The 288,358-nt window shown below is 38.5% G+C and overlaps 1 protein-coding gene and 1 pseudogene across 3 annotated transcripts; one reads left to right on the top strand and one right to left on the bottom strand.

Moving 5' to 3' along the window:
• Nucleotides 1-17,370: 17,370 nt before the first annotated feature.
• Nucleotides 17,371-50,383, bottom strand: LOC119526516 (annotated as a pseudogene).
• Nucleotides 50,384-81,767: 31,384 nt separating this feature from the next.
• On the top strand, nucleotides 81,768-282,927 carry GADL1 (glutamate decarboxylase like 1). 3 transcript variants are annotated; one of them, XM_037828506.1, is made up of 16 exons: nucleotides 83,575-83,693; nucleotides 84,343-84,454; nucleotides 128,540-128,706; nucleotides 134,798-134,924; nucleotides 137,111-137,201; nucleotides 140,808-140,914; nucleotides 141,713-141,828; nucleotides 147,823-147,902; nucleotides 148,025-148,079; nucleotides 152,860-152,976; nucleotides 157,738-157,802; nucleotides 158,062-158,143; nucleotides 188,032-188,231; nucleotides 200,189-200,240; nucleotides 211,656-211,745; nucleotides 281,160-282,927. In XM_037828506.1, exons 3-16 carry the CDS (start codon nucleotides 128,554-128,556, stop codon nucleotides 281,331-281,333), a joined length of 1,509 nt encoding a protein of 502 aa, XP_037684434.1. In that variant the 5' UTR covers nucleotides 83,575-83,693; nucleotides 84,343-84,454; nucleotides 128,540-128,553; the 3' UTR covers nucleotides 281,334-282,927. The 3 variants fall into 3 exon arrangements, with proteins under 3 accessions (XP_037684426.1, XP_037684434.1, XP_037684443.1); XM_037828498.1 differs by lacking the exons at nucleotides 83,575-83,693; nucleotides 84,343-84,454 and adding an exon at nucleotides 81,768-81,986; XM_037828515.1 differs by lacking the exons at nucleotides 83,575-83,693; nucleotides 84,343-84,454; nucleotides 128,540-128,706; ... (4 more) ...; nucleotides 147,823-147,902; nucleotides 148,025-148,079 and adding an exon at nucleotides 152,491-152,660.
• Nucleotides 282,928-288,358: the final 5,431 nt, after the last annotated feature.

The following is a 288,358-nucleotide window of genomic DNA, read 5'->3' as shown; positions in this document are numbered from 1 at the left end:
TGCACCCACAAAAATGGATTAAAAGAACATGACCTCTTCTGGGTTACATAACAACTTTAAACCAGCACAGGTGTCAATTCTACCCAAAATGATTTGTAGATTCAATGCAATACCACTGAAAATCCTAACAGCTTACTTTTCAGAAATAGAAAAGCCAACAATAAAGTTTATTTGGAGTAGCCAGGTGCCCCAAATAGCTAAAAACATCTTGATAAAGAAAATTGAAGTTGGAGGTCTCACACCACCTGACTTCAAAGAAAATTACAAAGCTATGGTGGTCAAAACAACATGGTCCTGCTATAAAGATAGATATACTAACCAATGGAATTGAGCTAAGAGTTCAGAAATAGACCCTCCCATCTATGGACAATTGATTTTTGACAAGGTGGCCAATTCCACTTAACTAGGACAGACAGCCTCTTCAGCAAATGAAGCTGGGACAACTAGGTATCCATATCCAAAGAAATGAAAGAGGACCCCCTACATCACACTGTACACAAAAAATTAAACTCAAAGTGAATAAAAAACCTAAACGTAACAGTCACTACCATAAAACTCCTAGCAGAAAATATAGGGAAACATCTTCAAGACCTGGTGATGGGAGGTAGCTTCTGAGACCTTATACCAAAAGCACAAGCAACGAAAGAAGAAATAGATAAATGGGATCTCCTCAAAATTGAATACTTTTGCATGTCAAAGGACTTTGTCAAGAAAGTAAAAGGCAGCCTACTTCAATAGGAGACAATATTCAGAAACCACATATCTAATAAGGGTTTAATATCCAGAATATATAGAAAGAGATCCTACAACTCAACAACAGAAAGGCAAACAACCCAATTAAAAAATGGGCAAAAGACAAGGATATACACTTTTCCAAAGAGGAATACAAATAGCTCAAAAGTATATGAAAAGATACTCAACTTTGCTACCTATCAGGGGAATGCAAATCAAAACCACAATGAGATACCATCTTACACCTATTAGAATGGCCATTATAAAAAAACAAAAAACAAAAATCAGAAAACTACTAGTGCTGGAGAGGATGTGGAGAAATGGTAAGTTATTCACTGTTGATGGGAATGTTGAATGGTGCAGCTGCTCTGGAAGGTAGTTTGGCGGTTCCATAGGAAGCTAAGTATAGATTTGCCATATGATCCAGCAATTCCATTTCCAGGTATGTACCTGGAAGAACTAAAAGCAGAGATGTGAACAGACATTTGCACACCGATGTTTGTAGCGGCATTATTCATGATTGCCAAAAGATGGAAATAGCCCAGATGTCCACTCATCCAACAGATGAGTGGATAAACAAATTGTGGTGTATACATACAATGTAATATTATGCAGGTGTGAGACAGAACAAAGTCATGATGCATGCAACAACATAGATGAATCTTGAGGACATTATGTAGCAAGAAATAAGCCAGAAACAAAAAGACAGGTATTGTATGGTCTCACTAATATGAACTAACTACAATGAGCAAACTCTGAGGGTTAAATTAGAGAGCACAGGTTATCAGGAGATAGAAAGATGGCAGAGATTGGGCAATTGATGCTTAAGGAGTACAGAATGTTCAATACGGTTAATTGTAAAGGTTCAGAAATGGATAGTACAATACTGTGTGATGGTAGCACAATATTGTAAGTGTAATTACCAAAGGTGAGTATGAGTGTGGTTGAAAGAGGAAGGCTGGAATTGCGTATGTCACCAGAAGGTAAGCTAGAGGATAAAAACTCAGAATGTATAACTTAGCAAAATCTAGAGTGGAAAATGGTGGAAAATGATGGCTGTTAATTGTACAAATCTAAGAAAGTTCTTACATCAACGAGAACAAATGTATGTCACTATTACAAGGTGTTAAAAATGGTATGGTATATGGAAAAAATACAATTACTGCAAACTAAAGTCTGTAGTTAAAAGTAACACTGTAATATTCTTCATTAATTGTAACAAAGGCAATATACCAAAGCTAAATGTAAATAAGAGGGGGATAAAAGGGAGGGGTATGGGATATATTTTTCCTTCTTTCTTTTCAGAAGAAATGGGAATATGCTCATATAGATTGTGGTGGTGAATGCTTAACTATGTGATTATACCAGGAGCCATTGACTGTACACTTAGAATGGATTATATGATGTGTGAATAGACCTGTTTAAAAAAACAAACAGAAAACCACAAGTGCTGGAAGAGATATGGAGAAAGAGATACACTTATTCACTGCTGGTAAGGAAATAGAATTGTGCAGCTGCTCTGGAGGGCAGTGTGACAGTTCCTCAGGAAGCTAAGTATAGAATTGTCATATTATCTAGCAGTCATGTTACTAGGTATGTATTTGGAAGAAGTGAGGCAGGAACATGAATAGAAATTTGCACACAGAAGTATATGGTGGTATTATTCACAATTGCCAATGGATGGAGGTGGCCCAAGGGTCCAGTGACTGATGAGCAGAAGGAAAAACTGTGGTTTATACATACAATGGAATACTAAAATTGATTGTGGAGATCAATGCACAACTGTATGATAGAGAGGAATGAAGTCGTGAGGCATGCAATGAGGTGAATGGATCTTGAGGACATTATGTTGAGTGAAGAAAGCCAGAAAGGAAAAGACAGATATTGTAATGTTTCACTAAGATGAACTAACTATAACTAGCAAACTCTGAGAGTTAAAGTTGAAAGCATAGGTTATCAGGAGATAAAGAGGGCAGAGATAGGGCAATTGATGTTTAAGGAGTATAGAATATTCAATAAGGTTGGTTGTAAAGGTTCAAAAATGAATAGCACAATACTGTATGATGGTAGTACAACACTGTAAGTGTAATTAGCAAAGCTGGGTATGAGTATGGTTGAAAGAGGAAGGCTAGAGTCTTGTATGTCACCAAAAGGTAAGCTACAGGATAAAAATTGGGATTGTATAACTTAGCAAAACCGAGAGTGGACAATAATGGTGGTTAATTGTGTAAATATAAGAAAGTTCTTACATGAACTAGAACAAGTGTACACCACTATTACAAGGTGTTAATAATAGGGTGATATATGGGAAAAAATACAATAAGATAAAGTAAGCTGTATAGTTAACAGTAACATTGTAATATTCTTGCATTAATTGAAACAAAAGCACTATACCAAAGCTAAATGTCAATAATAGGGGATATAAAGAGTATGGGAATTTTTTCTTCAGAAGAAATGAGAATGTTCTCATATTATCTGTACTGGTGAATGCATAACTATGTGATTATACCAAGAGCCACAGATTGTACACTTAGGATGGATTTTATGGTGTGTGAATAAAGCTGTTAAAAAAAACAATAATAATAATGGTGGGAAGGAGGATGGGATGTTTTGGGTTTTCTTTTTTACTTATTTATTTTTTGGGAAGTAATGAAAATGTTCTAAAATTGATTGCGGTGATGAATATACAACTGTATGATAATACTGTGAGCCATTGATTGTATACTTTGGATGGATTATATGGTGTGTGAATATATCCCAACAAAATTGCATTTTTAAAAAAAAGCAAAAGGGACAACCAAGTGGGCAGCTATAGGAACACACATGATCTCACTCTGTTCTAGTTCATCCCTTGATTTTACATTGGAGAAAAGGGTCCAGAGAGGTTGTGACTCTCAGGTCTCATTTGTTTACTGAAAAAAATATTTAGTGACCAGTGCTCACTAAATGCTGGACACTGTGCTAGAGATCAGATATACAATAGATATGCTTATGACCAAGTCAAAGAATACTGGGGAGCAAACAGGTAGTTATACAACAGTGAGTTCATATAATGCCAGGATAAAAGAGGCCCAGTTGCTGCAGGGACACACAGAAAGGTCACCTAACCTAGCCTGGTGCAGGTGCAGTCAGGTGGAGCTTTCTGGAGGATGAGATGGCAAAGGAGACTGCGAATGCAGATGTCCTGCTTCCACTGAGATGCTGGTCGTACTTCCCAGTGCTTGTGGAGGGATTTCTATGCTTTATGTGAGTGGAGGGGAGCAAGGGACCCCAGTACAAAGCTTGGTTCAACCTCCATGTTTTCAGTGGCATTAATTGAAAAAAAATCTACTGAAAACTTCCCCAGGTTTCTTCTTCTACTTCAATTCATGCACATGATGATCAGAATGAGTTTCCTCAATCTCCAATCACAAGAATCTTTGACTCTCAGTTCCTTCCATGCAAATTCAAATCCTTCTGCTAACTTTTAAGACCAAGCTTATTACCCCTATTTTATCTCACTGCCCCAGTATGCCCCTTTTGCTCCATTCATTCACATCAAAGACATTAAAACATCATATACACGCTGCCTATTAATGCTCTCTCACACTCATTTGAGAAAGACTGAATCTACATTGAGGGATGGGAAGTATACAGCACAGTAGGAGAGACTTTCTACCCAAAATGTGATCCCAGAGCCAGTAGCAACAACATCACTCCGGAGTTTGTTAAAAAATGCAAAATCTCAGCCCCAAACCAGACCTACTGAATCAGAACCTGAAGTTCATCAAAATCCCCAGATGATGATTGTGCCTATTAAAATTTGAGATGTTGTTCTAAAGAGATAATATAAGCGCTGTTAAATTCCACATGACATAAAGGTGACCGACCCACAATAGATTTCTTTGTAAGCATAGTCTCACTTTTATCACTTTTATGTTCAATAAGCACAACAAACCCTTGTTTTTATAAAGTTTTTGACTGTTGCTGATTGACAATTACGGCATTTTGATGACTAATTTGCATACTATTACTACCTTGTTAAAATGTGCTCAGGATTCATAAAATAATTTTAAAAACAGCACCTGAATATTAATACATTTTCAACAAAAATATAAACAAATTTTAAAATGCTTATAAAATTGTAAATATGTAGAAAATATAAATGTTAAATACACACTGATGAAACTAATAAAGTCTTATTCAAAAACACATTACCTAAGAATGAGGAAATGATAACTTATTATGAGCAATTTTAAAACTATAATTTACTCTTTTTTAAAAATAAAAAAGCCCAATTTGAAAATAAAACAAAATAAAGGCAATGTGTATTAGGAACATAACTGGGAAGTGGTGAGCACATTTTTGTGAAGATTTTTCTAGCTGCTGAAACAGGTCTTTGAGTGTTCTCATTAGGAAATATGAGAGAGAGGACTCTTCTTCAAATAATTGAATCTCTTGTTTGAAGAACAGTTTTCAAACAACTCTCAGAAACTGGAATTATATATGTGTGTGCATGTGTGTGTGTTTGTGTATGTGTGTAATGAGCTGTATTTTTTGTCTCAAAAAAGACATTTCAGGTCCATTGTCATCTCTTTCTGCTTTGGTTTTATCTTGTACCGCTAGATACACAACAAGGATACCTGTTCCAATTTCAGAACTGTCATATTTATGTACCACTTGCATGGGAATCCTTTGAACTACCTGAGAATTACTCTTGTGACTAAAGCTTTGCTTTATCAATTGTTATTTTCTTCCTCTTCTTGAGGATTGTGGAGTTTTAGAAGAATGCTTTCTAAACAAGCACCTCTTTGTTTAACACAAAATTTTAATGCAGCATAGAACTCTCCAAGTATGCAACCAATATGCAAATAAATTTCAGATTTATTTAAATTCTGAATTAATGGTGTTACATCAGTAAAAATGCTTGCATTTTTAGTAGTATATATACCAGAACACCAGAATACCAAAACCAAAAGGGTGGTCAATGACTGCAATGATTAGCAATACTGACAAATCAGGGACAGGCCATTATTAACTGACTCATTGAAATAGAAGAGCAAGGGATCATTGTAAAAGATGACAACATGGAAACTATCTTTCTCCCATCTTGTACTTTGCAAAGATTTTCCATTCAATCACACTGGATTAGAATAAAATTTTTTGATACAAACCACTCTAATTTTGAATTCAATTCTAAGATGCCTAGAGCAGTGACATATGCCTATGCTTGCTAAAGGGAAATCTGCTAGGAAAAATAATTTATCTTCCATCCACATTTCACTGATTCATGTTTTAACAAACTTCAATGAGACCAGAACATGTAGAAACCAAACTTACGCTGAGTCTTTTTAACATAGGAAATGTTTACAAAAGCTTACATCTGTGTTCCTTTCATGTATCCTTGTGATTATTTTGGTATTTTTATTGAAGCTAATGGTTTTCCAGAAATAAAACCTAATTTATCACATTTTGCCTGTGGGAAACAGGAATTCTAATTATAATTCCATGACTTGCAGCCTTCTCCCAGGATCTAAATCAGCCACAAGTTGAAGGTCTTGTGAAAGTTACCTGCCTGATGAGGCTTTGTTACAAACCTTCACTTTCTCCTTATTTATAAGGATATAGTGAAAACCTTTTGTGAGTGTGACTAGCTTTTCCTGGACATCTTCCTTCTGTGTCCCACGGGAGGTTATTTAGAGGCAGAATTGCTAACAGCATGTGCTCTACCACCACATGCCTGGTTTTGAATCCCACATCTGCCACCTGGTATCTGTGTAGCGTTGGGTAAGTTTGGTCAGCTCTCTGTGCCTCAGTTTACTCATCTGTAAAAGGGGGAGAATAACAGTTGTATCTACCCCAGGATTGTCACATGGATTAATAAGAAGGATGTCCAGAGTATGTACAACAGGGCCTTGTACCTTTTGAGTGTTATATAAGTGATTATTATCATAGCCAATGAAAGTGACTGTGCCCTTCTGTTCCCTTCCCTTGGCCCCCAGAAAGAACAGAGAATTAAACAACATTTTTCATCTATATCTTCAGAAGCAACATGACAGAAGGGGCATCAACACTGGAGTCACACAGACCTAGGTTCAAATCCCATCTCTAATTGGCTGTATAAATTTGGGCATATTATTTTTGCTCTCTCAGCATCTGTTTTCTTGTTTGTGGAGAATATTAGTATCTACCTCAAAAGAACTTTAGGGACATTAAAATAAATTAATATGCTTAAAGCATCTAGCACTTGCCTGGTCAAAAATGATCAATAAATGTCTAGTACTTTTTCCCTTTCTTTCCTGTCACTGCCAATGTATTCCATGACTTCTTTTTTTTTTTTCTTCTGCAAATAAGCTATGCCACCCCTAATTTTCCTCCTTTCAAACTTACTCATCCAGCCCCTCAAAGCCCTGGTCTTTTCTGGGCAGACATGTGTATCAATTCTTCTGGACATTAGCAGTCTAAGAGTTATGTCTTCCAGTAGTAATCCCTTAATCTCTTCCAGGGAGCCTGAGGGAGAGAGAGAGAAAGAATATGCATGTGTATGTGAGTGTGTGTGTGTGAGAGAGAGAGAGTCTATATTTCATCTGTCTATGCATTCAACCAAAATTCCCTGAGGCCCCACCATAAAGCTGACACTGTGGTAGGTTCTAAGAATAAAGCTATGAGTTAGACAAGGTCCCTGACCTGCCAAAATTCATATATTCTAGTGTGGGAGCAGATACATAAGCAGGTACTTACAAAGCCATACAGTGTATGAAGGATGTGAAGGAAGCATTGTCAAAGGGCAGCTAATTCAGCTAATCCATCTGTGGGAGCATTGATCAAATCTTTAGAGAAAGTTGGGATTCCCAAATCTTGCAGGATTAACAAGAGGGAAACAAAGAGAAAGGTAGAGAAACAGTGTAGATAAATATTTTGGGCAGAGGGGCGGCATGAGCAAACAACTGAGGAGAGAAACAGTCTCATGGGAGTAGGGTAACCATGAGCATTTTGGAGACAAGAAGGAAAAACCTGATCTGGTAGAGGGAGGCAGGATCTATCTCTACCTGGATCAGGGTGAGCTTAGTGGTACAGGACCTAAGAATATATCTGGGAAGGCAGGATATAGGATTTTCAACATAAAATGATATGGCCAGATCTGAGATGTTGAATTTTCTGGAGGCTGCATTGAGAATAGGCTTGAGGGGGAACAAGACTGAAAACCAGAAGAGAAATCAGAAGGCTGGGAGAATATATAAGCCAGGAGATAAATGATGAGGGCCTTGGTTAGGGCAGTGGGGGAGAGTGGAGGGGAGAGGATAGGCCAGAAAAATAAGTGGCAAAATCTTCAGGACCACGCCAAAGAGGAGATGAAGGAAAAGGAGTGGGTAACAATAAGTGGATTGAAGGTTGAAAGAAAGGTAAGAGGCAAAGATAAAGCTCTTGTTTCTGGTTTGGGTACCTAGATCAGGGGTATGGCAACATGCTTTCTTAAGGGGATTTTAGACATAGTTGTTGAAAGGGTAGCTAAAGCCCATTACTGAATATCAATAGGGGCTTCTTACTCTATCTTACTGACATGGTAACCCTGGCATCTAGAATTTTGCCCTTAAATGAGCTCACAAACTACAAATGGATGTAACAAACTCAGATATGCAATAAAAACTCATTTTTATTTTTTAAATACAATTTAGTTTTTGTTTTGACCCACCCCTCCTTTCCCTCAATCTATCTGGGGTTCCCTATCCTCTTCCCGAGCATTTTAACCTCCAAGGACTGTTGTAAGCCTGAATGGGATGGTGGGACTCTATAGCTGGGTCTGGGTCATCAGTCTGCACTGGTGCATTCTGGGATGTCCTTTTCTCCTGATGTCACTGATCCCTCAGATCTGGAGGTCTCTGCAGCATGGCAGCCTCAAATGAGTAGTAAGAAATTCTGAGGGGAAGACTGGAGTTCTGAGGGGAAGCCAGAAATCCAGCCTGCTTCAACACTTCTCACAGCCCTCCCCTCCCTGGGGTCTTGAGCTCCCCCCCAGAGCTCTGCTCAAAATAGGATACAGGATTCCTTTTTCTTGGAACATCAAACTCACCCACTCACATTTTCTCCTCTTTTTTACTTCAAGGTGATTGAATCTCTCCCACTCTCACAGTACTTTTTCTTGCACTCTTTTTTTTTTTGATATTTGATGAACAAGGTTCTAAATTCATTTAGGAGTTTGGAAAGCAAAGCCTGAAAGTTGATTAACACCTGTCAAGCGATTTCCACCTTTCAGATCCCTCCCTTGAAGCAATGGACAGAATTCCCATCACCTTGAATGGGAGAAGGAGGGGAAAAAGGCATATATACTGCAGGAAGGGGGGGTGAGATGCGTTAATAAATTTTTCAGAAAAAGCACACCTCACCAATAATAATAAAACAAGCAATAAATTAAGAATTCTTGTTTCCTGTTTAGGAAAGTTCTTGGCTGAAGGAGCAGCTAAGGCATAGAGAACAATAAACATTTGGGTGAATAATTGTAAACATTGATATTGTAGCTTTTGTCGTTAATAAATTGCATGCCAGTCTGAGGGCAAGGGGGTAGGATTTTTTAAATTATGATTATTATTTTTTGGTTTGGTTTTGTTTACAGTTTGTCCCTGCTTTTAGTTTTATCGTTCCAGGCATGTAGCTTGCAATCTTTCTAAAGGTGTCTAACCTACAGGCTAATAGAATTTGGGAGAAAACAATATAAGAGAATAAAATTAGGGTGAATTAGAGACTTGGCTAAGGTTAAGTAAGAGATGTTAAGCAATGCTGCATTATCTCAAGGTACTGGAGGAACCAAAAGAAATGAAGACTGTTTCCACTATATTGGGATAAGTAAATGGAGAAATTTCTGGCAACTGATAAGATGTCATGCCATCAAATATATCTTTACTCTTTAAGTGTTTATTTTATATTTTCACTGACACATTTAAATTTGGGGCAATAAACGCCTCAGGTGATTGTTAAATTTGTTATGGTCTGTTGACCCAGGAGCTAGTAGATGAAATATTTTATTCCATCTTGTAAACACAATGGGCAATTATAATTCCAAGAGTAGGATTAGTGTTTTCTAACTGCAGAGATACGGCCTAGAGAATTTAAAGCCTCTTTTTATGGTCTCACAAGAAGATAGGCAAAAGTTTGGGATTCATTTCACACAGGGGTGTGTAATCACTTTGACTATCACCATGAAGTCACACTGGAAGCCATTAGATGGTAGAGGTATATGGAATGGAGCCAGGAAACCCAGGTTGAAGTGCCATCTTCACCTCTAATTAGTATAGCAAAATTGGTCAACTCCCTCTATACTATAGCATGAGAAGTCTGGCTTAGACCAGGAGTTACAAATGCAAATGCCTCCATGGGCAGGGTAGGTGACATAAATTTTAAAAGTATACATGACTTTTTATACATGTGACTGCATATCACAGCATCGCCACTTATTTTATTCACACAAAAACAAGTGTGTTGAAATTTCAGTCTCCTTTACAGATCATTAAGCTTTTCATCATGTATCTTTTCTTCTTACCATTCATGGTTCTCCTCCTGGTTTGCTTTCCTAATGGCGGCTTAAGTTGTATTCTTTTGCTATGGACATACTTGGTTGGCATATTAAACTCAGAAATCTTCTCTATGTCCTCAGGAAGTATGGCTGGCTGCTCACATTTTTCTTGAAGCATATGGCTCTCTCTTTTCCCCTTTTTCTTTCTACTTTTGAAAAAGCCATGGTTACGAGGACAGATTGTCCTTTCTTTTTTATTCTACTACAAGAAAGGCAACAGCATTACTGGGATAATACTTGGCAGTTGACACTTGGCTTCAGTGTGGGGAGTAATAATGAGTGGTGAAACTGGGGCGAATGGAGAGCATGTCCTTTGTGAAAAGGGGCTGAGGTATCTGTCCCCTTTGTAGCAGGCAGCTTGATTGTTGGCCTCTGAGAATATGAGTCCAGTACACCTATGCCTTCTGCAGTTTTTTCTAGATGGCTTGTAAGTCTTGATTATTTTACATGATATTCTCCTGAATTTTAATTGTTGGCAACTTCATTTAAATTTAAACAATTATCAAGAGTAGCAACACTTAATGGCCAATGGTCAATGGTTCAGGCCAACTATGAGAAATCTGTGGGTCAGATAACCACAAAGGCTTTAGCCTGTTGGATCACATGACCCTAAACGTCCCTCACACCTTTGAACATTTTTTGTAAGCCAGTGCTTACATTCCCTGGCATACTTTACACGTCCTAACTCATTTGATCTTCACAACACCTTATGAAGCAGGCACTATTGTTATCCTTATTTTAAAGACAAGAAAATTGAGGCACAGAGCAGTTAAGTGATTTGCCTAATGTCACAGAGCAAAAAATCAGGAGAGCTCTGGCACCATAGCCCAGAAATCTCTTAACTTTACTTATGTAAATTTAGATCTCTTATTTAAAAATAACAACTTTCCTTAACAAGTATTAGTTTATGAAAATTGTTGTTGATGACAATGAGCATATTTATTTGGATTTGTATGAAGGTAATAGACTTGGTAGTTTGAATTATATACTCCAATGTAGATATATTCTTAATCTTATTCAGCATTTCTGTGGGTGTGAACCCATTGTAAATAGGACCTTTTTAAATTTATTAAATAGAAAGGGGGAGAACCTAAGATGGTGGCTAGGTGAGACAGGGCAAAAAAACACCTCCATGAAAAATACTAGATAAAAACCAGAAAGTGACCCAGAACACCACTTCCGGCGATGCACCAGCCGGACAAGGTTTGCTAAATCCACAGGGGCCATGCACTTGGTGAAACCGGGAGTCTGCATTCAGAAACAAGTGAGTAAGCTGGCTGAAAGTCCCGCAGCTGCGCTGTAGTGTGGGGAAACTGAGGGTTGGCATTTGAAGATGGACTAGTTCTTTTAAAAAAAAAAAAAACCCAGGAGTGGCTGCAGATACAGCAGTGAGAACCACACAGTGAAGCACTGCAGGAGCAGGCTGTAGCCAACGCCTCAGTGTCTGGAATGGAGGATAGCCCTCCCCACACCTGCTGCTGATTGTCCCGGGGCCAGACGGACAGAGGGGAGAGCCAAAAGGAGAAAGAAACTGCATCCCTTGCAGCTGGCTTCCTGGTGTGCTGGTGACACTCCTGCCCGAGGCCATACCCACAGCCCAGAGTCATGCCAGGAAACCCAGTCTGACAGGGACAGCACCCCGCACATGCCACAATATCGGCTGTGGACAGTGGCCTTGGGTGCAACCACAGCTAGTTGTCCCAGAGCTGGAAAGGTGGAGCTGTGCAAAAAGGTGGGGGTTGAGACACCCCATTCAGCCATTTTTGCATCACGCTGGGAGTGCCACTGCATGGGTGTGACATAGCACAGCCTTCCCTCAGCAGACAAAGGTCCTGGAAGGTCACAGCTATCAAGCAAAGCAAATGCCAAGAGGTCAAAAACAACAGAAAATCTTAAAGCATTTGCTAAAACCAGACAATATGGAGAACCCAATCCCAAACACTCAAATCAAACCATCAGAGGAGACAAAGTACTTGGCACAATTAATCAAAGGACTACAGTCAAAGAATGAGAGCATGGCACAGGATATAAAGGACATGAAGAAGAACATGGCACAGGATATAAAGGACATAAAGAAGACCTTAGAAGAGCATAAAGAAGAAATTGTAAGAGTAAATAAAAAAATAGAATATCTTATAGAAATAAAAGAAACTGTTGGCCAAATTAAAAAGACTCTGGATACTCATAATACAAGATTAGAGGAAGTTGTACAACAACCCAGCATCCAAGAAGACCATAGAACAGAAAATGAAAGAACCAAAGAAAGAATGGAGAAAAAAAATTGAAAAAATTGAAATGGATCTCAGGCATATGATAGATAAAATAAAACGTCCAAATTTAAGACTCATTGGTGTCCCAGAAGGGGAAGAGAAGGGTAAAGGTCTAGAAAGAGTATTCAAAGAAATTGTTGGGGAAAACTTCCCAAACCTTCTGCACAATATAAATACACAAAGCATAAATGCCCAGCAAACTCCAAATAGAATAAATCCAAATAAACCCACTCCAAGACAGACTGTCAAATACTGAAGAGAAGGAGCAAGTTCTGAAAGCACCAAGAGAAAAGCAATTCACCACATACAATGGAAACAACATAAGACTAAGTAGTGACTACTCAGCAGCCACCATGGAGGCGAGAAGGCAGTGGCATGACATATTTAAAATTCTCAGAGAGAAAAATTTCCAACCAAGAATACTTTATCCAGCAAAAGTCTCCTTCAAAATTGAGGGAGAGCTTAAACTCTTCACAGACAAACAAATGCTGAGAGATTTTGCCAATAAAAGACCTGCTCTACTTCAGATACTAAAGGGAGCCCTACCGACAGAGAAACAAAGAAAGGAGAGAGAGATATAGAGAATTTTAACAGACGTATATAGAACCTTACATCCCAAATCACCAGGACACACATTTTTCTCTAGTGATCATGGATCTGTCTCCAGAATAGACCATATGCTGGGACATAAAACAAGCCTCAATAAATTAAAAAAAAACAAAAACAATTGAGTATATTCAAAGCACATTCTCTGACAACAATAGAATACAAATAGAAGTCAATAATTTTTGATTTGTAACTCCACTATTTACTTCCTACAGGATATAAAATACATAAACTCTAATGACAAATCAGTGGTTTTGGACTCAATGTAAAATATGTAATATTTGACAAGAGCTATATAAGGGTGGGGGAATGGAGGAGTATAGGAACATAGTTTATGGGTCCTATTGAAGTTAAGTTGATATCAAAGAAAACCAAGATTGTTATGAATTTAAGAAGTTAAACTTAAGCCCCACAGTAAACACAAAGAAATTATCAGAGAATATGACCATAGAGATGAAAAGTAGAGTATGGGTTATGAGAAGTGGGAGAAGGGGCAATGGGGAGTTAAGAAATGAGTGTAGGGTTGCTGTTTGAGGTGAAGGGAAATTTCTAGTAATGGATGGTCGGAAGGTGATAGCATTGCAACATTCTAAATGTGATTAATCCCACTAATGGAATGCTAGGGAGGGGGTGGAATGGGAAGATTTAGGCTGTATATATGTTTCCACTATTGAAAAAAAAAAAAAAAAAAAGACAGTCTAAATAGATGACAATTGAATGCCAAGGATGATCCTGGATGGGATCTGAGGATGGAAGACAGGAGGCTCAAAGGGACACAGTTGGGACATAAGGCAAAAAAAAGGAAATATACAATGTAAGCTTTGTATCAATGTTGAATTTCTTGAACTTCTTAGCTGTGCTTAACGGGATTGCCTAAAAGAATGTTCTTGTTCTTGGGAATTGTGTATGTGAATTACAGTGTTTGTTCAAGAATGTATGCAGCTTGCTCTCATATGTTCAGAAGACAGAGCAATAGATGATGGATGATAGGGAGGGAGGGAGAGGGGAGGGAAAGAAAGAAATGGCGGTGTGACAGAGTGTTAAAGTTGAGGGATTGGGGTATCGGGGGAAGGGGGTCAGGGTATGCTGTGTATGGGGTTTGTATTGTTTTTGCAACTGTTCCTGTAACTTTGAATTTATTTGAAATAACATTTTTAAAAAATAGGAAGGATAAAATATAAGATGTAGAAGGTGATATCAAGGGCATATCATGGTCTCTTTGGATTTAATTTCTTGGCAACTGCAGTTTATCTGTTTACTGTCCACATGTTTGTGCTCCTAGAATGCATCCAGAGAGGAACTGGCATCCATGCTTCTGTTGGCATGACTATTGGCAAAACATATCTTTCGATTTATATTCTACGGTTTCATTGACATATGGAGTGGACCATTCAGAATGGTTCTTTTCATCGGATGTAAAAGGAGCTCTCCTAATTGTTATCAAATAGGGTGGAGGCTGTGAAGTTGGCTCTTGTCTGCACTGTGGTATTGACAAAAGGAGGGGGAGAAATCTAGGATAGCTGCCAGATTTCTGTGGTTCTGGTTTGGGGGAAATAACAAAAGTGTCAGGTAATACAATCAGCTGGGGACCCATTGTCTGAACTACCACAGGCACACTGGAAACATAGCTATTCAGGGAAGAATCAAGGGACCAGAGTACATGTAATTGAACTTTTTGGTTCTTTTCTAGGACCTAAAATCCCTTTGCCTTCAAATGAGGAAGAGACCTATTTAATAACTACATCTAAGGACCAACTTATGTGCATGTGTGGTGTTGTGGGGAGAGAGCTATCTGTATAGTTGGGTAAGCCTCAAAAAAAGTCTCTCTGAAGGTAAGGCAATAAACATTTCAAAAAGAAATGTTCAGCAAAATGAAGTTTCAGTCTTTTAATAAGAAGGGAGACCTGGTAGGTTTGCCTAGGTTAGTGAGAAATAGCGACACATCCCAAAGTAATTTGGACAGACAATAAAGATATACGCAGGGCCCTCCTGAGGAGCTGGGAGAAATGCAGAGGTGTTGGGCTTTCTCACATGGATTGTTGCTGATGTTCTCACAAACATTGAGGACTGACGGCTTGATGTGCTGAGCCCTCTGTCATGGGACTCACCCTTACAAAGCTCGTCACTGCAAAGGAGAGATTACACCTGCTTATAATTGTGCCTAAGAGTCTCCCCCTGAGTACCTCTTTGTTGCTCAGATGTGGCCCTCTCTCTTTAGCTAAGCCAACTCAGTTGGTGAACTCACTGCCCTCCCCTCTACATGGGACCTGACTCCCAGAGGTGTAAATCTCCCTGGCAACGTGAGATATGACTCCCAGGGATGAATCTGGACCTGACATCGTGGAATTGAGAACATCTTCTTGTCCAAAATGGGGATGCGAAATGAAACAAAATGAAGTTTCAGTGGCTGAAAGATTCTAAATGGAGTCAAGAGATCACTCTGGTGGGTATTATGCATTATACAGATAACCCTTTTTTAGGTTTTGATGCATCAGAATAGCTACAAGTAAATGCCTGAAACTATCAAACTGCAACCCAGTAGCCTTGACTCTTGAAGATGATTGTATAGCAATGTAGCTTACAAGAGGTGACAGTGTGATTGTGAAAACCATGTGTATCACACTCCCTTTATCCAGTGTATGGATGGACAAGTGGAGAAATGGGGACAAAAATGAAATGAAAAATAGGGTGGGGAGGGTGTTTTGGGTGTTCCTCTTTACTTTCAATTTTTATTCTTATTTTCACCTTTTCTGGTACAAGGAAAATGCTCAAAAAATAGACTAGGGTGATGAATGCACAACTATATGATGGTAGTGTGAACAACTGATTGTACACTTTGGATGATTTTGTGGTATGTGAATATATTTCAATAAAATTGAATAAAAAAATAAAGTTTTAGTGGCTGAGAGGTGTCAAATGGAGTCGAGAGGTAACTCTGGTTGGCATTCTTACGCATTATATAGATAATCCTTTTTAGATTTCAATGTATTGGAAGTAAATACCTGAAACTATCAAACTCCAACCCAGTAGCCTTGAATCTTGAAGATGATTGTATAAAAATGTAGCTTACAAGGGGTGACAGTGTGGTTGTGAAAACCTTGTGGATCACGCTCCCTTTATCTAGTGTATGGATGGGTGAGTAGAGAAATGGGGACAAAACTAAATGAAAAATAGGGTGGGATGGGGGTGGTGGTTGCTGATTTGAGTGTTCTTTTCTACTTTTATTTTTTATTCTTATTTTTATTCTTTCTGGTGTTTAAAAATAGATTGGGGCAATGAATACACAACTATATGATGGTACTCTGAACAGCTGATTGTACACCATGGATGACTGTATAGTATATGGATATATCTCAATAAAACTGAATTTAAAATAAAAAAAAAAATGTTCAGTAATATCAAGCATAACCTAGAGGTCCAGTAAGAAAAGGCATCTCTGAGTTTTGGCAATATGGAACTCGTGATCCTAGAAAATCTTAGTGGAGTGGTATGAACAGAAGATAGATTTTATTGGGCAATGGGTGCAAATATGAAATGAAGTAATGAAATAAAGAGAGCAAATTATAGACTATTAATAAGTCCGACTGAGAAAATATCAGTGAGAAGTGGAGGTACAGGGTCAAGGCAGAGAAGTATTTTAGAATAGGAGAGACCAGCACATATGTATAGGTTGAAGCAACACAGTTAATGGAGAGGGAGAAAATGAAGATATCAGAAAGTGAGGGAATGATTGATAAAGGTCTAAGAGGAAACAGAATATGCACTTTGGGAGAAAACAGTAGTAGAAAGTGGTGGAAGGTAACAACTCATCCACTGAGTTTGGAAGAAACAAGGCAAGAAACCAGGGAGTTGTAGATAAATGTATAGATTCCTTAACTGAGGTAGTCAAGCCTCTGAAACTCCTAAGTGCTCCCCTTCTATCCCAGCCTCTTTCTGATCATGCCCTTTCTGCCCCAAACTCACCTAACAGCTGTGGGAACATGGAGCTGAGCTCCCCTAATTTGACTAACATAGTTCCAAACAAAGGAGTAGAGCTCAAAAAATTGAAAGCAATATGTTCAATAATTTGACTTATATTTTGTATTTGTACTTGCAGGGGACAATGAAATCAACTTTAAAAGACTGGAACCCAAGTTCTGGGAGTTTCCCAAAGTCACTCCATGAATTCAAAATGTGGTTGTGGCTGTTTATTTTTTGAATCCTGGCATACTAGTCTTAATCTTCTATGACATTTGTATTGAGAGTGTTGGCCTAGGCTACCAGATCATCCACTTCTTCCCATGAACTATCAACAGCTTCATCCTCTGGTGAAATTTCATTCTTCCAACTCTCCCATTATATTGATTTTGGGGACAAATTCTGTTTCAGTTGGAGACTCAAGAGAAGTTTGATGTGGAGTTGGGCAGAGATAAAGTCTGTCAGTTGAGTGACTGGCTTTGTGAGGCCTGTTATTTTCTCTGTTAATCAGAGACATAGAAGCAGTAAACTTTAAACTCCACTCTTCAGGATGTGTTAAGTCAATTTTCTTCCATTTATAAAAACTCACAAAATTTGGATCTTCAAGCAATGGAGCTCTATAATATTCCGTGGCTTTCGACATGGCTATTCCAGACCATGTCTTGTAGTAATCATCAAATGGGATTGCTTTAACTGTTCTGGGAAATGTATGTGTGTCTTTAAGTCACCCAGCACTATCATCTTTCCATGGTAATGGCTGTTTGAAAAGCCATAGAACTGCTGTGTTGTACAAAGATTCATCTTTAATTTGCAATTCTGGATTGCAAATTCACTGGATTTTCTAGCCCTGGATTAGAAAGCATAACCTGGAAGGTATGTAAGATGCTGCTCAATGTATAGCTGGTGCTCCACGTATCACAGTTGTCCAAAAAATCTGTACAAGGTTGACTGGTGTGTTGGTCTACATATGGATGAAAAGGAATTGTTATAAATTTCACAACTGGAGGGACAAAATTGTAGGCTCACATAAAATTTATCTTCAGTTGGAAAAATAATCCATGCCAAATTGAATTCTGTAGACCTTCTGTTTCAGCATCCCATTACATCATATCCTCACTCACAGGAAAGGCAGTAGTAATACCCTTATACTTATTCTTCAACTCCTGAAGTATCTTACCAGCAAGGGGTAAGCTCTCAGGTGTGTAATAAAGCAGCACTTGTCTCCAATCCCACATTAATTTAGGGGCAGATGTCTGAGGTTATGGGCCATCTTCCCTTTACTAGCTAAGTGACTTAAGTTACTTCCTTTCTACAATGCCAGAACAGTGTATGCTCTCAAAATAAGAGACTTCTAAGGTTGGGATGTAACAGTGAGTTTCCAATAGGACCGTTGGAAGATATTTTTAGTTAAGGTGTGGCCCAAATGAATGAGGGCCGGTCTTAATCCATAGCATTGGAGGTCTTATAAGAAGAAACTGGAAGCCAGAAGTTGGAGAAGCCACACAGGAAGAATCCAGAAATCAGCAGAAACTAGAAGAGCCCACAAAAGGAGAGGACTTTGCCATGAGACGGGGGGAGTAGGGGCAGAGATAGAAGCCAGGGAAGACTAAGTATTGTGTCAACCAGCACCAGAACTAGACTGTGAGAAAGCAAGCCTTGCCTATATCTTGATTTTGGACTTCTTTCTAGGCTCTAAACCATAAGTCAATAAATTCTTGTTGTTTATGCCAATCCATTGTGTGATATTTGTTAAAGCAGCCTGGCAAACTAAGACACTAGTTTAGTAGATTTTTATTTTGTATGTGGGGGAAAAGATGGGCCTATGTATTAGCCAAAAACTAGTGTGGGTCAGAACAATTCCCTGACTACATTAGTGAGAATAAGATGGTAGCTGAGGTCAGTCTCTTCCAATCAGATCTCACATGTAAATGAGTGGCTGCCCTTTGATTGGCTATTGATGATCCTCAGAGGAAGTGATCATTGTTTTGCTTTTCTGGGTGCCTTGGTACACAGAGAATGTTAACACAAATGAAATTCAGCCATATTTTTAAGCCTTCTGTGACAGCAAAGAGATTTCCAGAGCTTTCTGGCTAAAGAGGTTTTTGAAAGGATGTATGAGCAATGTATGGACTAACTTTTATTTCAGCAAATATGAAGATGTATTATCGCTTGAGGTTTGTTATTAACCTCAGTTTCACCTCCGTTAATATTTATTCCCCAGGTCAATAAATCTTGATATTCACTTCAATAGAGGCCAATATCTTCAGGTTATGAGTTATTAATCTTGGCCAAGCTGAAAAATTGTGTGAATATTTTTCTTTTACCAGAGAAAATGAGGGTTTTTTTTTTTTTGTCTCATTTTTTCTTCAGGTTCTCTTAGAAGGGAAAGTTAATCTTTATCTGTATCTCCAAACTGCCTTTTCAGATTTAGAGCTTGGAAGTGAGGTATGAGACTGAATACTAGTTTTGGAAAGATCCCTGTCCTATTGAAAGAATTGCAGAGATGCAGGAGTTAAATAAATCCTGTTTTAGATCCTCTTGCGAAATACCCTGCTTTTAGAAGGAACTAAGAGAGGGCTGTTGCCAAATTACTGCTTCTCATCTTTGCATTATTAACTTTGCTTGATTTGAGTCAAAACAAATGTAATGCATTTCTAGAACCTGGCAGCAAATGCTATATAGCAGCTGTATCTGGCCATCTCATGATTTAAAAAAAAAAAAAAAAAAAAAAAAAAAAATCAGCAGCAAGTTTGAAAAGACATAGGGGAGTGCATTTTGTTCCCAACAGCATGTCTGGGCAATAAAATGATTGAACTGTACAGTAGAAGCAATAAGCTTGTTGTTATCACAGGATTGTTTTTATAGTCAAACCTGTAAATCATGCTTATAATGACAAAGAAATCCATGACAAAAGGAAATGAAAGTATGGAAGAAGTTAAAGGTGGTCTTACCAGATGGCTGAAGTTTGCTGCTCAAGGGGATGGCAAAATGCAGGATTTGGAAATAGCTGCTTAGATGAGAAAGGATCTTTTGAAAGTTTGATAACGGGGAATTTTTCCCAGGTGCGGTTTTGTTTGATGGGGGAAAGGCCCAGGGAGAAGGTGGAATTGCTAAATGTGGTGAGAGACACTGATCAGGCAAACAAGGCTTCTAGAACCTTGCTTCTCAAAGTGTGGTCCCTGGACCAGCAGCATGGGTGTCATCCAGGAACTTATTAAAGATGCAAATTCTCGGCCCCACCCCAGACCTATTGTATTGGAAACTCTGGGGATGGAATCCAGCGATCGGCATTTGAATAAACTCTCCAGGTGAATATGATACACACTCAAATTTGAGACTCACTGCAATAGGGCAGAGACTTTCAGCCTTATCTGTACATTGTAATTCCTTAGAGAGTTTCAAAAATAACAATACCTAGGTTTTACCCCAAGAGGTTCTGACTTAATTGGTCTAGGGTATGATCTAGAAATCAGGATGTTTTAAAGCTTCCTAGGTAATTTTAATGGACAACTAGAGGTGAGAATTACTCCCCTTCTAAATTACATTTTCAGATCTAATGCTCTCTTTCCATATCAAGTGTTTCGTAATGCTTCCTTTACTTCCCGAAATGAAAATTGTATGAATATTACTACTTATGCACATATTTTAACTGCATTGTGAAGGAGAAATAAAAAGCATATAATAATATGCATTTTGATTATTTAAATTCATGGGTCTGACCACACCACATAGTGAAGCCAGTCAGATGCTTGCATAGAGTCATTATGAATGCAACAATTGCAAATACAGATTGATCTAGGTGTGTTGAATTGGCAATTCAGTAACCATGGGTGACATTACTATGGGTGACATTATCACGTTGACTTGTTGTAGGAAATGCCATGAGTGAGCCATTTGAGTCTGTATCTTTTGAGAAAGCCCTAGTCTTGTATCTAAACAGGGTCACAGTTATCTAAACAGATTTTGTCCAAGTATTTTTTATCTGACTTCTCATCCCATCCAGAGTGACTCTGTTGAGACAAACAGGAACACAACCAGAATTGCATTTGGTAGCATGGCAGCTGGGGGCGCGAAAGCAGGCAGGTAGCCAAGGAGGTAAGGTAAGGGACAGGTAGTGGGACAAGAGAATTGGGACTCTCACCTGGAAACTGTCAGCTGGAGCTCTAAGTGCTAAGAATAAATCCTTGCGAATTGATCTGGTCAAGACTTGAACAGAATTCAACTGGCAGGACAGCCCCAGGCAAAAATATAAATTAGGCAACATTTGTTTTACTCCCCTCCTCGCCCCCCAATGCCTTTTTGTCTCAGTGGAGTTTGTAGCCATCTGAACCTACTCTGTAAAAGATCTGATAAGCTATTTCCCCTTGGTGTGAATCTTAGTCATCAGTTTTGTTTTCTTTTTTCCTTCGGAGATATTTGCATGTAAGCATTTTTATAGAATAAAAATATTGGTCCTTTGTTGAAAAGAATTTCAAGAACTTACCCTGTAGGTAGAAAGATTGGGGGTAGGGAGGAGTCCAAAACCAGTTCTCAGGGGCAAGTTCTTTAGGGTGAAAAAAGGGTGGGAAAGGAGCAACCTAATAGGAATGTCCATAAGCTGTTGGAGGAAGGTCACCTGCAAATTCAATTTGCCCATCCCCCTGGAATTTTCTTTATACAGTTACAAAGAAAAAACTTGTAGTCTTGGCTCTAAAGATTGAGTGAATTTGAAAATCTTCTGTTGTGTGGACATAGTCTTAGAATGATGAGTTTGGTTTTTAAAATAAGATACTATAAAAATGTGGGAAGGTATCTGTAAATTTAATTTATTTAATTGAAAATTCTTTATAAGAAGATGTATAGGTTTGGCCCAATGATTTTGTATTACTTATCTTCAGCTTCCTTTTCTATGGAAGATGTTTAACAGAAGATTTTTCCAGATCATTATGGGATTCTTTCTCCCCTCATCTTCAATTGTCTTAATGAAATAGGTAAAAGAAGAAATGAAAAAGTAACAACAATGAGAACAAATTTAAGCAGTCTCTGTAGATGACTCAGTCCTCCTTGTTGTTGATTCTTTTATTTACTGATTCATTCGTTCCACCAACATTGACTATCCTTGCCATGCCAGGGTACAGAAGCAGAAGAAAGAAAGAAACCCTAGCTTCTGTCCTTGAGCGCTTTCTGTTTAGCAATACCCTTCTTGATCCACTGACCCTCAGGGCAGAACTTTATTTACTGCTTACATTAGTTGTGTCCTTGATTATGAATTAACCATGACTTTGTTTCTTAAGTGCAGTGTGTGTGAAAGCCTTTTGCATGCTGTTGGCCAGGATGTTGTTTGCATAATGTATTGACCATGCATGTTTAAACAACAACTAGGCAGATCACCAATACCAGGTACAGTTACTGAAATGAAACCCCTGAGAGTTTCTTCTCTTTTTAATATGAATTCTTGCCAGTTTTTGAGCCTGCCTTGAAAGCAAATGGCTGTTTTTCTTTTTATCTGTCTTTTATAGTTCTTACAATCACTGAACTAGTTAGAAGGGATTCTGCTAAACTTTCTTAGCCCAAAAGGCATCATTTTCCAATGAAATGGTGCAAAATTTGGGGGGGGGGGCCAACAATAAGAAACCGCAATTGGCTGAGGCAGAATTTTCTTTATCAAAAACAATTTAATAGAATTGTTATTAAATGCAGTAGTTCTATGATATTTTCAAGGTGATCTGGTTAGTAGGCCTAACTTGCAGTCACACAGAGCAAAAAAGTTCTTGGTAGGGAGTGTTTTCTCTGGACCTTAGTTTCGTCATCTTCCTCTTCTATAAAATGAGTTTGTTTGCAGTTCAAAAATAAAAACAAAAACAAGAAAATTGGAACTCTCCATTTATCTGGCTTCTCCTTATGGAAGAGCTAGTACTTCCTGGGAGACTGAAGGCTAGATTTACAATTTTTTCTGGAGTCTAGAGCAGGGGTTGGCAAACCACTGGCCTTGGATCAAATCCAAGTCAACATCTGTCTTTGTAAATGAAGTTTTACTGGAATACAGTTCTGCCCATTCATTTGTATATTGCCTATGCCTGCTTTCACACTAGGAAGGCAGCATCCAGTAGTTGCAACAGAGACTAAAACCCAAAAATATTTACTATCTGAGCTTACAGAAAATGTTTGCTACCTGTGGGTCTAGAGCAATAATCTCTAAAATTATATATATATATATATATATATATATATATATATATATATGTTCCCTAGGGGGACAACAGGGAAATATTTAACTAGAATTTCCATGACTTTTAAAAATTGCAACCATTCTAATATCTATTTTTGATATGTGTTATAATGTACCTAATATTTAAGTACAGTGGATATATATTTGGTGTATGTTAGCAAATATACATATATAAGAACATATTCACAAATTTTTTTACTAGTAGAGGGGCATGATCAAAAAGATTTGGAGACCAATGGTCAAGAGACACTGGTGTTCTGGATTAAATACATTAGCAATCCACAAAATGAGGGGCAAATATACATTGTAACTTCAAGAGAACCCTGGCTATATAAGGTATGCTCTGTTTCAGCAGCATCAAACAGGGGACTTTAGGAAGAAATCTGTACTTTTGAGAATTTCAGAGTACGCATCTTCCTTTTATATATTAGAACAGAGTTCCCCAAACTATCTTTGTCAAGAACCAGTTTTTAATTGTTTTTTGAATTTCTAAACCATTGCATACCTGTATTTTTGTAAAACACAATAAAAATAAATTACCAGAAAAATGAAATGAAAAATGAAATGAAAAATAAAAGACATACAGTTTCCATTTTTTTTTATTATTAGATTTAACAGGCATAAAATCACCATGTCAAATTGCTATAAAAGTTCCTAAATGTTTATTCTCAACTGTTTTTTTGTGGACCAGTAATGAAAATATTTGCCAACCAGGGCTGGCCTACAGCCACACTTAGCATGGCATTGGTGTGAAAGACTCAAAGGCTTCCAATAGAAGGAAGCTTTCTAGAATTGCTTCTATGCCATCATATTTGTGGTGATAGTTTTATTTAACTGTTTAGTTTTGGAAACTATATTTTAATGTGTAAATATTTGTAAATACAAGCAAAATTTCTAAAATCTAGAGGCTAAACTTAATGTACATTTCTTGGCCTACATACAAGGCAGTATGACTGCCCTATAAAGAACAGAAAAATGTGGGAGGTCTTTCCTGCCCTCATGAAGCTGACAGTCAAATCAGATACTGTTTTTCAAACTTTTTTGACAGAAACCCAATGTGAGAAATACATTATACATCATGAGCCATTACATGAATATGTATCTATGAAACTATGAAATACTTACCTTTATTATATGCAGTTAATTTGATACATTCTTTTTATATTTTTATTTTATTTTTATTCTGTTTATTCTCTTTCATATTTTTTATGTTGATGGTTGTAAAGCACTAATTGATTTCATAACCCATTAATGTGTTACTAGCCATAGTTTGTAAACTCTGAAATAGGAGGAAAGTAATAAATAAACAAAGAAACCTATAGTTCAAGGAAGAATGTGCTATCAACAAAATAAAAAATAAAATCCGATAAAATATCAAAGGACACAGACAACACATTTGGTTGGGGAATTAGGATAAATATGAGACATCAAGAAAGGTGTGATGGAAAAGAAGCATTTAAAATGGGCCTTGAATAAAAAGGAAGATTTGAAAGGAAGAGTCATTTGTTCTAGGAGTAGAATAGGATGTGATACAGTTTACAATGAAGGAAAAGGAAAAGCAAAGTATCAAGAAGGGCTAGGTGGCATATGTTCAGGGAAACAGTGAAAAAGCAGGTGAAAGACTTGAATAGACACTTCATGAGATAAGGTGTCTAAATGGTCAAGAAATTAATGAAAAGTTGCTCAATTTTATTAATTATCAAGAAAATGTAAATTAAGGCCACACTGTGAAACTACTACATACTAACCAAATTGGCTAAAATTAAAAAGACAGAAAACATCAAACATTGGTGAAGATATGAAGTAACCAGAACTCTCATACTGAGGGTAATTTGGGTACAACCACTTTGAAAAATATTTGATAGTATCTATTATAGCTGAACACATGTATACCCCATAATCCAGCAGTTCTACTCTTGGGTATGTATTCAATGCAAATGTACATCTAAGTTCACTCTAAGACATGTAAACGAATGTTCTTAGTGCCACTATTGATAATAACTGAAATCCAGAAATCATCTAACAACAATAGACACGAGACATAAAAGAATACTAGGATCTATCGGACTTCCAAGTGGAGACAATTAGATATGCTAATTTGGAGTTGAGTTTGGGCTAGAAGTCTGGGCTACAAATACAAATTTGGGTTTACATTTTAGAATTTTCTCTCTCATTCCTTATAGTCATGTCTCTCATTTTTATTCTACTTAGTAGAAATCAAGGAGAGGATCTCATTTTCTTAGACCCCATCTTCTTAAAACTGGCAGTCTGATTTGCTATAAAAGAACTGTCTGGATACTGGGCCAGGGAAATTAGACTTATTGGATGGCCACAGTTTATATGACAGGTGCATTACTGAAACTATCTGATAATTGAAAATTCACAAAACTCACAAAATTTAAGATTCATCCTGGCCAAGAACCAGGCTAAAATGGTGGCTCCCTATGGTAATAGTATAAACATAGCTTACAATTCATTTTGTCTCCATCCTTTGAAATACTGTGTTTCCTTACATTTTAATATGAAGGAAATGGCATTATTTCAAATGCACACAGTGAATGAGAATTTAGTAATATTTTCAAATTCAAATCTCCATAAAAATGATCTATTTCATAACTATAATGTTATAAGACATTAAGAAGAGTTTTAGCCCAACTTTTAGTGATGTAGTAAATAATGCTTGCTGTCCCCTTACACTCATTCTTCCCTTTTCTTTCATAGTATTAGAAGTCCTGAGTTTTAGTTTGACATTTGGATGCCCAAAATAAAAACAGTATTTCCCAATCTGCCTTGCAGCTAGGGGTGGCCATGTGACTAAATCTGAACCAATGGGAGGTGACGGGAATGATGTGTGCAATTTTCTGATTGGTTCCTTCTTTCTTCCTTCCTCCATCCTGTTTCTTGTATCATGGGCATGGCAGTTAGCCATTTTGACCCATGCAGAGAAAGGAAAAGTCACAGAGCCAGAGGATGAAGGATCCCAGGTCCCAAAATGATGCCCTACGTAGAGTTGCCATAACAGCCCTGTACTGCCTACCTCCAATCTTTGATATAAAAGAGAAATAAATTTCCATGTTTTTCTTTCAACTGCTAGTACTTGGGAACTCTAGAACATTCAAGCTATATTCTAATTAATGAAAGTAGAATAAATATTCACTTTTCCAAAGTGTACAAAGATGCAAAGCGCACTTGCTTGGGCACTTGGTTTAGCAAATAAGGCATGGACTTTAATATGGCATCAGATGGCCTGGGTTTGTATTCCAGCTTCTCTATCTACCAACTGTCCCATCTTGGCCAAGCTATTTAAATTCTTCAGTCCTCAATTTTTATCATTTAAACAATATAAAGCAAAAGAGAGAAAAAGTACCTAATACCTAGAGCTTTTGTGGAATTAAATGGGGTAATGGATATAACATTCTTTCAACTGGGTAGTCATACAATAAATGTTACATCTTTCTCCTCTTTCTTCATACATTCAACTGCCTATTCCAGTCTTCTATTTAAAGTGTAGTAGATATTTCAAGCTCAACATGTCCAAACTGAGCCTCCTTCTTCCCACAAATTTGCTCCACCTACAGTCTTCCCCATCTCACTTGCTGGCACTCCATCTTCCAGCTTGCTCAGATCAAAAACACTTGGAGTTATCCAGTATGCCCTTGTCTTTCCCATTCTCCACATTAATCCATCAGAAAATCCTGTAGGTTCTACTTTTGAAGTAGACCCAGAATCCATCAACTTCTCACAACATCCGTTGCTGTAACCATAATCTTAGACAGCCTATGCTTTGTAGCCCATTAAGAATTTCACAGAGATAGCCCTGGTAATATGGGCTATATAGATGTTTACCAATTAGGTATTAAGGAATTTGTCACATTATGAATGGTTTTAGTTAAATTGTCCCTATTATAGAGATATATGTGAGTATCTGAGATTTATGTGCCATAGTTTTGCCTTGCAATTTAATTTACAGCACTTTGCAAAGGCTCTGTTTTCCTGAAACACAGTGGACGTTAAGTGGGATGGATTTTTATTGCACTCTTGGCACACCCTGCACTTTGTAAATTAATTAGCCTGTTTTTCAGTTTTGTTTTTAAGAAGTAATTGTTTGCAGCTGTCTGCTGCAGCACTTATTTCCCTTCTGGAGGCTTCATTTTGATGCTATTAAAAACTCAACTGGCTGAGAAGAGGGCAGATTCTGTATTCTGCCATTTATCCAACCTAAAGAAATTCCTTAAAGAATCAGTATGAGACATTCTTTTGTGATCAGAATGGAACAATGGGACATTAGTTATTTCTCTTTTTTTAAATTCATTTTTTCTTTACTCCAGAAAGAGGAACAATTCTGGCTAGGTTTTGTCACTTCTGGAGCTGCAGATACTGATCAAGTGAATTCAAACAATCTCTTTAAATCACCAACATTTTACTTGTTTTCTTTGGCAAGAATCAAATCATAGTGCAACTCATTAGGAATACCTGCATAATTCATCTAATGCACCCAGCAGTTTGAACTACCACTTTCAAGTCTTGTTAATTTTTGGTTTCTTTTGGTCATCCATCAGTTGTTTTCTCATTTAGTTTCCCACCAGGAAAGAAAAATGTTTCTGAATCATGGATGAAGTTGATTTCTAGGATGGAACTTCTCAAAACATAAGGGCACACAATTATCCATAAGGGTGAAAAACAGGGGAAAAAAGAGCAATACTAAGTAGATTCTGAGATCTGCAGCAGCTTTTTAGCAGAAAAAAACATCACCACTATCTTCTCTAGACTTCTGAGAGATAACAGCTTTAACTGTCTTTCCTGAAAATGTTCTGCACCAGCGACAGACAATCCTTTGTTTCCTCTTAGAAATAAATGCCTCTTAAAATAAAAGAACAAAATTACACAAAAAATCTGGTGGTGTCAAAAGAGCAGACCCTGGAGTGAAACAGATCTGTGCGCATATCTGGGTCATGGGCAAGGTTATCTTAACCTCTCTGAACCTCAATTTTCTAATCTTTAATTTAGAAAAACGCTAACCTGATTTGATGCTACTCTCAATATTAAGTATGATGATCTATGTAAAGCAGATACAGTATAGTAGGTTGTCAACTAATGTTAATGACCTTCTCCATATATATCGGTATTTTTTAGGTAGAAGTATTACATTTCATAAATATTGCAAGAGTGAACTGTAAGAATCGTTTAAATTGGCAAATATATCATAGTGTAAGAGTATATGAATCATGAACGATTTAAAGAATTGTGGCAAAGCAAGTGTATACAGTATGTACTCTTTTTTGTCCAGCTTCTTTCATTCAGCATAATGTTTTTTTAAAATCGAAACACGTTGTTACATGTATCAGTGTTTCACCAGCTGAATGTTTCTTGGTGAAATATTTTGGATAATCACACTGACCTAGCTTCATAATGTACGTAGCTGATTAAATGTATTTCTTACTGATTTATCACATTTCTCTCAAGTACAAAATATTTTTCCTATTTAAAAAGACGAGGGAAGGGCTTAGGGAAAAATCTTGACTCTTGTTCCTTTCTCTACTCTCCTAGACTATATTTATTCATTCTGGAACCTGCTCATGAAGCTTTCATGACATTAAACTTTGATAATGTCCTCCTCAGTCTTCATCTTCTAAGACAAAGCATCTTATTTTATTACTAGTCCTGCTTTGGGGTGATGTGATGATCAGCTGGTTGGCAGAAGGCAGTCATCTTATGGTGAATCACCCTCACTTCTGGATTAATATGAACCTCTTCTTGTGTATCTTCCTGCTTTGTTAAAGCTTTTCTGTGTAGGGTAAGCAGAAATGCATGCGGAGTTCTGACTACCAGAATGTAGACGCTATGCTGAAACAATGGGTACCATTTCCTTTTTATTTTTTCCTTCCTTTTTCTCGAATCTTTTGAAGTGTTGTTGAGTATTTATCATTACAGAATCAATTTGTTTTGTTCACTTCTGCATAGAAATTTTTTCTGTTATTATAATAATAGGTGTCATATTCTAAAAGCCAAATGGTACTACCACAATATTTGTCATGGAACACAGCATTTGATCAACCACACCCCTCTCCACCCATCAGTCTCACCCCTCCCCTAAAGGCAACTAGTGTTAATTTCTTTTAACTCTTTTAGCTTTTCTCCTCATATTTTCCTCCATTTTCTAAATCATATTCTTAAACTGCTGTTTTAACTTCATCAACTTTATACTCCCCATTTACTTCCTAGACTTTCCTCCCCTATCCTCCTACTATGGTTGTATTACAATATCTGGTTAAATTTAACATTTTGTATAATTATATCTTTGTAAATATTGTTCAAAGACTAGACATGAATTACTCAATTTTATTTATCCTTTCTCATACTAATTTTACTAAGCATTTGTCAACACTGACTCTCACCTGCCACTTTTTAGCCCTCAGTCTCATGGTTTCCTTCTATGGCTTCTGTAAACTTGTCATTTATTACTCAGTAGACCTCAGTGTCAGCCCCAGATATAAATATTTCCCTGCTCTCTACTTCTTCCTCAGTGAATGTCAAATAACAGAGACACATGGATGCTGTGACTAGCACTCCTCAATCCAGAAAATAGCCCAATTCCTTTGCTTGAGCAAAGTTCCCATCATTCAGCTTTGACACCTTGTTTTGAATTCCATGTCTCTGTGCAATCTTTTTCTATCACTTTGGACCTCTTCTGCTTTACTAGCTTTCATGTATTTCCTGTGTCCCTGTCCCCCAGGATTGGCCAGGGATCCATTTCCTGTTTTTATCAACCATCACTAAGGTAGGTTTTATCCTTGGTCCATCCACCTTGGTAAGTCCCTCAGCCACTCTGAGTCTCCCGTTCAGGGGCCACATTAGATGCTGGAATGTAAGGGTCGCAGTTGCTTGAGATTTCCCTTGGATTGTCAAGCCATGTTATATCTCTCCTCATTTTACGTAATTTCATTTAAAAAAAAAAGGAAAAAGAAAAGAAAACCACAGAGCAATCTTGTATAGGATTTCTCTGTATTTATTTATTTAGACTCAGCTAGGCCCTGCTTAGAGATCTCTTGCATCTAATTTCTAGCCACATTTCCTCAAATTCTTGCTCTCCTAGCTTTTTTCTTCTTTTCTACTGGGCCATCCTATTTTAGGGGCACTATTTCCTAGTATAAGCTTCATGATATAAAAGCTGTGTTCTTAGTCCTCCAGGCAAGTACTCCTTGGAAACCATAAATTCGTTCTTATCTCTGCAAACCTGACTCTTGAATGCAGAAATACTTATTCCACCACTGGCTTTATACATAACCATTTAATCTGTCAACTGATCTCTTCATTCTTGGCCATGCCTTCCTTCTTCTCCAGGGGCAGCATTTACATAGAGCCATCCCTTCTTCTGCACACAGGGAGAAGGTAATGGGCAATGGAAGCTTGAGGAGCTGTATCACTTAACTGTGATACAAATCCCGGAAACGTGCAACAATAACCACGTATTTAGTTCACAAACCTGCAAAGTCTACAGGCTATCTGTGAGTCAGCTGATCTAGTTTGAGCTTTGTAGGGGGTGCGGCAGGTGTTTCTCATTCTTCTCTTGGGACCAGGTAGCTAAATCCAGCATGCTCTTCTAGAGGCCGTGGCAGAAGAACAAGACAGGGAGCCCAACCGTGAAGTATTTTTCAAGCTTCTGCTTGCATCATGTCTGCTAACCTCCCACGGGCCAAGCATATCACATGGGCAAGTGCAGAATGAAGGCACGTGGAAGTACAAACTACCTACTGAAGTGGGGAGGGAGGGAGCAGTGAATATTTTTAATATGTCTGTGTGGGGAAAAACAATTTTGTAAAATCTCAAAATAGCCAATTTAGTAAGTTGCCCTAGTTCAAACAGCAGGTAAGGGGCAGAATTTTAATTGAAGTCTGAATACTTGCAGAATCTGTGCCCGTTCCACCACACCACTGATGGCAATTCGTTTTGAGATTTTAGAAACAAAATGATGTGAAAGAAAGGACAGCTTAATGGACCTCGACAAAAGTTTAACTGCGTTGTCTGAAATCCCTAAACTCATTACTAGCGGCTTAAGTGCTAAGTTAAAATGTGACAAGAGAACAAAAAACTTTCTTTCCCACTCCTCCATCTTCCACCCCAATGGAAAACAATCTACAAAGATAACATTTACTAAACTTTTGTTTAATTATCCAGGATTTTGATGGAAGAGAGTGCTTCATAATTTATCAGCCAATTCGTCTTTAGCCAAATTAGATCTCTAATTCCTGCATATTATAGCAACCATAAAATACAGTTACATGTTACGTAGGAAACAAACCCATAAAATAAAATGAACCAATCAATATAGCTCATTCCCTATAGAATTCTGTTTGGTATTTTAATGAGCCAAACTCCCAAACTAAGAATCAATATCCATCATGATCCTTTTAGACAGGAATAGTGGTCACATCTTGTTACAATGAGTATCATCAACCTAAATTTCCCTCTAGCCTGTTTCTCTAAGGCCTTAGCAGAGGCCTGTGGCAACAGGGCTTGGTTGACCTCATTATGGTGACATTTGCTACTGTAACCATACCTCGGAGATATTGCAGGTTCAGTTCCAGACCATTACAATAAACTGACTATTGCAATAAAGTGAGTCAAATGAATTTTTTGGTTTCCCAGTGCATATAAAAGTTATGTTTACACTATAATGTAGTCTATTAAGTATGCAACAGCATTGTCTAAAAAAAAAACCAGTGTACATACTTTAATTAAAATAGACATAGAGTCATGAAGTGAGCACATGCTATTGGAAAAATGGCGCTGATAGACTTGCTTGACGCAGGGTTGCCCCAAACCTTCAATTTGTAAAAAATGCAACATCTACAAAGTACAATAAGGCAAAGTGCAATAAAATGAGGTTTTCTTGTACAAATAATTTAGTAGGTGCACATTTATCTGTCAAAACCTTTCACTTCCATGGAGGGGAAGGATGAAGCCAGTGGAAAGACAGGCTCAGCTCTCTGCCTCACAAAATCGGGACCTCTTTAGATGGTGGCATGAGAGTAATATGAGCCCTGAGGCTTAAATGTGATAGTGACACTGGAATAGTACACTTGGAGAGCCAACATATCCTACCACAAGGTATGAAATTACGGTAAAGAACCAAGAAACTCTCTGGTAATTTTTCTGTTTGGGAGACAGACAGAGGGATGGAGGAAACCAAGAGAGGGACAAGAGAAAGGAAGGAAGGAGGGAAGGAAGGAAGAAAGAAAGGAAAGAAGGGAAGGAGGGAGGGAGGAAGGGAGAAAGGAAGGAGGAAAAAGGGAAGGAAAGGAGGAAGGAAGGAAAGACAAAGGCAGGCAGGCAGGGAGACAGGTAAGAAGGAAGGAAGGGAGGGAGGGAAGGAGAGAGGATAAAAAGAAGAGAGGGCAAAGAATGACTGAGAACTTATGATTTGTATTTATCTCCTAGCTGGAAATGTGGCTGAAGAGTTAAGGGCCTGAACAAAGCACGCAATCTTTTTTGGGCCTTGAGCATAAAACTAGCTTTTATTCAGCACTTGCTAGAACTTTCTGCAGTAATGGAAATGTCTGTATCTGCACTCTCCAATATGGTGGTCACCAGTCATACATGACTGTTGCTACCAAGCACTTGAAATGTGGCTAGTGCAGCCAAGGAACTGAATTTTTAATTTTATTTCATTTTAATTAATTTAAATGTAAATAGCACATGTGACTGGTGTCTACCCTACTGGAGAGCACAGCTCTATGCTTTATGTGTTCCCTTTAGTCCTCATAATAACTATAATAATCTCCATTTTACAGATGGGGATGTGAGACACAGAGAGGTTTGAATGTGCCTATGGTCACACAGCTAGTAAGTCAGAGCCAGGAATAAAACTTAGACAATCATATCATTATGCCTTATACCTATCTTTAGTCCCAAACATAGCAGATGCTATAGGGAGAGATAAAATACTGTTTTATGATGATGAAAGTGAAGCCAGCAGATGAGTAAAAGATCTTTGGAATCTGAATGGAAAGAACGTGAAGTTTCCATGGAAAGACCACAGAAATCCCTGCTGCCCTCGGCTTCTCTGTGATCAGAATTGGCCACTTTTAATGGATTAGGCACAACCTTTTCTGAGTGTGTTTCTTGGACTATCAGTCTTGCAAAAAACAAAACAAACAAACAAACAAACAAAAACAGAAGGTAGTGGAGGAATGGAGAATAAGTCTTCAAAATGTTAGAGAAAAACATGTTACATTGCTGTTTTTGAGGCACATAATGAATGCAATCATCTTAAAAGCTCTGATTTAACACACACACACCTTTTTTTTTTTTTTTGCCTTGCTCTAGTGTTTCCCTCATATATTTTACTAGTAAAACTTTTTCTTTCAGGGGAGGGGTTATATTTTGATTGGCTGAACACACATTGGAAAAAGGTTGAATTATAGTAAATCTGAACTCTGCCCTGGACATGAGATGTGCAGGAGCATTCCTATTATCAATCATCATGACTGATCAGTGTGCTGAAAATCAGAACTCCGGGTCCATCAGATTTTGCTTTAAGTCTCCTTTCCTTGGGCTGATGAATTGGTCAGGGTTCAGTTGCAGTCAACAGACTCTACCCTGACTAGTTTAGGTGTAAAGGATTTATGTGGGGGCTATTTGCAGGCCTAGATTGTTGGAAGGGCTGGAAAAGCAAACTTCAGGCTGAGCTACCGGGAACAACTCCCAGATGCACACTATAAAACTGGCCTGCATGGGAGCTGCTAGCGCTACAGAATGAAGAACCATGCAGCTTCTGCTTCACTCAGGAAGGCTGCTGGTCAGGAAACTGCAGCCTTGGCTGCTCTACACGTGGAAGCTCAGGACTGGGGAGGCACCAGAACCTCCACCACAGCTGCCACAGAAGAAGCCATATACCTCTGCCACCACACTTCCAGATGGCCACCAATCTACCATGGTCACTTCTGCCTGCTCAGTCTAGAGTTGGTGCATCTGCTTGGTAAAGGCCAGATCACGAAAGGGATGCCTGGGAAATGTAGTTTTTCATTTGCTGGCCTCTATAAATAAAGACGCACAAGGAAGAGGTTGGAGTGGTATTAGACAAACCAATCTAGGACATTTGCAGCAGGTACAGATTCAAAGAAATGTAAAATATTGGACTTGTATTTAATATGTTTTTTCTGTGCTAAATTTGAAAGATGGAAAACAAGATAAACTTTAAGCAGTATGTTAATTATGCTTTTTTTCAACCTGCAGAAATCTTTTCAGTTGAAATGCCTGTAAATTTAAAGCAATGGGTCAAAATGTTACTCCGAAAAAAGTATAATAAATAAATAATTTTCCTCATGTTTCCGGACTTTTGGGATGACTTGTAATATAGTCACTGTTAGAACCATTGTGTTAAATTTCATGGCATTTTATCTGAAAAGGTGTCTAGAGGCGGAACAAGAATGTATTGAGCATATGACTTGAAATTGTAGCTAATACAAATGCTCTTTAAAGATGAGTTTATCCTCTGTTTCCTGACTTTGCAGACACACTAAAGGTTTTTTTTATCCCCCCAGCTCTCTCAAGACCTTTATGTAATTATATTATCTCTGAAATTTTCTTGTTCTCTTTTCTCCTCAACTTGTCAAAACTTGCTCCTGGGGCAATAATCTGATAACTGCTTTAATTTTCTCATTTAGGCCATCAGCAAGTCTCTGCTGGGATTTCACTCAGGGCTACGTCTACTGCAGAGTGGAATTGCCACCCCTGAGAGCCCCTGGCCTGGTGGGGACACAAGCACTGCAATAGTAGAGATGGGGTCTTGGACAGGGCCACAGGGAAAAGAGTTAATGCTCTCAACAGAGCCAGATACAAGTTAAACAAAAGGTCCTCACAAGAATTTCCAGGGGATGTCAGCATGGCCAGCCCTGTGTTAACGCTTCGTGTGCAACTGGGAGCCTGCCTGCCACTGCCAGCCTGAAGCAGCAGGCCCAGGGGAAGGCAGGGTACGAGGAGAGAGAGTGTGAGGGTCAGAGCACTGGACGTTTTCAGGGATAGACCTAGACTTGCTCAGCTCACTGAGAAACTCGAGACAACTGCCATGTGGAGGATAGGGCCATTAGTGCTCTCTTGGGAGAAACCCAGTCTGTCTTTCTCCCTAACACTGGGGAACCATATGAGTTGTCATCCATAACAGAATAGTTTTGAGAATCAAAGGAGGAGTTATTAATAATTACGCCATAGTAACTTTTATAACCTGGGTCTGTTCTGGGAAAATTGGATATATGGTTACTCTGCCCTCAGGTGAGTTAGATTTTTATGCCAGTGAGCTTCCATTATCAACTTGGAAAGGAAGCAGCATAAGCAAATAGAGGGATCCATTTTGTTTCCAAATATAATGTGCCCAAATCCCAGGGGAGCTACTAAAATGTAGGTTCCTAAGCCCCACCCCCAGAGATTTGGATTCCATGAATCTGGAATGAGTCCTAAACATAAGCATTCTCACCACCTTCCATGTGTTTCTAATGCAGATGATCTGAGGTTCACATTTTGAGAAAAACTGGGTTTTGGTGTTATGGCTGGGTGTCGATGTGAGCTTTTCCATTACTGGTTGAATAACTTTGGGATCAAACCTTAACCTTTTTAGTCCTTAACTTCCTGAACTGTAAAATGGATTTAATAATATCCACCTCAGTGAGTGCAAAGCCTGACACATTATAAGTACTAACTAAATGGTGAATACAATATTATAGTAAGTTAAAATATATGAAACTGCCATTTTTGTAGCTCAAAAACATCAAGTATCAGCAATTTCATGTGGTTTAACCTGATAATTAAGGAAATATGCTGAAGGTTTTCTGATGTTTGTTTTATGGGGTATTTATCCTTGAGTGTTCAAGCAAGGTGATGTACATGCTAGGTTCTTTGACAGAGGTAAAGGGAGTTATAAACTGCAGATAGGAATGACGCTTCTCTCTAAAGATTTCAGGCTGCTGAACTGATGTATGGTAGCGTTTCATAAACTTGAGCATACCCACAAATCACCTGGTACCCTTGTTAAAAATGTGGATTCAACTTCCTTGGAGTGGTGTTGGAGTGGGGCTGAAATTCGAACAAATTCTAACAAGCTCCCAGGTGATAACCACACTGATGTTGTGGGTTCATTTGCCCCACTTGGAGAAACAAAGAGCTACAAAGTTTAAGGGGAGATTAATTTATAAGGCTGTTCCCCAGAGGTCTTGACTATTTTTTTTTTTCACAATTGAGTAGTCTTTATTAGACAGTGCCCACATGCACTGATAAAACCTAGATAAAATTGTCAAAAAACTAGTTGAAGGCATTGGAGAAGAACCAGTACATGTGGGATTTGTAGGGGAAGCACAATGACGTGAATGCCAAGTCTACCTGGCTTTTCTGCTGAGGTATTTGACAATTTTCAGAGTGGGATTAAAAGCCTCAGAAGAAAGAGGCAGCCCTTCTGAGCTGAGAATTTAATAGGGTGACCTTTTTTTAAGCAAAACATAGGGACTTCTGATTCCAGGTAGATACGGTGATAGAGGCAAGACAAGTAAATAAATAATGAATCATTAAAACAGGTGAGATTTAAGGACCACAGGATTAGACACACAGAAAGAACTACATTCACCAAGATTCCATAAAGGGAAGGGACCTTGTGAGGGGAAGAGAGATCCACACACATTTCTACACATGGAAGAATTTGCTTAGTGTGGGCACTGAAAATCATAGGCAGAAAGACACCACTGGGGCATTAAAACAGGCAGATGAACAGGTGGACTGTGGGCATATGGAGGTTGGGTTGAAATCTAAAGAATCCCCAAACTCAGGGATGATTTTCCCCACACCACTATATTACCTGGGGGCTGCACAAGAAAGGCAGTATCGTATCTCCTGAAATTCCATGGTTCTTTGGAGAAAACATCTGACTACAGTAATATGCATTGAGTGAAAGACAACTGGTAAACTGAGGGCTTTTCAAAATAGTTTGCTGACATAGGATTTCTTTTCCTTGTGAGTTAATGCATGCTGAGGCAGTGGATCTGTGTGTGAATTCTTCTTAAGAATCATTACATTTAAAGGGATTCTTTGGAATGTGAGATCCCAATGGTAGATACGCCTTTCCTGCAGATATTCTGTATGGTTATCATTTCTTGTTTTTTAATGCCACTTTCCCTGCCTGTACTCTAGTTTTGGAGAAATCCTATTCCTTCTCTCCACAGTTCCTCTCCTTGCTCCAACTGGGAAAACATGTCTGATTTGTAGACCTGAAATCCCACTGAAACCAGATAATTGATAATGTCTGCCATCACATCTCTGAATAGGTTTCTCTGGGAGGTGTCCAAGAGAGCCCACTCTTCTTGGGGGAAATCTATAACTACATCTTTGAAGACCACTGACTCCAGTGGTTGCATTTTCCATAGCTCAGCTGACAACTGTCTTTCTCTGCATTTCCATTACAACCAGAAAAGCAGTAGTTGAGCAAATGTGGACATGGCCCAAATCTACAGAACCATAGGCATCTCCTCCATGGTACATTTGGGAATTAAGTTCAGACCTTGACTCTTTGGTGAATAAAATTAAGGTTCCATCTTCCTAAAATGTTTGGCATGAATGAATGAATATCTGTGGGACATCTTTGTGCCCTTAAGTCAATTACTTTTTTGAAAGTATTTTCAGTAAAATTACCATGCATTTATCTTAATGCAAATCCAAGAAGCTGGAAATATTCATATCCTGTTAGATGAAATAACTTTACTATTCAAAAGGATTTCATTTAATTTTTTCTTATTACTATGCTGAGAATCATGGAATATTATAGCTTCAGTACATTTATTCAATCATCAAACATTTCTTTACCATCAACCATGTGCTCTGCACTTTGCTAGATTCTGGGATAAGAAGAGAAAACCAGAAAAGGATCTACTAGAAAATCCCACAGCTAGTTCAGATGGAATTGGGAACAGATCACAGAATTCCCCATGTGCACTGCTTCTTCCCTTCCACCTTGTCATGCGAGGGTGGCAAAGTGATAGAGAAATAATTCTATAAGTCAGGGTTTGGAGAAAAAATTCTGCAGACCCAAATTTAATTTTTTTCCATTTCCTTTCACTGTGTATACTGGAGAAATACTCTATTATAGAAAGAAATGGCAGAAGATATGTAAATTTCCCTCTATGGCACCAGTTCCCCACCTGAAAAATGAGAGATTGGTTTAAATACATTTTAAAGCCACTTCCAGCTATAAAATTCTACAATTCAAATCAGGAATGGGAGTTTTCATCTCAACCCAAATCTACTCTTTTAATCTTCAGGCCACTATTTCAATCTGGGATCTATTTCAGCTTTCCCCACCCACTGCCATAACAGCAGCAGCCAGTCTTCAGAAAAGTGAACATCAAGGGTTAAAGAATAACAGATTCCACAGTCCAACTGCCTGACACGATGCTCCATAGGTGCTTCTAAGCTGCAGGCATGAATCATTCTCCCACCTACTGAAATGTATCTAAATATAGATTCAAATTTATAGAACTGCTCCTTGATTTATGTATTCTGTAATGAGGGGTCAGGCATAGTGGGGCACTCCATATAGTACTGGGAAAGGGCAGAGCCTAATTGCTGGTGTTAGATGACCCAGCCTGAGGGTTCAGTGTAGCACTCCTCTCTGAGTACATTAAGGGGCTGCTGGCTTAGCCAAAGTGTGTCATCAAAGAATACTACAGTTTCATTTGTTCCACCCATCTCTTTACCCCCACATGCTGCATCTGCTGGTCTCTCCCTTCTCTTCCAGGTTTCCTTGATTTCAGCTTCTTGCTTCTGTGGCTTTCTCTCTCTGTCTGAATTTTGTTGTCTTGTAAAGGACTCCAGTAAGAGGATTAAGAACCATCCTTGTTGAAGCAAGCCACACCTTAACTGAAGTCACCTCAACAAAAAGTCTTACTTAAAATAGGTTCACACCCCCAGGAATAGACTAGATTTAAGAACATGTTTTTCTGGGGAATACACAGCTTCAAACCACCACAATGGTCTTTACCAATACTGCAGGAAACACTCTGTGGCCCCATGCTGCTGGCTTGTCCATCAGATATGGATCATGGCTATGTAGTAAACTGATGTGCAAGGAGACGGAACTGGGACTCATTGCATGGGCTCCATTACAGTCTGAAGAGGGCATGCAGAGACTGTTGATTAGAAGTTATTAGAGGGCAGAAAACATCTACTCTGTCCAGACTGATATAGCCAGAGGAAAACAGAAAGCACTTCTGATATGTAAATGCCTAGAGATTGGTGACGATATCACCAAATGAGTCTGTCTGAGACAGTGTCCCTCCTATCCAAGTATTCCACGTGATGCTTAAACCCCCCTGTCTACCCCTTGCTTTCTGACCTCTTTCTACCCATCCCTTACCCCCCTCCCACATGCTCAATACTGCAGATTTCATATGAAACTCGCTGTAAGTACTTGATGATGTTTCACTGCTGAGGCCACCTCTGCTATTATTTATCCACTCCTACAAACCCTGAAACCCAGATCTACTTTATGTACATGTTCTAGTTTGCTAATGCTGCCAGAATGCAAAACACCAGAGATGGATTGGCTTTTATAAAAGGGGGTTTATTTGGTTACACAGTTACAGTCTTAAGGCCATAACGTGTCTGAGGTAACACATCAGCAATTGGGTACCTTCACTGGAGGATGGCCAATGGTGTCTGGAAATCCTCTGTTAGCTGGGAAGGCACGTGGCTGGCGTCTGCTCCAAAGTTCTGGTTTCAAAATGGCTTTCTCCCAGGATGTTTCTCTCTAGGCTGCAGTTCCTCAAAAATGTCACTCTTAGTTGCACTTGGGATATTTGTCCTCTCTCAACTTCTCCTGAGCAAAAGTCTGCTTTCAACGGCTGTCTATCATCTGCAGCTTCTGTGCTTTCTTCAAGTGTCCCTCTTGGCTGTAGCTCCTCTTCAAAACATCACTCACAGCTGCACTGAGTTCCTTCTGTTATGTCCACTCATTTATATGGCTCTACTGATCAACTTAGACCCACCCCGAATGGGCGAAGCAACACTCCATAGAAATTATCCCATCAGAGTCATCACCCACAGCTGGGTGGGGTGCAGTCCAAAGAAACACTCAAAGAATTACAATCTAATCAACACTGATATGTCTGCCCACACAAGATTACATCAAAGATAATGGCGTTTGGGGGGCACAACATATTCAAACTGGCACAGTACACTTACTCGCTCCTCTCTAGTTTCAAATTCTTATTTCTAAACTCACCAGACAGGAGAATGAAGAAGCTTTTCAGATGATTCCAGCCTCTGCCACCATTTGACTACAACTAGCTAAGAGATTCTGAGAATCACCAAGCTAAGCCAGTCAACTCCCAGAACGATGAGAGATAATGATAATGGTAATGATAATAGATGACTATTAATGTTTTAAGCAAGGTCTTTCAGGTAGTTTGTTATGCAGCAATAGGTAACTGGAACAACAGACACCATGAAACTCTTTTTTTTTTTTTAAAGTTAAAGTCAGTCTTTCATTGAACATTTACTAAGCACCTACTGTGATAGGATAAATTGCCAGTTCCGGTTAAGTGGACCTCAGAGGATTTGCTTATCCTTTCATTCCTTGACTAGGTTTTGGACAAGGTTAAGTTTTGCTGACGCTCTCTTAAAGCATGGCAACCAGAACTAAATGCTACCCTTTGGACTTTTCAGACCAGCCCAGACAGTGTAAGAATGTAATCAACCAATTAAATGAGCAAGTGTTGGGTTCCTATGCTACACCAGGTACGACGAATGTTCCAGTCGCATCCACCTCTAGTGCTCATCAGCCATGTAACTTCAGCCAAATCATTCAACAACTCTGGACCCCTGTTTCCCCATCTAGGAAATGACATTATTAACCCACACACTGAAAGGATGATGTGGTGATTAAATGAGAAAGTGTATGTAAAACACAAGCCACCCCATAGTAGATGCTTAGTAAACCATAGATATGGTTATTGTTTTCTTTCCCTCTCCTCTGAAAAAGTATGTGTTCTAATGTTCCCTAAGATTGAAATAGTAGACCAAAATAGCTTTGGAAGCCACTCCCATTAGAGATTCATATGAATTTTATAGTAAGAGATAGTCTTTAAGTCTATACTTCCCAAGCCAGGAGAGGATGATGACAAAATTCAGAGGGTAGACTCCCAGCCATCTATGTTCAACAAGTGGCTCTAAGTGCTTCTGGTCCACAGACAAATAGTTTCCCCACATGTGCTTTTTAGCCACATTTTTTCCCTATTTCCTCATTTTTACTTTCCTGATTGATTATTTGATAAAGAACACTATTAAATTTTAGCCTGCTGTTGAAGCATGTTGAGATATCTTTGGATAATAATTCTGTCATCAAAGGCATTCAAAGATAGTCCCTTGGATTTCATAGCCCCTGTCAATTTGGACAAACATTGTCTGTATCTTCATCTGTCATTGATTAAAAAACAGCAACATATTGAACAGGAGCCCTTCAGGCTCTAAAGAGCTGCTTCTAACCTGAAGTTGGTTCCTAATCTATCCCTCTTGGGAATAGAACTTCAAGCAGTCATAAATCCACCTCACCCTGCTATCATCTGAGCCACAATTTCCACCTTTTAATAAAGATCACCAGAGACTTTGATAAATGCTCTGCTAAATCCAGAGGACTTTTATCTACAGGATATCTCTGAAAGGGCTGTCAGGAAGTCATAATAAAAAGGAAAGAGCCATGAGCAACCTGCTTTTGTGTGGTCTGATGATCTTTGTTTTCTTTCTTTTCTATCTCTTCTTCTTTTAAATTTAAAGACTTAACTTCCACATTTCTGTAATTTATCCTGGAATCTTACCTATTGAAATTGGAGTCACCGGTTAATTTGGTAGACTTATTTTGGAGAGACTTGGAAGGGAGACTGCTCTCCATAAATATTTTCTTTCTTCCTCCCTCCCACTCTCTCTTCCTTCCTTCTTCCTTTCTCTTTTCCTTCTCTTTATTTCCTTTCCTTTTTCTTTCCTCCCTCCCTCCCTTCCTTCCTTCCTTTCTTCAGGGATAACTTGGCTGTGTTCTGCATAGTCTCTTATTCTCTAGCAGGTTAGCTCTAGCTTGTTGACCTGGCCAAAGAGGCCAGGGACCCAAGACAGGTGAGCAGAAGAGTGTAGGACTTCTTGAAGCCCAGGCTCAGTGCTGGCAGTGTCACTTCTGCCACAGCCTATTTGTCAAAGCAAGGCATAAGACCAGCCCAGACCCAAAGGGAGGTCAAATAAATGGTGTCTTTTGATGGGAGGAGCTGTGAAGCCACAGTGCACAGAGCATGCATACAGGGAGGGGTAAAGGGCTGTGGCCATTTTTGCAAACCATACACCATGAATGGTTGCTGTGCAGTCTGTCTGAAGACAAGGGGCAGGAAGTAGCTATCTTTGATGGTGGTGCCTCTTGCCTTCTGCCTCCATCTAAGCTAATGTGCTGTCAACCAATACCTGACCAGTCACTCTGGCAACGAACCACTTGAGAGTAGACCATTCTGAAATTTAACATGTGTAGAATCAAGGTGGAGAGTTTCCTGGGCTGAACACACAATGGTGCACATTTTCATCCTTGTCTTTCTAGGAGATTCCAGACACAGTTTAGAGGAGAGATGCAAGACACATCTCTTTGCATCGATCTTCGAATACTTTTAAGCAAAAAATATGATCAGTCCCTAGGCAGCCTACCTCCCTTTGTGTGTTATTTCCTTCTAACATAACATACTTGTCAAACGAGTGCGGTATTACAGAGAAATGGGCTGTGCAAATGCATGTAAAGTAGCATTTTACATCTTGAGACCCTGGGAATCAAAGCGAGTATCATACAAGCCATTTAATTTTGAAACCAACTCTTGTGAAGCTTGTTTCATTGCTGTTCAAAATTCAATTGCTTGCCTTTTGAAAGCGCCTTGTTCAGCCAATGCTTTCCCCCCACTTAGTGTGTGGGGGAGTTGTTTAGTGAAAGACATGCATTATTACCCGAGATAAAATCTCTCCAAGTTGAGATCAATTCTGCCCAAGATCCTCACTATTGTAATACTTTATGATAGTCTATTTGATGCTTCCAGTTGAGTGCAATGGTGGTTTTATTATTTGTTATTTCAATTTAGTCAGAAATTGTGCAAATTATGCCATTCACTGTTGTCTCCTTTCCTTTCGCCACCCTTCTACCCCTACCAAATAAGCAGGGAAGTTTCATCCCAGGGATGACCTTGGCTTTGTTTCTACAAAGAAACACCATCATGCTTTGACTCATTTATAGTTGGTTTTGTGGATTTTAAAATGCTTTTTATTGATCAAAGTTGATAGGTCTTTGTCTTTAGGATATTTTGCTTTGTTGTATGTCCTTCTAGGGGTGAAAAGGTACATAATTCCCTTAGACAGGCAGCATAGTATGAGAGCTGTAAGTTTGGCCTGGGTGTCTAACAGTCTGATTTAGTATCCCAGCCTTGCTCTTTATTAGCAGGGTGACCTTGGCAAGTCCCTTCACATCTCTAAGTGTCAGTTCCCTTATATGGTAATAGGGATAGTATCCAGTCATAGGGTAATTGGGATGATTAATGCAACAATGGACAGAAGATGCTTAGCATGGGGCCTTGCACATAACAGGACCTCAATAAATGTGAGCAGTTTGGTGTTGTCACAGTAGTGATGGTGGCAATAGTGGTGGTTTTATTCCTGCGGTCTCAATGAGGTCACTGGCTGGAACAGGCTCAGCCAGAAGCCACCTGAAATGGTGTTTTTGTAGGTTTCTTAAATATGCACTTTCATTCATCTGATACAATGCCATATAAATGGGCTGGAAGAGAGTCAGAAAATACATGTCCTTCCTGTCTACTTCCATCCCTTCCTCTGTCCCTCCTGTGGTGGTTTGAAGCTGTATTACCCCAGAAAAACAAGTTCTTAAACTTAATCCATTCCTGTGGGCGTGAACCCATTGTAAATAGGACCTTTTGATGAGGTTACTTCAGTTAAGGTGTGGCTCACCTCAGTCAGAATGGGTCTTAATCCTCTTACTGGGGACCTTTATAAGAGCATGAAATTCAGACAGAGAGAAAACCACAAGCAGTTGAAATCAACAAAACCTGGCAGAGAAGGGAGAGACTAACAGATACTCCACGTGCCTTGCAATGTGACAGAGGAACCAAGCATCTTTGGCAACCAGTCTTTGGGAAGAAAACAATGTCTTTGGTACTTGATTTGGACATTTTCCTGGCCTTAAAACTGTGAGTGAATAAGTTCCCAGTGTTTAACTTGACCCATTTCATGGCCTTTGCTTACAGCAGACTGGGAAACTAAAACACTTCCTTTCCTCCATCCTGTCATCCTTCCTTTCTTCTTTTCTTCCTTCTTTCCTCCCAACCTCCCTCTCCAAGTATTCATTAAGGGTCTAATGTGCATTATAGTACTAGGCTCTGGGATGCACAGACTAATATAACATGGTCTTTGTCCTCCAGATGCTCCCAATTCCTGTAGGAAGACTGGCAAAGAATCAGCAGCTAGCTTCCAGTTCTGCAGGGGTTGCCTAGAAAAGGTCTATCTCCTTGAGCTCGGGAGGGAGAGGGTGTCAAGAAGAGGAGATGCTCGACTTGAATGTAGCCAGGTTGCTGGAGGAAGGTTGGGCCATATAGAAAAGATGAGAAGACATTGTATAGGGCATTCTGGGAAGACAGCAAGCATAAACAATGACATCAGTATGTGACAACTTGGTCTGTTTGAGGAATAGGAGATGGCCAGCAGAGCAGCCTCTGTAAGGGTGTCCAGCATGCTCATACCCCCATGTGGGTCAGGGCTGTCCCCACATCGAGTCCTGGTGAAACAAAATTCCTCACTTAGAGGAAGCCTATTTCCATGCCTCTGCTTGGCCAGGGCCAGATTGGGGGATGGGGCAGGCTCAAGAGTGGTGGGTGGTGATGGGCCATGGAACATGGAACACCAGAAGCAGACCTAGAGTTTGGTATTAAGAGGCCAAGATGAGGAATGGGAAGGGCTGAAGGTCAGAGTAGGGACAGGCAGCCACAAACTGGATCAAAATCCACATGATTAGACTGAAACTGAGTCCTCAGGCAGAGGAACCTAAAAGAGGGCAGAAAAATTAGGCAAATTCAATACAGAGAGTTGTAAAGCACATAAGTAGGAGGTGGCCCACAGCTCCCTGCTCAGGCTTGCTTGAGAATTCAGGGCTCATTTTAAAGGTCCAAAATACAATGGATGATTGAGGCCAAATGGTTGAGAAAAGTTGTTTTAAAATGAGGACCCCTTGAGGACAGGGACTTTGTTGTTGTTTCTTTTACCTAGCCTGAGACTTGGTACCTGAAATATAGCAAGGGTACAACTAATGTCAGGGAATGAATGAAGGAACTAATTAATAAAGATCTGAAAAGCTTTATTCTGTGCCTACACGAGATACCAAGGAAGACAGGGAAGAGATTTGGGATCCAGACATATGGATTCTAATCTCAATCGGGCCTCATACCAGCAGTGTGACCCCAGGCAAATTATTTACTATCTTGAAGCCTTAGTTTCCTTATTTCTAAAGTAGGAATGATGCTGCTGACTTTGCAGAGCTGTTCTTAGAATTAAACGAGATATTTGTAAAGTGCCTAACACTAGGTATATACTGAAAGAGTGACAGCTCTAGATTTTATATGGTTACCTTTCAGCTGTTGACTTTCTTTTGCCTCAAATTGAAAATCCTTTAAAAGTGCAAGAAGAGCTTTAGAAAAAGAGATTAAAAGGGCATGACTCATTTAGATATCTTTTTAAAATTCTCCATCTTTCAAAGAAATCACACATTTAGAAACTGGCAATTGTTAAAAATTAAGTATTTTTACATTGCTTAGTCACTTTATTAGTTAGAGTCCTATCAAGAGATGGAACAGGGAAAATCTAATATGAAAAATTATTAACATGGAAGTGGAGTAAAGAGAATTGGCTAAGAGGAGGAATAAAAGAACTCTTAAGGATATACAAGGGCTGAGGAAGAGCACCCAGGGAAGGAAATAACTTGGAGGGGGAGAATTCTTCTCAAGGCTGGAATTCAAACCTTGTTGGCAAGGGTATGTTGAAGTCCACTGGATGGCAGAGTAATTTGCTGTGCTGTTCCTGGTCAAAGCTATTCCAAAGTCAGTGGGATGCGGCTGGCAGGCAGAGAACCCCCACTGGGATGCTGACAAAATTCACAGGGAGAATCCTGGTGTGGGGTGGGGATCGGGTGCCATTGACTTGTTGGAAAGCCAGACTCTGGAAAACTGGGCTTGCAAGAAAGCTTCAGGAAACTGCCTGAGGACATGGTAGAAGAAACTGTCTCTGGATGTCACTAGGAAGTGAGGTGCCCTTGGGAGTTTTGCTGAACTCAGCAGGAGGGGGTGATTCTTACTGCAGGCCATGGGGACATTGCCACAGAAAGTGACCCACTCTGCAGGAAAACAACTAGAACAATGAGAGAAGCACACCAGATCTAGGAAGAGAAAACCCCTTTCTTCTCCAGTGTCCCGCCATTGCCCTCAACTGACAAAGCTTGATATTGAGCTGGCTGTCAAGGAGAAATATTTATGAGGCTCATCTTCCCTATCACAAAGCAGGAAAAAAAGGATGAATTCGAAGCTGAACGTCAATGCACTGATAGAATAGTCACTTAGGAGAGAGAAGAGGTATTGGAGAATTTAGCACCATTTATTTTTTCTTCTCTGTAGAGGAAGGATAGAATTATATAAAGATAATATGTCTATATCACTCCATATCTCCAGAGATTTCTCAAAAATAAAATTTCTGCAACTTTAATGAATAATTCCTGTGAAATGATAAAAATTAAGAATGATAGCACAGAGTACAGTTCCAAACTGCTTGTGTGATACTGTATTAAAATTACTTGCATGATTAAATCTATGGTCTGTGGATAAATATTAGAGAAACTATATGTTTAAGCAAATAATTATAATTGGATTTCTTAGACTTTATGAACTGTATCAAAATATTACTTTCTAGAAAAGTAACATTCTAAACTTTAGAAAGGTTATAAAAAAAACTTCCAAAGCTGTCTTAATGCAGCAACAGATCTTGAAAGACTTACTTGGTTTAGTTCAGTTCCTTCAATCCAACAAATATTTATTATGTAATTAAAATTGATTCCCCAGAAGTGTGCAAGTGATTTATTAAAGAATTGCTCCCAGTGAAACCCAAAAAGGGAGTGGGGAAGCAGGACAGAGAAGGGGAAGAAGCCAAGCAAAGTCCCTCAGAAGGTGGCTCTAGTCTGATCCCACGGTAGAGTTCTGGATTGAAAGCCATTCCTCCGAGTTTTCCTACCTGAAATAAGGGAGCTGGAGCTCTCATACTTGCATGCCCATGGGGGATAGCATGCACTTACAGCACTTGTAGATTTCTGTTCCCCCTGGCAAAGTCGGCTCTGGTAAGTTGAGAGAGGTCCTCAGAAACAAAGCTACTGGAAGGGATAGCCCATCAAGTGTCCCAAGGTGAGAGTGGGAGTATGTGCACAGATCCAAAATAAATAAGTAAATGCTAAAAAGGGATTAGAGGCCCTCTGGGCAGAATGAGGACATTATCCTCTCCAGCATTTTATCTTTGTTCTCTATTCCTTCCTAACTAGTTGTAGCATAAAACTGTCTCCCTTGGAAAGCTAAGGGGCTTGATAAGGAATTTTTAAGGAATTTAAAAATTCAATTAAATACAGGAAAATGTGTACAAATGAGGCAAATAAAATAGGAGTGGTGAATGAGAAAATTGAAGGTGAAAACAGAGAAGTCAAGTAAGAAAAGAACTTAAAATTGCCTGTTGTGTCTAGGTGTAGGCAAACATTGCTAACTTTAGAGAGTATTTTCCATAGAGTGCTGGAAACCAGATGACAGTGATTGAGAAACTGCAACTGTTTTTGTAGACTCCTGTAGGAGAGATGGCTAGTTTACTACCCAATATCCATTCTCCCTTTTTACAAGAGAGCCCCAATATCATTAGAGGAAACAAAAAGTCAAGATTTAAGTTAAAAACAAAAACTTTCTTAGTCTCTCTAGAAGTTAGGTGTGATTTAAGTTTTGGTGAATAAGATGTAAGCAGAAATTATTGGATGACCCTTTTGGGAAAATTCCTTGACAAAGGGCTGGCTGAGCTGCCTCTTTTGCCTCTTTCTTGTTTGCATCTTCCTTCCTCAAATCTGGAGGTGATACTGGAGGTGGTTCGGCTATGAGCTGAACTCATTGTGGCTATGAGGTTCCTAAAATATGCAAAGGATGGCTGAGGGCAAAGACAGAAGGAGCCTGGGGGTCTGATGCCATTGTGGAGCTTCCACATCTGTCCAGGATTTCACAATGCCAAATGTATCATTCCATGAGAAAAAAGAAAACCCTTAATTTGTTTAAGCCATTTTGAGTTCTCTGAAGCAAAATTCAATTTCTTGATGATATGATTATTCTTCAAGAATCATAGCAGCGAAGGAAGGAGAATGGCGAAAGGGTGTTGAGATCAAAAGAGGATGTCTTGGTTTGGGTTAATTCAGAAGCAGACCGTGATACATGGATGCAAGTGAAATAGTTTAATAGTTTACTTGGGAAAGTATCTCAGGAAATATGGCTAGAGAAGTGCTAAGTGTGACAGGGAAGGGAAGGAAGCAAAAAAAAAAAAAAAAAAAAAGAAAAAGAAAAGGATGCAAGATACTATTAACTAGAGTTTAATCCCATTGGGAAAGTCTTGTTAACAATGTAGGATATGTGCCTCGGGTTTATCCCGCCTGGTGGTTGAGGGAGCTGGGATATTTTGCACCAATTTCCATTCATCAATGGTGGTAAGCTGCTCTACAGGCAGGCGGTAGCTCGTAAACTCTATGGAAATTTTCGTTTTGCTGCGTGGAAGCAGAATGGGCTCTGGTGGCCAGAGAAGGTCTCAAAAAAAAAAGATGCAGATGTCAGCAGTTGGAGGTTATGCTGATATGCCCTGAAAAGGAAGGGGGTAAGGATATATGGGTGGCATGTTCACAGTATTTGTTACACAATGGTATGTTCTGTTGTTCTGAACATGAGAAACTTGAGGATGTTTATAAGTTGAGGGGAAGGGTACAATGTAGAGGGAGTGACTGAGGATTTAGAAAAGAGAAGGATTGATTCTTATGGTATAGTCACTGAAAAGGAGTTACATCTTGAGCTTGGATGGGAGAATGGGACTGCGGTAGGATAGATGGCCTATGTTTGGAGGTGGGAAGGAGGGAGGAGATGATGGAGGTAGATAGAGAGGTCTTTAGGTTTAGGGTTGAGAGGTTGAGGTCTTCCTTATATCATTATTTCAATTTATTAATGCACTACGAGGTCATTATTTTTAATGAACGAGGGAATTGGGTATTTTCTAGGTAACTTGAGGATAGTTAAACAGTTTTGGAATAACTAGTGAGGGGAATGAGAAGGGAAGCTGAACAACAGTACTACTGCATTGCACAACTCCAGGGGCACTATTTACACAGTGATGTGCAATGTGGCTGCCCATCTGCTGACCAAGGATGAGCAACAGCTTGAGAAACAACACTGATGAACCAGCTGAAATAAAACACAAATTTTTAGTCACTAAGATTTATGTTTGGAAACTTCTGCTCCAGCAGGATTCAGGTTTAAAGGAAGATTGCTTGAACTGAGTCACAGTAGAAAACTTTACAGTTTAATAAAAAGACAAAGGAACAGAAGAGTTTAGCATCTTAGAAGAGTAATTCAGGTAATAGATCATGGGGTCAGGTAAAGTGGTAAGAAAGAAAGTGGTCAAGGATTTGGGAGCGTTACCAAAGTTAAACAACAAGGTGAGAGGAGCAAGAACTGAGGTAGATGGAAGAAGAGGAAGTTGTAGACAGAGAATGGAAAACTTGGGAATTTAGACGTGGTTCAATCCTGAGAATTACAGTCTAGGAAGTGACCGCGATACTGGGTTGCCAGAGTTGGATGCAAGTGAAGATAATGGTCAAAAAGAAAAATAAGGAGCCCTGGGACTTCCAGGTTTGGGTAATACGCAGTAGGGACATTAACTTACCATCTCCTTGTCCATGGACGTCATTACCAATCCATTAGGGCACTGGTGGCTACTAATTGGTGTCTGGTCATACCAGGGCTTGGCTATTTCATACTTGGTTGATAAAAGCTGACTTTGACTCTACACTGCTATTTGCACAGTGTTTTATAATGCAAAGTGCCTGGCCCAGGCATCTGGAGGCTGAGGTCCTTCTTGAGTCTATTCCTGGCTTGTGACCTTAAGCAGGTGACTTAATTCATCTGTGAACTTACAAATTGGGGATAATCACACTGACTTTGCCTACCTCACTGGGAAGTTGTAAAAAGTCTGCTCTTAGAAAAAGTCTAAGATGCTATACAAATATTTGTCACTGACATTATTAGACATGTGGAAAGTTACAAGAAGTGGTGATATAAAATGAAGAAAATAGGAGACCAATTGCAATGGTCAACAAATAGACTCAAAATACAAGGTTTTCTGTTTTTTAATCTCCACTTCATAGGTATTTTTTAGTTCAAACTAAAGCATCCGTTCCCAGTCACTAATAAACCATTAAAGGAAAAAGAAAAGCTCAGTAATTTAAAGAACTGCTTAAAAAAAGGTTGAAGGGTAGAAGGATTATAAAATATTGCCCAATCATGCAGAAGTGGATTACTCTGATTTTCCTTTTTTTTTCCTCCTACAAGGTGTCTCTCTGCTGCAGAACCCCAGAAATTTCTGTCCTGCTGCTCATGTGGTCACGGCCACGTGTGAATCAGACCTGTTGAAATTTATAGTTTGGTCCTATTTGCCCATTCCCATGTTGACCTTACCACTCTCTATTATAAAATTTTTCCAAGGAGAAAGTGAAATGTTATTATTCATGTCTCTCCTGCCGGAATTCATAAACAGACAGAACTTCTCTCATGTACACTCTGAAAGGATTCAAACGTCATGCTGATTTCGCCCCCTGCGGTCAAAACAGCAACTTGTTTGTTTTCTCTCAAATTTATTTGGAAAGGATGTTGTTACAGCAATGCTGTTTGAATTATTATAGTTAACCTTTTGCAGTGTGCATGTCCAGATGCATAATTGGATTCCCAAAATGAACTCCATTGACACCCGCTATGGAACGATGCTTCAGCTAGTTTATTCTGAAAATGAGTGCTGCTCTCATATCCTATCTCTCTCTGTCTCTCTCTCTCTCTCTCTCTCAAAAATTTACCAAGTAAGCAGGGTTTAGTTGAATGGCACATTTGTCAGTTATTTACAAAAAAATAATAATTAAAAAGGTAGCAATGTAGTTACAAAAGTGACCCCAGTACCTGCTTCTCTTTTCCCTTTTACTTTCACAGCACATTTACTTGGATAATGTGTTTAATCGGGTAGAAAGGCTCCCATACTTCTCACTGTACTAGCAGTCCCTTGTGACCTTGGAGATAAAATTTAGTGGCATCACACTATCGTACCCACTTCTGCTCCCAGAGTATCGTTATTCTTACAAATTGTACATCATTATAATTTTATGAGAGGGTTTCTCATATGTTGCAAATAGTACAAACCCAGCAGCTGTGGCCCAGCAGGTCACATTGAGGGAACTGCCAGCAAGTGGACAGGAGGGTCAAGAGAAAAGTAGCTCTTAGCCCTGAAAAACACAACAGAGGCTGCAGGACAGTGCCTGTCACTTTGTGAGGCTGAGTGTAGGGAGAGAAAAATATATTGATTTGAGAGCCAAACAAGCTTGGTTTGAGTCCCCACTCTGCCACTGATGAGCTTGAGCAAATAACCTGCCTCCTCTAAACTTCAGCTTCTTGAGCTTTAGAATGTTGAAAATATTCCTACTTCATGAGGAGGTGAAGTGTTACAGAATCTATTGGAATTAAAAATATGCATATCCATCAAGCCAGAAACTCTGCTTCTGGAATCTATCCCATGGAAATAAGAGCACAAGAGTGTAAGGACATGTATACAAGGATGTGCAATGCAGCATTATTTCTAGTGCCAAAAATACTATCAGGGGATTGGATAAGTGCATTTGGTATATCTCCACCATGGACTATTATGCAGCCCTTAAAGAATGAATTAGAGCTCTTCATGGAGATATTTTCATGAGGTATGGTTGAATAAGAAAAAATAAAATGCAGAAAGGGATGAGGAATATATGTCATTTTTCTGTAACATTTTAAAAACTCTTCTATATGTACGTATGTGTACAAATTTGTGTGTATGTGTGTTTGTAACCTCTATGAGATTATTTTTCTGCGGAAAAATAATATACAAATGTGCATGCCATTGATTACCTTGGGGAAGGGAAGAGCTGTGTGAGGATGAGGCAATGAAAAATGGGTAGGGGATTAAGAAAAAAGGAGGAGGAAAGAAAAGAGCCTGCTAAAAAGTGTTTGTGATCATATCTATACATTAATATGTAATTGTTTTTAGGTGTGGGTGGGTGTGGAAGATTGAATTATGTACCCCAATTTAGACATTAATGTGAAGTAATATGAATCTCATTGTAAATAGGATGCCTTGAAGATGTTATTTTTAGTTAAGGTGTGGCCCATCTGAATGAGGTTTGGTCTTAATTTGGATACTGAAGGCCTTATAAAGAGAAGGAAACAGGAAGTCAGTTAGAAAAGCCACAGGGAGGAGGTGGGAGCCAGACGCTAAAGGGGACACAGAAGAGAAAGGAGAGATGTTGCCTTGTGACACAGGACAAGGACACAAACCAAAGACTGCTGCCCGCAATCCTGGGGGAGGAAGCAGCGCCTTGCCTATGCCTCCGTTTTGGACTTGTAGCCTCAAAACTGTGAGCTAATAAATCCTGTTGGTTAAGCCAACACATTGCATGGTGTTTGTCACAGCAGCCCGGCAACTAAGATGTGGTGTATATATATATATATATATATATATATTAAATAGATGGGAAAATTTCTGCCTCACATATGAAATATCAAGTAGTCATTAAGTGTCAGCTATTATTATTTCTTCATCTGATACTAACCACATAGTGTTTTCATTATTTATTTATTTGTTGGCTTTTTGTTTTGTTGTGTTTTGTTTTTTTGAAATTCTTAATAATTTTGGCTCGTACAATCAAGAGTTGTTTAAACAAGAAATTTTCGGTTTTCAGGTTGGAGTTCTTATTTTTTTTTAATTTCTAGTTTTATTGCATCATGATCAGGAAATGCTGTTCATATTCTTTCTACTTTATGGAAGTTACTTTAGAAAATAAATACCGATTTTTCCACATATGCTTGAGAAGGCAAATTTTCAATGTTTAGGATACGCAGTTTGATAAGTATCTATAAGATCTACGTTATTTCGTTTTTTGGGGTCACCCTTACTTATTTTTTGTCCACTTGATGCTGTGTGTATTTCCTTAGATATTTTTGCGTGTCTTTCTCTAGGTGGTCTCTTTTTGCTTTAATTTTTTTTTCTTTCTTGGTATTTAAAAAGGTTTGCATTTTTACAACCTGTATAGTAATACCTTTCATAATGTTCTTATTTTCCCTTTTCCTTTATTAGGCTTCTACTATTTGATTTGTCATCTTTCAGTAATGTCCTTTGATTCCCACCTATTACCTGTGTGACAGTTGATGAACTTATTCTACTCTATTGTTTCCTTCTCGCCCTTCTCCCACTTTTCTTTCAGTTGTACTCTTTCTACTTTATGAAAACATATACAATTTATATACTATTCTTCCATCATTGTCACCACTTTTATTTTTGTCTCAGATCTACAATTAAATATTCAAAATTTTGACAAAATTTCCCCAAATATCTTTTAGTCATCCTCTGGTAGATCTCTCCAGAATTTACAATTACAATATTTACTGAGATACTCCATGTATAAATTTGTTTTTATACAGTTTGTATGGTTAAAAAAAAATCCTTGACACAGGATTTTTCATTGAGTTTCAAGAAAATGTTATTCCACTGTTTTCTTGCTTCACATGTTGCTGTTGAGAAGTCAGCTGCAAACCTTGATTTTCTATCCTTTGTAAATGAACTGGACATTTGCTGAGAGGCCCATGGTATTTTTTCTTGATCTTTAAAGTCAAATAGCTTATCTAGGTTCTGCCTTGGAGTTGATAGTTCTGGTTCAATTTTCTCAAGAAAATGGTGGGCCTTTAAAATATGTAGACTCTGGACTTCTTTTCTCTCTAGAGTATTTTCTTGGATTATATTTCAATGTCCCTTAATTTATTTTCAGTTGAATTTATTTTCCTTTCAGGAATTTGTAATTTAGTCTTCATTTTTTTCATATTGTTTTACTTTTTATTCAAATTATTTCCTGAGTTTGAGTATCTTCCATTTCTCAGTCTCCTATTTTTTGTCCATTCTCTTCCGTATTTCTGATTTGAGGTGTTCTCTCATAACTGTGAGTGTTTGTTGACATGTAGTTCATGTTAAAGTGTTGTGTTACAATTTTATTCTGCCCTTTTTTAGACTATTTCTTGTCAGCTAAACCCTTTTGATTCCCTTTGTTTTTGTTCTTACTGTAATAGCTTTTTATGACTGTTGCCTATGGTTTGTTTTTAAATTTCTTGGATTTAACTGGATCATCAATGAGAAATGTTTGGAGTAGCAGACAAGGAGTTTCGATAGCACAATAGGTTTCTTAGATCAAGAGTGCTCTCTCCTGTTGTGGCAGTGAATTGCATTTTCTTTAAAATGTGGCATCTTGGGGAAAGATAGAATGATTTTGATTCTGTTATATTCTTTTGTTCCGTAGCGCTCTTAATTTCTGCCACTTATTTCCTTCTTTCTTCTTCTTAGAAAAATCTTTAAGGGACATTTTCCCCTCCAAGTTGCCTACCTTTTCCCCAGAAATGGTGCTTTCTTAAAATTATCACCTTTAGTCGCATGAATTTTCAAGCCTTTTCCTTTAGATTCTTCTATAGCTAGTGCTCTATTGTACCATGTCTCAAGTGATCTGATAGTGAATTCATTTGTTAACTGCCAGCATTAAAACCCTGAAGCACTCTCCAGATTACGGAGCACTGACATCTCAATATTATTAAAATTTTCAATCCATGCATGTGGTCTATACATCTATTAATGTAAGTCTTCAGTAATTTACTCAATTAAGTTTTGTGAGTTTCAGTGGAGAGGTCTTATACATCTTTTATTAGTTTATTCCATTTCAGTAGTTCCTCATGTGTGTTTCAATATAAGCAGCTTTTAGTTAGTTTTTATTTATTTATGCAGTCTGACAATCCAAATAACTTAGAGTATTTATTCTATCTATATTTAATGTAATTACTTGTGTATTAGGGTTTAAGTCTACTGTCTTCAATTATTATTCTTATTTGACTCACCATTTTTCTATTTTCTTGCTTTTAAAACATTTAACCTTTTATAGTATCATTACTTATTGAGTAATAATTATTTTAAACTGATTGGGGGTTTTTGGCTGTTAACTGCAAGTTATACTATCTTGCAGTAAAAATATAAAATTAATCTCTACCATCATCGAATCTCAATCAATATAATAGCTTTTTTTGTTTTGATTTACATTTGTGTTTTGGAGTCTTTTCTGTTAGTTTTACTTTATTTTTCAGAAGGCAGGAGAATCAACACGGGTTTTGGGGGAATAGCTACAGAGGAAAATGTGACAAGTAAAGAGACTTTGGGGGAAAGATTGTTGCATGTGTCTTTATCTTTTTGTAGCCTCTTTGCAACTTTAGTCAAGACATCTGCTTCAGTTAGCTAAAGCTGCCAGAATGCAATATACCAGAAATGGAGTGGCTTACAAATTTGCAGTTCTTAGGCCATGAAAATGTCCCAACTCAAGGCATCAACAGGACAATGTCTGGACTCTGAAGCCAGGCTGCTGGCATCTGGGACTTTGTCCCATGGGAAGGCACATGGCCAGTGTCTGCTGGTCCTTCTCTTCCGGGTTTCATTGCTTTCAGCTTTTGGCTTCAGTGGCTTCCTCTCTCAGCTTCTATGGGTGTTCCCTTGTCTCTCAGCTTCCCTGGGCTCTCTGGACTTTTTCTGTCTTTCATCCTCTCACAAAGGGCTCCAATAAAGGATTGAGACCAACCTTGAATGGGGAGGGTCACATCTCCTCTGAAATAACCTAACCAAAAGGTCTGCACCCACAGGAATGGATTAAAAGAACATGGACTTTTCTGGGGTACGTAACAGCTTCAAACCAGCACATGTGGTAACTAAGATATTCGAAGAACTGAAGAAGCAAAAGGAAGAAGGTGAGGCAACTCAGAGAACAGTAATTGAAAGAAGCTGCTACTACACTTAGGGGAGGAAGGACAAAGGGAGGGTGTGGTGGTACCAGAAGTTACCAGAGTCTAGGAGCTGGGCCACCTGGTGGGAGCTGTAAGCATCTTGGCATCTGCCAGGAGCAGGGACCACTCAGCTACTGCTGATTTCTTGGTTTCTTCTTCCAAGCACCCTCCAATCTCTTCTCCTGCCAGGGCCTTCCATTGGCTAAACCTAAGTGAAAGCCAGGAGGAAGAGAACCTGGGAGATACTGTTTCAAGAGTCAGTTCCCTATGATTCAGAGCAAGCAAGGGACTGATGGAGAATGGATCTGAGAGTAAACAGGCAAACGACTGGTGTAGTACATATTGCTATTAAATCTCTTTTACACGTGCTGGATGATCTACAGGCACAAGGCGATGATGCCTGGGTGGTTTCAATTGTCCTGTTGATGGTCAAGCTTGTCTCATTAGGAGCAATTTTGGAGTGCAGTCTATGACTAGTTCTGGCCTAGCTTGGAAGGGTGCCTGATCTGGGTTAAGAATCAGATTATTCCTAACTACTTAAATCTTCTAAGTGGGAGATCTGTCTTGAGGAGATTGAGTCGATATGCATCCCCACCCTCAGCTCAGCTTCTTCTTGCTGCTGAGTTGTCCTTGCCTGATCACTCAGCCATCTTGAGTGGGGTTTTGGCAGCATTGCTTAACATTGTTTATATTCATTGGCATTCCCTTGACTGGCACTTAGGCATTGCTTGTTATTGTAAGTAGTGAAAGTGCAGGACACTACGTGCCACCCCCACTCAGGTTTGTCATCTTTTCTCCAATTGTCTTGACCTCTGCCCATATAGGCACAAAGAAGGTCATGAATTTTACTGCATAAGCAGAAGTTAAACCTAGGAAGAAGCTATTGGTGGACTCTTGAGACAGACATTTCCCTAGTTTCTACAGGTGATTCCATTGGAGCTTTCCCCTCTTGGCTTGGTGGCCTGTAGCACCCACCTCCCCCAAGGGAAGGTAAGAACTACAAAACACCCCAACAAGGCCACTGACTTGTGACTCCAATGATTCCTTCTTGCTTTTATTCATTCTCTGTGCTTCCCTCCCTCCTTCTCTCTCACCCTCCCTCATCTCTCTCTCTCTCTCTCTTACTCTCTTTCTCTCCCCCATTTCTCTCTCCGTTTTCTTCCATTCTCCTCCACACTCACACTCCTAGTATTTTGCTTATATTAAATCAAGGAGGATGTAAGATGCTGGTGTGATTATGTCGGGGTATGGGTTACAAAATCACCTCTTAATAAGCTTAGGAGTTTACGATACCTGTTACTTGGTTTTCTTTTCAAGAATGGCACTCTTCTTCATGCTTCCTGACCTCAACTTTGAGATCCAGTTGCTAATTTTGAGGCAACAGGAAAATAGTATCCCTTAATAACAGATTACATATATTTATAAATATAGGTATATTCTTCAGTCTTTTTTCCCCTTGATTATATTAATGTTTATTTGAGGTGGAGGGTACAAGATGATGCTGGCTCTAGCTTTCCCTCTTCCTCCAGGACCAGGACACCAGATTTGTATTTCCAAAGAACCATTCTATTTGAAGTGTAGAGAATAGATTAGAAGGGAATAAGAGAGAGGTAGTAAGACAGGTTAAAAATAATTTAGGAGAGGAAAGATGGTAGTTTCAACTCAAGGAGTGGCTGTGAGAATGGGGAGACTGGAGTTATTTAGGTAGGAGAATAGATAAGATTTGATGATTTATTGGATGTAGACACAGTAAGAGAAATGGAGGGGTCAAACAACTCTCATGTGTCTGGGTTTGGCAATTGGGTAAATAGTGGTGCTATTCTCCAGGGTAGTGAGAGAAGGAGGAAGAGAAAGAAGTAGAGAGAGGAAAGTGGAAGATGATGAGTTCAAATTTGTATGTAGGACATCCACTGAAAACTATAGGCCATGGATTATAGGATTTATTGGATACAGCAACTGGGCATAGAAATTTGGGAATATTCAATATGTCAGTGTTGTTGATAAGATATAATCACTAAGGAAATATGTATGCCTGAAAATAAAAAAAGCCTAGGACAGACTTTGTTTCCTGATGTCATCTGTTTATTTATCCACTTATTTGTTTCCCTCCTCACTAGAATGGAAGTCCATGAGCACAAGAACCTGGAGTGTCTTGTTCACCACCTTATCCTCAGGGCATTGCCTGGCACATATTAGGTGGTCAATAAATAGTTGTTACATAAAGGGACTGAGAAGTAGCTAAAGGGGCAGGAGGATACTCAGAAGAGTGATTTTTATAAGATAAAAGAAATGGATTTTAAGAAGTAGATAATGGTCGACACAGTCAAATATTGTTGAGAGATGAAGTAGAATAAGTACTTACAAGTAGTCACTGGATTTGGTGATAAGGAGGTCATTGGTAACCTAGGCAAAACAGTTATCACTAACTGTTAGGAGCCCAGAGTGATAAGTGGTGAGGAAGCGGAAACAGTGAGTGTACACAGCTCTCAACAAGTTAACTAGTGAGTGGGTAGAGAGAGAATGCTAGAAAAGGGTTTCTTTGAAAAACAATAAAAATGATAGAGACTTAAGTGTGTCTACATAATAATGGGAAGGAGTCCATAGGGTGTGAAAGGTTGAACATTTGGTTGGGATCGGGAATAGTCAATAGCAAAGATTCTTGAGAAGGTGGAAAAAAGATATAACCAGAACACAGATGGAAGATTTATTGTACAATCTTCTATTTAATGGGAGATAAGGGGGAAAGGCTGGGAAAAGACTCAGGCAAATTTGAAAGCTAGTGTTGGCAAGTTAGGGAGCCATGTCTGGTGATGAATTTTTTTTTTTTTTTCTGTGAAGAGAAGACATCACTCATTCCCTCAGTAAGTACTTATGGAGGGTCTACACTGTGCCCAAACTCTGCTAGGTCCTGTGAGGCAGTGGTGAGCAAAGACAGGTGGAGTTTACAGACTAGAAGGGAGATAGACAATAATTAAATGATAACATCCTAAACTGTAGAGATACACCAGCACCATGATTGGGCAAGAGATGTATTGATCTGCTTAGTTTTGTGATTTTTCTCCAGGCAGATTCAGCAATGTTGGAGAAGCACAGGGAGATGACAGAAGGAAGACCTGGGGCACCTGCTGATGGGTGAAGTCAAGCTGCTTAGCTCACAGAACCTGAGAGAGTTCCTCCTGGTACATGGGTTTGCCCAGCTGGAGCTGAGCCCGGGCCAGTCACTGTTCTGATAAAGGATTGCTGGGTGAGGCTAATCCACTGGGAGAGTTCACCTTTCACCTTTCCCATGCCCCTCTATTGCTACCACTATCTTTCCCATAGGGAACTGGCTCTGTACACTCGTTACTCTGGGGATGAACTCTTACCTGAAAGGGGGTATGATTGTAATAATCTGATTTGCATTTATAAAGTAGTTTAAGATAACAGCAAAAAATTAAAACCGAACTCCAAACTCTGTAGCCAAGAGATAACCTTTACTGACTTTCTAGAACTTTGAGATTTTGAAGGCAGATGTCTGCTGGCTCTCTGAATCAATTTATTTGAAAGAAAAATTAATCAGGAATTCTGAGAACTGGGTCTTAATACGTTTCCTGATTCTAGCTGTGTGACTTTGTCTCTATACCTCCCTATTCCTCCGTTTCTCCTTCATTAGATTGGATTAGATTAGATTAGATTAGATTAGATTTCAGCTGCGAAATTCCAAAGTTTTAATTTTAAGAATTTACAAAATGTACAACTTTTTTTTTTTTTTTAATTATGAGTAGCAGGCACCTTCTACACGTCACAATAATTTGGTAGGTTGACTAAGTGTTGATTTAATTACTAAGCTTCTTTCTCAGCCATAATTTTCAGAAAATTCCCCACCCTCCCATTAGGTTTCTCCACCCTTGACATATTTACTTTCTTACCTTAGCACTTTGTTTGTACTTGCTTCCCCCACTTTTCTGCCTCTTTATTTAATACTGTGACTGTTCTTACCCTTCTTTGATTAGGTAGTTTTACAGGGTGCAAGCTACAGCTGACTTTTCTGAAACAGAACTCTCTCAAGAATTGGATACTTCATTACTCGAAAATGTTAATTTGAGTGCTTAGTTCGTTTTTACCTAAAGCCTTTGGAAAACTTAAATATCATGAAATATTAGGGTTGGAAAAGGCATTCAGCCAGATGGATAAAGTCTTTGACAGTAGGCCACCTAGTTTTAGTTTCATTACCCCTAAGAAATAGTCCCACAGAGCTTGCAACTTTCCACAGGGAACACACACGTGAAGAGAATGAGGGCGGGGGTGGAGCTTGTTTGACAGTTTTCTCGATTGGATAGCAGACCAGGCTCGTATAGAATGCATCCTGCACAGAAGAATGGTAGTAATCAGCCATCTGTAGGGAAATCAAGTAGATGCCGTGCAAGTTCATTTTCTGGAGGGAGTGTGAGAAGTTGGTCTCTCTCTCTGACCCCATCTCTGTCTATCCCTCCTTTCCCACAATGCATGCATGCTCACACACACTCGTACACGCACACACTCCATTACAGCTGGAAGCCATTGGCTTGTACAGGGCCTGTTGGCCTGCAAGTTGGCTGCACACCTAAGAAAAGTGTAGTGGCACTTGGAGAGAGCTGAGACAACTATTCGGTGGAGAGCCTTTTAAATAAAAAAAACACTCTTTTGAGTGAATACCACCCATATGAATGTTTCCTTGCTAACTAAGGAGGAAGCAAGATTTTAATTTTTGACAACTTGAGGCCAATCTACCAAACTTTATTAGAAGGATGGACTAAGTCCCCTAAGCCAGAACTTGATCTCCCCCATATATCTATCACTCAACTTCAACATGATCTTTTTACCACCATGCATTTCATTTATCCACCTCCCATTTTTTTCCTATTTTAAAGCAAACCACACAGTCATATCATTTCACCTGTAATTTATGTATTGCTAGCAAATGAGCATGATTTTAAAAAAGGAATCTAACAAAATTGACAATAGTTAGTTCATTCTCAATTTTCCTCATTTATCTCAAATATTTCTTTGAAAATTTGGTTTGTTAAAATCAACATCCTAATAAGACCATCACATTGACTTGATTGAGATGTCAAAAATTTTAACACAAATGTAGGAATTTTATCTCATATTTTAGCCTACTCTTTAGGGCATATCGAAATTCTGTTGAAATTGGTTTCCATTTTCCAATGTGTTAGGTATTGCTTGCATTGTGTAAGCACTATGTAATCATGTGTCTTCATTCAAATGTCTGATTGAAAAAAAATGAAAAGAAAGGATCAAATATGGATATCAGAAAGACTCCATTCAGGCTGATCCTAATTCTTTAATTGTTCAATCGCATTGAATCCACCTAACTATACTATTACCTTGCCTTCATCTTAGCTACTAGGATATTGTGGGAGTCTTTGCAAATTTATCACCAAAAGCAAGTAATAATAAGGTCTCACGCTTCCAATTATACCTGTAATCCTAGCAGAAAAAATTATGAGCATGTTTTAGAAACCATGATGGATTCCAGTGAGCCCTACTTTCTTTTCTAGGGAATCTGTATAGATACGGATACATGGTACAATACAACAGATTCAAAAATCCAGAGATGGCTCTATATTGGAAATTGACATATTTTACTCTTTTACCCCTTTATCCTTAGGATAAATGCAAAGCTAACAAATAATGGTTTCCATTATGTGCCCCTGTTGCCTTTTATTTTGCCTCCCACAGCTCCCCTCACCCTTCCCTAAGATCCGGCCACATTAGACCATATAAGTGCTCTCTCTCTAATCTAAATCTCTTTGCATGTTGCTTTTGTTGTGTGTTCTGTGCTTCTCCTATTTCTTCCACCCTCTCACCTATCTCCTCCCACCTGGCCAAATACTACCCATCCTTCAAGATGTTATGACTCCCCTTAGCATCTTTTCACAGGTAAGATAGTGGTTTGTTTACTTTCCTGCCTCCCCAACTAAATGGGAAGCTCCTGGACAGGCATTCATTGTTGAATCTACAGCTTAGCACAGAATGAGCTCTCAATACATATTTGTTGATTAACGTAAATGAATGAGAACAAACAAGTGAAAGAACTCCCTCTAGAATCAAGGCAGGATCAATATCAAGTTTGAGAGTTTAAAATTTCTGAATTGAAACCACATTCCTTCATCCCATCACACATATATACACAAACTTTTGAATTTCGGCTTTATGAATGATTATCATTAGTCTTCTGGAAATTTCCTGTTCCACGTATTTTCCCCTGCATACATTTTCAAATAAAAATTCTACAATCACACATGCAGTTGTTGTCAATCCCCTGACTGGGTCTCTGAGCACTGAATTAATTTACTCCTCAGTAGTCATGGGTTCAATTTTTATTTAACCAAATTTATTCCAACCTTTCCAGCTTGAAGATCCTTTTTTGATGGAGAAGATGGAAACACATCAGGGATGGAGTAGTTCTGCCTTCCCCTTACCATCTGCTAGTGTAATACCATCTGCTCCAAGCCTTGGCCTACAACCCGTCCTTCCTTGTACAGAATGTAGATGAACAACAATAAAACAAAACAATACAAGAACGCTTCACCCAACACTTTTTATTGCCCTGGTGCATTTTTTAAAACCCAATTTATTTCACTTTCCAAACCCTATTCTTACAGATATGTCCCATTATTTTATTTATCTTTGATAATGATGTTCCATGATTTGTGCCTGCCTTTTAAAATTTGCACTTATCTGATGGCTCCCTGTTGGGAAACATTGGTTTGCTTACATGATTTGGTCCTTTATATATATTTCTTTAAGATTGTTTTCTTATGATCAAGATATCTTTTTATTTTAGAATCTCTTATCCCTCTTAAAAATATCTCTCTTTAGAATTTTGTACATCTTTGGACTTATGCCTTATGGTATTATTGTAATGGTTCCAGGGCTGGTTGTTCCCCACATGGGAACAATAGCAAGTGTGACTCAAGAACACACTGGAAAGGTTGCACATTGGCACTTGCCTTCTCCTTGCTACTATTGGATCTCTACAATCCCTGGGAGAACAAGCCCAGACTCGCCTGCTGAAGGCTGAGAGGCCATGGGGAGGGAAACTCTAAATCATTCCAGCCATCCAAGCTGAGAGAAGCAATCACAAACTCAGCCAGCAACAGTCAGCCCCAGAGTGAGTGAGCCCAGCAGATGAACTGCTCAGCTGAGCCCATCCCAAATTGCCAGTTCATAGAATTGTGAGCTAAATAATTGATTGATGTTTTAAGCCACTGAATTTTTGTCTAGTTCTTTAAAAAATGTAAAGGCTTTGTCTTCAAATATCAGATACATTTAACAATACCCACTATTGTCAAGCTTTTCTTTTGTAAACTACAAAGCAGCATAATCACTTTTTCCTAAAGTTCCACTCCCTAAAGGACCTTCGTTATTGGTCAGAACCACTGAAAAAAAGGAGTACATTGTAATGAATGTACAGAGTACATCTGTAACAAATTAAAGAAGAATTAAAATATCACCCCCTCCCCCCTTTTTGACTACAATATAACCTATAATTTAATAGAGGGAAATATTCAGTAGGAAATGAGCACTCTCCTCTTTGAGGTCCCTAAAGCACAAAGCCTTGGGTTATTCTACTTGTGGCTTGAGTCCCAACCCTGAAGTCTGGCAAATCCATCTACCTAGATAATCTGGCAAGTCTCCACTTGCAAATAGTCATAAAGAACATTTGATGCCAATGAAAGACAGTATATGAGAGTGCTTAAGCATGCTCTGGAATCAGTAGAATCTGGTTGGAATTTGGGCTCTATTGCTATCTACATATGTGACTTTGAGCAAGTTTCTTACCATTGCAAATTCTCAGTGACCATCCCCCCTCAAAAAAAAATGCTAGTACTACCTTAGGGGGTAGTGTGAGGATTACGTGAATTAATACATCAAAGTGTTTATAACACCAGGTAGAACATAGAAATACCTTGTAAGTGATGTTGCATTCTTTTCATTAGGTATTTGTTTACCTAGTATATTTATGACATTCAGTTATATGCCAGTGCTATGGAGATTCACAAGGCATCTATCCTGTTAAGGTTATGTGCACACCACTTTTTAAAAGAACCATGAAAGCCATACTTTGAAAATAGAATGGAACCATGCTTTTAAAAAAATACTACAGTGAATGAAACAAGTGGTACCATCAAAACACCAAAACTTTATTCACCTATGTCACAAGGAAGTCATATGGTCTAGTTTTCCAAGAAAACAAAGATACTAGATCCTTGAACTTCAAAAAGAAACCATCTTGGATTACAAGGAACTTTTGCCTCTGATAGAATTCTGCTTGAGCCAGCCGTTTGGTGGGTGGGTGTGTCTAATGAGCACAGGGTCAGCTCTGGACGCCACATTTCTCATGATCCCTTTATTTGTCACCACCCTCTTCCCCAAAGGGAGTGGATGCTGATTATTTAAACTCTCCTCAGGAATAATGTGTCTTATCATCTTGTTTAATTCTTCAACGTAGATTAAGATAGGTGTCAAATAAACTTAGAGCCAAAACTGCAAGTTAGGCATTGACTTTTATCTAGAGAAAATATCAGGCTCACTCAAGTATGTGTAATCTATTTCTTCTGTAAAAGAATCTGAGGTCAGCCTGTGGGTTTTGACAGTACCAGAGTTGCAGGATGGGGTCTGAAAGTGAGAGCAAAATTGGGTCCAAGGAGGAGTGTGGGTGATCAGTGCTGTCCACTGTCATGGAGCAGCAGTGGGAGATGGAGGAGCAGGTCAGGAGGAGAGGAAACACACAGGTGGTCAGGATGTCCAGATTATGAATAAGGCAGGTGTGCTCTGAATTTATTCTTACCCTTGAGAGATTTAACATCTCTGAACCTCAGTTTCCTTCCCTATAAAATGGGGATAATTATAGTTCCTTACTTGTAGCATTATTAGGATTAGAAATATATATGCAAAACACTAGGATGATGCCTGGCTGAGTATATACTCAAGAAATGCTGGTTATCTTCTCCCTAAATAGAGAAGGACTACTCTTGTCTGGGGTAAATTGGTAACTAGAACCTTCAAATGGACAGACTGGGGATAAGGTTTAGGAGATTAGCAAAGGCAGTTGGTGAAAGTTGAGGTCAGGTCATATTCTGGAGTACTCTGAGGAGAGAAAATCAAGGATCCATTGAGTAAAGACTCACGGTGACCTGGCTGTAGGAGTCAGATCCTGAACCCTGAAACAGTGGATTCTGATATTACATTGGGTATCGCACAGGGCCAATAGATGGTGAAGGGCCCACCTTGCAACCTTCTGGATACAGATGAATGAGGGCAAGTCAACACACACCATTCTTGATCTTAGGTTTAGGATTCTGCCATTTCAACCTCAGCCGGAGAAGGCATATATATGATACTTTATATCACCTCACAAACTCCACCCTCCCTCTGTTAGGTAGGAAGGAGTGTTACTGATTCTCAGTGGCTGAGGCAATAAAAGCATTTTATGATTTCATGCATAAAGGAATCTGAAAGAGGTAGTTCCAGATTTGATGTGGTAGCTCTGAAATGTCATAAAGAATCCCTGTTCTTTGAATATATTTTTTTTCTGCCATTCGGGACATGATGTTTTCTTGTTTTAGTTTTTGACTTTTTTTTTGGCACCTTATGATCATGAAGTAGCTGTTGCAGCTCCAGGCATTGTGTACTCACATCAGTATCCACAGAAGGGAATCAGAGGGACAAACGTTGGTTTTGTTTTTTGCTATAATGAAGCTCTGTCTTTATATGCAATAAGGAAGGTCCTTCAACAGATTTTCCCTAACGTTTATTGGTACCCCTAGAATCTAGGACCTAGACCAGTCATTGGGAAGACTAATATCACCAACAGTAGTTTAGACCAATCATGATTCATCCCTTGGGAATGAGACATATCTCTATTTGCAACTGGTATCTGTTAAGGGTCCAATAGGAAACAGATGACAATGAGGAAAATGAGGACAATTTTAGGAGGCTGAATTTACAATGGGACTAATTATAAAGATGTGGCCTGAGTTTAGGGGAATCACAAGGGATAATATAAAAATAAAGGCTGTCACTATCCCTAGGCCAAAGGGCTAAGATGAGGGAGAGCTTAAAAGACCCAAAAGGGAAAAAATTCCTGTAGAGTTAGCCACCTTGAGAGGAACCGTGGCCTGTCAAGGGACGGAGTCAGCTTAAGGTGACCTCACAAGAAGGAAGCCTGCAGAATAAATACCCTGACCTCACTCTCCTCCATCCCTCCAGTCTCCTGCCTGGACTTCTCACTAATAAAACACAACCAGAAGCCAGAGGCTTGGGAATTGTTTATGTAATCCAAGCTGGTCAACCTCTGGGGACAAAGTTGGGTGGAAAAGGATGGAGGAGAGTGGACATGAAGGAGAAAACAGAAGAAATCAGGCTTCAATTCAGGGCCTTTTTAATTACCACACATCCTCAATACTAAGATGCCATCAATTATAAAATATGCATCAATTTAATGGCAGCTTCTCAATGAAAGGAAGGAAGACATGAAAGAGGGTGGGAGGGAGACAAGAAGGGAGAGAGAGAGAAAAAGCACATTATATTAACTAGAACCATCAGTGATACATGGATATCCCCATTTCTGATATCAACCATTTCATAATAAATGTGAAAAAAGACTGTGTCTTAAGACTAAAGGAAATGTAATTATTATACCAATCTTAAAATGCTCTCCACCCAATCAGGGTGTGGTGGGAATAATATTAACCCAAGCAAGTAGCTAACCAGAATGTGAGAGTCCCTATATTTACTATTCTGATAAACATGGATTTCATTACATTTACAGCTCCTTTAATACAATTACAAAATACACAATCTTCTGGTTACACAAGCAAAACATAAAAACAAAGGCAAATAGTTCTTTTCTCATTAAAACTCTTAACTTTGCTATATAAACAATAATTGTAGAAGAAACGGTGTATTATTAAGCATACCATTGAATACCCTCTTGTCCTTACTATTAGAGCCTCAGCAGGTTCCTAAGTAGCTACGGTGCAAACACTGGGTATCTGTGGGTTGAGTCCTTCAGCCCCAGGAAGTTTCTGATAGACCATTCAGTTTGTTCTTTGCTCCACTGAGTTAGCAACTCTCAATAGCTTTTTGTGAATAGAATTCAATGAATAGAGTGGATAATATAATTTGACTGTAGGATGTAACAATTTACCAGTTTATTAAGAAGCTAGCCTTATACAGATGAGGCAATGGTACTCTGTAATTTACCTGCTCTGTGGCAGTTAGTCTCCAAAGATGGCCTCCAATGAATCATGCCCTGGCGTCATTTCCTTCCATAGAATCTGGGTTGGCCCTGTGATTCACTTTCAACTATAATGTGGCAATAGTGATGCTTACATGACTTCCAAGGCTAGGTCAAAAGAATTCTTGGAACTCTGGCCTGGTACTTTTGAAATGCTCATGCTGAGGGAAGCCAGCCTCTTTGTAACAAGTTCAACTCTCCTGAGACTTGTCTCAAGTTCTCCTGGCACATGCACTTCGGAATAAGATGAACCCCTTGATAAAACGTTGAATGTAGAGAGTTGTTTGGTTATATTATAGTCATCAATCAATGCATAATGAACTATTCCAAAACTTAATGGCTTAAAAACATTTTTTTTTATGGGTTTATTGATTGGCTGGCCTCTGCTGGGCAGTTGTTGAGCAGGGTCTCTGATGTGGTGATGGTCAAATAGAAGCTAAAACTAGTCTTCTGAAGGTTCAACTGGGCTAGATGTCCAAGATGGCTTTCTCATGCATATCTGTCATCTCAGCTGGGATGGCTGGAAGAACTGGGGACTGGCCAGGTGTCTCTGCCAGACCATGCTGCCTCTCCAGGAGGCCAGTTTGGTTTTCCTCACAGTATGGCTATTTCAAGGGAGTGAAACATTCAATGCAAATAACTTTTTCCTGAGGGGACTTGCAATGTTTCCTTTCTTGCTCAAATGGCAACTTATTTCATTGCATCTGCCTGCAGGCATTCTTGGCTTCTCAAACAGTATAAGAGCTTTAGAAATGATTAGAATTTAACATGTTTAACTAGCTGCTATATACTGGAGCAGTCCAAGAGTGGTTACGCTATGGAATAGATATGGGGGCACCATTGACTAGCCAAGTTATTTCCTGAATCTCAGTTCCCTCAGAGGCAAATTGGGGGTAAAGATGTAGAACTCTTAGAGTACTTGTGAGAGATAAAACCCTTAGCACAGTGACTGGCACACCATAAATTCTGAGGAGGCAGTCACTGTATTAATATCATCATTAAATTACTTGCTGCTTAAAGGGAACCTGGGGAATTATTGTTGGAAACAAAAGAATATACTTACACAGAGGCAGGAGTGGCACTGTGTAATTTATCTGCTCTGTGGCAGCTAGTTTCCAAAGATGGCCCCTCAGTGACTCATGCCTCCCGTGTTCACACCCTGACATCATCCCCTCCCATTGAATCTGGGCTGGCCTCTGATTCACTTTTTTTTAAATAAAAGACTTGGACCACATATAACAGTAAATGTGGGACTGCATAAGGCCCCAGAGAGAAAGAGGAGTTTCTTACTGGGCTTTAGGAGCTGTTCTAACAAAAGCACACAGGTGGCTTACTTGCATTTCAAAGTACGATTTTTTTAGAAAATTTTTTTCCTAGGTCTGTACATTGTAGAGCAAACTGGCAGCCCACAGCCCTGATTTGGCTTGAAGACTTGCTTTGTTTAGCCCACATTTTTTTTGTTTTATTTTATTTTTTTATTTTGAAATAAATTCAAAGTTATAGGAACAGTTGCAAAAACAATACAAACCCCATACACACAACTCCAGCATACCCTGACCCCCCTCCCCGATACCTCGATCCACCACCTTTAACATCCTGTCACACCACCATTTCTTTCTTTCTTTCCCTCCCTCCCTTCCTCCCTCTCTCCCTCCCTATATCCATCATCTGTTGCTCTGTCTTCTTAACATATGAGAGCAAGCTGCACACATCCTTGAAAAAACAATATAATTCACATATACATGTCTCATGAACAAGAACATTCTTTTATGCAATCCCATTAAACACAACTAAGAAGTTCAAGAAATTCAACCTTGATACAAAGCTTACATTCTATATTTCCTTTTTTTTTTTTTTTTTTTTTCTTATGTCCCATCTGTGTCCCTTTGAGCTTCCTCTCCTCCATCCTCAGATCCCATCCAGGATCATCCTTGGCATTTAATTGTCATCTATTTAGACTTTTTTTTTTTCCAATTGTGGAAACATATATACAGCCTAAATCTTCCCATTCCACCCCCTCCGTAGCATTCCATTAGTGGGATTAATCACACTTAGAATGTTGTAATGCAATCACCTTCCCACCTTCCATTACTAGAAATTTCCCTTCACCTCAAACAGCAGCCCTACACTCATTTCTTAACTCCCCATTGCCCCTTCTCCCACTTCTCATAACCCATACTCTACTTTTCATCTCTATGGTCATATTCTCTGATAATTTCTTTGTGTTTACTGTGGGGCTTAAATTTAACCTCTTAAATCCATAACAATCTTGTTTTTCTTTGATACCAACTTAACTTCAATAGGACACGTAAACTATGTACCTATACTCCTCCATTCCCCCACCTTTGTATAGTTCTTGTCAAAAATTACGTATTTTACATTGAGTCCAAAACCACTGATTTGTCGTTAGAGTTTGTGTATTTTATATCCTGTAGGAAGTAAATAGTGGAGTTACAAATCAAAAATTATTGACTTCTATTTGTATTCCATTGTGGTCAGAGAATGTGCTTTGAATATATTCAATGGTTTAAAAATGTGTGTCCTGGTGATTTGGGATGTAAGGTTCTATATACATCTGTTAAAATTCTCTATATCTCTCTCTCCTTTCTTTGTTTCTCTGTTGGTAGGGCTCCCTTTAGTATCTGAAGTAGGGCAGTTCTTTCACTGGCAAAATCTCTCGGCATTTGTTTGTGAAAAATTTAAGCTCTCCCTCAAATTTGAAGGAGAGTTTTGCTGGATAAAAGTATTCTTGGTTGGAAATTTTTCTCTCTGAGAATTTTAAATATGTCATGCTACTGCCTTCTCGCCTCCATGGTGGCCACAGAGTAGTCACTACTTAGTCTTAATGTTGTTTTTGTTGTATGTGGTGAATTGCTTTTCTCTTGCTGCTTTCAGAACTTGCTCCTTGTCTTCAGTATTTGACAGTCTGATCAGAATATGTCTTGGAGTGGGTTTATTTGGATTTATTCTATTTGGAGTTTGCTGGGCATTTATGCTTTGTGTATTTATATTGTGTAGGATGTTTGGGAAGTTTTCCCCAACAATTTCTTTGAATACTCTTTCTAGACCTTTACCCTTCTCTTCCCCTTCTGGGACACCACTGAGTCTTAAATTTTATTTTATCTATCGTATCCCTGAGATCCATTTTGATTTTTTCAATTTTTTTCTCCATTCTTTCTTTTGTTCTTTCATTTTCTGTTCTGTGGTCCTCTAGGACTCTGAGTTGTTGTTCAGCTTTCTCTAATCTTGTATTATGAGTATTCAGAGTCTTTTTAATTTGGCCCACAGTTTCTTTTATTTCCATAAGATCTTCTACTTTTTTATTTACTCTTGCAATTTCTTCTTTATGCTCTTCTAGGGTCTTCTTTATGTCCTTTATATCATGTGCCATGTTCTTCTTCATGTCCTTTATATCCTGTGCTGTGTCTCATTCTTTGATTGTAGTCCTTTGATTAATTGCACCAAGTACTGTGTCTCTTCTGAAATTTTGATTTGGGTGTTTGGGGTTGGGTTCTCCATATCATCTGGTTTTATCATATGCTTTAAGATTTTCTGTTGTTTTTGGCCTCTTGGCATTTGCTTTGCTTGATAGGGTTCTTTCAAGTTGTGAAAAATACAACTTGTGGGGTGTGTGTTTGGGTGGTTAGGGAGGCAGGGCACCTTTAATAATCAAACCTCCCAGGTATTCCCAGAGATTCAAGGCTGTTGCAAGAGTCTAAGTCTTCATTTCAGTTTTTCCCCAGATATTCTTTGCCGCTGACCCACAAGTCACCAGCATTGACGTAGCGTCCCTGGGTTTTCTGACCTGATTCACTTTTGACTACACTGTGGCAGAAGTGATGCTCCATAACTTCTCCATGACTTCCCAGGCTAGGCTAAAACCCCACAACCCCTTATAAAGAGCCATGCTTAACTCCCCACCTCTACCTAATCTATTGACAATTGTTTGCTCTTCAGTTTTTGCTTTCTGGCAGTGGTTCTCAACCCTGGCTACCTAACAGAATTACCTGAGTTGCTTTTCAAAATTCCAGTACCCAGGCTACAGCCCAGGCCAATTAAATCATAATTTCTGAGGCGTAACACAAGTGATTGTATTTTTTTTTATTTTTAATGCAATTTTATTTAGATATATTCACATACCAGATAATCATCCAACGTATAAAATCAATGGTTCACCGTATCATCATACAGTTGTGTATCCATCACCACAATCAATTTTTGAACATTTTGATTACGTCAAAAAATAATTTAAAAAGTAAAAAAAGAAAGTAAAAAAGAACACCCAAAGCATCGCATATCCCTTATCTCCCCATTATTTATTTATTTTTTGTCTTTATTTTCTTACTCATGTGTCCATATACTGGATAAAGGGAGTGTCAACTGCAAGGTTTTCACGATTACATGGTCACACAATAAAAGCTATATAGTTATATAATCTTCTTCAAGAATCAAGGCTACTGGATTACCATTCAACAGTTTCAGGTATTTCCTTCTAGCTTTTCTAATACACTAAAAAGGAAAAAGGGATATCTATAGTGCATAAGAATAACCTCCAGATTGACATCTCGAATCCATTTGAAATCTCTGCCACTGAAACTTTATTTTCTTTCATTTCTCTTCTACATTTTGGTCCAAGAAGGCTTTCCTCAATCCCACAGTGCTAGGGCCAGGCTCATTCCCAGGACTTATGTCCCACATTGCCAGAGAGATTTAAAATCCCTGGGAGTCATGTCTCACGTAGGGAAGAGGGCAACGAGTTTACCTTCCAAGCTGGCTTAGAGAGACAGGCCACTTTCTTGATCTTCAGGGCTGTCTAGGCAGTGACCACCCTAATTTGTTCATATAGAAAAGGGTATTGACATTACGAGGAAAGGGGTTGCACTTGGTTGTTCTTAAAGTGGCTGTTGCCTCTGGGTTTTAGGACTTGTCTGACATAGGAACACTTTGGTGAATTTAAATTTCTGAGAGAGAAACTTGGTGAGTAAAACTTTTGTAGACTCTTAGAGATCTAGGTATTTCTCTCCCTCATTTCTGAAGGACAGCTTTGCTGGATAAAGAATTTTTGGAGGAAAAGTTTTTCTCCATACATATCTTAAAATATCATACCACTGCCTTCTCTCCATGGTATCTGATGAGAAATCAGGACTTAGTCTTACGTGTCTTCCCTTGTAGGTGGTGAATCACTTCTCTCTTCCTGCTTTCAGAAGTCTCTCCTTCTCTTTGGCATTTGACAGTCTGATTAGTATGTGTCTTGGATTGGGTCTATCCAGATTTATTTTGTTTGGAGTACATTGGTCTTCTTGGATTTGCATATTTATGTCTTATATAAGGTTTTGGAAATTTTCAGCTATTATTTCTACAAATATTCTAACTGGCCCTTTTTCTTTCTCTTCTCCTTGTGGGGCACCTATGATATGTATGTGCTCTTTGCCTTGTTAATCATTTCCCTGAGACAGCTCACATTTTTCCTTTTTTTTTTTTTTTTCATTTTTTCTTTTGTGTGTTTGAATTCTTTTGCTTTGTATTCTAGTTCATTGATACTTTCTTCTGCCACTTCAAATTTCCATCTACAGTGTCTTTCCTTTCTGTTAATCTGCTATTTTTTTATGTATTCATTCAAATTCTTCTTTACGCTCTTCTAGTGTTTTCTTAATATCCTTTCTCTCTTTAAACATCTCATTGAAACTATTTAGGAAATTTGTTTGAACATCCTTGATTCATTATTACAAACTTTGTATCTTTCCAAACTTTTTAATTTCATCATTTGGTTTGGCCATATCTTCTTTTTTCATAGTGTGCCTTGTAATCTTTGCTGGTATCTGGGCTTCTGAATATCTTGATAGGATTATTTTGAAGGTTAGTTTCCCTCCCTTGTCTAAGATACTGTTGTTGATTGGGTTCATGGTAAAGGTCTTCTTTGGCACTTGGTTCATCAGTATATCCCAGCCAAACCAGGGCCAGATGTCTGTTAAAAAAGAACAATTTCTCAGTTGTAGTTTCTCTGTTTCTTCATTCAGCTCTTCCTTATATGTGGCAACGTTACTTCCCTGGTCTCCTGGGCCCCAGAAGCACTGCTACTCATGGAGTCAGTCAAGAGCCAAGAGTAGACTGTCATGAATTTTGAAGGTGCATGCCATGTTCTCCACAAAGAGCTTCCCCAAGTAGTCAAATCTGTCTTCCATGAAATAAATGTGTTGGTATCTCAATGGACAGCTGTAGCTGGAGCCGGGTCGCCAACTTCAATTCATGGGCCTGACTATCATTTTATGGTCTTGATAGTTTAGGGAGAAGCGATTCTGCGACTGAGTCGACTCCTTCAGCTCAGAAAGGGTGAGCCATTCTTCTCCAGGCTTCACTGGCCAGAGTGAGCAGACCTAGCAACTGTATTTTGTAATTCTTTTCAGAGGAATCTCTTGTGCAGTAAAGTTGGATAACCATTGCTACAGCCCTCAAGAAAAGTTTGTGTTCCACCAAAAATACCAGGCTTATTCAGTATTATGATCCATTCCTTTTGTCACTGCTTTTGCTTGGCAAAGGTCAGTTTATTTTTCAAGATTCATAGAATGCAACTCCCTACAGAAAACCACTTCAGATTGTCTTTCTTCATAGAGGACAGACTACACCTCCCACTGTATCTCATACATTTATTGTAGCAGCATCTAAAATATATTATTCCTCTGACTTGTTTACCTGTGCTCCCCTCCCCACTGTCTACCATCACCATGAATCATAATCTCTTGCTGGCAGAGAACATATTTTTGCTCAGTTTCTAGCATAGTACTGGCACATAGCAGGACCTTGATAAATGTTTGATGACAGATGAATGAATGGATGGATGGATGGAAGAATGAATGAATGAATTTCTAAGTCTGTCACTTGCTGTGGTATGTCCTAGGGTTGGTATTAGGGGCATACTTTTGCAGGTAAGGAAAGTTAACTGATTAATTCAAGGATCTTGGGATGGGGAGATTATCCTGGATTATCCCAGCGTGCTCTAAATGCAATCATAAGTATCCATATAAGAGAAAGGCACAGGGAGATTTGACTAGAGTCAGCAGAAGAAGCCAACCTGAGGACTTAAGCAAGATGCAATGCTACTGGCTTTGAAAATGGAGGGGACCATGAACCAAGGAATGCAGGGAATGCAGTTCTAGATGCTGGAAAAGGCAAAACAAAACAAAACAAAATGGGTTTCACAGAGAGCTTCTAAAGGGAGCATGTCCCTGCTGACACCTTTTAGCCCAATGAAACTGATTTCAAACTTCTAGCTGTAGGAGAATAAATGAATGTTGTTTTAAGCCACCATGTTTGTGGTAATTTATCACAACAGCCACAGGAGACTAACTGATAAAGCTAGTGTGGATGGTTTTGTGAGCATATGATCACAGGAAACCTCCTCAGAACCTCTGGTGGGGTGGGGTTTCTTTAATTGAGCCCATTATACTAGGATGGGGGAAAGAGGCATCTTTGAACAGCCAGGCAGCTGTGCCCAGATTTCCTGGGGAGGATCATTATCATAAATTCAAAGTTGCTCCAGTAATGGGTGAAAAGTAAATGTTATTTTAATAGTGAATGTCAGTGTTCCTTTTAATAAAAATATACACGTTACCACTTAATAAAGGCTTGCTATGTCCAAGACCCCATTCTATGCTCTTTATACGTATTATCTCACTTAAATTTTACAACCCAGTAGTTGCTGTTCAGGTTGTTTTTTTTTTTAACCTTTTAATGATAAAGATACTGAGATACAGAGAGGTCACATAGCTAGTAAGTAGTGGTGGAGTGTTTCGGGCAGGAAATATCTTTGTTTAGGAAAGATACTTCACAGACTCCTTGAAGAGTAGAAGGGTAGACTGGAATATGCAGCAGAACAGTTAGATGGTATTTTAGTTTCCTTGGTTGCTCAAACAAATACCATGCAATGAGCTGTCTTAAACAATGAGAATTTATTAGCTCACAGTTTTAAGGCTAGGAAAAATACAAATCAAGGCATCATCAGGGAGATGATTTTCTCCCAAAGACTGGCATTCTGGGGCTGGCTGCTGGTGATGCTTTGTCCTGGGCGCCTCTGTCACCTAGCAATGTACATGGCAGCCTCTCTCGGCCTCTCCCTTCTCTTCTGGATTCCATTGACTCTCAGCTTCTTGCTTCCCATGGCTTTCTGTAGTTGTCTAAATTTCATTCTGTTTTTAAAGGATTCCAGTAAGGATTAAGCAAGGATTAAGATCCATCTCGATTGAGGTGGGCACACCTTAACTGAAGTAACATCATTAAAAGGTCCTATTTACAATAAGTCCACACCCACAGGAATGGATTAAGTTTAAGAACATGTTTTTCTGGAGTTCATAGCTCCAAACCACCATAGATGGTTAAAGTACTCTGATCCAGAAGTTAATAGTAATTTGAGAGTGAGGAGGGTGTTTCAGGAATGAGGAAAGTTGTAACTTGTAGAAAACCGTGGCTGGGAGAAATCTCTGGTGCCTTGCTGTGTGGTTTTCAGTTGGATTCAGTGAATGAGGGGCATTGTGACAGGGCCAGACAGGAATTAAATAAATTGGGTCAGATGGGGGTTGTAGCACTTATCATGTGCCAGGCACTAAGTGGTTTACATACATCAGCTCCTTTGCTCATCACAATTCTATGGGACAGGCATAATTATTATCTCCATCTTTCAGATGAGAAAACTGAGGCACAGAAAGGCTAATGCAGAGAATACATTTCCTCTCCAAAGGGAGCAGCATTTAATTGGCTCCAGTTCACTGCAATCTTGCAAGGAATATGGGTCATGATCTGCATTTTTTAAGACCTGGAATCTGAATTTAATGTGAACTCTCCCAATTAAAAACAAAACTGGCAATTATTTAAACACTTTAAAAACACTACGCAGGCCAAAGAAAGTACCTCTGGGTTTAGACAGCCCATTTGCAACCTTGAGTCAATAGTTAGTTCTGGGACCTTTTAAGCAGCAAAGCTCAAATGTTTTTTTTTTTTAATTCAGTTTTATTGAGATATACTCACATACCGTACAATCACCCACAGTGTACAATCAACTGTTCACAGTACCATCATATAGTTGTGCATTCATCACCCCAATCAATTTTTGAATATTTTCCTTACCCCCAAAGGAATAAGAATAAGAATAAAAATAAAAGTAAAAATGAACACCTAAAGCATTCCATTCCCCCATCCCACCCTATTTTTTATTTAGTTTTTGTCCACATTTTTCTACTCATCTGTCCATACACTGGATAAAGGGAGTGTGAGCCACAAGGTTTTACAATCACACAGTCACACCCTGTAAGCAACATAGTTATGCAATTGTCTTCAAGAATCAAGGCTATTAGGATGCATTTCCACAGTTTCAGGTATTTCCTTCTAGCTATTCCAATACACTAAAAACTAAAAAGGGATATCTATATAGTGCATAAGAATAACCTCCAGAATGTCCTCTTGACTCCATTTGAAATCTCTCAGCCACTGCAACTTTACTTTGTGTCCTTTCACTTCCCTTTTTGGTCAAGAAGATTTTCTCAATCACATGATGCTGATGCCAGGTCCAGGCTCATCCCTGGGAGTCATGTCCCACATTGCCAAGGAGATTTACACCCCTGGGAGTCATGTCCCACATAAGGGGGAGGGGGGAGGAGATCAGTGAGTTTACCTGCCAAGTGGGCTGAGAGAGAGAGAGGGCCACATCTGAAAGCTGAAATGTTTTTAAAAAAGAAATACAGAGAACACTGATAATACTGTGAGTCTGCTATTGGTTGGGAGAAAGCCGAAATGAACCCTCTAGGACACTGCTTTTCCTAAGTAGAAAGCCCCAAGACATCTCCATGCAACCCAGGAACACCACCCAAATACAATTTGAAATACCAGGACTCTCAGTAAGTTAACTAAAATTTGCCCAAAAAAAAAATCAAGCAAGTGAGACTCATTTGCATTGCACACAGGAGGCCAGACACCTGGCTTCTCCTTTTCAATTACTCTTCTTTACATAGAGTTGCCAGGAGGAATCTAATTTCACCTCCAATCATTTTTTCCATTACTTTTATTTATGGAAATAAATAACCATCCCTTGGCTGAGTACTCAGGTTGAAATTGTAAAACCACTACCCAGTTGGAAGAAAATGTCTAGTTTTCTGAGTTCATTTACATTTCAAGTTTCGCTGTTCTCGTTTTCTGTAATGTCAAGTTTGAAAACAACAAGCATCATCTTGACTGTTCTGTAGATTTACCAAAAAAATTGCTTCATGTGTCTGAAAGTTAGTTCCTACATATACATATATATCTCTTTTCAAATTGCTATGACCACCACCACTGCCCCTCCTATACCCCCCCCCCAAAAAAAAAACAACAATACATCAGCAGCAATTAAGGCAAATAACTAATTTGGGTGAAAGTATTTTCAATGTCAAGGGTTTTGAAGAGCAAAGACTGTCTTTTAAAAACTTTAAAATTAGCTCTAAACAGCAGCCCTTTCTTTTCTCACTATTGGGTCCTGTGAGGGCTTCTAGAGACCCTGTAGCCATCTTGATTCTCCCAGGCAGAGGCAAAACCAGGTCTGTAGGCTTAATCCTACAGAATAAAGATTCTAAAAGTGTGATCCTTGAGCCCAGTGACATCTGATTTACCTGAGGAGGAAGGCGCTTGTTTAAAATGCAGAATTTTGGGCCCCACCTCAGATCAACTCCATCAGAATTTCTGGATGGAGATTCTGTGGATTTTGGAATTTTAACAAGCTCCCTCAGGTAATCTGCAGGCATACTATAAACTGAAAAAAGCATGAGAGAAGGTAAAAACAGTAATAGTTCACACTTCTTGAGAACTTACTGTGTGGTGGTCACAGTTTTAAGTGCTTTCCATATGCTAACTCATTTAATCCTCACCAATAACCTCTCCAAAGTAGATACTATCATCTCCATTTTTCAGAGGAGGAAACATAAGCACAGAGAGGTTTCATGAATTTCCTAAGATCACATGCCTGGTTAGTGGCTTGATGAGATCTGAACCCAGGTAGTTTGGCTTCAGAGGCCACGCTTTCACCTTTTGCCTCTCACACAGTGTTTCCCTGGGGCGGTTTTGAAATGTATATTCTGGGGTCCATCTCCCAGATATTCTGACCTGGGGGGTCCTGAAAAGGGCTCCTGAGTCGGCTGGTGTAATACTAATGGGGGAATTCTGATGACACGTTCCTTAAGAAACACTGCCCTAGGGATTTCATGAGACATTCCCTCAAGTCAAAGTCCCTCCTATCACACCCCTGAAATTAGGGCATGTGGTCTCAGTTGAACATGCCACTCCATTTTCAGACCCACACAATCAAACAATTTGTAGTCCTCCTTGGGCAGGTGTGAATGATGGACACTTGCTCATTGGTGTAGATGCTCAGGATGTTCTTTCTTCTCTTTTACTTCCTGTACAGCAAAAGGCATGTTTCTCAACTTCAAGTAAATGGCCAACTCTGCATGGAGCAACGCTTCCTATTTCTTTCTCTGTGTGTAAATTCCTAATTCCTTGGAGCATTTCTAGAAAAATCTGTTGGGATGAACTAAGCTCCCAGAAAATATAGTACATAGTACATAGGTGTACATGGCAGGTTTCCAACAAATGTTTGCAGGATGGATTTATGAATTAATGATTCCCAAGTTCTCTCTTAATAGCCTTTTGGGTGCCCTGTCTTGTTATGATAAGTAGAAGCTCCTCTGTGAAAGAACCAAGTTTCCTGCAACACCAACTGGCCTATTCCATACTCTTGACGGATCCGTTTTGCTGAAAGGCTTTAGCCAAGGTTCTTATTACAAAGACTGTGGAAAGTGTCTTTGCTAATAAATGCTACTACAGTCTGGCTTAGAGATAGGGCACAGGCTTTATAATTACAGAGAGCTACCTTCCAATCATAGTTCTGCAACTCCTCATCTCCGTATTCTCGGGCAAATTACTTACTCTAAACCTCAGTTTTTCTACATCTCAAATGGGGACAATAATAATTCCTGCTCTTATGAGGATTACAGGAGAGAACGCATGAAAAACATTTGACAGAAAGCCTAGGTCATATAGTACATGCTTAATAATGAGAGCATTAGTGAAATTTTCTGAGTATTTAAAATGATCACTTCTGATTGGAAGCATTTTTTGCTCTCCCAAGTGGAATTGGCCATCCACTTGGCTGTGCCTCCTCTATGCCATGTACCTGTATCTTTTACAGAAACATCTAAGGGTGGTTAGCTGGTTCCAAGCCCCTCTCCCTAAACTACATTGGCAGTATTCTGAGGGCAGGATTTCCCTTTAAATTCCCAGTGCCTAGCACAGGGAAAGTGCCTGGTAATTAAGAGTAAAATCAAGAAATAATATAACACAATGTCTTTGTTATAGGAATCACTGAAATAATTGAGATAAACCAGGAAGAAGTGAGTTCTTGTTTTCACTCTAAGAAATTTTGAATATCCTGCTCCTGGTTGGGGAGTCCTTTCTCCAGGTCTGTAAACTGACATTTGTGTAATAATCCACTGCCCCTGAAGCAGGCCCTGTTTGTCTCACACAGAGGGATGTAATTTAGTAGCTGCCATCACTGGTCGCTGTTCCAAGTTGGAATAGAGAAGTTTCTATGCTGAAAAGACCTGTAGTTGTTTTTCTAAATCACTTATATTTCTAAAAATTAAACAATAAGAATAGAAAAACTTACCAGAGTATATGCTTCTTTCAGCATGTTAAATAGAGTAACCAAAGATTAAGTCCTGAAGTTTTTATTTATGCCATTATCACTGAAATCTCAGTTCTTTATCTGGTTAAAATGGATACAAAAGAATAGAATAGATGGGGGCTCAGAAATTTAGAGGGTCTTCATAAACTTGTTGGTGGGTCTTGACCCTAACATTTTTAAAAACCCTGGTTTGGTTTATTAGAAATAATCAACTCTTATTTTGGACAAGAGGACTACACTGTCTTCACTGAAGTGGACTTTTAATCATGCTAGCCAGAGGAGATAATTCACCTGTTATGAAATAATACTAGGTTCTGTGTAAAAGTAAACCAGGGATTTTTTTTTTTTTTTAACTTGTGGAAAGATCTGTTTTACAAATGCAGTTCCCTAATGCACTTGTCACAAATATGCTTTGAAACGGCGTTAACTGATTGCTCCTATCATAGCAACAGTGGATGTTAAAAACTCCAAAAGGAATTTAGCCCTAAACATAAAGCTTGTTGGAGGAATGACAAAAAAGCAGCTCTCACTGATTAAATTTAAATTTACAACAGGAACACGGCTGAAACTAAACTTCACCATCTTGCTGGAAGGAGAAAAATCTTAGTCTAAAGATCTGGCAAATATTGGGTCTTTCTAATTGACCCCCTCCTTTTGATCATCATCTGGCAACAGCGTTCCCATCTCTGTCCCTTCTCAAAACCCGGAATTTTGCAGAGGCAAAAGGATGAAATCGGATAGGAGGGAAAGGGATTCTTGTAGAACTCTTAAATGTCAGAGCAGTACTGAATCGAGTAGCAGATTCTGTTCACCGCGGCAGCCCTAAAATAGGCTCCCCGAGCTGGTGGCCTGGCACAGGCATCATATTTGACTTGTGGCTTTCGGGCTAGATCAGACCCTACGAGGTGGTTACTCCAAAAAGCTGGGCGCCGAGAAGGTCACCAAGGCAGCACCCCTCGTCTACCTGGCCCAGCCTGTGTCCTCGGTGGGGGGTCTGCCCCTCCTATTCCTAACCAGGCTAATTGCCCCCAGTCGTACATACTGCTCCCTTCCCTCCCTGGCTGCAGGCGCGCCTGCCGCTTAGAACCGGGCGGAGGGACCTTGGCCCTGGGTCAAGCCGTGTCTACATCCGAGGCGTGGCAGGCAGCCAGCCGCGCTCCAAGTATTAATAGGAAGCCGCGGGCTGCAGGAGGCTGGCACTGGAACCTCGGGTGGCAAAGTGAAAGGAGCGTCGAGCGCGCACGTCCTCCTCCCCCACTTCGCGTTCGCCGGTGCTCCTGGCGACTGCCGGGTGCACCTGCGGGTCCCGGAGGGGGGCGCTGCCTCAGCAACCGCAGCCGTCGCCCAGACTGCGGGAGCCGCGCCCGGGGGCAGCCTGGCGTGGGGGAGCAGCGATGAGCCGCGATTCGGACCGCGAGTGCCCGGTGGACGGTAACGACTCGCCTCGGCGCGGCTGCGTTTTTAGTCCTTACCTGCCCTCCACCCGGGTTTTAATCTCCCGGTGTTATTTAATCTGGGGAATTAGGAAAAGGGTTATTTCCTCGGTAAGGCGGCTGGGGCGGTAGGAAGTCCCCATCTTCTTGGGCTTTTGCACCCTTTTCTGCACCTTTTAGGCTTATTTTTAGAATTAAACGAGCTAATTTATAAAGCTCTGAGAACCGCTCCTGGCACGTAATGGACATGGTGCGTGTTTGTTAAATAAAACGCATAATGAGATTTCACTGCGTGGTTCTGTGCTGTGGATATCCTTAAGTAGACTGAAGTACCTGCTCCGAAAGAAAGATGATTTTGCTTCTACTTTGGGGCAAGTAGAGCATCAGCCCGCCCCTCCCACCTCCACCCAGCTACCTTATAAACAGGCGTAGAAGAGGCCACCTTGATCTTGTAGAGAGAGTGATGCCCTCACGTTCCTCGGATTTGGGGGCGGGGGATCGGAACACTAGGTGTTGAAAGAAAACAATGTGCAGTAAAATTCCCCAAACCGACTTTATAACCCTGATGTCATTTACTTATATATCTGTAAAACACTGGTTTCCAGTTTTCGGGAGGGAAGGTCTCAGATTGCTTTGAACATGTGATGAAATACGCTGAGCCCTTACCCCATCAAAACCTAATCACATATACACATTTGGATCTTTGCTGACGATCTCCTACACTCACTGCGTGGACCCCTTTGTAAAGATCCCCTGCTTTGAAAGGTCGTTATTATTGCTATTCAGGCATTTCTACTAACTAGTTAGTTGTTGACCATTTAGGTGAAGTGCTCCTTCAGGAATAGCTTCTGTTTATATCAATAACCCTTTTGGATTGTGCTGGGCATGGCTTAATGAAGCCTCGTTAATTTGAAGCCCTCTGGAGGCTTCTGCTCAACGGGTACGTCAGGTATCTCTGCCTGAGTTCCTTATGGATCAGTCATTTTCAGGACTGGGAATTTTGCACAGTAGTTTGCAAGATAAGAACCTTTGTGCTGAAATAAACATTTCATTCATTCCTTTTACAGTACCAAGGAAATTTCCAGGCATAATTGTCCTGCAAGTGCTTTAAATATATATATACACACACACATATATGTATATTTTAAATTATGCCTGCAATGTATATATATCTTAAAATGGCATTGTTATTGTTTTCAGAGTTAGGTAAAACTCTGACACTTTAAATTGTGGGAGCTTTATGCTAAACTATTTGTGTTTTTAGGGTTAGCACCCACTGTAATTTAAGATATTTGGCTTTTTGAGAGTGATTGAGGTAAATATTGGATTGTTAATTTTAAAAAAATCCTTCTAATAATATGGCAGACTTCTTTATGTGAGACAAGGATGGGCAAGATAATCGCATCTGACCATATTAGCCCTGCTCTGCTTTTTTGTTTTGTGTTTTGTTTTGTTTTCAACCCGAATTTCGGTTTTAATGCCACGCAACCTTTAGAATGCTGATAGAAACTTAAAAAAGAAGGTTTCTGCTCTTCCTGAATTAAGCATGCATTCCTGTAACCAGGTGTGTCTGAAGCTTCTGGTGACTTCCATAGCTGCCATAAATGAATTGCGAAGTGCTAAGTTGAACCTTATATCTGAATTCCTGAGGATTCCAAAAGACTTAGCTTGCTGTCTGTCTGGTTATCCTTGAGCAGGTGAAAAGGTGATAACATGTTTAATAACACCTCATTGTGCCAAATGCTTGCTATAACATCTTCAAAGAGTAGAGGATATGTATCTTTCAGACTTAGTAAATTTCCAAGGACATTTGACACGATTGTGCAAGGCGACATTTGATTTGTATGTTAAATGATACGCCTGTCTTAAACCCTCTTGATGAATATCTGTTACAGACCTATACATTATGGAAGATTGTCATAGGGAATCCTGTTGCAGATAAACAATTATTATTCTATTCCACATGTTTTCATAGAGGTTTATGAGCTTATCATGGTACATCCAAGAAAAGTTTAGGCAATTTATTCTATCAGATTAAAATTTTAATTTGATTTAAAAGAAGGGTTTCTTTGGACTCAATATTTTCCTGACTGCTTGAAATAATAGTTCAACCTTCCACATAATTCTGCCTGCAAAGTCATTGTTTTAACTTTATTCAACTTTGGTTCTTGTAGAGAACACTTTTTAAATGGAAGTGAAATTCAGTTTTAATGGGGAGGCAGAAAATCTTTTCTGTTGAAAAGTTGAGTTTTATATACGGTTATAAGATTAATATGCTGTAGTAAAAGTTGACACCGCAACATCCAGGAACTAAATTTCTTTAATTTATTATTATTACTATTTTGCTCTTATAGGTCTCTCCTTTCTCCTCTCTGTAGTCTTTGCACTTTCATATAGTCCTTTTTATCATCATTTCAATGAATACTACTATGGGCAAGTCTTTCTGAGGATGATCCCTCATTCAGGGTAAGAAGTGCTAATGTTTATTGAGGACTTACTATTTGCTAAACTTTGCTACAAGTACTATCTTACTTAACCCTCTAACTCTCAAAATAAGTCAATGGGAGTGGTACTGTTATTATCTGCATTTTTTTTTTTTTTTTGAGAAAACTGGCTCCAAGAGGGTAAATATCATCTGTGAGTGTTCAACCCAGGTGCTGTAACTCCAAAGTCCATACTCCTAACCCCTGCCCCATGCTGCCTGTTGCTGGGTCATAATGCTGAAAGTGGACAGGAGACCTGGAGCAGCCTCCTTTGCCTGCCTCTGCAGGGGCATAGGAAGAATGCTGGAGAGGACCCTGGGATGTGGCTCTAGGCTCATTGAAACAACAGCAGCATTCTCCCTTCCTCCCTTTTGGGTGGGAAGGACAGGTGCAAAGTCCTCTGCAGGTAACCCGCTGGCCCTCTCGCCAGGGCAAGGGCATGTGCTCTGTCCATGGGGCAGAACCTTCTGGTTGTTAATAATGTAAAGCAGCTTGGCTCTGAGGGAAGAGGGCACTGTCCTATGGGACTCCTTGTCTAATAGTACTCCTTTCAAGCAGGTTTAGTCCATTTTAGAAAGACAATGCCCTTGGGAGCAGGCAGACCCACAGTGGGCTATAGTTTTTCTCCCATGGATAACTGCAGGAATGGAGGAAGGAGAAGAACCCATAGCAAATACTCAGCCAACAGCAGGGTCAGGCCGTACTGTTGGTTGAGTATTAACCATGAGGCTGCATGATTTAACCTCTGTGAGCCTCAGTTTCTTCATCTGTAAAGTAGGGATAAAAAATATTCACTGTTTAGGATTAGTATGAGGATTAGGAATAACATGTAGGGTGTCTGGTAGGTAGTATAGGCTCCCAATGATTAGTAGATTTATTATGTTCAGATAATTGGATGTGGAGGTTAATGAGGAAACTGGAAAGTGTTAGCACCATGCAACTTTTTAGAAAGATAGCCCAAGGTGACATACATTAAACTCCACAACATGTTGTAGAGTTTCTTATTGATGCAGAAAGTCTATCAGATGTATGATCAGCCACGCACTCTGGGTGTTTGGCTTCTGCTGTGTCTTTGTATTTTGGACTTCGATTTTTGGGAAAGATTGAGGAGAAGTTAATTTATATATTAGAAGAATGAGTTAAGAGTCCAGTGATATGTGGGAAAGTTATTTGCAGAAAGCAGTTCCGTCATCAGCATTGTGAAGTTACCACCACAACTGCCTTCACAATTTTTTTTTTTTTTAATTCAGTTTTATTGAAATATATTGACAAACCATACAGTCATCCATGGTATACAATCAACTGTTCACAGTATGATCATATAGTTATGCGTTCATCACCACAATCTATTTCTGAACATTTTCCTTACATCAGAAAGAATCAGAATAAGAATAAAAAATAAAAGTGAAAAGAGAATACCCAAACCATCCCCCCATCCCACCCTATTTGCCATTTAGTTTTTACTCCCATTTTTCTACTGATTTTTTTTCAATTTTTTAACTTTGTTTATCAAAAAATTAAAAACAAACAGGCAAACAACAACCAAAAAAACCCCACAACATTTCAAACAAAGCAATGGATTAAGGAAAACAAATAACCTAAAATAACTACTTTGCTTCCAATATGTTCCTACCATACCCCAAGAAAATTAATAAACCGTGTCCAAACAGAGGAGTAAGAAAAACAAATAATCTAAAATAACTACATTGCTTCCAACATGTTCCTACCATACCCCAAGAAAATTAACAACCCCTAAGAAAACAAAGGAATAAGAGAAAAAAAAAACCTAAAATAACTCTATTGCTTCCAACATGATCTTACTATATCCAAGAAAGTTTACAAACCATAATCATTCCTGAGCATTCCCATAACATTGAGATTACCCTCCATAGTTTATCTGTTCTTATTAGATTATCATTCCCCCTCCACTAATTGGTATCTCTAGGTCCCCTACATTCTACAGTATAAAACATTGTACATTTTTCACAGAATTCACATTAGTGGTAACATACAATATCTCTCTTTTTGTGTCTGGCTTATTTTGCTCAGCATTATGTCTTTTTTTTTTTTTTTTAATCTTCATTTTATTGAGATATATTCATATACCACGCAGTCATACAAAACAAATCGTACTTTCGATTGTTCACAGTACCATTACATAGTTGTACATTCATCACCCAAATCAATCCCTGACACCTTCATTAGCACACACACAAGAATAACAAGAATAATAATTAGAGTGAAAAAGAGCAATTGAAGTAAAAAAGAACACTGGGTACCTTTGTCTGTTTGTTTCCTTCCCCTATTTTTCTACTCATCCATCCATAAACTAGACAAAGTGGAGTGTGGTCCTTATGGCTTTCCCAATCCCCTTGTCACCCCTCATAAGCTACATTTTTATACAACTGTCTTCGAGATTTATGGGTTCTGGGTTGTAGTTTGATAGTTTCAGGTATCCACCACCAGCTACCCCAATTCTTTAGAACCTAAAAAAGGTTGTCTAAAGTGTGCGTAAGAGTGCCCACCAGAGTGACCTCTCAGCTCCCCTTGGATTCTCTCTGCCACTGAAGCCTATTTCATTTCCTTTCACATCCCCCTTTTGGTCAAGAAGATGTTCTCCGTCCCACGATGCCAGGTCTACATTCCTCCCCGGGAGTCATATTCCACGTTGCCAGGGAGATTCACTCCCCTGGGTGTCTGATCCCACGTAGGGGGGAGGGCAGTGATTTCACCTTTCAAGTTGGCTTAGCTAGAGAGACAGGGCCACATCTGAGCAACAAAGAGGCATTCGGGAGGAGGCTCTTAGGCACAACCATAGGGAGGCCTAGCCTCTCCTTTGCTGCAACCGTCTTCCCAAGGGTAAAACCTGTGGTAGAGGGCTCAACCCATCAAACCACCAGTCCCCTATGTCTGTGGTCATGTTAGCAACCATGGAGGTGGGGTAGGCGAATACCCCTGCATTCTCCACAGGCTCCTCAAGGGGGCACTGCATCTTTTTTTTTTTTTCCTTGTTTTTTTTTTTTTTTTTTTAACTTTCCCTTCTTTTTTAAATCAACTGTATGAAAAAAAAGTTAAAAAGAAAACAAACATACAATAAAAGAACATTTCAAAGAGACCATAACAAGGGAGTAAGAAAAAGACAACTAACCTAAGATAACTGCTTAACTTCCAACATGTTCCTACTTTACCCCAAGAAAGTTACCTAATATAGCAACATTTCTGTGATCTTGCTCCTACTATATCCATCAGAAATTAACAGACCATAGTCATTCCTGGGCATCCCCAGAACGTTAAATAGCTTATCTGTTCTTCTTGGATTATTGTTCCCCCTTCCTTAATTGCTCTCTATTGCTAGTTCCCCTACATTCTACATTATAAGCCATTTGTTTTATATTTTTCAAAGTTCACATTAGTGGTAGCATATAATATTTCTCTTTTTGTGCGTGGCTTATTTCGCTTAGCATTATGTCTTCAAGGTTCATCCATGTTCTCATATGTTTCACGAGATCGTTCCTTCTTACTGCCGCGTAGTATTCCATCGTGTGTATATACCACATTTTATTTATCATCTGTTGAAGGACATTTGGGTTGTTTCCATCTTTTGGCAATTGTGAATAATGCTGCTATGAACATTGGCGTGCAGATATCTGTTCGTGTCACTGCTTTCCGACCTTCCGGGTATATACCGAGAAGTGCAATCGCTGGATCGAATGGTAACTCTATATCTAGTTTTCTAAGGAACTGCCAGACTGACTTCCAGAGTGGCTGAACCATTATACAGTCCCACCAACAGTGAATAAGAGTTCCAATTTCTCCACATCCCCTCCAGCATTTGTAGATTCCTGTTTGCTTAATGGCAGCCATTCTAACCGGTGTTAGATGGTATCTCATTGTGGTCTTAATTTGCATCTCTCTAATAGCTAGTGAAGCTGAACATTTTTTCATGTGTTTCTTGGCCATTTGTATTTCCTCTTGAGAGAACTGTCTTTTCATATCTTTTGCCCATTTTATAATTGGGCTGTCTGTACTATTGTCATTGAGTTGTAGGATTTCTTTGTATATGCAAGATATCAGTCTTTTGTCAGATACATGGTTTCCAAAAATGTTTTCCCATTGAGTTGGCTGCCTCTTTACCTTTTTGAGAAATTCCTTTGAGGTGCAGAAACTTCTAAGCTTGAGGAGTTCCCATTTATCTATTTTCTCTTTTGTTGCTTGTGCTTTGGGTGTAAAGTCTAGGAAGTGGCCGCCTAATACAAGGTCTTGAAGATGTTTTCCTACATTATCTTCTAGGAGTTTTATGGTACTTTCTTTTATATTGAGATCTTTGGTCCATTTTGAGTTAATTTTTGTGTAGGGGGTGAGGTAGGGGTCCTCTTTCATTCTTTTGGATATGGATATCCAACTCTCCCAGCCCCATTTGTTGAAAAGACCATTATGACTCAGTTCAGTGACTTTGGGGGCCTTATCAAAGATCAGTTGGCCATAGATCTGAGGGTCTATCTCCAAATTCTCAATTCGATTCCATTGATCTATATGTCTATCTTTGTGCCAGTACCATGCTGTTTTGGCAACTGTGGCTTTATAATAAGCTTCAAAGTCGGGGAGTGTAAGTCCTCCCACTTCGTTTTTCTTTTTTAGAGTGTCTTTAGCAATTCGAGGCATCTTCCCTTTCCAAATAAATTTGATAACTAGCTTTTCCAAGTCTGCAAAGTAGGTTGTTGGAATTTTGATTGGGATTACATTGAATCTGTAGATGAGTTTGGGTAGAATTGACATCTTAATGACATTTAGTCTTCCTATCCATGAACATGGAATATTTTTCCATCTTTTAAGGTCCCCTTCTATTTCTTTTAGTAGAGTTATGTAGTTTTCTTTGTATAGGTCTTTTACATCTTTGGTTAAGTTGATTCCTAGGTACTTGATTTTTTTAGTTGCTATTGAAAATGGTATCTTTTTCTTGAGTGTCTCTTCAGTTTGTTCATTTCTAGCATATAGAAACATTACTGAATTATGTGCATTAACCTTGTATCCCGCTACTTTGCTAAATTTGTTTATTAGCTCTAGTAGCTGTATTGTCGATTTCTCAGGGTTTTCTAGATATAAGATCATATCATCTGCAAACAATGACAGTTTTACTTCTTCTTTTCCAATTTGGATGCCTTTTATTTCTTTGTCTTGCCGGATTGCCCTGGCTAGCACTTCCAGCACAATGTTGAATAACAGTGGTGATAGCGGGCATCCTTGTCTTGTTCCTGATCTTAGAGGGAAGGCTTTCAGTCTCTCTCCATTGAGTACTATGCTGGCTGTGGGTTTTTCATATATGCTCTTTATCATGTTGAGGAAGTTTCCTTCAATTCCTACCTTTTGAAGTGTTTTTATCAAAAAGGGATGTTGGATTTTGTCAAATGCGTTTTCAGCATCTATTGAGATGATCAATTGATTTTTCCCTTTTGACTTGTTAATGTGTTGTAATACATTGATTGATTTTCTTATGTTGAACCATCCTTGCATGCCTGGAATAAACCCCACTTGGTCATGGTGTATGATTTTTTTAATGTGTCTTTGGATTCGATTTGCAAGTATTTTGTTGAGGATTTTTGCATCTATATTCATTAGGGAGATTGGCCGGTAGTTTTCCTTTTTTGTAGCATCTTTGCCTGGTTTTGGTATTAGATTGATGTTAGCTTCATAAAATGAGTTAGGTAGTGTTCCATTTTCTTTAATGTTTTGAAAGAGTTTGAGTAAGATTGGTGTCAGTTCTTTCTGGAAAGTTTGGTAGAATTCCCCTGTGAAGCCATCTGGTCCTGGGCATTTATTTGTGGGAAGATTTTTGATGACTGATTGGATCTCTTTGCTTGTGATGGGTTGGTTGAGGTCTTCTATTTCTTCTCTGGTCAGTCTAGGTTGTTCATATGTTTCCAGGAAATTGTCCATTTCCTCTACATTATCCAGTTTGTTGCCATACAGTTGTTCATAGTATCCTCTTATCATTTTTTAAATTTCTTCAGGATCTGCAGTTATGTCACCTTTTTCATTCATTATTTTGTTGATATGGGTCTTCTCTCTTTTTGATTTTGTCAGTCTAGCTAGGGGCTTGTCAATCTTGTTGATCTTCTCAAAGAACCAACTTTTGGTGATATTTATCCTCTCTATTGTTTTTTTGTTCTCTATGTCATTTATTTCTGCTTTAATACTTGTTATTTCTTTTCTTGTACTTGGTTTAGGATTGGTTTGCTGTTCATTTTCTAGCTTCTTCAGTTGATCCATTAGTTCTTTGATTTTGGCTCTTTCTTCCTTTTTAATATATGCGTTTAGTGCTATAAATTTCCCCCTTAGCACTGCTTTTGCTGCATCCCATAGGTTTTGGTATGTTGTGTTCTCATTTTCATTCGTCTCTATATATTTAGCAATTTCTCTTGCTATTTCTTCTTTAACCCACTGATTGTTTAGGAGTGTGTTGTTTAACCTCCAGGTATTTGTGAATTTTCTAAGTCTCTGATGGTTATTGACTTCTAATTGTATTCCATTGTGGTCAGAGAATGTGCTTTGAATAATTTCAATCTTTTTAAATTTATTGAGGCTTGTTTTATGTCCCAGCATATGATCTATTCTGGAGAAAGTTCCATGAGCACTAGAAAAGTGTGTGTATCCTGGTGCTTTGGGATGTAATGTCCTGTATATGTCTGTTAAATCTAATTCATTTATCAGATTGTTTAGGTTTTCAATTTCCTTATTGGTCTTCTGTCTGGTTGATCTATCTATAGGAGAGAGTGATGTGTTGAAGTCTCCCACAATTATTGTGGAAACATCAATTGCTTCCTTTAGTTTTGCCAGTGTTTCTCTCATGTATTTTGTGGCACCTTGATTGGGTGCATAGACATTTACGATTGTTATTTCTTCTTGCTGAATTGCCCCTTTTATTAGTACGTAGTGGCCTTCTTTGTCTCTCAAAACATCCCTGCATTTGAAGTCTATTTTATCTGAGATTAATATTGCTACACCTGCTTTCTTTTGGCTGTAGCTTGCATGAAATATTTTTTTCCATCCTTTCACTTTCAGTTTCTTTGTGTCCCTGTGTCTAAGATGAGTCTCTTGTATGCAACATATTGATGGTTCATTTTTTTTGATCCATTCTGCGAATCTATATCTTTTGATTGGGGAGTTTAATCCATTTACATTCAACGTTATAACTGTGAAGGCATTTCTTGAATCAGCCATCTTATCCTTTGGTTTATGTTTGTCATATTTTTCCCCTCTGTCTATTAATATCCTTTATTGTACCCATGCCGAATCTCTTTAGTACTGAACCTTTCTCCAAGTCTCTCTGTCCTTTCTTTGTTTCTCTGTCTGTAGGGCTCCCTTGAGTATCTCCAGTAGGGCAGGTCTCTTGTTAGCAAATTCTCTCAGCATTTCTTTGTCTGTGAAAAATTTAAGCTCTCCCTCAAATTTGAAGGAGAGCTTTGCTGGATAAAGTATTCTTGGCTGGAAATTTTTCTCACTCAGAATTTTAAATATATCGTGCCACTGCCTTCTTGCCTCCATGGTGGCTGCTGAGTAGTCACTACTTAGTCTTATGCTGTTTCCTTTGTATGTGGTGAATTGCTTTTCTCTTGCTGCTTTCAGAACTTGCTCCTTCTCTTCTGTGTTTGATAGTGTGATCAGTATATGTCTCGGAGTGGGTTTATTTGGATTTATTCTATTTGGAGTTCACTGAGCATTTATGATTTGTGTATTTATGTTGTTTAGAAGATTTGGGAAGTTTTCCCCAACAATTTCTTTGAATACTCTTCCTAGACCTTTACCCTTTTCTTCCCCTTCTGGGACACCAATGAGTCTTATATTTGGACGTTTCATATTATCTATTATATCCCTGAGGTCCATTTCGATTTTTTCAATTTTTTTCCCCATTCTTTCTTTTATGTTTTCATTTTCCATTCTGTCATCTTCGAGGTCACTGATTGGTTGTTCAACTTCCTCTATTCTTGTACTATGAGTGTCCAGAATCTTTTTAATTTGGTCAACAGTTTCTTTAATTTCCATAAGATCATCCATTTTTTTATTTAGTCTTGCAATATCTTCTTTATGCTCTTCTAGGTTCTTCTTGATTTCCTTTATCTCCCGTACTATGGTCTCATTGTTCATCTTTAGTTCTTTGAGTAGCTGCTCTAGGTGCTGTGTCTCTTCTGGTCTTCTGATTTGGGTGCTTGGGCTTGGGTTATCCATATCGTCTGGTTTTTTCATATGCTTTATAATTTTCTGTTGTTTTTGGCCTCTTGGCATTTGCTGAACTTGATAGGGTTCTTTTAGGATTTGTAGACCAATTGAAGTCCTTATCTCTAATTTATCAGATCTACAGCTTCGTGGAGTACACTTTCTCTAACTAACCAGCAGGTGGCGTCCACGAGCCACCTGTTCTCCACAAGCCAGTTCTCCCCTGCTTAGCCTTTTTGGTGAGTAGGGGAGTGAGTCTTGTGGGGTCCAATTGGTGTACCAAGCTTGCGTGTGTAGTTGGTGTTGCCTGCCCTGTATATGGGGCGTGTTTCTGGGCAGTCGGGGGGGGGGGGGTGGCTCTAACAATCAAATCTCCCTGGTGATCCTAGAGTTTTAAAGCTGCTGCAATAGTCTAATCCTTCAGTTCAGTCCTGCCACAGTTTGTCTCTGCCACTGACCCACAAGTCCTTGGTATTGGCGTATGGCTCCTGAGACTTGCAAGTGGGCCCCTCTTCCAGGCCGTGCACCCCGGGTCCTCTGTTGAGGGATGACTGTGCTATGTCACAGGTGAGTGCCGTCCCCCCAGGGCAGTTCTGGGCTGCTGGGCTGTGTAGGGAGGCTCCCAGTCTGCTGAAATGATGGCTGAATGGGGCTTTGTTAATTCACACTGCTCTACCTTGCCAACTCTGGGACAATCAGCTGAGGTTGCAGGGAAGGCTAATGTCCATGCCCAGTTTTGTGGTGTGTGCCTGTTATTTGAAGTACTTCCGTCACACTGGGTTGTCTGGGGCAGTTCTGGGCTATGGGGCTGGCGATGGGCAGGAGTGTTTCCTGTCCACCAGGATGGTGGCTGTGAGCGGACACCCCCCTTTTCTTGGGAAGTTGTGGTGTTTAGTGAATTTTCTCAGCCACTGGATTATTGCGTTTTGTCTCAGAGCTTTCCTAGTTCTGCTCTTGACTTGACCTGCCCAAATAGCAAGTCTTTGAAGCTTTCTGTATTGGGCTTCTTAGAGTAATTGTTTTAGAAAAAGAAAAAAGGATTAAAAAAAAAAAACAAAAAAACCAAAAAAAAAACAGGCCCTCCTCAGAGATCTAATGGGTTATTGAAATGCTAAGAGACAAAGCAACCAGGGCCATTAAGGAAAGGTCCACAGGGCAGAGAGATCAGCTTTTCTTTGGGATTTGCATATGCGCCTCAGGGCCCTTCCCCTTTCTATGTTCACCAGAACTCCAAAAATCCTCCGCTTTTATTTTGGAGTTTTTCGTGTTTTTTTTTTCTATGCCTGTCTCCTCTCTGCTGGGCTGGCTGCTCTCAGATTCTCTGGTGTCTGGTCTCAGTCTATCTATGGTTGGAGTTTGAATCAGTAGAATGAGTTTCTGATAAGGGCTGCCACTGCAGTTCTCCCTTCTCCTTCCCGGAGCTGACAGCCCCTCCTCCCCCGGGACTGAGCCTGGCAGGGAGGGGCGTGGGTCCCCTGGCCGCAAAAACTTACAGATTTCGCTGATCTCAGCAGTTTCACGTTTTCATGAGTGTTGTATGAAGTATGCCCAAACGCAGATTGCTCTGTGGTGTCCAGTCCACACAGTTCCTGGCCTTCTACCTACTTTCCTGGAGGAGTAACTAAAACATACAGCTCACCAGTCTGCCATCTTGCCCCCAAAGCTGCGCTTCACAATTTTTATCCAGCTCACTGTTTCTTTTTCCCCTTAGTGTAATATAGTAAATCCTAGATTGCCCACATCCTAGCACTTGTCACAGGATTTTGTCATTGTATGTTTACATCTCTGTTTCTTGCATAAGGCCCACACTCTTATGGGCCACATCTATTTACTGTATCCCCAGCATCTAGCAAAGTGCCTTCCACATAGTATAGGGGCTCAAAATATGTTTGTTGAAAGAACGAATGAATGAATGAATGATTAAGAGAATGCAGGGGGCATTTATGTAACAATGAGTGATTCCTGAAATACTTTAGTCCTTTTCAATTTTGCCTTTAAATTTTTAATTCATATTCATTCATATTCATTTTTTCCTTCTCTTGAGTTGTTTGTCATAGTGAAAATTTGTCACTATTTCCATGTCAAAAATAGAGCATTATTTGAAATACCTATATATCTAATAGTTTGGCTGGCTTAAATAAATTATGGTAAGCTATAATACTATGTGAATGCATTCCATTTTGGGGGAATGGTTATATATTGCAAGATGATCTAGATGGATAGATAGCAAGGGATTAGAGCGGAGAGGAGGGAGGATTATGGATATTCTCTAAATTCTTTTATCTTTTCTGATACTTGCATTGCTTTTATAGAGATAGAACACATTACCAGAAATATATACAACAAAACAGTATCTTATACAGTGCTTAAACTGTACCACCTAAAGCCCTGTCACTGAACATAGGTTGTCTTCTCAACTAATTTTCCAAATTTGGACATTCTTCAAATAGTTTCCAACTTCTTAGTGTTACAAAGTAGCATAATCAATTTATAAGAGATGAATTATTGAAAAAGAAACTCGAAGTATGAAAAAAAAAAGACTCTCTCAAATCCGGTAACTTAGGTTATTAATTTTCCAATATGTTATTATGTTGAATACATGGTGTTGCTGCAAACTATAGCTCAGCTAATGTTTAGTCTCCCCTCTGCTCTTGGTTTTTTCCTCCTTTGCCATGTAAACATTTTTTGGCAGTTCATAAACACCTAATTTGTAAATATTTCCTAATTGTTTTGTGTATGTACTTGAGGTGCTTTCAAGGGGGCTACTGTTGGGTAACATTTCTTTTTCTGCAGTGTGAGCTCCAGAAACAAGAATCTGTAAGTAAGTCTGGATTTTTTTTCTTGTCGATCAGCATTCCTTGGAGATAGTAATGTGAATGAGTAACCATTAATGTTACATATGTACACACCCTGCGGAAACTGTACTGTTATTCTACACCGGCTCTAGAAGCACCAGGACATGGTTTTCTCTCTAGCATCTCACGGCTTCACATTTTCTGAATAAGAAGCAGAACAAGGAGGCTCTTTTCCCAGGATCCACCAGCATCACCATTCTCTTCTATGTGGGAGACTCCTTTTTTGTTGAAGGAAATTCCTACCTCATTTTGGGAATTTTCTCTCAAAGGCACTCTGTTAAACTTGCTCAGTGCCTTTGAGGCCCCACTGTGCTATCCAGCCCTGCTATTCTCCTCTGACAGTCTTAGTTAATCTCTCTCTCTCTCTCTTTTTTTTTTTATTAGAGAAGTAGTAGGGTTACAGGAAAATCATGCAAAAAATACTGAGTTCCCATATGCCTTCCCACCATTATTAACACCTTGCATTAGAGTGGTACATTTGTTACAATTGAAAGAATATTATTATAATTGTGCTATTAACTATAGTCCATGGTTTATATTAGAGTCACTGCCTGTGTCATACAGTCCTATCATTTTTTTCAGTGTTGTTTTAATTACATCCATAATATTGTACTGCCATCTCTTGATTTGAGGAGGTATCCCCATTTCATCCCTTCTTGGTGGAATGAGTATGGAAAGGGGGAAATTTCTGAAAGAAAATGTCTCAAAATAGAATTCTTCCCCATCCCATTAAATTTTCTCCTGACACTCATCAATTCTGGCACAGCCCCCTCCCTGCCCCACTTTCCTTTCACCATGAGTTTCTGATGATTCCTAAGAGGCTGAGGGGCTCCATGGTGGTTCATTCTGCGTTGTGTTCATTAAAGTCCTTTCTGGATTGTGGGGGATTGCACAACTATCATTGTGGGTAGTTGCTCCCAGATTGTGGTGGTGTGGGGGGTGTTCATACCCAAACAAACTCAATCCCCCCATTCCCAGTCCCCTCACACACCCCCACACCCACATGTGCACATGCACACATACACACTCACACAAATTCAGGCTCTTCTTGCCAGAGAAACCTCTTGATACCTCTGGATTGTAAATTCCTTGAGGGCAAAGCTGTCTCATCTTCTTCCTCCTCTTCTTTTCCCTCTTCCTTTCCTTTTCCTCCTTCTTTTCCTATATACTTCTTATTGTAAAATGAAACACAGATCCAGAAAACCACACAAATGTATAGCTGAGTGAATTTTCATAGAACAAACACGTGTAACCCCACCAGATGAAGACATATGCTTTTCTCTCCACCCCAGAAGCCTCTTCCATGTGCCTCGTTCCAGTCGTAGTGTCTTTCCCTCTCCATAACCATCACCCTGATTTTGATAGTAGTTACTTCTTTACATTTGTTAATAGTTTTATTATCCAAGTAAGTGCTCCCAGACATAACAGCTTAGTCTTATCCATTTTAAAAGGTATGATATATCTTTTATTTTTTCCATTTTTTTATTTTGAAATATAATATATCTACAGAAGAGTGAAACTACTTTCAAAGTATGTTTTAACAAGTAGTTAGAAAGCAAATTTCAAAGAATGTTATGGTTACAGTCCCACCGTTTATGTTATTTCCTTCTAGCTATTCTAATACCCTAGTGTTTAAATATGTATATATATATACTCACACACATATATTTATATAGAGATTCAGTATTCATAATCCTTTGTTAAATCCTATCATGTCTGTTGCTACCTCTTCCTCTCATTTAATCACCTCGATCTTCAGGAATGTCTAATGATGTCTAGGGATGTCAGTGACCACCCTAACTTGTTCACATTGAAAAGGTTGTCAACATTATGAGGAAGGGGATGCATCTGGTTGATGTTCTTGGAGAGGCTGTTGCCAGTGGGTTTGGGGACTTGTCTGGCATCGGAACATTCTGGGGGATTTAAGTTTCTGAAAAGTAAATTTAGTGAGTGAAACTTTTATAGAGTCTCAGATAGGGACCTAGGTATTTTGGGACTACTGTTGTTTAGGACTTGGCATACTGTGGCCATTTGGGATATCTGACTGGAGCTTGCGTAAGAGTAACCTCCAGGATGGCCTCTCAACTCTATTTGAAATCTCATAACCAATGAAACCTTATTTTGTTACCTTTCTTTCCCCTCTTTTGGCAAAGAAGGCATTTTCAATCTCTCAATGCCAGGGCCAGGCTAATTCCTGGGAGTCATGTCCCATATCGCCAGGGAGGAACATTCCCCTGGGAGTCATGTCTCATGTGGGGGGTGGGGGGATGGGGTAATGACTTTATTTGCAGAGTTGGGCTTAGAGAGAGAAAGGCCTCATTGGAGCAACAAAAGAGGTTTTCTGGAGGTGCCTCTTAGGCATAATTATAAGTAGACTTAGCCTCCCTTTTACAGCCATAAGTTTCACATGAGCAAGACTCAAGACCTAGGGCTTGACTTTTTAAGTAGGGGATTCCTAATTTCACATAGCATATATTCCGTCCAAGATAAACACTCAGTGTCTCACATTATCTTCACTTAGTTGACAACTCATTGTCACTCTCAATTTTAAACAATTATAACACAAAAACACCCCAAAGCTCTTATTGGCCCCTAATTATTAGTCCCTAGTATTAGTGTGGTACTGATAAGGTATTCCTATTAAATAGAGTCTATAACATGCAATGAGTAGTTTTTCCCGTATACCACTCTGTTGTTAACTGTGTACCAGCCTCATACCTTAGAAGTATATCATGCAAACACTTAAGTATATTTGTAATGCTAATCTGCTGGATACATGCCTTTAAACATTCACTTTCAATCATGTTTGCCTTCATTGTGGCACTGATACTTACAATCCCATTAATGAACAATCATCACCCCTGTCCATTCCCATACCTTTGAATTCACCCTCCTTAACATGTCTGTACATATTAGGTTATCATTTCCTCTTCGCTAGCTTCTATCTCTATGCCCCCTGTATTCTGCATTATAAGACACTTATTTTACATTGTCCAGGAAGTTTACATTAGTGGTAACATACAGTATCTCTCCCTTTGTATCTGACTTGTTTCGCTCAGCATTATGTCTTCAAGGTTCATCCATGTCGTCATATGTTTCAAGATCTTGTTCCTTCTTACTGCTACGTAGTATTCCTTCATTTGTATATACCACATTTTGTTTATCCACTCATCAGTTGAATGACACTTGGATTGTTTCCATCTCTTGGCACTTGTGAACAATGTCGCCGTGAACATTGGTGTACAAATGTCTGTTCGTGTCATTGCTTTCAGATCTTCTAGGTATATACTGAGAAGTGGAATTGCCAGATTGTAGGGTAACTCAATATCTCGTTTTCTGAAGAACTGCAGACTGTCTTCCACAGCGGCTGTCCCATTATACATTCCCACCAGCAATGCATAAGAGTTCCAATTTCTCCACATCCTCTTCAACATTTATAATTTCCTGTTTGTTTCATGTCAGCCATTCTTATTGGTGTGAGATGATATCTCACTTTGGTTTTGATTTGCATTTCCCTAATAGCTAGTGATGTGATATATCCTTTAACTCTCCCTTAATTTTTAGATTTTTTATCTCATCTTTTTCTTTTCCTAATAATCTATCTGTTGAAGAACTGGGCCATTTGGCCTGTAGAATTCCCCGCAATCTGCTTGCATGCTCACAGTTCAACATTCTCCTTAGAGATTGCCTTCTTTTGAACTCCGGTTTATACCTCCGTAGCCCTACCTCTTCTCCTGTCCTTACCTGCGCACCACAGGTACTCTATTAATGAACAGATCTAACAAGGTGAAGTAACACACTGCCTTGGATTCTAGCACCAACAATTATTAAACTCCGGACACTGGGGTTACTGAACTGTTACTGTGGGCATACTGCCTCCACCTTCCTCGTCTGTAACTAGTAACAGAACCTGCCGTACAGAGTTTCTGTGAGGGTTAAGTGAAATGATCCATGTACACGCTTAGCATGGTGCCTGGCCCATACATTGCAAGTGCTCCATATACTTTAACTGCAGTTATTATAAGTATTATTATTAGGTGAAGGGTGGCAGGCTACATTTGTGACTGAAGCTCTGATGTACCTATATCAATTTCTTTGTCCCTGTTTTTGTCCCCTGTCTACCTTAAGCTGCCGGCCAGGAACTTTAGGCTACGACCTGCATAGAAGCAATGTGGACTGCTACCCCAGGCCTCCACTCTAGCTGGGTGCCCCGGAGCCGTTAGAATCCTCTAGTCCTCTCTGGTCCACACAGCTACAGAGAGGACAGGGTGTAACATGGATTATTGGCATGAGGGTAACCCCCATTGTGAGAATTTTGCTTTCTATCTCAATAGGCTCTGACAGCTGAAGTCATCAGGGTCCCTCCCTCAATGAAGCTCCTTCCCTAGACCCCACCATCCCCCTCCCCCAGCTCTGCCCTGTTTTCATCAGACCTTGTTTTCTCTCCTTGTTTTGCTCCTTGTAACACAGTGACTCTATGTATTTGCTCTTGGGGGAGGGTCTTGCTTACTTCTGCAGAACCTCTGGACACTCTGGTTAGTAGTAAGAAATCGGGACTTACCCTTCAGAGTGCAGAAATTTCTCCATGTTGCTCCTTCCTGGGACATGTCTAGTCCTCGTGATTAAGTTACATTTCTTAACCTAATCCTTAAATTCTAGAAGCAAGCATGAAACCATTTTATCTATTAGGCTTTTTATTATTAAGCAATCAAGTATTTTACTGAACTTCTTATATTCAACTCCTCAATTCTTACATTAACTCTGTTAAGTGTGCTTTAGTTTCCCAGGGGTTGGCTTAAACAACAGGAATTTATTGGCTCATGGTTTTGAGGCTATGAAAAGTCCAAAATGAAGGTGTCAACAAGGCAGTGCTTTCTCCCTGAAGACTATGGTGTTCTGGGGCTGGTGGCAGGAGATCCTTGGCCCTTGGCTTTTTTGTTATATGGCAATACACATGGCGTTTTCTTCTTCTTTTTCTGTGGGGATCCCTTGACATCCGATTTCTGGCTACTCCCTGTAGCTTCTCTTCTTCTCTGACCAAATTTCATTCTGCTTATAAAGAACTTCAGTGGTCTGGGTTAAAGCCCAACCTAATTCAGCTAAGTCACACTTAACTGAAGCAACATCTCCCAGAGATCCTCTTTACAATAGGTCACTCCCACAGGTATGGGTGACCAGGGGTTGTGATCTGAACTTTGTAGGGGACTTGATCCAATTCCCATCAAGCATTATAGTAAGTTGGTTGAAAACTGATGTTCTCATTTACTAATTATTTCACATATTAGTCGTTTAGGTATATTATGGGACAGTTTTGCAAAACTTTATATTTAAAGCCTTTTTATCTATTTAAATTTTTTTCATATTTTCTTCTGATTTGCTTTTATCTTTTAACTAATTTTCAGGCAATTATTTCTTCTCCATGCCATTAATAATAGCAAAATGTTAGAGTGCATTAAATGTTTAGAAATAGACATTAGGTTGAAAAGTATAAATGCTAGGTTAATTAAATTATAATGGTTTGAAAACCAGTATGTGCAGTAAGAGCCCACTTTGGTGAAAAATAGTAATAGATTTATATATATGGAACTGGAATTGAAAGAATAAACATCTGGGGATTAAAAGCAGTTGCATACGATTTGGTGGGTGATGGTTTTTTGTTTTAGATTCTTCTGCCTGTTTGTATTTCTTGTAGTGAATCTCATTGCTTCTGTCAAAAATAAAAAAATATAAAGGAAATGATTTTAATTTGGTGGGAGATGGCATTGGGGATGGAGTTTTTCTCTTGCTTTAATGTTTTCCTCATTCATTTTAGGCCAGGCTTTCCTGCTGTATTCGTCTGGTATGTTTTTAATCTTAACATCAAGATGAATGTCATTTTCATTTAAAAAAAATTCTTTAAATTTTGTTCTAATTAATCTCCTATTGTTGAGTATAAGTTGTTTCAACTTTTTTGTTGTTGCTGTTTGTTTTTTGTTTTTTTTTTTTCCTCACAAACAAGACAGAGGGAACTGTAATTGATTAAAAAATATAAAAAAAAATTGGGGGAGCCGTACAAGTCTAGAAAAGGATTAAAAATGTTCTAATGCATAATAGAGAGTTGAAAATTTGCACAGAAGTGTATCAGGATTACCAATCCTTGAAAATCCAGTGTCTGAAAATATTTAATTTTTGACAAACTGTCATCTGGACCAATGTGTACTTTGTTAAATTACTGTTGGACCATCAGTGTACTGCTGCCCGGACGTGAGGGGGAGGCACAGAATTTAAGTGTCTCTCCCAGGTAGATGAGACACCATTTCTGAGTCTAATAGCAGTGAGGCCCCGTCTCTGAGCATCAGTCCATTCACCACACAATGAAAACTGAGAGAGACCACACCTCAGGGGGTTTCATGAGAGTTGGTGGAGACTATGTGTAAAGTACATTGAAGATAAGCATTTTCTACCTTCCTCCCTCAATTAAAAATTATCACATTGAATTATATGGATAACTATGCATGGAACTCTATGGAGTATGTTTTTAATAAGGCTTAATTTAATTAAATCCCCCTCAGCCAAATAATAAATGTATTATAAATTGAGCAAAGTAGACCTTTGGCTTCTGTCACCCCTAATAGTGTAATTGAAGAAGGGATGATGACTTTTAAAATTCTTCCTGCTTATAACTGAAACAGCACAGACAGAGAATACAATAGAAAAATATAGTGTGGGAGATAGATATTTTTGGCTATTGATCAAATTGTGATGTTGAGCTAGACATCTCCTCAAGGCTGGCAGGGGAAACTGTCTCTGTAGGATTTGGGAGCTGAAGCTGTACTTGGTGCTGTCGCCACCGCTGCCTTAAGGACCACCCGTTCAACAGGAGCTGCAAATTTGCATAGGAAAGAAATCATGAGACCTCCAATGTGAGTTTATCGCTAATGTTCATTTCATGAACATCACGACGTTCTCAGGCAGTGGGATAGTCACAGGCCATGCATTCCCCTGCCCCAGCTGGGCTTCATCCCAAGTCTCCAGAGCTGGTTTAAATTTTCTACTTAAATTGTCTGGGCTGTGATTTCTGTAGCTTTAGCCTTTCAATCATCTTGGAATCAGTCCTAGTAACTGTTGGTCCTCAGACCCAAGAGATTAACATGAAGTGCATCTTCTATTGTTCCCTTCTCTTTTCCTTATTGGTGGGGGAATGGTAGAATTGTTCAGACTGAGACGTGGAAGCATTTAGAGTTAAGTGAGCAAATGAGATAATTCAGTACTGAAGGATTCAAACCAGTGGGATAGATACCAGCTGTCTATTCACCAGCTGACTGTCTCACTGCTTATCCCTTTAAGAGTCAAGCATGTAAAATTTTTACTTTAAAAAAAAAACAAAAAAAACAAACCTCTTAAGGATGGAAAAATGGAAAAGATTATAAAATACTTTAGAAACTTACTTGCCTACATGGGAACAATTTTAATCTTCTTTTGTACATCTTGACAATGCCGTTGCAAGCACTGCATATATTATAACACTTCTCAAGAGTTGAGATATGTCCAGCTGTTTGTCTCTTCATTGAACAATCCTAGACTGCTGTTCTTTAGTTCTAGTATCTTCTTTTACACTGTTGCTGTCTCCTTCATCACAGTCTCCTGTGTCAACCTTCTTTTTAACCTTAAATCTTTGTTTTGTGTGTGTGTGATCTGTTTTTATTTATTTATTTTTATTTTTTTATTTAAATAGGTTTATTCACACACCATACAATCCATCCTAAGTGTTCAGTCAATGACTCTTAGTATAAGCACATAGTTATGCAGTCACCACCACTGTCAATATGAAAGTATTCTCATTTCTTCCAGGGAAAAAACATCCCATACCTCTTATATCCCATTATTGACATTTAACTGTGATATAGTGCCTTTGTTACAATTAATGAAGAAACTCTAATCTTAAATCTTAATAGCAACTTTAATCACCACTTGTAGTACTTCAATTTCTTGCTTCTAAGGAGATTGATTGTTATCTCATCTCTTGACTCCTTGGCCCACAAAAGATTGGAATTGTGCATGATGAAAAGTAGATTGCCTCTGAATAAGATGTGAAGAGGTCTCCTATAATAAGAGTTTATAAGTATTGGTTACATTGACATTGTTCTCCCTGTCTCTCTCTCACTCTCGCTCTCTTTTTTTTTTTTGCATTCTTCTGTATTCTTAGGTATGTTCTAGATATTTGACTTTGCTAGATAAGAAGCTTCCATATAAGTATATGTAAATGAATATATATTTTATGTAAACATATGCATATACAATTATAGTTCATGCTCATGATTTGAAGGAACTGATAACATTTTATTGCTCAGGAGATACACATGTAATCAGAGTTGGCAGGTAAGTCACAGTTTGAAGAAAAATTATAGCTTTCTACTCATTGAACTGCAGTAGGTGTGTAATTGATCTCTACCCTTATGGAGGGGATGAGGCTTACTCTTTTTCTCCTTACTTTCTCTATTTCCCCTGCTTCCATAACAAAGCCACTAGGAGAGTCCATACTACAGCTCACAGGAGGGTGGGAAACTGTCTTCACACTTTTTTTTGCACAATACATGGTATCTTAAAGAGCTTTATTGAAGTATGATTTACATACTATAAAACTGACCTGTTTTGAGGGTACAATTAAATTTTTAATTAATCTAAAGTGCTATGCAACCTTCACCACAATCCAGTTTTAGAACCTTTCCATGTACAGGATGCTTTTCTTCTGCTGCCTTTCTGAGTGCCTGCTCCTCTCTGCCGGCAGCTATCTGCAAGGAAGAGATTAGGATCTTTGTAGTTAGAATGCAAAGTGAAAGACACTTACTGCTTAGATTTGGACAGTGAAAATAAGATTTTCAAGGCAAAACAATGCTTTTACCAGTCAGGCTATTGCCTTGAGATAGAGCTTTCTAAATTCTTTTATTTTTCCCCCTTATCTTGATTTACTAGGCTTAGAGAGCCAGATCATGAAGTTTTATCCACAGTACAGAGAAGATACCCTTGTGCACCTTTAAAAGGTATCCATGGGGTGAGAATCAGGATAAAGGAAGAGCTAATGTAGAAGAAATCAAAGAAAAAATAGCAACTTTTGTCTGCAGTGATAATAGGGAAAGAAAAAAGATTGTCAAGGGAAGCAAGGGCTGAAAGGTGTGTTCTCTGATCTCCCAGCCCTTGGGATCCAAGCCCAGGGATGGTGGTGGGGATTAGAGGGAGAGCTTGGAACACTAGGTAGTTCTTACGGTAGTTTTATGTAACACTGAAGGCAATGTGAGGAGTTTTTACCGGTTTCTCTTAGATGAGACTACGTTGCATCCTCCTCAAAGCAAAGAGGTGACTCACTGAAGATGGATGGAGAGGATTTAGCTCCTCAGGGAGGTGGAAGTGACTTGGAAAGACCCTCTTGTCCTCAGAGGAAAGTAGCCTGAATGGAATACCCTTGACCATCCCAAGGGTCCCTCTCTGGTAAGGATGAAGGAAGAGGCCATGTGTTGAATCTGCTCCACTAGGGAGCTGAAGAGGGAAGTGCCGTAAGCCCAGAGAGGTCTATACCGTCCCTGAGAGCGGAGGTGAGGCCACCTCAGCCAGGAGTCTCCTCCCCCACCACTGTCTCTGACCAGGTTGAGTGAGAGAAGCCCACAGGTGTACTTCAGACGTGACTGCCAGGTGGGAAAGGAGTGGCAATGTGGACAAGGGATAGTGCCCGGGAACAAAGGTGCCAGTGGACACTCCTCCACCTTTCCAAGGTCCTCACCACTCTTGTTCCACCTTTAAGTTGGGTAAGACTTGCCTTTCTCCTGGTGCGCCTGGAAACTTTCAAGGAGAGAATTAGGAGAGTGGAAATTTGAAAGACCGACTATTACATGGTAAAACTAATCATTGCCTAAAGGGACGGCTTAATTTATTCTATCTGACTTGGTTTTTAACTTGATTGGACTAAATAACGTGAATTTTGTTGCCTCTTTACAGCAATTTGGAGCTCATGAGGCAGACACAATTAAGAGACCAAAATAGAGATACTGTATTTTCTTTATATATCTGAGTGTCATAAAGGTAATAGTGGTGCAATTAGCCTTGGAACAAGTGAAACTGGCTACTTCAGCCACTGCCATTGCCACCAGCACTGTCTTTGGGGAGTGCAGTTGACCAAGGTAAATATTTGCAGAGCTGAGTCTCTGGTCTGCTGATGGCATGTCCTGTCTCAGCAGGTAAGTTTTCTGTTTTTCAGAGAGAAAAGACCTGGGTGTCAAATGTCGGTCAGTCATACTGTAACTTTAAGCCAAACAGTTCATTCATCCATTAATTTATTCATTCATCCATTCATTTATTCATTCATCCATTCATTTATTCATTCATTCACACACAAACTATTTGCTTAAGCAAAATAGTTTAGGGAGGCTTGAGATAAAACAGTATTGCTGTACCTGAAGTGGGCTCCATGGTCCTAAAAAGACCACCCGCTCATTTTCTCCATCACTTCCTCCCAGGGCTCCCACCATGGAGGTCTTGAAACACTTTAGGAACCCATGGTTCTGCAGAGCATTGTATGAGGAACACTTTTAGAACTGAGGGAATGTGATTTACGCTAATTTCACGAACACGAATTTAATTGAAAAATGGGCTTTAGCCATAGAATAATTAACATTTAGAGCAGCAAGTCATGTTGTGAAGCATGATTTAATTGAGAGCATCATTTAGCCAGAGAGGGTAAAGCATTTACTTGAAGCCACACAAGTACTTAGGGCCAAGGTCAGAGTTAGAACCTGCCCCCCCATCCCAAACCCCAGAGTGTTCTCTCTGTGCATATTGTCAGGGCGGATAATTAATAGTAGGGAATCAACCTGTGAAATACTGATGAAATCAGAGTTAAACATTTATATTTGTTTCCACCAGCATCTGAGATTTCTTGGTGCACTGCTAAGACCCTCAGTACTCAGTACTCAGGAGCTTCTTGATGGGAACTGTTGCAGAGCCGCTATTTAAATTACTTGATGTCAGGACGCTATTGTTAAATATTAAAATCTGCTTTGGTGATTTGACTACAGTATTGGCAAATTTTAAACTTCTGTTCTGTAGTTTTCACCTGTTTAATATATTGCTCTGTCTTCCCTTTAAGCCTTTTTTTTTAGCTGATAAGATGATTCCCAGTTCAGCACTCTTGATGCTGTCTTTTTGATCTCCTAATGCTTCATATCAACTTATAAAATCAATAGAGACTTAGTTGGTATTTTATGACATATCTTATCTGTTCTTTCAGGTGCTATGTGGGCCAAAAGCATCAAGAGAACATATTTCCTTCATATGCATTTTCATCATGGTATATTCTTATGCCATCAGCTCAGTTTTACTTCAGTACCTCATTTGTATGAAGCAATGATAGAGGAGAAAGAAAATCTATGAAAAATTGAATTTCCTTATATTAGTTGGTGGCACAACAAAAGAGGATTTTAGAAAGTAATTGTGGAACATAAGTATGATGACAGTTTTGCACAGAAGTGTTCAATACAATATGTCAGCTTAGCAGTTAATTGTTCTTCTATTGTTTCTTGTGTGTTGGTCCAATCTCTCCATTGAGAAAGGCCGCATACTTAGTGGAAAGAGAAGAGATGGTGCAATCAATCATAGGTTTGAATATCAGCTCTGCTACTTACTATAGCAGCTATGTGACCTCCATAAAGTTAATTAACCTCTCTGAGTCTTATTTCCATAACTGTAGAACTAGTATGATATTTGCCTCATGGGTATTTTGAAGATGTGTGCAAAAACATGAAACTTAAGTGCCTAGTACAGTGTCTATGTGGTCCACAGACACTCAAACAGCAGTAGCTGCTTGTTTTGTTTTGGGTTCTCCAGAAGCAGACCCTGAGTCAAGGATGAGAGTGTAAGGAGTTAAAGTGGAAGGTGATCCCAGGGAGACAGCCAATAGAACGTGGTGGAACTGAGGTTGCGTGGCATCTACTCTGAGGCCTCCAGAGGTTTTCCGACTTTTGCCTTTATGCTCTTTGAACCTGGCATCACCCTGTGAGGGAGCCCAGGCTCACCTCCCAAGGTGGATCCAGTTGTGGGAGTGAATCCCGGCAAGACCAGCAGAATCCAGCCAACCCCCAGAATCATGAAAAATAATACATCACTGTTGAATTAAACTACTGGGTATTGGGGTCATTTGTTATATAACTATGGAGAGCTCTGATACATCCTTCCAACACATTACTTTTTGCTTAACTTAATCAGAGTTTTAGCTGTTGGTGTCCTTGCAGGGTTGCTGTGCAAGATAAATGTGCTACTATTTGTAAATGATTGGCCAAAAACCTGGCACCTAGTGTGTGATCACTAAATGCTGGCTATTATTATATGAAATAGGCCCTGGTTTATTTTGAGAGGTGACGTATGGGCAGCCCTTGGTGGATCTCATAGATCTCAAGAAGAGGGAATGGGAGCATCAGCCAATCTGTGTGCCTCTTGACCTTGGTTCTCTCATTTGCAAAATGAGGACATTTGCTAAATGATCTGTAAGTGCTTTTCAAGCTCTAAGATCCCATGATCCTCAAAAAAAAAAAAAAAAAATCAAAAGTCCTCTTTTGCACATAGCCTAGATGGTTCCAAATCTATACTTTGGTGGGTCTCAGCTGAGGAATAACTCCCTCTCATCCCCAGGTGTCTTTGTGACCTGTTATGTGGTGTTCTGAGTCCTTTGTTTCTCAGCTTCAGGGTAGCACTGAGATGTGTGGGTGTCCCCCAGAGCTCCAGGGACACCATCTAGAAGATAGTTGATGTGACTGTATAGGCTCCCAGGCAGGTTAAAGATTTTCAGACTATCTGCTCTGATTTTATATGGAGGTGAGGCTGATGCTGTACAGTATAAATGACAAGAATGAAGATGCTGTGGCAACCTCATCCCCCTCTCTACTTCACTGAGCAATTCAGTTCTGGCCCCACCTTTGCAGACCCCACACAGGTATACATTAGCCCTGCAGGTAAACAGATCCTTCTTCATCAGAAGACAGTTTAGGACCATCTGTTTTCACTTTGAAATACCCCTTGGAGAGGTCTTAATGCTATTCCAAGCAACTTCTCAGTATATTCTTTCTGACCACATCTAGTAAACTCCATAAAGGAGTTTGAGTAAGTACAGTTTTCTGCATCTGAGGCTGGACACGTGTGAATGTCACAGTCTGTATGTGGAGATGCAAAAGACCTGAGAGTAATTGTCCTTTACTCACCTAGAAAATGATTTGCCAAAGCTCTTAGGCTAGTAAGCAAAACCTTGGGCACAGATGAGCCTCATATCAGAGTTAATCAACAGATCATGTAAATGAGGCACCCATTTATAGCATTTATTTAAATTTTCATTTGAATTGCTGGTTAAATAGAATACATCTAAAATCCTGAAGTCAACACTTGAGGAAATTGGTTTTAAAACTATATATTAAATTGCAGCACACTGCAATTTAATACATAGTGCCAAGGTAATTGCTTATTGCTTTAGGAGTACAAAATATGTGTCCAAATAGTTTAGTGTGGTTGATGAGACACAGGAAGCAAAATCTGGGATTAAAGAACTTGAGCTCATGCCTTTTGGGAATGGTAGAATGTGGTAATTATCAACCCCAGGGTCTGGGACTCAGGGCTGCCTCCTGGCTTTGAATTCTGGGCACTTACTAGTTGTGTGATTTGGGTAAGCCTCTTCATCTCTCCTGGCTCTCAGTTTCTCTACCTATAAAATGGAATTAATAAAAATACTGTCATCATAAGATTGTTAAATGAAAGTAATCAATATAAAATACCTCACTCAGTGCCTTTTCCAATGTTAGGCATTCAATAAATGTTAATTGTTGCTATTATTTTGCAAGTGCAGTGTTCTAGTTTGCTAATGCTGCTGGACTGCAAAACACCAGAAATGGATTAGCTTTTATAAAAGGGGATTTATTTGGTTACAAGTTACAGTCTGAAGGCCATAAAGTGTCCAAGGTAACACATCAGCAATTGGGTACCTCACTGGAGGAATGGCCAATGATGTCTGGAAAACCTCTGTTAGCTGGGAAGGCACGTGGCTGGCGTCTGCTCCAAGTTCTAGTTTTCAAAATGGCTTTCTTCCCAATGGATGTTCCTCTCTAGGCTTGCAGTTCCTCAAAAATGTCACTCTTAGTTGCACTTGGGTGTTTGTCCTCTCTCAGCTTCTCCGGAGGCAAGAGTCTGCTTTCAATGGCCATCTTCAGACTGTCTTTCATCTGCAGCTCTTGTGCTTTCTTCCAAGTGTCCCTCCTGGCTGTTAGCTCCTCTTCAAAACATCACTCACAGCTGCACTGAGTTCCTCTGCCCATCAGCTTATTTATATGGATCCACTGATCAAGCCCAACCTGAATGGGTGGGGCCATGCCTCCATGGAATATCTTATCAGAGTTATCACCTACAGTTGGGTGGGGTGCATTTCCATGCAAATCTAATGATCCCCAAAACGTCTGCCCCCACAAGACTGCATCAAAGAATATGCATTTTCTGGGGGACATAATACATTCAAAACTGGCACATTCCACCCCCTGGACCCCAGAAAAGCATATTCTTTCCAAATACAAAATACATTCATCCCATCACAATATCACAGAAACTTAAATCATTTCAGTAACAATTGTTAAGTACAAGATCCCATCAAAATCCATTATAGGTGTGGTCAGTCCTAAGGCCATAATTTTCTTTAGCTGTGGATCTGTGAACTTAGAACAAGTTACATGCTTTCAATATACCCAAAGGAGGGACATTCATAGGATAACATTCCCATTGCCATAAGGAGAAACAGTAAGGAAAACAGGGTTAACAGGACCAAAACAGTTCCTAAAACCTACAGGACAAATTCCATTAGATTTCAAAGTCTGAGAGTCATTACAGAACAACGTTGCATTCTTGGGGCTTGAGAGAGCGGGAGTCTAACCCTACCTAAGGGCCTCTGCAGCCTCTCCAAATGCTGGGGTGAGTTCTCCAAAATGTCCACACATTGAGGAGACCACCTTTTTGGCCCCACCCTCCTCAAACATCAGAGCAGCTCCCAGATTCCCTTCCATCTCCGGAGCACATGCTCAACCCCTTCAGAACAGTGTGGTGGGCAGCCAGGCTCTCCCCAATTCCCTGCGAATGTGCTCCACCCTCTCTGGGGCTTGGGTGGCAGAACATTCCTGAGCATGAGGCGGAAGGCCCGCCCTCGACCCAGGGCCAAACTCACCCTTTCCATGCATGTGGGCTGCTCCACTCTCCCAGCCCAAGACCTCTTGACTCCAGACCTCAACCTCCTGTCTCTGTCTTTGAAGAAATTTTTCCCTTCAATTTGTTTCCTTGTCTGTCTCCTCCAGTCCAGACTGGCAATGGGCTTGCCTATAAAGATCTCACAAAAATTCTGTGGCTTTGCATGAAGCACACAGGGGTCAAAGCCATCAGACAATAGGACTTGCCACAAATCCTTTCTGCTTAACTCCCTTTTCCAATCTGGGCTTATAGTGAAATGGCGGGCTGGGTTCCATGTTTTAGTTCACCATCCTCACGTTGGCTGTAACTTCTGGGATTCCACCCCCTGGAAGCCCATAATTTTCCAAGCCATCAGCTTCTGGTTTCTTTGAACCCCAAGAGTTCAGTTGTAAGTTTATCTCTCTCCGCTCGCATTTTGCTATAAGCTGCAAGGAGAAGCCAGGGTACATCCTCCACACTAGTCTGGAGATCTCCTCAGCTAAGTATTCCAGGTTGTCACTTTCAAATTCTTCCTTCCATCTGACACCAGGACTCAATTTTGCCAAATTCTCTGCCACTATAAAACAAGGATCACCTTTCTTCACAGTTCACAACACATTTCATCATTCTTTTCAAGGCCTCGTCAGAAGTATCTAGAGTCCATATTTCCACCAACAGTCTCTCAAAGCAGTTAGGCCTTTTCTAACAAGCTCCTCACAATTTCTACCAGAATCTTTCCCCTTATCCATTTAAAAAGCCATTCCCACATGTTTGGTATTTGCAAAACTCAGCAGCAAAAGCACCCCACTCCTGGTACCAAAATCTATTCTAGTTTGCTAATGACTGCTGTACTGCAAAACACCAGAATGGATTAGCTTTTATAAAAGGGGATTATTTGGTTACAAAGTTACAGCCTGAAGGCCATAAAGTGTCCCAGGTAACACATCAGCAATTGGGTACTTTTACTGGAGGATGGCCAATGATGTCCGGAAAACCTCTGTTAGCTGGGGAAAGCATGTGGCTGGTGTCTGGCTCCCAAGTTCTGGTTTTCAAAATGGCTTTCTCCCAGGATGTTCCTCTCTAGGCTGCAGTTCCTCAAAAATGTTCACTCTTAGTTGCACTTGGGGTGTTTGTCCTTTCTCAGCTTCTCTGGAGCAAGAGTCTGCTTTCACGGCCATCTTCAAACTGTCTCTCTATCTGCAGCTCCTGTGCTTTCTCCCAAGTGTCCCTCTTGGCTGTAGCTCCTCTTCAAAACAGCACTCACAGCTGCACTGCACTGAGTTTCTTCGTTTGTCAGCCCATTTATATGGCTCCACTGATCAAGGCCCACCCTGAATGGGCGAGGCCAACATCTCCATGGAATATCTCATCAGAATTACCCACCCACAGTTGGGTAGGGTGCATCTCCATGGAAACACTCAAGAATTACAATCTAATCAACACCAATAGGTCCACCCACACAAGATTACATCAAGATAATAGCATTTGGGGGACATAATACATTCAAACCGGCAACAGGCAGTTTACATATTTTTTCTTTTATGCCACACCTTTAGGAAATAAGGGAGGAGGACAAGGGCTAGGTGATAGAATTCATTGAGCAAACTGCTATGTCTTGACATTATACAGGCCAATACTAGATGCTCAGTAATTTTGCTTCATCTTCAGAACAAGCCCATGAAGTAGTGACAATATCTCCAGTCTACATATTAGAATCCAATATGCCTATAGATCAAAGGTATTGTCTGAGGTCCCAGAGCAATCAGAGGTAGGATTTGAAACAAGCATCTAGACTTGCCCTGTTCAGTACCATATGTAGCCAGTCATCACATGTGGCTATTAATTACTCGAAATGTGGCGAATCTGAATTGAAATGTTCTGTGAGTGTAAATACATACCAGATCTTGAAGATGTAATATGGCAATGAGAATGTAAAATATGTTATTAATAGTTATTTTTATATTTATTGTATATTGAAATGGTAGTATTTAAGATATTTTGGGTTAGATAAAATGCATCACTAAAATTAATTTTAACTGTTTCTCTTTTTTTCCTTTTTAAAATGTAGCTGTTAGAAAAGTGAAATTACCAGAGAGCTTGCTTCTGTGGTTTGCAATTATATGTTTTTTTGGTTCGTGCTGTTCTAGACTTTCTTTTGCTGAGACTATTACTATACCCATTGTCCTCAAGTAACCAGTCAGTTGTACTAATGGAATGTTACACACACACACACACACAGAGAGAGAGAGAGAGAGAGAGAGAGAGAGAGAAAGAAGCCATATTTATTTTCTGACAGTAACTGGGTAACCTCCAAGTTTTGGGAAACAATGAAAGCATATGAGAAACCCTGAGGGTTCAAAGCTTACACTTAATAAAATGTGTCTAGTTGGTTTTAATTCTTAGTTAAAATTGCCTACAGAAGCCAAGTCACTTGGAGTATTAGTTATGGTTCTCTACTTTCATGTAACACAGAAAGACTTTTGCTCACAATAAGGGGGAGTTTATTAGCAGGCTCTAAGGGGAGTCACCCCCAGAACTGAAGAAAATGCTGAATAATTAGGCCTTAGAGAGACAGGAACCAAGCCACCTCTGGAGATCTGGACCACTTGGGACTCAGCGATACTTGAAAAAGGGGATAACCCCAACTGGCAGTCCTACCAAACAGTCCTACCAGAAAAGTCATGATGCTGGTTAGGCCCAGAATGCCCCAAGCAAACAAATAAACCTAAAACAGGCATTTTCCCTATTTAGCCTTAAACCTCAAAAAACACATGGGTCATTGATAATGCAATGAGTGATTCCTGCTGATGCACAAATATATGTAGACAAGAAGCAGAAGGAAGAGTATGAGAGGAAAGACAGCCAAGATGTTAGAGAGGGAGAATGCCAACAGGGATGCAACTACTAAGGTGGGAGCAGCCAATGAAAAGGGGAGGCAAGATCCAGTGAGCACAGCTATTGGGAAACAGATTGCACATTAGTGCTATAGCTACTGCTGAGTCAGATTATAGCATGACAGCTATAGCGAATTTCTCTAGCCTGGACTAAAGGATGGGGATGAAATGTACCGAATGGGTATAACAAGTCCTACTCCAGTTTTTACTTGGAGCCTAAATACATTCAAGTCCTTGCAGGCTGAAGTTGTACACAGCAGAGGAGTTCAGAAGGTTTAGAGGTAAGATGGTGGAGTGGGGTAGTTTTATTTTCAATGTAACAAGCTAAGACATACAATAGCAGCATATATAGCTTGTCAAGTAATGTTTACTCAAGCCATAGGACTGGATTTTTTGGCAAACTTTCTCCCCTGAAAAGATCAGAATGTTTGCCAATTCCTGGCCCAGTGCCCAGTGCCCGGTGAAAAGGAAACTTTCGAATTAAAGATAAATAAATAGATTTTATGATACACCATGCATTTGTTGGCTATTGTAGTTCCTGAATGAAACACAACATAAGGAGGCTAGACACCCCCAGAAAAAAAACATGCACTCTAGCACAGGGCATTGCCAGTTATTTTTCATGGCTGTTTCAGAGACTGCCTTCTGAGGAGCTTATCCTTTCACAAGCTGGATGAGGCTTATGAATCTGGCTTTTTTGTTGAATGGGTGCCTTGGTATTTAAGCAGAATCCAAATCATCTGCCTCATAAAATAAAACCATGGGTGTTGGGGACATTTCAACTCCCAGAAATGTTATATGTTCATATGATGCAAGAGACGATCTGATACATGGACACACAAAATGTTTTTTTTTCCTTTATCTTGTTTAGTCACCTTTTCATCCAGAGATCATTTTAGAATATAGACTTACTGGAGGATAGAAAAGCTCTCCTATTTGTAGACAGTTGTATGGCTCATTTTAAAAACATGGGATTGCTGGCTTTAAATTTGCGGTGACGCTATGGTAGAAAAGAGTGTAATATAAATACAAACCTGCTGTCCTGTCCACTACTTAGTTCATGTTCTCCCTCTCCATGATCTGGCTTATTGCTCATCATATTTCCCTAACTCCAGTTCTTGATTTCCCATTTGAGCTCTACAGCAGTCCTCTCGCCATCTTTCTAAAGCATGCTACTCATCCCATCAGAAATTCTTAATGCTTTCTGTTGCCTACCCAATAAAATTTGTGCTGGTCTGAAGCTGTGTTTACCCCAGAAAAGATCATTTTCTTAAAGCTAATCCATTCTTGTGAGTGTGGACCCATTATAAGGAGGATCTTTTGGTGAGTGGGATCTTAAGCTGAGATGTGAGCCATCTTATCTCATTTCAGGTGCATCTTTTTTCTTCCACATTTTTTTTTTTTTTTAAGAAATTTTATTTTGAGGTAAATTCAAACTTACAGGAACAGTTGCAAAAACAGTACAAACCCCATACATAGAACTCCAGAATACCCTGACCCCCCCTCCCCCGATCCACCACCTTTTACATCCTGTCACACCATTTCTTTCTTTCTTTCACTCCCTCCCTCCCTCTCTCTCTCTCCCTCCCTATCATCCATCATCTATTGCTCTGTCTTCTGAACATATGAGAGCAAGCTGCACACATCCTTGAAAAAACAATATAATTCACATATACATTTCCTATGAACAAGAACATTCTTTTATGCAATCCCATTAAACGCAGCTAAGAAGTTCAAGAAATTCAACATTGATACAAAGCTTACATTCTATATTTCCTTTTTTTTTCCCTTATATCCAATCTGTGTCCCTTTGAGTCTCCTCTCCTCCATCCTCAGATCCCATCCAGGATCATCCTTGTCATTTAATTGTAAGCTATTTAGAGTGTCTTTTTTTTTTTTTCAATTATGGAAACATATATACAGCCTAAATCTTCCCATTCCACCCCCCGCCCTAGCATTCCATTAGTGGGATTAATCACATTTAGAATGTTGCAATGCCATCACCTTCCCACCATCCCTTTCTAGAAGTTTCCCTTCACCCCAAACAGAAACCCTACACTCATTTCTTAACTCCCCATTGCCTCTTCCCCCACTTCTCGGAACCCCAACTCTACTTTTCATCTCTATGGTCATATTCTCTGATGCTTTCTTTGTGTTTACCATGGGGCTTAAATTTAACATCTTAAATCTATAACAATCTTGTTTTTCTTTGATACCAACTTAACTTCAATATGACACATAAACTATGTTCCTATACTCCCTCATTCCCCCACTTGTATGTAGTTCTTGTCAAAAATTACATATTTACATTGAGTCCAAAACCACTGATTTATCATTACAGTTTATGTATTTTAGATCCTGTAGGAAGTAAATAGTGGAGTTACAAATCAAAAATACAGTAGTATTGGTATTTATATTTACCATGTGATCTTTAGTGGTACCCTTTATTTCTTCATGTAGTTTCAGTCAATTGTTTAGTGTCCCTTCCTTTCAGCCTGCTCAACTCCCTTTAGCATTTCTTATAGGACTGATCTACTGGTGGTGAAGTCCCTCAGCTTTTTTCTGTGTCGGTAGGGCTCCCTTTAGTATCTGAAGTAGGGCAGGTCTTTTATTAGTAAAATCTCTCAGCATTTGTTTGTCTGTGAAAAATTTAAACTCTCCCTCAAATTTGAAGGAGAGTTTTGCTGGATAAAGTATTCTTGGTTGGAAATTTTTCTCTCTCAGAGTTTTAAATATGTCATGCCACTGCTTCTCGCCTCCATGGTGGCTGCTGAGTAGTCACTACTTAGTCTTATGTTGTTTCTGTTGTATGTGGTGAATTGCTTTTCTCTTGCTGCTTTCAGAACTTGCTCCTTCTCTTCAGTATTTGACACTCTGATCAGAATATGTCTTGGAGTGGGTTTATTTGGATTTATTCTATTTGGAGTTCACTGGGCATTTATGCTTTGTGTGTTATATTGTTAGAAGGTTGGGGAAGTTTTCCCCAACAATTTCTTTGAATACTCTTTCTAGACCTTTACCCTTCTCTTCCCCTTCTGGGACACCAATGAGTCTTAAATTTGGATGTTTTATTTTATCATATCCCTGAGATCCATTTTGATTTTTTCGATTTTTTTTCCCCATTCTTTCTTTTGTTCTTTCATTTTCTGTTCTGTGGTCCTCAAGGAGGCTGAGTTGTTGCTCAATTTCCTCTAATCTTGTATTATGAGTATCCAGAGTCTTTTTAATTTGGCCAACAGTTTCTTTTACTTCCATAAGAGCTTCTATTTTTTTATTTATTCTTACAGTTTCTTCTTTATGCTCTTCTAGAGTCTTCTTTATGTCCTTTATATCCTGTGCCATGCTCTTCTTCATGTCCTTTATATCCTGTGCCATGCTCTCATTGTCTGTCTTTAGTTCTTTGATTAATTGCACCAAGTACTGTGTTTCTTCTGATCTTTTGATTTGGGTGTTTTGGTTTGGGTTCTCCATATCGTCTGGTTTTATCATATGCTTTAAGATTTTCTGTTGTTTTTGGCCTCTTGGCATTTGCTTTACTTGATCCCTAATTTGACAGTACTGCAGCTTGGTGGCATACACTTTCTCTAACTAACCAGCAGATGGCATCCGTGAGTCACCTATTCCCTCAAGTCAGTTCTCCCGCACTTTGTCTTTGTGGTGTGTGGGGGTCTGATTCTTGTGTGGTCCAATTGGTGCACCAAGTTTGGGTGAGTTGCTGGTCTTGTCTGCCCTGAATGTGGGGTGTGTGTCTGGGTGGTTAGGCAGGCAGGGCAACTTTAATAATCAAACCTCCTGGGTGTTCCTGGAGTTTTAAGGCTGTTGCCAGAGCCTAAGCCTTCATTTCAGTCTTTCCACTGATTGTCGTCTGCCACTGACCCACAAGTCCTTGGTATTCCCATAGGGTCCCTGGGATTTCTGAGCTGTTCCCACTTCCCAGCTGTGCTCTTCCAGGACCTCTGCTGAGGGAGGGCCACATCACATCACTAGTGTGTGCCGGCCCACCAGGGAAGTCCTGGGTCACTGGGCCATGCAGGGGTGCTCCCAGCCCGCTTCAAAGATAGTTGAATGGGGCGTGTTAACTTCCCCCTTTTTGCACAGCTCCGCCCTCACAGCTCCGGGACAGTCAGCCGTGGGTGTATTACAGGCCACTGTCCACAGCCGATATTGTGGCTTGTGTGTAGTGCTGCAGGAAAGATTCCCCATCACACTGGGTTTCTTGGCGCGGCTCTGGGCTGTGGGTCTGGCCCCAGGCAGGAGCATCCCCCACCTGCTGGGGAGATGGCTGCAAGGAATGTGGTTTTTTTCCTCCTTTTGGCTCCTCTCTGCTCCTCTGGTCTCGAGACAATCAGCAGTGGGTGTGGGAAGGTGTATCCTCCATGTGAGACACCGAGGTGTTAGCCCAGCCCGCTACTGCTGTGCTTCACTGCATGGCTCTCCCTGTCATATCTGCAGCCACTCCTGGCCTTTTTTTTTTAAAGAACTAGTCCATCTCCAAATGCCAGCCCACTGTTTCTCCACACTGCAGTGCAGCTGTGGTACTTTCAGCTGACTCACTCACTCACTCGTTTCAGGATGCAGGCTCCTGGTTTCACCAAATGCACATTCCCTGTGGATTTAGCAGACCCTTGTCCAGCTGGTGCATTGCTGGCAGTGGTGTTCTGGGTCACTTTCTGGTTTTTATCTAGTATTTTTCATGGAGGTGTTTTTTTGCCCTGTGTCACCTAGCCGCCATCTTAGGTTCTCTGCATTCACAGGGCGGATCTTAATGCTCTTACTGGAATCCTTTATAAGAAGATAAAAGGCAGAGAGAAGACACAGAAAAGGGTATCACAGAAGCTAAGAGAGACAGAAGCTAAAGGAGAGAAACTCACAGAAGCTCAGAGAAGAAGCCACTGCAACTTGAAGCTGGAAGCAATGAAAATTGGGAGAGAAGGAAGAGACCCGCAGACATACCATGTGCCTTCCCATGTGACAAAAGAGTCCCAGATCACCAGCAGCCTTTCTTCAGGAAGAACATATCGTTCTATTGTGCCTTGTCATTTTCATGGCCTCAGAATTATAAACTTGTAAGTTAATAAATCCCCATTGTAAAAGCCAACCCATTTCTGGTATATTACATTTCATCAGCTTTAGCAAACTAATACAACATCCAAACTTCTCAGTCCCTGTTCAAGTCCCTGCAAGATCATTCCCTATGCCACCTTCTGAACATCCACTTCTCCCACTTAGACCCTGCCCCTTGGCCAAACAGAAGTTCTAAGGTTATATATATATATATATATATATATATATATATACACACACACACCACACACACACTTTTTCTGCTTTAGTTCATGTTTTTTTTTTTTTTCTGGTCATGAATGTCCTTGCCATGATCCTTGTTTTGACCCATTATAATCAATTCCTACTAGTCGTTAAAATTCTTGATTTCCCACTCTGCTCAACTTGCTCTTTTCTAGTTTTACGTATCAGTGTAAAGCCCACCATCTACCTGGTGTCAACTTCATGGCTATTTATCCTTGATCCCCTAAACCCAATTCTTAAACAAATCCTCCCAGCTTCACTCCCAAAATGTGTCTAGAATCCCACCACTTCATTCCATCTCCAAAGCTATCTTCCAGATCAAAGCCACCTTTATCTATTTCCTGGACTTTAGAGTAGCCTCCTAATTAATCTCTCTATTTTCATATCATTCCATTTCTACATGGCATCTAGAGTAATCTATAAATATAAATCAGATCATGGTACTCCTCTGTTAAAAACCCTTAAGTGGCTTCCTATTTCTTTTAGAATAAAACACAATCTTACTTGATCTGCTCCCAGTGTGTTTTTACAAATCTCACTTTATTCCTTCCTTCCCCTTGTTCTCATGCTCAAGCCACACTGATCTCTTTCTATATCTAAAAGAGGCCAATTAATGATAATTTGCATTTTCTTCCCATATTCCTGGACCATTCTCTTTCCACATCTTTTCATATCTGGCTCCTTCTCTTTCCTGGCTCATTTCACATGTCTCCTCTTCAGAAATACTGTCCCTGCTCCTATATAAAATAGCTTCTTGTCCTTATTCAATCAAGTAATTCAGATAATTTCCTTTAAAGCATTTATCAAGTCTGCATTTCTCAATTATTTATCTCTTTGTCTTTGTATTAGCTGTATATCCCCCCAACTAAATGTAAATTTGTCTGTCTTCTTGTTCACTACAACTTCCAACATCTGAAACTTGTCTGAACATAACAAGTACCCATAAATATTTGCTGAATGGATGAATGAAGGTCCATTGCAAATACCATCTCATCCAGGAGGTCTTCTTTTCACAGTCAGAAGCATGCCCTTTACTGGTATTTCAGAGCTTGTTCTCCCTGATCTCAAGTTTCATACTTTCTACTTTCTAGATGGGATTCTATGTATTTATAAGCATATCTAACTTTCCCTAATGGATTTGAGGTCATTGTCAGTGCATCTGATTCAACTGTGTGTTGCTACCCAAGTTTCTTACACATAGTAGGTATTCAATAAATATTTCATGAAGTTATAATTAGAAGGAATACTACTCATTGTGGATTTCAATTAAGGAGAATTAATCCCAAAGTGAGATTCAAAAACTATTTACATTTTCTTTTCTTTGAATTGGTGCCCATCACTAGCCAACTAAAGCTGTGAGCATCATTTCATCATTTGCTCCTCACTTCATATTTGTGGGTTGCAATGTGGAATTTGTTCAACCCCTAAGAAGGTTTTTTTTTTTCCTTGTTTTTTTTTTTAAATCAACTGTATAAAAATAAAAAATTAAAAAAAATTTAAAAAAACATACAGTGAAAGAACATTTCAAACAGACCATACAAGGGAGTAAGAAAAAGACAACTAACCTAAGATAACTACTTTACTTCCAACAGGTTCCTACTCTACCCCAAGAAAGTAACCTAATATAGCAACATTTCTGTGAACTTGTCCCTACTATACCCATCAGAAATTAACAGACCATAGTCATTCCTGGGCATTCCCAGAAATTAAATTTACCTACGATAGCTTATTGTTCTTATTGGATTATTGTTCCCCCTTCTTAATTGCTCTCTATCGCTAGTTCCCCTACATTCTACATTATAAACCATTTGTTTTACATTTTTCAAAGTTCATTAGTGGTAGCATATAATTTCTCTTTTGTGCCTGGCTTTTGCTCAGCATTATGTCTTCAAGTTCATCCATGTTGTCATGTTTCACAACATCGTTCCTTCTTACTGCTGTGTAGTATTCCATCGTGTGTATACCACATTTTATTTATCCACTCATCTGTTGAAGGACATTTGGGTTGTTTCCATCTCTTGGCAATTGTGAATAATGCTGCTATGAACATTGGGTGCAGTATCCCTAAGCAGGTTCTTTGACTCTACTGCATGCAAGGCTTGATTTAGAAGATAAATGCCTGCATTTGTTGTCATTACCCAAAGCTTCCAAGCTTCTGTGGCTATTGTCTTGTATTATTGTTATTTTTTCTACGTGTTTCTTCCTACAGTCATCTTCCGTGAGTTGTTCATACACACCCTCTCATTGGCCTTTGTTTCAAAGGCAGCAAAAATTGCTTAAAACAGGTGTGAAATTTTGAAAGGCATGCAATTTATGGGGCTGACAGTACATGTACGTCAACTAAATTAGAAATCCCTCTTTCACAGTTTAGGGAAGACAGCTGAGTTAGAAAAATCCAGAACAGGAGGATTTCTCTTGAACTTTATTTTCCAGTTAAATTTTCATTACCCTGGTTCCCTGAATATTCTCTTTCTAGACCTTAAGCAACTTGAGAACAACAGAGCCTCTGTATTGTTTACTTCTGTTTTCCCAATAACTGGCTGATATTAATTTGCTAACTGAAACTTATGCTACAATAACTCCTTTCCTAGGCCTTGTTTCTTAGCCTATCTTGGTCTGGTCTGCTAGGTTTGCCAGGCCCGACCCTCAGGCCCTTGTCCCAGTGTTTTTGGCTTGAGTCTTCTGAAGTCTTCCTTGGCCTCCCAACCAGATGCCTCTCTTCACTTTTGATCCAGGTTTCCTTCTTCTCTGTCCTTGGGAAGAAGCCTTTATTTGCCTGTTACTAATTAGCTCTTAACAATTAAAGAGACCTGGATGGGAAACTTGGCTCTTACTGGCAGACTTTATGGCCAAGACCTAAGGCTGTTAATCCTATCCTCTACCTGAGCCAAAAGTGTAATAGGGTGCCAAAAGAGAGTTCTCGTAGACTTGGAGCATATTAATAGTCTTCATTTTTGAGTTCTTTCTCTCTTACTGGCACTTTGCTAAGCAGCTTGCCTGCACTGTCCTCATGTTCAACCCTCCCAAGACTCTCTGGCTAGGCGTGGTTATTTTCCTGGTTTGCCAGATAAGAAATCAGGTTCACATGAAAGTTAAGTAACATGGGTAGGGTCACAGCAGCAAAGTTAGAATTTGGGCCAAGATCTACCTGGTTTCAAAGGTTGAGCTTTGAAATCCACTATGATGTTAATGAAAGTCTTACCAATGGAAACATGGTGACCAGAGTTCCCTATATTCAGAGCTGGGGGAACACATCTGGAGTTTTGAGTCAGGTCTCATTTTAAAAGATAGAAACAAACTGACCCAGATTAGGGAGCACAATCTGTCAGAAGCTGTTGAAGAAACTGCAGTTTTAACTGGCAAAATAAGAAATTTGAAGGAGAGTGGATAGAAGGCTTCAAATATTTGTATTAGAGACCATCCTCTGAAAGAAAATTTAGACTTAGTTTGTCTATTTATTTTCTGCAGAAGTCTGAAGAAAGAACGCAAATACATATTTGGAGTGACTCTAAGAAGAAACTTTGTGACCATTCCAGCTGCTCGTCAATGGAGTGGCTACTTTAAGAACTGATGAAGTTTTGAAATAGTTATTAAATTTTTTCAATATTTAAAACCTTTACAACAGAGTCTTGCATATAGTAAGCACTCTCTCTCTCTCTCTCTCTCTCTATATATATATATATATATATATATCTGCTTGTAATTTTTTGGGACCTAACTCCCCATGAGACTTTGAGATCCTTGAGTCAAAGATTTAATTGATGTCCTTAGCCCCTATGCTGGTGACTGGCACATAGTAGGTAATTAATACATGTTTGTTGAAATGAATACATAACTGTGAAAGGATGAGAGAGAGGCTAGACAATTTAATATGTTAAATTTGGAAAGGACCTTGGTGGTCACCTAGAACAGTGATTCCCCAACCCACCTGCATATTAATATTAGAGAGCTTTCTAAAATTTTGGATTCTGGATCCCACTCCAAAACAGAATCTTTGGGGGCAGGAACCCAGAAATTAGAATCTGTATCAATATTCCCAGGAATTTTCCAGCAGCCAGCCTAGCACTTTCCTCAGGTAGTCTCTCATTTTACAGATGAGGAAACCAAAGCACTGAGAGGTTGAATTGTCTGAGGATTAGAGATCTTGAGATTGACTGAGTGAGATTAAAACCCAGTTCTCCTCACCTTCTTGCCAAAGGGGGGAATGCAAAATGAAACAAAATAAAGCTTCAGTGGCTGAGAGATTTCGAATGAAGTCAAGAGGTCACTCTGGTGGACATTATTATGCACTATACAGATAACACTTTTTAGGTTTTGATGTATTGGAGTGGCTGGAAGTAAATACCTGAAACTGCCAAACTCCAACCCAGTGGCCTTGACTCTTGAGGTCGATTGTATGGCAGTGTAGATTGCGAGGGTGGCAGTGTGATTGTGGGAATCTTGTGGATCACACTTCCTTTGCCTGGTATGTGGATGGATGGGTGGAAAAATAGGGACAAAAACGAAATGAAAAATAGGGTGGGAGGGGGTGGGGGGATGATTTGGGTGTTCTTTTTTATTTTTATTTTTTATTCTTATCCTGATTCTTTCTGGTATAAGGAAAATGTTCAGGGATGGATTGGGGTGATGGATGAACAACGGTATGATGGTGCTGTGAACACTTGGTCATGCACCATGGGTGATTGTATAGTATGTGAATATATTTCGATAAAACTTAATTAAAACAAAACAAAACAAAAAAACACTCCCAGTTCTCCTGATGCCTAGGCCACTGGGTTGTGGAGAGGATTTCTGGATTGTATGAGAAGGTGAGATAAAATAACCTCTCAGATAAGTATTCAGCCAGTCAATTAGTTAATCAGTCAGTTCTGAGATAGTTATTGAACATCTAATAATGCTGGTTGCTATGCTCTGCTGTATGGATGTCCAGAAAAATGAGACATTGTCATTTCCCTGTAGGAATTTACAATCTGGTGCAAGAAATAAGGCTTCTGCAGTGCAGGTGGGAAGTGGCAAGGCTGGAGGTCTGCCTACTCGGCCACCATCTTGTGTCCTAAACATTGTGTCAGGAAGTCCTGCGCTCCTCAAGGGCAATCCCCCACCAGGTGGCTCCTCTTCCTACTCTTGCTTAATAAATCTAAATCCCTCTTCCACAGGAGACCACCTGCTAGGTACTTGATCTGGAATTCATTACACTGATCATTTGATTGCTCTGAGGACACCTCCTTTCCTAAATGTCATGGCACATGCAAATTTCATTCATGCCCTATGCAGTTATATAATCAATAAATATTATTGTTTGCCTATTCCTATATGAGATAACACTGACTGAGTGTCCACTATGTACCAGGCACTCTTTTAAGTTTTGTATTAATTCCTTTAATCCTATATAAAGGAAGAGCCCCCTCTCCATATTTGAAACAATATTTGAAGCTGAATTTATTGTTTGTTAAGCAAGGGAGGCTGAAAATATCTCTGAATAAAACAGAAGTTGAACTTTATATATAGAGTTTTGGAAGGCATAGAGTTGGGATATTAGTGGAAATACTCAAGTCAGAGGGTTTAGGGATTGACTGACTTTCAATTTGGAAATGTGGTTCCTGGAGTGGGCTGTGGTTGATTGGCTGCCTTTCAGAGTCGGTAGACTACAAATGGGAAAAGGATAGAATGTAGGAGTGGCCACAATGAAAAGAATGGAGAGGACAGGAAGGGGGGACCCAAGTTTTTCTGATCTAGAGACCACACCCTCAGGTTTGCCTGCCTGACCCTGTTTTAACAGTTCTTTCAGTCTTCACTATCTCTGCTCAGCCAATGATCGGGCACTATGTCAATTCCATCTTGGTCATAGGTGTCCTTGCTTGATTGGGTCCAGTCTCCTCCTGCGCTATCAAATCATAAAGACATACAGGTAACCTGCAATAGCATCTAAGAGGATCACTGGTTGGCTGGAGAAATCAGAGAGGGCTTCTTTCATTTACAATCAAAATATGTTTATTGAATGCCTACAAACTCCCAGGCACTTTCTCAGTACTGTGGAACAATGCTGAACCAACCAGCAGACCCAAACTCCTGCTCTCATAGAGGTTAATTATTAGAGAAACAGATATTTGAATAAATAAATTCATGCATATATTGTATGTCACATTTGATCACTGTTCTGAAGAAAAATAAGGCAGAGAAAGGAAATAGAGAGGGGTATTGCAGTTTTAAAAGGGAGTGAAGAACGGCCTTGCTGAGAAGCTGATGTTTGAGGAAAAGCTCAAAGGATAGTGATGAGACCATGAATATGGAGTTGGGTGAACTAAGAGGACAGTGATAAGAATGAGGTCTGAGATCCAAGAAATAATGGGAGGAGGGGTTTATAGGTCATTTTGCAGACTTTGACTTTTAGTTTGATGAAATGAGGAGTCATTGAATTATTTTGAGCAGAGGAGTCATCTTTTCAAAGAATTTAGGAGCTGCTGTGTTGTGAATAGTCCACAGAAGGTGAGGATCAGGGAAGGTGGAGGCTGGGAGGTTAGTTGGAGGCAACTGAAGTAATCCAGGCATTTTTTTTTTTTTTTGGTGGCTTACACTAAGGTTGTAAGAGGGGAGTTGATGAAAAGCAGTTGGATTCTGGATATATTCTTCATAGTAGACTCCCCCAATTTAACAATTTTATTATTAATCATTATAAGCAATAGCAATTAAAATGGTAGTCTTCAGTATGGGTCCTCAAACAACAACAACAATACAGGCTAACCTATTGTGGAATCTCTAGAAGGATTTTCACAACCTTGGTGAATTCAGGGAGCTAAGAGGCACAAATCACATCTGGTAATAGAAATAAAATGTACCTGTCAAGAAGAGAGGCATAATATCTACATCCAACTCTTCATAGTTTGTTTTTTTAAGAGTATTTTCTCCAGTTAATTGTATGAATTATGGGGATTTTTCTTGAATTCATTGCTGTGAAGACAATGATGATTTTAATTTTATTGCTATTCTGGTTTAAGTGGGTGTTTGACATTTTATTTTATTGCATGTATGTGCACACATGTGTGCATGTGTGGGAAAGAGAGAGAGGGTGGGAGAGAAGGAGAGAGAGAGACTCAGAGGAGGCTAAAGAGTTGCTGCTATTCCCTGGGCAATAAAAACCTGGAATCCTACTAATGAGGTTTTAAAAAAACACTGACTTTTCTGTGTGCTTAATAATTGCACTGCCTACTGAGACAACCAGGGTCCTCTGAATAATTGCCCTCTTTCCCAATTTATTTTTAGGTCCTAAAGAAAGTTTTTGGGAAAATGCCTTCAGGTGTAGAATATTGCCATCTGAGAGTTCAATTCCAAAACTCTTTGGAATGGCCCTAAAACATGTTAAAGTATCCTTTCAAGGGAAAGATAAGTGAAAGTGAAGGATAGAACTAAAATTTGTCATTGAGCTCTGGATGACCAAACTTCAGTGTGTTGAAAGACTGATCCTTCACTGCAGATTGTGTCTTTCCCAAATCAAGAATCTTCCTGTGATATCTTTATCTGCCCTTGTGGACATCATTCTTGGTTTCCAACATTAAAACTAAAGGGTTTATAAAGCCACAGAATTTTACCAGAACTTGTAACTTGGAGGAGAAAATGGAGTCTAAGATATAATTAATATTAATACTGTTAGAGCCCTCAGTTAGTACAGAAATATTCAAAATGTGTATAGAGAGGGTCCCCCCCCCCACTTAATACCCATCATTTTTAATTAAATTAATTTAAAAAATTGTTTCTGGAAAATTCCATGACCAAGTGAACATATATAGTGTAAGGAGGAGAGAGATACTGATTAGAAAAAGAGAAATGATCAGATGAAGCTTGGGACAGATTTTGGTTGAATACCTGGATTAAGTTGCCAGAATTATTTTTGTGGAAGGCTATTTTGGGTAGGCAGTAATCTTTATTCTCAGATACAGATTTCCATGTTGACTTTAACCTTTATTCATGACTAGCAATTGTATGGTCTGAATATAGTTCTGTTCCATCCCTTCTAGCTGTGCTTAAACTTCAAGTTTTAAAGTGTAAAGGCATATTAAGATAGATTTACACAAGCCATCATGCTGCTTAATGTTTTTTTTTAATCATCCTTTCAGTAGAAAATGGCTGGGGGTAGATTTAAGGAGAGGCTCTCAGGGACAGAGCAGTATCTACAATATAAAGAGTCATTTAAAACATAGGTTTGAAATTAAAATGAGGAGCAATGGCATGTTGATATCATTCTTATTCTTTAGGAATGATTTATTTAAAGGGAAATATGGTAATCCTTAACAATTATAAGAGCGTGTAGTGCACATGAAATCAACATGGGCTTGTGTTTTATAAAGATCTTTTTGTACATGATTTTGAAAAGTTTTCAAAGAGTGAGTGAGTAAAAAGGGTTGAATTTACATTTCCTGAGCTTCTCCACACTACTGGATGTGAACCAGATGATCAGAAATGGAAAATAGAAATAACTTTCTTCCTGTGCAGATTTTGTATCTAGTTTGAGGAAAAATGGACTAATGGCTGCATACACCTAAAGGAAGAGCATACATACATTTAGAAAAACATATATTGTGTGTGCCATTCCTTCAAGAAAGAAACAGCTAGCTCTCTCCCTTTGAAAATTTCAACATTTACTTTCTTGAGGGCTACCAGATGGTCTTCTCTCAGTCATTTCCATAATACAGATGCATCAAACCCAAGATGTATCTTTATAAAATAAATTTGGTACTCCAATCTGAAAATGCATCACTGCTTCTCTTGAGGTAAAGCAATTGGTATACAACCCGTTGCTGTTTTCTCCTATACCTCTGCGCAGACCTTCATCCTAGGACTCAAAAATGCTAGATGACTTTGCACAAGGAAATGAAACCAGAAAACATTGGGCTGCCTCAGTTATATGTTTGGTCTACTCCATTTGCCAGATTCTGAAAGTTAGGAAAAATAGTATATAATTTATATTTTGAAGGGGATACTATAGCATAGAGGCAATGTTAAACATAGGTTAAAATTTGAAGGGAGGCTTTCCCCATCCTTTTTCCCAAATCCTAAATCCCCTTCATTTTACCTCTCACTTTGCCGTTGTGGAGTGGAGAATGTTTCTAAAGAAAAGATCTATTGGCAGTCATTTGGATTTGTTGGAATGCTAATGAATGTTTTATCCTCTTATAGGGATGTTTCCTCTGTATGCTACCTCTCTAGTTATGGAAATAAAGGCATTATTCTTTCAACTACAAACACCATTCAACAGGGAAATGGTGTACAAGATGGTACCCTTTCTGATCATCCCTGAAAGTATACTGAATAAATGGTCACCCACTCCGTGTTAACCCGGCCCAATACAGAGGAACATATATAATAAGGTAGATTTACTTAGCCCATAAATTGTGAGCTTTCTGGAATTTGCCTTAATTCTATCATGCCTTTGGGCACCATAAGAAATGGCAAACTTCAATGCCCCCAAAGGTGCCTTTATGTATTAAAAGAAGATATGTTATTTGGAGCTGGGATGGTGATCCATTTTTTCCCTTCTGCTTTCTTGCATGACTTAATTATATTATCTCTTAAACATAATTCATGTGCTTCTAGGTGATCAACAAGAGATGGTTCCAAGTAAGAAGAGTGCTGTTCTAGTGGATGGGGTCATACTGAATGGTCCCACAACAAATGCAAAAGCGGGAGAAAAGTTTGTTGAAGAAGCCTGTAGGCTAATAATGGAAGAGGTGGTTTTGAAGGCTACCGATGTCAATGAGAAGGTAAAATTAAAAACCTGTAAGGAATCTCAGGAATGGGAAAGAAAAGTTTTTCCAAATTTGGTTGGCCAGATATAAGGGATATGGGAAGCACAAGCTTTCACGCCCTCTATACCTTTGTTTCAAGGGGATGTCCAGATGCTAAAGTTTGCACACACACACACACACACACACAGCATCTGCTTTCCTTGAAGGGTGCACTCTTTTCTCTGTCAGCTGTCATTTGTTTGGAGATTTGCTGAGGCCCCAGCTGTTAACCAGGTGAGGCCATGAGGCAGGGGGATGGTGCCTCAACCGTTCTTCCTTCAGCACTCCCTGCCCTCCAAACCCCAGGAATGTCACAAACTTTCTATGAAATAAGCTACATTGTAAATGACCTGCTGATCCCATTTATATACTGCCTAAAACACTCTGTTTTCTCCATTTTTGTACACATTCTGTGTGTTGCTAGTGAAAATCAAGCAGAAGGTAGAAAAGCATATGGAAAGGTTTTATTTATCTGAGGGTCTTTACCAGAAACTTGTCTGAACTTAGACTAGAACCCTTGGATTTTTACATTTGAGTTCTGACTGGCACCAATATTGATGCTAGGTTTCAATTCAGGTCCAAATTCAGGTTCAAATTGATTTTAAAACTACTATTACTAACATCCACTCTTAGGAATATTCAACACATGCCAGGCAATGCTCTAATGACTTATACATATGTACTTGTGTATTTAATCTTCACAAAAACCCTGAGACAGATGCTATTATCCATCACCATTTTAGACATGAAGAAGAAACTGAGGCACAGAGAAGTTAAATATCTTGCCCAAGATCATGCAGTAGTAAATGTCAGAGATGAGATTAAAACCCAGGCAGTCTGTCTTCGGTGTCTATACCATACACTCAAAATTGCTAAATTACCTTTTATCACAATGATCACTTTTCATATTGGAATTGGATTGCCAACAAATAGATGTATGGAAGAGATTTTTATTCCAATTAAATTAGCCAGAAATAAATGTCATTTAAAAAAAGATTTTGAATGTGAAGTGGTATTTACTTTGAATTTTTGATCAAATGCGTTTGGTAAAACTAATAGGGAAATAGATTGAAATGACCTGTGAACTTGAAATAGTTACGTTCAAGGCAAAATCATTGATGGTATTTCCCATTCAGCTGGATTTTATATTTATAATTGCGTATTTTCTGGTCTTGTCTGTATTTAGGAAATATTTTAGATCCTGCTTTACCTTTGAGTACACTGCTCCTCTGGTGACTGTTTTTTTTTAAATTGGCCTTTATTCAGTCATTAAATATTAACTGTTAGCTATGGGTAAAGCATTATATTAGGCTCTGGGGGATATAAAGAAAAATAAGGTTAAGACCCAGCTTTGAACAGAATTTATAGTCTAATTAGAAGAATAAGGTTTCACTGGAAAAAAGAACACAGTTGCCAGTGAGAGTGTGATAAATGGCATGTGAATGGGGCAGACTTGGGGATTTCAGAGTGAGCACTTTGAGTTTTGATATGGAATGTGAAGGCTAAGTATGATTCTGATGGGCAGAGAAGGGTCAGGGAGGGTATTGCTCAGTGGTAGGGATGGTGAAAAATGCAGAAGTTAAATAATAGGAAGTGTTGCAAAAGGAGAAGATGTAGTGAACATAGCTTGGGGACCTTTTGCCTGGAAAGAAGGGCTCACACAGTGAGGACCAATGGGAGATAAGATGAAAACGGGAGGTTTAACATCCTGAGTTATAAACGAAGGATCACAAGTTGATCTCATTATAGGAGACATTCAGGCTATCCATGTGGTGTTGGATTGAAAGCTATGTTTTGCTTGGGGGAGGGAGGTGAAGTTTTTATGCCATTGCTAATTTAGCCTATTTTGACAAAGATCCAACAGGGCACCATTAGAAGGCAACCTGCGAATATATCACATGCTTAGTAAAACCATTACTTCTGGTTGCTTTCTTCAACTTTACAACTTTGCTCAGCTTCCTTGTTTTCCCCCCTTAAATTAAAGTACAATTTACATTCAGTGAAATTTACCCTTTTTGGTGTACAGTCTTATGAGTTTTGACAAGTACATGTAGTTATGCAACCACCACCGCAATACAGATGTAGAATAGTTCCATCACCCCCTGTTTCAGTTTCCTGGCTGCTAAAACAAATACCATGCTGTAAATTGGCTTAAACAATGGGAATTTATTGGTTCATGTTTTTGAGGCTAGAAATCCAAACTGAAGTATCATCAAGGCAATGATTTCTCCCAGAAGACTATGGTTTTCTGGGCCTGGCGGTACAGATCCTTGGTCCTTGGCTTTTCTGTCTCATGGATGCACATGGTGACCTCTCCTGGCTTCTCTTCCAAGTTCCGTTGACTTCCAGCTCCTGGCTGCTTCCTCAGGCTTCTCTCTGTGTGGTCTTCCCTAGAAGCCTTCAGTAGTAGTATTAAGACCCATCCTGACTGAGTTGGGCCACACTTTAACTGAAGTAACCTCATCCAAAGGTCCTGCTTCCAATGGGTTCATACCCACAGGAGTGGATTAAGATTATGTTTTTCTGGAATACATAGTTCCAAGCCACCACCACACCCAACTCCCACCCCAAAATTTCCCTTTTCCCCTCTATAGTCAATCTGTCCTCTCATCCCTAGCCCCCGACAACCACTCATCTGTTTTTTGTCTATATTTTTTGCCATTTCTACAATGTCATATAGATAGAATCCTATTGTGAGTAACCTTTTGAGACTTGCTTTTTTCCTCCACAAAATGGATTTGAGATTCATCCTTCTTTTTGCATTTATCAATAGTCATTCCTTTTGATTGTCTCAGCCACTTTTGATTTACCTCTGCCTATCATGGTTATAATATCAGGGTTTAATTTCATACCCTTTGCACAACTCGATATTTCCTCCTGCTTCCCCAACGCCCACTTCCCAGGCTTTTCAACCCCTGTCTCTCTCCTCCCCTCTTTTTTTGAGTTTAGCAGCCAAACTTTTTAAAAAGTGTCTATGCTTCCTCCCTCCCTCTATTTCCTCACCTCCTACTTCCTCACTTCATGGCAATCTGGCCTCTCTAAGTCAAACTACTTTTGCCAAGAACACCTACTTGTTGATAAACCCCATGAGCACTTCTCAGTTTTTATCAAATTTGGCTTCTCAGTAGTACTTGACATGGGTGACCACTTCCTCCTCTTTTTTTTTTTTTTTTCATTTTGTTTTGTTTTGTTTTAGTAGCACTAAGCTCTCCTAGATTTTTCCCTACCTCTCTGGCCTGCCTGCAGGTAAGCTCCTCTCCCTGTGCCTATTCCTTTAGGGTTGGTGTTGTCCTGGTGAGATCCTGAGCCTTCTCCTCCACTCTACAGGCTCTTCCTGAACTGTGCCACCTACCATTATATTACCCTAGGGTATGCCTGTTATTCAGAAAGCTTCAGACCAACTGCTACTCCCCTTTTAGATGTTCTGAAGGTGCCTTAGACTAAATATGCTCAAAACACATCATCCCACTTTATCCACAACCATATTCTCCTGTTATTGTCATCACCACTGTCAACCGATGTGTCCAACGTAGAAACCTCCGGATCATCCTTCTCCCTCACCTTCAACAGGTAATTTATTTCCAAGCTCTATTGATTCTACATTTTAAATATCTCTAGAAACTGTGTACTTCACTCCTACAGCCACTACCTTTATCACCTCTCTTGCCTGGTGTATTACGGTAATCTCCTATTTCCATTTTACATGGAATCTCCACATAGCAACAAAAGCTATGGTCCAAAACACAAATGTGATCATATCACTCCCTCTGTCTGAAACTTTTCAGTCTCTTGCTTAGAACCAAGTGCAAACTCTGTAGCGTGCCACATGAAGCCTTCATAATCTGAGTCCTGCTCATCTCTTCATTCACTTTTTCATTCATTCACACATATTTATTGAGCACCTTATAAAGCAGGCTCTGTGTTAGTTACTTGGGATCACTGAACAAAAAGATTGAGAGCTCTTCTTTCATGGAGAATATGTTGGATTTAATAAATAAATGGATTACATAATATGTTGGAAGGTGGTAAGGACTATTGAAAAAGGAACAGCAGGACAAGTAAGGAGGTATTGATAGACATGGGGTAAGGGCAGATTGCTACTTTAAACAAGGGAGCCAGAATAGCTGTCTTTGAGGAAGTGACATTTGAGTAACATTTATTTTTAAAGTAAAAGAAGTGAAGAAGTTAGCTATGAGGATATTTGGGAGAGGAACATTTCAGGCAGAGGGCACAGCTGGTGCCAAGACCCTTGGATGGGTTATGCCTGATGTGTTCAAAAAACAGCAAGGCTAGTGTCAGGAGCAGAGTCAACAAGAAAAGGGGGGTGTAGTGCTAGATGAGACTAGCAGAGAGGGAACATGGCCCCTGCTTCCCCTGGAAGCGGATCGTACAGGGTGTGGTGGTTTGAAGCTGTATGTATGCCAGAAAAACATGTTTTTAAGTTAATCCGTTCCTGTGGGTGTGGACCTATTGTAAGTGGGACCTTTTGATGAGGTTACTTCAGTTAAGGTGTGACCCACCTCAATCAGGATGGGTCTTAATCCTATTACTAGAGCTCTTTATAAGCTGAATGAATCCAGACATAAGAGAAATAAAGCCACAGAATCAAGAGGCTGAAATCAACAAAACCCAGAAGAGAAGGGGGAGATGCCGCCATGTGACAGAGGAGCCATGAACCTTGAATTGGATATTTTCCCAGCCTCAAAGCCATGAGTGAATAAATTCCCATTGTTTAACCCCACCCATTTCATGGTATTTGCTTTGAGCAGACTAGGAAACTGAAACACTGGGGCATTTTAAATCATTATAAGGACTTTGGTCTTTACTTTAAAGGTAATAGGGAGTCACTGGAGGTGCCTGAGCAGAGGAATGACCATGGCTTACTTTTCAAAGGATCGATCTGGCTGCTAGATTGAGAATAGACTGTAAGGGGGCAAAAGTACAATCAGAGAGACTACTTAGGAAGATATTTTCAGTATCCCACCTTAATTTCTTGCCTCTTCCTTCCTCAAAATCTATGTTCTAGCCACACCAACTTTACTTCATTCTTCGGATGTGCCGTGGACTCCCTTATATTTCAGTCTTTATTATTTCTATTCCTTCTGCCTAGAATGCCCTTTGCATTACCTCCTCTCCCTAGCTTTTTTTAAAATTCATTTTTATTGAGGCATATTCACATACCATATAACCATCCATAGTGTACAATCAGCTGCTCGCAGTACCATTATATAGTTGTACATTCGTTTACCCCAATCTATTTTTTGAACATTTTCCTTGTACCAGAAAAATAAAAAAAAAAGAATAAAAGTAAAAAAGAACACCCAAATCATCCCCCCACACCCTATTTTTCATTTAGTTTTTTGTTGCCATTTTTCTACTCATCCATCCATACACTGTATAAAGGGAGTGTGACCCACAAGGTTTTCACAATCACACTATCACCCCTTGTAAGCTGCATTGCTATACAGTCATCTTCAAGAGTCAAGGCTACTGGGTTGCAGTTTGATAGTTTCAGGTATTTACTTCTAGCTATTTCACTGCACTAAAACCTAAAAAGGGTTATCTATATAGTGTATAAGAGTGCCCACCAGAGTGACCTCTCGACTCCTTTTGGAATCTCTCATCTACTGAAACTTTGTTTCGTTTCATTTCACATCCCCCTTTTGGTCAAGATATTCTCAATCCCACGGTGTCAGGTCCAGATTCATCCCCGGGGGTTATATCCCATGTTGCCAGGGAGATTTACACCCCTGGGAGTCAGATCCCACGTAGGTCCCCCTAACATTTGCTGGGTTTAGCCTACTCTTGTTTTATGTAACAATGTATTTGTCAGTTCCACCAGGCAATCTTCTTTAATGTTCCAAGTCTATGATATGCCCCTCATTTGTTCCAACAATATCTGCACAGCTGTCACAGCTCTTTTCACACTGAGCTGTGGATGTATGTTTAATTCTCTTTCTCTTCCCCTTGTCTGGAAGCTTCATAAGCGTAGGGTCCGTGCTTCTAATGTCCTCTCAATACCTGGCTGTAGTGAGTGCCCAATAAATTGTGCCATATGAATCTCCAGGTTTGTGAATGGCAGCCTCCCGAACAACTGAAGCAACTTCTTGATTTGGAGATGAGAGACACGGGAGAGCCACACCACAGGCTGTTGGAACTCTGCCAGGACGTCATACGCTACAGTGTCAAAACTAGTAAGAACCTTAATTCACTTCCTTGATCTGTACCACTGACAGGTTCTTACATTTTCTAACATTTCTTAAATAAGCTGAGTATGGCAATGTTTATGGGATGAGAAACTTTGATCAAAAAACAGTAGTTTCAATGTTTTTACAATGATCTATTTAATCTTTACTTATACACAGAGCTGTTGTCAAGGCCAAAGATAAGTTGATAGGAAAACTGTTGGCTTCTGTGGTCATAGGTAAACAAAGACTATCCTCTGTTTATAATCAAAAGCATACATAAAATAAATAGTTATTTCTTATGTTGGTCCAAATTGGAGGATGATATTTTGGCTATATGGATTTGTTAAGGGATTTTTAAATCTTGATGTCCCGGAATATGCTATATATATATATATATTCAAGAGGGTATCTTTAGGATAAACAGGAAGGAATTTATTTGAAAGATATTGATTAACTCTTGGCAATTGGTAATTACCAAGTTATTTTATCAAATCTGGCAAGATAAAAAAGTAAAAACCTTGGGAAGATACAATAAAAATGGATACACGGTTAAGTTTTTGCTGTGATTGTTTCACAATGATGCCATAACCATGTAAGCTTTTGTAAATATAGTAACATAATATCAGTCTTGAGGTGAAGTACTATTCCAACTTGACTGTTAATATCTGATGAACCAGTAAACAAGTTTGAAAAGTAGGAGAATATCTTTCCAAAATATGCATTTCCTGATGTGATGTAAAAGTAATCTAGTGTTTAAGACTATAGAGGCATTATGTTATGTAAATTCTGACACTGAACTAAATTTAGCAGAAAGAACATAATAAAATCCTAGATAAAAATAATTGGATTATATTCCCTTAGGAAAGTTTGGTGTATGTATCAAAAACCCAGTTATCATTTCAAAAGCAGAGATACATATCTTATTACTGTAGTGCATTTAATGCAGTTAATTCTTCAGTTTACTGGATATTTTCTATAATGTTACCATGGAAATCAATCATAAATTAACACCAAACTTAAAAAAATTGTATTAAAATTACTCATAGCAGTATCTGGTTTCCTTTGCCAAATCAGAGAAAGGTTTCCATGGTTAATTTTAAGAGTCATTTTCTTTGGAGATTTTTTTTTGTAATTAAACCCCTAGAATAAAGAGGAAAAATGAAATGAAACCAACTGCTATAAAATTGTGATGGGAGGTCACTAACTCAAATGGTTCCCAGGTACTCAAATTTAGAAAGACTCCTCCTGCCTCTTTGTTCTCCATCATGCTGGGCTTCCTATGATTGAGAATGTCACGCCGGTGAGCCTGGTGTTTGGTGTGAATATTCACACTGTGTAAAGCCAAGGAACCTTTATGAGACCTTTTATATGAGGAAACTAAATAGAAGGTTGGAACTAGTCTTAAAGGCAACTGCCTTTGAAATAAGTTGAATCAGAAACTTTATGTAAGCCGGGTAATGAATCATATCTTACTCCATCTACATAATGCCAGTCACTCTGGGTCAATCTGAAAAATGAAAAGTTCTCTCACTGATGATAGCCTACAATGTGTTTGAAATTAGGGAAGCTGATGTTGATATTGTTGAAGATAAAGGTAGCAGGCTTTGATACTTGGGCAAACAATGTTCAAATAATCCATTTTTCAAGGACATTGCTTGGTTATGAGTAGTACAAAAATGGAGCAGGTAAACCACAGCTCTTAAAAGTGTGCATGAGTTTTACTTAGAAAAATTTTATTATTCAGTAGAAAGGGCTATGAGATGGGTCTTCAACCATTTTTCTCCTTGTTTATGATTAGATTTTGACTGTTTCCTTTTTAATTGAGGTATAATTTACCTTCAGTAAAGTGTACCATCCTAAGTGCTCATCTTGATGAATTTTTGCATAACTGTACACATGTAACCAGCCCCCAGATCAAGTTATAGAACATTTCCAGCACTCCAGAGGCTGCCTCAAGCCCCTTCCCAATCAATGATTCTTTCCCAAGGGTACCCACAATTCTTACTTCTCTCTCCATGCATCAGCTTGCCTGATTTTGAATGTCACATAGAAGGAATCATAGAGTATTGTCCTCTTTTGTGTCTGGCTGCTTTCACTATCTGAAAGATTCATTCATGTTATTGCTATAATGGCACTTTTAAGTTTTCCTTTTTATTGCTGTGTAGATAAATACTCTGTTTTAAAATTTACAGATCACCCAAGATTTTTCAACCAGTTGTATGCTGGACTTGATTACTACTCCTTGGTGGCTCGATTTATGATAGAGGCATTAAACCCAAGTGTGTAAGTGTCATGATGCTGGAATTTTTCACTAAACCTGGAGTAGAGACGTTTATGAGTAAATGAAATTTTGTTTCATGAATTTATATTTAATGGATTCATTTGTGCAGTGCTATCACAAATAATGTTATAGCCTTATGGTACTTGGTAGTATTCAAAGAACTGTTGATTTGTACAGTGGTACTGTGAGATGGGTGAGGTAGACACTGTATCTCCAATTTAAAAGATGAGAAAATTGATTAAGCAATTTTTTATTCATTTCTTCATGAAGTGCATATCTCTGATAAGTGCTAGAGACACACTGTGAATAAAAATACACCGTGATTCTGTCCTCGTGAAGCATAAAGCCTGGTGAGAAAAAGAGAAATGCTAATCAAAATGAATTTTAAAAAATGTAAAATTCAAACCCTGATATTAAGTAGAGGTGCACCATGCTATAAATATAAATGGGACAATTTTTTCTACTTGGAGCCAAGGCTTTTCCAAGGAAGTGATAGCTGAGGGATGAAGAATGAGTAAGAATTAGCTAGGCAAAAAGGTGAGAGATGAGTGCCAGAGGGAGCAGCATATACAATGGCCCTGTGGCAGAAGGCAGCATGGCATATTCTGTTACCTGAAAGGCCAGTGAAGGTGTAGCTGAGACAGCGAGGGGAAGTATAATGGAGGGTGAGGCTAGGGAGATAGACAGGAGCCAGACATGTAGGGCCCAGTGGGCCATGTTTATGAGTTATTCAAAGTACAATGGAAGGACATTGAAGTGTTCTAAATCACTGAATGCCATTCGGAAAGTAGGTTGGGGGGAATGTATTAGGACGGCATTGCCTTTTTCAGGTAAGAGATGATGTAGCTTGGACTGGGACAGAAGTTGTGGGAATGGGGAGAAAAAATGTACTTAGAAGGTAAGACAAAAGGGACTGAATGATGTGTTGGTCTTTGGAAATGAGGACAAGGGATAGATTTCTTGGATACTGCCTGAGTTGTTGGTTTTCATAGCTGGGTTGATGGTCATGTCAGTCACTGAGATAAGAAGCACTGGGAAAGGGGCCAGTTTTTAAGTGTGTGGTAGAAGAGGCAAGATCAAGAATTCGATTTTCAGTTGTGGGTTTTTGAGTTTGCAGTGACTTTCAGATATCCAAAAATATATGTCAACAAAGCTGGTAGATACTTTGGCCTGGAATTCTGATGTCTATGTGGAAGGTATAAATTTAAGAGTTATTGAGAAATAGATGGTAATTGAAATTGTGGGCACAGGCGAGATCCCCAAGGTCAGTCATTCTCAATTCTGACTGCTCATTAGAATCAACTTGGGATCTTTCAAAAAATTGTTGATCCTGGGCCCCAATCCAGATGGATTAAATCCGAATTTCTGTGGGCATGTCCCAAGAATTGATATACTTATAATGCTTACCAAGAAATTTTAATGAGCAGCCAGAAGGGAGAACCACTATCTGAGGACTGAGTATAGAATAAGGAGAGAAGAGGACCTAGAATTGGGCCTTGAGGGCATCCAACATTTAATGATTAGGAGGAGGAAGATGAATCTATAATGGAGAGAAGAAGGAAGAAAATCAGGAAGGGAGGCTTGGAAGACATGGAGGAGAGTGTGTCTAGAAGAAGAAAGGGATCAATAGCATCACGTGCTTTTGAGAGTGATTAAACAAGGTAAATACTGAAAAATGTCCATTGGATTAGCACTGCGGGGGTCACTGGTGTCCTTAGGTACAGAAGGTTTGATAGAGTGATGAGAGCTATCTACCAGGTTACAATGCATAGAGGAGCAAGTTGTAGGCACATCATAAGAGACAGTAAGATTATATTCCAGTATATCCTAAGTTTTCTGACTCCTTATCTGAGTTCTTTTATCTGAAATATTTAGATAATAAATGATAATAAATAATAAGTAAGGAAGTAAGTAAATCTCTCCACTCTTAAAATTACTTTTACTTGAGAAGGTCTCAGAATCACATTTTGTTTATCCTTATAATCCTTTTGGACCCAGGCATGAGCATGTATTATTATTGCCATTTTGTTGATCAAGTGATAAGACAAAAGAAAATTATTAACTATGGAGACTTGTGTCCAGGTAGGTGCTACCTAGTGCCAAACTGAAAAATCCACTTGAAATGTGGCCAAGACACAAATACATTTTAAATTGCCCTCTCCTCCATCTATGGATGGAGGAGATAGGAGTCAAGCTTCAATGTGGGCTCAATAATAATCCCAGGTTTACAGTTTAGCCAGTTTTCAAAGAGGAATATAATAGTAACTTTTATTCCTTCAAAAAAGTGAGCTATTATTTCGTTTATATTTACAGGTACATGTAAACTATTTTCATACTGTTGGTATTTGTAGCCTGGCTTCATAACATGGTTGAAAACAGGACATAGCTCTTTTCTAAAATTATGTAATGTTTGTAGCGTGCTTGACACATAGTAGGTGCCCAGTATTTTTTGTCTCTTTCCCAAAGCTTTACCTTCAACATGTTAAAAATAATTGCATTATATTCTGCCACTATAAATTTAAGTGTGTCTACTTAACTCATGTATTGAGAGTATACATTTATTCAGATTCAATTTAAAGCAATCACCTAATTGAGAGGGAGATTATTGGTATTTAGTCACCCTGAAGTTATCTGGAGGGAGGAGAGACTCAAACATTGTACAACATCATGACTATTGCAGACAGAGTTTCCTGGGAATCAGACTTTAGATGGGGTTTAGTGAGCAGGATGTTTGTTAAGGAGTATCCCTGAGATCAACACTAGTAGTTGGGAGCCTAAGGAAACAGATAGGAGTCAAGCGTCAATGCAGGCTCAATAATAATGTCAGCTGACCCCATGGAGACTGGAGCTAGAATGGCTCTTCAGAGGGCCAAATTCATCCCAGATGTCAGGTCTTTATACTTCCACCTCCATGACTCAGGTGTGGACCACCACTGGCAGGGGTGTGTCCTCGGGAAAGGTGGCTCCCTATAGATGAGGCAATCCCTAAAGGGGCTGACATGACAATAGCATTCCAGCCTCTGGTGCAAGGAATCCTTCGTTGATAGGGGATCTGGGTGCTGCCTTTGCTGTAGAATCAGTTACATGATAACAGATGTCCCCAAGAACTCTTCCCATTTGTATAACAACAATCAATGTGGTAGAAGCTCTAGTTCAGGACAGGTAACCTCCAACCACATATTGACAGCTGACTGTTAACACACTCATTGTAGTAGCCTAATAACACCTGGTTTCCATGGCAATAACTTTTCTTTAACCAGAAACCAAAGCACATGTTAGAGAGTAAAATGGCCACTGCCGTGGCTAATACAGAGACTCCAGATGCACCAACTTTATCTCTCCCAATGGAATTAAAGATTCCCTTCAAATAAAGTGTGATGAAGTAGCATACGTGTCTCTAAGGTCAATAGCTACTGGCGTTTATCTAATCATGACTAGCACTGTCACTGAATGCATATTTCTTTATTTCCAGTGGATAAATTTCCAAAGACTCTACCTATACTTCAACGGCCACTTGGTTTAATAAAACTCTGTATGCATTTCTTGGGACACCAAAGGGATGGTTTGGCTCTAGTCATAGAAGTGAAGTGTTTTTTATATCTATCTAGTTATACGTATGAGGTGTCCCCAGTGTTTCTGTTAGTGGAAGAAGCAGTTCTGAAGAAAATGATTGAATTTATTGGCTGGAAAGAAGGGGATGGAATATTTAATCCAGGTAAGTGCAATTAGTTATCACCGTCACCCTTCTATTATAAGCATCTCAAAATTATCTTATTCATATTCTAAGTAAGGAACAAAGTCTCTTTTCAGATTTATATATTACAAAAAGTTAGCATATTAATAATACTATTTGATGAGAACATAGCTTGTGTCTCTCTAGAGAATGATAATAATATTTTGAATAAATGCTTCTTATTTGGATAAATGGTCACACAAATGAGATTTCTACAATTTAGTATTTCTATCTAACACAAATGAATTTTTCTGTTGTTGGGGGTTTGGAAGCGCTACAATTAAGTCCCTCTATTTTACTTGAGAAAGTTTCTGTATCACATTTTGTTTATTCCTATAATTTTTTTTTGTTTTCCTTTTTTTGTTTGTTTTTGTTTGTTTGTTTGTTTTTGGAACCAGAGATGAGCATGTAATGTTGCTTCCATTTTGTTGATCAGGTGACAGACAGAAAGAAAATTATTAACTATGGAGACTTGGATCCAAGTGGGTCTCCAGGCCTTAAATCCAGAGCTCATAGATTGAAACTTTAGTTTGGAAAAACCCTGAAATGAGATAAAGGGGCCAAAATATCTCTTTTTGCTGAGATTGGAAATTGCTGGTATTGGAAATTAGGAAATGTGTGAGTGAAATATTCAGAGTGACTGGGGGGGTGGGGTAGTGGTCCAGAGGATTTCACAGGGATTTGTCATTAGACTGGAGCAGCCACAGCCATTCATGCTTTGTGTTGTATTTGGCAATCAGGGAGCTATAATTTCCTGTTATTTTACTTTTGTTTTTGCAGGTGGTTCAGTGTCCAACATGTATGCAATGAACTTAGCTAGATACAAATATTGTCCTGATATTAAGGAAAAGGGACTGTCTGGGCTGCCAAGATTAGTCCTTTTCGTGTCTGCAGAGGTAAAAAATTATTCTTCATATCACGCATAGATTTTATGAGACTGCATCATTTAAATGGGCTTGTTCATTTGAGAACTCCTAATGTGATTTTATCCTATCTGTGTGACTAATATGTCAAAACATAACATAATATTCATTCCAGAGGGAAATCTAATGGGTTTAATTTTGTACTCTCCAGCCACCCAATTTTGTACATCACCTTTATTTAAAATGTTATAACCTGTAACATTTTTCTTCAGGAAAAGATCAAATTTAATTTGAAACTGCTATCTCTTTCTGTGAATCTCTTCTCTAAGTGTATTTATTAGAGTATACATGATTGCTACTGATTTAGGCTATGTCCTCCTCACATTCTTTGTGAAATTGATTGCTTTGGGTTGCTAATATAAAACCTTTGCATATTCTTTTTTAAGGGAAAAAGGAAATATCCAGTAACAATGAATATCACATACACACACACATTTGGACATTGCTGCAGTTCTCTTATCTTTTATTTTACTACTACTACTTCTAAGTAAAGGGTCAGCTTGTGTTTAAATGCATCTGTAAAATGCATTTAATCTAATCTGTAAAAATGGGTATATCAGTTACCCCTTGTTGTTTAACGCTTTATCTCAAAACACAGTGGCATAGAACTGCAACCATATATTATTGTGTGTAGGTCTCAGGATGGCTGGGCAGTTCTGCTGCTCATGACTGGGCTCCTTCAGTGTCTGGGGGTTGGCTGGCTGATGGCGATCTGGGAGTGGCTCAGCAGGGATGAGAGCAGCGATCCCCTGCCGTTCCATGGGCCTCTCATCCTCCAGCAGGCTAGTTCGGGTGTGCCCTCATGGCAATGGCAGGGGTGAAAAAGCATGGAAATATAGCTGGACTCTTGAGTCCTAGTTTCAGAACTGGCACATTATCACTTCTGCCTCGTTTTCTTGGCCAAGTAAGTCAAATCTCTGTATCTAGATCCAAGAGGTGGGAAAATAAACTCCACCTCTTGAGAGGATTTGCTTCAGAGTCCCCCTGGAAAAGGCACAGATACAGGAAAGAGTAAACAATTGGAGCCATTCAAGCAGTTCTGCCTAGTTTAACCCAGCACACTCCCTACAGCACTGTTAGTGGGTTGCTGTAAAGAGTAAAGATTTAATGCATATAAAGTAATATATCTGGAACTTAGTAGATAGTAAGAAATATTAGCTATTATTACTAAGAGACAGGGAAATGAAAAAAAAATTTGTAGTGGAAGGAGATAGAAATTGTCTTTAATAAAAAATCATAATTGAAGTTCTCCTTTTCCTTCCATTAAGACGCTAAGTTTATGTCTGAGCATGAAGAAAAGAATGTGGCTCTCTTATGGCAGGGAAGTCTGCCAGTCCAGGGTGGAGGGCAGCTGGGGAGATTCCCTGGAGAGTCCATTCATCATCAACTCCATCTTTCTGGAGGAAGGGAAGGGGCCACATTTCTCCTAACAGTCCAGGCTCCTTCCCAAGACCGCAGATCAAAGAACAAAAACAAAAAACAAGCCATCCGGCAACTCTCCAGGGCATCTGGCTATCAGGAAACCCAGAGTCCCAAGGGCTGAGGAGTCCGCCAAGCAGGTTTATGAAAATACACAAGGGGCAAAGTTTCCTTTTACATTTTAGACAGGAGTGGCCAGAAAGGAATTATAACTACACCAATTAAAAAAAAAGAAAGAAAGTAAGAATGGAGGCCTCTTCTTTGGTGTGAAAGTTTGTCCAGTGTCTCCTGGCTGGTCTCCCCTGCACCATGGTTGAGTTCTATGATGTAATGAGGTGGTAGAAGTAGATGGTGCACCATAAGTGCAGTCTTTTGTGGGAGGAATTTGTTTTTCCTTTCTCTATGTTTGTGTGATTCCAGTGGGTGCCTCTCTCCATCCCACCATTGCTTCTTCCTTAGATCCCTTGCAGAAAGAATTTAGTTCTGTACTGTCTGCCATAATTCTACGTCTTATGTCAAGCACTTGAAGTGGGAAAAGTCTGAAAGTTGTCTGTTATGTTTGGCTAGACTTCCCATAACTGTTATTTTCTTTTAAGACCCAAAGTTACCTTTATATTGCAAAAGGATCAATTATGCTTTAAGAGGTCAGCAGTGGAAGAAAACTTGGCCACCCTCGTGTCTTCCTCCTGCCCTGTCTGATCCTGGATTTGGTTAGTTCAGTGCTAGGTGCAAAGTGGATGTTGAGTGCTCAGAGACACCTGGGAAGAATTGTCTGTTTTGAGATTAACTCAGCAACCAGAGGCTGGCCTTCAGAAGACCTTCTTTCTGTAGCATGAGAAGAACATCTGCTAATGTAGACAGCTAGGAAAAATGCTTAGTTACTTGGGATTATTATGGAGTAGAGTTTCCTTCTTGGGGTTCCCACTTTGAAGGGACACATGCAGATCAGAAATACAAAGTCCCTTCTGTGTTTGGGTTACTATTTCCAAGTCCAGGAAACTTGATTAAATAGAGCCCCTACTATCAGCTCTATGCTTTCACTTTTGCCGTTTTCATTCTTTACTGTGTTTAAAAGATGTTGGAGTTCTCTTTTAGACCCTGGAAAAGGGGAAGAAATTCTATGGAAGCCTAGAATAAAGATTATGTTTGGGAAAGATCAATAATGACAGGTGTGGCTGGTAAATTGAGAATTAAAATAAATTGAAACTTCATGTAGTTGTGAAACCAGAACTAAGCAAACATTACTTTTTAACCTCCAGTGGAGACATAGATGCAAAATGAGGCAAAATGTATTCCTTGGCTACCATGTCAGCAGAAGGTGGAGCTAGAAAACTAAGGACGTGGTGTGAATTCCATAGAAAAATTACCACTACTTTGAGAGCCCTGTAGCCTTGAATGATTTCTCCCCATCCATCTGACACAAGTTTGTGTCTCCGTTCCTTTCCTTGTCCTTCCAAAGAGACTCAGGTCATAGTATTTTCATTATTTTAGTTCATGTTTTAGTGACCACCTTTACCACCTAGTCCAACAAATCAATCCGTTATTAGGTTTCAAAAAGGAATTAAAGAAGGCTATGTTTCCTAGATGGTCTAAATGCTATTTTAGCCTTTTTACTATACTTCCCTCATTTTCTTTTTGATGTTTGGTCTTTGGCCCAGTGGTTATTTTCCTATATTGTTTTATTAGGTGGCCTTACTTTTCCAGTTTTTATGCTGCCCCAGATTAACTAGGTTAATTACTCGTCCCTGTCTCATTCCATCCAATGCGGTATATATGCACCCAGCACTGAAGGTGCTTTTGCATAGTTGAGGTTTTGGGTGTAATTCAACTGTTGATGGAGAGCTGGAATATCATGACAGAGACCCTTATACTGTCACTGTTTCTAAGGTAGCCTCTCCATTGCCTAATGGGAATCCAAGAGAGGGGACATTTGGAAAAAAGTAGTAAAGTGATTGCCTGTGGCTTGATTAGCACTCCTTTATGAATTCCTTGGGTGTGCAGAAATCCCAGGTTTGTAAAATTCCTGAAAAATTCAAATCACTTTGGGAACCAGCATGAAGCATCATTGTTGTCTACCACTAAAAAGTGAGGGTGAAAAAGGAACTGTTATTTCCCAGGTCAGTGTGCAATTGGTCTAGTTACTTCTAGCGGGGCCGGGACTAGGGTGAGGCCAATGAGGTGTCTAGGGTGCCGATCTCAGGGTCGTGCCTCCTTAAATTTTGTACCCTACGTGCCTCACTTGCCTCACCCTAGAGGGCCCTGCTCTCTAGGAGTGACTGACCTGAGTTTTGATGTTACTTTAGCATTCTCACAGGTATTCTTAGGGTGGCATGCAGAGCTCGAAGCTGGAAGCAGTTTGCCTGGATTCTGGTTCTGCTCTCTTCAGGGACAGAACCAACTGGGTGCCCTTGGAGAAGTCCTCTGGAGCTTCCTTTTCTTCATTTCCTAACATGCAATATATATAAACTCTGCCCTTTCTACCACCTGGAACTAATTTGACCATTGAACTAGTCAGCACTAGAAGTCCCAGTGTCCAGAGCCCAATCTAAATTAAGGGGAAAGCAGCAGTTCTTTAAGAAACGCAAGGTCATGTAAAAAAATCCTTGCTGAAACCAGAAAATAAAACTTCGGCTCAATGCTTTCTTCCATGCAGGCACTTGCTGTTTTATCTTTGTAGAAATGAAAGCCTGCTGAGAATTTTTAATCTTTTGTAGACAAATCAAACCTAGGGGGAGGCTGGGTCTTAGAATGACTGACTTCTCTTTTGCAGTGATGGGAACAGCCACCCTTTGTCTCTAAATGCACTTGTTACTTCTGAACTCCAGCCTTCTAGGTTTTTCCTTTTCTTGAAAGTACTCGGCATGCCTGAAGCATTACTCTTTTTGTTTTTTTCCCCCCTTTTAGAGCTCTTTTCCTTCTCTGATGCTATCAGATGTTTAGACTTCAGCTTTGCTGACTTTTTATCTGTCCTTACCCATTTGAGATCGATGTTGGCTATATTTTGCCCTGAGGTACCTAAAGATAGCTCCACTGAAGCTATTTTATTCTGATTGCAAGTTTTTTTATTCAGCAGATCCATTGGTTGGGAATATTTTGCTCTTTCTTAGAGGCAGAAAACTGTGATTTTCCTTATAGGGTGTTGTCAATGGGGTAGGCTAGTATTTATCATCGTGAAATCAATAGCTGTTTGGTTGCCAGAGCCCAAATCTCTGGTGAGAAATAATTCATCTTAGCTATGCTACCTTAGCTATGCTAGGCATGTTACCTCAAACCAGTACAGACTTATGTAGCAGGACGAGAATTAATTACATTTTCATGTACGTTATTACTCTTCAACATGCATATGTTCTTTTAACAACCTGAGATGAATGCATCCTACAGGCATTTTAGATCTGTCTTATTTGATATTTGGAAATTAATTGTTTAGGATGGTTTCATTTCTCCCGATGTTGTTACTTTTACATTTATTTTTATACAGTTTTTTTTTAAAGAGTTCCCAATAAAACCCTCTTGACAAAAGAAGAAAAAAATCACCACATTTGAGGGAATACATCAAGTTAAATGTGAAGACTTGACTACTCTTTTAATGTATTCATACCTACAAATTAAATTACTAAGGTTTTTTTGGTACAATAATGTCCTTGAGCACCTTCATTTTTCTGGCATGAAAAAAGAATTAATTGACCACCTGTCCTCGCTAATATATAAAAAGTGACATTTCCAATGTTGAATGCTAATCATTTTATAGGCTTTTTGCATGGGGTGGAGGGGAGGTCCGACAATCTAAAACATATACTACTACTTGCCAATAAAAAATAGACCGGACCTAATTCCAGAACCATCTATTAACCTCATTCAAGCCATTGCTGAGTGAAGCAGTGTGTTTATAATTTATTACTTTTGTTATGATTTTAACCATATTCCTATGTGTATCATTTCCGTCTTGCATTCAGTATTAAACAAAATTTGTCAAATGTCTGGTCAGTATTTTAATCCTAATTTGCTCTTGTCAATAACTGTATTCTTCTCTGGTTGGTGACTGCAATCTTTGATAAGTCTTGCTATATCCTTAAAAGGTTCAAGTCAGCAATGGACTAGATTCTAAGTTTTCGCTAACACTGAGTCTTAGTAGCATAGAGAAACTTTTCTTTTCTTAACATTGTATAGAACAGCCTCCTCTGACCGAGTGTGTTCCACGTGTCAGCTGTATGCTGAATTTGTATAACAAGCCTATGAGGTAGGCCTTATTGCCATGCCCACTCAACAGATTAAGAAACTGAGGCTTAGGGAGTATGTTATTTGCTCAATATTCCATAGCTGTTGCTGGTAGAACTTGGAGTTAAATCCTTGTTTCTCTGCCCCAAAGTCAATGTTCTTAACCATTATACTAAGGAACACAAATAAATTACTGTTTTCTTTTTTTTATGCAATAATGTTCCTAAGATTGGGCTCAGTCACAATGACTTATACCTTGTTAAATAATAAGCAATGCTTTTTCTGTGCTGTATATTCACGTCTCTCTCTTCCTACATTGCCCCTTTAATTCAGTGTCATTACTCCATGAAGAAGGCAGCCTCCTTTCTTGGGATTGGTACTGAGAACGTTTGCTTTGTGGAAACAGATGGAAGGTAATGGGGACAGGATCTGGAAACCTGGTGGGTGGAGGGGGAAATTCAGACTCTTTAAAAAGCAGTAGTGTTATCTATTAACTGCTAAAGATAACTGAAAGTCTCTAATCTGTGTCCTTTAGAGGTAGAATGATACCTGAGGAACTGGAAAAGCAAATCTGGAAAGCCAGAAAAGAGGTGAGATGGGAGAAAGAGAGAGGGAGAGAAAATGTATGCATGGGCGAGAGAAAGAGAATGACAGGGGGAGCACGCAAGCACAGCCAAACCCATCTCTATGTGTGGGAGAGAGAAGAGAGCCTGTTGAAGTTAAAAAGGGAAATTCATTTACAGATGTTCTATTTCCAGGTGCTTGCCTCTCCATGTTCTATGGTGTTTCTCGGATGTTCTCATTCCCAGGTGGCCGGAGCCTATTAAAACATTGACATCATGGTATTCAGGATTCTTGCCTAGAATTAGCCCTAAGGAAGAAACCAGCTTCTCCAGCAGGTCCCAGCATCCACTCTCCTACATAACTCCTGACTCTGAAAACTCTGCAGGTCAAACCAATTGCCAGAAAGTATCAAATCTGAATTCCCATTGCTTGGGAAGGCAAGGTGTGGCCTGGTCACCTTCTATACTCCAGCTAGGGCTGGCCTGACACCTGCTTTTTAGGTGGACCATTCTCTAAAAAGCAGATATCTTGCTCTTGGTGAGCACCCCTGAGACCAAAAGCCTGCTGTTTTAAATGCACCTACGTCATAGCTTTCCTCCCATCCCACCATAACCCCTGTTGCTAATGGAGTTTCAGACCACTCTCCGGCAACTTTCCAATAGGTAGCAACAAAGTCAGACATGATTGCTGAAAAATGAAAAGCCCACATGCTGAGCTGGGATATAAGTATGTCTATGGTCATAGGATTTCATACTCCAAGGAAAATGGATTCTTTTGTTTAAGTTTTAGTATTATATTTCTGTTGTTGTACTCTTTATTTTCAAAAATTTTCACAAAAATATCACCATGTCCCTTGAGTATGCTAGATCACTCTATTTGATTTGAAGTTCCATACTTAAAAATTCTGCCATTATTATATATGTATTGGATTCAGGTGTGTGTCCTTAGATGTATAAGTAGAACTTTTTTTTTTGGCAAGAAAAAACATGAATTTAATCAAAGCTCTAGATCTAATTTATTAGAAACTTGGAAGTTAGAGCAAAAGATTAAGTGACACCATGAGTAAGAAATAGATCAATCCAGAATTCTACTAGACAAACAATGCGTTATATTCTGTTTTGTTTAAAAAGAACATACCAATAACAAGTCGATTTGATAGTTTGATGGTTATAGACTAACAAAATTTCTTTGAATTTTGGATAAAATTCTGCATTACAACCTGTGAGACATTTATTCTGGTATGAACTACAGATATTGCTTCCTAGTTTTAGTTTTATCTTTTTCTGCATCTGTTTCTATCAGAAAGAGCTTTCATGATGTCATAAATTCTTGTTGTTGGAGAATGTTGATTGTGCTTTTTTGTGTGGTTCATGTGATTCCTTCCTTCCTTTTTTCTTCCTTTGTTGTCTCCTTCCCTCTTTCCCTCCCTCCCTTCTTCCTTCTGTATTTCTTTCTGTCTTTCCTTTTAAACTTCTTGTATTATGAAAAATTTCAAAGATAAGTAAAACTAGAAAGAGTAATAAAATGACCCCCCATATATCCATCATACAACTTCAATATTCATTAACTCTTATACAATCCTGTTTCATCTACACCTTCCCCAGCCCCTCCCAGACATCATATCATTTGATATGTAGATAGTTCAGAGTATCTTTAAAAGAAAAGGACTATCTTTTTTAAAAAAACACATGATTATATTTAAACAAATAAATAATAAATAATAATTTCTTAATATTATCAAATAACTAGTCTGAATTAAAAGTTCTTCCATTGCCTTTTTTTCTTTTAATAATTGGCTTTTTTGAATCAGGATTCAAACAAGGTCCACATGTTGCGTTTGGTTGCTACATCACATAAATCTTTTCTAATCTATAGCTTCCCTTCCTTTTTCTTTTATTTATTTATTTTTTCTTTCTACAATTGATTTGTTGAAGAAACCAGTCCTGTACAGTTTTCCACATTATGGATTTTTTAGGTTATCAAGAATTTGAGAATCTAAGTGCTTTATTCCCCAGCTCTCCTCTGTTTCTATATTTCCAGTAATTTGGCAGTTAGACATTTAGGAGCCATGAAATTCAGGTTAGGCATTGGATTTTTTACCAAGAATACTTCATGGGTAGTATTTTGTCTTTCCATCGGTAGACATCCATGTCTCTTTTTGTGATTAGACTGATTGGTGGGTTTGTGCATCGTCAGCCTGATCTATCCGTTATAAAGCTCTCATCTCATGGATTTGCTGCCATTGATGATCGTTGTCCAGTCTCATTATCTCATTAGATGATGTTCTAACTCATGCTCTCATTCCTCCTTCATTAACTGGTTGCCATGATACTTTAAAGATAAGCATTCCTCATCCCTCTTTGGTTTCCTTAAGGAAATGGTTTACACAGGAAAGGCAAGATAAATGCTGTATTCTTTCCTCTTATTTGCCAGTTTTTGGGATAGAGAATTGGTTGTCTAGCATCCTTCAAAGAGAGCTGAAACTTGTTTTTATTTAGTATCATTAAGAACTCATGTTTCTAACATTTCTCTGCAGTAATTATTAGTTTCGTTGCTCAAGTTTTTGTTTTGACAATGAAAGCACATGAGACTGACAAAAAAGTTGAGAACTTGAAAAAAGAAGTTTTTAAAAAGTAAAAATTGCTTTAGGCACATTTAAAAGTAGAACAATGGGGTTAGAGTTGGTTTGTCTCCTCTGTTTTCTTTAAGTCAGTCAAATCTTGAGGCTGGATTTGCCAAGGACAAACCTTGCATACATTCTTAGATCGTAATACATGATGACTAGTTTATTTTTTCTTGGCACCTTCAGATCTAGTTGTTTTGTTTCAAGCCTTTGATTTGTATTGTTTCAGATATAGGGAATAGTATATCAGCTTTTTTTCTGCTGGTTTTCAATTCCCTCGCCAGTAACAATCCGTTAAAAAACAATTGAGCAGTGACTTTTACTTGATGCCATTACAAAGATGGTGAAAACCATAGAGGCAGCAGAGATTCTAACGTGCTTATAAAAAACTGGAACTGTATAATACAATCTCTAATATCTGGAGATATTTTTTGTCTGAGTGTTAGAGATAATAAACTTTCTTAGGGAATACAGCTCATCGGCAGAAAGCAATCAATATTGTTTCCACTGAATTTTCTCATTAATGGCATGAGATCTGGGAGAAAAAAATCTGGAAAGTTAAATTCAAATTTCAAAGTTTAATTTCTGGGCCCGATATTTATAAATAGGCTTGTGAAAAAAGGTGAGGAAAACTCATTAGTAGGCTATAATAACTTGCGTAGGTATTTTCTCACCACCATCACAATGTCATTTAGTTTATGTGGTAAAGCCCATCCATGAAAGACTCCTTAAAAGGTTTTAGTAACTTACTTTTCCTGTTGTTTTTAATGATTGATGTAAATCTGTTTCATTTCATTTAGGTCACTGGGCATAATGAAGAAATAATCTATTGGTAGTTGACTATAGGGAAGAATTTCCAATGTCTGTGGTCCCCAGGGGCTGTAAGAGGTGTAGATAGACTGGATTCCATGTATCACAGCATCTCCCATAATGTCAAATGGATTCATATGTACCATTCACTTTGATTCCCATGCATCTCCACTTAGAGGTGTGGCCCGTGTCCCTGCTCTGCCCCACTTTGCACTGAGAAATCACATCTTTCCGTCCAAAGGTCAGCTAAGTTGAAATGAGTCTGGTTCAAATGCAACAACCCCTGATGTTAAAAGTACAGAAAAATATATTGCAATCTCAATTGCATTTCAAGATAATATTGGGAGAAAAAATGACTCCATCCTAAATGAAGGTAAAATGACTTTTAGAGGCAGTAAGTATTTCTGTCACTTATTCCTCTGGTGCTCTAGGATTTTAAGATTCTAGTTGCTCTCCCCAACCCCACCTTTATCTGTGAGTTTTCCCTCCAAGGCACTTCTATACTGCAGCCAGACTGGGATCCATCCATTTGGAAACGACCTCATGTACTCTTCCTCCAACTGTTGGAATAAAGTACTGTACTGGGGTCAGGTGCCTGGCTAGCTTGGCTTGGTTACCATTCATCCCTGTGTGTGCTCCCACATTCCTCCACTTCTCCCCTATTTCCCACTGGCCCCTGCTCACTCTGTAAGATGCAGCCATCAGCTGTGTAGGGAGGAATAAATGTGGTTGGAGTGATGCAGGCTGTCTTTTCCAGCACATTCCAAGCGATTTCTCTGTTCTGGCACCCATTTTGGAGAGTGTATCCGGTGAGATTACCTTACTCCCTATGACGTCAAATCTGTACTTGAGTGCATTCTTTGTTTTACAATGACACTTTATAAGGAAACAAGCAGCCAGGTCTACATAGTTTCTCCCTGGAGCTGGCTGTTTGTCTTCCAATTGAGTTCATTTTAATTTTGGAGAAGGGTCACAATACTGGCATTAGGGAGGTGCCACTGTATTTCTCCAAGGAAGGAGTCAGGAATCGTAGAATGCCAGTTTGCCATTGTGGTTGAGGTTGTTCAGTCTCTATTTGAGACTCTATGGAACAGAATTTACTGTGGAAAGAAAATGAGAGTAAAAGTAGTGAGGATACATGTTGAGTTGAGACAAAGGACCACTTAGTGTCATGGTATTTTCTCAGTATGCTTAACCTGCTTCTAATGTCAAGAAGCCACATGGCAAAATTTTAAAATATCCAATGAAGTAATGATTATTTCCAAAGAAACCAAATAAGTATCCAGATAAAGAGCTATTTACCTTTATAAAGTATACTACAGGGCAAACTTAGTGGTGATGGCTATAACTCTGTGTGTGGGTCCTTCTTACAGGGGGCAGCACCATTTCTTGTCTGTGCCACATCTGGTACAACTGTCTTGGGAGCCTTTGATCCTCTGGATGAGATAGCTGACATCTGTGAGAAGCACAGCCTCTGGCTTCATGTGGATGTAAGTTCATATATTTAACTTCATTGTCTTTTTGCAGCTTTGGTGGGAAGTTTTTCATCTTACAGGATGCTAGATATGAGATTCTGAGCTATTCTTTTTTTTCTGTGTATTTCTAATTTGGGGAAATAAGCATGTTATTTACTGTAAGGTACACAGAAGAAGATTCCAAGATGATGTAAATACCACTTTAGTTTTCTGGATTCCATTTTATTTCCTCCTCTCCTGTGAACTTTCTCTTTTGATCCCTCAAAACTACTGTCACTGAGGCAGCATGGTGAAGGGGACACATTTTGGACTATAGAGGCAACTTTAGGATTCTGATTTCCCTCTTCATTATTGTGATCTCAGCTCTTTGAGCTTCAGTTTCCTCATGCAAACAGATGTGGTCAGTTAAATCTCTACCAGAAAAAATTATATGATTCTCATCAACTGGAAAATGCAAAAAGCTACATTACAAAATTCCTTCCTATAATTCAAGTTTAGCTTTATCTAGATCTATCACAGTTAATTATTTGAGAAACATTCTTCATAATTTTCTGAACAGAGGATTGGCTTTTTTCCTAGATAATTTTCTAAGTCCCACGGTTGTTCATAATCAGTTTTCCCTTAACTAAAGGTAACCCTTAAAATTCTACTTATCAGGCATTAAAAATTTGAATTCAGTCAGTTATGAAAGTTTGTTGAGCTCTCTGGTGTTCTTATTTTGTGTGTGAAACCAGGAGTTAATTAGATTCTACCCAGGAGAAGTCACTGTTGAACACTCTGATGAGATTTTAGGGAACTTTCCTTTAGTCAGTGAGTGGTTTAGAGCCTCTTTATCAGAAGAAGAAAGAACAATATTTTGACTTGTTAAATTGAAGGTAACTAAGCATTTGGGGGATAGAACCACATAAAATATCATAGTTTAGATGACTTCATGTTTTCAAAGTAGAGTGTATATAATATGATGTGGAGAGAAATTTTCAGCAGCTCATGACTTTCATTAAAAGTATGCTAGTATTTGGCAAAAGCAGCACTAATAGAAAGCTCACTAAAGCTAAAAGTTCTATTAGCATGCCAACGGCATTACTTCAGGTAGATTATTTGTGATTTCTTAAATGGAATTGCAGTATTTGTATCTGTTCACATTTCAACTTATATCTTATTGATTTTCATAGACTTAGCATAACAATACATTATGTACTAAAAGAGAAAATGAAATTAGTACTTTTATAACATTGGAAATAAGGGAAAAAATCAGCAACATCAGCTGTTATACTTAAATATTCTATTCTCATAAAAGAAACATTAAATATGGATTTTATCATTTACATAAAACAGTAACTACAGTAATGTCTAAATTGGGAATGATATTAAGACATTTATGGGGCTTAACAGAAATGCAATTTATAAATATGAATAAAAGTTTTCTAGGTTGTCTAAAAAATAAAGGTTGAATCCTTGAAACAAATACTTTTATAAGGAAATATTTACACCCCACCAAATTATTCTACTTGCACACAGTAGGCAGCTAATAAATGCTTGTAGTGTAACATTAAATTTAACAACACCCATCTGAGCTATTAAAGAAATTGGTAAGCTCTAACATTGAGACAGTGTTCACCCATTCTTTAATATTTCAGGCATCTAATTGGTTGATAAAATTCTATACAGGGGTGCATAGTTTATCTTGAAGAAACTTTATACAGTATACCATGCATAGTTTTTAATTTTAAAGAAAAAAATTAACAACATTGCAGTAATTTCTTTGACATGTTGAAAAAAAAATTTAAGGTTATTTTAAAGATTCTTCAAAATATTAAAAACTGATATTTACTGAATCTCTTTTTAAAAATGTAATTATGCTTGCTTGTTCTGCTGGGTTTTCCAAAAAACCAAGTTGCCTTGCTTATGTATATACCATCTTTTATTAATTCTAAGATGACCCCCAGCCTTTTCTAAATTTTTAACATCTTGGAAATCGTTATGTTGATGTTTGTTTTTTTCTTAGTAGCACATAAATAAATCGTGAATCTTATATTTGATGGTGTCTTAAATTTGATTTATTATAATGAATTTTTATATGACAGATACAGAGGAACTTCATTTTTTTTTTTTTTTTTTTGTAATAATCTTTTGCCTCCAGTCCCATTCTCTGTCCTTGAGAGTGAATTCTCCTCCAGCCTCTGGCTCAGAGTAGGATGTCATCACTGGTCCGGTTCTTCTCTGAAACAAAGGTTGTGCTGCTGCAAAGCCATCCACTCCCAGCCCAGCTTCCTAAACTCTCCTGTCCATTCTTCATCTTAAGCCCCAAGGGAGATAGTAAACATTGTATTTAAAATCACTGACTTTTAGAGGACACTGTATGTAAATTCCACACCTGCCTCCACCTCACTTTCAGGATTGGTTCTATTATTAATGAATTAACTAATTAATTGAGGGGAAAGTGTATGTGAAATGGTATACCACATTGCCTAGTATATAGTAATAGGTCAACAAATATTAGTTCTTACTGAGTTAGAAAATCAAGTTCCTTCATCCTGTAGGTGATTGCTTAATGTTGTAAGTTTTGAGTTAGGAATTTAGAAAGTAAAGCAAGTACAAGTGGGGCACTGACACAAGGGGCGGTACTTTTCTGTCTTTCAGCTCTTTTGAGGAATAAGGTTGCTGATGAGCTATGCCTAACTCTCCAAGCCATTCTGTAAACTGTGCACTAATGCCTCAAAAGAGTTTATGTAATTTTGAAACTTTGATCCAGCTCACTAGGCATTGGGAGAACATTTTCTCAGGAGGAAGAGGGGGCAAAGGATAGGACAGGAGACAGGCATAGTTTTTGAGACAGGCAGAAAGTGGGAGAGTAACTGGGTGTGACTGAGTCTTACTAATTAATCCTTCCCGTAGATATCCCTGGTAGGATCTCAGTGAGATTGAGGGATTAAAGAATTGAGAAAAGTAGGAAATTTAGTATTTAAGGTGTGTAATGGGAGTAAAGGAACCTAATATGTTAGTCATTTTAATGTTTGCAGGAGTGAAGATCTGGAAATCCAGATCTGGGTTTTTTCAGTCAGTAGGCCATGGTAAAATTTTCCTGGTTGCTGAAGTTTTGTAGCCCAGCCATAGTCACACACCATCCATTGTGAATTCCAGTGTGGGGGAGAGTGCAGCAGGAAGGGGACTTTACTGACAATCCAAGACATTAATCCTTTAAGAAACATACCACCCTTGAGATGCATTGAGCTAACAAGACTTGGGGGACACCATGAAATTGTTAGATACCCCAGTCCAATCATGGGAGCAGAGCTGGACCCAAGGTGAGGCAAGTGAGGTGTCTAACACTCAACACTGAAGGAGTCACTCACTCTCATGGTCGTGCAAGGGTAGCGTGGGCACTTGTGCAACTGCAAGAGTGAGTGCCTCCTTAAATTCTACCCCCTAGGCAACTCATGACAGAGTTGTTTTAAAATGGAATTTAAGGCTGCAAAGTAGTTTGTGTTGTACATTCTCTTTATTTTGCATGAGTGGGCCCAGCTTTGATAAAACTCTGAGAATTTTGAAAATGTCTCATTTTGTTCATCTTCCACATCCATGGTGTACATAATCTTGGCACTTCTTCCAACAGAACTTGGGGGGATGGGTCTACCATATCCTTTTAAATTCTATAGCCAAAGATGGCTTCCGTCTATATCCTAGGCAGCCCTTGGCTCATGTCCTGCCTGCAGCATTTTCATCTCCTCTCACATCTCCATGCTCTGGTCCACCATTTGGCCAAAGGATTACCTTTCCTACATTGTGGTGTTATATGAATGAGCTTTAGATCCCAGGTCTGATTTTTATTACCTGTGTGACCTTGGGCAATTTACCTACCACTTCTGAAACTTAGTTTATCTGTAATATCTCTATGAGATATTGTGAAGTTTAAATTACCCTGGAGAACATTCACCATAGCCCAAACTAGTCCACTCCTAATCCTCTTGCTGTAGTCTCTCTTTAGTGCCCTACAAAGTAAAACTTAGAAGTCAGCTCAATTTCAAGGACTAAACTGACTTCCATATTCCCTATATTGATTCTTCCTTCCCCTTACTCCAGACCTATTGACTATGGGATTTCTTTTCATCTCATTCTCAGCTCCTTTTTCCTTTGCTTATAAAATTTACCTTTTGCATGAATGACTTCCTTAATCCCAATTTTCCTCTCTCCCACTCTCACAGTTTTGGTTTTCAAATATTTCTGAAAGCCATCTGGCTGAAAAGATCTATTTTTTTATTAGCAGCATCCATTTCCACCCAGACCATCTAGTTGGCTATGACTTCCTTTCCTCTTCTCTATCTACCTCGCCAAGCATGTGCCTCATTACTTAAATAGAATGCCAGCTCGGAGTCCATGGCTCATCATCAGCATTTGTAAAATTTGGTACAAATATGGATAGAATGTCAGCACTGTGAAGTGTTGTCTGTTTCAGATTGTAAACTTCAAGAGGGCATGAACTGTGCCTGTTTAACCTCTTTTCAAACACACCCAGCTCAAGTGGTCAATATGTGAATTTCTTTGTCTTGTGTCAATTTAAATCCTAAGGGTCATTGGGGACCCATCTATTGTGATGAGACTCTGGTTCCCTGAGCAGAGCCAGTGATCATTTTCCTGGAATAAAAATTGGTTACCATGACTTAAAACAAAGTACCAAATAAGGGAGATGGAGGTTGTCACTCAGGGTTTTCTGTGATAACCAGATGGTAAACAAATAACTGAAATAACATTGTTTTGGTTATATAAATATCTCAACAGGCTTCTTGGGGTGGCTCAGCTTTGATGTCAAGGAAGCACCGCAAGCTTCTGCATGGCATCCACAGGTAAATGTAGTCTCCCAGGGAATCTCTTTGGACTTTTCCCAACCAAGAGACATTTTGGAAATAGACAAAAGCCAAGTAATTACTTTTTTTAAAAAAAGAACTACAAACTCCCCAAACCACGCAGAAAAGGAATCCTATAGGACACTAAATTGGGTATGAGTACTGAATGTGGATCCTGCTGATGATAATATTCTTTCTGCCAGTCCAACCAAATTGACTCCCCTCCCTACCCTGTCCCTTTCTTTGTTGAACACAACAGGGCTGACTCTGTGGCCTGGAACCCACACAAGATGCTGATGGCTGGAATCCAGTGCTGTGCTCTTCTCGTGAAAGACAAATCTGTGAGTTTTCCTCATGCGGTCTTTGGGCATCAAGGGGGTTAAGTCACCGTATTTGCAGAGGACACCATTTGCAGTTATGTTTTGGTGACTTGGGCCAGGAGTAGATGAAGATCTTTGGGAAATGTTGATAGGCTCGAAAGGAAAGATAAATCGGCCCAAATAAAAGATGTAGTGTTTCTGCTCCGGTAATTTTGTGTATGTGATTTAGGTATTATATAATCTCATTAGTTACAGCAAAATGGTCTCTCTCGCCCTCATTTGGATTATATTTTAAAACTTGGTTTTAAGTGTTGCCAAGATTTTTTTTCTCCTTGATTAAGTTTGGGATTTAAGTTATCTTGAAAATTCTGCTCACTGAGAAAGTGGAACAGATGTGTATCATATATTAAATTGAATGCTTCATATGCTTAGCTAGGGCTTAATGGCCCATTTATGTAGGAAGATGTTAGCTCAGGGCTGATCATCACGTGCTGATTTGTTAGGGGATTGTCTGTCTCCAGTGGTTGATACTTAGCTTTATTTGGAACATTGGCAAGAGTTGAAAACTAGGCTTGATCACTGGGAGGCTAGTGGGAAAAGAGTTGTTGAGGTTCCTCTTTGCCAGAGATATACACCCCAAGTTTTCTGTGGGTTAAATAAGGATCCTTGTGGGAAGTGGCCTAGACTGGAAGTGCCACTTCATTCTTAGAAATGCCTCCTCAAGATCTGTGTTCAGCATGTGGGTGATTGTTCTTAGCCATCTGTTTTCATTTTGTTCTTTGGGGACTCCCTTTGCTGAAGCTAAAGTCATTTTCCATTTTTAAGGAATTTTACTTCAAATGAAAACCATATTGCAAACTTAAAACCTCATCTTGTATGCATGAATATTTACAACTAATGGTGTTTTAATTGTTGTGATATTTGTATGTCAGTGCCCTGTGTGTTTTGACGTGTTCATTAACTACTAGGACCAGATTCTGCCTCTGTAGAAACAGATACTCTCATGAATTTGCATCTGTTCTTCAATGTTTTATTAGGTTGGCTATAACTGAGTGTGTTCAATGCCATTTGTCTTTTTTTCATTTACATTTTAAAATTTTGAAGTGACTGCATATCATAACTGAAAGGTAGTTTATGATTACTATGTCATTTGTGAACCAAAGAGCATAATTGATTTGCCCGTAGTTACATATTTAAGACATGACAGAGCTAGGAATAAATCCAGGTTTCCTTTAATATAGATATAGGAACAAAAATGTGTTAGGGATCCTTTATGTCTCAGACATTTTACCTTTGCTTTTTTCTTAATCAGTCAATCAGAATGACATATTTATCTGTTTCTGAGATGCTCTCAGGAGTAGAAAATTCAAATAAAAAATTGCATACTACTCTTTTGAATGGTTTCCTATCTTTTATACATTTTTTTCTTGTTAAATGATACTTGAGTGTTTTAGCCAAGAATTGATTTACATTCATGTACTTGAGGCAATTTAAAATTTTATGGGTCACATAACTGCTTAACAGGAGTTATTATTTATTTTATTTTTTTATAAGAATTCATTCCTGGATCTTAATGACAACAATAGTGCCCATGTCTACTCACATGGAAGGAGTTAAGAAGTTAGGAAAATCACATTGATTTTTCAAGGAATTGAGTACTTTCAAAAAGTTGTCGTTTTTTTTAAATGAAAAGACCACTTTCAAATTACCTGGAATGCATTGCTGTATGATGAGATATGTCAGTCAGTTTAAGAAGTTCTGTGTTGACAGTTTTCTGTTTCTGTTGTACCTGTTTTCTACCAATATTGTTCTCATTCATATTCATTCCTTCCTTCATTCAAGCAACACTGATCTGTATAGGCCAGGCACTGTGCCAATTCTAGGCTTATAGCAGTGAACAAGACAGACAACATCCCCAGTAGTCAAAGTGCCTATAATCTCACAGAGGAGACAATGAATGAAATTCACCTACTTTATTCTCTAATTACAATTTTAAGTGCCCCAAAGAATTATAAAATCAATAGCCATTCCAATATTTTTCTTTTCTGCCCATCTCCTAGACCCCCCTTGCAACTAAGAGTTACCATATCACACAGAATTGGCCAATATGATATGGGGGAATGTGATGGGAACTCTTGAGAAAGATTTTACTTTCTGAAAGAAGGAACATACACAAGAGGAGAGCACTGTGGCACTATCCTTCCTCATTTTTTTCTACCTTGAATGCAGTTGTGTCAGGATGTGACGCATGGAGCCATCTTGTTACCATCAAGCAATGACTCTAAATTAATACAGAATGGCAGGGCAGAAAGGAAAAAAAATCTTGGTCTTGGTAATAATTTTGAAATGCTTCAGTAACCCTGGAAATGCCTACTCCTAGATTTTTGGGGGTATGAGGTAGTAAAATGTTCCAACTGCTGAAGTCATTTCTGTTGGGAAACTGTTAGCTACAGTCAAATGCACTCCTGTGTGGTACAGAGAAGAGTACGGTACTCTGGGAATACAGATCCACAAGACATGAGATGTTCCAGGTGGAAGGAACAGCATGAACAAAGTCTCCAACAAAGGAAGATCTTTTTTTAATTTTAGAAACTGAAAGAAGTCCATTGTGGCTAAAGTACAGAGAACAATGTGAAGACTGTTAAGACATGAAAATAAAGGATTAGGCAATGGGTAGGTCATGCAGTGTCTTAGAGACCATTCTAATGATTTTAGATATGATCCTCAGAATAATGGAAGAATTTTAAAGCCAAGAAGTAATCTGCAAAGATTTTCATTTACAGCAATGAATTGGAGGGAGGCAAGCATGGATGCAAGAAAAAGAAAAGGCTTGCAATATCTAGGCAAGAATTGATGGCTGGGGTTGTAAATTTCCATCTTCCCATTATTCTTTCTCAGACCCTGTTCTCTTCCTTTAAAGTGCTCATCACAGTTTGTAATTATGATTTCTCATTTAATGTTTTTCTGTTCCACTAGAATGTAAGCCCCATGAAGGGAGAAACTATGTCAGTATATTCACCACCAGTGCCTAGAAAATATTTGTTTAAAAAAGGAAAAAATTTAAATTCATTGAAAAAATTAGTGATTGATTAAATAAATTTTAAATCCTCAGAAATATCTGCCTTTGTGTCAGCAATAACTAGGAATTTTCAACTGCTCCTTCACCCCAAGTTGTTCCTTTTGAGAAGCCCTGAGATACAATGATTCAAATTATAATTGAAAAGCTTTATTGCTTTTCAAGAGTAATTGATGAATAGTGATTTTAATTTGGACTTACTTCTTCTGTTGATATAAGGGGATAACTCTACTTAAAAGAAAGCAAATTACTTGGTGAATATGCTTCTGTTAAGGGAATAACCAGTTCCCTAATTTGTTCCCCCAAAACCCTGACATTCGTAATCCTGTTTTCTTAATTGTTGAACTGGTGGTGTTTGCATTTTTAGTTTCCTGTATTAATAAAGAGAAATGTGTCAGGAACAAGGCAGAGCTGTTGCTCTCCAAGTTGTTTTATCAGGAACTTTCTTTGCATTACAGGGATAAAAAGAAAATCAAAGATTTGAAAAAATTATGTGATTATAAATAGGTTGACTTCAGCTATAAATGCTGGATCTACATGACTGTTTTTGGATCAAAGACAGTTTTATGCTTTAATCTAAAATAAAAGGCAATATAGTCTAAGAATCAGTTGCATGGATGATGAAAAATCTCAACATTGGCTTTTTGATATTTAGTGTTTACTGGAAGGAACTGATATATGAGAGCTGATATATGAGAACTGATATATGAGAGCATATTGATCAGATGAGTGTTTATTATAGATTATTCCTCTCCATTTCTACCTACCGTTATTGTTACTGGACCAGGGCAGTGGACCTACCGTTATTGTTACTGGACCAGGGCAGTGGATTCTTTTGCCTGATGTGCTCAAATGGCCAATTCCTGAGACACCGGGGTTTCAAAGAGAGAAAGAATTTCATTGCTACACGCAAGGCAGGAGAATAGATGGTCTATTGGTAAAAAATCTGTCTCCCCAAACAGCAGAAATTCTGATAGTTTTATAGCATCAAAAGATGGGTGGGTTTTAGGATAATGAGTACAGTGGCTCCAGATGATGTAATTAGAAGTGATCTAATTGTTGGGCATGCACAGATTGATTACATGCTTAGTCACAGAACTTATGTAAGAAAGTGGTGGCTTTGCTGTGGTAATGGATGTGATTTTTAGTACAACAATGAGGTATAGGTGACAAGTAGGTTAAAGTCTAAGCTACTGTGCATGTCAGGCTGGCCCATTTTGGTTAGATCCAGCTTCTGTTATCAAGATAACTTTGGATTTGGGGTGGGTTAGTTCTGGGCTGACCCAAGACCACTCGTTAATAAACATTAGGGGCTGTCTTTAGTGATCATAAGACTCAAAAGCAGAAAAACTTGATAAATGGGTACAAGTGAAGGTTAGTCACAAGGTTTTACAATCACCAGGGCATAAGATAAAGGCTATACAATCATTATCAGAGATCAAGGCAGCTGGGTTACAGTTTAGGTTTCAGATATTTCCCTCTGTCAACTCTAACAATCAGAAAGTAAAAAGGAATATCTATATAATGATTCAGTAATCATCATCAGTCCTTAAATCCTAACTTCTGGGTTACATTATCATTCCATATTAACTCACAAGGCCTTCCTGTGTAACCTACCAGCTACAAAGAATCCAAATAACTCCTTTTTTTTCAGAAAGTCTATATTGACAATGGATTTTTTATCCAGTCCATTTTTATATCTTTTATTTCAGAAGTAATCATAGACAAATCAGAAAATTCAGATAAGCAGAAAGATGAAAAAAATAGGACACAGAATGCTAATACCTAAAGAGGCCCCTTCATGTATATATATTTTTATACATATATACATGTACATGTATACATGTGTACACATATGTAATCCACAAAAATTGCAGCATATTTTGTTTTTAACATGCTTTTTCTATTTTACAAAATTGTGAACATTATTCCATGACAATAAATATATGTATTCAACACAATTTCTGAAGGCTGCATAGTATACTATCATTTTGATATACTACAATTAACTTGACCAACCCCTTAGTACTGAACAATTAGATTGATTTTAATTTTTGGCTATTACAAATGTAGCTGTAATCTTTGAGGCTAAATCTCTGTGCACAGCCTTTGTTCTTCCCTGAGGATAAATCCCTAGATTTATCAGTTTTTATGATGCGTTTTTACACTTGTTTCCAAATTTCCCTTCAAAAATTGTTTACATTTCCACTAGCAGAGTATAAGCATGTGTGTGCATGTGAATGTATGTGTGTGTTTGATCTTTGATGTCACAGGATTATTTAGCTTTGTTGATTTGATTGGCAAAACACTGGTACACCCACACTTATGGACACCTGAAAACATTTTCCTTCTGACTTTATCTATGGGCATTTAATGCCTCCTTCTCAGGGTTGTTCTTAGCTAGGGGTATTGACATGCAATTCTGGCTATCCAGGTTTCAAAAGTATGGCCTTGGAGATAAACTTACAAATTCTCTTCCTCTCATCTTCATTTGAGGGGAGTCTTAGAGCATAGAAACAATTTTTCTTTAGGAGACAGAATGACATGAAAAAGCAGAGTAGGGAATTCATTCAACACTTATTTATTGAGGCTGTGCTATATGGGCCAGTAACCACAATGCAAAGAAAAAAAGGAGACCAGTGTGGCCTCCTCTGGACTCCCCCAGGGGGAGGCAGGGGTTTTCACAGGCACACAACAACTGTGAAACACATTCCCTCTCGGTCTCATTTTCATTTGTATTCTGAATGACAACTGATATTGCAATTAACAGCTTATATGCTATTTAAAAAAAAATTGTGCAAGAAAAAAGGGTAATAGATTTCTTTTCGGAGAAACAATATCAAATGATATCTGTTTTTTTTGTGTGTGAGGTTTTCTTTTTTAACTCTTGTTTTTCTCCATGGCACTCCTTTGGAAGTGTTATCAAATGCTTTGAAAATACTGAACAATCTGATCATCAAAGACATTTTTTTTTTCTCTCATGCCAGAGAGCATTCACACTTCCCCCATACACGTACATTATAAATTTCTTTGGAATGACAGTCTCCTAGCTAATATAACCTAAAAAAGGAAAGTTAGGTATTTAAAACTGATGCAAAAAGAGAAGCGTTTGACTTGTAAGAGAGACATCAATCTCCTGTGCTAGTCTCTGCCAGAATTATTCTCCATAATCTTGAGTGTTCTTCTGAGCTGGGAACGTTCTTCCTAGATTGCTGAGCAAAACTGAGAATTGCATAAAACTGGCAGTACTCATAACATTCATGATTGGTAAATATCCCTTTTCTCTCTTTCTCCCTATTTTGTTTTTTATTTAATGTAATAAACAAAAGGTCATTTTCTTTTCATTGGGTTTTTGGGAATTTTGTGCATATGCATGTATGTATATGATGCATCATACTTTTAAAAACCCAACATGGTTTTATCAGTAATAGCATCTCTATCATGTCTGCTTTCCTTCTCAATGAGGTAAAGGGCTATATTAATGAAAGTTAGAGTTCCATATGTTCAAAAGCTATTATGTCTTTGCCAAACAAACCCAGTGAAATTGTGTCTTAGGGTTTACTTGTTGGTATTGCGATTATTATTATTAGCAAGACAATTGCCACTTTGTTTTAGATCCATTCTCCATTTAGCCTGGTATATTAATGCTACTACTGACTGTGGCCCAAGAGATGTGTTATCACATAGTCGTGATTTTATGACCTGATTTCAATAATTAGTTACTGTTTAGTCGTAAATGCACACAGGTCCTAACACAGGACTTGAGAATGCCCCAATAGAACCCATTCCACAGTCTTGACATCCTCTATGTATCTGTCTCCCTTGAAGACAATGAAGTACTTGAGGACAGGGACTGGGTCTTATTCATTGCTATAGTCCCACTGTTCAGTAGAAAGCCTGGTGCTCAATTAATGCTCAACAAAATGTTGAAATAAACTGAATCTGCATCTCCTTACAATACCAACAGACGGTAATGAGGTTTTAAGTTTGTTTTCCATAGTGTGAGGTAGTATGTCCTTGACCATCACAGCTTGATGTCTTTCCAGTCAAGGAGTGTCCCTTCTTGCAAGTACATAGAAATTTTTGGGGGGAGTGTAGAAAACAGTACTTGTCTTATCTATATGGTTTGATTTTTCCATTGCCTTCTCATATCCCATCTCATGACTTAAAAAAAGTCTGTCCTCCAGACGGTTAACATTTGGCCTTTTATCTACATGCCTCAGAGACCAATAATAAATCAGTGACTCATGCTTTCCTTTTTCAGAAACCATATTGTCTTTCCCCTTGGAAGTTATTTTCGTTTCAGTACCTAATGATGCTTTTCTTTATTGGAGACTGGACAAGCAAGTGGAAGAGACACATCTTTTCCTAAGGTTCCCTGGGTCCTCTCTTGACCCCTTCTAATAACCATAATGACATTCACAATCTGCCAGTTCACTAACAGTGGCTGCCTGTAATATTGGATCCAACATCTTGGCCAACAGTTTCCCAATTTCATCCTTGAGTTCCTTTAAAACTCTTGGGTGACTGCCACCTGGTCCTACTGATTGAGCTACATTTATTTCGTCAGTTTGGCTTAGAGGAGTTGGGGTGTTGCCCACTATTGGATTTACTATCTCTGGCTTTCTATTTCTGGAGAACCCTGAGAGTGCGGGAATCTCTCTGATATCCTTCCAGGTAAAGAATTCAGTCATGGCCGCCATCCATTTCAGTATGTGACCCCAGCCTGTGCTTCTCTGCCAATCACCACAGAAGACCTCAGATTCACAAAGAAATAGCCAAAAAAGAAAAAAAAAAATAGAAATCTACCTTCATGCTCTTTTGTCATCTCTGATTCAACAGACACCAGTAGTTGAAAATATCCCAGAGAGAGGATTCCACTTAAAAATCTTGATTTTTTTTTCTATCCTGCTTTATAACAAAACTGATTGAGGTTCCATAATACATGAAGATTATATCAGTTAAAATTTGAGAAAAAAGAGAAGCATAAGGATATGGGCATAAAAGGAAACCTGGAATGAAGCTAATGGAAAAATTTATACCATAATTAGTATGCTCCACCTGCTGCAGGGGGTAGGCCCAAATTTGGTTTTAGCATTTTTAAAACATTGAATGCATCTGCCTTTTGGCTTTTATTTTTTTATTAACTTATTGCACTGAGGCTTTCTCTTCAATTTCTACTGTCTACTATGATATTTGAGATCCTTTTGATTTCTTGGAGTAACTCATTCAACTTGTTATTCTTTGCACAATTCTAGTTGTCATATTTGTTGTTTTACAGAAAGGAAGATATCTGAAAATGTAACTGATAGTCCTAATTAGTCTTTCTAGCTCTTCTTTGTTGTTTTAAGGTCAAAACAAAAAATGCCAGGGAGTCAGTTTTTCTTCCTGGTTATTTTTTTTTTCATGACAATTTGAAGTGTCAACACAAGTCTGCTTGAATAATAAGTGCTCTGATTTTGTAAATAACTCATTAGTGCTAAATATAGATTTATTATATTTAGACTTTTAGTAATCATATTTAAACCCTAATTTGCATGGCAACTGTTAGTGTCATATAATAAAAAAATTTAGTTGTGGACTGGGTAGAAAAACAGAAATAGTCAATTAGCCACCATATCTAATATATAGGGATTGCAATACCCACCGAAGGAGCATCACAAAATAGAGGTGGTAGCCTGGTCTTGAATCTCCTATTTCCAAGATGTGAAGGTGCATATAACTCTTAGGCTATTATGATACTGATAGAAAAACATAATATAAGAAGTTTTGTTCATTGCAAAAGGAACTCATGTTCTTTGTATTTCATTCTTAGGGCTATGGCAGGAGTTTGGAAGCTGCTTGTTTTATTTTTTATTAAAAATTACTATGAAATATAAGAAAATACAAAAATATGCATAAAACATAAACAAACAGCTTAATTTATTGTTATAAAATGAGTAACCATGTCATTCCCACCCAGATTAAGAAAAAGAAACATAACCAGAAACCCATAAATCCCTCATTACCCCTTCCTAATAAACCCCCCTCCAAATTTCTTACACCTACCAGAATCCACCATTTGACTTTTATATACTGACTTTCTTTCTTGTTAGTTTTACCATGTAGTTATACATCCCTAAATAATATAGTTTATATATGCTTTTATATATATTCTATTATATATATATATATTCTTTTGTGTTGGCTTTTTTTTTTCCAAGCTCACATCTGTAAGATTCATCCATGTGTTATGGCACAATCTATTGATTATTCATTTGATGTTTTATATGAAATATAAATGAATCTATCACAATTGGTTTATCCATTGTATTATTTATGGATATTTGGTTATTCCAATTTTTGGTTATTACAAAAATTTGCTTTAAACATCTTTGTGCACATATCTTCATTGCTTGCTGTATCTCCGTGGTTCCATCTGGGATAATTTTCCTTCTTGTTAAAACCATATTTAAGAATTTTTTAATGGTATATTCAAATGATTGGGATTTGTTTGTTTGAACATCTTTTTACTTCTCTTCATTCTTGAAGAATATTTTCACTGGGGACAGAATTCCGTTAGAGATTTTCTTTCAGCACTCTAGTGATACACTTCGGTTTTCTTTCGGCTGTCAGTGTTGTTGAAAAGTCAGCTACAACTAACTGTCTTTCCTTTGATGGCAACATGATGTTTTTCTCTGGTTGTTTTTAAGATTTTTCAAGCTTTCATTAATTTTCTGATGTTTAACTCTACTCTTCTAAGTATGGATTTCATTTAGTTTATCTTGCTTTGGCTTCGTTGGGTTTCTTGAATCTGAATTCATATGTTGTATCAGTTTTGAAAACTCTCTCTTTAAATATTGCCTCTGCCCCCTTTCCTCTCTCTTTTTCTGGGACTCCAATTAAATATATATTAGACTTTCTCACTGTTTCTTCTTTTTCTTACTTTCTATTTGTATGTTTCATAATATTGTCTTTCTGTGCTTCATTTTGGATAATTTCTTCAGCTTTATCTGGAAATTCACTAATTGTCTGTTTGGCTCTGCCTAATAAGCTATTGAAACCATCCATTGTGTTCTTACTCCATTATGGTCTTTCCAGTTTTGTAATTTCGAGTTGATTCTTTTTTACTTCTACAATGTCTCTGGGCCCTTGCAGACATATTTAATATCAGCTTTTATCTCCATGAAGAGAACAAACACAGCTTGTGGTCTGTGTCTGATGACTCCAATGTCTGCTTTCCCTCTGGTGCTATTCCTATGGTGTTGGTGATCAGTGACTACTGTCCCCGGCTCTTATCTTGTCTAAAGATGCACCTTATAATCTTTGATGGTTTGCTGAACATTTTATTTGAAATTTACCTTTAGGAATAATTTGAGCCCTGTGATAAAGTTATGTTTTCTCAGAGAGGGTTTCATTTTCATTCTGCTGGGCTGTTCTGGGAAATTAACAGCCCACAGCCAAGGCCTGAAGGCTTTTTTGGATCTTCAGAGTATAATTTGCACCTCCATTTCAGGCTGAAGAACTTTCAGTCCCAAAAAAGAGAGGGGGTACCTTTATTGCCCTTGATGGTACTGAACACCTCTCAACTCTGTGTTTCCTGAAGCCCTTGAGATAACTGCTGGGGAGGATAATGATGATGATATACCAGGTCTCCACGCTTGGTGGCCAAGGACCTCAGCCCTAGTTTCCTAGTCTCACCGTTCTGGCTCTTGTCTTAGCTCTTCTCCCCGAGTCTGAAAATGTCCCTGGGGAAGAAACATCTCTGGCTCACCTCACTGAGCTCCATTCCTCAACTTGTACCTCCCAGTAATTTATTACTGTCTTGTTTAGGTCTGCAATGGTTTCCTTTAGATGCAGTTCTTGCATTTTATCCTGGCAGTTTTAGTTGTCTTCAGCAGGAGGGTTTCCAAATCATCTCATTCTGTATTTCTGGAATTGCGGTATGCCAGGTTTTTGACCTTTTTAGTAATCATCTTTTGTTCACTACTGCCAGTAAAGATAAGCATTCATTAGCTTATTCTTCCTTTCATTCACTTTGCAAATATGGAGAAACTACTATATGATAAATGAGTAAGGCATGATCCCTACCATAAGTGAACTCAAAGGCTAGTAGGGGAAACAGACTCTAAGCAACTAATTAAAATGTAATACCATTTACTTATGTAATAGAGTAATAAGGAGGTATTTTGGGAATGCAAGCAGGTAAGAGAACAACCCTGCTGAAGAGGCCGGTCAAGAACACTTAATTGCAGCAGACGTGACTTTTAAAATATCTGTTATTGGTATTTTCTTTTCATATTTTAAAAGTAATATATGATCACAATAGCAAATAGAGTCAAACTTAACGAGGAACATAAATATTACTTGTAACCCACTAACCAAAATTAAATCATTTAAAAATCTCTTCATAGATATAGATTAATCTATGTAGATATATGTAGATTAATATATTTTGCTTCTATTACTGTTATTTCCCTTTCTTTACTCTTCCTACCCCATCCTATCATCTAAGAAACAGAGATCATTTGGGCTTCTGGAATCTTAAGAAAATTCGTCTCTTTAATGATGGCCACCATTATCATGGAAGCAGCTAATTTGGCATCCCGAGTGCAACTCAGGGGTGTGAACTGTGTGGAGGACCATATAAGTTTTAAGAAGCCTTTCATCCTTTGCAAATTTTCACAATACTTCCTCTCCTGTCCCCTTTCAGACACTTCTTATAATCATAATTACTCAAGCTATCAGCGAGTTTGTAGGAAAGACAGGAAGCTCAATCTTCTGATATTGCTACTGTCTTCATCAATGAGGAGATATCAATGTTTGGAAAACTTAACCAGCCATCTATTCTTGTGGGAGTTCTGCATCCTTTTCTGACACACGACACTTTTTCCTCAATGGAGAGTTTTCAAGTGAAATCAGACTCTCGTAATAGAAAGTTATCACATTTAAATGCACCAGATGAAACCCGATATTGCATAAAATCTGCTAGGAGAAATGGGAAATAATCTCAGGTGAAAAAGATTTTTAAAAACCAGGAATTGCAGACCTCTAACGGTACATAAACTGAAGAGCAAAAGGTAGAGGAATGCTAATTAAGCCACTGAAGCAGATAGGGTGAGGACAGCATGTAATTTGATATTTTCCCATTTCAGGAGTAATCCATTCATTGAATCAAACTGCTGTTGATAGTTCTGCTGAGTCCACACTGCTGTACTATTATGACTTCAAAGTATGTTTTATCTAGTAAGGCAAGTCTTCAGTCACTCTTACAAAATGATTTATTCCCATCTGTTAACCTGGTATGTCTCTTCATTTATTCAGCCCTCTTTTATCTCACAAAGTTTCTTTTTAACTTTTTGTTATGAAAAATTTCAAACATATACAAAAGCAGAGATGAACTTCCATATACCCATCATATACCTTCACTAAGGATCATCCTATGGCCAATATACTTTCATATCTATTCCTTCCTACTCTCCCTTGTATAATTTTTTAAAAAACAATTTTAGACATTGTATCATTTTACCTGTAAATATTTCCATTCATGAGAGTTTGAATGGTTTTACTCATAGAAGACCTGCATGTGTTTTGCTAGGGCTATTTATAGATTTTTCTATTTGCTAAAATCATTATGTACAGAGTTCTTTTTTTAACCTTCTAATCACTAATACTGGTACAAAGGAAACCTTTAAAATATTTATTGATATTTAATTATTTTTACCAAATTTCATATTATCTTAGAGATTTAAAGCTATTCTTTTGGATTTTCTAAGTAAATAATCATATAAGCATATACCATCTGAGCCTCTTATTGGTTATAATCATATTGCACTGTTTGAATTTCAAAAATTGTATGTTCAATAGTAAGAGTAAATAGAAGGCGCTCTTGTCTTCTTTGTGATTTTATCAAGATCGCCTTAAGATATACATTCCTTATAACTTTTCTTGAGAAATTATCTAGGAATGAGTATTGAATTTTACCATATTCCTTTTTATTATTTAATAAGATGGCTGTGTCATTTTAATTTTTGAATAGTTGTTAAATAAGTGTTAATAGATTTTCTTCACTACTGATTTACCTTACTTTATTTCAGTAAATTATTGTTTTAATGTATTAACGGATTTGTATATTTAGATGTTTCCCTTTATATTTATACATATGTGTTATACACTGTTTTTTACGTATGTGTTTGATCTTGGTTGGACTGCATTTTGAGTGTCAGTTTTAAAGTGTCTTCTTTGTTTTAGAATAACTGTTATAGAATAGAGATCATCATTTTTTAGAAATGCTCAGAAAACTCAAGCATAAAATCCTCTTGCCCAGAAAATTTTGTGGAGATGGTTCTTTGATGGTGTGGTCATTCTTCCCATTTTTATTTAACTATTAAGAATTTCTATCTCTGCATGAGTCAATTTCAGTAATTTATATTTTCTCAAATATTTTGTATATTTAATCAATATTTGCAAACATATTTAGCACAATGTATAACTCTCCCTTATAATTTTTATCTCATTTTTGTCTTATATCTCATTCTGAAATCTTAATTTTTAAAATATTTTTTCTATTCTTTTCCTGACTTAGGTTGCTTATCGTATTGTCTTCTTTCCACAAGGGATCACTTCTTGCATTTATCTTTCAGATCAAATGTTTATTGAATTCACAGAATTATAATTCATTTCCTAATGGTTTCTTTGTATTTTTGTAAGAAGGTTATTTTACCTTCGAGGATAGTTTTGGCATGACTTCTTAAATTTTGTTTTGCAATGTTCTTATTTAAATTATTTCCTGGTTAAATGAAATAAGCTTCAGTGGCAGAGAGATTCCAAAAGGAGCCAAAAGGTCACTCTGGTGGGCACTCTTACGCACAACACAGACAACACTTTTTAGGTTCTAATGAATTGGAATAGCTAGCAGCATATACCTGAAACTATCAAACTACAACCCAGAATCCATGAATCTTGAAGACGGTTGTATAAAAATGTAGCTTATGAGGGGTGACAGTGTGATTGGGAAAGCCATATGGACTACACACCTCTTCTTCCAGTGTATGGATGGATGAGTAGAAAAATGGGGGCAAAAAAAAAAAAAAAGGTACCCAGTATTCTTTTTTACTTTAATTGTTCTTTTTCACTTTAATTTTTATTCCTATTATTTGTGTGGGTGTGGTAATGAAAATGTTCAGAAATTAATTTTGGTGACGAATGCACAACTATATAATAGTATTGTGGACAACTGAATGAATGCTTTGTATGACTGCATGGTATGTGAATATATCTCAATAAAAATGAATTTAAAAAAATTATTTCCTGTTTAACCTATAACAACAGCACTGGTTTACTCTTCTAGCCAGGAGTTACTTATAAAAGTGATTTTACCTTATTATGAAATTCTGGATGATTTTATGTTATTGAGAAAATGATCAGAATGAAATCAGAGATGAATAATGACAAATTTTTACCTTTCAAACTCAAAAGATGTCCTTGGAAAGATACTTTATCATCTAGAATGCGTCTTTTGTTTGCACCCTCTTTTATAAGTCGATAGGTAGCTGTCCTAGTCTGGGAGGAGAGATAAGTGCTTGAGGAGGAAGCAAATGATCAGTGCGAATGTGCAAATCCCAGGGAGATCAGGACAGAATAGAACCTGCCTATACATATAAGGATATATAGGTTCTTTCCTCCTTTGGCTTGTGTTGTAGGTGAGGCTCAGAGAGTTGGGAAGCCTCCCCCACCCCTATCTCCCAGATCAATGTGTTAAAGGAGAAATAAAATAGAGGTAGCATGGGGTATATCTAGGCTTGAGAGTGCCTAAGACAGCTCCCCCAGTCTTCCTGCAAGCTTCAGAGTGGTATGAGAGTCATCCAAATGGGATTGAAGGTAAGACAGAAGACATAAGGGAGCCTAAAAATAGGAGCAAGGAAGGAACAAGGAGCATGACTCATGTGGACCTGACAGACAACCACTGGCCATGGCAGGTCTTCAGACATAAGCAGCAAGATGGAAAGACCCTCTTGGGATGAGATAGGGATGGAGCAGGTGGTCAGCTCAAGAACAGCAATGGGCACACTGGAGAAGCAGATAATTTGCCCCCAGCTTCTGTGTAGGGTTGCCAGATTTAGCAAATAAAAATGCAGGATGTCCAACTAAATTTAAATTTCAGATAAACAATGTGCAATATTTTAATATAAGTATATCCCAAATATTGCATGGGAGATACTTACACTAAATTTTTATTTGTTATGTATATGAAATTCACATTTAATTAGATGTTCTGTATTTTATCTGGCAACCTTCCCCAGTTGCATTTGTGAAAGTCCCACTAATGTTAAATAGGGAGCAAGAAGAGGAAGAAACTCTCAGGAAAAATCTTGACTGTGTTTTAAGTCTGAATGGTCTGAAAAATCATTTAATTTGAGTTTTTCTAGAAGTGATTGATTAAATATTCTGCATCAGAGATAACAGGGGCTCAAAATAGGAAATGCTTTCAGTTAATAAAAAAGTCACTTTTGCAGAAAGTGATATAATTTTGATATTTGTAACAATTATATTTGCTCTTGTTTCAATATTTATAACAATTATATTTGCTCTAAGTTCAGGTGACAGGGAAAATATGGCATCTCACAGTATGGTGCTTATATCTCTGCTCAAGAGACCAGCACAGGCTGAATTAGGACCTCTCAGTGTTAATTCCAAATTTCTAGTCTTCGCCATCTCTGGTCCAATCAGCTGGGGACTGGGGGATGGAGGGGAGGACAATTGAATGTGCCCACCTCTGAGGGAGAGAAGGAAAGTAAGAGGTCGTGGTGAACTGGGCCGAGTCTCAACTGTGGCTACTAGAAACTTTTTCCATCTCTTGCTGTTGATGACTTACTAATGGATTACTGAGTTTTAGACTGATCCAGAAACTGAAAAGGAAAAAGAAGATGGATTGTATCTTCCCCACTTCTAGCTCCAGAGTAGTTGTCAGAAGATCATGGCTTCTTTTTCATAAGGCTACTCTCTTCCCAGTATATTTCATTATGCCCTTGTCATGGAGTAGCACATGTTGCTATTATATGTCCTTTGGCTCTTATCTTGACATATTATTCCTCTGTTTTATTACCAGTTTTAGACAGCACCATAGTGCAGACTCAACCCTCAACATCCAGTTACAGAAATACTGATGCATTCATTTACAGTACTGTCAGAATCTTTGTACCATTTCAAGATCCATCTTGCCAAGGATGTAGTGAAATGCAGTGAAATGCATAGCTTTTTCTCAGCACTTAGTGAGAACTAGGAATTTATATATAATAAAAGAAAGATTGTTTTCTCCCTGTGAGGTAGCAGCAAGAGGCGTTAGAAGGTTAGCCACTCTAATAGATTTTATTTCCCAATTAGGAAACTTATAGAGTCCCTTTCAGTTAAAGGGTTCAATTGAAATTCAAGAGAAAAATCTCCAGGGGAGATTCGGTTTCAAATGTTGCCTTCCTTTAAGAAGAATGTGAGTGTGGAAATAACTTCATCCATGATTGGTAGTGAGGAGTTCATGGAGCTGGGAGTTTTAAGTGGATTCTACAGTCTGATATTGACTTTGCAGTAACAATGAATTAATTAATGTGAACCCATCGGAAGGGCTGTTTAGCTTTCCCTAGATGGGCATTTTCCCCCAATACTTCTGTTGTTTTACGCATTCCTGAGAAAGGTTGTTACTTATTATCAAGGCACTTATCCTATTTATTTAAACCAGAAAGTGTCAGACTACTGGTGCCAGGCTAGATCAGACTACAGAGAGGATGTATTATCCCTGATCATTGTACCGATCTCTTGGATTTTGTGAGGCAGGGCAGTAGGAAGATGTCCATAGTTCATTGAAAGTTACTTTGAATCCAGGGCACTGTGTCTGTCAGCCCATAGTGCTTTCCACTGGGTACCCTGAGCAGGCTTGGGCCTGTGTACTGTATTTGTGATTGGATATGGGGCAAAAGTAGCGGTGTAGCCTTTATCTGGTGATGCTGTAAAACACAGTTATTCCTGGCTTTCTGACAGTTGCCAAGTGTCAGGCATTGAGAATGAGTGGTCATGTGGCCAAGCAAGAGACTCAACAGTGGAAGGGACTAATGTGTGCAGGCAGTGACGCCTGTCAGGTGTCTGGGACCCGGGAGTGGGGGATGTGTTGGGGGATGGGCTGGGCAACAATCTCGGGTACTATTTTGGGGGGCTTTGGGCATGGTGTTTAAGACTCCATTCATTTTCCTATAGGTAACTTTTTCTCTCCTTGTGGAAAATCAGACAGTCTCTTCCTTGCCTGACTCCTACATTTTCTCTCACAAAACTCAGCTCAAGCATCAGCAACTCTAGGGGACCTTCTTGCTTTCCCAGTCTGCTTCAGAGGCTCCTTTTCTAAGCAAATCTTTGTTCATCAGGTATCACAAAGTCCTCTAATGGTGGAGCCATTAGCCTGTCACCTACACTTAACTGGAGACTCCTAAACTGTTCTCTTTATGCCTTATACAGGCCCAGGCACAGAGGAAGTTCTTTGAAAAGTTTGATTGACAGATAAATGTGCAGATAAATATATTAACCCACCCAATCCCCATATCAATCCCATGAGGTATGGACTATCATGCTGCCTGTTTTACAGATGGGGAAACTGAGGCTCAGAAAGCATAAATAACATGCCCAAGGCTACAAAGGATTCAAAACCAGGCAGTGGCACTTCTGCAGTCCATACTTTTAATTCCACAGCTCACATGATCCCAAGTCACAATGATAGGTAATGGATCAACCTCTTTTCCTGCCCTAAAAACATGAATTTTAAATCCACAATGATGTACAGAAATAGAAAATGTTGATTTAGAAAGACAAAACTTGATTGTTCAATCCCCTTAGATCCAAAACAAAGTGAAATGCTATTGCTAATGATTTTGCTAATTTCAGCCTGTTTCCCTGTACCCAGCCAGGCTAGTTAAACTGATGTGTAAATCTCCTCCTAACTTGGTTTGGTCCCCAGACTCTTGCCTGCAGGTTTTTCTCATTATACATTTTCTCTTTCAGCCCACAGTGTCCGAGAATGCTGTAGATGTAGTCACGCTCGACCAGGACTTGCACCAAGGTTTTTCCAAATGCACCCAGTCCTCTCGTCCCTTTTCAGACACTCGTAGTTCATCAGAGAAGGGTTTTCTTGTTTGGTTTGGAAAATATAGTCTTCATATCTAGAGACAGAGAGGGCCAGAGAATCTTACAGGTTATCTCATCCCCTTGCTTCTACCCCACCAGGGAGTTTTTCCTTATTGCTCTTTTTCTTTTTCCTTCCTCCTGTTTTGGCCACTCTTTGACCAGTAGTAACTTCTACTTGCTGTTTGCATATAATGAGTTTTCTGTTTGAGATTCATAGCCCTTCCTGCCACATTATATCAGCAAAGATCCATGACAAATAACAAGATACAACCTTCAAATAAAACAGAAAATGAACCCAGATTTAACCAGATTCATCATAGAATATATTTTTTCTTCTTGGGTTGTTGAAGAAACAAAGGAGATTAGAAATTATACACAGTTTGGATGTTGATCGTCAGATGCCATTTCTTATGGGAATTGCTTGGCGTGTTTCTCCAATTCAAAAAGGAAAATAATTCATGGCTATTTTATTTTCCAAATTAAAAATTCTCTTTTAAAAGCTATATATTTACTTATGAAAGGGATTAAAATCTTGGTGTGTATTAGGCCTTAATGAAAATGAAAGACAAATCTTATCCTTTCTTTATCAAAGAAACAACTCTTTAGTTTGGAGATATTGTGCAAGTGTTTCACTTTTTCTATCTTTACAAATTTGGAAACGATTGTGTTATTGAGAGTGTCTCCTCAGGCTTAGGCTTTAGAACAGTTGTGTGCAAACTGCTTTTTTAAAAAAAAAAAAATTATTAGAACACAGCCATGCCTCTTCCTTTCAGTATAGTTTATGGCTGTTTTTTTTTGCTACAACCGCAGAGTTGAGTAGTTGTGACAGAATCAGTATGGCTTAAAATATTTACTATCCAGGGCCCTTTACGATAATATCCCTGTTTAGAACATTCAGAGGAGAAGGGCTTTTTGCCTTCTTCCAGTTTCTGGGACCACAATTTGAACGAGGAAATTTTGAAATTAAATATACTTCTCAGTGGGTGAATCCACCCATGGGCCTTGAAGCCCATCAAGACCTGTTCAAATACTGCTTTTGCTAGGGGCTGCCCTGGGTGAATTTGACAAGTCACGCACCCTTTCTGAATCTTGATTCTTTCATCTGTAAAATGGAGACAACTCTTATTTTGAAGATCTACTATGGCCATAAATGAGATAATGTTCAAAAGTGTACAGATTCTTTTGTCTGAACAAATATCATTTAAGTATAGTGTAAAAATTTTCTGTCATTTTAGTACATTTCTGTGTTCTATCATGTCTTTGAAAAAAAAAATAAAAGTTTTTGTCCACTACCTCTTGGGTTCTTTCCAAGGGTTTTACTAAGTGCTTCGTGATTCATTTTAAATTATTACATAAGGCTAGTTTTTAGTAGGCTTACCCATGGTTATGGTAATATCAACAATTCCCAACAATTCTTCAGTGGAATTTATAAAAGAAATAGCAGGGAACTTGCATTTCAGAAATTGCCTTCTTGCATGGCATTCTCCCCTGTATTAAATCAATCTTTTTCCTATACTCCAGGCCTCAGAGGCCAGACCTCTTGAGGATGCTCAAACTCTAAGAATTGTAGGCCAGCGGCCTTGCTGCTGAATGTGTAAAATTCCATTTTAGAAGGAACAGGCCCCCGTTAACAGCATCACAATAAGCTGGTAGACACAGATTGATTTTGTTAATGTTGTGCTCCTGGCATGGAATAGCTCTTCTAACCTCAATCTAACGGAGCACATGTTCTCTGTGTCTGTTTTGTCCAGTTTGAAAGAGAGCCTTCCCATACATGTCATGTACACCTATTTGGAGAAATGGAACTAAGTCATCTAAATTGAAGAAATATGTCTTGTGTTAATAAATAATCTTTTACAAGCATTCACTAAACCCTTATGCCATGAATATGCAAAGCATCTACAGGAGGTAAGCTGCAGTACAGTATCATTATCCTCAATTTACAGATGAATGAAAATGTGATATGATGAGGTAAAGTGATGTTGTTGCAAGTTGCACAGTAAAGACCCACTGTTCAGCCACAGCAAATGACTACTGGATGCTTTTGTTATACCTGCCAGGTGTACCAGGAAGTTGACAAATAATCTAACCCTCTATCCCTGCCCATCATGCCTTTTGTGTGCAGATATCACTCCAGGCTTTGTTATATTTCCCCAACCATATTTTCTCTTTGCCTTGATCTTATCTCTTCTGCTCCTCTTTCTCATCCTCTCCCCTCTTCCTCCTTCTCTTCCTTCACCTTTTCCATTCTGCACCCCATCATCTCTCCTTCCTCCCCCTTTTCTTTTTTCTCCCCATCCTCCTTTTTCCTCCTAATCTTGCTGTATTGTATTTTTGCATTCTGTCTTAAATCTCTTTTGCAACAAAGTAGGGTATAAATAAATATATACCAGTTAGAATCATAGAAACTCAGAATTGGAAATAATGCAGGGAGAGCAAAGATCACAATTTCCCATCAGAATTTAGCAAGCAAACTTTACTCATATCCATGTTGAAATAATTAAGCTTGCAAAAACAAATGGTGCTTTGTCAGTTTTGCTTCCTATCACAAAAACATAGTAAATCAGAAATTTGAATAGATTAGGAGTCTAGTGATTTTTTTGTTTGTTTACATATCACATCCACGCCACAATCATGGGTATATGTTTCATAGGCCATTTTTTTCTCTGAGATTCCAGCATTATCCATATCTAATCCATAGTCTCTTTATTTGAGTAATTAGTATAAAGCCATTCTTCCCTTGATTCACATACAAATAAAACTTTGATTATAGACACTAATAGCATAAAATGAAGTCATATAATCACCCTAGTATTATACACTGTCATAAAAACAACACTTCAAACTTCTCTGACCTCAACAATGTAATGCCAACTGAAATGCCCAGGATTTTCAAAGTGAGGTCAGAGCAATGGTTTTCAATCCTGGTTGCACATTAGGATCAACCGGTGAGCTTAAAAAATAGCACAGTCCATATTCCACACCAGAGATTCTGATTTAATTGGCCTGGAATTAAATTGGTATTTTTTTTAGAACTCTTCTCCAGGTCTGAAAACTCTACTAATTGGTCTTAAGTTATGCAATCAATTGTAATTTGTACCAGGTTTATATTTTTCCCTTTTAATGAGCAGAATATAATAGAATGGAGAAGAATATATCAGTATGCATTATATGTAGTTTCATGCTAATAAGGTACTGTGTCACTACTTAAAAATAATTTCTTACTGTGGGTTTCAGTCAGAGTTTGAGAAATACTGTTTTAGATTACCTTTAACGGAGAAGATGTGTTGATAGCAGCCTGGGGAAAATCAGAAAATTTCCATCCCTCCTAAGAAAGAAGCCCAATTGCACTATTTTAAAATGCTTGTAGGGCATGCTGAGGTGTTGCCAAGTGATCTCTGCACTATCAAATGTTTTTTAACTATTTATAGAAGCACTTACACTTTCTCTAAGACACTGAGCCCAACTTTCTTCTCTCCTGTAGGCAGTGTCACTGTTTAAAATTATTAGGTTGCATTTCTTAAAAATATCTTTTAGCTCAGTCTCCTGATTTTCCATCAGCTCATTCTAACCCTCAGTTAGGGGTATTTAAGGAAGATTTACCCTTCAGGCCAAAATATAGAATCTCAGTCTTGCACTAAACTACTGTATCAGTTCTCTGAAAATCCCTATCAGGTCTATAGACCTGGAACTTAACGAAACATTCTGGAATTTTCCAGGAGGCCGTCTGGAAGGAGAAGGCGATGTTGATAGAAACACTAAGTGCTCAAATATTTCAGGATAGTCAGTGGTTTTCACAGATGATGTAAAGTTGAAACAGCTAGCCTAACACCTGGTAGCAGCTCATTTGATGGTAAGGAAGAAACCTCTCTCGCTGAAGCGAGTCTGTTGACAGGCCTCGGTGGGCACGGGGCCCTCTCGCTTCCCTCCCCCTTTACTTGCATTTCTGGGCAATGGCGCATGCGCGGAGGGGCTGCTCTTTACAATGGCCAGTTGGTGCGCTGCTGTGGAGCTACTGGGAGGAGGAGCAGCTAGGGAGTCCACAGGTGAGGGGGAAGGAAGCCAGAGGAGGCTGCAGACCTGAGAAGACTGGACTTTCCTCCACTAGGGAAACGTGAGGGAAAGGCCCTGAGGAGCTGTGCCCACCGCTTATGCTCACGCAGTGCGCCTTCTTGCCCTGGTATCTTGAATTAGGACACGAAGCTGTGGGATCTGTTTGATAACTTTAAATAATATATCCAGTGGGAAATTGATGATTTTGAAAAATACATCAAATGCTTTGCAAAGCAATTTAGGACTTTTCAAAAGAATATTAACTTGAAGCTCGAAGAAGGAAGACACATATGTATCATGCAAAACTTCCCCTCAAAGCATTGTAAATGAAGTTGCAACGTTTTCTCAAAGAGCAGACCTTCAGAGATTATTGTAAAGATTAAAGCATTGTGTAAAATAACTAAAAGAGGAGAGGAAATTATCCTTTTTGTGTGGAAAACTAACACACAGCATCTAGAAACTTCCTGGAAACAGCTTGAGTTAGGCAGACCCTTGAACTGGTTTGCACTGAGGGCCACGGCACAGTGGTATTTTGAGAAAATGGAGGCCTAACTGAACTTTACAGAGGGAGATGTTGAAAGGGCTGGACAACAAGTTCAAATATGTTACCACATGGCAGAAGAGAGCGAGGCAGACTGCTCACCAGTTCTTCAGAAAGTCAATCACAGGCACCATAGGTATCAGCAACCTTGGGTAGCTAACATCTCTCAGAAAGTAGAAGTGATGAAGGGGAAAGGGGGGTGCAATTGGAGAATGGACTGAAGACTTACTCAGAGGTTGGTCCATATGCACAGGTGATACCAATGATTGGAAAATGCTTCAATGGAATAGGAAAGAGAGTTGAATCAGTTGGTCCAAAAATGATTCAGAGTTGATAATAGAAGCCTGTAAGTCAGAATTTAAAATTCTTGGAGTCACTAACACAATGAAGCACAGTGTGTCTGAAACTAGCTTTCAGATTGCAGAGGAGAAGGCAAATAAGAAATCAAATTTAGTGGCAAGTTCAAAAATACTGTGGCCATTCATAAAAAGATAAGGTTTTTCTCAAGTTGGATGTAATACCAGATGATTTTAACAATTTTATAGTCCATCAGAGAATGAAAAAGCTACAACAGAAAAGAAAATTAATTAAATAAACCCCCAGAAAAGATGGATCAAACAAATGCTGTAAGAAAAATGAAAGATGTTGTCTTTCTAAAGACGTCACAGGTGAAAACACCTGCTTTGGATTGCAAATGAACACAGGTAAGGCAAAATGCAGAAATATTGCATGTAGAGGCCCAGAAAATTGAAGCCTGACTGGTTTGAAGTTGACAGCACACTTCCAATAATTAGTAAGTGAACAGATATTACAAGAGAGTTGAATGTATGAAATACATACCCCCTTATCAGCTGAAAATTTTACATGAGACAGGGATAGCCAGATGGAAGTTACACTGAGGAACAGAGCCAGGAGAGTGAGATGAAGATAAATGCAAAGATTTTGATGACCAGCTCTCATTCCTGCCATAAGGTCTTAGAAAGTATTTTGTACTTTTCAAAGTCAGAAAGAGGGAACATTTTTGAGATCAAAGAAAAAACATTCTAATATAGAGAAAGACAAAAGTAATGGAGGCACATGCATTTAGGAAATGAAGATAGAGGGTTATGTTTTAACTTCATACATCAAAGTCTATTTAGACAAAAATAGCAAAAGTTTCCTAAAGGTGGTGTGCTAGTGCAAGAGCCTCGATGTGCTCGAGGAGAAACCAAATGGTCTGCTGGTTTCCACGGGCCTCAAGCACAGCTATATAAAATTCCTTGGGCTGAACTACACTTTAGCACTTGAAATCTCACCTTGAAATAACATCCCATATTGTCCTTTTCCTTTCTCTTCCCTTCTGTTTTTAAGGCAGGCTATTCATGGCTTATCCTAGTACACAGACTTTTCCTGTGGTTCAGTTGGGCTTGCCTCCTTTGGGGGAAAATAATGCTGATGTTAGTGTACTCGGCTTACTCTCTTCCTTCTATCTCACACCAGCCATTCAGCAGTTAGTGGACACATCCATTTCCCCCTCTCTGCATAAGGACGCTGAAGCTAGACATGTTGTCACCTGGCCATTTGATGAGTACTTAGCCCTCAGTGTATGCCCTGGACCATTCTCCTCTCATACTATGCCTTTTGTGTCTTCCATTCAACCCAGCCTGAGACTTGTTAAGAGCCCACAACATCTAAGTCCTTCATGTACGGGAGCTTAAGCAAGGTCAGGACTATCTCCATTAGGAGGATAAGACCAGGGATAACTCTTTCTATCGCTCTAAGGTTTCTTTTAATATCCTTCATATATTCTGTTACTTGGTCTACTTCTGTAGAGTTACTGGCAGATACATACCTGTCCAAAAGGGGAGATGGATGAGAAGTTGTAATATGCTCGTTTCATACCCAGTGAGGAAGGCTATAGCTGGTGCCCTGTTCTTCAGCTTGCCTGGGGAGAGAAGTAAACTAAAGGAAGAATGGGTGGTGACATCTGGGAGGAATGTGCAGGAGAAAAAGAGGATTGCATAGGGTTATGGCTACAGACTTGAGAGGTGTTCCCAGTTTACATTATTTCATTAGATTGTCATGATATTCCTGTATGGTGGGTAGAGCAAGTATCATTATCTCCATTAGATCGATGAGAAAAATGAAGCTCAAAATGTCAAGTGACTTGCCTTGGGCTCTGGCATCAAGTAACTAAATCAAAAGCAGACTCCACATCTGCTGATTTTTACTTTATTCTCCCAGATCAGTAGCAATGTTTAAATGGTACTCTCTGTAAGGGCTTCTGAAAATTCCATGACCAATCATTCTTCCCATGGCATTTAAGATCCTTGGTAACTTGGCTACTCTTTTTGCCTTTCCATCCTACTCTCTAGCTATGCCCTACCTCATTAATTAGCTCCAGTCATATTGAATTAATTCCATCGCTCTTCTACCCAGCTGCTCCCCATCTTTCAGCTCTCAGCTGACGCATGACTTCTCTGGAAAGCCCTAACATCTCCAAGGCTGTGAAAGATGACACCCCTTTGTGCTCCATGGCACCGTGTACTTACCCCTATTCTAGCACTGCACTGTAATTGTCTGTTTTTCTGTCCCTAACTCTTTTCTAAATTTCTTGAGAGTAGTGACTTTCTTATTTACCATTGCATCACCAGTGCCTAGCACAACTTTTGGCATATATTAAGGTACTTAAAATGTTTGTTCAATAAAAATAAAGCCAATATCAGATGGCATAATCATCTTAAAATTCACTTTTTTATTTTACTTGACAACCCAGCCTTTCTGCTCTTTACAACCTATATTTGATTTTGCATATTTAATCTAGGCAATTCATTCTTCAGTCTAGGTAAATGTTAGCCTAGATGCTAAGCACCTCCACAGGTTTGTAGCATCATAGTGCTTGTTTCATAATGGGTTCTTAATACATAATTTGGGGGTGAATTAATTAGTAGAAAGATGATTAATATGCCCATTTTCTAAGGTATTTAGTGTAAACAATTTCTTGCATGTAAATAACAGTGATATGGGACAGAATATGGGAAACGCCATATAGGAAGAGTTTTCTATAGCTTTTGTTTGGTAAATTGAAAAACATGATCACAATGAGTGAGGAAGTTATAAATATCTTTGTGATACACAGAAACCTGACTTAAAGTAGGTCTGTGTGATTAGACTCCTATGAAAGAAACTGCAGAACCTGGACTGGCCTGGCTTGGCTAGTCTTGACAAGGAGAATATGCAACCTGCTGACTCATTATGTGTTTTAGTGATATCCTTAAATATCACCACATTCAGAAGTATTTAGAAAAATCTAACAAGCTTTATAAACATGATATTAGCACTATGATCAGAGTCATATTTACAGGAACAACATAAGGGTCTGAAACAGGATATCAGTTGTTTTGATCTGTAGTTCATTAGGCTCTCCACTGCCATTTTCCTTTGCAGACAGTAGAGCATAATGGGTTACAAGTTCAGGCTCTGAATCCAAATAGCCTTGGTTTGAAACCCAGCACTACCACGTAGGAGCTACATGGCCTTGGATAATTAACTGAACCTCTTTGTGTTGCAGTTTCCTCATTATTACAATGGAATTGATGAAAATAGTAGAATATATCTCACTGAGTTTTTGTGAGAATTAAATGAGTTCAAACCTATACAGTGCCTGGCACATAGTAAGAACTCAATAAATGTTAGCCCTGGTCTTTTTTATCATGTGCTAGGCACTGTGCTCAGTGTTGTGAACACAAAAAAGGAAAGTTATGGTTTTGGTGCTCATGTAGCCTGCTTGTCATTTGACTGTTTGCTGTATAGTCCATTCTTCAACTTTACCCTGCTTTGTTATACAAACAGGGCTTGACTCTTGCAAACCACATTTCCCAGGCAAGATAGGTTTGACCAATAAAGGAGACTAAGGTAGGAAGGCCAAGGCGCGCTCTCTCACTTGCTGGCTCTCTCTCTCTCTCTCTCCCTCCTTGGGAAGCATCACAGGTAGAAGCTCTCTCTTCTCAATTGTCTGTCTCCCTCCAAACAGAGCTTACCTCATGGTCACAGGACCTACCAGGTCCCTAGTTCCCAGGATCCCTACCAGCCATGGACAGTGGGGGGTGGGGGATGGGTAGAAGCTATCTTTTTTGAGAGTGAAGCCAATACCGAAGAAAATAGATCAAAAGGAAGAGATCTATTCCTGATTATGTATATAATTTAATCCTGGATCCTGCTCTGTCTGAAGTTGACATATGCCTGGATTTTTAAAATATTTTTTAAATATTTTAAAATATTTGAGCCTGTAAGGCCTTTTTGCTTAAGCTACTTTGATTAAATTTCATTCACTTTCCACTGTGAGAGTCTTAATACAATGTCTGCTAATCCCTGAGAACTATTTAAGTTGATATCACAACATAAAGCTATTGCTATTTTCATTAGATTCTTGTCTCTGGAATTCGTATAACCAATATTTATTGTCCTGTTAGGATTAAGGGTATGAAGATGAGCAAGATAAACATGGTCCCTCTCTTCGATAGCACAATAATAAAGTTTTTTTTTCCAAAATGTCAACTTTTATTACAAAATATGTTTTCTCTGGAATTCTGAGCATCTTCTTAGTTTATGTGTATCTTAAAACTAAAGGACACCTCATCCATTTTTTACACAAAGATATAAACTGAAATGCAAAGCAGGAACTTTAGGGGAAAAGTTTTCATTTATTTTCAATAAAGTAACTCCCATGCCTCCAGTTGTACTTTATGAAACCTTCCTAAAGCAGGAATATTTTCCAGTGCAACTAAATTAACAGTGTCGCCCCTCTAGGACAATCAGTTATTCTGCTATATGCTTTCTTGGCTCTCCTCATCTCCATTTTCCTATGATGATGCAATTTGTCTTCTGGTAATGGATGTGCCTCTTCTTCGTTTCAGTCACCAACATAAGCCAGTGAAACTTGCCCAAGACGTGTTCAAAGCTCATTTGCTTTGGGGAATTTTCTGAGTTGAGGAAAGTAAATTTATAATAAAGGTTGAAGAAAGTCAATTATAATCATGATGCAAGTACGAGTGTGTATGTGCCTGTGGTATAAAAGTGTGAATATGTTTTGTTCTTACAATATATGTGTTGGTCTTTTAATCCTATAATATACGGCCAGGCTATAGTTGCTACAGAAACAATAATCAAATTTCCTGACCTTTGAGGGTGGGGAGATGCAGTGATGGCAGCTGAGATAAGAGCAGAGAGGATTTTGATAGAATCCAAGTAAATACTTAGGAGTAAGGGGCTTTTTCTACCTTAGTGTTCAGGCCAAAACAATCTACTCTTTCCCTTGGTGTCTAACAATAATATCCATCAGAGCCATGCTGAAGGCCTATTAGTATGCATCTAATTGTTACTTAGTAATCAGTTTATTGTGTATAGTAGATAAGTAGGATTTTGGGATTCTTGATTAAGTCTGGTATATGTATATTTTCATATTAAAACATCATGCTTTTTGGTAATGGGGCACTAATTTGGATATAAATGTATGTTGTTATTAAGACAGCAAATGCATCCTTTCACTTGGAGTGGGATACCTTGCGGGGTTTTGTTGTTGTTGTTGTTGTTGTTTATTCTGTAAGTACAGGTTGATCAATCAAATGAAGCACAGATAATACATTTTCTGATCAGCAGAGGTCACTTCTAGGGCCTCCGTGACTACTGGGGAGTTTCTCTATGGCTTGCTGTACGACACTGATAATTTGCATTGTAAAGGTTTGGAGGATGCCCCAAATGAAAAGCTCATGTGTCTGTTTCTTCTATTCATCTTACATGCCAGTGAACTGTGCGCAGGAAGTGTGGAGTATGGGGAAGGGCGTCGTCACCCTGAATGCTTAGTGAGGGTGCTCTGTGCCCAGTGCGGTGTTAGACTCTGTAGGTGTAAGGATGGAGGGGAGGCAGAATTCCCACCCTCAAGAAACTGCGTGGCCACATAAGGAGAGAGTATATGCTGACAGCTCCCTGAGTGAAGATAGCACAGGAATAAGGCCAACAAATGCAGCCAAATATCAAGAAGTGAGCCTCATGGAAGGGCAGATAAAGAAGCTGAAGGAGAGGACAAATTGAGACAGAACTCAGGGAAGGGCAGACCTAGATAAAGAGGGAAGACATGTTCAGTTTGTTGCTAAACTTCAGAACTCATAAAACATTATTCTTTTGAATGTGTCAAATGTGAAATAAAAATTAAAGAGACAACATCAAGCAAATGGTGTGAGCAAAGGTATAAATGGGGCGTGATTTTCTGGTTAAAAGAGATTGTGTAGATTGATTATGCTGGGGTTGCAGAGGGTTCTGTGAGTATTTTGAGGGAGTATAAATGTTCAGGGAATTTCGGGTACTCTAACTGGCAGGTTAAGAATTCTGGGCTTCTGTAGGTACCAGATGACATTAAAGGTAGCTTAGTTTAAGCTCTAATAATTTGAGGTCAAGATGAAGACTCTGTGATGGTAATAGGGTAAATTGTCAAATTGTTGCCTACTCCTTCGCTAGAAATATTGTCAGTAAATGCAAATTGAATTTGGTTGCCAGCGAAACCAACAAGAGACTCACCCACAAGAACCTTTGGGATGGAAGCTGATGTTTTGTGGTAAAAAAAAAACTTGTTGAATCTTGTTTAACTCTTCCATAGAACGTTCCTCAGGTTTTTATCTCTGGGTTACTGTCACTTCTGGCCTTTTCAATATGGACATGAGTTGGAAGCCTAGTTTTTTGTCTGTGAAAATGTATAAAGCACATACAGTGTTTTGCTTTTTATTCCCCCAATGCGGAGCTTTGAGCGAGTTGTGGGCAGATTTGGACATCTTGAGAAACTGGCCCACCTTGACATCATACAGATGATGACATGTGGTCTCAAAGCTTCTCAATACCCCTCAGTCAAATTATGGAGATGGATTTTAGAGTTCTCAACTCTGAGGGTTTGTTTTGGAAGTAAAATGGGTATTCTGTGTCTCAATGTAAAACACCTATCACTTCTGACATGGGCAATCATAAAGCAATGCATACCTTTGGCACAAAGTAGTAAAACAAGTGAAACAAGTGTGTTCTAAAAATGGACAGTCTTGTCATCTTTCTTTCTTTCTTTTTTCTTTTCCAAAGGACCTTCTTAAGAAATGCTACTCTGCCAAAGCATCTTACCTATTCCAGCAGGATAAATTCTATGACGTCAGCTATGACACAGGAGACAAATCTATCCAATGTAGCAGGAGACCAGATGCATTCAAGTTCTGGATGACCTGGAAGGCCCTCGGCACATTAGGCCTTGAAGAAAGAGTTAATCGTGCTCTTGCTTTGTCTAGGTACCTGTCTGTGTGTGTGCCCATGTATGTCTGTGGTGGAAAGACTCAATGAAAATAGCATTTGCAAAGTCTGCACATGTTCTTTTATTTGCACATGCCTTCTTTCATCCAGCAGGCATTCTCTCAGTACCTACTATGTGTTAGGGATTGTGAATAAAGCAGTCCTACCCCCTGCCCTCAAAGATCCTACCCTAGTGAGAGATACATTCAGGTGAGAAGGTACATAAAATGCAGGTGAACCGCCATTGTTAAGGGGATACACACAGGGCTTCAGGAGTGTTCAGGAGGCCCCTATCCATTATTGATGGGCATTGGCAGAGGCTTCTTGGAGGAAGGGACATTAAAATGAGACCTAATGAAGAAAAAGGGAGAAGAATTATACAGGCAGAGAGAACACCGGGCACAAGTCTTGGGTTGTGAGAGAGATCACAGAGACTTTAAGGATCTGAAAGCACATCTGTGAGATGGGAGGGTAGAATGTGGGGCTTTGAGAGGGTGATGTGGAAGCACCATATTTGCTCACCTTGTGCAACTTTAGAAATAAAGCTGTTGACAATACTTTAAAAGACGTTAGAAAAGCTGCTGGGATATAGGGGCTGGGCTACCTGCCACTTGAGCAGGACTGTACTGCTGAACTTGGATCAAGTTGGTTAATGTGCAGGTTGAGCATAAGATTAGCCTTCATGGTGTTAAAAAAATCAAACATTTAAAATATTTAAAAATAATAAGAACAGATATGGAGGGTGTACCGGTTTGTATATATTATGTCCCCCAGAAAACGCCATGTTCTTTGATGCAATCTTGTGGGGGCAGACGTATTAGTGGGGATTAAGTTGGAACGTTTGGATTAGATTGTTTCCATGGAAATGCATCCCACCCAACTGTGGGTGATGACTCTGGATAATTTCCATGGAGGTGTGGCCCCGTGCATTCAGCATGGGCCTTGATTATTTTACTGGAGCACTATATAAGCTCAGACAGAAGGAGGAAGATTTGCTACAGCCAAGAGGGACACTCTGAAGAAAGTACAGGAGCTCCAGATGAGAGACAGTTTGAAGATGGCCGTTGAAAGCAGACTCTTGCTCCGGAGAAGCTAAGAAAGGACAAATACCCCAAGAGCAACTGAGAGTGACATTTTGAAGAGGAGCTGCGGCCTAGAGAGGAACGTCCTGAGAGAAAGCCATTTTGAAACCAGAACTTGGAGCAGACACCAGCCATGTGCCTTCCCAGCTAATAGAGGTTTTCAGGAAGCTGTTGGCCATCCTCCAGTGAAGGTACCCGATTGTTGATGTTTTACCTTGGACACTTTATGGCCTTAAGGCTATAACTGTGTGACCAAATAAACCCCCTTTATAAAAGCCATATATATATTTAAAAATAAGACTTCTCAAAAATCTGGATTCTTGGCTTTCCTTGAAAGATAGGAAGTTTCTCATTCCCACATGATAACAATCAGCTAAACATGATGTTGTCTGGCCCTCCCAAGGACCGCCGTCCCTATCGCTCTCTATTTTTTTATTAGTCTATTGTATTATAGCAGAGAGATGCAGACAACCTGGATTTAAAACCTAGCTCTACCATTTACAAGCGATGTGACTTGAGCAAGTTACTTAACTTCACGTTACCTCAATTTCATCCCAGTAAAATGGATATATAACAGTTGCACCTAGCTCAAAAAATTATTTTGAGGATTAAGTTAATTGATGTATGTAAACCACTTGGTATGGTGCGTGGCATATGGTGCATGCCCTGTATGTTATGCTATGTTTATTATGAGTTATTATGCATGTCTGGCCACTGTGGGCATAAGAGTTTGAGATCCCTGGTTTGGATATTCTCTCCTTCTTTACTCTCTCTGTTCACATTTCACTTGCCAAAACTTGAAGTGTCTCCTCACACATTCATGATAATTTCCTCTTTCTATAGGGGAGTGGTATGGTGGTAAATGTCTATAGGATGTTTTTCTAAGGACTTTTAGAAGTAAAATACGGGCTGTATCACTCAACTTTTACTGTAATAACACAGTGCAACAAGCTGAATGCAAACCCAATGTTTTAAAACAGTAAGTACTTATTCTTGGGGATCTGCAGGTTTGCTGGAGTGACTTTACTTCATAGTGTGGTGGCTGGTTTACTCTGCTAGCTGGGGCATATCCTTTTGATGGTGATGCCAGAGGCCCAAGAAAGTAAACTCAATTACGCAGGCCCACTTTAAACTGCTTGGGAGTGCCATACCTATTAATATCCCACTGGCCAAAGCAAGTCACATGGGCCAGTCCAGTGCCAAGAGGTGGGAAGTAAAATCTGCCCTTTTGCAGAAACAATTGCAAAATGACATGACAAAGGGCTTGGGGATAAGGAGAGGTAAAGGATTGGGGTCAGTGATTCAATCATCCATTCACTTGAGGAGTTTAGGAACCTATCCAATATAAAACAGCCTTCAGGATCTTGCTTAAAATGATACTTTTTACCTTGTTGAACAACCATGAATTGGACCAGTTTTGCCATGAGTTTCATCTGTTGAGCACTAATTCAAAGTCCTAGCAATTACATTGTTTGTTTTGTTAAAAATTTTTATATATTTGAAGAACTATTCATAAGGAATTTTGAAATTTGAAGTAAGTGTTCAGAGATGGCTTTGACACTTTCAGAAGACTTATCGAAGTTAGCAATTCTGATGATTATAGTATGAGAAGTAGTTGAAAAAATCTGTGAATATTGTATCAGTTAGGACCCTTTTGATGGTAAGCAACAGAAACCCCAACTCAAGGTAGTATGAGAGAAAAGAGAGAATTTATTAGCTCATATTATTTATAAGACCAGGGTAGTGATGACTTCTGGAACAGCTTTTTTTCAGAGGCTTAAACAATATCACTAGGCCCAGTCATTCTCTAACTTTCAGCAATGCCGTCCTTCACCTTGGGTTTGTTCTCAAGCTTCACACATGGTTACCAGGAATGTCAGATCTGTATCATCCCAGGTGTGAGTCATGTCCAAAGGAGAGAGTACCACTGTCTCAGTAGTCCCAAGGAAAGTTTAATTATTTCTGAATCAGTCACTGTTGCCAGGGACACGTGATGCTTTAATTGGGCATGTTTGAATCATTGTGCCCTCCCTTGATACTGAGGAAAGTGTCAATTCCTGTTAATACATGTGTACTGAAACTGTATTCCTTTACTAGAAGTAGTGCGATATCTATCCAACAGTAAAAAAGAAACTGTTTACCATACGTATTTCTAGTTATCCATTAAATTAAAACAAAAGTCCAGGAAGCTATGTTCCCTTTAAGCATTTTCTAATGCTATTAAAATGTGGTAGAATCTCTGCATCATTTTATTGTGTAAGCTGCTAAGTAATTCAATGGCAGGTGTCTTGAAATAAGGCTAGACATAAATATTTGATGATTGTATTTATTATAAAGTTAACAATCATCTCAGGATTGAATTTAGTTTACGGTCTAAGGATACTTGCTAATTTTTGCAGGGAAGTATCACAGGAGGATAAATGTTAACATTTCAATTCAATTCAGCAAACACATATTGTTTATAAATGTTTGTCAAGTTCAATTGAATTGAATTACCATTTCAGTGAGCATCACTGCAGACTCTGTGACCTGTATTAAAATATTTGAAAAATAATCCCTCCTCTTTCATGCTGTTCCTCATACAAATTGGCTTGCCTTAACTTTCCACACTCTTGATATACAATACTCTAGCTCTGGGTTGGGCACAAGTCATCCTGTCCTCCCATTACTATTGCCAAGCAAAAGGGCAAAGTCCATTTAGTCATGTCACTTGGAATGGATGTGAAATGATAAACTTGGAGAGTGTATCTCTAGGATTAAGAATTACAGTAAATTAGCAGCAGAATTACTTCATGTGCATGATTTTATTTCTTTTCAAATTGGCTGATTGGTTTATGGCTCTGATCTTTAAAAAGATAGAGCATTCTCTCAATTCTGGGCTTTTATTTTGTTTGTTTGAGCTTATGTGCAGTGGTGTGCTGGGAAACTGCCTCTCAGGAGGAGAAAAAGAAAAAGCCCCAATTGTAATGCCTGCCCATTTCCACGGTGTAAATCCTCTCGTCATGTCAAATTGCAAGTTACCTACAGTTGTGGTTTACAAAAATCCTGAATATTTAACAGTTGGTTTTCACCAGCCACTATTAACTGGATGTGCAACCCCACTGATTATGTGAGCCAACATAATCAGTTCAGACTTCTGACTAATGAAAGTTAAATTTTCACATCCCATCATGCTCACTGACCCCCCCGCAATAAACTTTATTTAGAGTTTACCAAATAAAAATGATTCTACCTATGATCAGAAGTCTCTGCCTGGCACAATTTCTAAATCAGAGTGACACTGTTTTGTTTCCAGGAAGTATAATTTCCTTCAGTAGGTAACAACACTAGCAAACCTGCACACGATGATTGTGTTACTATTTAGGTTATACCTAATTATTGGCAATGTGCTGTTGCTATGATATTCATTTCCCTAGGCCCTAGGCCAGGTCTCTAAAATACTAGAAAGGCCTGTAACTTGTTCCCTCTGTCATATTACAGTGAGGATTGTACTGTCTCCATAGATAAAATGTGTCCATGCTCTTGAATCTAAATGGAACTTAATTTTGAGATGTGTAATTGACCTTAAGATTTAAGTACCACAACTCTACAGTCGATTTGTTCAAACACCACAATTGCATGGAACTTTGAATAGGAAGTGAGATACGGTAGGTTAGTATAGGCTGGAGTGAAATAGTGACACATCCTAGAGTAATTTGGACGGATAATAAAAAATGTATTTACAGCCTCCCCCTCCCCAGCCCCAAGGATCTGGGGGAAGGTACGGATGTGTTGGACATCCTCACCTGGACTGGTGTTGATGTTGTCACAAACATTGGGACTGGCGGTTTGATGTGCTGAGCCCTCGAGCATGGGACTTGCCCTCATGAAGCTCATTACCACAAAGGAGAGTCTAAAGTTGTATGTAATGGTGCCTAAGAGTCTCCCCCTGAGTACCTCTTTGTTGCTCAGATGTGGCCCTCTCTTTCTCTAACTGAGCCATCTCGACAGGTGAACTCACTGCCCTCCCCACTACGTGGGACCTGACTCCCAGAGGTGTAAATCTCCCTGGCAACGCAGAGTATGACTCCTGGGGATGAATGTGGACCCGGCATCGTGGGACTGAGAGTATCTTCTTGACCAAAAGGGGGATGCAAAATGAGACGAAATAGTTTCAGTGGCTGAGAGATTCCAAATGGGGTCGAGAGGTCACTCTGGTGGACATTCTTATGCACTATATAGATAACACTTCTTAGGCTTTAATGTATTGGAATAGCTAGAAGTAAATACCTGAAACTACCAAACTCCAACCCAGCAGTCTGGACTCCTGAAGACAATTATATAATAATGTAGATTACAAGGGGTGACAGTGTGATTGTGAAGACCTTGTGGATCACACCCCCTTTATCTAGTGTATGGATGAGTGGAGGAATGGGGATAAAAACTAAAGGACAAATGGGGTGGGAGGGGGGATGATTTGGGTGTTCTTTTTTCACTTCTATTTTTTATTCTTGTTCTGGTTCTTTCTGATGTAAGGAAAATGTTCAGAGATAGATTGTGGTGATGAACGCATAACTATGTTATCATACTGTGGACAGTGGATTGTATATCATGGATGATTGTATGGTGTGTGAATGTATTTCAATAAAACTGAATTTAATAAAAAAAAATGAAATAAAAAAAAATTCACACCAAAAAAAAAAAAAAAAAAGATTTAAGTACCAGATTTTGATGGACCGATGGATTGCTATCACTCTGATTGGATAGCTAGCTCACTCTCTCTTCTCAAGGGAAAGTAAGAACAGACACTTTTAAGAAGATGACAATTCCTATTTTATAAGTTATTAGAAACCCAGCAAGAAGAAAAAAATTATTGCCAAGGTCTCCAAGGCTTTTCCTAATTTCCATCTTACCGTTGTCATTCTGATTGAGAAAAGAATATTTATCTCAAATATTAATGAGTAAAAACTCTCTTTCTCCTTTGGTTGTTTGAAAATCAGTGACAGTGGGAGCTTAAAGCAACAACATATGATTCTTAAACATAATTGAATCCCAGAGGGCTGAGGTTTAAAACCACCACTTCTGGCACAAGCCAGCTGATTGTGCATCTCTGAAAGCTGCCAAAGAAAACAGGGCTACCTGTTTCTGAGTTACCTTCTAGACCTTTGTCATGGCACTTGGGTTAAATGGATATTCTCCAAAGGGTAATTTTTAAAGTGGGCCTAGAAGAGAAGTATATGTAAGTCTTTTCAACAACAAACAGCTCAGGAACTCCCATTCTGCTACTTTGTGCAGTCTCCAGTGTATTATTTATCTATTCCCTTGACACACAGTCTCTGTAATCTCTCAGATGGAATTCATTTCATAAACTTGCAGGGATAGTGAGGGATATATTTTTATCAGTATGGAAAGGTGAGAAGTTACACAAGACACTTTTGTGCTATGTATTTCTTTAGGCAATGGGAGAGAGAATCTAGAAGACTATCTTCTAAGGGCCAGGGTTTCCATTTTTTTCTTTATTTTAGTAATTTTTTAAAAAAGTAATAATTGCAGTAGAATGTAGCACATGGGTATCTGTGATGAATCACACAAGCCGTGTGATATGTTCTGATATATGCAGAGTGCAGAAAGCAGATGGAAAAATTCAGGAGTTCAGTGCATCAAAAGAAATTTCAAATGAGCAGATGAGACTGAAAGAGGAACTAGGTCCAGAGTGGTCAAAGGGAGACTCTAATCACCTAGTTAATCTAGAAAGGGCCTAGAAAGACTAGTTTTAGAAAAGAGGGGGAAAAGTGTTATAAAAGGACAAGTGAAGTCTGGAAAAATTATGTGAACTCATGTAACAAGTCAGAGAATTTGGGGAACCTAATGTTGGAAGCATGTTTGTAAGCAAAGGAAGGGGGAGTGTTTTGGAACAAGATTATCATTATTGTATGCTTCAAAATCAAGCCGGAATCTTGATATAAGTTTTTATTCATATAAGATTGGGGAAAATTCTTGCTAATGTAAATTTTTTTCTCCCCCTTTTTTTTTCTTTTTTTTTTGGCCACGCTTAGTGGGGAGGACAGGGATGAGTTTTACAAAGCTGTTATTGCTGTTTGTGCCCATTTACGTAGATGCCTTTGGTAGAAGTTTATGGTTCTTGCATTATGTCCCAAAACCTAATGTGCATCTTTTTTGATCTAACTTCTACCATGTGAGAATACGTTTTTTAAAAATTGATTTTATCTTTAAATTGTTTCCGTATATACTGAAAAGGTAAATTTTAAGGAATAAATCATTCTTATGACTATAGACAGAAGTAACCCAAACCCTATTTGGATTCCCCTCCAGCAAATCATTTCATTTAACCATTTATTCAAGAAGAATATAAGGTACCCTGTGGAAGAAGCACTTTTAAACTAGCATTTCTGAAACTATGCTCTGTGGGACAATAGACTTCCAGAAGACATTACTAGATGTTCTTCAAAAAACTGTTCCATTTTCAAATACATTTGGGAAATGCTAACTACTACATTATTTCTCTCTTGGAAATTCACAGTGCCCTAATAGCACATAAAGAACTCTGAAAAACCTGTGATATAGAATACTTTTAACTTTGTTTTAACCAGTATGCAGACACTGTTGACTGCCCACCCAACAACCATTCTCCCTTCTTGATTTTGCGAACAGAACCTTGATTTTGTTGAGGCAGCAATGTTCTAATTGCAAAAGTTGGTCTAAGCCAATCCTCTTTGCTAGCAATTGTTGTAGGGATGGGCATGTGACTCAATTTCAGTCAAGAAGAGAGTTCTGTGAAGGTTTCTGGGGAAAATATTATTCCCTAAATAGAGAGGAGTGCATGCATAAGGAGAAAGCACTTTTGCTCGTCTCTTTCTTTCTTCATGGAGTACTGCTGTGTGAGGATGTGAGAAATGCAGCCATCTTCTGAACAAGAGAAGGCCTTGTTAACCCACTGAGCATGGCAGACTGGAGTGGTGGAAAGTGCCTGGCTTTGATGATATTGTGGAACCATCTGACCAGCCCAATAAATGTCCTTCTGACTTAAGACAATTATACTTTTAATTGCAGAGAAGAGCAGTTTAATTGCCTGGCATTGCTCAAACTATTTGACATTGGAACCCATTGATATGGAAAAGCTATTAATATGGTATAACTGTGGAGCATAGTTTGGAAACTCTAGTTTAAGCTTTTTGCTCTTTGTATAATAGTAACATCTTCTCTTCCAGTAAATCACCCTGTTCTAGTTTGCTAATGCTGCTGGAATGCAAAACACCAGAAATGGATTGGCTTCTATAAAGGGAGTTTATTTGGTTACACAGTTATAGTCTTAAGGCCATAAAGTGTCCAAGGTAACACATCAGCAATCAGGTACCTTCACTGGAGGATGGCCAATGGTGTTCGGAAAACCTCTGTTAGCTGGGAAGGCACGTGGCTGGCATCTGCTCCAAGTTCTGGTTTCAAAATGGCTTTCTCCCAGGACGTTCCTCTCTAGGCTGCAGTTCCTCAAAAACATCACTCTTAGTTGCACTTGGAGTTTTTGTCCTCTCTTAGCTTCTCCAGAGCAAGAGTCTGCTTCCGATGGCTGTCTTCAAAATGTCTCTCATCTGCAGCTCCTGTGCTTTCTTCAAAGTGTCCCTCTTGGCTGTAGCTCCTCTTCAAAACGTCACTCACAGCTGCACCGAGTTCCTTCTGTTTGTCAGCCCATTTATATGGCTCCACTGATCAAGGCCCACCCTGAATGGGCGGGGCCACACCTCCATGGAAATATCTCATCAGAGTTATCACCTACAGTTGGGTGGGGTGCATTTCCATGCAAACAACCTAATCCAAACGTTCCAACTTAATCTCCACTAATATGTCTGCCCCACAAGATTGCATCAAAGAATATGGCTTTTTCTGAGGGACATAATACATTGAAACCAGCACATGCCCCAAACCTCCAACCTCAACCCAGTTGGAGGGCTACACAGGGCTTTTCAGTGTGTATGATTGCACTGGGGACATTGACCAGGTCTACCTGGTTAGCAAAACACAGAGTTTTAACTAAAATAATTCAGTTCTATTTGAGGATACCTTTTCCCCAGGAACAGCTTTAGCTAGTTGGACAGAACTGTTTTAGATTGAGACTAAAGATAGTTCATGTAGTTTTATATACTCAGAGTCTGTTAGAGAGAGAAGGATCTTACTGATTTACTTCCACATCTCCATTACATGCATGAGGAAACTGAGGCAGGCTCCAGGAGGCACATGCATAACTTCACAACTAGAATCTTCTAACCTAGAGTCTTCTCAGGATTCCTGGAGATGCAAAGTGGACCTCACTCACAGTTCTTGCTGAACTGACAGATCTGTTTGGTGTGGAACCAAGGAAATATATACTGGTTAGGGGTACCTCATGGTAGCTCATCTGGCTTTTCATAACCTCAGGGTATCTAGGATCAATGTAGTCCTCCCCAGGATGAAATCATGGCATCTGTTTTTGAGTTAACAAATTGTCTGTACATTTGTGCCTGAGGTGAAGAAAAGACAGCTCACAAAGCTTCCCTTGTTTAGGTGGAGATGGAGTCTATTTATTTGTTTTCATTTAGGTTTTGCCTTTTTTCTTTAAGTTCATTTTCAAACACTATGCAAGTAACTACAACTATGAAATTTTGCAGAGATATAAAAAGAGTTGATAATCTCTACCTGGCCCCCACCCCCATGCATCCTATTTCTCCCACCCTCAGATAAACATTAGCAGTTATATATCTTTCCATACCTTACTCCATGCTCATATATGCATGTGGAGAGGGATTTCCTGTGCTTTGTTTTAAAAAATTCTTTAAAAATGGAATTATATTATCCATATTTCTCAGTATATTGCTTTCTCTTTTAATAATACATCATGAACATCCCTCTGGTTTAATAGAAGTAGATATAATTCATTCTTTTTAATAGAGTTATCATTACATTGTATTGCTATAATACATCTTGTTTTGCCACTCACCTCATTCTGACCATTAATCTTGTTTTTGTATGGTATACACACAAAAAAACAAACATAGATACATCAACATATATATGCATATATGTGTAAATATCTATCTGTAATATCTATCCATCTCTATTTATCTATCTATCCATTCATCCTTAGTATAAGTGACTTTTTTCTGATATACCAGCATCTCAAAAATGGGTTGTTAGGTATTATTAATCTTCAAAAGTTTATAGTACATTTTCCTCACAATCTCACCAGCATCAATGTTATCTCTCTTTAAAATTTGTTCTAATATGACATGGGCAACATGGTTTAATATTGCTCTTTTTAATTTGCTCTCTTTGACCAACAGAAATCTTAAGCATCTTATGTTTATTGGCCACTGGAATTGCTCTTTTTGAAAGTTAGAGTCTTTGAGTGTGCTAATAGTTCAAAAACTTTACAGGTTTCTAACTTCTCCTGAAAAAAAATATTCAGGGAAAGGAGTATATAGAACATCAAATGCTTGGTGAATGTGTTTTTGTGTGTGTGTGTGTGTGTGTGTGTATGGTCACAACGTTATTTCTCTAAGTGAAGATACACACTATTTTATTATTGATAGAATTTTTATAAGATTTTGTATATTTCAAGAGGTTATAATCTATATGCTAGCATAACCTTATGTGAAAATCTACAAATAAGTTTGGGAAAAAGATCTGTATCTCATGAGCTGGTGTATTTCATATCCATATTCTAGAATGACCTTTAGCAAATGAGCATGATAATAACCCCCCATTTCCACAAATTTTTCTTGTGTGATTTTACTTAATTTTTTACACCAATCTTTTGACATTGGAAAAGCAGATTGTGCTATTCTAGCTATACAGATGAAGAAATTGAAGCCTAGGAGGAGCATTTTTGCATCATTAAATGTTAATTGAATACATGTAGTGTTATTTGAATATATGTAATTTAGTGACAGTATTATATTCCATAACACAGTACTTTAATTCCTTGTGACTGGACCATAATTTTCAAAGTCAGTCTTCATTGTTGGTTGTGATGTTTCCATCTTTTTTTTTTTCTATTACTTATAAAAATCACAAAAGATTTCCTAGAAAATACAATTTTGTCAGCACTCTTGTTTATTTCCTTGGTTTTGACCCCAAAATTTGAAATACTGCATCAAGTATTGTGAACTTTTCAAGGCTCATGATCAAGTCACTGGTTTCAAGGCTAACTATTTCAGAAGGTTTCTTTTTATATAGACAAAAACCAGCCCTGGGGAGAGGGGCTAGTGCTGTTTTACTATACATTCTCAATGTCATTTTAGACTTTTCTTAATCCTATTCCATATCTCATGTCTGTGTCTTTTTCCCTGGCGTGACAATTACCTTTCCCCTGTCACAGACTTGGCATCAGTGGCTATAGCCCACTTTCTTTTAGCATGATACCAATAACCAGTTCTCCTTCCCTCAGTCCTCGCCTTGGAAAAGATGATGTTGGACTTCCTTGATCACAAATGAATTTACACCAAAAACTCTTTCCTTCATACCAGTTATGTAACTTAGGTATCTGCTGAAATCTCACCCAGAATATTAATGTGAAACCCACACATCTAGAGTTGTATATCAAATCTGCTTTATGTTGGTTGTTACACTGAGGTTAAAGTCTGGTACTAACATGTAAGATGTACCTCATCTCATCAAAGAGATATACGTTTTTACCCAGGCCTCTGGAGATTGCAGCAGGTTCATGAGTGTCTCTGTCTGAATTCATAGCTGTGTATATACCTGTACTTTTACCTGTGTCTCTGTGTCTTCATATCTCTAAGCCTGGTTGCTGCCTTAGAAATAACAAGTTTCACCGTATGTCAGTCATGTTGCTGGCATTTTTAGATTGTATATTATAAATATTTCCATGGTTTTCATTTTAGGTACTTGGTGGAAGAAATCAAGAGAAGAGAAGGATTCAAGTTACTAATGGAAGTAAGTGATTGTGGAATTGTGCTCATGATTTTGTCAGTCAACAGTCATGAAAGTGGTAATTTTCTAGTCTGTTGTATTTCACTGGTTTTTCTGTTGCAGACTTAGAAACAAGTCATTAGCTTTATTCATAGAGTCCATTATGTTAATTTACTCTATTGGTGCGTATTTTTCCTTTGTTGGATTCACATAAAACGCACTTGCCTTTAAGTATTGAAGATTAAAATGCTCAATAATAATTATCAAGGATAACACTGAATAAATTATGACCTCTATCTTGATATATAAATTGCATAATGATTGTACTAAAAATATTCATTTGTGCTATAGTGGTGCCTGCACTGAAAAATCAATTAGGTGAATGTACAATAATACATATAGTTTTCTCTTTTTATAAAAGAATGAGAACATTTTAGCTTTGGAGCAATGGGAAAATAAGTCATTTTGTTTTTGATGTTTTTGGATTGCTTGCTATGTATATAAGAAATAAGGTGGTTAAAAAGGTGGAGAAAATTGTTTTTATGTCCCCTCAAATTTATGGTTATCAAATGTGAAGAATATTTTCTAGTTATGATTTTTATAAATATAAAATGTGAGGAGAAAGAAGTTACCTTAGATCTTTTTATAGCATATACATTGTACTTTAGAGCAGTTTTTACTAATGTGAAAATCACCCTGAGATTGCAGCCTAGGAAGCTGTACCATATGTAAACAATCTAGCTATTCTTGGTATGCATTTATTCAGCAAGATTTATTGAGCAATTACTGTGTGCCAGGCACAGTTCTTGGCACTGTAGACATGAGACAGGGATGGTCCCTGCTCTCTTATTTATATTCAAAGGGAAAGTGATAGGCAATAAGCACATAAATGAACACATAGGAAATATCAGATAGTGAGAAGTCTTGTGAAGACAATAGAACAGATTCATGGGAGATAATGTAGTACACAAATAAATGATCAGATAATTTCAGATGTGGCAGGTACTATAGTGGACATCAATAGGGTGAAATGCTGGGCCGGGCCCAGGGGAAGTGAGGAAGTCTGGTTTGGTTTGGTTGGCTCCTGTAGGGCTCTCTGAGATTATCTTTGAGCTGAGACCTGAATGAATGACGATAAACAGCAAGCCATACAGATGTTTGAGACAAAGTTATTCTAGGCAGAAACAATTAAAAAAACCACAAAGGCTTAAAGATAAGAAGAGTTTTCATTTTGTTTTGTTTTTAAATTAAGGGATCTAAAGAAGGTGCATTAAGCATGAGGGAATTAGGTAGGCAGGGACCAGATCATATGAGGTCACGTATATCACAGTAAGACCTTTGGTTTTTATTCCGAGTGTAGTCATTGGAGAGTTTTAAGCAGACAGGAGTCTGGCATCCATTTTGAAAGATGATGCTGTGTGTCATGAGATTAAAGGAATGCAGGTGTAGGTGGATAGAGGGAGGGACCAGGAAAGAATAAGTGAGACAAATTTGGACACTGTTGCAGTGATCCAGGTGAGATATGGTGATGGACCTCAGGAAAGTTCAGGAAACACTGCCCCAGAGGTGTCAGATTAGAAGTCTCTAAGATTCCAAAGTTGCTGAAAATTAGGGGTATAGGAACTTGCGGTAACTGCAGAAGAATCTGTATTTAAATGATATTCTGGTAACATAGTGAAGAAGCAAGAAGGCTTCTTTGGGACATTGTACAAGACAACTGACATGCTTAAATATGCATTTCTAAAAATTCCTGGACATTTTTTTACATAATCATATTGCCATTATCATGCATGACAGAATTATTGATAATCCCTTGATACTATCTAATAACCAATTGATATTCAGAATTCCCCAACTGTTCCAATATTGCTTTTTTACAGATAGTTTGTTCAAATTAGGATCCCAGAAGGTCCATATGCTGCATTTGGTGGTTATGACTCTTCAGGGTCTTTGAACCTACAGTGATCGTCACCAGACCCCACTTTATTTCCCTTCATGCCACTGACTTGAAGAAATAAAGTGGGGAATTTCAAACATCAGCTGGTTGTTAGATAGTACCAAGGAATTATTGATAATTTTGTTAGGCATGATAATGGCATTATGATTATGCAAGAAAATGTCTAGGAATTTTTAAAGATGCATACTTAAGCATGTAGTGGTGAAACAACAGGTATATGATTGACTTGAGTTTGAGCTTGAGTTGCCTTCTTTATTTTCTTGAGTTTGAGTTGATATCTGTATTTTCTCTGGCTGTGGGAGCTATAATAGTGTGATGATTAGGTTCATGTGTCAATTTGGCCAGGTAATGGTACCCAGGTGTCTGGTCAAGCAAGCACTGGTCTAACTGTTACTGTAAGGACATTTGTGGATGGTTAATAAACCAGAAGGCTGGTTTGTTAAATCATCAGTCAATTGGCTGAAGCTGTGACTGATTACGTTAACGAAGGGCTTGTCTTTCACAATGAGAGAATGCAATCAGCTGGATTTAATCCAATCAGTTGAAGACTTTTAAGCGAGACAGATGGAGGACTTTCACTTCATCTTCGGCTGACCAGCGAAGTGTTTCCTGAGGAGTTCATCGAAGTTGCCAGTTTGTTACCTGAGGAGTTCATAGAACACATTCATCAGAGTTGTCAGTTTACTGCCTGAGGAGTTCATCAGACATCTTCATTGGAGTTGCCAGTCTGCTGCCTGCCCTATGGAATTTGGACTTGTGCATACCCACAGTTGTGTGAGACACTTTTATAAATCTTATATTTATAGATATCTCTTGTTGATTCTGTTTCCCTAGAGAACCCTAACTAATACAATTTGGTACTGGGAATGGTTCTTGAGAAACAGAATCTTAAAATGGGCTTTTACAATTGATTTTATACTCTGATTAGATTCAAGGGCATTGCTGACTCCATTTCTAATAATCAAGATGGCACTGACAGTCCATGGCATGAGTTGGCAATGGAGATACTCAAAACATCACTGTTTGATTCTCCTAATCATACTCTTGTATGAAGCAAGGCTCTGGGTGACAGTGTTTTTGACACCTTAACAGAGTTTTGCAAAGTTAAGAGGTATAATGATGTTGGCTGGTTGCTCTTAGATAGGCTAGATAAAGTTATAAGAGAAAGGGACAAGCTAAAGGCTTCAAATTTAAAACTTAAGTACTGTATGATAGATGTAATGGTTTCTATGTGTGCCTCGAAAGAAAATCTTATTTCCTGTTGCTGCAGACTTGAGATTTCTGAAAACCGGACGCAGAGTCTCATTGTGAGAGTAGCAGATTTACAACGTAAACTAAAATCTCAGCCTCTGGGGGTGTCTGCTGTTAAAGTAAAGGCATTGACTGGAAAAGAATGGGATCCTGAAACTTGGGATGGGGACATATGGATAGATAATAATGTCAGTGAGGACAATGGAGCCCTGGATTCTGCTGAGTCATTGTTATATATACCTGTAGTGGTCTGCCCTGAGGAAACAGCTTCCCCACCTCACCTGCCCTGAGGAGCCTGCCATCCAACCCCCACCTAAAGAGATTAACCCTTCAGTGCCTGCTAATCCTGTAATGACCTCCCCTGAGGAAGCAGCCCTCACTCCGGAAGCAGCCCTCACTCCTCTGTCTGGAGAAATTAATCCTGTTTCATGAGATGAAATTGCAACAGAATGCCCTGAGGTAAATGGCGTGAAGGATACTTCTTATTTTTTTAATGACACCCACCACCAGTCTTTGCTTCAAGACCTATAACTAGACTAAAGTCCCAACAGGCCCTGAAGGGTGAGGTACAAAGTGTGACCCATGAGGAAGTACACTATAATCCAAAAGAACTGTATGAGTTTTCCAGCTTATACAGACAGAAATCAGGGGAATATGTGTGGGAATGGATATTAAGGGTGTGGGATAATGGTGGAAGAAATATAAAGTTGGATCAGGCTGAATTTACTGATATGGGCCACTAAACAGAGATTCTGCATTCAGTGTTGTAGGTCGAGGGGTCACAAAGAATGTTCAGGAAGAACATTAACAATTTGTTTGCGTGGTTAGCTAAAACATGAATCAAAGGTGGCTGGCATTACCAGAGGTTGAAATGCCGGAATTGCCCTGGTATAATGTAGAGGAGGGGATTCAAAGGCTTAGAGAGATTGGAATGTTAGAGTGGATTTATCATGGAAGACCTGCTCACACACCCTTGGAATGTCCAGCAGACATACCTTTTTCCAGGACTGCGAGGAATAAATTTGTGAGACTTGCTCCATCATCCCTGAAGAGCTCTGTAGTTGCCCTTCTCTGTAGGTCAGGTATTACTGTGGAAACTGCTGTCACTGAGCTGGACTCCTTAAACATGATGGGGATAATTGGATCTCGAGTTGGTAGAAGCCACGTGGCAGCAGTTAATCATCAAAGACAAGGTGTGCGGGCTACCTTAATGGAAAATGGGCTCAAGGCAGCAGTCAAAATAATCTGACTTGCAGAGACTTATGGAGTACTTAGCAGTAAAATTGATGGGCAGTCTACTAAATTCTTGTTTGTGCTGTATAAGCAGAATTCTAGCTCTAGTGAACAAAAGTCTACCTTGAATTACAAAAACAGAGAGTCACGGCCCCTTAATCAATTCCCAGACTTGAGACAGTTTACAGATCTAGAGCTCCTTGAATGAGGGGAAGGCTGGGTACCCTTGGGTAAGGACCCTGTTACACTGCCAAAAATTTATCCTGTTAATCTTCCTCTCAGCCTTCCCCAGGGGGACCTACAGCCTTTTACCAGGGTAACTGTGTATTGGGGAAAGGGAAATGATCAGATATTTCATGGATTATTAGACACTGGTTCAGATGTGACATTAATTCCAGGAGACCCAAACGTTACTCTGGTCCATCAGTCAGAGTTGGGGCTATGGAGGTAAGGTGATTGATGGAGTTTTAGCTCAGGTCTGTCTCACAGTGGATCCAGTGGGCCCCAGACCCATTCTGTGGTTATTTCCCCAGTGCCGGAATGCATAATTGGAATAGACATACTCAGCAACTGGCAAAATCCTCACATTGGTTCCCTGACTCATGGAGTGAGGGCTATCATGGTGAGAAAGGCCAAGTGGAAGCCATTAGAACTGCCGCTGCTGAGCAAAACAGTAAACCAAAAGCTGTACTGGATTCCTGGAGGGATTGCAGAGATTAATGCCACTCTTAAGGACTTGAAGGATGCAGGGGTGGTGATTCCCACCACATCCCCATTCAACTCTTCTATTTGGTCTGTGCAGAAAACAGATGGGTCTTGGAGGATGACAGTGGATTATCATAAACTTAACCAGGTGGTGTCTCCAATTGCAGCTGCTGTTCCAGATGTGGTATCATTGCTTGAGCAAATCAACACATCCCCTGGTACCTGGTGTGCAGCTACTGATCTGGCAAATGTTTTTTTCTCAATAGCTGTTAGTAAGGACCACCAGAAACAGGTTGCATTCAGCTGGCAAGGCGAGCAGTTTACATTCACTGTGCTACCTCAGGGGTATATCAACTCTCCAGCCCTATGTCATAATAATGTCTGCAGGGATCTTGATTGTTTCTCACTCCCCCAAGACATCACACTGGTCCATTATATTGATGATATCATGTTAATTGGACCTAGTGAGCAAGAAGTAACAACTACTTTAGATTTGTTGGTAAGGTATTTGCGTGACAGAGAATAGGAGATAAATCCAACAAAAATACAGGGGCCTTCCACCTCAGTAAAATTTCTAGGTGTCCAGTGGTGTGGGGCCTGTCGAGTTATCCCTTCTAAGGTGAAAGACAGCTGTTGCATCTGGTCCCTCCTACGACCAAAAAAGAGGCACAACCCTTAGTTGGCCTCTTTGGATTTTGGAGACAACGTATTCCTCATTTGGGTATGCTACTCTGGCCCATTTACTGAGTGACCAGAAAAGCTTCCAGTTTTGAATGGGGACTGGAACAAAATGAGGCTCTGCAACAGGTCCAGGCTGCTGTGCAAGCTGCTCTGCTACTTGGACCATATGATCCAGCTGATCCAGTGGTGCTGGAAATATACATTTTTTTAAGAGCTGAGAAAAAGTCTACATTATGAACTTATTAAGAAAATTATTCATATATCCTCCCTACACTTAAAATTTTTTTAAAGAAGTAAGGGAGCTAGAGAAGGAGGAGTGAAAAAAAAAAGTATGGGAGGAAACTCACCATCATCTTTAGGGAATTGCAAGCATTCACATCCTTGTAATGAAAGTTGAGGTGGGTTTTAATCATTAGGTGGCCTTCTGCCCCTCAGTGTTTTATCTCTAGGAATTAGCTGGCTCCCTAAATGGTACTCAGTTCCTATATATATCTATTTTTGCATGTGATCTGCATTTGCCTCTTTTCTTAGTATTCCTTTAGAGGAAATAATTAGTCCTTGCATTTCACATCTAAGTGTCAAGTTGATTAGTCTCTTCTTGCTAACAAATACCTTCTTTGGATTGATTGAATATAATCATAATGTATACTTTGAAAAGGAGTATTCTTTTTCAACAACGATTCAGTGGGGCCCAGACCTGTGAAACCACAAGTTTTTCAATTTAGCATAAACTGAAGTCTGTAATTATAGACACACACACAGTCACTGTTTAACAGAGAGCAGCAGGAGTGTTGAGTGGAACATTAAAACAGTAAGTGTACATGACAAAACAGAGTACCCAGAACTTGAATATCTTTTCCTGAAAGAAGCAAAAAATAATGCACATCTTCTTGAAGATGATTGAAAGTTATCATTTCAAATGAATTCTGCATTATTCATAGACCCCTGAAAATCATATCTCTAGTGTTCTGTGTTGAATCTAAGATCTAATAAATGGATTTCCCTAGAGGTATATTCACTCTTACACTATCTTTCACATATTTATTTTGATCTCTTGGGGGAGTCCTAATTATTTAACTTCTTGTTATTCTCTTCCTGAATTCTACATTAGGAAGAGTTTCTTGGGTTTCATAGATGTTTAGAGTTATAAAGGATTTTCAAGGGCAGGATCTTCAAGTTAACCTTCCTACCCAATTTAGGAAACCTCTTTTGGCAATGCCTGTGTGTGACAGGAGGTCAGCCTCTGCCTGAACACTTCCTTTGTCAGAGAACTCACTAATTCGTCCCTCTTCTAGGTGGCTCTAGTTATTCATTATTATTGAACCTTATATTAATATGTGTCAAGTACATTACAATTTATCTTATGTAGTTATATTATTATACTGTTTTATTGGATTATAGCAACCTCCTAATCACTAAATCCAATGTGCATTATTTAATCTTCATCTTGTTGGACCACTGTAGCTTTTCATGGTTATCCACTCTACCCCATCCTCCACACTGCCACCAGAGTGAGCTTTCTAAAGTGAAATCTGTCCCTCAAACTGAAACTCTCCAGTGAGTCCACATTGACAGGAGAATCAAGCCCAAACTCCCAAGCATGGCATGTAAGGAAGACTTTGTGAAAAGGCTCCCATCCCATTTTCAACCTCCTTCTCTTTAGCAAACCTACCTCTGCCTTCTATCCATCTCAAGCACTTGCCACCCTCTTGAATATACCAGCTTCTATATGTGCATTATTCCTTTCGCTGGAGCTATTTTTTTGATTATAAGAAATTTTTTCTTTTATAATGCTCATTCCATTGCAGATTAACTACCTGTAATGGCTCCACTACTAGTCTCTGAGGCCCTGGAGGCAGGTATGGTGCTAAATATTGGAAATACATTATCTTTTTACTCATCAGACAAACCCAGTGGGGCAGACAATGTCACAGACGTTATAAAAGTTAAGGCTTAGAGAGTTCAGTGCTTGCCCAGGCAAAAGCATAGTGAAGTTGGGATTCAAACCCATATATATATGTGACTCCAAAACCCAGGCTTTCCTGCCACCCAGTGCTCTCTTGGAGCTTTTTCAGTAGTCCCAGCAGACATTTAGTACCTATGATCTTGAAGTCATATAAAACCCACCATGCCATCTTTTCATCATTCTATACTTACAGGACTGATGGTTTGAATCTATATTCTAGATTCTGTATTTATGCTTATTAAAATGCATAATAATAGCTTTGTTTCTTATTACTATTATTCTGACCTGATGGCATTATAAACAAAGAAGATTACTTTCTTTTGGGATGATTCAGTTTTAGAGAATGCAAGGTATTATCTCTTGGGGACCACTGATTTCTTTTCCAAGTGATGTCATATTGTTTGTTCAATAAACCTTCCTGGAATTGACCTAAGAGCATCTGCTTTAATTCTCAGAATATATCTATTTTTTTTTCCTATTTAAAAATCAGGATAGAATGTGTCTATCTTTTCTTTAATGGCACTTCTTTACTTCATCATGAATTCTTAAAGATTATGACAGTGCTTTTACTGCTACTGGTTGTTTTGAACCCTTCATTATCTGTCTGGTCTAGACCTGTGGATTCCTTTTTATGTTTTCCAAATAAGACCAGTATATAGAGAACATAGTATAAATGTGTTCCTAAGATACCAAGAGGTCAGTACGTTCATCTGTAAAGGGAATTAAAATTAAATGACATGTTAATGGTTCTACTCTGAAATTATTCAGAGCTTTGAAGCCCCTTGAAGGAAGTCACTATATCAAATACAAGCTACAGAGGCAAAGAGACAGGACAAACTCAAGTATGTTCTTTGTGAACATTCAAAGAGATGCTTTTTCAATTCTTCAAATAATTTTGGAAATGACTACAGTGAAGATACTCCACCCAATGGAGCATCAAATGTCTTCCAACAAAATAAAGTGTCAGAAGGGCTTCATGCATTTTTCAAGTGTCATAGCACTGAAGCCATGTTTGGGGAGAAGGAAACCCAGATATGTCACTTCTAAAATATCTACATAGAAAATTACTATAGAAAATCAATTTAAAAGGTTACTCAAAAGGTGTAGGTCCTAACTTGTAAAATATGGTGCTTATGATAGCAGATAAAGCTATTACAAAATGTTTCATAATGTCGACGAAATGATAAAGAATAACTAATTTAATGATGTAGCTGTCAGGGTACCATGAGGAAACAAAAACACAGTAACTTGAAGTGGGATAGTTTAATATAAAGAATTATTAACAGGGAACTGGAGTAAGGAGGGATTGCCTCATAAAAGATAAAGAGATCCCTGAAAAATACAGAAATAGCAGATAAAGAGAGCACTTCCACCCCTAGGACTGAGATAGAGCACCCAAGGAAGAGGCCACCCCCTCCCAAGGCTGTGACCCAGACCCCTTAGGAGAGAGCATGCCCATGTTCACTGGATGGAAGAGAAGCTCACTGAGGTGCAGCACCATCAGGACTCACTGGAAATCCACTCTCTGGAATGCTTGGCAGAGCCATCCACTGGGAGGTGCCATGCCTCGGAACTCACTGCAAGCTACTCACAGGGGATGCCAAAGAAGTCAACCAAGACAGGATCCTTAACTGGCAGCATTGCCTTATGAAATTGTCTCCAGGGATTGTGCTAGGGAAAGCCATTCATCTTCTGACCCTCTGATGTGAAGTCACCTGTAGGGGGCACGCTGGGAGAAGCTGCCAGCGAGGGCACTTGCTGCTAGCCATACATTGCTGCTGAAAGAGCCACCTACTCTGCAGGAAATCAACAAGGTTAGCACATGGGAACCGGGAAAAGATTCCCTTCCTCCACGAGTGTCCCTGCAGCTTCCTCTGCTGCCAGAGTCTAAGATTGAACCAGATGGCAAAGGAGAAATATGAGTCCAGCTCCATTATTGCTGGGCACCAAGACAAGGTTGATTAAGAGCCGAAAGGCAATAAATTGATAATTGTCAATTTCTAGGATCTAGTGACAGGTAACTAGTGTATTTTTCTTCTGGATTCTAATTAATCTAGCTACTTTATTTGAAAAGATTTATTCACATTAAATTGCCAAAGAATTTTGAAGGCTAGTACATTCTATTTTAAAGAAACCGAATCAATTATAAATTATAAATCCAACTATACACTGGGTAGATTTGTAAAACTGTTATAGTATCATGATTCTTATTTGTGGAATTGAGTTGAATTACATAGTACTTCATTTTGAATGATTTGATATTTCAAAGAACTGTAGTAGCTTTTTTTTTTTCCAATTCAATAAGGATGTTACAAATTACAAAGGTGAAAGATGATCAGATCAAGAACTTATCTTGCTGCACCGGGAATGTTTCTGGGCATTCACTTGTGATTTAAAATTCACTGAAATTGGAACTCTATATAGTACCAGTCTTGATCTTAAGATATCATATGAGAGCTGTTTCCTCTTTCTGAAATACTCTGGACCTTTATACTGATACAGAAACATAATTCTGATGGTTGGTTATCGTACACTGTTATAGCATTGTTTATTACCTACAAATTTTCTTTGTGGTGGAAAAATGCAAGTAATTTCAAATCTTGTCAATGCTAAGCAACAAATGAGGTGGGTGTTGAGTGAGTGAGTAGAACCAGTGATCTGTGGTGATTGCAAGTCTGTGTGTCTAATTTGTGAGCCCCCAACATAAGTGTTATTCCCACTTTTTTTGACCAGTGAGGACAGAATGTGTGTTGGAGAAGGTCTCTGTGTATATGACAACAGCTGGTCTAAAGCCTGTTCTAGAATATTCTGTCATGCTTGGCCAAATTGTGTCTGTAGAAAAACAGAGTACTGGGGAAGGTGGCCTGGTGCTCAGACATAGACTATGCATTGTCTGCCTCAGAATCACCTGAGATACTTCTTAAAATGCCAATTCTTTGACCTTACCTGTGAGGGACTTAGTCAGATTCTGGACATCTTGAGACCAGGGTCTGAGAATCTACATTTTTAACAAGTCCCGTGCTGATTGACATCTTTACTCAAGTGTGAGAGCCAGGAATCAAGTTGATGCTTCCCTTTTTTTTTTTTTTTATGTCAAAGTAATGTTGACAAGCATGAAAGCAGGGCCAGTTAGTGAAGACCACGTTTGTCAGGCTGTCATCAACTCACAGATAATCTGGAAATCTGCATTTCTCATGTGTAGTGGGTAACAGAAGCCAGCTTTGGCTATCTTAAGCAGAGAGAGGAATTACTGAAAGGACACGGTAGTATAAGAATAACCCAAGGATCAAGTTTGAAAAGGGAGAAACAAGGGCATCTCTGGGCATATGTGTCTCAGGTGCTAACTGACAGTCAGAGCTGGGTGGAGTCAGCTCCAAATTTTATGAAGCTTTTTCCTGATGTCATGGTCATCCCTTACCTATAGGGATGAAGAAGATTCCCCAGTAGGCTGTTATCAGAAGTAAGGCAGAATGGAAAGCAGGTGTCCCCAAATAAGAAATGTCCACTCTTTCTGATTCTAATTTGTCATCAAAGTAATGCACACTTTGAAAGAAACTGGCTAAGGGTTTAAGAAGTATATGTTTAATTGCATTCTCAGCTAAGTCTTAGTTTAACAAAATAACTTTCAAATTTTCTTAATCCTCAGCCTGAATATGCCAATATTTGCTTTTGGTACATTCCACCAAGCCTCAGAGACATGGAAGAAGGACCTGAGTTCTGGGGAAAACTTAATTTAGTAAGTAATAAGTAAATTGCCTTTTTCTTTTTGATTAAATGTTCATTGTCTATTGATCCTATGAATAATTCTGTGCTATGCAGGCCTTGCTAGGGCCTGCTGAAAATCTAGAGAGTTGGTTTGTGGTATATTCGAAAATAATAAACTACTAAACAGTTATAAACATTGTTTACACTTAACAAGGTAACATGCTTGACACACACAAACAAATTCAGGATAATTGTGCTGTTTGCAAGGTAATTATAGAATTTATTAGCAGTTCTAATTCACAGTGCCCTTCAGAGAGTATAATCTGCTAATTTAATGCAAGGTTAAAGCTGGATGATGAATGGCTACTTCTTTCAACTCTGCTAGCGAGTATCTGTGACTATATATCCTCTCTTGGAAATAATTTTAAAAGTCTTAATCTGATACATTTTGTGAGTGTGCAACCCTCTGCCCTTTCTTTCAACAAAGTCCCTGGATCTCACTCCCAAGGGACTTACACAATAAAAGAGAAAAGAGATGCCGCAGTGTGTTTCAACTGATCACACACACTGCTGGTGAGGGCTAACCATCCAGACTGAGGAGAAGCTCCAGGCTCCAGGCTCCAGGAACTTATGTCTCATCCGAACTTCTCCTCATTTGGCCTTGCCAGTTAAAATCCTTCCTCCAGTCCAGGTTTCCAAGAACTGTGGAATCTCATGAGTCAACACCACTTGATCCCACTGCCCTGCTGAATGGGCATAGCTTATATTGAAGGTGAGCCCTGGGGGAGTTTCCCTGGAGATTCTCTAGTCATCACTTATAGAGTGAGAGGCAGCAATAGGTTGGGACCCCCAAAGCTAGGCAATCCCCTAAACTTGCATCTTCCCACTCAAGGGAAGCACAGTTGCCTCCATGACTCTGGTAAGGAAAAGTTCTGACTTGAAAACTCCTCCCTACTCTCAATGGATAAATCGATGATAGATTGAACAACTTTTATAGGCTATAGCCCTTCTACTTGCCCTTTAGAAAAAAAAGGGACACTTCCCACTCAGGCAAGCGACAAACATGTACTGAGCGCTCACAAACAAAAAAAGGACTTGGTTCCTGCCCCTGAGAAGCTTATAGTTGAGGAGACAAATGAGTAAAGAAACTGCCACAATGAGCAACTGCCTGGATGGAGTTAAACATTGTTTGCAGGGAAAGCAGAGAGAAAGGACATCTACCCCAGCATGTGAAAAGAAAGCGGATCTACTCAAGGTGAGTCTTGAACAGTATGTAGATGTCGTTCAGGTGAAAATTGTACAGAAGAGACTTCCAGAAGGAGTCACAGCACAAAGGGGCTCAGGAGAGGGTGGTGTGATTCGAGCACAAAGGAGCGCAAAGGGACAGTGGTGGGAAGTGAGGCAAGAGCGGCAGGCCGAGAGTGGATTGTGGGAGCCCTGTCTCCCATGGCAGGGAGCAGGAACTTGTACTGCAGCCTTGTTAGGGGGAGGAGAGCAGACTGTGGCCTGCAAATCAAGGCCACTTATCACCTCACCTGGCAGCATCTCCTTTTAAACTGGAGTCGTTTTTCTGTTTACTCACAGCTCTTTGAACACCCTTTCTGTCACATAATAGATGGCCAATATATAAATATTCTACCTCTTATCAAAGAGCAGCTAGTAAAGCTGGGGAGATATGGGTGGTGTCTCCTGTGTCGTTGCCTAAACAGCTCTTCATTACCCGCTTCAGCAGTTAGCATGGACCTTGGGCTTCATCTTGTATTTTTGTCACACAATGTAAATAGGAAGGTGCTTAAGAATACATTTCAGATGGTAAGTAACCTATAAAAAAAGAAACAGGATCTGGACAATGTGAGAAATTAATGATGAGGCTTCTAGGGATGCTTTTCGCTTTGCTGGAATGCTATTGACATTTTTCAGTGGAGTGGGAGAAGAAACTGCTTGGAATCAAGAAAGATATACTTGCCATTTTTCTAACTAAGCTAGAAATCACTTTTCAATTGCCAAGAAAGCAATCAAGAATGTAATATTTTTGTTTTACTGACTCAATACTGGTTGCATGGACATGAATCTGGATAAGTAGATAGTCCCATTTTGTTTAGGGATCTTTTTTTATTCATTCCTCCTTAACTTAAAGAAATGTATACAATATTCTCAGAAAATTAGAAACTAAGGATCGATATATGAGTAAAATCAGATAATTTCAGAATATAATATACTTTTAATCTTAAATGGAAATTTAAACTGAATTGGGATTTTTTCTTCTCAGTATTTGTCAACAGTGATTCTCTCACTGTTAATATACATGACTCTCCATCCCCTCACTTTGGAAATGCTTGTCTGCTATTTTGAATCATACCTCCCCCTGCCTTGGTCTAATATCATCCCATTCTAATTGGCTGCTTCTGATGAGTTCACACGTATGATGCAGACAAATTATTGTTGATCCTCAGGTTCTTAGTTTCCTCTTATCCTCTCTCTTTCTCTGTGTATAAGTGCATGTGTGCATGAATTTGGCAGGGAGGGAAGGGAGACATATATATCTATAGCTGAGCTATGTGGTTTTATGCTTACTGTAGTATGAGAGTGCATGTGTATGATTTATAACCTGGAGTGTACTTACAGTACACTTGAAATTTATTTCAGGGGTTTATCTTGGGTGGAAAATCACAAACAAATAAATAAACAAAATTTCTGAATCAGTGGTGTGGTAAATCTTCCCTTTGGCAGTGGGAGGGGAGAGGGATTACTTGGTAATGAGCCTGGAGTGTCCATGCACATGTATGTGTGTGCAGGCGTGCGAGTTTGTAGGTATGTGTGTAAACATGAGAGGCTATATTTAAGAATACAATCATTCTGCTGTCTAATAACACTATGATAGTCATTCTGTGACACTGTATTCAGTCACTGAGTTCTAACAAGTTCATTTTCTAAGATGTCCTCCTTAAAGTGCTCTCCATATCATTCTTTCAGGCATTGCGGTATTCCAAGTCTTCATTACTACCCTGCCCAGATTCAGTATTCACCTCTTTTCTGGTCCCTTTGCCCCTTGCCATCTCCTTTCCTAGTTTATTTTCTTTACTCTCTGCACAGTCCTACCTCCAACTCTGCCCTGTATTGTCACTCAGCTACTAAAAGCCTCTGAACAGTGTCCTATGCCCCAGAGCAGGGGTGTTCAATGCCATCAGACCCGACAGCTGCTGTTTATAACAAATATTGTTAATAGCCCCTTAACTCTTTTAAAATAAAAATGATAGAAAATATGACCTATATATGCACACGATTTTGTAAATGGGCAATATAAGAGCTTGCATGTAATATAAAGAAGAAAAGCTAATTTATAATAAAATATCTATTTCAATATGTCAATGCTTGGCTTGGGCATGACCCCATTAGAAGACATGATGAGGTAATAAGATTCTAGCTCATATTTCATGCAAACCGTTGATACATGCAGACTGTTGTAAGTAAGTTACATTGGTGATGCAAATAGCAGGAATGGTGTGGTATCAGTGACATAATTTACAAAATGGTGCCCAACTCTTGGTAAAATTCTGAAGAAAACGTTCTTTCCTTAGTTTACGTGGTAATGAGGAACTTAATGTTTATAAAAACTGGGCACAGAATGTTTTGCATTGACATGTAAAAACAGGGTTAAGTTCTGGGCTTGAATAATTATAATGAGGCTTTTCACCTCATGCATTTCCAGTAGGGCATCTGAAAGTTTTGCAAGATGAGAAACAGTTCTTCCTTGCTAGGGATTGCTGCACATATTGCTAGGCAGCTAGCATCTGCGGTCTCCACCCACTAAATGCCAGTAACACTCCCCAAACATTGTGACAACTGAAGACACCCCCCGAAACTTCCAGAATGCTCACTGAGGGTGCAGTACCATCCCTCTTGAGAGAACTTCTGATCCACAGGGTAGAGTCTAGTCTCATCTGCTTGGCATTCAAAAGCCTCTATGTCTGAGTCTAAGGTATTTTTCCAACTTGACCTATATGGTTTCAAATGTTGAGACCTGTGCACTAAGGGCCCCCAGGAAGTAGGCTGATTTTTGTACTAGAAAGCAAGCATGTTAGGAACTAAGTAATAGGTAACCTTTCACTAATCAAAATTGGCAAATTACTGTAGTTTTTAATGTTAATTCCTAGTGTTAGTGAGAATGTCAGGCGACTCACATAAGCTGCTTATAGGCATATAAATTGTACACATTTTCTCAAGAGCAACTTTCCAAAACATATCAAATGTCTAATTTTGCATATAGTTTCTTCTAGTGATTCCACTTGTAAATTTGTATTCTTTAGAAATATTTGTAGAATTGTGGGTGAAGAGAGTTGCTTGAAAGGGCATAGCCATACTATTTAAAATAGCAAAAAATTTAAAATAACCTATATATTCAACTATAGGAAATTAGTTAAATTGTTTTAAAATTTTTTATTGGAATAGTTGTAGCTTTACAGAAAAATAATTCAGAAAATAGAGATCCCATATACCCTCTTCACAATGCAGTTTTCCCTATTATTAATTCTTTGCATTAGTGTGGCACCTTCGTAACAATTGAAATATTATAATTGTACCGTTAACTTTAGTTATTTTGCTATAAAATGGAAAATTACAAGTGTTGGAGAGGATGTGGAGAAATGAAAATACTTTGTTTCACTGTTTGTGTTGTAAAGTCCTATGTTTTTAAAAAATTTTTATTCCAATAGCTAAATTGGAATAACTAAAATTTCCCCCTTTTAACCACATTCAAATATATAATACAGTGGTGTTAATTACATTCACAATGTTGCACTACCATCACCACCATCTATTTTCAAAACTTTCTTACAACCCCAAACAGAAATTCTAAATGAATTAATCATTAACTCCATATGCTCTGCCCCCACCCCAGCTCCTAGTAATCTGTATTCTAGTTTCTGACTCTATGATTTGCTTATTCTAATTATTTCATATCAGTGTGATTGTACAATATTTGTATTTTTGTGTCTAGCTTTTTTCACTTAATGTGATATCCTCAGGGTTCATCCATGTTGTCATATGTATCAGAACTTCATTCCTTTTCATAGTTGAATAGTATTCCAATATATGTATATACCATATTTTGTTTATCCATCATCTGTTGATGGACACTTGGATTGCTTCCATCTTCTGACAATTGTGAATAATGCTGCTAGGAACATTCGGGTCCCTGCTTTCAATTCTCTTTGGTATATACCTAGAAGTGATATTGCCAGGGCATATTGGTAATTCTTTACTTAACTCTGAGGAACCGCCAAACTGTCTTCCACAGTAACTGCACCATTTTACATTCCCACCAACGATGAATGAGTATTTTCATTTCTCCATATCCTCTCCAACACTTGCAATTTTCCATTTTTATAGTAGCCAGTCTAGTGGCTAATGATGTTGAACATCTTTTCATATGCTTTATGGCCATTTGTATATGTTCTTTGGAGAAAAGTCTATTTAAATCTTTGGCTCATATTTTAATTGGGTTGTTTGTCTTTTTGTTGTTGAATTGTAGGGTTTCTTTATATATTTTGGATATTAAACCCTTATTGGAAATGTGGTTTCCAAATATTTTCTCCCATTCTGGACGTTATCGTTTTTTATTTTCATGATGAAGTCTTTTGATACACAGTTTTTTGTTTCAGTGAAGTTCCATTTATCTGTTTTGCCTTTCTCTTATCTGTTTTCAAAAGCTTATGCTTTTGGTGTAAAGAAGAAACCATTGCCTAACACAGGGTCCTGAAGATGCTTCCCTATGTTTTCTTCTAAGAGTTTTATTTTCTTGGTTCTTATATTTAGGATCTTTATCCATTTTGAGTTCATTTTTGTATATGGTGTGAGGTAGGGGTCCACCTTCATTCTTTTGCATATAGATATCCAGTTTTCCCAGCAACATCAGTTGAAGAGACATTCTTTCCCCATTGTCAAAAATCAATTGGCCATAGATATAAGGGTTGGTTTCTGAACTCTCAAGTCTATTCCATTTCTCTATATGCTTGTCCTTGAGCAAGTACCATGCTGTTTTGATTACTGCAGCTTTGTAATAAGTTTTAAAATCAGGAAGTATGAGTCTTCCAACTTTGTGCTTTTTTCAAGATGGTTTTGGCTATTTGGGCCTCTTGTCCTTACATGTAAATGTGATGATTGGCTTTTCCAGTTCTACAAAGAAGGTTGTTAGAATTTTGATTGGGATTGCATTGAATATGTGAATTGCTTTGGGTATAATTGACATCTTAACAACATTTAGTCTTCCAACCTATGAACACAGAATGTCCTTCCATTTATTTAGGTTGTCTTTGACTTCTTTTAGTAATGTTTTCTAGTTTTCTGTGTTTAAGTCCTTTGCATCCTTGGTTAAATGTATTTCTAGATAGTTGATTCTTTGATTTGTGACTTGCTATTGCAAATGGAAATTTTTTCTTGATTTCCTCTTCAGATTGTTTATCGCTAGTGTATAAAAACACTACTGATTTTTGCAGAAGTTGGTTAAATTTTAACACATAACTTAAATACAAATTATAGTGTACAGACAAAATTTTGTTCCAAAATAATATATCCAGAACATATGATTAATTGAAGAAAGGGGTTATAAACAGCCCCAATATGTGACACTAATTTTGAAAAATTGTGTTTATATATATGTAGATATTTATATATATGTAAACCATTGTGTACATGCTCAGATAAAGGGCAGAAGATAGGTACCAAAATTTTTTGAGAGATAAAATTTTAGGTGGTTTTTCCTTTATTTTGTATTTTTCTGTAATTTATAAATTTTCTACAATTACTGTGTAATGCTTTTATTAAAACAATAAAGACAATAATAATAGTAAACCAAAGTGTAGAATAATTGACCTAATGGAACTCTAGGCTTCCTTGAATGGTTATCTAGACATAGGCTGTCCAGGTTTTCACCAGGTACTCCAAACAGTTAAAAAATAGAGCATTCACCCCCAAATATACATCTTTACTATTTTAAAATTAACTACATGTATTACTTTACACATGTACTATGTGCACTTAAAATATATAAATAGAATTTTTAAGGATGAATTATAAATTTTTTATAATAGGAGATTTTTTTGTCTTTTCTTCTTGTACCATGGGGAATCATCTTGTTTGGAGACCATGATCATACAGTATTCAAATAATTAGTTTGCAAACTATTTTCACTCCTCACTTGTTCCCAGATGTGAGATATAATTTGTGATCTCTTCCAATCTCTGTCTTTCTCTCTTCTGACTAAAATACTCACAGTACCTGCCCTGGTTTTAAGTTCAAAGGCATTGCCTTTGGTGGTTTGTAGTGCATTCCTGAACAGGTTTCCTAGGGCTTCCTGAAAGCTCCCAGCATTGTGATAGAGTTATACTTGGCTCTCTAAAATGACTCCCTATAATTTGTTTATATGAGTTTGTTTCTTCTGAAGGTGCCCCACCGTGATTAGCAAAGGTAAACTGGGAAGCTTGAGACACAAAGAATATAATAGAAAATTCTATTAGTGTGTTTGGCCCCATCATTACTCAGTGTTCTAATGCAGAAGATTTCCTCTTTTGTAGATACTTCATAAGTAATTCTACATTACACCACTAAAATTTACATTTTTAAAAGTAATTAACAAGCTGTCTTTTTGTACTCAGGCATGGGCATTTCAACTTTTTTTATTTGCTGGCCCGCAGATTTGTGACAAATATTATCATTTATAACAACAGGCTGCTTTCTTCTCAACAGTGGAGAAGGAATAAATCTTTCAGAGCCTACTTGATGGGCTTGTTGTTTTATTGTTTATCTGATGATATAACTTGATATAATATGTCAGATATCTTTGGAGAGAATTTAGTATTCTTCTTGACATGTTTCTGATTAACAGCACTTGCAGACGAGGCAACATATTCTGGGTACGGTGATGTGCTCCACTGGGAGCCTCACAGCAAAGACATCCAAACAGGCCAGCCACTTCCTGGGATTTTAGGCAGGGCTCACAGTCCCTGGCCACACCCCATTTATTTCTTGAAAGTTTTGCCAAGTCTAAATATCTGGACTCATTACTAACTACTCTGACAGTGGTTTGTATATGGCATCTTCTAGTTTTTTTGTGGTGTGCATGAGTTCATAAAAATGTTGAAAGCTTTTGCATATTTTTGAGGATTCTGCTTCTGATTATTTTTTTTTCGATCATCATCTGTGAGATTGGTATAGCCAAATGCACCCATTTTTGGATTGTGAACAAAAAAACACCTGTTTCTTTAAAGGTGCAGCAAAGTGCTTTTATATATTCAAAGATAAGTTTTTTTTTAACCTTGTGAGATAGCCTATAATACATTCTTCAAAAAAAACTGTTTCCTAATGGATGTCACTCATTTTAAAACTGTACTTTCTTTAAAATTTATACTTAAAGAAAATCTAATATAGAAAGGACTTTTAAATAAAATATTTTTGATGCAGCTGCCCTTGTTCTGCTATTGGCTGCGATGTAGATTTTGAAAATGCTTTGCTAATGAATTTCCTATGTTCCTATGTACTGGATGCCATTTTCTTAATCCATTAAGACCTGAGATAAAATGCTGTGGTTTTAAATATTCTCACAGGGAGCGATATCCTTATGTATCATTTTTCAAACATTTTACTAGTTGTTATCAGTTTTGTTCTTCTCTCACTCTGCAATTAAGGATCAAGTAGCCACTCATGTACTTCGGATCTAAGTGTGGCCTTGTTCAGAAATCAGCTGGAGAGTGTTGGCTGAGGAATGGAGGATACTGTGAATGTTTTGCAGCTTTTGTGCTCATCTCTCCTCCCCAGTTATTTAGTTATAGTCTTTCTAAATGACTCTACTTCATTGGATGTACAGAATTTCAACAAACAGAAGATTTCAACAAAATTCTTGTTGGATGTGCATGTACAGTGAGAACATTCACAATTTTTCTTTTGTATTCAACAGCATCTTTAAATATGCCGACAGAAAACATTTTTAAAATTATTGTTATTTATATCTTTACTTGCTTGCTTATTTTGCTTTTAGTTCTTTAGATGTTGTTTTTCAAACGCAATGAGGAATTTTCATGTGTAGTAACTTGAACTCCCCGGGAAAGTCAGACAAGCACAGATGGTCTCGTTACAAAATTCTTTTTCCTTTCATTTATTTTTCTCTCTTAAATTTAACAGGCTCCTCTCTCTTGTTTCTGTTGGACTTTCCTACTGTTGGACTTTCCTACTTAACTGTGCAAGAAGTTCTGAGCTGGGCCTATCTGCTGAAAATTAAAATTGAGCAAAGTGAAGCTGGTTGTCTCTGCAGGCTGGGCCTGAGCTCATAGGCCTGAGGTCAGGTTGAGGCTGGTTTTTAAAGAGGAAGTCCCATGTGGGTGGCCTCCACAGCTCACTGACACCGGTAAACATGTGTCCACTTGTGACTGACTGATCTGCTGGGCACCTCCATCCAGCAGTGATGGAAAATGTGGGCAAGGAACACAGCGAAAGCTGCCATTCACCGATATCTTTTTGTACTCTGGGTCTACCATTCAGCACACATGCATGTACTCTATTCTCTGCTGAGAGTATCACTGGCCTTATCTCTAATGTTTGCATATGAACCAAGTTCATTCTTAAATATGCCAGTTTCTTTAGACTCTGCTCCAATTTCAGACCAATTGGAATAAATCTGAATTTCCAAATATATCAGAGAGTTGAGGAAAGTCAGGGTCCTAATGAATGCTTATGCAACACTCACCCCTGTGTCCCTGAGTATATTTTTATTTAGTTTACTCTGACAGGGGTTGCAAACTCAAATACCTACAGATGCTAACACAGGTAACATAAATGAGGGAAGTGGATGAGGTATAGTACAATAGGGAGTGTTGAGGCCTGTGGTAAACTGGAGAGCCCAGGCCCCAGCTAAATGGAGCAGCCTCTAAGCACCTAGTGGTGACTACCACATGGGAATGGAGCCTAGCTGCCAGGGTTTTTTTTTAATTTTACTTTTAAAGGGAAGCTAGATATAAAGATACTTGCATGAACTATCCTTCGTTTTTATTGTTTTAAATGTTGGCAAAGGATTTAAAAATTCTTAACATAAATTTGTCAGTGGGATTCAGCCTTCAGGTTTTTAGTTTGCAGCTATGACTTAAATTTGTCAGTCCTTTGTTACCTATTTCTGTGAAAGTGTTACTGTGAAAGCCCCACGAAATGAGGGTATGTAGATTCTCTGTCTTGTTCCTCCCCTGGAAGCTTATCTGGTGGTCTGCCCACACTCCACCATCAACTTTGAAGGATGCTCAAGTTCTCTATTATCTCCCAGAAAAAGAAATCTAAAACTCACTGCTTCTGTGAGAAGTTCCCAAGTACTGTCAGATTTGTAAACAGTGTTTTAAAAGCTGTGACATTTAAGCAGCACAATTAAGACGTAAAGGCGTGTTTTGTTCTTATATCTTCTCCTTTCCCCATCCCCCAAAGTAGCCAATACTTTTGGGCTCCATGCTTCTCTTGAGGCCCGTGTGGCATGAGGACATCCGTCTTCCTAGATTTTCTGGAAACCTAAGCCAGCCAGTGATGAGACCACAGAGGAAGGAAGGTAAGGGATTTTGAGGTCTGAGAGGCAGGCAGAGGGGAGGAATTTCCTTTAAGCCTAAAGAGGGATGCAGGAGGCAAGAGTAGGTATGAGCGACCTTAAAGTTCCCTTCTTTGAGCTATATGTGCTTGTGTGTGTGTGTGTGTGCGTGTGTGTTCCAGACATTGAAACTTCTGTCCATACCCTAACAGGTGAGGATACAGCACCGTCACAGCAGATCAAAGGACCAGGTTTTGGATCATAAGCATTTCACTAGTAATGAAGATGGGCTAGCAACTTAAACGTTAGCACTGGCTGAGACCCCGAGGAACTCTGCAGACCCTCTGGGGCTGTGGGAACCATAGTAACAAGGGAGACTGACTTTCAGTCTGGCTCAGTAGGACGCTGACTTGAGGTTGAATTTGATTTTATTTAAAGGAAATAAAATATTGTGACATTTTTGCACACCTGAGTTGAGCAAAATTCATACCACAACACAGCCATTAAGGAAATTGCTTTGGACTCGATTCCATATTTATCCTCACAAAACAAAGAATGGACCCTGTGCTGAAAAGAAAAAGAGTACTTTTGACAGGACTTTGAAGTCCCTTTACCAGAAACAAAGCTGCCCCCTGGTGGCACTTTTGCTCATTTTACCTTTTTAGCTGAAAGTGATGCACTGAATGCTGACTGAATAAATGTTAAAACTGTTACAGAATTACGTGTTCGCTGGTGTCGAGGCTACCTGATTCTGCCAGAGAAGGAAACTTGACTTGAATATTCAGAGGGTCGAATCTTTCCTTCCTTTTCTTCACTTCAAACATGTCTCAGTATCTCTTCCTCTTGACTCCAGAGAAAGTCTCTCCCCTCGACAGCAAACATTCCTAAACTTGCCTTTAATTCTGAGTCTCTCTCTGCCTGGGACTTGTTCCACTTGCTGTCTCAGCGTCCTGGCCCTATCCAACCCTCTGCTCCTCTCTCTGCCCTGATCCTCCCTTTTCCTCTCTCTCTCCCTGTCAAATTGCCATTCTTTATTTCTCTGATATTCTGCTCCCCTCAATTGATAAACATGCCCAGGCTTGATAACCTTAAGGAAATAATTACATGATTTTTTCTTAATATTGCTTCTTTCTCGAGCTCTTGCTCTGTTTCGTTCTCCATTCTTTTGGACTAAACTCCATAAAGGAAAAGCTTAAAAAAGTCTTACTCTGTGTAATAGTCATAGTATTGCAGTGTCAAAATTTATAAAACCATTCCCATAATTTTGGATGTTTGGATTGTTGCCAGTATTTTGCCACTGTAAATAATACCAGCTGAACATCTTCGTGCTAACACCCATTTTTGCTTTTGTTATTTCCAGAAAAAAAAGGGCTAGGTATGTAATTGTTGATTATGAAAATCAGTGTGGTTTTTGAGCCTCACTCTGGCTGTGTATAGTGATACTGATCTTTAAGCAGGTTGTATCTATTGACAATGCCACCAGTAAGAAAGGAGTGTATTAACTATGGCATATTAGGTCATTTGGGGATAAAAATTATTTGGAAAGGTGAAAAATCCTATCTCAAGTTTGTTTTAGTTTACATTGTATTAACTTGGGTGGGATGAACAAGTTTTCTATTTTTTGTTTACTGATTGTATTTCTCTATATATTCATTGTTTTTTCATATTTTACATATTTATATTTTAAGCTCTGATGTTTTTCTTATAAATTTGGATGAGGATATACAGCATTTGGGCTTTAAATCACTCTGTCACATGCAAGATAAATATTGTCCTCCATATAATATCCTTTTAATTTTCGTCTTGTAGTTTTTTCATTGTACAGAAATTTTAAATTTTATGTATTCAAATCTGTCTGCTTTTTCCTTCATGATTTATTCCACTGCTTCAAAGCTGAAGAAGTTACTGTTTTTTCACAAATCTGATAAATATTCTATTCCTTCTCCTGCTGGTTTTGCTCTCATTTCAATTTTTTTTTTTTTTTATTTAACTCCTTAATCCATTATGAGGTTATTTTTGTATACAGAAAAATATGGATTTAATCTGATTGTTTTTCCAAATTATCTATTTAGTCCAATTTGATTTATTAAATTAATCTTCTCATCACTTTTATTATGGGAAGCTTGTGTTATGTGATACATTTTTAAAAACATTTCTTTCTATTTCTGGATTTTCCAGACTGTTCTATTGATCCATGCTTCAGTTTTTGTGCCTGCAACAAAAGGTTTTAAATGGTATTGGGTTCTAAAATCTGCTGAAACTCTATTCTTCTTGCTCTTTTTAAAAAGAATACCCTTTAATGTTATGTACTTTTTATTTTTCCTTATGTATTTCAGAAACTCTTTGATTTTCAGTTAAAAGATATCTTGCCAAATTTTTAGTTAGAGTTTAGAATCACTGGTTCTGAAGTTAAATAAGTAACAGCTCTGCTGCCCAACGGCTGTGTGGTCATGGACAAGTTACTTGAACTTCCTTTGCTGCCACTTTTTCATCAATAACATGGGTGTAATAAAAGTACCTACCTCATAGGGATTTGATGGGAATTACATGGCATAAACCATATAAAGTGCTTGGCACAGAATAAGTGCTCAATGAACATTAGCTTTCATTATTATTAATCCCATTATTTGTATTTGAAGGACTATATGAACCTCAAATGTTTTCCTCATGCTTTTTTTTGCTTGTGCCTCTCCAAAGTATCTTATCCTCTGCTATATTATTACACTCTCTAAAATACAGCCTTGATCATGTCACTCCTTCCTGTGGTCTCTGAATGATTACAGATTCTTTCCTATGGGACAAGGGGGAAACAGAAACAATCAGAAAACTTGCATCAAATCCTGGCTTCACCACTTCCTTGTTGTGCCTTTTGGTAGAGTACATTCCCACCCCATGCCTCAGTTTCCTCATCTGTAAAATTGCAGTGGTAATGATATATTATGGATTCGCAGGTATTAAATGAGATAATACATGTTAACCAATTAACACAGTTCTAAGCAGGGCTTAGGGCAGAATTAAAATGTGAGCCCTCCTCTTCCCAAGTTATCAAGAATTTCAACAAGGTACTAGCAGAGCATTAGAACAAGTGTGGAACCCTGTGCAGCAGCGTAGGTCACACACCCATAAAGCCACCCTGGTGCTGAGTATTTAAAGTGGGTATGTATTGTTAGGATTCTTACCTCCTTGCCTTTTCTCATGCTGATCCCTTCATCTCTGGTGTCTTGTTCCCATGTCCCCCCATCTCTTCATTCCTAAGGTTCATCTCATGTGCAACCTCCTCCTGAAGGCCCCAGATAGGTGTACTTGCTTCCTTCTCTGAAGAAATATGACTAAGAGCTATACTCCTCTAAGCCACCAAGAGCTTTCAGCCTAGTACAGAGGAGTTTGTATGTCTGACTGAACCTGAAAATGAGGCTATCAGCCCCTCAACTTACCCAGGGATCCCTTCCTGACCCTAAACTGTCAGTGCTCTTTCTGTGTACTTCCAGGACACCTTTGCTTCCCCTGTCTTAGAAATTATCATTCTACAGCAACATTGTTGGGTTGGAAACTGGAAGCTAAGTGGAGAGGGTTAAGGTTTGGAGGGTGAGAGAGGGGAAGAAATGTCAGAAAAGATGGTGGCAGGCAGTGTAAGAGAAGGGTAGTGAGAACCACCCCCCCCTCCAGCAAGAAATAGCTGATGAATTTTAACCCAGGGACAATGCATTGTAATCCCCATTAGCAACAAAGATTCAGTAATGTTCTTCAGTGATATTGTTGGTGGAAGGGGAGATGAAGAAAGTGGGCAGTGTGCCACACTGGGAGTCTCCACAATTGAGCTTCAATCTCTCAAGCCTGGCTAGTACTTATCACATCGTGAATGCCCAACATATGTTTGCTGAATGAACGAATCAATGACTGAAAACATGAACTAATGTGTTACTCTTTTGGATAACATACATGCTTATCATGGTCTCCTAGAGACACGGTGGTTCTTACCTTCTTTGTCCATTAACTCACCTATAGGTGTTTTTAAAAATATGGCTGCTCACCCCTGAATGATTGAGTTGGTCTCAAATGGGTCTCTGGGATCCACTTTTTATCTGGTTTCTGATGTGCCAGCTATTCTGATGTACAGCAAGGGCTGAGAGCACCCACTTCATATGAATGGTGATTGGTGCATGGGATTCTTAAGACAAGAGAAGTTTAATTAAGACAAACATTTTAGGGGAGATGAGCTTTCTAATGGTTCTTCTAGTGTTGCCCTGCAGGCCCACCTGCTCTATGTATAAATCTAGCAGAATTGATGTTGTAAGTTGTTGTCTAGCTGTGTTCTTTCCACTGAATCATCATTAGTTTACCCCAAAGAGAATTCAGAAAAAAAATTCAAAACAGATGTTGAAATTTACAGAACTGACTTCAGATGGCTAAACCTCCCTTGGCCTTAGTTCTCATGTTTCCTACCATCTATCCTTTGATCAGGTTCTGCTTCTTATGAAGTTGTCTCCCTATCTAGGATCTCTTAGAAATGGTAGCTTTGCACTCTGTTGGGTGATAGAGATAATTAAACTCCTAGCAGGATAGCAGCAGGGCTTGCTTCAGTTAGCTGCAACATAACCTATCTAATATAGAACGGAGACTGTCCTCCATTCTACAGCCTGGTCCTGAGGTGGACCAGAATATTGTTGCTAGCGCTTTGGGTCATAATCAAATCCACCATGTGATTTAGCAGTGCTTGCTTTACAAAGCTGATCAGCCATGGGAGACCAAATTCTCTTTTTAATTTGTCCATTCATTTAGAAAGGACATATTGAGCACCTATTATGTGCCAAACACTCTTCTAGATGCTTGAGATACATCTCTTTTGTTGAGTCATTCTTCTTGCAAATGATCAAAGGGCTTAGAAAAATTGTAATTCGGAACTGGAGTTTTATGAAAGATAAGAAAGATAAGGAAAATATGACCAAAACTGAATTGTTCTTCTTCAGTTATTATTTCAGAAAGCTCATTTTAGTTTTTAGTTTATAATGTAATGGTCCTGCATTTTTTCTTACACTCATCCATTGTAAGTGTATTCTAACAGAAATATTGTGAAAGTGAGCTTTGATTTCTACCATAGTCTAAACACCAGGCTCTATCAGATCATGTCTTGGAAACTAGTTTCTGCCATGTATCTTCTTATAGTTTGAGCGGAGAAAATGCTTGGATCTAAAATCTCCTACTTGTCCTATTAAAAGCATTTTTTTCTTTATTTTTTCAGTTATTATTTAATATAACTAAATTTTGAAAATTTTCTTAAAGCTGTTTATTTTTAATTATTTGGGGTATGAAGTTCATTGATTAATCTACTTTAATAAATATATTAAACATAAATATGCTGCATCTTTGTAAAATACTTGTACCATTACAATGATCTATGATATTACAAAATTTATATTCAAAAAAATATTTAAATGCCTGATACCTTCATTCAGAGGTTTAAAGTTAGTTTTTAACTACTTAATAGGAATGTCTTTTCAAATTTTGGTAATTTTTGGCAAGGAAAAAAATCAATTTAAAGGTAGTTTCTTTATACTATTGAACTTATGAAGTCATATTTTTAAAGTATAGACACATTTTAAAAGATAACATTTTTCTGATAATTGCACATTTGTTCATTTGATAGTTTAACTTTGTTACACAAATTTAAAAATTCTGGTTAAAAGATGACTAAAAATTACATACATATATATACATACATAATTTAAATATATGTCTATATACATTACACCCAAACATACATACATATATGGAAAGAGATACTTTTTAAAGATATTTTATTGAGATGTAATTCACATACCATAAAATCCACCATGTTAAGGTGCACATTCAGTGGATTTTAGTAATTTCACAGTGTTGTGCAACCATTACCACTATCTAATTCCAGAACATTTTCAACCTGCCAAAAAAGAAGCCCCATGTGTACCCATTGATAGTCACTTCCCATTCCCTGCCCGCTATCCCCCAGCAACTACTAATCTGCTTCTGGACTTGCCTTTTCTGGACATTTCATAATAATGGAATCAAATAATATGTGGCCTTTGTACCTGGCCTCTTTCACTTAACATGATGGTTGCAACTCTTTTTTGAGCCCCTATTATATATTTAGAATCTTCATAACAAATCTGAAAAGTAGAAATAATCTTACTTTTCAGATAAAGAAACTGAGGCTCACAGAGCTTAAGTCTCCTTTCTAATATCTACAAATCTCTCCTGTTGCATTTCTGCCCAGCCTAGTAAATCTGCATGAAGACCCCTTGGCCTGACTTTCCTGCTTGTTGGATGGCTCTGCTCATTGGAATGGATGGGCATCTCCTTGTCCTGGTACTTGCTTTTGCCCTCCCCACCACCTCAATCCATCCTTTGTCACACTTGTGTCCAAGGAGACTGACCTCTCCCATTGGGATCACCTGGATCCTTTGCCTTCTGGCGTCCCTTTGGGTTTGGCCAGTGGGAAGCACCAGCAGAAGATGAGAGGGTGGGAGGAGAGGCTGGTCTCTTCTTCCCTGCTCCTCTTCATTGCTCTATCTCAGCTCTTGCCGGGCCCCCCCCTCCCCCCATCCACAGCTCCAGTTACACTGTTGCCTTTCCTTGCCTCTCCAATGAGGTATGTAACGGAATTTAAAGGGTAGCAAGTATGTTGAATAAAGAATAGCTTATAACCTTATAAAATAATATTTTTGTTAAATTCCTAATCCCTAAATTTGGAGGCAATTTGTTGAACTGTAGAAATCAGACACATTTTGTATAATTTTTTGTGTCATAGCAATTCAGAAAAATCACATAAAAACTTAGAGTACAGCCTTTCAAAGGAACCTTATATTGAAGTTCAGGGTAGAAAAGGAAGCTATTTTAAATGTATGTCCTACCTTCCTCCTTTCTTGCCTAGATTACTGCCACAAACCATCTCAACCTGAGCCACTTGCTTCTAGTCTTGCTTCTGCTCTGAGCCTCTCTCTACCCACTGTTAGAGGACCATGTGTAAACAGCCCTCAAATAATTTTTTTCTACTGCTTACAGACCTTCCCACTACCGTCACTATAAAATGCAGGGCAGTCAAGGCATTTGACAATATGGGTCTTGCCCCCTCCTGCAGCAGTACATCTTACCTGTCGAGGCCACAGTGAGCTTCTTTAGATTCCTAAGAGCTCCAAGCTCAAGGTCGCACCTCTCTCTTTTGTAGCTTAGTTCCAGATGCTCCCTTGTTTTAGTACCTCACTTCTCCTACAGACCCACTTATCCCCCAAATATTACATACATATATATATAGATACTTGCACACACACATATAAGATGAAAATCTGTATGTGTAAATATTATATATAATGTGAAATACAACATATTAGTGTGCTTTACCATTTTACCATTGTCTTTAAAAATATTAACCCATAGTGTGGATCCTCTAGTAATCTGTGGAGAGTGCTCTACTGAGGATGCAGTGTGGAGTAAGTGTTTCAATATGATTTTTTTTTTTTTTTTTTACTTACTGCTGGTCCAATAAAAAGTAGTTTTCTCTCTGCCTGTTCCCCGAATACACACACACACACAGCTCTGCCATCTCATCCCAGTCCCCTTTCCGATCATGCATAAATAACAAACATTCTGCTAAGTAATAATATTTTCAGCTGGATAAAGTTTGGTCTAGACTCAAAGGACTTTTTGGTAAAGATCAGGCACAACTACAGAGTCAGGAAAGGAAGCTTACCCAATGTCCATTTACACAAAAAACATGGCTAGTGCAGGAGCTAAAATATACCAAATCAGATCAGTAAAAGTAAACATAATACACCTCCACTTCTTAGTTAAGGGGATATGAAATATGTGTGTCTCTGATCCTGGGTGCCTGGAAGAAGCATTTTCCACTTTTTTGTGAATAAATCCCACATATACTTGGCAAACATAGTCATTGTTCATGCCTGAAATTCACCAAATAAATATTCTCTGAGACACTTTTAACTCAGCAGCTTGGTAATGAACTCTGATAGGCTCCAGCTGCCTTCTCTCTGGAGGCTTCGCTCAGAATTCCCGTGACTATCTGTGATAGAACTTCTCTCAATAATTTACAATGGGATAGACGTTCAGCCAGATTTGGGGGAGAAAGCTGGAATCTTATAAAATGAATAAATAAAGAATATAATAGGAGATGTATATCCAGGGTCTTTTCAGAGATTCTCCCTTAAATGCTGGTATGGAAATCTGCTAGTGTTACAACCGTTTTGAATAGAAAAAGAAATCAAGTTGCAAACTATTTTTATAGGCTGTGTTCTGCATGGTAAATTTTAATTCTTATTTTGCTAGTCTGAGTTAACGTTGCTTACATTTTTTATTAGCCATTGATTTTTGAATAGGACAGCACAGAATACCAGCCTTTAATTTTGCTGATTGAAGTGGGAATGGCTGCAGTTTCCCTATGTCGTCTCTCCCCCAGCAAAACTCTCTAATATTTTTTATTAATATGGGTGAGGCTCCACCTTCTGTCCATCTTGCCCCCAGTTCAAGAAAAATATTTATTGAAAAAAGCCTCTGTAATTAGAGAACACAGTCTTTCAGGGCAGCGTTACAGGAATGATTCCAAATAGTATTCCTTTAACTTACAAGCTCCCCTAGCCTAAATAACTCCTTTTTAGTGCTTATCAAAACTATGCCTATTTTAACTGCATGGTATTTGGCAGTTATTAAATTTGGAGAGTCGTTGGATGAGAGAAAAATTACAATTTAATATGGAGATTTTGGAATATGGATGACCTGAAAGATAGGTTGGTAAAAGAAATGGGCAGCAGCAGAGTAAGTTTGAAGGAGTTGCAGACATGGTTTGGGGGTACTCTGTTAGGGATGTTAGGAGAAAAGCCAGCTGGAGATAGTTGGCAACTAGAACTCAGTGACTTTCAAGGAAAAATTCAGGGCTGTGGAGAACATTTGGGAGTTTTCCACAGGGAGTGATACAACTCCTTGAAAATGAATGAAACTTAAAAGGAGAGAAGAGTACTTAAAGAAGAGAAGCAAACATCTTGAACAACGTCTATTTATAAGGCACAAGGAGAGTGTGGGCATTAAAGTGAAGTCACAGAAGTTTAGCTGGAGCTTTAGGAATATATAGTGTTATGGAAATGGGAGATGAGTGTCAAGGAGGAAGATGAGAGTGGGTGAAAGGGGATGCATTGGAGGGAAGTGTTAACTAAACGAGGGTACACCTGTCTTTCTAACGTACTCAATCTTCTTTGAAAGGGAGCATTTTTCTTTTTTACCTTTCCAGGAACCTGGTTTGTTGCCACAGTAATATGGTGTGACAATCACAAAACCTCAAAGATATAAAACAGTAAACATCCATTCCTCATGCATCTGTAGATGAGTGGGGGGTGCGGAGGGTGGTAGACTGGAATGTTGGCTGATTTAGACTGGGCTCAGCTGGAGTGACTCTGCTCCATGCCTGTCAACCTCTTCCTTGGACCAGTGGGCTCTCCAGCACATGTTCTCCTTAGGACAATGGTAGAAGCACAGGAACACAAGCCCAACTGCACAAGAACATTTCAAGATTCTCTGTCATGTCATGTCTTCTAATATCTGATTGGTCAAAGCAAATCACAAGACTGAGCCCAGCATCAAAAGGGGGCAGAGACTATCCTCCACCCCAGAGTAAGACCAAATCAAGAATCAAGGAATCAAGGTTGCCTCAGTGAGATGCAGCAAATGTTTTGTGCTAAGCACTATGCAAGTGCAATGAGGGGAATCAAAGATGAAAATGACATAGCATCTTCCATCAAGCAGCTTTCAACCTGAGAGAGAGACAACCATGTCTAAAAGTTACTATAAGAAAAGTCAAGCATGACAAGAATTATGGGCCAGGACATAAGTGCTGTGATTACGGAGAGGAGGGCATCTTCCAAGTAATTGCTCAGGGATGAAGTGCAGGAATAGAGTATACTCTAGATACTTTAAAAGGAAAGGAATTTATAGACAATTAAAGATTGGGAGGGCTAAAGAGACAGATGCTTCAGAGCCATGCCCCAGTACTGGGCAGCCAAGGTAGCTGCTGCTCCTGCCCCTATCTGTAAGTGGCCTGTTGAATTACGAATCTGCCTCCGGTGCTGAGGGCACCAGAGCCATGCCTCCTCTACCATGCTCAGCACTGAAAATGGATTCCTACCATTATTCCTCTTCCCCCAGTTAACTCAGTTCTAAAATTATGGCTTATGCACGTGCATCAGATTGACCAACATCAGACACTTTAGCTGCAAGAGAAGTTTGGAAATGTTTAAGCTTCCGCTCTATAGGAAGAGACCTTAGAAGGAGATTGGGATAGATGCTGAATAGTCCCTAATGTCTTCCACAGGACACTCAGAAAATACTTCATTGAGAGGGTGGCTTTTATACCAGGCCTTAGAAAGTGCTGCCTTATAGCAAGGATGGCATAGGATACTATCTTGAAAATACTTTATAAATTGCAAAGCAGCAAACAAATATAAAGAAGTCTTGCTTTATGGAAATACAATGGAGTCATCTTGCTCACCATGGAAAACTTTTTCTCTGTAATAAGAATCCAGGAATAGATTTAACCTTCTACCTCTACAAAATCTGTATGTTCATGGAAAACCTGCATTGCTTTATGTAACATTTTGTGAGCATTTACTTATGAGTGCTAAATCTATTACAAATACATACATATATGTTTGTGTGTGTGTGTGTGTGTGTGTGTGTGTGTATGTGTATATAAATAATCTAATTTAGTCCTCTCAATCACCTCTGTGAATCAATCAGATGCTACCATCTCCATTTTACAGATGACCAAATGAGGCTCAGAGAGGGTTAGACAGTTACTTAGTGGCCTAGTCACTGTAGTTCTTGGTGAGGGGAAGTGAGGAACAAGGATGAAAGGCAACACAGAAGGCAGAGCTGGAAGAGGCTTCAGAGACAGGCTCAAAGAAAAATTGGCAGCCTGCATGGGGAGGGGCCCCAGGTGAGTTCTCCACTGAGCTCTGTCAAGGAATGGGATTCACTCAGAGATATGAAACACTTGGTTCACGCAATTGTGTTTGTGAAAACTCTTGGAAGAGTGTAACACATTGCAAAAACATTGGTTTCAAAAGTAAAGAATGCTAGCAAAGTCAAAACATAGGGTTCAAATGGCTGTGGAGAGAGTTCTTTCGTATCATTCAGACTGAGTTTTGCTCTTGGCTCTGCCCCTCACCAGCTATGAGACTTCTGGGGCAAGTAACCACATCTCACCCAGCCCATCTGTAATAATACCTAACTTGTGGAATTATTGAGAAGATAAATTTGAGATAATGAATGAACACCATGATGCTTCATATATAGTAAAGTGCTCAATAACTGTTACCTGCAGTCATTGTTGATGGGTACTCAGGGTTTTCCCATCTTCATCTCAGGTGCTCTCCCTCGTTTTTTTGCTGACCTGCTGGCAGTCTGAACAGCTTTGCTCCTGTCCTACTATGGTAACAAAGAAGAAAGAGGGAAAGCTGGGGATGTAGAAGGTACAGTCTAAAAAGAGAACCCTTTAAGCAAGAGTGGGAATATATTTCTACATATCCTTCAAGTTCTCAAAATTTTGTGAATTTGATCTCTACTAATGATGAGGAATATTTGGATGATTCAAGTTCTAGGTCCTCATCCTGTGCTTATGCATTGGGAGGAGTTAAACCCTGGGAAATGAACAAAAAATAAACACAAGGCATAAATAAAGGGAAATGTTAATGCACAGGCTCTGTAATTATCCCCAGAATATTCACTAATGACATCACATTAGTCTTGGCTCTATGCAATCATAGTTCTGTGAGCAAGGATATACTTGGTCATAAAAAGATGTTGATGGTTACCCTTTCATTTCTTCTTTAATTCCCTTTCCACTTTCCATGCAAATTTTATGTGGTTTTTATAGGCTTGTGATGATCTAGCCCCTGATCTGTTTCCTTTTCTACTTTTGCTAACTAATCCTTTTCTGCTTTACTGTATCAGCTGATTTCTAAATGTCAGACTGGGTAGGTGGATTTCAGAAGCTATATTTAAAAGAGACCTGGCTGTGTATTTAGTCCTTTATTGGGGCGGCATACTTAAAGAGAGATTTTATAGGGTCCAGGAGACCAGTTTTTTACCTTCTTTTTAGATCACATCTTGGAAGCAGCAGCACAGCTGTTCGCATGGTGTTCTGTGAATTAAGGGCAGTCTTTCTGCTGAGATCAGAAGCTCTCAGCCTTATTTCTGAGGTCAGCCAGGAGTTGTGGCTAAACCCCACCCTGGAAAATGCTGAAAGTAGCTTAATAGAAAAGCTGAAACATCCAGTTGTAACATCCAGGGTAACATGTTTCTGGTCATGTTACCTGCTCACTGTCTGACCATTACCTGTGCTTTCTGGGCATGATCCCAAGGACTCTGATGGGAGGCTATAATACTGTATCAGTTAGCAATTGCTATATCACAAACCATCTCAAAACTCAGTGGTTTAAAACAATAAGCTTTTATCATTCCTCATGAATCTACAGACCAGCTGGGTGATTCCACTGATCTTGGCTGGGCTCAGCTTTGCACCTGTAGTCAGCAACGGGTCAGGTAGGCAGCTTTGCTGATCTTGGCTATGTCTGCTTCTAAAGGCTGGACACTAGGAGGCTCTCAGTTTGGACAGTTGAGAGCTCTTTCACATGGTCAGTAATCCTCCATCGGGCTAACCCTGGGCTTGTTAGACTCCTAGAGGCCTGGGCTCAGAATTAACACATCATCACCAAAGCAAATCACAAGACCAATCCAGATCAACGGGAAGATACGATGGAAGAATAGTTTCCACCTCTTGATTGGAGGCACTTTAAAGTTGCATTGCAAAGAGTCATAGAGGAGTAGAGGATTGGGGCTATTATTTGCAGTCAGTCTACCACCACAAAGATGGCTTTCTTTATAACTTTAATATAACACACTGATTTATGGCTTAACAATTGTTTCCACATCTACAATCTCACATGACTTGACAAAGAATCCAAATGAGGTCAATTTCATTCTTTTTGTCATTCCCTTCTTTCATATGAGGAAACAGGTCCACATCAGTTGGAGAACTCAGGGTTTCAGTGGAGCCAGGACTTAAATTTAGTTCTCTTGTCACCAACTCCATGTTCTCCTCATGGTCCATAAAAAATGATTATATCAAAGGAGGAAGTGAAAAAGAAATGCTTCTTGATGTAGCTAAATCATTCAAGTTCAAGGAGCAGTGAGTCAACTCATCCCTCTTGCTCATTTTGTCTACTGCTACTGGTTCCATGATGACAAGGTATTTTGTGAAGTTCCTTCTTGCTCAATGAGTAGAGGGGGCAAGTGTCTTCTGTACAGTCCTTGATCTCTCTTGCCAGGGCTGGAAAAGGTGACTGCAAGGATAATCTAGAAGGTGAGGTCTTCGTATACATACAGGAGAAGGCTTGTGGAAGTCTAGCAGTGACATAGCGGTGGCTCACACAAAGGAACCAACCATTTGAGGGTGACTTGGGGCCATGTATATGAATGTTGGATATATATACGTATGATTGCCTCTCATTCTCTTTTAGTTGGAAAAGAGGGAGTGCTTTGACACAGTTTAAATCATTTCCTCTCACAATATACGTTTCTGGACATTTCCTTTTATTTCATTCATTCATTCATTCAACAAATATTTATTGATCATTTCCAGTTTCTTAGGCACTATTCTAGGAAGGCTTCCTGGCTTCAGTGAGCTTATAGTGTACTGGGGTAGACAAATGTATAAACATATAAATAATTATAGCATTACAACCATTCAGCAAGTGTATATTCTCCATAACTACCACACTGTAAGGGGGATGGGGGACCCAGAAACTTTTCTGTCTTAACAGAATTGCAAAGGAGATAGCCCTTTTAAGAGAGGCCCAAGAAGTTCCCAAAGGAGAGGAAGAATCTTCATCTGTCTTTAACTTAATGTATTTTTTTAATGTGTGAATAATCATCTTTGTATTTATTCCAGTGCAGGCTTAGAGAATTTTTTTGGCTTATTAGCAGTTTTACTGTGTAGAAATTCTAAATTTTTGATAGTGGTATCTTCTTCCAAGAGCTAGCTTGGAACTGTCCCCTTTTATTGCTATTTAATGAAAAGAAAATGCATCGTTACTTTAATAAATCAAGCTGTTGGTTTCATCATGTAAACATCTCTGTACATATCTTCAAGTAGTAAATAGTTATTATCTCATTATAATGAAGACAAATCTAGTTGGGATATAATTACAGTAAGGTAAAGGTTAGTTCTTGGTAGAAGTGGGAGATACAGTCCCCTTGGGCAAATTCTGGATATTCTGCTGCAACAAACAGAATGCTTTATCCAGGAAATCCTTTTCCAAGATGCTGTAATGCTGAAGTGGTTTCCCTTTGGCCTGCTTTCTCAGCAAAACTCTCTTTGTTTTTCGATATTTGACCATCTTAATCAGTTACTGAATATTTTTTAAATTAATTCTTTCTAAGCACATGGGAGACTATTTTTTCAGAAAGGAAAATAAAAAGGAAAATGAATAAACCAGTGCCTTGAAGTTGTTGCCCTCCATAGCACCGAGTTAAGACTCATTTTTAGAAAAACATGCTGGGTAATTACATCTTCTACATTTGCCAGTTTATCTCTGTTAAACATAGTAAACATCTCACTGCTTAATTTGCTCTGTCAACCACGGCTTTTAAAAAACTAGAGCTCTCAGGCAGTTGAGATTTTATGTCTGCAGTATAATTTCACAGGCAGTTTTTTTTTTTTTTTTTAACTTTGTATTCTTGACTCATTTACAGTCAAATATCTTCCACTCTGTGAAGCTTAAGTATTTAGCCATTGAGGTAATATACCCTTTATCATCTGTCAGCTTAGCTGTAGGATGTGGACTCCAGATTCTTGGTGTTCCCGGGTTCCTTAGAATCAAGTTTGTCATTGGTGTGCCTATGAAGCTACTTTTTCCATATTCCTTCAGAATTTAGGCTTTTTAATGCTTATCATCTTGATTGAATATACTCTCAAAATGTTTTCACAACATACTCCTTTTGTCTTTCCTGAAGAAATCTAGAAGACTGTATTATTTGATAACTTTCATTTCATCATTTGGGCAGAATTATAGTGTGTTCCCCCAAAGGCTTGCATGTGGGTCCTCTTTTACACATCTTGATTTAAAAAAAAAAGGCAAACAGATGGACTTCCTACCTCTTACACTGAACTGGACTTACAAGCCGTGTGGAAGTGGAGAAGGGAAGGAGTTGTACTTCAAAGACAAACCAGTATACCTTCTTTTCTATTTTTATTAAGAGTTTTTACTCATCTGGAGGTCACAGATCACACAGTAGTGTGCCAATAATTGAGTCTCTCAACTCACAGTGGAAGATACAGTCCTCAGGCAAATTCTGTAGGTAGCCTTGTCTTTGAGTGTGCTCCTAATAGAATGGTGTTTTTTTTTTTTTTTGTTAAAACAGTTGCTTCCTCTTCTCTAGTCAAGGTTCTGCTTCCTCATTTGCGGGACCCACTAAAACAAAGCTGCTGAGTAATGAACCTTAAAAAGGGATTAAAATGTGCTACAAGAAAGCTAGCCTGTTTTCTTGTAATTTAGGAATTATCTAAAGCTTATATAGGAACACATGCCCTTATAGGTAATAGTTTAAAAAGCAAATGAGGTTTTTATTGTTTTTTTAAAATGATGTTTATTATTTAGACACTAGATTCACATTAGTTTCCTCATTTTATTACCCTGATATCATCTGGAACCTCCTGTAAACCTCATCCCACAGGGAAATGTGGGGTTAAAAGGGTGAATCTAAGTAATGCTCAGAAGGACTAACAAGTTTCCCTTTGAAGTCAGTTGGTCCTTGGTGGTTTTGTTGAGTGAACTCAGTGGTGGTGGGTGGGGAAATGGGTTCCCATTAGCCACCTTTACATCAGAAACCATTCCTCCTTAACAGAAGTGGTTGATTTCTTTTTAGATTGGTAAAAATGACTGAAAGAACTATATTGTTTTCCCTAAAAATTAAAATTATGAAAATTTAAAACTAAACAAGCTAAAACCCCAATTAACCAAGATAAATAAGCAAAATGTATATTGTATGCAAATCAGTCAAGTTGGACTAGGAAAGCTGTTTTGAGAAAGGATTTCCGAATTAAAGAAATAAATGCTGTTATGTATAGAGCACATAATGTAAATTGGAACTGTCTCAGCTCCAGCAATCTGAAGGCAATTTCCTTCCTCTTGCATACGGTCATGACAGGATTTTTGGAGTATGGTTAATATTTCACAGGATTAGCAGATTGGAACCACAGTGGCAGTATATTGCTGTCTTATCAGCAAGAGCAAACATTGAATTTGTCTGTTGGCAGTGACAGTGTTTGTTTTTAAAGAGAAATTGGTTCAAGAAGATGCTTGTTAGGACTCTCCTTTAGGAATTTGAATATACTTAAAATTTAATACTTAAAAATACACTGATGGTGGAGTGTTCTAAGCTGATGAAAGTTAGCAAGAATAAAGATTTGCAGTTCCTCAGCCAAGTTCATGGGCCCTACCAGTTTGTCTTCATCTTCTTGATCTGGTTTGACTTCTATCCACCGTTTAGAGCAGTTATCTTTTTGAGAACTGTTTTTTTTTAGAAAACACTGTTTAGAAACATTGTTTTCCAAATAGTACAAACACTTTAATCTCTTCCAACAGTTTGACCTGTTTTAATATTTATTATCTCTCAAATGTCAACAAATAAATCCATGGGCTCCAACACTTTCAAGAAATTCACAAATTAATTAAGAAAGATGGGGAAGTTTCTTCTAGAAAAAGTCAGACTGCCACTTCCACTACTATTATCCTGCTGTGGAGTGTGCACCAAAATCATTTTCTTGCAATCATCAAATGCTTGAGGGGAATAGGTTAAGAGGAAAAGGACAGGGAAAAGAGTCTCTTATAACTCCTTGAGAGTGGGTTTCTGAGTGGTTCTGGTGATTCAAAGAAGCAAACAGTGTATTATATCATTCTCATTCTCTAGGGCTATAGTCAATTTATAGTAACAATTGGATGCAGGGCATTATCTAAAAGTGAGATCGGCTGTGGACAGACTCCATCGTTGTTCCCATCACCTTTTGCCATAAATCCCTAAGCCTCCATGCAAAATGCATCAATTAAAGTGATTTTGTGCTTAAACTATATTGTCAGATATTGTCAGAACTGTCAGATAGGCAGATGTAGGGCCTACAATATCTGAAATGAAAGTTGTTTTGTTTCTTGCCAGCCTGTGCCAGTACTTAGTTTGTCATTCTGGGCTCCCTTAAATTAAAAAGAGAAAAGAGCTACTGGTAATAACCCTGAAATGCTCTGAGAAAACCTCTTGAACAGTGCTGCATCAGCGCTGCAGTTCTTGCTCAAGTTTCTGGGTGAAGTACTCAGTCAAGTACCTTGCTCTGCTTGAGTGAAAATGACGACAGCGCCTTAATGAAATAGGTCTCTGCACACCGGCATGGGTGGCTTTTGCAAGCGATCTGCCTTCTGGGTTTAATTTCATAATTTCAGCCTATCTTATGCAGACAGCCTTGTCTTTTCATCCTTGGCCTTGTTACCCTTTGCCATTCATTTGTCGGGAAAGGAGGGGAAGAAGATTGGTCTGGGGTGAGAGAAAAGCTGAATTTAGCCCTGCCATTTAATCCTACACCAGCCTGTGACAAAAACCAGTGAAAAGATTTCCAAGGGCTTTCCTCTAAAAACTATGAGCATTGAAGTGGTAAGACCATTGGGGGGCACCAGTGCAACAGAAATCTAATTGAGCTTTTCCATAGTACGCATATGTAATGTCGATGGGGCACACATGTAGAAAAAGCCAGATTGGGGTGGGGGTAGGGGATAACCCCTCAAACCATTTCCCTTTAAATTTTCATATTGGCCTATCTTCCACTCAGATACCTGCACTCAAAATCTGGAGGGCTTTTTGTTTTCTTTTCCTCTTGGTATATTCAGTTTCTCTATGAAATAACTGTTTTCTTGTTTCTCTACCAAAGACATTTCCTTTGATATTTGCTGCAAAGGTTGACCTTGTGGTACAGGTGATGCCCTGTGTCTACCAAATTTAAGTAAAATATATTATGTTCTATTGATTATAGCTTCTAACACAAACTAATTTTCATGGTAAATAAAAAATGAGCCTTTTCATCAAACAAAGGGATTAACACTCATGTCTGAGTCAAGCTGAAAGTACATTTGTTTTGAAGATACAAATTTAAATGAACATGAAACCACAGAACAAATTACACATGGGTTTGTGTCTATATCTATTTATCTATCTATAGCTGTATATTTATGTGTCAATCTATCTGTCTACTTATCACTCGGTGATATTGGCAATTAGCTACAGTAGTTGTGACAAAAGATTGGGGGCAGGGGGAAAGGAAGAGAAAGATGGGAATTTGTTATCCAATAGACTTGTCTATCATTTAAAAACATAAGTTGGTCCTCGCCCGATGGCCACTGTGGTGTTTCACGTGGCCTCACCTTTAGGGTGCTGTTTAGGTATCTCTGTAGAACTGGCATTTTGGAACCTAAGCAGAGGGAGACCAACAGTGATAGTGGTGCCTGTAGACACTGATATTGCATCATACACACTTGTGTTGCTCCATGTCACATTCACAAGATAAGACTGTAGGTTTATTTATGGTGCCCAGCGAATGGACTGCCCAAATCAGAACACTTCTGAAAATGAAAGCAGGTGCTACTAATAATGACACCAGAAGGAGCAAACTGGTCACCCTCCTAATGTGCTCTTCTGATTGTAATTTTACCCCTTCTTTCTCCTTCATGAAAGCATGTCCATGTCAGAGCATGAATGAGAGGGAAGCACCATAGGGATTATCTGAAATGTGCCCCAATTTATTTTAAAGAAGAAAAAGAATAAGGAGGAGGAGGATGGGGAGAAATAATTACTTGAAAATTCCTGCATTTTCTGAATGATAAGTTGCATACACATGACACAAATGATTGAGTGCTGGCAACCTCTCTGAACCTAGTCTCAATGTATAAGATCTCCAGTCCAAAGCATGCGTTCCCATCAGTCCTGATCACTGGCTGTAGAATAGCATGTCCTACATCTCCATCTCACTTTGTTCTTCAGTTATGATACTTAACCCATTCTGTTTCATATCCTTGTTTTCATGGTTTCTCACTGTCCTTGAGTGATGGCATGTTACTCCTCATTAAACCCCCACCCCAGGGTGTGTCAGTGGTTTGTTTCGGTGAGGTTCTGAAGGAGAGCCAAAGGCAATGGACTATAGAGTTTTAAACCTCTAAATAGAGGCATCCCAGCATTCTGCTAGCCTTCAGGCACTTTTCAGGTGTGTCTAGCAGACAGAATATTGATGGTAGAAACCTTGTCTGTCTATTAAAGGACCACAAAGAAATACAAGGAAAACTCTGAAAATGTTTGAAAACTCTTCTATTCTCTAAGTTAGAAATAAGTCCAATTGATCAAAAGGGTTGGCTTCTTGAAGAAATGTCCCAAGATTCAAATATTGCTAAAAATAGGTATTGGTTAGCCAGTGCATTGCTGGGTTAAATATAGTGATATCTAATTAGCCATTCTTAAAGAATGAAGAGTTGGGAGGAAGAAATGAGAGAGACGTCCAACATTCTGGACATCTTCTTTATTTTTGCTTGGGGAGAGAAGACCAAGGGGTCTGCTATAAACTCACTCTTCTCAGTGGCCTCTTTTTGAGGCTCTGAGTCCTTGATGGGGACTTTCTTGGTGCACCCAAAAAGGAAAACCAAGCACCTTGAGCAACACAAATATAGCATTTACTCCCTGTGCTGGTTTGGATGTATTATGTCCCCCAAAACACCATTATCTTTGATGCAGTCTTGTGTGGGCAGGAAACATATTGGTGTTGATTGGATTGGAGACTTTTGATTGGATGTTTCCATGGAGATGTGATCACTCAACTGTGGGCAAGATTTTTCATTGGATAATTTCCATGGAGTTGTGACCCCACCCATTCAACATGGGCCTTGGTTAGTTTACTGGAGCACTATGTATGCTCAGACAGAAGGAGCAAGCTTGCCACAGCCAAGAGGGACACTTTGAAGAACACACAGAAGTTGAGAGAGTAGCTGCAGATGAGAGACAGTTTGAAGATGGCGTTGAAAGCAGACTTTTGCTCTGGAGAAGCTAAGCGAGGAAAAACGCCCTAAGAGCAACTAAGTGATATTTTTGAGGAACTGCAGCCTAGAGAGGAACGTCCTGGGAGAAAGCCATTTTGAAACCAGAACTCCAGAGCAGATGCCAGCCATGTGCCTTCCCAGCTAACAGAAGTTTTCCAGACGCCATTGGCCATCCCCCCGTGAAGGTAACCGATTGTTGGCGTGTTATCTTGGACTCTTTCTGGCCTTAAAACTGTAACTGTGTAACCAAATAAACCCCCTTTATAATACCCGATCCATTGCTGGTGTTTTGCATTCCAGCAGCATTAGCAAACTGGAACACTCCCATTTAAGAATAGCCAGAATCAGTTACTCATAGAGACCGTGATGCCCAAAGTGACAAGCTGTCCATTTAACTTCATAAAGCAGCAGAGGGAAATGACAAAGCAAGCTTCCGGTCAGAAATGATAGACTGAGGTTTGCTGAGCCGGAATAAGATGAATGAATGCGAAATTAGTTAGGGAATATTGATAGATAATTATAGTTCAAGTGCTGTGATATTGAGATTGAGGATTTTGTTGTTGTTCTACTTTGTCTTAACCCACCATCCCGTGGGAAGGTTAGAGGCAGTCAGATGACATTTATTCAAAGCTAAGGGCACATAGATCAATGTCTACAGGGATGTGACATTGAAATGTAGGGATGGAAACTCCCCAGCACCCAAATAGAAGACTCAGTTCTATATAGAAGAATTCAAAATATAATGATAGAAATATATTCAGCTTTCTTCTTTGGTTAAAAATTCTAGTTTCCACCTGAAGTTATTAAACAATGTTATATTTATTGAGTGCCTTTTGTGTGCAGCACACTGTGAAATAGGTACTGTTGGTACTCATTTTCTGGTGATAAAGCTATTGAGTTTTAGAATTTTTAAAAAATTTCTTGCAGCTGCAGCCTCTGACACATATACTGATTAACTGAAAAGCACCATGGCTGCAAGATGCTGTTTGAAAATCTGGTGACCTGGCATTATTCTTCTCAAACCCTTTGGTGCCATTTCCAGACACTGACTCTCTGGCAGAGGAGACTATTGATTAGGCTGACCCCATGGGGCATTTCTTACATTCTCCCTGTAGTCAGTGGGGAAGTGCTAAGAGAAGCTCACCCTTCTATCCCCAGAGGCATGTGGGTAATTAGCTGAAGCTGTTCTGTGCTGGACTAGACAACTGCCACTCTGTTTTACTTTTACTCTAATTTTTTTTTTTTTTTTAAATCGCACCATCATTGTTTTCAGAACCATTTAAAACAGTCTGGAAGGAAGTGTTAAACCAATTGAAAAGGAATTTGACTTGAGATTTTTCTTCCTACATTCATGCACTTCCCCAAATCCTTCACTAGATGGTGTTCCAAATCAATCCATAGTCTCTATGCCATTGCCTTGGACCAGGAAGAAGTGGCAAAACACAAAGCCGTCCTCTCTAAATGACCTAGCTTCCATCCTCTGGGTTCAAGACTGACTGGATCTTTCACAACGCCTTCTCAGTAATCAGGTCTGCAGTTATTAAATTTTTTTTTGACAGGCTTTACATGTAAACATTTTGGTGGAGGTACTGACAGAAAGCATTTTTCAGCCATTGAATGGTTCCCGTGGTTGACAGGAAGCTTTGCTAGACCTGTCATTAGTGGTCCCAGTGATCCAGCTGGTGCTGTGAATTGGGAACAAATTTATTTTAACTACCTGGTGAAGACAGTTAGTTCAAACCACAGGCCACAGTCCTGACAGGACCTGGAATCCAGGTTTGGTAAATGAATAGAAAATATTTACAGAAAATGATAAACCAGTGGAAATGCATAAACTCCATGCCCTCATGTTTCAGTCGTTGGTCCATGTGCCCTTAGATAGGGCCATGTCTAGGGTTTTCATTTTAAAGGGAAATGATAGCTTAATACTTATTCTTTTAAATGCTGAAAATTTATTTGATTCCGAAAATATATTGGAGATTATCTTTCCAAAAGAAACCAAATTTGAGTATTTTGTAGAAAGTACCCAAATAGATGTATAAATGGATGTGAATTTATCCTTTACCGGAATTACTAAGTGTGTGTGGTTTTTGGCTGTACTCAATTTCATATTTTTCTCATTCTCTCCTCCTTACTCTATTATTCAGATAGTCAAACACATCGACATCTTGACAGATATTCATGAAGTTGATTCATTATTATCAGTGACCAAGGAGACAGAATTTTCCATGATGTATCTGAGGTCTGGAGGCAGCACCATGGAAAGAATTTTCATACAACCCATGAGTGTGGTGTTAAAAGCCCTGGGAGGGAACAATGGCCTGCTTACACTTGTGATCATTTGGTTGTCAGCAGAAACAGAACAGAACCTGGTTCTAATTGATTGGTCTGAGCCTATGCTTCCTATGCAAGGCATTGAGTTCAGGCCTGTGATAATGAAAATCATCTGAGGCACAAAAAAATAAAACAAAAAACATACACACAGGAACCTGAAAGGCAGTGCATTGTAGAGATGCCACAATATGGCTGCTATAATTTTACAAAGATACTAAAAAGGGCCTGTGAAGATAAGGAATGGAAAAGTCCTGGCCTACATTGTGTTCTCTGTCAGTAGGGTTTCTCACTACCCTCCTGCCCTTTAACACTCAAACTTATACTTTTTCATTTTCACTCTCCTGCATTGTGAGTCCTCAGAAGTTCTGAAACACAATGCTGAATTTGTAAAGAATTATTTTACACATGATAGATCTGGTTAATTTTTTAAATTATTTTAATGGCAATTTTTATTGACAATTATTTTAATGTCAGGTTTTTTTCCCTGCATCCCCAAATTATACCTCATTTTACATGTTTGCATTGCTGAGGGTGAGAAGTCTGATGAGCCAGGATTGGTACTGTCCTCAGCTGAGGAGAAAGTACAAAGTAGAAAGTGAAGGCACTTAAAAGTGTTAAGTATATCTTTCATCTTATCACCCAATGAGATATGCCCTGGTGCTGTTTTCCAAGCCCCCATGAAAACATTCATGGTGATGACTAGTGTTCTTCATGTTTCTTATTTAATAAGGAGGCTTCCACACTTGTTTCCTTCACATCAGAATCATAGGGAAATTTGGTAAAAATCTATTTCCAGGCCCAATTTCCTGGAGACTGGAGGTTCAGTAGTTCTGCAATGAGTGGTACCGTGGAATCTGTATTTTTAACAAGCATCTCCAGGTAATTCAAAGTCAAGTTGTACACATTCTGGAAACACTAGACGGGTTCAAGGCCTAGTGCAAATGCCACTATACATGAACAACAGGATTAAAGGATTATTAAGCAATTTCCCCAGTTTTATACTCCCATCCCCTGCCGCATTTACTCAAACACAGACATACTGTCACCTCAGAGCAATTTCACTTACCCTAAAAATGGCTCCTCCTTTTTGAATAAGATGGAAATTTCCTTAAGTACTACCTGAATTTTACAGGAGAATATTTCTACCTTTCTTTTTAAACCAGTTCAGTGGGCAGGTGTTTGTGCCCATCTTGGCATCTTGCGAAATAAATGTGCATAGATTTCACATGTCATATTATCCATCTCATGGACAGAAAAGACATTGTGAGATTACAAATGACACTGATATTGGTTGTTGTTTTGGCAATTAAGGTAATGGAAAGAATGAGAGGAGGGGATAGGGTTTTAGTATTATGGGACAGAGTAAACTTTCAGCAGGGGGCCTAGGAAGATGAATTTAAAATGTTAAAGGAGACAGAAAATATATTGGGAAAGTAAATAGCTTTTTCTCCTATGGCATTTAGATTTACAGGGAAGAAAAAGGTGGTTCAATTATCTCAAAAACTGTCACTATGACCCATGTTCCAAAGATGGTGGATATTGGCTTGGTCTCCTGAGCATATTTGACCCTAATTATTGATGATAGAAGACATTTAACAGAACATAGAGCAACATATTGGGACTCATTGCCATTTGAAGGAAAATTTAACCTTCCAGTCTGAGTTCACTAAATCACCAAATTGACTTCTTTTAATTGAGCAGCTGATGAATATAGCAGATAGAACTAGGATTCTATTTTCTATCCCTCCAACAAAGCAGGATAGAGCTCTAATGCAAGACTTTGGGGGGAATTTCATGACTTTGCCAGAGAACACAGACTATGTGTTTTCCATTATTCAAAATATACCCCTGAATTAAAATAAAGCATTTCCACATCAGGTCACTATAATTAGGAATCAATTAACAGACTTGTAAATCATGACATACATTAATATTTCTTCTTCATTATTATTAGTTTATATTATCAATCCAGTTGCTCAGCAAATGTTGACCTAAGGATTCTCTGCTTCACCTCATTACTGTTTAACCTCATTCATTAACTAGGCATGTATTAAGTAGGCCTTCATTGATAATCCACTCTGAATATCTTGTACAGCAGGATAAAGATGAAAGGAACTGAAATTCATTGAGCAATAACTCACTCATTGGCATTTTATATTTCATCTTAATTCCTACAAAATCCTAATGAAGTAGCTTTTATTATCTCCATTTTACATATGAGGAAACAAAGGAAACGCCCATGTCCTTGAGTAGCCACTGGGTAGGTTTTAATGTTAAAACAATATAAGCATGGTGGGTAGAGTGTTGTTCTACATTAGGCTGGTTTTAAGGCTTTTTTGTTTGTTTGTTTTTTAGGTTTTCTTATGCTATGGTGGGGCTCAGCCTGCAGGCCAAACCTAGCCCAGTGCCTATTTTTTAAATAAAGCTTTATTGGAACACAGCCCCACTCATGTTTACTGTTGTCTATGGCTGCTTTCACTTACAACCTGAGTAGTTGTGACAGAGACTGTATGGCCCACAAAGTCTAAAATATTTGCTATCTGGCCCTTTACAGAAAAAGTTTGCCAACCGCTGTGCTATAGATTGATGCTATGGATACCAGTCAAAGCAGTGGGTTCTCTGCCCAGTGTGCTCAAATGACAAATTCCTGAGACAACAGAAATTTCTAAGAGAGAAAGAGTTTGTTGTTTATTGTTAGGCATAAAGCAGGAGATCAGATGTTCTATTGGCCCAAAAATCTGTCTCCCCAAGCTGCAGTAACTCTGATAGTTTTATAATATCAGAAGATGAACACGTTTTAGGATAATGAACACAATGGCTTGAGATGACGAGGTTAGAGATGATCTAATTATTGAGCATGAGCAGATTGATTAAATGCTTAGTCATAGAAGGTATGTAAGAAAATGGCGGCCTTAATATGATAATAGGCATGATTTTTAGTATTATAATGAGGTATAGGCCACTTAACAGATTAAAGTTTAAGCTACTGTGCATGTCAGGCAGGCCAATTTTGGTTAGATTCAGTTTCATCTAGCAACATGGTTTTGGAGTTGGGGTGGGCTAGTTCTGGGCTGACTCAAGCCCTTTCATTAATAAACATTTGGGTCTGTCTTTAGTGATCATAAGACTCTAAAGTTGAAAAACAGGATAAAGGGGTACAAGTGAGGGTCAGTTACAAAGTTTTTACAATCACAAGATAAAGGCTACATAGGTATACAAACATTATCAGAGATCAAAGCAGCTGGGATTACAGTTCAGCAATTTCAGGTGTTTCCCTCTAGATATTCTAGTATACTAGGAAGTAAAAAGAAATGTCTATATAATGATTCAGTAATCATAATCATTTGCTAACCCCTAGCTTCTCAGTCACACTATCTCTATATATATGACTAAACCACTTTTATGATGACAAATAGTCATTTAATATAAGCTTAGCATTATTAAGTTGTTGCTGTGGTTTTGCCTATGGAAATCTAAATGCATGGTATTCCCTGCTTTTGAGAGTGGGCTTTGGTCTCCTGTGTCTAATGCAAAGAAAATTAATTTGAGACAAATATCTCAACAGTCAGAAGTTAACTAGTTTCCTCTAAAGTGGAACTTGACCCAAATCTGACCAAATACACCTTAGTCTGAGTCATATAAATTAGGTTTGTTTGGAAAGGCTGTAACAACAAATGACTCCTCCCCTGCTTCTCCCCCGACCCCCAACCCCCTGCCCCAATCCAGTGGTTTATTAATTGATCACATTTCATGTCTACTGAGGATCAGTGGCAGCTTGGCTCTGTCCCGTATATGTTCTTTATCTCAGCATCCATGCTGAAGGAGGAGCCCCGTCTGGTACAAGCCATTTTCATAATGGAAGCAGGAGCACACACTGAGTTTCAGCTCAGAATCATCCAAACGACAATGGGAAGAGGACTTACGCCCCTCCTGCAGGGATCCCCTGCAGGTTAAGAGCCAATAGCCAGGAGGCACACTCCTCTGAAAGGAGAAGGACATTTGAATAGTTGGGACTAACAATAAAATCTAGCCCAGACAGTAACACTCAATCCCCCTTCTGTCAACTAGAAGACATCCGTCCTAATCATCCACTTAGGTAATCAGAGTGCATTGTGAAACCTGGGAGTCATTGTTTTCTGTAAGCACCTCACTCTTTCACTCCTCTTTTGGGTCAGTTACTGTTCTGTGTTCTGTCACAACAACAAGGCTTGCCTCATCTTCCACACAGGTGTTTCCGTTTTCCTCTCTGGGGTGAGTGCTTTGACTTGACAAATAATTGATGGTAAGATAAAAGCAGTTCTAGCCAAGAGCTTCTGATTTACTTCCATCAATAGAGACCCACTATTCTGAGGTACAAAGGTTATTCCAGATCTCTGCTTTCTGTTTTCTGGAGATAAAAAATAGAAAGTAAAATCGACTAAAAAGTTGCCTTCTATTATAAGTTTCAATTTCCTTTCTAAAGAAAGCAGACCTCTTTGTGGGAGTGAAGATGAAAGTCATCTGTTAAATGCAGATATTTCTGGCTCTTCTGCCTCGAGGTCAATGAAGTAGAACAAGATATTAAAGATATGCTCCCAAACTAGGTCAGAACTGTGCTAAAGATGAGAGATTTATTTCAGGATGCCACACAATAATCTGCACACACAGGTTGAAAACTTAATTTATGTGGTGTATTTGGACTCCAAAAAACCATCTGAGGCGATGGATTAGTCAGCCAGTGTAACATGTGGTGTTGCCACACAGGTTCGGATTTTAGTGCTCTGTTCAGCAAAACGGAATTTCAAAAACTATGCAAAAGCAGATTTTAAAAAAAAAATGAGTTCATCATTTTCTACTTATTGTTGAATAGGGAAATCATGAAAGTAATCCCAAACTACTTCTCCCACTTGAAATGGAGCAAGGAAAATCCCTTAGAAATTTACTAAAATACATACGTTGAATGGTCTTCAAAATTAATATTAGGGCTTAGAGATTATCACATGGTTATATTCTTTTGTTTGCTTAATATAAAGTATTAGATTAATATGTGTTAAATACACAAAGCCTTCCCTTGGAAGTCAGTAACAAATTATAAAAATCCACTCTGAGCACTGTGAGTTAACGTTGTTCTTGGAGTGCTAGCAAATACAATGACCAGAAAAATGCATGAGCTCCAAAATATTTTAAAAAGAGAAGGCCAAAATATATTAATTATCAGTGTGACTGCCTGTCTATAAAACTCAAGGATAGCAAAGAAAAAATGTTTAGCAACTTGCTTTAGTGGATGTGTAAAATTAAAATAAAAAAAGTTTTTTCTTATATAAACAGTAAGAAGCTAGAAGCTGGAAAATTGAAATTTATATCAGAAGGCAGCTTATTAATCAGAATAATTTCATCACCATAATAGCAAAACATATATTAAATAACTAAAAAGTAAGTATGGCACCTATATAAGAAAACTATGAAACTTTGGGACCAAAAAAAATCTTAATTTTCCGGATACAATTTCCACATTACAAATTACTCCAAGTGCAGCCATTTTATTATTATTGTGTATTTTGAGGGCGAGGAATTCAGACAGAGCACAGAGGGAATGGGATATCTGGAGCCTCATCTGAGAAGCCTGAAGTGGCCAAGGACAATTCAGTGATTGGCCTGGAATATTCTGCAAGTATCTTTGCTGGGACCTCATTTGGGGCTGTTGACCAGAGGACTTACCTGAGGCTGCTCCCTGTGGCCTGGGATTCCTCATCGCATGGCGGGCTCAAGATAGCCGAAATTCTTACACAGCAGTTCAGGGCTGTCTGCAAACAAGCTAGATGCAGCTCTATCTCCTGACCTCACCTCCAGGGCTCACAACAGCACTTCTGCTGTGTCTACTAATGGGCCACAAACCCTCTCAGATTTAAAAAAAAAAAATCTGTATGAGAGGAATGCTGCCATAGTTTTTTTTTAAACCATCTCATTTAGTAACTGAAAAGCATCATAATTCTAGATGAGAAAGTTATTTTTTTCCTAATTAATATGTAGTTTTGATATAATTCTAATCATATTCATCAGAGGGTATTTTTTTTTTAACTTAAAGTGTTTCTAGATATCATCTAGAAGACTAGATATCATGTAGAAGAATAGGTGCTGGATAATAGGTAAGAACATTTTGAAAAGGGTAAATACTAGAAGGGAAGTTCTCTCAAGCAGTTGAACATATTATAGAGCTACAATAATTATAACAGCTTGGATTATTCTAAGAGTAGACAGATCAATCTCACATAACAGCAAGCTTTAGCCCAAGTATTTACAGGAACTGTACATGTTCCCCATATCTAGTGGGGGAAGGCAAGTGTGCCAGTTTGGATGTATTATGTCCCCCAGAACTCCATGTTCTTTGATGCAATCTTGTAGAGGCAGACGCATTAGTGTTGATTAGATTGGAATCCTTTGATTGAGTGTTTCTATGGAGATGTGACTCAATCAGCTGTGAGTGAAATGTTTGATTGGATAATTTCCATGGAGGTGTTACCCCACCCATTCAGGGTGGGTGTTAATTGGATCACAGATAGAGCAACTGAGAGCGGCTAAGAGTGACATTTTTGGAGAGAGCTGCAGCCAAGAGAGACATTTTGAAGATGGCCATTGGAAGGTGACACTGACATTTTGGAGAACACCATTTTGAAACACCACCTGGGAGCAAATGGAAGCCAGCCATGTGCCTTCCCAGCTAACAGAGGTTTTCCGGATGCCAATGGCCATCCTTCAGTGAAGGTACCCGATTGTTGATGCCTTACCTTGGACACTTTATGACCTTCAGGCTGTAACTTTGTAACCAGATAAACCCTCTTTATAAAAGCCAATCCATTTCTGGTATTTTGCTTAATGGCAGCTTTAGCAAACCAGAACAGCAAGCTTATTCCATCAATGATGCTGACACCACTGGTTAAGGGAGGGTCTAGGGATTAAATCTCTAATTTATGTTTTCAAATGGATTAAAAGTTTAAATGCCAAAATCAAATCAGAAAAGAATAAATATTTATTTAATCTTGATACGGATAAGCTTTCTAAGTATAATACCAAATTTGGAAATATATATGAATACACTAATTGATAGGTTTGATTCTATAAAAATTAAAACAGTACCTAAAACAACTAAAAAAATTAAAGGCAGATGACTTGCAACACATATGACAGTCAGATAGTTAATGTTCTTGATAATAAAGTGTTCTTCTAAGTCAGTAAGAAGGAGATGAACACTCAAAACAAAGATGGACAAAGACCGTACACAGGCAATTCGCAAAAGGAAGACATTCAGATGACCAGTGGATAACTTGAAACCCTGGAATACATATGAGAGAGTAAGAGAGCAGGAATCTAACAGTGATTACCTGTAAAAAACACTAGAGTCCTTCAGCTAGAAGGCCTTTGTGAGGTAGCTGCTCTTGGGACATACTTAGAGGTTCAAATATGTGAAACAGTCATTATTTATTATTATTACTGTGCTTGAACATAACTTGACAATGCTTGCTTGGTTTTAGCAAAGCAACATGTTTCCCTGTGACTTTTCTCACAGTTTCCCCAACTTGTTCAAGAATACCAGGCTCTAATGCTCCTTTCTGTCCTTTCACTTGGCATGTGCCATGCAGTCCCAGAGCATCATCTTGAGGGTTGTTTTTCAAATGATCGATCTTGGATAATAAACAAATATACATTTCCAATCTAATTCAACTTTGTCTATTTAAGTAGTGAGCAAACTCTTACATCAAACCCTAAAATATAAAATAGGCGAAAGTGGAGCTTGTTTGGAAGAGCCCTGAGTGCTTCGGCTCCCTCCTGCTCCTTCCGGCAGCCCCTCTGCCCATCTGCAGTACTGCGTGACTTGTAGCCCCTGGAACATGGTTCGAACAGAGGAAGATGTAACTCCCAAATTTAAGCACTATGCTGAAGAGTGTTGAGAAGAACTTGCAATTCAGTTTTGAAAATTTGCTGGTGTCTGTAGTCCTCAAAATGTGCAAACCTAAAGCTTTTTATTATTTAAGTAAACTGTCTGGATTGCTGTTAAAAGCTGAGGCTTAATATTTACAGCATTAATTTTAAAGGCTCTTTGTGAATATTTCTAAAAATTTCAGTGAAGAACCTCTAATGCATTTTCCAAATATTTTTAGGAGTAATAAAGGAATGATAATTATTTTTAAATGTCCTTTTGATAGCTTTCTTTGGTTCAGTTTAAAAAAAAGATTAAGATATATAAAATATGTGACTTTAAAAGTTCAGGCTTTGCCTATGAAGTTGAAACACCAGGATGTTTTAAGATACAATGGAGCTGAATAACAAAATGTAGTGAATCGATATGAAAACTTCTTATAAATAGAGATGCAAAGAAATGTTTTAGAGAGAAGTGGAAAGTATGTCCTCTGTATGCAACTAACTTTTGGATGAACAATGAACACTGGTATTCAACCAGACCAAAAAAAGTTTAAAAAAAGACAATTTGGACTTCAGTTTACTCCTGAAGCAAATAGGCAGTGCAAAAAAAAAAAAAAAAAAAAAAAAAAAAATGTAAAAAAGATGAGAATGCAGGCAGTTGGGTGCAGGCGAGTGGATGTGGGTGGGTGGGTGCTGGCATCTCACTGGGCACACACATCATTCAAATGCCTTGGTAGTCTGTGCAGAGCAAGATGTCTCTCATGTCAGAGAAACACATCCCCTGCCTTGTCAAGTCCTAGAATCTACTTTTACTACAATATAAAACAAACAAACAAACAAAACAAACAATAATTCTGCTACTCAAGAATCAAACCCCCCAAGCTTGGCCAATACCAGGACCTCCTCCCACATCTGTGCCAGCACTGACAAGTAGGAGTTTTGCATTTATGCCCCAAACAGCCTCATTAGCTGGTGGAGGTAATCGGCATGTAATAAGCCAAAACACAAAATTGTAGCTGCTAATTGCCTGTTGCTAAATATTGAAAGGGCATAAGATTCATAGGGGAAGTTAGGGAAAACTGTGGGGAAAGGAGTCAAGCTTCCGGAGTCTTTATGCTGCACCTTATCTTTCAGGTGCACCATATGTTACTAAGTGTGTGGGTGAGATGTGAATGCAGCAACTGTGTGGCTAGAAACTAGTAAATCTGAGCCATTTCTTGTAGTAGGCAGTAGTGGTGGGGGCGATTTGAGCTGTGCCCATGCTAATACGGCCAGGTGTGGTATTTAGAACTATTGGACCACTGCCCATAGGATTTGGAGAGAAATCTGGGACTCTACCCATTTTCTCCTTTCTGATCCAGTGCTACTCTTTGAATATGTTAAGAATCTTTTGGAAACAATAGAAAAGTCCAGTTATTTGTTCATCTGCTCTGGATCAAAGGAAGGTTAATGACACCTAAGAGAAACTAAGGGATCCAGACTTATCAAGAGAAAGTTTACAAGGTGTCAATAAAGCACATGGACTTTTGCACAGTGTTTCACAACATGTCACTATTGGCGTTTTGGGTAAGATAATTCTTCCTTGTGCAGATTTTTCTGAGCACTGTAAAGTGTTTAGCATCCTTGACCTTCAGACTTTTGTAAATGCAAGTAGCATCCCATGGTCATTGCAACGATTCAAAATGCCCTGAAATTTTGTTTTCAAATACCTGTAGGGAAGGTGGTACCACCACTGGCTGAGGGCTACTGAATAACCTGTCATTTTAGAGAATAATATAAGTATTTCCAAACATGTTTTAAAAATTGGGGGTTGGTTCACAACAGTTACTCAGGAGCTATTAGCTTAGAAGGCTACTGTGACACAATTGAGTATTAAGATTTTGCTTTATAGAGTGTGTAAAACATTTACAGTGTCCATTCTTCAGCTAACACTTTTGGTTCAGTTTGGTTTGTTTTTAATGACTGTTCATTTCAGCTACCTTGAATATATGACTGACACTGTTAGGTTTATTGAAAATTGCTGTCAACTTCATTTCTATGTTGTAAATACCAAATGTGAAGCTAACCATGTTCCTCAGGCTTTCTGGGATTCTTTACTCTTCATTTTTGTGCCTGGACACATCTGTACTGGAAAGGGCATGAAGAGGGCAGTTCTTTTAAGTTGAGACACTCTTTTATTTTATGCATGTTCCATTTTCACATATACTCTGGAGAAAAATAAGAGTAAAAATCCATATTTGAAAAAGATGATGCCCAAAGTGTGGCCTATTTCTCCATGTTCTGCCAAGCTGAAATGATCTCTTAGAAGTATATGATTTTATTGTCTATAGACCACCAATTTTACGTAATTTAAGCTTGAGAGGCCTATATCGACGCTTCTTGCCTCTAAATTATGGGGGAGATATACAAGGGGAAATGAGCGAGATTGTGCAAAGGAGTGAGAGAAGAATTCAAAAGGTAAGAAATGGCAGAAAATATATTGAAAGAGGCAGATTTATTCTTCAGGGAATCAATACAAAGAAGCTTATTGTTTGGGAGGGCCACTCTTAAATGTTTTAAACACTTTGTCAGGTTTTATGACTAACAGAAAAGTTGGCTGACAGCTTCTTTGAAGGTCACTGGTGTGTTTTGTTGCAAAAGTGACATAAGCATTCCAGGAAGGTGAAATTCCCAATCTCCTCTCACCTTATCTTTTAAAATTGCTTTTCCTGCAGACACCACTCAGGTCTCACCTTCTACATCCCACCTCACTATTTCTTCCTCTCCTAAAGTCTCAGTTAAACAACCACTATTCCCAGTGTCTTCCAAACTTGTATCATAATGAGAAGCACTTGGGGTGTCTGGTAAATATATTGAGCAACAGGCCAATCCCACTGAACCAGTAGGTGCTCTGGATGTAGGGACATGAATCCCGGAGATCACTATCTTCAGGCAAGTTTGAGCAGCACCAAATACCGTTCTTTGACCTTCTGTTGCTAAAAGTATAAATGGCAGGACAACAAAAGGAGACTGTACAATTTTGGAAATAAGCTATTGATACAAGGATAAATAACTTTATCAGTATATGACCTTTCTGCATGTCCAAGAAGTAATTCTTAAATAAAATATTTCTGTGTTCTGAGAATTTACACATAAATTAGAAATTTCTAGGAGTCTATAGAAACTCATCTCTGCACAAGATGAATTTTGATGGAAAACTTTTTTCTCCCAAACCTCCAAGATAATCAATGGTTGTCCTACTTTTTAAGGAGGGTGGGGGGGGGGGCAGAGATTACTTTGTCAGTGTTAGAAAGAAAACTGGAATTTAAAGAGAAGATTAATGTAGATGTGGCTTACATGTGGTGCAAGATTTAATTTCTAAAACTGCTAACTCAAACTTCTGTTACAATTCTTTAAGTACAGTTTGGATGTTTGGGAAAAAAGAATACATTACAAGCCATGTTCTTCTCAGCACATTTAAATGTTCATGTCTCAAGAGATAATAATGAAATGGAGTAATAAAACCCAGATGTAAGTGTACATTGACTAAAAACAAATTCATCTTAAAAAATAAATAATACTAGTTTCCATTATTGAATGCCTAACAGATGCCAAGCTCTATGCTAGGCATGTTCATATACACTGTTTCTTTTCATCCACATAACCATCCTACAAGGGATTATCAGTTTTTGACAGAAGAGGAATGAGTTGTAGCAGGTTTACATTTTTGCCCAAGGTCACACAGAACTGAAGGAAATGCCTCCTATGTCAGTCTAAAGCAGAGTGACCATACAACTTAAGATCCAAACTGAGAGACTTCTGAGAATGAAAAGAGGTGCTATTGATAATTATAGGAAAAAAGGCATAAACTGGGTCTGATCTGAGGAAACTGGATGTTTGGTCATCCTAGTGTGAAGAAAGCTAGTTTATTTAATCTTCAGACAGAATAAGCATGGGGAAGAATAGGAATTACTCAGGGGCTTATAAAACTTTTTGCTAGTTTTAAAAAAATGACTGAAAAATACAAAAGAAAAGCTGCAAACAAATGTAAGATTATGTTAATTTACTAAACCAAAACTCAATTTAAATCTTAATAATTAAATGTGAATAATGTTTAATTAGTATGATGGGTCCATTTAATATGTTTGATTGATTGTACAGTAGTGCCTCAATAAAGCTTTGAGACATTACAGTTTCCATTGTGCTATACTGTCCACCATTAAGAAAGCTCCAAGTACCACAGTGCCCAAAATACCATTGTTCTTTCCACCTAAGAGTGGTTAACAGTGATACTGATTAAAAAGCTGTGGTTTCTCTGCCTGATGTGCTCAAATGACAAATTCCTGAGACACCAGGGTTTCAAAGAGAGAAAGAGTTTATTGCTAGGCAGTAAGCAGCAAATCAGATGGACTATTGGCCTAAAAACCATCTCCCCAAACTGCAGTAACTCTGATAGTTTTATAGTATCAAAAGTTGGGCAGGTTTTAGGATAACAAGCACAATGTCTCAAGATGATGAGGTTAGAGATGATCTAATTATTGACTATGCGTAGATTAACTACTTAGTCACAAGAAAGTATGTAAGCAAATGACAGCCTTAATCTGGTGGGTGTGGTTTTTAGTATTATAATGAGGCATAGGTCACTTATAGGTTAAAGTTGAAGCTACTGTGCATGTCAGTTAGACCAATTTTGGTTAGATCCAGCTTCATCCAGCAAGATCATTTTGGAATTGGGGTGGGTTAGTTCAGGGCTGACTCAAGGCCCTTCATTAATAAACATTAGGGCATGACTTTAGTGATCATAAGACTCCAGAGTTGAAAAATAGGATAAAGGGTTACAAGTGAGGATTAGTCACAAGGTTTTTACAATCACAAGATAAAGGCTATATAGTTATACAATCATTATCAGTGATCAAGGCAGCTGGATTAGAGTTCAGCAATTTCAGGTATTTTCCTCTGGCTATTTGAATGTACTAGAAAGTAAAAAGAAATATCTGTATAATGATTCAGTAATCATAATAATTTGTTAAATCCTAACTTCTCAGTTACAACCCCTCCCTCTCATTTAATCATTCTCTCAATCTTAAGGGAATCTGAGAGATGACCATTTTAACTTCTTCATGCTGGAAAGGGGCATGTGCATAATAATGGGGTAGAAGAATGAAACTGGTTGTTCTTCTTGGAGAGACCAGTACCTCTGAATTTCAGGGCTTATCTGGCATAGGAACAATCAGAGGCTTTAAGTCTCTGAAAAATAAACTTAATAAGTAAAACTTTTATAGAATCTTAGATAGACCCCAGCATATTATTTAGGGTTTTTAGGAACACGGTTGGTGCTTGGTGTACTGTGACAATTTGCAATATCTGTCTGAAACGCATAAGAGAAATCTCCAGAATGGCCTCTTGACCTTATTTGAAATCTCTTAGCCACTGAAACTTAATTTTGTTTTATTTCTTTTCCCCCTTTGGCCAGGCAATTATTACCAATCACACAATGCCATACTCATCGCTGGGAGTCTTGTCCCATGTTGCCAGGAGACACATATCCCTTGAAGTCAGGTCCCACATAGCTGGGAAGGCAGTGAGTTTATTTGCAGAGTTTGGCTTGGAGAGACAGACCACATCTAAGCAATAAAAAAGGTTCTCTGAAAGTGACTTAGATATTAATTATAACTAGGTTTAACTTCACCATTACAGAAATAAGTTAATGGGGCAAGTCTCAAGATTGAGGGTGTAGTTTATTAAATTGGGAGCCCCTATTACTTGAGAGAATAGCAGGAATTCCCCAGGTGGGGAAGTTTAATAGTTCCATGTTTTTTTCCTCCAGTCTTTCAAGGGACTTTGCAAATAGTTTTTCATTTTCTATGCAAAATACTGTGGAATACATCAGGGTATGGTATTAACCTGTACAAAATATCAAGATTTTATCCCTTATTATAGGTTCCATGTTGAATAAAACTGAATTAGGTTGTTTAAATAAATGGACCAGACAGGTTAAACTAGATAGTGTGCTACACAAAATTTAGATTTTGGACAAAATAAATATCTCTTCCTTTGATCTCACACAGAAGTTAAAGTCTTAAAATATAGACAATATCATCTTTTACCCTGTACTCTCATTTACCCTAGTCCTCACTAGATTCAGCTTCATTCACATCGCTAATCTAAGTACGATCTCTTCTTCAGCTTCTTTCACAGTTGCTGTATGGAGTAATGCTGACTTTCAGAGCTAGAGAACTCTAATTCTGAGTTTCAGGTGTCACATAGATACTCAAAGTTCCAGGGAACTACCAGGTTATATACAAAGAGCAAAACATCTCAGAATTTAGAAATATCAGTTAAAGCTCAGGAGTGAATGTGACTGCTGTAAGAGCTTACAATTTAGGCCCTAATTTTCTTATAAGCATTTTCTAAATGAAGCTATTTTCAGAAATAAAAACATTTAGTAACTGACTTTATTGGGGTCATGAACCACAAACCATAGCAGAAGTTTTGTCCTGTTTCACCATTACACATTTACCTGGGTTATATTAATTAACAGGTAGAACATATTTATATACCTGCCTTGCTTCTTTTTTTTTAAATGCAATTTTATTGAGATATATTCACAGACCATACAATCATCCAAAGTGTAAAATCAGTTGATCACAGTATAATTATATAGTTGTGCATTCATCTCCACACTCAATTTTTGAACATTTTCATTACTCCAAACAATAAAAATAAAAATAAGAATAAAAATAGAAGTAAAAAAGAGCCCCCCAAACATCTCATATGCCACTTTGCCCCCTATTATCCATTTGCTTTTTGTCCCCATTTTTCTAGTCATCTGTCCATACACTGGATAAAGGGAGCGTGAGCCACAAGGTTTCATGTAAGGCATATATTTATATGATCATCTTCAAGACTCAAGGATACCGGGTTGCAATTCAACAGTTTCAGGTATTTACTTCTAACTATTCTAATACACTAAGAACTAAAAAGGGATATCTATATAAAGCATAAGAATAACCTCTAGAATGACCTCTCAACTCCATTTGAAATCTCTCAGCCACTGAAACTTCATTTTGTTTCATTTCTCTTCCCCCTTTTGGTCCAGAAGGCTTTCTCAATCCCACAATGCCAGGTCCGGTGTCATCGCTAGGAGTTATGTCACATGTTGCCAGGGAGATTTATACCCCTGGGAGTCATGTTTCATGTATGGGAGAGGACAGTGAGTTTACTTCCCAAGTGAGCTTAGAGAGACAGAGGTCACATATGAGCAACAAAAGAGGTTCTCTGGGGGTAACTCTTAGGCAAAATTATAAATAGGCTTAGCCTCTCCTTTGCAGTAACAAGCTTCATATGGGCAAGACCCAAGATTAAGGGCTCAACCTACTAAACTGTTAGTCCCCAATGCTTGCAAGAATATCAAGAATTCCTCAGGTGGGGAAATTTAATGTTACCACATTTTTCCCCAGTCCCTCAAGGGGACTTTGCAAATACTTCTTATGCTCTGTCCAGTTACTCTGGGATGTTTCAGGGCTTCATGCTAACTTGTACAAACTAATCAGATCTCACCCCCTGTTCAAGGTTTCATGTAATTATGGTGTTTGAATAAACTGACATACAAGTTAAATCATATGGTGTGCACAGAAAATACAGATTTTGCACCAAATAAATTTCTCTTCCTTTGGTCTCACATGGAAGTTGAAGTTTTAAAACACAGTCAATATTATCCTTTACCCTTTAGTCTGATTTACCTTAGTCCCAACCAAGTCCATTTGGCTCATATCTCTAATTGAAGTCTGATCTCTTTTGCAGCTTTTCAAACAATTGCTATATGGGGGTAATGCTGACATTCAGAGCTGCCAAACTCTGGCTCTGAGTCTCAGATGTTACACAGATACCTGAAGTTACAGGAACAGACTAGGTTATACACAAACAGCCCAGCATCTCAGAATTTGGAAATAACCATTACAACTCATGAATTAATGTGACTGCTGTAAGAGCTTACAATCTAGGAACCTTTACAATATGCCTTCCCCTGAGAACCTTTGTTCTCAGATTCAATTCTCAGAATTTGCACATTATAGTTGGTCCATATTAGGGAGGCATTATAATGTTTATGTTTTTGATTCTGGCTTATTTCACTCAATATACTGTCCTCAAAGTCCATTAACCTAGTTGTATGTCTCACAACTTCATTCTTTCTTGGTGCTGATCAATATTCCATTGCATGTATACACCACAGTTTGCCATTCCATTTATCAGTCAATGTATGCTTAGGCCACCTCCATCAATTGAAAACAGTGAATACTGCCACCATAAACACTGGTGTGCAAATGTCCATTCATGTCCCTGTTCTTAGTTCTTCCAAGTGTATACCCAGTAACAGGGTTGCAGGACCATATGCCAACCCCATTCTTAGCTTCCTGTGGAACCACCACACTGTCCAGATGAGCTGCACCATTCTCCTTCCCCACTAACAGGGAATAGGTACATACCTTTCTCTACATTTTCTCTAGCACTTGTATCCCTCTGTTTATTTTTTAGTTTTGTTCACAAACTATACAATCCATCCTAAGAAAACAATCAATGATTCATGGTAAAATCACATAGTTACACATTCACCACCACAATCAATATAAGGATATTTCTATTTCTTCCACACAGAAAGAGGAAGAGGAGGGAAAAAATGAAGAATAATAAAAAAAAGATAGAAGGAAAATAAAAATAAAATAAAATGAAAAAGTCAGACAATACCACCAATAATCCCATGCCACTCCCTTATATCCTCCCTTATAGACATTTAGCTTTGATATATTACCTTTGTTACAATTAATGGAAACATCTTACAATGTCACTGTTAACTATAGACTCGAGTTTGTATTAATTGTATTTTTTCCCTATACCATCCAATTTTCAATACCTTGCAAGGTTGAATTCATTTATTCTCCCTCATGTAAAAATATTCTTATTTTTGGACATTTAATCACCATCGTTGACTACTCTCTGTTTTACCAAGTTATACAACCCCAGTCTTTATCTTCTATCTTTCCTTCTGGTGTCATACATGCCCCTAGCCTTCCACTTTCAACAGTAATGTCCTATCCATTTCTGTATCTATGCCATCAATCCTGTTGAACCTTCTGTACTCTTTCACTATCAACGCCTGATCTCTAACCTGTTTCTATCTCCTGATAATCTGTGTTCTCAACTTTAACTCTCAGTGTTTGCTCATCAATGTTAGTCCATGTTAGTAAGACTATACAGTATTTGTCCTTTTGTTTCTGCTTAATTTCATGCAACGTAATGTCTACTATCTACCATTTTGTCTTTTGGATCTTATATATCATATCTTATTTTATTTTTATTTTCCTCACTCTGTTTTTACCCTTACTGATTGTATTAGTTAGGGTTCTCTAGGAAAACACAACCTAAATATAAGATTTTATAAAAGTGTCTCACACCAGACTGGTGTGCAATGTGTGTCCGTTCATGGCTGTCCCCCCATCAGTTGTTCCAGACTATTTACCAGTTCCTGGCTATTTACTAGTTGCTTTAGGGGACTAACTAAATTCCACACCTCCCTATGCTGCCACCTTGCCCTGCCTCTCCCTTGTTTCTCTTTTAAAGTCCCTTTTTGTTGAAAAGAAAGTTCTGACTTATAGCTGACCACATATAATTTTAGAGAAGCATTAGAGCAAAGTAGTATAACTGACAGGTAAATTTGGTTGTTTCCATGATCTGTAACCTTGTTCTAAAAATAACTAAAACCATAACTAACTGCATCATACTGTTGTTTAACATTATACAGATTAGTATCAGGATATAACATGGACAGAGAGAACATTTGTTGTCAACTCTTTAGGAATTTTACACAATCTCTAAATATATAATTACATTTCACTCACAAATTTAGCTAACAGAAGGCTTAATTATTATTCCTTTAATTATTGTAATTTTGTAATATTTCCCAAACACTTTCTGTGTAATAGGTTACACTATTTTAGCACCTCACTTTTATGAGGTGAAAGAACAAACCCTTGGCAACAGTTTTTCTTTATAAATGAGAAGGGCAGACTTCTGGGAAGATGGTAGAATGGGAGAGGCAGAGCAAACTTCTCCCCAATGGACTAACTTGAGAAAAGGCAGAAAATGACTGGGAATGCAGTTCCAGGGTACAAGCTGCCAGAGAAGGATCTCTACAATATATAGTGTGGTACTGGATGGAAAAGCAAAGAAATTGCATCTGAAAGAATGGGGTGAATTTATTCAGTTGTGACCACTGTTGGGGTGGGCAGCCAGCTAGCTGGCCAGAGTGGGAGGGGGAGGAGCTCTACACCCCTGCACTCCCATTTCAGCAATCAGCTGGGGAGATAACCCTTCTCAGCCCTGCAGCTGGGAGTTCCCGTGAGGGAACTTGTGTTAGATGCAAACAGAAAACTTGTTGTGGTGTGCAGTGCCTACCATTCAGTCCTGAGGCAGACTGCTGCAGGGGACTGTCTCTGGAGAGGACCAGGGCCCCTCCTCTGGAGAGGAGAGGAGATGCAGAGCTGAGCAGAGCCAATCCAACAAGTAGCAGGCAAGAGAGATGGTCTGTGTTCCATTGCCTTTACACTTCCTCCATGGAAGCCCATGGTGTGCATGGGTGGAGAGACAGGGATGAGGGAGGGTACCACATGGAAGCACCAGGAAAACCTTCTCCACCCTAGAGGCCTGCAGGTGCATGGTGGGTAGGGACCTTGTGGGCTGACTTAAAGTGCATCTATGAGCTGGCTGAGGGCTGGGGAAGGTGAAGCTCACAGCCCCACAGCCTGAGATTAATCCACTCAGAGGCCTGGGAATCACCAGAGTCACTGTACCCTTAAGCAAATTCTCTGCCCAAATGCACAATGCACCCCCACCCCCACCCCACAGCTCCAGGGCTGTCAGTCTCTAGTGTGCATGGAGAACTGCTGGGCTGATTAGATTTCCACCTCGTTTGGACTCTGCCCAGCAAGCAGCCACAATCAGGAAAAAGTGGGCTTGAGGGGAAGAGATAGCCCAAGAGGATCACCTGCTGGGAAGACAGGAAAGTGCCCTCTGGCAAGTCACAGTTCTGTCAAATTTTATACAGATGTTCAAATAGACCCACATTTCCCAAAATAACCTTATCAAGCAAATGCCATGAAATCAACAGAAAATCACAAAGCATATAAAGATCCAAGAAGATATGGGCCAGCCAAATGACCAAATTAAAAAGCTAGAGGAGACACAGAACTTGGAACAATTAATCAAAGAAGTACATCTCTAAAACAACTTCAGTGGGTTGGCTGAAGAAATAAAGGACATCAAGAAGACACTAAGAGAGCATAAAGAAGAATTTGAAAGAATAAATAAAATATTAGCAGATCTTATGGAAATGGAAAATACTGTAGATCAAATTAAAAATGTACTAGAAACAAACAACAACAGATTTGAAGAGGCAAAGGAAAGAATAAGTGAACTGAAGGACAGAGCAATTGAATGTGAATGCACAAAAGAACAAATGGTGAAAACAATAGGAAAATTTGAAATGGATCTCAGGGAAATGATGGACAACATGAAGCACACAAATATAAGAATTATTGGTGTCCCAAAAGGAGAAAAGAGTAAAGGGCTAGGAAGAGTATTTGAGGAGATGGTTGGGGAAAACTTCTGAAGCCTTATAAAAAACATAAAAATGTAAATCAAAGATGCCCAACAAACTCCAAATAGAATAAATCCAAATAGACCCATCCCCAAAAAATACACTGATCAAATTTTCAAATGCTGAAGAGAAGGAGAAAATCCTAAAAGCCTCAAGAGAGAAGCTGTTCACCACATACAAGGGAAACCACATAAGACTAAGTACTGACTACTCAACAGGCACCATGGGGGCGAGAAGGCAGTGGTATGATGTATTTAACAATTTGAAAGAGAAAAATTGCCAGTCAAAAATTCTTTATCCAGCAAAGCTGTTCTTCAAAACTGAAGGAGATTTTAAAATTTTCACAAGCAAACAAATGCTGAGAGAATTTGTTAACAGGAGATCTGCCCTGCAAGAAATACTAAAGGGACTTCTGCTGGCTGAGAAAAAAAAGAAAGGAGAAAGAGGTCTAGAGAAGGGCACAGAACAGAAGTCTATTAGTAAGGACAACTTAAAGGAAAAAGAGAGAGGGAAAAAAAATAGATTGACAAACAAAAACCAAAGGATAAGATGGTTGGTTCAAGAACTGCCATTACAGTAGTAACTTTGAATGTGAATGGATTAAACTCCCCAATTAAAAGATACAGACTGGCAGAATGGATTAAAAAGTATGATCCACCGACATGCTGTATAGAAGAGACTCATCTTAGACCCAGCAACACAAAGATATTGAAAATGAAAGGAATGAAAAAAATATTCCATCCAAGCTGTAGCCAAATGAAAGCAGGGGTAGCTATACTAATATCAGACAAAATGCAAAGATGTCATAAGAAACAAAGGACACTAAATATTAATGAAAGTGATAATTCACCAAGAAGAAATAACAATCTTAAATGTTTATGCACCCAGTGAAGGAGCTCCAAAGTATATGAGATACACATTGGCAAAACTGAAGGGAGCAATAGATGTTTCTACAATAATAGTGGGAGACCACAATATACCACTCTCTCTATAGATAGAACAACTAGACAGAGGACCAGTAAGGAAATTAAGAACCTAAACAATGTGATAAATGAATTAGACTTAACAGACGTAAGTAGATCATTGCATCCCAAAATATCAGGATATACATTCTTTTCTAGCACTCATGGAATGGTCTCCAGGATAGATCAAATGCTGGGGCACAAAACAAGTCTCAATAAATTTAAGAAGATTGAAATTATTCAAAGCACATTCTCTGATCATAATGGAATGCGGGTGGAAATCAATAACCACCAAAGAACCGGAACTTTCACAGATATATGGAGGTTAAACAATATACTCCAAAACAATCAGTGGGTCAAAGAAGAAATTGCAAGAGAAATTGGTAAATATCTGGAAAGGAATGAAAATTAAAGTACAACATATCAAAACCTATAGGATGCAGCAAAGATGGTGCTTAGGGGGAAATTTATAGCTCTTAATGCATACATTAAAAAGGAAGAAAGAGCTAAAAACAAAGTCCTAACTGAACAGCTGAAGATGCTAGAGAGTGAACAGCAAATAACCCTAAAGCAAATAGAAGAAAAGAAATAACAAAGATTAAAGCAGAAATAAATGATCTAGAGAACAACAACAAAATAATAGAGAAAATAAATAAAACCACAAATTGGTTCTTTGAGAAGACCAGCAAGACTGACAAACCCTTAGCTAGGCTGACAAAGCCAGAAAGAGAGAAGATCCAAATAAACAAAATCAGAAAGGAGAAGGGGGTCATTACTATGGATCCCAAAGAAAATTTAAAAATCGTAAGAGGATTTTTATGTGAATCCTCTTACAATTTTTTATGTGAATTTTAAGTGAACAACTTTATACCAACAAACTAGACAACTTAGAGGAAATGGACAATTTCCTGGAAACACATGAACAACCTATACAGATGAGAGAAGAAATGGAAGACTTCAACAAACCAATCACAAGCAAGGAGAATCAATCAGCCATCAAAAAGCTTCCTACAAATAAAAGCCCAGGGCCAGATAGCTTCAGAGGGGAATTCTGTCAACCTTTCCAAAAAGAACTGACACCATTCCTTCTCAAACTCTTTCAAAAAATTTTAGAAAAAGGAATACTACCTAACTCATTTTATGAAACTAACATCATCCTAATACCAAAACCAAATAAAGATGTTACAAAGAAAGGAAAATTACAGGCAAATCTCCCTAATGATTATGGATGCAAACATTCTCAACAAAATACTTGCAAATTGAATCCAAAGGCACATTAAAAGAATTATACAGCACGACCAAGTGGGATTCATTCTAGGCATGCAAGGGTGGTTCGATATAAAATGAATCAATGTAATAGAACACAGTAACAAATTGAAAGAGAAAAATCAAATGATCATCTAAATAGATGCTGAAAAAGCATTTGACACAATTCAGCATCTCTTCTTGATAAAAACACTTCAAAAAGTAGGAATTGAAGGAAACTTCTTCAATCTGATAAAGGGCATATATGAAACACCCACAGCCAGCATAGTACGCAATGGTGAGGGACTTCCCCCTAAGATAGGGAATGAGACAAAGATGCCCACTGTCACCACTATTATTCAACCTTGTTCTAGAAGTTCTGTCCAGAGCAATTAGGCAAGACAAAGAAATAAAAGACCTCTAAACAGAAAATTATAAAACTTTAGTAAAAGAAATCAAAGATGACCTAAATAAGTGGAAAGATATTCCGTGTTCATGGATAGGAAGGCTAAATGTTGTTAAGATGTCAATTCTACCCAAATTGATCTGCAGATTCAATGCAATTCCAATCAAAATTCCAACAGTCTACTTTGCAGGGTTGGAAAAGCTAGCTATCAAATTTATTTGGAAGATAAAGGGGACTCAAGTTACCATAAACACACTAAAAACGAACAAAGTGGGGGAACTTACATTTCCTAACCTTAAAGCCTCCTATAAAGCAACAGTGGTAAAAACAGCATGGTACTGGGACAAAGATAGACATATTGATCAATGGAATTGAATTGAGAGTTTGAAAATAGATGCCAGATCTATAGTCAACTATTTTTGACAAGGCCCCCAAATCTACTGAACTGGGACAGAATAGTCTCTTCAACAAATGGGGTTGGGAGAACTTGATGTCTATATCCAAAAGAATGAAAGAGGACCCCTACCTCACACCCTATACAAAAATTAACTCCAAGTAGATCAAAGACCTAAATAAAAGAGCCAGTACCATAAAATTCCCAGAAGATAATATAGGGAAACATCTTCAAGACCTAGTAATAGGAGGCAGCATCTTAGACCTTACACCCAAAGCACAAGCAACGAAAGAAGAAATAGATGAATGGGAACTCCTCAAAATCAAAAGCTTCTGTTCCTCAAAGGTGCAGAGGAAACCAACTCAATGGGAAAAAATATTTGGGAACCATATATTTCATAAGAGACTGATATATCAGCATTTATAAAGAAATCCTACAGCTTAACGACAAAAGTACAAACAGCCTAATTATAAAACGGGCAAAATATATGAAAAGACATTTTTCTGAAGAGGAAATACAAATGGCTAAAAAGTACATGAATAAATGTTCTCTAGCTATTAGGGAAATGCAAATCAAAACCACAATGAGATATCACCTCACACAATCATCTCACACCGATAAGAATGGCTGCCATCAAACAAACAGGAAACTACAAATGCTGGAGAGAATGTAGAGAAATTGGAACTTTGATCACTGCTGGTGGGAATGGATAGTGGTACTGCTGTGGAAGACAGTTTGGTATTTCCTCAGAAAACTAAATATCGAGCTACCTTACAACATGGCAATTCCACCACTCAGTATATACACAGAAGGTCTGAAAGCAGTGACACAAACAGATATTTACATGCCAATTTTCATATTGGCATTATTCACAATTGCCAAAAGATAGAAACAATCCAAGCGTCCCTCAACAGATGAGTGGAAAAGCAAAACGTGGTGTAAACATATGATGTAATACTATGCAGCCGCAAGAAGGAATGAAGTCCTGAAACATGTGACAACATGAATGAACCTTGAGGACATAATGATGAATGAAATAAGTCAGACACAAAAGGAGAGATATTGTATGCTATCCCTAATATGAAGCCCCTGGATAATGTAAAATTAGTGTCTTAAAATGTAGAATATAGGGGGACTTAGGGATAGACAGTAGCTAGAGAAGGGAGAATGATTACCTATTATGTACAAACTTGTGAATGAGGTTTAACTTAAAGGTATGAAAATGGACAGAGGGTGATGATAGTTCATTAATGGGATTATAGTTATCAGTGCCATATTGAAGGTGATCGTGATTGAAAGGGGTTGTTTAAAGTCATGTATCTCACAGATTAGCACTATATATATAGATAAGTTCTTGCACTTTCTACTTCTAAGGCATGACACTTGTACAAAGAGTTAACAACAGAGTGTTAGGTAGGAAAAACTACCTATTGCATACTAGGGACTATATTTAATAGGAATACCTTACTGTTACCACACCAATACTAACGGTAAATAATTGGAGGGGGGATAAGAGCTATGGGGTGTTTTGGGTTGTGATAATTGTTTAACATTGAGAGTGATGATGATTGTACAACTAAGTGAGGATAATGTGAGACATTGATTGTTCATTTTGGACAAAATATATGCTATGTGAATTTAGGGACCCCTACTTAATAAGTCAAGCCCTCAATCTTGAGATTTGCTTTTATGGAATTTACTGCTGTGAAGGGGAGGCTAAGTCTACCTATAATTATGCCTAAGAGTGACTCCCAGACCTTTTTTGTTGCTCAGATGTGGCCTTTCTCTAAGCCCAACTTTGCAAATAAATTCATTATCCTCTCCCCTAGATGGGACATGACTCCCAGGGGTGTGAGTCACCCTGGCTACATGAGACACAACTCCCAGGAATGAGGCTGGTCCTGGCATTGTGGGATTGAGTATGCTTCTTGACTAAAAGGGGGAAAAGAAATGTAACAAAAGAAGATTTCAGTGGCTAAGAGATTTCAAATAGAGTTGAGAGTCTATCCTGGAGATTACTCTTATGCAAGCTTCAGCTAGATATTCCAAACGGCCACAGTATGCCAAGCCCAAATCAACAGTAGTTCTGAAAATCCTAAAGAATGTCCAGTTCCCTATTGGAGACTCCATACAAGTTTCACTCAGTAAGTTAATTTTTCAGAAACTTAGAACCTCCAGATTGTCCCTATGCCAGAAAAGTCCCCAAACCCAGAGGCAACAGCCTTTTCAAGAGCATCAACCAGCTGTATTCCCTTTCCCAATAATGCCAACACTCCTTTTCTATATGAACAAGTTAGAGTGGTCATTGCCCAGATATCCCTGAAGATTGGGACAGTGATCAAATGAGAGGGAGGAGTAGCAACAGATAAGATAGGATTTAACAAACAAATATGACTACTGAATTATTATATAGATTTTTTTAAAGTCTCTAGTGTGTTAGAACAGCTAGAAGGAAATAACAGAAATTGTGGAACTATAACCCATAGCAAACTTTGAAATTTGCTCTATAACTACTTGTTAAACTGTACTTTGAAAGTTAAAAAAAAAAAAAAAGTGAGAAGTCACCTCTTCTGAAATAAAGAATGATAAAGTCAACATAAACATCAACAAGGATATTATTCTGAAATGATATAAAATCTTTGTCTTCTAGACAGAGAACTCAGATGGTTAAGAACAACTTTTTATAACCTTTCATTAAGAGCAAACCAACAATTCACATTATTTTAAGAGAGAAAACTGAACTCCAGTTTTGTATGAATGTACCATTTGACACAAAGTTCTTTTGAAAAATATAAACAGGTTGTTCTAGTTTGCTAGAGCTGCCAGAATGCAAAATAAGAGAAATGAATTGGCTTTTATAAAGGGAATTTGTTAGATTACAAATTTACAGTTCTAAGGCCATAAAAGTGTCCAAATTAAGGCATCAACAAGAGGATACCTTCACTGAAGAAAGACTGATGGTGTCTGGAACACCTCTGTCAGCTGGGAAGTCATGTGGCTGGCGTCTGCTTATCCTTTGCTCCCGGGTTATGTTGCTTTCAGCTTCTTATTTCAGTGGCTTTCTTTTTAAGCATCTGTGGGATCTCACTTAGCTTCTCTGGGGCAAACTCCAGGCTTCATCTCTTAGCTTAGCATCTCCAAATGTCTGGTTTCAATGGCTGTCTCCAAAATGTCTCTGGGCATTCTCTCTCTAAGCATCTCTGAGCTTTCTTCAAAATGTCTCTGCCTTTTATCCTCTCATAGAGGGTGCCAGTAAACTAATTAAGACCCACCTTGAGTGGGTGGGGTCACATCTCCATGGAAATAATCTAATCAAAAGTTTCCACCAACAATTGGGTGGGTCACATCTTCACAGAAACAACTTATTGAAAAGGTCCCACCCACAATAGGTGCCCCCACAAGACTGGATTAAAAGAACATGGCCTTTCCTGGGGTACATAACAGTTTCAAACCGGCACACAAGCCCATCAAATTTTTGGTCAGCATTGACTATGACAGAATTCACTTTCATGAATCTTCTACAACTTTCCATATCCATTCAGTTCTTGTAGCCAACAATGATGACAACAAATAAAATTATTATAATGAGGTATAGGTCACTTAATAGGTTAAAGTTTAAGCTACTGTGCATGTCAGGCAGGCCAATTTTGGTTAGATCCAGCTTCATCTAGCAACATAGTTTTGGAGTTGGGATGGGTTAGCTCTGAACTGACTCAAGCCCTTTCATTAATAAACATTAGGACCTGTCTTTAGTTATCTATCATAAGACTCTAAAGTTGAAAAACAGGATAAGAGTGTACAAGTGAGGGTCAGTCACAAGGTTTTTACAATCACAAGTTAAGGCTACATAGTTATACAAACATTATCAGAGATCAAGGCAGCTGGATTACAGTTCAGCAATTGCAGGTATTTCCCTCTGGCTATTTGAATATACTAGTAAGTAAAAAGAAATATTCGTATGGTTTTTCAGTAATCGTAGTCCTTTCTTAAATCCTAATTTCTCGGTCACAATGTAATCCTTTCAGAGCTACAGAGAAGTTAAGTGATTTAAGGTCACACCGCTAGTGGTAAGACTTGAGACATCCCAGTTCAGAACTCCGTTTCCTTCCCTTGTGTTTGTGTTCTAGATTCTGCTTGATTCAGAATATTAATCTCTAGCAGGTATTGCTTATTTGATCACAGTCTTACTTGGTTCACCAATAATATCATAGTCTATCTTTTATCAGTCCTGTAATGGAATTGAGGAAACAGGTACTGGGAGCTTAGGTTATTTGCCTGACATCATATAGGTGCATGTCCTCTCAGACTCTCTTTCAGTTTTTTAATTAATTTGTTACTTCATTTTTAAATTTATATACAGGTAAAAATTCACCTTTTGAAGTGTGCAGTTCTATGAGTCTGGACAAGTACATAGTCATAGCTGCCAGTAAGGTATCATATTAGGCTCTAGGGAATATAAAGAAAAATAATATAAAGGCCACCTTTGAGCAGAATCGATAGACCAGTGGTCATATATCCACCACTACAGTGTCATGCTGAACAATTCCACCACCCCAAAATTTACCCTAGGTCTGCCTCTTTGTAGTAGCTCTCACTCCCACCCTCAAGCCCCTGGCAACCACTGATGCAGTCTCCAGTCCTGTGATTTTTCCTTTTTAGGAAGGCCACATAAATGGGAAACATATAGAAGTAGCCTTTTGAGTTTCATTTCTTTCACTTAGCATAGTCTCTTGGAGACTCTTTCCTGTTTAACAATAGTTTGTTCCCTTTTTTTGCTGAGTAGTATCCCATTTTATAGATGTACCAGAGTTTGCTTATCCATTCAGCAAATGAAAGACATTTGGGTGTTGTCCCATTTGGGACAGTTTTGAATAAAGTTGATATGAACATTTGTGATTCTTTTGTTTTTAAAGCTATACAATCAAAATGCCTTTTTAAAAAGGAAGAGAAATGATATATTTGATAATTTCACTTGATTTGGGACTTTCAATAGAAATGTTTTAAATCATGCACTGACAAATCATTGCTCTTCGCCCTGTGGGTAAATACATTAAATTGAATGGTGAGGTCCCTTCTACACAGAGCAATGGGAAAATCAGCTTTCTCTACTGTACTGAAAAAGAAATTATCAACAAAAGGCAGCCTTTCTTTGCTATTTCCTATTCCAAAAGGAAAATATGTTATCTGATGAAATGGCAAAGAAAAAAGACTATTTAGCTAACGCTAAATCAGGAAGGTAAAAAACAAAGGAGAGAGAGATTTAGGTGGCACCCAGATACAAACTAAGAAGGCTATAGTTTCCTCTTTGAATTGCTGAGCACTATAAGAAATGTGGAAGTGCTTTAAGGCCCTGTCCAGGCAGGTACTGCTTTCTTCCTGGTTGAGGGGATGGACATGGAAACTGCCTGCATGATCATGAATAGCCAAAATGTCTTTGCAGCCAACGGCTATGGACCAGAACAAATTTTAGACAAAAAAAAAAAAAACATTTGGGAGTTTTGTAAGAGTTGGCCATGGGCAGTGGACTGTGTGGGCAAATGTCTGGTTTTATAGAATGTTACATGTGGAGTAAGAGACAAATTACTCAGACATATTTGGAAATACAGAGGAAAAGTTCTAAATTGTGAGGTAGTAACTGTTTTTTTGTATCAGATAAGATTTCATTTACTACATTTTAAGATGTAAAGCTACACATACCTACTAAGAAATTTTTACATCAGACCTGAAAAGTCACATGCTCCTTTGGACTATAGTATGAGTAGACCATTAGGAAATGTTTTCCTTCAACAGCTGTTCATTTAGCAACAACCATCCTGGGTAACATGGAGGTGTTACAAAACAGTGGATACATATTTAGCAGAATTGGAAGCCTGTTTCAACTTTGCATACTGTGAGTTGCATGTGTAAAGGAAAAGCCAGTTCGTATTTACAGTAAGAGAAAACCCAGATATCTGGGTTAAAATTTAAAGATAAAATTTAGCTTTCAGGAAGTTCTCATATGAGACCTATTATTGACCTCTTTCATAATCAGAAACAGATGGAATCCCCTTTTCCACTGGAAAATCTTTTTTTCTTTTTCATTTGAAGCTAAAAGGAAAGTAGAGATGCAGTTCCCTGTTTGAGACTTTGTGATCCAATATGGATATTCTGATGACCTTACATTCACTGGATCATGAAAGGGTCACCATCATGCTTTAGTTGTGGAGACAGAGGGCTGAGGATTTAATGAGCAAACAAAGGAATTGCATGCTTTCTCCTGTGTCTTGCTTTCCATTCCTGAAGAACGGGGCATTCAAGACTGATTGGATCATCTCTCCAGGGTAGCTTTCCTCAGATTGTTGATTGACCTTCCACTTGTGAGGAGTGTGGCCACTGTCTCCCAAATACATTGAGGCAAGGAAGACCCCTTCATAGCACACACTTCCCAAACTGCCACTGCACTGGCCTGTACCCTTCTCAGAAGAAGAAAGGGATGTGCAAAGCCCCTTGGAGGCACTCTCAGTGGTTTGGGCATGCCAGTCCTTCTCTGGGGCTGGAATTCTTCCATTTGCTCTCTGGTGCTGTTCATGCCTTCACTTCTGGCTGCTAACTGATCCACGGTGCATCGCCAGCTGGCTGCAGAAATTCTCAGATGTCCTAAAACCATAAATAAAAATCAACTTGACTTAATAAAGGAAGAATTTTTATGTAATTCATTATGAGTCTCAGAAATAGTTCTGGTTTGGGTGCCAGGTATAAAGTGTGAACATTTCATGCCAACTTTTTCCGTGAATTAGCTTTTAATATCCTACTCTGGATATTCCTCCTCAAGTTAGCATGGAAGGACCTGGGGAGAGCGGGGAGAGGGTGTGTTGCACATTTGGAACCCAGATCATTTGGGAAGAGAGTGTAAAGCAAGTTATTTTTTGTGATTGTTCCAGAATAATTATGCTGGAAGAAAGCCACAGTGGCCTCCCTGCCCATCCATCTGTGGCTCTGGTTTCATGCTGTAGAAGGAACATCAAGAAGTTTATCATTTCCTGGCTCAAAGCAGAGTTTCTGAGAGAAACCCAATGAACATAATTTTCTATGCATTTTTTCCTTTGGAGTAGTTTTTATGCATCATGAGGTATTTTTCATTTAGACTGAGGAGCTGGCAAACTACAGTTTGCAGGCCAAAAATAATCCGTTGCCTATTTGTGTGCAGCCCATAAGCTAAGATTGGGTTTCACATTTTTAAATGATTAAAAAAATAATTAAAAAGAGTATAATGTTTCAACTCATGAAAATTATATGATAGTCAAATTTCATTGATCTTAAATAAGTTTTATTGGAACATAGACATGCTCTATTTGTTTATATATTGTCTATGGATGATTTTGTGCTGCAGTGGCAGAGTTGAATAGTTGCAACAGAGATTGTATTGCTTACAGAGCTTAAAATATTTACTACCTGGCCCTTTACAAAAAAATCTTGCCTCCCCTAACTTAGAACAAGTAAAATTCAAGTATAGGAGTTGACTTAGCTCCTACAATTTTACTTTTCTCAGTGTTTAATTGCTTAGCCATGTATTAGAACAAGTCATTTTGGTATGACGATGTATTTATTCTGTTCTGGCGAATACCAAAGAAGCCAAAGATGTATGAAGTTTAATGTAGATACAGTTAAATTAAAACTATTTTACATGACTTTTTATAGAGAGAAGAAAGAACATTATAGATAATTTTCTGCATCTGATACAGTCCTCTTTGGGGGAAGATAATCTTAGGGAAAAATTTAATTACAATCAAACTCTGGTAAGTTATTCTTCAGTTTATTAGTCTGCCTGCCCACCACATGCTCTGCCCCCAAGATTTGCAAATTATTATGAGTTTAGCTTCCCACTCCCTAAAGAATCTTGCTACCTAGGGTAAAATGAAACATGGATTAATTAACTTGAACTTGAGAAGATGGCCTTAAAATCTGGAGTTTTAGGAGCATCAACTTCTTCATGGTTTAGAGGATGATTTAGTAAAACACTAATCTCTTTGGATTTATTAGAAGCTTTGAATTGTATTGCTGTCTGAACTCATAGTAAAAGTTTAAGTAGTATTTTCCCTCATATTTTCTATAAAAGGATCACCTTCTTTAATTACACATTCTTCTTCTCAGCCATCCTGTTTGCAGTGCTACCCCATATTTTATAGGTGAAGAATGTGACTGTTTCAAAGCTGCATAGTAAGTGATGGGAAATGTTGACTAAAGATCCTAACATTTAGAAAATTTTTGAACCATTTGCTATTATAATCTCAGGGCTGGACTTTGAAGAACTCATTTAGAGGTTTCATGCATGGGTCCATGATTTCATTGACATGTCATCATAATCTAAGCAGTTCTAAGGTTCAGCAATTGGGAACCGGTTATGTAAACCAGTAGTGGTATGGTGGACTATGATAACGCCATTCAAAATGGTGTGTAAACTATGCTCATATGAGGAAATAAGGATGCAAAACACCATTAAGATTGATGCCTAAAAGAAGGGACAAGCTGCCAAGGGAGTTAAAGCAGAGTCTCAGAAATGTAGTTGCCAGGCCCATGCCAATGTGCAAAGTGGATATTGCAGTCTATAACAAGAAAAGTACAGAAACTGAGAGTCGCCATTTAGAAACTTGTATAGAAATTTAACAAAATGACTCTACTTATAGATTTAAAATTTAAAAACAAAATCTGCTTTGTATTTTAAATGTCTTTTTAATTTCATTTTTCTATTAATTCATTTTTACTGTATTTCATAAAAGAATCAGTCTGCAATACATTGAAGAAAATAAAATTGGTCCTTCCCTGTAGATGTATTGAGAAATAATTTGAATATTGAAAAAAAGTGTTGTTGTTTACATTAAATAAGTGACACATTTTTAAAAAGAAATGCCATTTTATAGTGTTCTAGTTTGCTAATGCTGCAGAATGCAAAACACCAGAGATGGATTGGCTTTTATAAAATGGGGGTTTATTTGGCTACACAGTTACAGTCTTAAGGTCATAAAGTGTCCAAGGTAACATATCAATAATCGGGTACCTTCACTGGAGGATGGCCAATGGCGTCCGGAAAACCTCTGTTAGCTGGAAAGGCATGTGGCTGGCGTCTGCTCCAAAGTTCTGGTTTCAAAATGGCTTTCTCCAGGACGTTCCTCTCTAGCAAGCTTGCTCCTCTTCAAAACGTCACTCACAGCTGCACTGCATTCAGTCTCTTTGAGTCAGCACGTTTATATGGCTCCACTGATCAAGGCCCACCCTGAATGGGTGGGGCCATGCCTCCATGGAAATATCCCATCAGTTATCATCTACAGTTGGGTGGGGCGCATCTCCATGCAAACAACCTAATCCAAACATTCCAACTTAATCCCCACTATTATGTCTGCCCCACAAGATTGCATCAAAGAATATGGCTTTTTCTGGGGGACATAATACATTCAAACCGGCACATATAGATATTACAATTTTATTTTCATCGAAGCCTATGATGGTGCCTGAGTTGCTTGTTATCAAATTGCTATAACTTGGCCAGAATGAGTCAGTTTTTATTTTCTTTGGGTTTAAGCAACTTTTAAATATCAAATGCTATTTTGTGCTACAAGAGTATGACAACATTCTTGAAACATAATTTGAGGGGGGTAAAAAAGCAATCCTACAGAAATGTGTGGATTAAGTTGCTGTGCAGCCAAATAGAAATGTCAGGATCTTCCTCCACTTAAGATGCAGGGACCAGTGCACTGAGGCACGAGAAGAGAATTTGATTTACAATTTGAAGGAAAACCAGCAGTAAAATAATTGAGAGCTGGAAAGCAATCTCATTCCTGCCAAATTGCTTTCCTTCGTGCATGCTCCATTTAGGGGCAATATTCAGATGCTTAAATTTAGTTTGTACATATTTTCTTTTCTCAGTGAATATTCCATCCTTCTGTATTATGACCGTTTCTCTGCTGTGATCAGCAAAAGAGAATATCTTAATAACCTGATGTTGGATTATGCCTGAAGATTTGTAAATAGAAAATGTTGATTTTTTAAGTTCAAAGGTGACAAGCTGGTGGTTAATAAGAATATCTGCGGTCCCTAAATTGCAAAAATTATAGGTTCCCTACACATAAGCTTAAATTTGAGTTATTGGGAAGCAAGCAAATCATAAAAATCTGGTCCAATATTTTTTAATAACAACAACAATAACAACAACAATGAATTGTAACAGAGATTTAACGAGTATCTGCCATTGTATTGCTTATGGCTTGCCTTCCCCCTGAAATATTCTAGAAGAAGGAGGCCTTTCCCACTTGCTTACTAGTAACAACTTCTAAGCATTAATCTTATAGTTCATGCATACATAAATAAAATTTATATTGTACTGTCAAATTCTTTCTTAGCTGGTTCTCTGAGTCACAGAGATATTTAGTCATTTATTTATAATCTTGGGAATTCAGCCAACAAACGTTGGTGCAGGAGTTTGGTTCTTATGGTGTATGTTTTGCCCATAGAAGCACATTCTTGGGCGTCAACTAAGAGCAAGAATTTAAACATTCAAAATATCTTTATATCAAGGTGTCCAAGGTGCCCTCTTCTATTTACTTTTCTTGCTCACATTAGAAAATATTTTTAATCCATTTGAAAGAAATGCAGACCTGATTAATTCATTTTGATAATTGCCTCGTGCACCTCAGACACATTATGAGCTGGCATCAAAATTCTAATGTTGTACAAAGGTAAGGAATAAAATAACATTTGGGGGGAAAACATAGAGGTATTGAAAAATAAATAGTAATCAATTATGATAATTAAGCTAGAGACAAGAACATGCCTGTTTTAAATTTGAAATTGGCTAGAAGCCAGAGTCAGTTATACCCTGGGCACTGGAGAAGGGTAGAGGTGAATATGAGGGGAATTTTTATTTTTTAAAAAATCTACAAGCCACAAGCTGTAAGTTCTAAAATTGATAGCTTGTGGCTCTTTGGGCCAGACATTTAGCCCATGTGAGGCAGATAGAAATCTTAATATTGCTTACCACTGATACTATTCTGTTTTTCCCTCATAGCTTCAGTTTACCTTCAAGAGGTCACTTGTTCTTTGAATCAAAAATAAATGTGCCTTGGGCATGAGCCTAAGTTAGACCACAGTCCTGCATTGTTCTGTGACCAAATAGGGTGATCCTAATGGCAGTAAATGACAGACAGTGGGTTGGAAATATGAATTACACAGGAATGCACACACTCACACAGGCACACAACAAAATGCACACACAGGCACACACACACACATTCATGCATATGGGCACATGTGTGCACATGCATTCTCCACATCCACATCCACCCCAGACATTCTCCTTCCTAAGGTGACTGAGATTATCAGTTAAAGCAAATAATTCTAAAAAAAAAAATGATCCATACATCTGTGTACATTTATTTCTCCATCTTTTGAGAGAAAGGTGAGGTTCTTCTTGAGTAGGTGGTTGGAGTGCCCTCCACATTCTTGCATAAGCTACAATCTTTGTGAATCATTTATCATATCCGATTTGGGTTTCTTTAAGTGGAGTAAGTACTCAGACACCTGTGCAGCAATCTGAGCACAGAATGAATCTGGACTTTTCAGATTTTGTTTTACAGACTTCTACGGTTTTCTCCTGCCATACCTAATTTAATAGCAATATTGTTTAGCAACTCCCATTTATCTAGTCTTTCCAAAGGATTCCTCTTAGTTTTTATGGAAACAACTCTCTTTTTGCACTCACTTTTAATTGATTTACGTATTAGATCCCTAGATTTTATAATTCTAATAACAAAGACTACTTCCATAAATGGCTCTGAAAGAAAACTCAGCTGAGGCTTGGAGGACATATGAATTTGAATATTAAGAGTGGACACGTGTAGGCGTAATGGAGTTGCCTACTTGCTTCCAGCTTTCAGCACATTGTGGACATTCATCACTAAGTCATGCAGAGAGAATGGAGGGTGTTGTTTAATTAACCCTATTTTTCTAATCTCTAAAAAGCTCAGAATAAAATTTGTGACACATTTCCAGAAATTTATAGAAACCAGTGTTCCACATGTTTTCACTAACTTGATCTCTAACTTCATCTTTTTCATTTGTGTTTCCCTTTACTTCCACATATGTGTGGTGTGTGTGTATATTATTCTTGTTATATTGTAAGAGACCTCCCATCCTTTGCTCGAATGGTAAAATGATTGTGCAGAATAGGTGATTTTATTGTTGATTATGATGAATAGGTCATTCTGTTGCAGGCAGCATAGCATAGACCATGTTTTGCAAGGCGTAGTTTCTAAAATTAGTCCTTAAGTAAAAAAGTGTTAAGTTAAAATTACCCTTGAACATCCCTTGAGAAGGCTCTGAGGTTGAGTCCAACACATCATATTTCCAGAGTTATTACACAGCTAATTTTCATCCAGTTTGAAATATATAAAATTGTATTGAGCATTGGAGAGTACTTTGAGTTGTTTTCAGGCAGGATCCAGCCAAAAAAAAAAAAAAAAAAAAATAGGGATGTTCAAAAACTAGTGTGGTGTGGAATTGTCACACTGTGTGAGAGAGAGAGGCTCATGGGAATTGAAATTTGAAATTTGTGCCCCTCCCCTGAGGTGTGTAAATGCATGTTCTGTGTGTTATTTATGTATACATTCCTTCCTTCTGGATTACCTAAGTCTCATCCTGAGAAGATAATGACAGAAACTCATCATATCCTCTTTCTACACCTTTATATTAAGGTATCCAAGGTGCCCTCTTATATTTATCTTTCTTGCCCACATTTACATAGGATGCACTCACACATGCTCCAAAGAGTTAAAATAAAATGGAAATGGAAAACCTTTGATTTTATTTGAAGCCAGTAAGAATGTATTCTTAATTTTTTTAAACTCAGAGTTTCAAAAATTAATTTCATTTTTTTAAAAGTTCACAGCCTAGCTCTTGGGTGGTCACACTATTGATTTGAAAATGTACTTCTTTTTCCATGTCATTCTGAAATTGGACAAATTTCTTCAAACATTAAACTTGTAGGAAAATATGCCCGTTTGGATTATCAGGGTCCACCCTTCTCATGTCAGCTGGAAATCATTAAAATATGGGTTCTTAATGTTATTGTACCTTCACATCTCTTAATGAAAGACAGAAATTTTATATTCATATATAAGGACAATATCAAACATTCATTTTCTACTGGGCCTTTATTAATTTTCAAATTATAGTAATTCATGGAAGGGCACAGGCTCCAATTCATAATGATTAAATGATTAGTCTTCAAAATAGAACTGCATGTAATACCCACATTAGTGTTTTTCTTGGTAGGCTATCAATGTGAGTTGGGTTCTATCCCATCTATTACTAATTTGGTTAGAAATTAGTAACCAACATCCAGATGATTGAACTGGAGGATTTTTTAGTTCAGACAAATTTGGGAGTGTAACATTTGACACTTTGGGGACTGTGACCCCTGAGGACAGCTGATTTGTTTGTAATGAGGCAGCACTGCATAATAGTTTGGGTATCAGAGAGTGGACTTAAACTGGGACTGCCTGGTTTTAAGTCTTGGCTCTCCCACTTACTACACATGTGGCCTTGGGCTTTTAATCTCCCTATGCCTCTGTTTCTTCATCTATAAATGGGCATATCGATAATATCTCCCTCAGGGGTTTCTGTGACGATTAAATGAATTCATATATCTAATGTACTTCAATTGGACATGATACGTCATTAGTTCTCAACAAATTATAATTAAAGGTGATTTTGTGCACCTGAGAATGGGCTCCATGCCTGTAGGTGCCCAGGAAATATCAAATGACTGGTTAAAATGTGCTTGTAGTGCTTTGGTGTTCTGGTCTTTCACTCCCGCCCCCCTCTCACCGATGCAGGTGGCCCCCGCCATCAAGGAGAGGATGATGAAGAAGGGAAGCCTGATGCTGAGCTACCAGCCCCACCGGGGGAAAGTCAACTTCTTCCGCCAGGTGGTGATCAGCCCCCAAGTGAGCCGGGAGGACATGGACTTCCTCCTGGATGAGATAGACCTACTGGGTAGAGACATGTAGCTGTGGCTTTTGGTCCCTCACAGGCACGGATCCTGTCCTGGGGAGGGTTACAGAACCAGGAGGTCTAGACACACATAGATTTCAGCCTTTCTGATGAGAAATAGGAAATACTTCCAGCCCAGGCCCAGCAAAACCCAAATGCTAAGCAAATAGTATCTCTAGCTGCCTGGACACTGCTGTTGCTATAAAGGAAGAAGTAAAAATTTGATTTTCTTGAGATTTTTCCTGGGACATGGCATTGAAGAGAATTAGTTTAGTAACTCCATTGTGGGTCCTGAGTTCTAAGCTTTCATTGCTATTTAAAGCACCTATAAACTAATAGTTTAAAGCAGTGGATCACAAAGTGTGGTCTCTGGACCAGCAGCATCAGCAGCACCTGAGAACTTATTTGAAATGCAAATTCTCGGTCCCTCTCCAGATTGACTAAATCATAAACTCTGAGGGTGGGGCCCAGTATTCTGTGTTTTAACGAGCCCTCCAGGTGATTCTGATGCATGGTAAAGTCTGAGAACCCCTGGATTAGAGTAACTTTTTAATGACTGTTAATCACTCTGATGTTCTAACAGCAAAGAGATAGCTAATATTTCAGTGCCCCTGAGCTAGTCTTTGAAAATACAGCTGAGGCATCTGTAATATGAATATTTAGGAGCTTAGGAAGCATGTTAAAGCTATTTTTTAAAAGAGAAATTAGATGAGGTTTTTTTTAATAACTATCTTTTATGCAAGCTAAATATTTATTCCCTAAAGTAAAAATTAACGATTGTCTATTCTAATTTACCTAAATGAGAAATAAGGGTAAAAGTCAAGTACTTCGTAGTGCGAGCCTTTCAGTCAAAGAGCAATAAACTTAATTCACTTCCCCAAATCATTTGTGTCATTAACAGAGAGGGGACATTAGATATAGATGACTCTTTTCCCCTCAGTGAGCGTGAGAGGTCCATTTATTCACTTGCTCTCTGCCTTGTAGGGAATAACTAGAGCAAAGTCAAGGCTTGTACAACATTCCCTTTCCCAAGCTTAAAAAGTCAGTATAGAATATTAAGTGGTTTATATTGCACAGAGAATCTGGGAATCAGGGGCCTTTCAGTGGAAACACCTCCAACATTTCTCCTGGGAGTGGATGATGTGAGCCTCTCTCTGATCCTGGTCCTAGGTTTCTAAACAGTTCTATTCAGAATGGACAGCATTCAGAGGTGTAGGTGCAGAGTGCAATAAGGGTAAGATTGTGAATCTAATTACAGCTCGGCATTGGAAAGTGAATGACTGAAGAATGGTTCAAGTGTTAGACTTAGCAATTCAATTACCTTCTCCTACTCCACTGTTAACTAAGACATTTAAGTTTTGAGGAGCAGAAAGCTGATGTATAGCTCCATTTGCTTTCATTCTGTAGTCTCATTTTAGCCTGTGTATATCTCTCCATTGGTCAAAAAATATTATAATGTTTGTCTGAATTACTTCTGATTCTCTAGTGATAGCTATTTGTATGTGTTTTGCATTTCTTGTTTCCTTTTTGTTCTAATGTCTACATAAAATGTTCCCAAAACTGTTTGCAATAATTTGGATTTCATGAAATAAAAAGTAACATTAGCACATACTTAGTGTCATTGAGTTTTCTTTTCCTGTCATCTCCTCCTTTCTGGATTGTACCCTATGCATTTTAGAATTGAACTAGATTCAGTTGGTATTTTATCTAAATGACAGAGGAAGTAGTTTGGAAACTACTTTTAGTTTTTTTAGTTAACAAGTTGAATAAAATGGAAAAAGCAGTTAAGGCAAAATATGGATTAGCCGCTTGCTCAGTCTCTCCTCATCTAGCTACTAGACAATTTATGTGAAACTCAATAGCCCCAGCTCAGCTCCTGCTGTGCTTTTCTATGAGCGATTACAGTGAGTTCCTTCAGTGGGGAAAATCAACCACTATCCAGATACTTTGAAAATTCCATCCTTTTCTTCTCTTTTCTTTCTTTCTTTCTTTTTTTTTTTTTTTTAATATTCAGATAAATCACAGTCAGGTATTTGACTAAATGGTCAAAGGAATTTTTTATAAAAGGTTGATTATAGTTTATTCCTTCGTTAAGAATATTCATTGTATGCCTACTTGGTTCCAGGCAATGATCCAGGTGCTGGAGATATCCAGTGAATAAGATAGTTCCTCTTCTTCTGGAGCGTTCATTCTAGTGGGGGCAGACAGTCGACAAGTAAGTATATTCAGGTGGTGATAAATGTTTTGAAGAAATATTGAAGAGTGGTTATGAAGTTCCTTAGTTAGCTTAAATGCTTCAGTTTTGTCAGTAGCTCTTCATTTTGAAAAAGTTATTTAAGGGATTTTTCCAATTAGCTCTGTCTATCCAGAATTTGGCATGACCTTAACCAGCAGCCATGTAAATTGGTAAAGGTCTGAGTATCCAGGCTTATGAGTCTGAATCATAAGGTTGAATTCTTTTGTAAAACCCACTGAGTCTTCATTAGGATTTGTGAAATCTTATCACTATAGAAAGGAAGTTAGGCTAAGCTAGGACATAGAGGAGGAAAACAGGAGGGGTTTAAAGGAGGGTTAGAACAATCAGACTCAAGAGTTCCAGATAATTTCTCAAGCTTGATAATGTGCTTAGATAAGTCTTTGTTAGTTTTTGTTAATTTAGTATTTGTTTCTTGAAGAGAGGCATTTTAGAATTAGTTATATGTTTGGAAGCATTCAGTACCAACTAAAAAAGGGTCTTACTCAGGTTGCTTAGTTTTAGAGCCTCTGTTTTCTAGTTTGGCATGGTTAATTGAGTTCTTTATATTGTGGTTTATTGATGGTATCTGGATGTCCTTGGGGTTTTCAGGAGCATTGTTCTTTGAGGCTTTGCATACTGTGGCAGTTTGTGATATCTGGCTGAGACATGCATAAGAGTAACCTCCAGAATGACCTCCTGACTCCATCTGAAATCACTTAGCCATAGAAACTCTATTTTGTTTTTTATCTTTTAACATGTCCCAGCCTAGTTTAAAGCTTATTCAATAACATAACTGTTTTTTTTTCCCCTTATATTTATGGCAATATTTCCTGGGTTGGCAATTGATTTTATTTTTAATTATATTTCCCCAATAATTGTCAAAAATCAATTGCCTATATTTTTGTAGTTTTATTTCTGGGCTCCGTTCTTATTACTGCAGCTTTACTGTATTCTTGAAATCAGGTAGTGTGAGTCCTTCAATTTGTTATTCTTTTAGGATCAAAATACAGAAATATCAAATACAGAAATTTGATTCTATATAAATTTTATAATCAGCTTGCTGATATTTATAAAAAAGCTTGCTAATATTTTGATTGAATTGCATTGAATCTGCAGATCGAATTGGAATGAAATGATGTCTTAATATTGAGTCTTCAAATCATGATCATGGTATAGCACTCCATTCATTTTTATTTGATTTGATTTCTTTCACCACTGTATTGTAGTTTCCAGCACATAGATCCAGCACATATTTTACTAAAGTTTAAGCCAGTAGGCCTGTTCTCAATTTTGAGGTAATAATCACACTATCTTCTCCATATTTTATCTTCTTCTTCATTCGTTCTGTTCAATCTGTGCACTTCCCAATGAATTTTCTGATCCAAATCGTTTTAGTTCTGTTAACCTTGATATCTTCCCTCTTCTAATCATACAGATCAATACTGTCTATTCAGCATTGTGATTATAAAAATACTGGAAATATCACAAGTGTCTTTGAGTAACGCAAATGAAGAAATTGTAGCACATTCATGTGATGAACACTACATAGCAGTTAAAATAAATAAATTAGATTGGCATGCATCACTATAGATAGATTTCAAAAGCATAACCTTAAATTTTAAAAAGTGGCAGAACAAATACAGTGTTCCATTTATATAAAGTAAAAAAAAAAAAAATGTACACACGCGATAATACTCGAGATTTAGGCACTTACATGGATGGAAGGATCCACCTCTGAGCCCTAAGGGGAGCGGGCTCTGGGAGGGCAGGGGTACAGGGACTAGTGAACACGGAAACTAGGAAACTAGGATAGTTACTTAGAGTGTGAGGATGTGTTTGTAATGTTTTGTTTCTTTTTAAATGAAAGGTTAAGTTTTGAATCAAACATGACAAAACAAATTTACTAACTTTGTATATGTGTTATTGGTCTGGCATGTATTGAATTTTTAATTTTTTTCTTAATAAAATGATTTAGGATCAGAAAAAAATAATAGTGTGAAATAAAGAAGGAAAAACTTAACAAGTTGTAATATCAAATACAATTCTGGAAGTGAAAAGGATAAACATTTATTAGAAGTAACATTAGCATAGTAGACATACTGAAATCTGAATAATGGAGCAAAATTGTCTGGAAATAATTCCTATTACAAGGACAAATGTATCATATACTTAAGGAAGTAACACAAATCAATCATGAATGAAAGTTTTTCACCCTCACTCTCACATTAAATGATGTTGGAGCAGTTAGAAAAAAAAAAAAGTCTTTCCTCAAACCCACACCATATGTCTGAATAAAATCTGGAGATATAAATAACTGACTATTAAAAAAATAATGCATAGAAAATCTTGAAGAAATTGAGCTGGATATTTACTGGATCTGCAGAAAGCAATTATTTTCTGAATATGGATGCGATAGAATTAAGAAAATTGGAGTGAGTAATTTGACTCCATACATATTTTGAAATAGAGATGTAGTAAGTACACATTAAACAAATGAAAAGGCAAAAGACAGGGAAAATATTTGTAGCAAATATTATAACTCATAAAATCATGTAGGCATAGTAGATAAATATTTAAAGAACATGACAGACAATTCCCAGAAGTAACAGTACAATTTCACACAAATATATTGAAAAAAAGTTCACTTTTTAATGAATAAAAAAGATGCACATGATAGCAATAATAAAGTATAATTTTGAAATTTTAACAAAAATGGTAATCTGCAAAGCTGGTGAATGTGTGGAGAAACACATGCTCTAATATATTGTTATTGGGAACTGAAACAGACACAACCCTTCTGGGAAATAGTTTAGCCACAGATTACAGGAACCATTAAAATACTCATAACTTCTTGCAGTCTATCCTAAGGAAATAAGCAAAAATATACAAATACCAAATTATATGAAGATACTCATTGCAGCAATATTCAGTGCTGGAATGTGGGAAAATGGGAAGCAATCTAACAGACACCAATGGAGAAGTGATAAATTTGCAGGCATGGATTCATTTATAAGACATAAAATTAAATAAAAGGATGAAAAGTTAGATATTTTCCATGATTCTTTTCAACGTAACATGATATCTTACATAGCCGCTAACATGACTTGCCTCTGTGATTATCCACTGACTGCAATTATTTAATCACTTCTACATTATTAACTGTTAAGATTTTGAATGTTCAGTGTTTAAATTTAAACTCACTTATTAGCATTTTAAGAAATTACATTTAATATCCATTAGCAAAGATCTACAATACGTGAATGATTTAATTCCTTTACACAACAACTGGTATGTGAGTGATTTAATTTCCTAACACAATGTCTGTATTGTTAACATAATGCATGTCTCATAAAACAAAACCACAAGGTATTGCCTACATCAACAGCTTTTCCCCATACTGTTTGTGCCAACAGCAGGCATTCCTTGCAATAATCATGATTCGGCACAGTCCATATGGGAGCTATAGTGAAGAGGCATTTCAACAAAACCATGTCTGTTCCTAAAGTAGAAGCAGTTGCCGCCACTCCCCACCCCCCAACAGAGGAAGAGCTAGAGAAAACACACTACTTCCCTGGCTTTGGGAGAGATTTTTCAGCTGATTTCATTCAGTCCCAAACAAGTTCAAGGATGGTGGTGGAGAGGCTAGGGGTGGGTTCAGCTACATGCCATCACCATCATGCTCTAGGTATCCAGAGATCTACCCTCCAACAGCAAGGGCTTATAAGTGCCCTGGGCAATGGAAAGGGGGTTACCCACACGGGACCCCAGATAGTGTATTGTAGTTTGCATTTTACTTTCAAATATTTGAACATATATATTTGATATATTTGTGTGTGTATAATAGTTTTAATATACATCCTAGGATGGATGGCTGCCCCAATCTCAAAAAAATGCTTCAGGGCTGATCAGTTAGTATATAATAAAAATTCACATTCCAGAAACTGTTACTACAAGTGTTTCACCTGCATTTATTTCTTTTCAATAGCAGTAGATTCCCCAGTTAACATAACGGATGTGCAGATGGGTGCTCATTGGCGAAATGGTGTTCACAGTAACATATGAATAGACTAGAGATTTTGTGAAGATCTTCTCCATCTTCACATGAACAGAATACAGCAAGCTTTGAAGTCTGGATCCTTCAGAATGGATTTGAGGCTTGCTTCTGAAACAGTGTCCAGTTTCTTATTTGGAAGATTCTGGTTGTCAGATACCAATTGTAAAGTTGCTGCATCTCCACTTCTAGAATATTGTTGCTTTTGTCTCAAAAGCGAGGTATGGTGAGAGCACCTAAAGGTACTTGTCACTTTTTTGAGGTAATGAAATACCTTGTGAGAATGCTTTCGTGCCTACTTGACTGTAGATATTAGCGAATTCAGATTTGCTTTCATTGAGGACTCCTAGTGAGGTTGCTGGGGAGGGGTCCCATAACCTTAATCTGTTTCTAACCATTGGAAGCTATCTATACTGTGTAGTAATTATGACTGGCATAATTTACTTAGGTTAATTCACAACAGATGAGTCTAAGAAAGCTCTCTTGGGCCACCGGAGCCACTCCTTGTGGGCAGTAGGCCAGGGGCTGTGGATGGGAGCTTCTCTCCAGATGCCAGAGTAAAGGACTACTCATGCAATTCCTTGGCAAGGAGATATATGATGTTCTCGTGAATGGATCCTGGAAGACATAGAGATTCTGATTTAGTACCCATGCTGTTCTCGTGGATTGATAATGTAAGGAACTCACACTAGTGGGAGCATGGTGTTCTCTGGGTTACGATTTGATCTTAGTCTGCGTGGTCCTACCAGGTCTGC

Source organism: Choloepus didactylus, chromosome 1 (assembly GCF_015220235.1).
Source record: "Choloepus didactylus isolate mChoDid1 chromosome 1, mChoDid1.pri, whole genome shotgun sequence".
Lineage (NCBI taxonomy): Eukaryota > Metazoa > Chordata > Mammalia > Pilosa > Megalonychidae > Choloepus > Choloepus didactylus.
The sequence above is the reverse complement of the archived record's forward strand: the minus strand, read 5'-3'. Positions and strand labels throughout refer to the sequence as shown.

Excerpts from the sequence above, each read along its gene's own strand:
- GADL1 (XM_037828498.1), top strand. The coding sequence starts at position 81,950 with ATGAGCCGCGATTCGGACCGCGAGTGCCCGGTGGACG. Across the intron at positions 134,925-137,110 it reads ACGCTACAGTGTCAAAACTA|ATCACCCAAGATTTTTCAAC; the intron begins GTAAGAACCTTA and ends TAAAATTTACAG. Across the intron at positions 152,977-157,737 it reads GCCTCTGGCTTCATGTGGAT|GCTTCTTGGGGTGGCTCAGC; the intron begins GTAAGTTCATAT and ends ATATCTCAACAG.